This window comes from Periophthalmus magnuspinnatus, chromosome 15, assembly GCF_009829125.3.
Source record: "Periophthalmus magnuspinnatus isolate fPerMag1 chromosome 15, fPerMag1.2.pri, whole genome shotgun sequence".
NCBI lineage: Eukaryota > Metazoa > Chordata > Actinopteri > Gobiiformes > Gobiidae > Periophthalmus > Periophthalmus magnuspinnatus.
This window is the reverse complement of record NC_047140.1, coordinates 20,291,976-20,550,222: the sequence shown is the minus strand read 5'-3', so window position 1 is coordinate 20,550,222 and position 258,247 is coordinate 20,291,976. Positions and strand designations below refer to the sequence as shown.

At 38.5% G+C, this 258,247-nt stretch overlaps 2 protein-coding genes across 2 annotated transcripts; one reads left to right on the top strand and one right to left on the bottom strand.

The window, feature by feature from the left end:
• Positions 1-105,047: 105,047 nt before the first annotated feature.
• On the bottom strand, positions 105,048-250,494 carry wdr11 (WD repeat domain 11). The gene is made up of 30 exons (XM_033979631.2): positions 250,485-250,494; positions 195,011-195,175; positions 194,213-194,324; positions 192,327-192,480; positions 191,477-191,650; positions 190,503-190,704; positions 181,418-181,583; positions 178,218-178,317; positions 175,187-175,385; positions 172,460-172,560; positions 166,471-166,647; positions 154,135-154,219; positions 148,742-148,848; positions 141,024-141,099; positions 137,325-137,433; positions 135,667-135,788; positions 134,975-135,122; positions 131,018-131,124; positions 130,216-130,330; positions 127,575-127,746; positions 127,110-127,218; positions 126,635-126,697; positions 124,425-124,490; positions 122,556-122,739; positions 116,512-116,607; positions 111,801-111,966; positions 111,146-111,243; positions 110,333-110,478; positions 109,793-109,872; positions 105,048-107,688 (listed from the first exon to the last, which is right to left on the bottom strand). The coding sequence occupies exons 2-30, from the start codon at positions 195,094-195,096 to the stop codon at positions 107,486-107,488; spliced, it is 3,723 nt and encodes a 1,240-aa protein (XP_033835522.1). The 5' UTR covers positions 195,097-195,175; positions 250,485-250,494; the 3' UTR covers positions 105,048-107,485.
• LOC117382830 (tripartite motif-containing protein 16-like) lies at positions 205,276-206,913 on the top strand. The gene has a single exon (XM_033980065.2). It carries the CDS (start codon positions 205,291-205,293, stop codon positions 206,911-206,913), a length of 1,623 nt encoding a protein of 540 aa, XP_033835956.1. The 5' UTR covers positions 205,276-205,290.
• Positions 250,495-258,247: the final 7,753 nt, after the last annotated feature.

The window sequence follows — 258,247 nt, the reverse complement described above, 5'->3', positions numbered from 1 at the left end:
TCAAACTACATCTGCAAAATCAACAATTCAAACAAAAATGCATGAGGCAACACGGCATTTAAAAGGTAGATTAACTCCCAAATCATCAGCTAACTCATGCCACACATTCTCCGATCTGCTGTTGTCCCGTACAAATCCTTAAAATCTAAATAAAATGATTAGTCGACTAATACGAGTTTTGGTTCACTAAGACAACAACAACAACCAATTAATCGATGAAATGACTAAACGACTACAGACCTAGTAACAGGGCCAAATTTAATTTCTGAAACAATGGAAAGTAAATAGCCTCAACTACTGCAATAACCTGCTTTACAGTTCACATTCCAAACTCTTCAATAGATTCCAGTACATTCAGAACTCTGCTGCACCTCCTCCCATGAACACATCACCCTTGTCCTCAGAGATCTCCCCTGGCTCCCCATTCCCGAGCGCATCCAATTCCAGCTCCTCACCATTGTGTAGAAGTCCCTCAATAACCTGGGCCCCTCCACTTCCACACACCCACCCATGCTCTGTGATCAACAAATGCTTAGCTCCTGTCTTCCCTATCATGACTAAAAACATAAGACCTGGGGGGACAGGCTCTTCTCTGCTGCTGCCTCCCACCCTCATGAATTCCCTGCCCAAACACATCAGAGACTCAATCACACTCACCATTTTCAAAAACTCACCTTCAAACAACTACATCTCCTTGAATTTTGTGAAGCATCTTTGAGTGTTTGTACGTAATTATGCAAGGAAATAAAGCATTTAGGTTTGGAAAAGCCACCATGACCTTAAGCATGAACAATATCTTCCAGGTATTCCTCTATGCTCATCATCTGCACCCGACAAGTTGCACGAGCCAGAAAAAGTCGCCACTGCAGCAAGTGTAATCAAGCAATGAAACAATTAGATAAGACATTGGAGCCCATAATCGTTGTCTTTGTGAAACACAAAGTCAGAGATTGCAGTGTGGCGTCTTGTTCATTATCTTGGCTCTTGCTGGATACAAGTCGATTTGAGTCTGGTTGTGATCGCTGCTGCCAGACTAAAATGGTCTGATTGATTCCCCAGTCTGTTATCAGTATAGATTTAATCCAGTGGAGTAAGCACATGGTTGGAGTGAGTTATTAGTAAGTAAATCGAAGCTGATCTGGCATTGGAGTGACAGTCACAGACGTGGCCTCACCAACTAAAATATTGTCACGGTACACAGCTCAAAGTCATCAAACATTGAATTTTAATATAGTTGTTTAAGCAAGGCAAGTTTATTTGTAAAGAGCTTTACAAAAGGATACAAATGATCAAACCAAACAAGTCCATAAAATATAATAATAGGAAGGATTTTATATGCAATCTCCTCTTATTTACACAGTTAAATAAAAAGCTTTGAGTGTAGAGGTCCCCGAGGTCCTAAAAAAACGATCTTGTTCATATGGTTTAATACTATATTCCCCAAGAGTGTACTTAGGATTCTTCCTTTCCTAGAAAACACCTATCCCAGTTTATTTGGGTGGTGTTTAACTCTTGCGGGAAGGCTTTTTACTATTTACTATTTACAAGTGTTGCTAGAAACGTAAGTAAAGTATATTACTGAACTAGCCACAGCTGCCCTGAGACTGCCAGATTTAACTGTGGCTGCTAATGGCCTTTTCAACGACCAATCACCCACATCACATTCATACACAGACCAGCTGCCAGGTTGGTGAAGTGTGTTGCCCAAGGACACAATAGCATAATGCGGGACTATTTTGCAAACTTTGAAAATTATATGTTAAGTAATGAGTACTTAAATAAAACTGATTCTAGTCAACTGCAAAATGTAACCTCTAGTTTTCTATCTTTGCTGAGATGGAGAATGCCTGGCTGATATCTTAACATCTCCAAACTAAAAATGAACCATTATCTCGAAGTTTCCACTGCCACTGATTCCAAAACAGAGCTGTACAAACCTCTTTCCATCTCATATCTCACAGCGTAGCCTGTTTATTGTAACTGTAAATAAAGAAAGTAACCCAAGCTTGTATTTGTGTCATAGAGGCATGCACACACATCAGCGGGCATGTCGAGAAGATGGAACAAGCTAATCTTTTATTTGCCCTCCTTGTCACTCCCCCTTCAGCCCAGAGCACAATACACAAGCCTAGTGATAAAAGTGCATATCCGGCTTCCCCCTTAGTTAATAAGGGTGTACGCTGTATCCTACCACTCTCTCTCTCCCCCATTTCCATTCCAATGCAATCCGATTACATGGAAAAAGAGGAATGGTTTTTGGGACTAACTTCTCGCTCCAAGCCTCTTTTCGGGATCCGGAGACAAGAGAGGACAAGTCTACAGCGGGAAAAACTCAAAGCGCCTTACGTGAATGTTTATACTGAACAAGTCCAAGCCTGGTAAATCCTGCCTAATGCTAAAGAACACATTATTTACACGTAAAGCTACCAAGAGTCATCAAGGAAGAAGCAACTATGGGTGATGACGATGTAAAAAAGTGTGTGTAGTTCAGAAAATCATGGGATTGCAATCACTATTACTACACTGTATTACAATGGTCTTTTTTTAAATACAGTAAAATACTATAAGGCAATGTACATGATGTTTGACATTTAATTATGGAAGCTGCAATTTTTTTTTCAATTTTTTTTTACTATCGCAGGAAGATATTTTTTATACATAACTGTACTTTTTAGGTGTGTGGACCAACTTAATATTAGCTAAAACACACAATTTCCTATATTTTTTTCTTTATTTTCTTTTTGAGCGTTTTTATTATAGCAAACCATGTAAAAAATAACAATTATATTTGAATAATTATGAAATTGTATAAATGCAATTCTGAGTCAAATCCATTAGACCAAGTTTTATGTAAATAGACCCCTTTGTAAGACAACATGTGATTGGTCAAAGCATTAGACATTAATAAAAATATGATATAACCTGTGCAGATGGGTAAATAGCAATCAGTAAGTAATAGTAAAAACGATGGTATGAAGAGTTTAATATATTATGGCCTATAGGTAAACATGACCCACAGTCTCCCAAAGCTCTAAACCAGTTTCTCATTTGGAGGACTTTTCTCCATGGTTTTCAAATGGTCTGGAGATTAGCCTGGTGACCCCAAATATTAGCTTTGATTGACTTTGGTGGGAGAGGCCAGTGGCTGTGGGACAAAAAATGAACAATGCATAGTCCAGAAGGGGACAAACATGAAGCGAAGGACAGAAGATTTGTTCAAAGACACAACACTGGACCATCTGGTGACCACAATTTCAGGGCTATTCTGACATTGATTTGAGCTCATTTATTTTCTGATCTTGTTGTTTCTTCCTGGCCTTTGGTTCCCTGCTTGGTCTTAACACTGTCCTCCCTCACTTAGCCATCTGGTGGGGCCTGGTGTGTTTGCACAAGGCTTGGTCCTCTGGAATGTCAACACGAGGCTTTGTGAGAGACGGAGGAGCCCACATCCAGAGCAGATAAGCCCCCAGCAGCACACACTGAGCTGGGGTAAAGGGTGAGGGAGAGAGGGGTCCAGCACTGGGGGGTGGAGTTGGAGGTAGTCTTAACAAAGCTGCTAAGTGACCTCCATAGGCATGACTTAAGCCTGAACTTTCTCTCCCCTCCGAGTCACTTCATCTTCTGCAAATATTATTTCAAACTGTGGGGCAGATATTTTAGAGAAGCCCCCTCTACTGGCCAATCAAGTCAAAACATGCCTTAAACAAAATTTAGAAGAAGCTCTGTACAAAAAATTATGAGAATTTAAGATTATAGCTACACCTCAGACGCTAGTCCCACTGTCCCATTGAAGAAAAAATACTGTTGACAAACTTCAACGCAAATAGGCCAAGGAAATATGGTGATAAAAACGAATCATGATCTAATCCCTGTGATGATCCACTCTTTTGGTCATGTCACCATATCACATCACAATGCCTAATATGAATGTGTTGTGTGCGTGAGTGGTGGAGGTGGTCAGAGGCGCCAATGGTGCAGATTGGCAGCCTCACTTTTGTCAATCTGTCCCAGGGCAGCTGTGGCTACAATAGTAGCTTACCACAACTATGTGTGCAGTGAATACCTGGAAAAGCGCTATGTAAGACTAATGCAATGTTATGATTATTGGTTAGCCTCCATAAGGCTCTAAGTGAGTGACAGCTGGATGGAAGAGTGAGCTTTCAAACAACGCAGATGACTTTATATATTTTCCTTTTTAGAAAAAAGTGTATCATAGAGAATCGTAATAAAATCAAACCTTAGCCTTAACCCCTAAACTCAAGTATCTCCCCCTTTCTTGGGCAAATATTGCAGTGGCACAGTACTTAGCACCTCACAGCAAAAAGTCTGTGGCGCTGACCCTGATCTAGCTTTTATTGTGCATCATTTATTGAATGATACGATAATGATTATAAAGGCAATTTGCTCCAGCAACTGAAATTCCTTAGCGCTGGTCATTCATCACAAAATCATCACATCAAACATTTAACTATTTGCAATCAGTGTTGTCAATGTCTGTTTTTGCAGAAACATGTGTCTTTAATCAAGAAAGATCAGCAATGTATTTGAACTATTGCCATTTTCAAACATGGTATATATTTACACACCTGACCAAGCCTTTGCACAGTACAATGTTGAACCATGTCACGTTCCTGAACACTAGCATTACAGATGAGTATAGTGTAATGAGTGGTTCAGCAGCGGGTCACAGCTCTGGCTGCACTTTGATGAGGCCTGCTTCTGCGTGTGAGGACAAACAAGTCATGAGAGTGGGGTTGGTCACTCTGAATCTAATAAACAATTGTGTGTGATACATGCTGTAATTTGTACATTTCACTCAGTTAGTTTATAAAGCTGCTTTGTTTGAGCTGAGTTTGCTATGTTGAAGAGTTTAAAATAACACTACTTGGAGCATGGAGAGTGGAAAATTGGATAAAATTGTTTAGAGAAAGATAATAGGCTGAGGTTGCCAGATTTTACACAATCGCATGTTTGAGAGTTAGACTGCTTTTGTTTGTTCAATAAGCACACGTTTCAAGTGGAGAACAGTAGATCATTTGCTTTTGAAATAGCCAAGAGGGAGGTAATGCAATACAATGTGTACTGCCTTCCATTGTTTACCAATGACTGTCCCAGTACCACTATAAGAACCAGTGTGAGTACTTGGCCTTAAATGTATTTTTAAAGCTGAAATGAAACCTTGTACTTTGATATGATACTGTGTGCAATACAGTATTCATAATGAAAATATTGGGAATCCATCCATTTTAATCGATTTCGAAAGATGTCTTATTATCAGCGATTTGAAATAACCTATACTGTATGTAAGCCTATAATGTTAGAATAGGTTAGTCTCCAGTCTTTTACTACTTACTTTTAAACTGTTAAAATGTCCAAAATGGCTGTCCACAAGCATATTTCTAGTTTGAGGTACTGCTTTCTGTAATGACACGAATAACAAGTAGCCTTATTAGCTATTGAGCTGCTCTGCTTTTTTCTCCTGGCTTCTCCTCAGCACCGGGTGTGCTGAATAAATACTGAGTCATTGTGACCCCGTGCCCAGACATGCCAATCACTGCCATTTGCCCACACCCGTTACCTCCACTTCTCCATGGCCCGTCTCATACTGATGATGTCATGAGTGACGTCCAAAGCTATAAACTTTGATGCGGTTTTGGGATGTTAATCCAAGTGTCAAAACGTTTTCCACTGCACAGGAATATTTCACTTTTTCCTAAAATAGCAGTTTCAATTGGGAATGGGTCAGTGACTTTTTGAGGGGCAAGAGTAACAGTAGGAGGTGTATATATATTCACCCGCTACTAAAAAGTTTGACGGTCCAAACCCCCGTCGCATTGTTTAAAGAACCTATGTTATGCGTTTTCTGATCTGTTATAATGTTGTTTCCTCATTAAAACATACCTGAACATGTGTTTTGATTCATTCAAACATGTTTAACACACAGATACTGTATATTTAGGCTGAGCGCTCAACAGAAAACACTGTCCCACCTTGTGTCATAAAGAAAGTGCTCCACTGTGTGGACTCCATACACCTTCACTAGGCTCATTTGGATGATCTCAGCCCTGGATGGGCCTGTCTACTGAACTAAAGGTAAAAATTACTTGTTTACATGAAGAATCCAGCTTCATTACATCACAAGGTGGAACAGAGCATTGTGAGTTGTTGCTTGGATTTGGATTGGACTAAATCGGGATTACTAAAACATGTGTGAATGAAACAAAACACAACTCCAAGTATGAGGTAACAACTTTCTAACATGGCTTAAAGTAAATTCTGTGTACTATAAGACCATTAATACTGTATCGTTGTGTTCTTGAGGAAGACACATTACCATTCCTCGCCTCCAGTATTTGGAGCACATGTACTCGATTGTGTGTGAAAATCGTTGATCATTTTCACTTTTTAAAAACCTAACTTTTATCATTTCCCATTACAAACATAACTGCTACACTGCAACTTCTTTAGTACAACAAATAAATGAAATAAAACGCTAGTCTAAACCTTCACACATTTTCAAACTGTTTTTATGGAAAGAAGTTGGACACTAATTGAGAAGACATCTTGTTCAAATCACTGTTTCCACATAATCCCACTGCACACATAAAATAAGGTAAAGTAAAGCAGTGTACTTGTTCCTGCTTGAGTATTTGACTTTGGATTTTGCATTATCTGCCTTGTTTCACTTATTTACATCAAAAAACTATTTAACCATTTTCCAAACATTTTACCACTATCCTCATTTTTATTTCTTGCGGTGTGCATGTCAGACCAGTCTCACGGCATCCAATCTATAGTTTATGACTCTCTGCTCTGGGAAAAGCGTGGATCAGATGTTGTCTTGTACTACGTCTCAAAATTCTACATAGACAAAGCCAAGTTCTCCTATAACGCATGGCTCTCCCTCACGCAAATTCAGAATGATCCAGAGAGTAATATTTTAGTGACAGGAGGACAGAAAGATGGCAGTAATCGCAGCTCAGATAGTGAAAAGTCTGGCCTCTGTACTGTCTATGGAGATATATAGCCATTTACACACAAGAGAAACTAATCACTCCAACGTTGTTACTGTGCGCAGTCAACATAGCGCTGGGCTAATAAAAGGGTCTTAAAAAAAACTAGAGTGCCCATAAACGGTGTCTAATTGAAACAGTGCAGGAGGCCCGAGCAGCAGAGATATGGCTCCCCAGAGACCACATTTGAATGGTGTGTAGACGAGAGGTATGAGAGGAGAAAGAGAGGGAAGGAGACAGGGAGGGAGTGAGGGGCAGGGGGAGAGAGAAAGGGAGAAAAGGAAAGAAAGCAAGAAAGTAGAAGAGGTGGGAAAAAGTATAAATGGGGGTTTGGATCGTCGTTGTGGTCTCAAAGTTGAAATTTTGAGGTATTGCCATAGACTTTATATATAAATGGACATAGCGAACCTGCTAGCCGCTGCGTTCCAAGTAGGAAGTGATCATGAGCACACTTCCGGCTCCAACGACTCTGGCTCCAATTCACTTTACATTAGAAAACTGTTTCTCCTTTCTCCGTAACTGCTACTGTCAGGCTTGTCATTTTGGTCTTAAAATGTTCACATTAACCGGTCTGAACTCCAAATATGGAACTTGGCTCCAGATTTACTGCCATAACTGCGATGAGCTTCGATGAGCTTCATTCAACTGAAGCTGAACGTTATGGATGACATCACAATCCCCAAGTCCATTTCTTTATACAGTCAGAGTAGTGTCTAAGGATAAATGCAATAAAAAATGCATGACACAATCAATAATTGATCATCTTAGTCCTACAATAAAATAAGGCAATTGTGTGAAGCGTTAGTAAAATGTTGACACCAAAAGTAGAATTTAGAGGACTTTGGATTGTTCATATTCATGGACAGATATGGCTTTCAAGGTTCAATAGGTAACTTTTCTGGTGGAGAGACAGCCGCCTACTTGTTTCCATTGAGTTTATTATTGCATTGCCTGAATTGTTCCACAATAAAGCATCATTCAATTGCAGATTTTATATTGCTAAAATTGCAGGAAAAACATGCATTCTTATTACTGAACAGTTCTAACCAACATAATCTGTGAGACAATCGACGCAAAGCAATAACATCTCCCATTACATAGTGCACCTATACATATGAAAAGGCCCGTCACGATTATTACTATATCAACTTATCGTTCAGTATACAGTATGAAATGATCATTTTGGGGGGTCATTATTTATCGTGGGTAGTTTTTCTTAGTACTAGTGGAGAACTTTCTGTTATTTTTCTGTTCGAGGATGAGATTTGAGCTGTAGAGAATTTAATAACTTACTTTGATGATTCATTATAGATTAAAAATAATCACTAAAGTGTTTCATTCTGGTTTTTATTTACTGCAGTTTGTGATTTCTAACCATACTATACATTTGGAATAGTTTGTTGGGAATAATCTTGCTTTAGGTTCCTTGTGTCAGTAGCATAAAGTAGTTTCAATATTATCAGTTATAGTTTATATTTTTTTTTGCGATATACCGTACTTCAAAATTTGCATTATTGTCAAAGCACTAAACCACAATATGGAAAACCGATGGGATCCAATCTTTTACAACAGACTAATACTCATATACTAAAATTCAATAACCATAATATGTATAATCCCACAGTAAAATAAATATTAATCAAAAGACATAGTGTACGGTTGAGGTAAAGTCAAATAAAAGATTAGTGTCCATGGGTGTGCATACTCAGCTGTGGGTGCGGGCACACTGTATACTGATGGTGGCATGTTTTCACTGGATGACAAACGATCTCATGACAGCTCCACGATGACGGATGAGAGGAGTAAATCACACAGGGGGCACAAATAACAGTCACCTCAGCTCACCTGCACTGGTGTATATGGAACAAGTCTATGGTTTTACACTGCTCTAGTCAACACTGGTGGAGGTAGTCAAATATGTACTACGTGAAAAGTAAGTAGTACTTCATATCATATAGTATACGTGGAAACAACTAGTTGTTACTCTCAACTACTATCACCTTTTAGCTTAATTCTGCTCTACTATAATAATGACCGTCAATGCCACCTACAGACGTCATTTACTACCACTGGTTACCGCTTTCCCATTAAAATATACACATTCAGTGGCTTATTTACAATACTTATACTTCCTGTACTAAAAGTTAGATTTGTAATTAATAAAAAATGAGTAAAGATGCACCATGTAACATTCCAAGTGGATATATGCCACCTGTTTGTTTCTATGAAGAGGTTACGGATTTGTCCAGGATATTCCACTGTATGTCATAAAACTAATCTCCATAGAGGAAAAAAAGGTAACGCCACCAGCCCAATTTAAAGGTCAGATCTGTGGAGAGGGGAACCCGCTACTAGTAAGAATACAGCATTTTTCAAAGTATTTAAAAGTTGAATAAATGCAAAATGTTCCAATAACAAAAGTCATTACACTTTTATCTTTTTCATATATTTATTCTATTCTACCCTCATGCCCTTTTTGCCCTTCCCCTTGCTCTTTTGCTTGCAGTAGTCGGGGGTGATAGCGCAGAGGTTGAAACTGTTCCTCTTTGTCATTCTTGCCGCAGGAGGTTATTAAATAAAAGTGCTGTGTGAGTGACGTGTCTGTGTCCCTGTGTCTGTCTGCTGCACACAACAGGAGCCAGCCCCGTCCTGCCCAGGCAAAGCTCGGCACTGAAACAACATCAGGTAATTATAGCTCTGTGTTAATGACTTGGCTCAAAGCCTTTCAGTCTTACATGCTTTTTTCACCTTTAAATTCTTCTGGTTTGCCGGCATCTGCCAAAAGTGAAGCGTTGCAGCATTTTTGGGATTGTTATTTAAAGACAGTGAAAGATGAGTGGTTTAACTTAACTATAAGCAAATCAGGGTTAAATCTAAATATGTTAACTCCAGCTTGGTAGTCCTGATCCAACCTAGCTCAAGGACTGGTTTAGGGTTAAGTCAAGATATTTTAAGTCCAGCTTGCTAGTCCTGATCCAACTTAGCTCAAGGACTGGGTGCTGCTCTGCGGTCACACTGCTGTTGACAGATGAAAGATGTATTAGGCTGACAAAAAAAATCTGCTGGCACAATAAAGCATACCTTTTTAATCTATAACGTCTTAAGCAGGACAACACCATTACAGAAAAACCACACAAAAAGCTATTCTCAATACCCTCAAGTGTGAATTTCTAGCAGCGCCATTACAGAGAGCCACACACACCATAACTGCTATACCAGGAGTAAACCGATATGTTCTTATACATTTATACTTGGACGCACCAGTTTTACTTAAGCCTATAAACTCTTACTATGGACAGTGTGAATTTCTAACAGGTGCCAGATAAATGCAATTCAAGTATGAAATTTGTTGTCACTTGCAGAAAGAAAAGTATTGCAACATCTTGAATCATTATCCACTTAATTCAAAGACAATGGTGGGTGTGATTGTTCTGAGCATATTCTGGGATTGTGAGCTAAAAGAAGGCCAGGCAGTTAAAGGTGTGCTGCAGGCGTTCAGGCAGACATCAGACGTACAGAGAAAGAGAGGGAGGGAGAAAGAGAAGGAGAGAGAGAGGGATGGAGACAGGGAGAGTGGGGGAGAGAGAGGCAGAGAGAAAGGGAGAGGAAAGAAAGAACGAGAAAGAGCGAGATCGAGAGTGCAAGCGAGAGCAAAAGGGAGGGAGAGGGAGAGAGAGAGAGAGAGAGAGAGAGAGAAAGAGAGTGAGTTTCGGGTTCAGCCGCGGGTTAGAATCCATCTCCACTAAGTCTTGACACTTTTGTCCATTTTTCACATTTTCCAGAATAGTGCTGTGCTTTAGCGAGTTCAAATGGCTGCACTGAGTCTGGCTGTGTGTGAGGAGATCAATCGGTGAGTGGTCAATAGTTCCTCTGCAGCTCGGATATATATTCAACATTTGCAAAAGGTCCGTGGTGTAAGATATAAAGGATTCATTACTTGTGATAAAACTCATATTCCATTGGTTTAGATTGCATATGGAAGAATGGGCGGGTAAGGGTTAAAAATCCAAATGTTGTAAATCGATCAGGTCGTTTAAAGGGGTCGGCACCAGCTAACTTTGCCTGAAACTCACAGTGTAGCATTAAACCTATCTATCACCATGGAGACAAGCTGGTCGAGTTACAGGTTGGATCTGTGGAATGGAGACTTGGCTCACAGAAAGAAAGCATGATTAACAAGGTATTTGAGGTAATGAAAAAATGAATGAAATGCAATATATTTAATGAAGGTAGACAGAGTTGAAACCACCAAAGAAACAACAACTCCAGGCATGTTTTTTATGTGGAAACAAGGGCATAAATCAATAACTTTTTGTTGTCGATTTTGGATGGTTTTCAACTATACCAAACATGTTTGATTAATAGAAAGTAGTCTGGTTTGTCATTTGGCTTGTGCATTAAGAAATCTGCGTTGGACCTACATTCAACCTTTGCAGTACTCTTTGGACTCCAACAGTTACAAACCCTGTTCTATAAAAACAGTGAGATCAACTGCAGCGTATAAATGATCCATGGAATGAATACATTTTGTCATAAGTTTGTTTGCCTCTCTGTATGTGTCACTTTTGGAATATTTGAATTTAAATGTCAAGGTTTAGCCCACGTCTGTATTCAATATATTCCCTGAGGTGTCTGCCCCTGACTGAGGAGAGGTGCGGGTGCGGGCGAGGGTAGGGAGGGGGGAGCAGGGGGGTGAAAGGGGGCTTTGTGCTGCTTGGGTCTGTCCTGCGCCTGTAGCCTGTCAGAAGGTTGTGGTTCTAGGCTAAAGTCCAAGCCCTCAGACCCCCCCTCTCTCTCTCCACTGGCACACAGCGCAGCACCATCTGGATACGGCTCCAACTCCAACTCTCTGTGAGCTGTTCGTGTTCGGGACCAGGCTCAATCGGACCGGCCCGGCTCAGAAGTACCACGGAGGGCTGCACAAATAAACCAACAGACTCCTGATGAAATTCCTTGGCTTTGGAGCTCCAAAAAGAGAGCAGTTCCCATGAGAGGAGCAAAGTGGACTCACACAGAGAAGCAGGGAGTGTAGTGGAAAAGCAAGATAGTGTAAAATAAATAGAAAAATATAAACGGGCAACAGATATGAGCTACAAAATTCTGAGAAACAGGGGTTCTATTTTTTATAATAATAATAATAATAACAATGTGAGGCTACAGGAGACATTTTAGACTGATAATTGTAATTGTACTTTTTGTTCATTGTAAAGTGCAATATTGATCTAGAAAGACTTAATAAAAGAAACGGGTCCATTGTCTCATCATAATAACTTTAATTGTACCAAGTAGCGGATTTTTCCTTGTTATATTTTTGCAATGTGTAATTTTTTGAAACAGGATTTTTTTTAACTGAAAGAAAAATGCAGGAACAAATGCATGAATCAAAATACAGCTTTGAATAAGAAAATGAAGTTTAAAATGTCTACTTTAAACTACTTCAAACTACTACCAGACCAATTTGTGGAAATGGCGTGTCCAACTACCACCAAACATACAAAAACACATCACACATTATTGGCTGAAGGTGGTTGAAGTATCTTGCCCAGAGACACAACAGTAACATGCTCTGATCAGAGGGGTAGAACTATCAGCCTCACATTTATTAGATGACTCCTACCACCTGTTGCCCGTGAACCAGGTATAAACCAATAAACTTAAAAAAAATATTGCGTTTACTGATTTGGCAATAATTGATGTAATACCGGTATATTAGGCAGGCGCAGTGCATAGCAAAGCTGTTTTCTCACATTAACCTTTGAAAAGCAGAGATAATGAGCTGAGTATTATGACGATTATGATGTCTGACTTGTTCCCAGGGACCTGCCCAGGTTTTGCATTTAGCTCCTTTGTGTGAAATCTCTGACAACTGATGAAGATGAGTCACTTAGATCCACAGTGATTTATACTGTTTATGAAGCGCGTCCCGGCTGTCAACAGAGGAGCAAAGCGGAAATAAACGGCTCAAAACGTGCTGCTCTAAACACAATTAACCAAAGTGGCACAGACAGACTGACTCCCAGCTCGCCAACAGTGTCTGCAAGGTAATGTTTAGGTTTTATATCCAGGCACATTCTGCACAACAAATAGCACTAAGAATGAGGGAAAAGAGTGAGAAGAGAGAAAGTGCAGGACTATTAGGCTGGCACTTGTATGTACAGTAAATGAAATGACATCAGTTACTGTGATGGAAAGTAACACATGTTTTAGTTTGTAGTATACTTTTCTTATTGGAAAAGTAGGCAGCATTCATGTCTTATTTGAAAGCCTGAATAGGTGCAATATGATAGGTGTAGTATTAATAGATGTGCATGCAAAATGTGTTTCTCTTTCCACTTTCTCTTTCCACTTCACTTTGTCTTTTAGTTATATGAATATTGGTATATATTGGTACCAGATGCCCTACGTGACATAGTTCTCTCTCGATTAAGTGTATCCAAAGAATCTACAGGCCCATAAGTTCTTACTGTTACTGAAGCCAAACCTCATAGTAAGGTTTTTTAGTAATAGTGGTAGAAATAGTAGTGACAACACCAGTGATAGTACAAAGCAGTAGTAGTACTAGCTGAGGTAGTATTTGCAGTGGCAGTTGTAGTTAATCAGTGGTGTAGTTTATTTGCTGTGCTGTACTTAAATACACATATAATAAGAGTATGCACTATGAGAAAGATGACTCATTGGGGTCATAAATGTTACAGGCTCCTGTGTTCTCTTTGCCTTTGTCTCTGCACATGCAAATTCTGTTGGTGAGCCCCGGATCCTGATTTGCTGATATGACTTACGGCCAGATTCTCTTTGGTCGTTGCCGTCATTGGACAGGCACCTTCCTGCTCCCTCCACCAATCTCGGGAGTTCCACCTAATGGGGCGGGACCATTAAAAAGGCCTGTCTGCAAGGCAAGACAAGTTTATTTGTATAGCACAATTCATACACAAAGTAATTCAAAGTGCTTTACAGTATAAGGAAGATATTAAAATCTCAATACAAACAAATCAACATAAATGGTCATTATAAGACTAACATTAAAAGAGAAGAGTGCAGAATAAAAGCCTTTCAGTTGTATGCACAGCTAAACAGAACCGTTTTGAGCCTGGATTTAAATATTGTCAAAGTAGAGGCCTGTCTCACATCTTCAGGGAGGCTGTTCAAGGTTTTAGCTGCATAAAACTGAAATGCTGATTCGCCATGTTTAGTCCTGACTCCAGCAGGAGGGCAGTTCTGAGAGTGTGAGATGCTTCATACGGCATTAACATGTCAGAGATGTACTTTGGTATTAGGCCATGGAGAGACACAACCAGAACTGCTTTAAAGTATATTCTCTGAGCCACACAAAGCCAGTACAGAGACCTGAGCAGCAGTGTTCTAGATGTACTGCAGCTGTCTTACCACTCGTTTGGAGAGGCCAGTGAGCAGGCCGTTACAGTAGTCTAACCTACTGGAGACAAACGCATGGATAAGTCTCTCCAAATCTGGTTTTGACAGTATGCATTTGATTTTTGTTATGTTTTTTTAGATGGTAAAAAGCTGCAGATGTTATTGATTTGACGTGGCTGTTAAAGTTCAATCCGAGATAAAGGGTACTGGGCCCCTAAGTCCATAATGTGCATTTTTCATTAGTGCAAGCCCAACAAGATGGGCTTGTATCCAGGGCCCAGAATTTGGTGCTACACCCATGGTTACTTCCCTCCTCCCTAGCTGAGCCAGTCTTAACAATGAACAATTCTGCAAAATGTGACTCAGGTGACAGTTCACACCTGAGTGTAATTCAATGGACTAAACTAATACCAGATACTTCTTACTATAAACAACTAGGGTGTGTAGTTTCAGTGAAATTAACTCTTGCCTTCAGACAGATATTTAAGCCAGAGGAACGTCAGAACTGCAGAAACCACTTGGAGGAGTGACAAAACGTATTCACTCTGAAAGAATTTACACCTTACTTTTGGTCATATAACAATGATCATCTATTAGCCATATTTCTTTCCCTCCATCACTGTATAATGCATAACGTTAGTCTGAGCCCTACTACCACATTCAAGATCAAATCAAAGTCTCGCCTCCACTCTAAAGCGAGATAATTCATTGTACGTTTACAGGCAGACAAAAATGTGAACCATATTGAGCTGGGGGTTTAGTGTACTGTACCAGCTCCCTCCCCTAAAACAGACCAAAATTCCTGTGCCTTTCTGGAGCGGGCCCAAACCAAGCAAATTATGGAGCAAAATCTTTTTATATGAACCCCTGTCACGCAAAAAAACACTGCTAAGTCTGCAGCACTCGCCTTATCCAGACCAGACCAGCGTTATTATCCCTTACATATGAACAAAGTGAATTCTTGAGGCCCATATAATCAAATAGGAAGAGGGCAAACAGAGGAATATGAACGCAAGGACCACAAAAGACCATTTTAGAGATGAGAAATACAACTTGGTCTGGGAGATGTTCCAGAATGCATCTTTAAGTCTTCATGTCAGTTCAGATGAGTGTCAAAAACCTCAATGTAATCCCAGCTAAAACCATGATAAATTAGATATAGGAAAAAGCAGTTCATTTTTCATAGCTTTGGTGAGATTTAAAAATGAAAGAGAGGGGATAAGGAAGGAAAAAATATGTTCTTAATTAACTGGGATAACTGGTATTTTGGTCTACCAACGCTACCAGACAAATATAATGGTTTTTGAATAGGAAGAATCTGTAGAGCAAAGCCAATGGTAATTTTAAAGAAAAATGAGCAGAAATATAAAGACAATTCATGCATAATTATAAGTAGACTGTATTTACTACACATATCTACATAGTCCAAAGAGTCTCATCTGGTCTTCCATTAATTCATTTGAATAGATAGAATAGATTCTTTTTTCCAGACCAAGGATTAGTTTGTTTTCATACAGTTTTGACTGCTCAGTAGCGGTCTTCCTCAGAATGGTCGCGTGATGTTGTTGTGATGTGTCCGGTCAGCTGATTTAAACAGGTTTAGGTGCTGTCTTCCTACCTGTGGAGTCAGGACATCAGCGCCATCTGCAGTCCAACTTCATCAGGACAGTATCCCAGGTGTCCGACAGTAAAAAAGCCCCCTCGTCCCAGTTTAAAGCCTCGTGAGCACGGTTACGTATTTCAATTGTTCCTTAATCCATCGACAATGTTTATTGTCATCTGTCCCTATAACATTTGCTCCGTCCCAATCCTGCTGGGAGGAAGACAGTGCCAAAACCTGTTCAAATCAGCTGACCGGACACGTCACAGCAACACCACATGACCACTCTGAGGAGACTCTTACTGAGCAGTCAAAACTGGTACAGGTGAAAACAAACAAAAAACTTGGTCTGAAAAAATAATTTATAAAAACACTAAAACAAATACAAAAGGTATCTACATAATTTATAGCTTAATCCAAACTATAACAGTATAAACAGTGAAGGTGGAACATGTTTCAAGAATGGATAGAGAGACAGAGTTTTCTTACAATTGTGTGGTAATTTAAAGCAAGTATTTTATCTAGAAGGAAAAAGGTGAATGAAAAAAGTGGGAAAAAGTAAACTTACAACGTAACAAATACGCAAGAAAAACTATTTGGTAAGATTCATCATCACAAGTAAAACTGTTCAGGTTTAATTCTACTGAATACTTTAAATACATATTTAACTTCCCTATGAGTTATGGCTTCTCTGTAAAAAGTGTTAAAACTGGAAACAGCCCAGTGGACAATGAAATGAAATTGTATTAAAACAGTTGAACTTATGAACTGTATAAAGTGTTCTTTTCTAAGTCTGAGAGGCATTAAAAGTCAGGAAATATCCCAAACTTCAAAGTGCAAAATCTCAACATAACCTTTTATATGTTTTAATAGATTGAATTTTCCAGTCAGCTGAATGAAGTACAGACTGGCACTGCTTTGTATCTGTGCCAGAGATCTGCACACGGTCCTGGTTCTGCTCTGAGTGTGAGCCTCTCAAATGGGCTTGTTGTTTACAGTAGTGTTAAGTGCGCGGCCCTCTAGGATCAGTCAGAGCAGTAATCCCCTCTCCACCCCCACGAGACCCTCAGACTGTGTAAGTGGACATGGGTGATGGCAGACAAACCCCGGCCCACCATTACTGCAACTATTGAATTGACACACTGTTTTAGGCCTACAAATCTAGCAATAAGTGTCAAGCGATTGTCCTATGTGAAATCTAATACAAAATGAAATAAGCAAATGTTAAAGTTTCAGTCGTTTTCCTGGCGTTGACCCCTTCTCGCTGGCTCTCCCTGTGTTTTTATGTCATGTCACCTTGTAAAATGGGCTTTATGGCGTTCCCAGGCCTCATAGTGCAGAGTGGAGAGGTGCATTGTGGGATATTGAGCTTAGAATCCAGGTTTCAGCACTTTAGAAAGAGTGACAGCAGAGCATCTCCAGAGGCTAAGCTCACGGACAGGAAATAGTTTTGAGGAGGACTGTTACAGGGCTATGCAGTAATAATGCCCCTTTGCTGTACCAGTGAACTTACAGTGACTCCAAAACAGGAAGTGACTGAGCCTGACCAGGTTCAGGTCATAAACAGGGACAATATACTCACCTGTGCCGCCAAAATAAGCTCAGGGACAGATGGGGAAGCAATTCTGTACTGGACTTTATGATCTTCAAGTAGTCAGTATGGCATTGGATTTGTTTTCGGAATGTAAGCTAATATGCTAACATGCTAATATGCTAACATATAATTCCCAACATGTTTGTAATTGGGGATGTAGTACAGTTAAATGGGAATGACAGCTGCTTGTCTCTGCCTGGAGTGTTCCACAGTATGGCATTTGGTAAGAGGTGTGCTTATTGCTTACTTTGAGGAGGTTGCCACTCCAGAAATGTGACTTGTAACCTGACGTGGTGGAATCGCCTGTTAGTTTCCATAGAGATAAGCAACTTTAATGCTATACGATGGGAAATCTGCAAGAGTATTCATCTTTTCTGTATTTTTAACACTGAGAATGCACACTATGGCTAAATGAATGAATCAAACTATGGTATTTGCACAGACTGTAAAAGCTATATCAAGTCATTAGACAGAAATTAATTAACGTTTGGCCCCGTCATTGAAATGCTTCTGATTAAACCGTTTTCAGACTTGGCTTTAACCAAATCTAATTACATTTGGACAAGAAACAAAGACATGAGTGCTTCCACAGAAATGAGCCAAAGGAAGGGAGGATTTTGTTCGCGTGTTAATCTAATCATCTAGGTGTTGCCTGAAGCTCTGCGGTCCCATATCAGCCACTGTGACGAGACTTCCTCCTCTGCTCCTCTCTCCACGCTCCCGCACCTCTCACGCACCCCTCCTGCTCTGGGACATCCTGCGCAGGGATATAGAGAGGTGTTCAAATAATTACTGCTCAATCGGGGTATAGAACTTTTAGTACTTTTTATATTGTTGCAGTGGGAGAACTTGACATGAAGAAAGTAATGGAGATATGACAGTTTGCTCTCAGATTACATATACAGATATTTGGGCCTCATGTTCACGATAGTTACAAGTCTCATAAGGTTTGGATATGACATGGCAACAAAAGGGTGGAAAAGCATGAAATACTATAGTACGTCCATCTATAAACTATTAAAACTACCAAGCCTGTATCTGTATTATTATAAATAAACTGGACGCTTGTGATCTTAAGTGGTCAAGTGAGTTGCATTCACATCAGAGGTTGGTGGATTGCCTCTGATGCCATCTCTTGCATATTATTGTTGTATCCATGGGCAAGACACTAGTGTAAGACTGCTCAGTCCAAAATCATAGCAACTTAGTCAAATCATGTAGGAATCTTGCAAATCAAATAGACGCCCCTTTATGCATTTGTTTGTATTCGCTCTGCAACAGTAAATTATAGTCCATGTTTAACTCCCGTACAACATTACTCAGTTTTCCGGTTAATCTCGAGATTGCACAGGCTCTTTTGTGGTTTCCAAACAAGGTTAAATGCACTGGGGATTGATCACAAATACGAGCCCTGCATACACACAGCTGCATTAACAGTCATTTTTACCGTCAAGTTGAACCCCCACATTTCCCTCCATTTTTGTCTCGGGCGTCAGTCGGGCTACTTTTATGCATTTTCCCAGAACAAATAAACATAGAAAATGAACATAATGAACAATGAATGACTCCAGTCTTAAAAGTGCCTCACTGAGTCCAAATATCGTCACAGAAGCAAGTAGTGTTCCCAAATTTGTCAATTTTCTTTTCAGTGATAGACATCTCACGGCGCACTCAACACAGCTCTTAAATAAACACCCATAAACCAGCCATGGAGCATTCTGGTAGAGGCGGCCGAGTGACAAACTGTGGGTGCTGCTAAAGAGACGACCACACCGAGATTCAAAATAAACCAAAGTATTTTTTAAAAGCTAACAAAAAATGCAGGCAATGTTTTAATGAGCATATGAGTCAACATTATGACCATATAATGAGCCACAACAGGAAAAGTGCATTTTTAAATGAATACTTCCTGTTTATCATAATAACTGGAACAGAAAAGTACTGTGCACATCCACACCTTCTTTGAGTGATGTTTATAGCACAATAAACCTCTCTGGGTTTAAAGATGCACTAAGTAACTTTTTGATGTTGGTTCTGCCATCTGCTTGTCTCCATGGAGATATTATTGCTTTTCCTGGGATCTCCCACAGTACCTATCTTGCATTTATTCGATTACAGGTGTTCTATTGCTAAAAACTGGTAAGTGGGCCTCTCCACAGCTCTGACCTGGTGGCGTGGCCAAGCTCCCAATTTACACCACAGCAGTAACAGCGTGTATGTGCAGCAGCAGAAACACTTTTCATTTTAACTGGTCAGAAAATCTACACCAGAAAATCAAAATTAGGTTGGAGTTCTAATTTTTCAGCGTCAACAGTGTCTCCAGGCTTTTTAGCAGAGGAAAGGCAGGGAATAAGCTTGTGGTGTCAAAATAAACAATCCAATGTCCTTTCAAAACAACTTCTCTAAAGCCACTACAGTCACATAAACAGTGTGCATTGCATCCAGGTTCTCAGGGAAAGAATAGACTATGAAAAGTTTAGCCATGGGGGATAAATATAACAAACTTTACGATGTCAAACATCAATTTCACAAGAACAACTTATGAAGGAAAAGGAGCTGGGCGTGCAGATACCGAGACTTAGAGGGTAAGTAGCCTAATTAATGGGACCACCGCAGCCATGGCTTGTTATTGCTATGCACAACACCGTCCCTCTTGTCAACTTTTGTGAAGTTTTAAAAGGTAATTCACGTGATCAACGATGAATATGCAGGTACTGCAGCTTCAGGTGTACATTCCGGGTAGTAGTGTCACTCACTTCTCTCCATGATGACGTCTAAGTTTAGGAAAAGTGAATACATGTCCACAAAGACAAGCATGTTACAAACCACACACCAGAAAAGTTACATAGTGCACCTTTAAGCATTCTTTCTTCATGGTGTTGTCAGAGACACAACAGAACAAACCAGACTGCACCGTAACCTGAACACCTTAACTTGACCTGAAGCACTTGGAAAGCACCTTTGCCAAGCAAATTCCAACCTAAATTCACACAATGAACTGAAACTGCTGCTGCTGCTAACAAACAAAAGGGCCCTATCTGCCAATGATAAGTATCTCAAGACAAAGTCCTTGGTTTCTACAGACCCATATTAAACTGCTAAATCATGTTTTTTTCAGAACCTTTAATAGAAAATGCATTCAATTACATATTTACTAATACAATTGTTAAATGGATACTCAATCCAACAAATAGACTCCAAACCAACACAACAACATGTGCTAAGAGAAAAGGTTATATTATCAACAAAGACGAGTGTCAAAGACAAAACAAAGAATGGTTAATTTGTTATTTTATTAAAAAAACTTATGTCTGTAAATATGCTCCAGCAAAAGTTCTCAAGGTGCCATAGGTTTAGCTTCATGAGGTCAAAATTAAGTAAACCATTTTGTATTCATTGTCCTTACACAATCTTATGCCAAATGATTTAATAATTTAAAACAAACAAACAAAAATAATATTGTTTCAATGAGTAAAATAATCCTTAGTAACAGCCACAACCAAAACTGCATGTTAAAATAGACATTTAAACCAACCTTTGTTTTTACATTTCCTAAAATAAATTGTACACAATAAAAGATGGGCTGAAGAGAGGTAAAGACAGAGCTGTGTGCCCCACAAACACATTGAGATCTGATGTAATCTCCATAATGATGCCATCCATCACTGAGAGGTAAATATGAAGAAGACTGTGATGTATGAATCATGTCTGATAAATGGGAGTCATTTCATGCGCAGACTAGACCAGCTCTGACGTAAGGCTCTTTTGGATTTGATTTCCTATTAGATTAGTGAAGTGAAGAGGGCCACATACACAGACATGCAAATCATTCATTTAGTACTGTACAGATAAGCAGTGACAAAGATGGATGCTCAGTGTATTTTTCCATACTGATAAAACTTAATGTCCAATGTGTTTAAACTGCCCCTCAGAGATAAATAAGGTCATAATCATTGATTGATTTGTTTACATATTAAAGTGATAGTTAAAATATGAATACTACCACCATACTATTATGATTATGACAACTGTTACTGCACGAGATAAAACAACTACTGCTGTTAATATTAATATTACTGCTACTGCTAACACCAGCAGCACAACTATTACTCCAAATACTTTTGGAACTCATCTGGTCTCAACCTTCCTCAGCATTCTCCTCATCAAAGCAACTGATTAAAAATTACGTGCAAACAACTTGTAAAACAACATTAAAGGTTTATACTTTGCACTTTTCTCCTTCAAAGTTAATCTTATGGTGATTATTTGTGATTATTTATGTTTCAGTTTGTTTTATTGTGATTTTAATGGGGGTTTTTTTTATTCTGTAAAGCACTTTGAATTACCTTGTGTACGAATTGTGCAATACAAATAAACTTGCCTTGCCTTAAATTGTAAAAAATACATCTTAATTAGCTTTATTAAAACATGAAGAAAGATTTCATTCTAAATTAACAAATCATTTTATTAAGTTAGGAATGATTCAGGGTTGATAACTACTTACTACCATAACCCCTAACTGTAACCCATTAATTAAGTCTTTCTTCACGCTCTATTTGGTTTTTCTTTTTCAAAGTCAAAATTTTGGCACAAATTCCAAAACTTGCCACTCAAGGAACAAACACTCATGTTGGCACAACCGTATATCCATTTTCAACCATTAACTCTCATATTAAAACCACAAAACACCTTGAACTTGAACCTAAAACACAGTAATAAACTATTGAAACACAGATTATAGCTGTAACGCTCTCTCTGTACATGCTATAGTCTGTGTATCTAAATACTGCACACTCTTACCAAAGACCAAAGTGCAAAAGACAAAACTGCACACACAGGGATCACAGCATAAAGAGATTTTATACAGACAGACACAGAAGCGCTAGAAACACAACATAAAATACGTCTGTAGTGAAAACCTGTGTGAACCAGGTTTTCATTCAGACACTGTGAAGTCCAGGTCTGACACAGTTCAGATACCAACATCTAGAAAGCAGTTCCCCAAATGACTGTGTAATATTTGACACGTTTACAGTATATGCCTCAGTCTCAAACCATCAGAAACAAGAACTCTGACTCCCTCACATTACATGTCTAAAAGTGCGATACTGGTCCTACAGGTCTGGCTCCCTTACACTACACATATTTTTTTTATTAGATACTTCATAATTAATACAACAATAACTACAACACTCACTGAAATACAAGATGACAAGATTATGAGAACTTTCCTTTTTTCCCCAACAAATTTTAACTTAATTCGTAGATATATTTAAATACAAATACAGACATAAGTAGAAATAATGTGCTTTCCCTTAGAAAAGTCAAATCCATCCATAGGCCCGCTGCTGTTGTTGACTGCAGCAGTGATATACGATGCTCTGGCCTGCACCTCAGGACCTGTGCGAATGACTCTATAGTTTCCTGTGTGGCATACTCCTGAGTCAGAAAATTTACGATGGAGGATGTTTGGTCTTCCTCTCACCGCGGGGCAGGAAAAGTGTTGAAATGTGTGTAAGCAATAAAAGACCAACGCATGGGGTTTCAATACTACAAGCAGTTAGCAAATACTGACATATATATATATATATATAAGCAAATAGAGCGGTATAATGCTGGACTGTATAGGATAGGAAATGGTGAAGCTACGAGTAAAACGATACCTGTGAATGCTGTTTTTCACTAGGAGGAGAGCGACATTTCTAAAATACCAAATTAATCAAGGTCTGACTTCACCTCTCACACACATTTTGAGGTATTTTGCACATAATCTGTCTTCAGTGTTTATTTGCTCCCTTAATGCTTCTGTATCAAAAAATAGTTCAGTAAAATGTATTCAGAAAAATATCCTGTAGCTAATAGTAGAGTGAATTCATTTTAGAAAGTCCAGGCCAGAGGGTTTTCTGTTCTGTAAGTTGCTCTAATAACTCTGTGGAATCATTTTACCAGCTCCAAACCCAGATAAAGTAAACAGGTCTCCAGCATAAAAAAAAAAACAAAACAAAAAAAACAATTCTTCCCTTAGACTTTTAACATTATCGCCACTCCACAGATCACGGTTGTAATTTGGCCTGGAGGTGTCACTTGCTGCTAGTTTCCATGGAGATAGATATGAATGGAAAATTACAGGCAAAGCAATGACGTCCAAAAAGTTACACAATGCACCTTAAAAGAAGAATATTGTGTTTTTGACTGGTATTTGGTTATAGTCAATGAGACCCATGGATCATTTTGTTGTATTTTGGACTTGATTTAAAAAAAAAAAAAAAAACGTGCTGATTTCTAGATTTGAAAACTGTGTTGCCCAGTGAAATATTAGAAGCCAATTCCCGCCTGTCTCTTGCCGTAAATGTCGTCACAACCAAAGGTGCCACATTTTTGCCATTGCTTCAAGGAAAGAGCAATAATCAAAATCTGAACTAAACCAGTTTGGACAACCACAAATTTCCTTTTAATTAAGACACTGTTTTAATTGTGGCGCTAGTGACCTGAGAAGAATGCACTGTTGCTAACTCCAACCCACAACATGGAAAACTGTTGCATTTGGAGGCAAACATGTTCCTCCTTGAAAAAATGCAGAAAATAAGTGGCATTGAATTTAGGCTCAGACAGTTTAGATCGTTAACCATCATTCACAGCCTTGCTAATGATCAGACTGCATAAACATCCACCAATGGACCAAAAGTAGTACTGGAGCCCTCATAAGTGGCTCTAACTGCATCTGAAGGATCTATACAAGCACCGCTGTTAATAAGAAGAGGTATTTTTCCATTGGTTGAAGTCGCATTCCTTTTTAGGTGTGAATCTTGGCGTTCTTTTTCAAGCCCTTGTAAGTATGGCCAGATTTAGGCAAAGTTGGAGGAAAAAATGCTGAGTAAGAGTGTTGAGGGGGTCCACGAGCTGCTTTGCCTGGAATGTTCCACAGCATGGCAATAAACATATTTAACCTTTTTATTGTTCAAAAACACCTTGAAAAACATTAATTCCTACTGCGAACAGTCCTGGCCTCGTCTCTTGCTCTTCAAGAAGATAGATGAGTTACTTGTGGAACATACTGAGCAAAGCAACTACATGGGGACAAACAGATGTCAGACTCTTTACCAGAAAAGTTACACGCTGCACCTTTAAGACGTGTATTTAAACAGGTGAATGCATGAACTGACAATGGTGGTAATGGTTCCTTATGTGCAGTGGTGTGGAAAGTCTAAAAGTGTGAGCACATTTATCTGAGAGCTGCCTAAAATTTGACGAGGCCGTGCTTACACAGTGGAGACATTGTTTCTCTGGGTAATAAGCTGACTGGACAGGCTCCAGTTAAAATAGTATGAAGGACGAGAAGGGAATCTATTTACCGCTTTACACATTCTTGAGGCAGCCGTGCTCACCTCAGTGCTACTGCGGCTAAGGGGAAGGCATCAGTATAATGATATGAGCATAAAAATGCGGTGGTTTAAGTGTTGGTTTTGGCAATGTTAGGATTAAATGGGTCTTTCCACATACCATATAAGGACTGACAGACCTTAAGCAGCACTGGTGAAAGGGCATATGTATTTTTTTAAAAGACCTCATTGTCTCTATGGAGAAGTTATTGCTGAGATGTTCCATAGTATGACCTTAAATGTATCAATCTAGCATTTATTTCATTACGGGTGTTTTCAATGTACCAAAATTGAAAAACATGCATTCCTACTGTGAGCAGGCTCACCTCCTCCATCCTCCACCAGAAAAGTTACATAGTGCAACTTTAACACTGAATCAACACATAAACTGAGTGCAACTTAGGTCGTTTTCACACTGCCACTAGTTTTGGACGTAAAAGAGCATTCACAGCAAGTACGGTGCGTTTGGGCCAGTGTGAATGCTACAGGTGCATTCTGATTTGCAGTAAGAGTGCATGAAACAGGAGGTCTTGGAGTGGCTCCATTCGCACTCTGGAGCAGGGCGAGTGCAGTGTGAACACAGCCAACTTCGGGCTAACCTACGCAGTTCGCTGTGACAGTAAAATGTTTGGAATTGGGGAAAAAAAACAAAAAATGCTCAGATTACGTATATTTGCATGCATGGGTGCTGCAGAGCTACTGTTTGCGACAGTGTCCTCCTGCATCTGCACAGGTGAGTGTCTTTGTCTGTGTATCATTCCAAAAGCTTTTTCCCCTCTGCCACAAGCGCATACAGTTCCAACAGTGTATTTAGGTGAAAGAAAAGACCACCGCGATTAGGGGAAGCGAAGAGCATTGCCATAGAAATAAGTCTGGCGATCAGATGATGGACTTTCACATGGCTCATGGTGCGTGTTTTGGGTGAATGATGATTCTTGTATGAGACCAACGGCAACCCAAAAGTAAAATAAACAGAACTAAATCTAGTGTGCACTGGGGTCACTCCACAGAGCACACTAACATGTGTGAAAATGACCTTAAGGGCAAATTTGCAAATCTGGCAGCTCATGTAGTTGTTGAGTCACTGGGCAAACTCTTCACTCAACTTGAATTTGTAAGTACTATTATGTGTCCACGGGTGATGGTCAATGGGACCTTTAGCACAAAATGGCAGCCGTACCTTTAACCCTTTTCCCCAAGAGCGCTGGGAAAGTTATGAATGAGGGGAAATTGAATAATGCACTATATTGCATGGCTTAAAGCTAGAATGTTGTTTGGTATCACTCCAAAAAATATGTGCTGTCATTTTACCTCTTGCTTGAATCATGATTTTAGGTTAAGTTTAGTCTATTCCTCCCACCTCTGACTGTGATTATTTTGAGGAATGTTGACCCGAACTGAAACTCTATCTTATGGGGTGAATGAATACTGCTGAAATCCTTTAATGGGGCGTTTGGAAGAGCCCCTCTCCCCGCACGGGACACGTCTCCAAACCAAGGCGTACTGTAAAATTATGGTCCAATTAACTCCCGGGCCGACGGAGGGGGGCTTGTGGTTCAGTTTCAGACTCTAAGTGCCGCTACTACTTTTGGTGTGATGCTATCTGACTAAGCTCACGAGGGAAGCAGAAATCTGGCCTTAACCCCCACCCTTCTTGAAACTGAGGGTGCAGACATTTTGGTGCCATGAGGTCCGGAACCGTAATGGGCCAAGTATATAGGGCCTAATAAGTTTCACTAGTGTAGCAATGGGAGGCTGTGGTCTGACTTACAACCACTACACTTATCTGCAGTTTGGACTTAAGCCAGTGGCGATGTGGATAATTAATACTGTGCGTAAAGCCATGATGAGGTGAAATATTGGCACTTCATTTTTACTGTATATTGCCCCCAGAAAAGAGGTTAAGTGTTTGCTTATGTTGGTTAGCAAGATTAACTTAACTTTAACTTAAAAAAAATGTTGGGAAGGTAACTGGTTTGACAATAGCAAGCATTCGACTTGACAACATAGTAATAGCTTGGGAATGAGGTGGAAAAAACATGGTAACTTAAAGTGTGATTATAGTATTTACACTGTATTTAACCATGGTACACAGTGAAGAAGTTGTTTTTGCTAGAATCTGCACTAAAATGCGTGTTGTCTAACTATTTGTGCACTTACTTTTATGGATGGTAGACACGTAGTAGACAGACATAACTAGACATCGACAACTTCAGCAACTCAAATTCTGAGTTTAATGGGCCTATCATCTGAAGGGCATTTTGTTCCCATGAAAACTAGCATGAAAAAACAAACTACCCAGCCTCTCCTTGGTAACGTGCAGTCTCAAGAAAACAAACTGAATGAGCTTAGAGTGAGAAATTAAAAATGATAAGCGCTGATCTTTACCGAAATCTGTACTTCATAACCATAATGTGTTCTGCGTCACTGGCATTTCGTGCGGACAATAAGAAACATTCAAAATAATAATAATAATAGAATTTTATTGCCCGGGTTTTTCCTTACTGTGGATATGACAATGAATGGTCTTGAATCTTGAATCACTTAAGCAGGACACACCTGCTGTTCTACTTTATTCCATTGTAATATAAATTATCAGATTACTACTTGTTATGGAGCTCAACAGTGACCGCCCACACCTTGGTTCTCGAAGTAAATTTCGTATTCATTTTTCCCGTAGACTTTCTGAATAAATAAAAAAATACATAAATAAATACTTAAAAGTTTGAAAGATTGCTCAGGGCTAATCATCTATGCAGTAGCTAATGAGCACAAGAGCAATAATTTTATTTAAAATCTGTTTCTGAAACTTTATAGACCTCTATCTTCTTAAAACATTTTGCCGAATCTTGTTATAAATTTGGACTTAAAACAACAGTGCTATATGAGATACCACATAGCTGCTTAGCCTCTGCGATGCCTTTGAACTCTTAATATTGAAAAGTCTATGGGAAAAATGAATGTAAAATTAATTTCCGTAACCAGAGTGGACTTTGAAGTGGGTGGGACTGTTGAGTTACATTGTCGTTATGTTTTTTCCATTCTGATACTGTGCCATTACTGTGCATGACAAATATGTTTACTGCCCTTTATATTATATGTTTTCCTAGTGTCCATGTGGGAGAAAGATGTCATTTCCCCATAATTCACTAGATTTTAAGAAATAGAGACAAGCATGAAGATATAATTTTTGCCAGTTGTAAATTTCAGACAAAATTGAACTAGTGTCATGTCACAAATTGTGGTATTGGTGATTTCATGTCACAAGTTAGAAATGATATGCATAATTACAAAGTCTACACCACATCAATAATCCTAACCAAATCCCCTCTCAGCGCAGCATCCTCTCTTTGGTGTAGGCATAAACCAAGGCCCGTATGCAACTTATTACTTGTATTAGTCACACCCACAACAAAACAATGCCTTCATCGAACAAAATCTCAATAGATGTTTTCCACAACTCTAAACACTGCAGTTCATTTGTGACTTAGTTGTGACAAATTACAAACCAGAGTGAAGTTAAGAAGGATTGAGAAAGAAACCGGGACAGTTTGAATATGGCATGGGTACTTTGTGAAAGCCAAAGAATCGTCAAAAATGGATCTTGACTAACAACAGAAACCATATGGAGCCACTTATATTAACTTAGCAACAAACTTGTTTAATTCCACATATGCATGCTTAGGAAAGAATTATGTTAGTTTTCTTAGGGTCTAATGGGTTTGGAGTTTGTGCAATAGATAAATATTTATAAGCATCTTCTTATGAATGATAAAAGTCATTCTTGATTAGCAGCTGTGGTCGGATCTTGATACTTGAGGGATTTCAAAACTGCATGGTGCATGGAAACAGTTCATTTGGATGGATCATTTGTAGCAGTGTTTGTTAAACTGAGTAGCTCCATAATAAATATTTGGCGGCTTTCAATGACTGAATCTGAAGTGTTAGGATTACCCAAGTCAAAAGACATCATTATCATGACTATATTATGGGTCAAATTTCTCTTTTTCAGTTTGCTCTTCATTTTATTACATTCTCTATGGAAAGTGGGTTGGCTGTCAGTCTCTAATAGAAGAAAACAGCACTGTATGAAATTAATCTATAAGGGATTACTTGAAAAACTACCGGAATATCTCACCTACTTTTTACATTTAATACCAGATCACATGACTGTACCCAAACTGAGATGGGAAAGAGGGCTTTTACCTGTTTTGCTTCACAAAAATGGAAAAACAAAACTGGATATGTTGGTGACACAATCACAATTTAATTATCTGGTAATGAACTTTTATATACACACCAGATCCTGTTTTTAATGCTTTAATGCTTTATATGAATTTTGTTTTGTTTGTTTTTGTAATATACTTTATAATTACAGGGCGCCCATGAAAAAGAGAGTTCAAGTGCTCTCATTGGATTGCCCTGCATAAATAAAGGTAAAGAAAGAAAGACATTTTTCCATGGAGGAAGACAATTTGAGACTAAACCAGGTGTTTAAGTGTTAAAAGCCAGACTAAAATAATGCAGTACTTAAAGTGAATTATACTTTGGTTTACTTTTCAGCACTATCGATGTCCTGTGCAATACCGACCCAAAGTCTGAAAATGAATTACATTATTGTTTAAAGGCAATGTAAGCGGCTATCTGCTTATCTCCATGGAGATATAATTGCCTGGAATGTTCCACAGTATGGCATTAAATGATTCTATCTACATGAAAACTAACAGGTGACACCACCATGGCAAGTTTCAGGTAAGATTTGTGGCTCACAGGAAATTTGTTTTCAAGATATTTTTGATAAATAAGTTTAATACTCTGCCTTAGCAACAGAATATTCATGGATTTCAGCTTCTTGGAATAAGTCACACTTTGATGACTATTCTCTATTCAAATGGATATCATATATAAAAGTGTTATTTGTTAACAGCCCTAGTTTCTCATCATTTTGAAACGGACATCATTTCTCTTGGACAAGAATGTTGCAAACCCTCACCAAAAAGTTTCAGAGTGCACCTTTAATATATAGAAGTAAGGTAAGGTACACATTAATGCTCCAGTAGGGAAAGTTATTATTTATTTCTTATTTATTTAAATATATGTATAAAATGTGTTGGCCCATCACCTACTGTATAAGATAGCACGCTACAACATGCATCTGCCCTATACTATTCTGCCTTCAGACAGGCATGAGCAGGTTCAAATGAATCGCAACGTTGAATTTAATTTCAGCGAACAATATCCACCATACATTGTACACAGATGCTCCAGAGCTCACATAAGAGGACAGGCAGCAATCGCAAGTTAAATGAGCCCGCAGCAGCAATATAGTAAGTTAGTTTAGGGTTACACAGGATGACCCCCTTTAAGTAACAGAGAGGTGATTCATTGTGGGGCTAAGAGGTGATCAATGGTCCATTGCATCAGATAAGGAGCTGACTGGGTGGCAGCAGAGATCCCCACTCTGCAGATCAGTGTAAACAAAGTGGGCCTCCAGTCACCCAAGAGCACCCGAAATTAAAACACAATCAGGGCTTTGGAGGGTGGGCAGTGGCTAGGAAGGGCCGGTCAAGGGTGAAGAGGGGTGAAGAGGCAATAAAGGCTCTGCCACTAACATCAAAATATCAGCAGTTAAAGCATTGGCTGTGGTAAACAATGGGAGTTTAGGCCTGTCTGGTGGGGTCTCAGAGGTATCATCTTTCACTAAGTCATACGTTACCAACTCACTTAACTCATGTAAAGAAGCGATAAAACGTAAATACATTTTTAAAGGGGTCGAGAAAGCTTTATTTTTTATGTTCATTACCAACATACCTCATAGTGAAGATTGTAGAAGAGTCATTATAATTGATAAATAGAAGCCGTCAAGTCGAATGTCTTAATCAAGGAATAGTTTATTCTACTACAGAGATAAAATGTAACATGAATTCTTACCCTTGCAATGTGCGGTCTTATAATTTATGTTTGTTTTAACTATCACCTGAAACATCATCATGTGCACTTTGTCTAAATCAAGGACTTTTATTGTAAGTCAAAGTGCCTGGAATCTCCTGTTTCCTTCTACGCTTACTCACCCACTGAATCCTTGAAGAGCACCTGCGTAACATTCAATAAACAGGAATTATAACAAAATGTGTATAGTGTTTGTTGATGTGCTTAGTCATCCCATAGAACTGCTGCGAAGAATTCAACTTAGTCTCACATTTGCACCATCACGTTACCATGTGTCCATTATCCATTGGTGATGTGACATTTGTGAACGAGTTGGCTCTTTTGAAGGGTTACTTAATGTGAATGGTTTGATCCGGATCTCATTTTTTAAAAAGAGCTGAATCTTTTTCTTTCAAATTTGTATGCATTTTTATACTGATTAACACTGAGCAGACATAAGAATCAGCACAGAAGCAGAGCAGGTTACACGAAAAACATATTTGGCATCATATTAACATAATTAATTATTTTTGAAATTATTATTATTATTGTAGTGCAACGTTTTATTTAGATTATACATAATTTGAAAGGGTAAACACACTCCCACTCTCAGTTTGAACCATTTTAAACACATTTAAGCCTTGGTCGTTTCTCTCTGTGATTAGTTTGCTGTTAAAATGAGTTCTCACATTCGCTTCTGTCATATAAATACAAAGTAAAAGAGCCAGTCTTTTGAACAGGTCTTTGAAATGAACAGATCCAAAACATTCGGATCCCATAAAAGAATCGAAAGTCCTATCACTATTATCCATCCATATTTCTTCGGCTTATGTTACTTAAAATATCTTTCTTGTGGTTCTAATCTTCCACCCATACTATTTTTTTTTCTCTTTTTGAGTTTTTGCCAGCAGTCTATCATATATTGACATTGCTCCTAATTGTTGCAGGTAAAGATGTGTGATAGATTTGGTGTTCCCTGACAGACTATATTCCTGTCATAGCTGGAGTGTTGCTTTGGTTTGCATTAGGGGAGGGTCAGTCAGTGTTTGGTGTTATGAATGATGGATGATGTGCTAACGGGTTGTAGATGGACCACAGATCGCACCAGATGGAGAGAGACAGGGGTGAGAAATGAGCCAAAGTTTGCGTGAGAGCCGCCATCTTGGTGCTGTACAGTGGAGACATGATTAGGTACACCTGTTAACGCGGTAATGCTGTGTATTGGCAAAAAGACCAGAATCACTAAACATCTGTGGGATTAGATGCTGCTGAACTTTAGAAATATGTGATATAAGGTGTATTAAAATGACAGAAGAATAATTGACCTGCATTGACACTGTTATAATGCTGATTAAGGAAATCTGTTGCATATTTAGATGTTTGAACAGACACTATACAGATGAAAGCTTAACAATTTTAGAAAATGATTTAATTGTGATTTTTCTAACCATTAGTACAGTTAAAATTAGTTACGCAAAGAAACCAAGTCTTTCAGAAGTTTTTTCAAAGGTCTAAACTACCAAGTTTTCAGGCTGTATACATAATAAGACCTCATGCAGACACACTTTATTGTTTGCAGAGGATATTACCTAAACACCCCAACTGCGACCATTCAAATAGCTTTTTCTTCAATTTGGGAACACTAGTACTTATGTCTCACCATGGAAACATTGTGGGTACCATTTATGTGGCAAATCTTCTTCTTGCAGGGGACACTATAATATCTATATCATAAATTGTAAACATTCAAACTGAGATTTCTATTCTATCATGATTAACCTTGTAGCCATAGGATGAAATGTCTTGCCAAAGGACACAACAACAACAACAGCCGGAGCTTGAATCGATCCACCTTCAGATTCCTGGGCAAACCCTCTGCCAATTAGCCACTGTAAATGTATCTGTGCGTTTTATCTTGTTAATCTATTTACAAATGTGTATAGAAAATCATAATGAGCAAATCATTACGGTTCTAATCAGATCTTGCATCAAAGCTATTACGGGCCCTCTTTATATGTTTTGTGCATCATAGTTGAAGCAATTTCCTTACACCCTGATAGTAAACATGTCGCATTCATGTTTTGTTGCTATGCACGTATAGAGCAGCAGTACTGTGCAAAAACTTCCATTACGTTCAATTGCTCCAGCATAACATCACTTGAAAACCAAATAATTGTCCTCTTTCTTCTATTGGGACCTTGTATCTCTCACACACCTGCGCTTCATAAATTAGTTTCATTCATAAATCTAAAAATATCTGGGAGACTTCCTGTTGAACTTCCTGTTGACTTTGACCATGACAAAGGTCTGTCACTTATTTACGTGTAGGTGTTGGCAGGTTGTCCATGGCAGACAATGGGGTGAGCTGTGGTGTGGCCTCACTTTTACGCAGCTTTGTGTGGTGCTCTTTGCTTTTGTGAAAGGTAAACACAGTCGTACTCATTGACACACAAAAGTACAATAGCAGTAGTATTGCGTAAGTTCGTAGTTTCAAGTGAAGGTTTGTTCTGTGATGTTGTGAGTAACTGTGGGTTGTGGGTTTGAGGGCAGGTTATGAGGACATGAAAACACAATGGGAGGGGGTAAATGCTTTGAGCTACAAAAGTATTATATTATTATAAAATGGTAGTCTACATTTAGAGCCTCTGTTTGACCACTTGTGCCTTAAGTTGGTATTTTGTCCATATCTTGCAATGATTTCTAGATTTTAGATTTACATTTATGACCAACTGCTATAACACCAATAATGTATTTCAGATTAAAGGTGCACTATGTAACTTTTCTGGCAGAGGATCCAACACCTGTTTGTCTGCATGGAGATATTATTGCTGTCCCATGGAAACAAGTTGACAAGGTGACATCATCAGGTAAAGTTTAAGGGCAGATCTGTGGAGAGGAAGGCCCACTCCGAGTAAAAATGAGTGTTTCTCCAAGTGTTTGAGAAATAAAAACACCTGCAATTGAATATATACAAGATATATGTTTAATGCATTCACTGTGGAACATTCTAAGCTAACAACATCCTCAAAAAGACAAGCAGGTGGCAGACCCTCCACCAAAGGTTACATAGATACATATCTGATACATTTTAATAAAAAGGTTTCTGATGGAATTAATTTGGTTAAACTATGGTCTAAATAGAAAAAAAAACTGCTCAGTCACTTCATCCATCCAGCGGCCCCTGCAACACTCTGTCCAGCTTCGTTCAAGTCTCACTTCAGTGATTGGCCTTTCAGTTTTAGGATATGTTTTTGTTTTGTCTCCACAGAAAGGACCCCCCTCTCTCTATCCCTCTCTTGTTCTCATTACTCCTTCCCACTTTCTTTTTTCTCTCTCTACCTCCCCCTCCTCTCTCCCTCTTTCTCTTTTTCTCCCTCTCCCGCCTTCATTCTCTCCCTCTCTCCTGGCCTCCCATAGGTCTAACCAGGACCCTTATGTTTCCAGTTAACCCTGTGGTGGAAGTCTCCCATTTGACAAACGGCAGATATGCTTTGGGGGACCTGGGCTTTGAGTCGTCCACATGAAGGCTCAACTATGGCAGAAGCAACTTTCACTTACTCCACAACACACAAAAATACATGCAATCTTAGATCATAAGTGATTCTCTTTAGATGGGATTATCCACAGCCCTAATGAAGGGATTTTCAAGATGAAGTACTGGTATATTTGGTTAACACATATATGCTAGTCCTGGTTTAATTTTAATGCGGTTATTTTATCATATTGTTATTATATAACTTCTGTAAAAGTCCCAGTTTATTCCTCACTTAATCCCATGTATTTTTGACGATTGTATTTAGACATGTTAGTCTAAATGGAGCAAGCGAGCCTCCGTTACTTAATGTAGTACTGTAATACATACAGTAATTAAAACATACACTTGTGTATTGCTTAAACTTGTTTATTGAGTTAATTTAGCTTTGGTTAAGTATACTTACATAAGTTACCCGTGGGACCCAGAGGTGAATGGAGGTTAAAAGCTCCTGGTCTGCCTTTTGAGCAGGCAGGAAAAATCAAATGCAATTCATAAGTATTGAGTTGCTTATGGATTATGTTAGAGTATTATAGATGATTAGAAATATGTGTACTTAGTTGTGGTGTTTCCCCTTTCCTTAGCGGTTTAGTCCACCTAGGTAGACTATTTAAGGTGGAGTGGTTGAACCTGTGTTGTGTGTGTTGGCCAAGAAGATGAAATAAAAAGCTTTATTTTTACAACTTCTTGAGTCTATCTGCATCCATTCCGAGTGCCTCCGCCGGCCATGCTGACAGTCAGTAATGGAATAATTTGTCTTAATTTTGTTGTGTGTAACCTTTTTCTCTCATTTCAAATAGAAAAATACTCATTTGGCCTTGTTTTAGAGAAACAAAATCTTTTATTTTAAGTATAATATGACTAAATCAATGTACTCAGATCATCAATGATATTGTTTGGGCAAATCAAAACCTGGTTAATAAATACATTTTCCTTTGTTAGCCATTTATCTGATCTTTTCTTTTTCACTTATTAACGTGAAGTATGATTTAGACAATAGTACTGTGCAAAACACCTAGTGCAAAACATTCCAGTGCACATATTGTACCAGTGCACCAGTGTGTATCTGTTCCACATGTCTCCTCAGATGCTCCAGCAGGATGGCGCCTCACTTGTCCTCATGTGACAGTACTGGGTTTTGTGCGTTCAGCCTGAAAAGTGCATGTTTAAGTCTCTCTTGTCAGAAATGCCTTCTCCAGCTCTGGGTCAGTTTGAGTTTATGCTTCAGCAGTAAATCGTGGTTTGACAACAGAGGATAAGTGCAGACGGACTGGGGCTGCTTTTTGTCAGGGAGATATCAGTGAAGATTACCAAACACATGATGCAATATTTGTATAAACCAGCAGTGAAAACTAAACAGAAGAGTTCAATGCTTAAAACAACACAATAATGGAGAGAAGGCAATATTCTGTGTCGAAATGAGATGATTACAACCACAACGAGTATATGACTGCAATGCATTCCGAGCATCCAAGTTATTCACAGCGAGTTATAAGCTCTTTCAAAGCTAATAACAACTAGCATGCTAACGCCCACGACCTGATTATCGGACAATTAAATACTTTCTAGTTGGCTGCAGACAGCACACAGCAGACTTATTTTGACCTCAAGAACTGCTTATACTTTGCACAAATACATGGAGAGAAATTGGGTACATGGCCATTAAGTTTGCATAGGAACAGCAAAGTGGCCTCTGTACAGTCTTTGAAAACAAACTTTATGGGATTTAGAATATGTTTTGCAAACATGGCCAAAATACCATTTTGTGCCATTGTATTGAATCATGACTCACAAATACCAATTATCCTAAAACTTGTTTTAGCATTTTGAAGAAAGAATAGCAATTTTACAAATCAAAATTATGGATTGTATGCAAAAATCTCATAATACTTTTCAGATATATACAAAGCTATGCAGTAAAATATGACAGATTTTTTTCATGGATATTGTTTACCAGATATATATAACCCAATATACACCCCACTAGGTCTAATAATAAAAACAGGCAAACAGAAGGATAGGGAAGGATAAGAGAATAGTGTGAAAGACATTTTATACTGTACGGCTCAGAGGGTTTTTGCTATAGCCTGGACAGTAAAGGTAGTTCTGCTTTATTGACTGTTTGGCTGAAGGTGAAGAGACTGAGAAATGACTGATCAGGTTGTGCTCTCACCTGAAACACATAATCCTCCATGAGTTACTGTCTGCTGAAAAACTGGCCCAAGAATAAACCTGAATATTCCGAATTTGAGATGGGAAACCACTAAAGCCAACTTTGCTTGTAATAAATAGAAGGTCTTCAAAAGTTAAATGCTTTTCCACAGTGTTGAAAGAAGAGATATTATTAAAGCTGCACTATATAACATTTCCGTTGGGTGGGTCGCAACTTGCCTGTCTCCATAGAGATGTTATTGCTTTCTGGAATGTTCCACAATATGAAATTAGACATATCTGTTGAAAAATACATGTAACTTGGTCTGGTGATGTGTCCTGCTCGTCTCTGTGAAAATATAAAAGCTTAATGCAATATTGTGGAATATTCCATACAAAACAGTAACATCTTTGTGGAGACAAGAAGGTGGCAAACACAAAAACAATACAGTGCATAGTACTTTAATGCTAAAACTTTTCCAGAGTGTCTTGTTGACATAAACATATACGAATATCGAATAAATCAAATTGCAACCACTTACCCAATGCTGCAATTTACACTTATTTCTATTCAAATAAATGAACACAATTTTCCATATTTGAGGTTGTGGTCATTGTTAATAAAACTGCATATGAAAACAGTATGCACAGTAGTGGTTACTTGAGGAATATAGTGGTTTAAACATTGGGTTTGTTATTTGGAAAAACATGCCCAAAGCCAAAGGTCGAGTATGGGTGAAGTGATAGAAAAGTAGAGGCAAAGTTGCTCTTAAAAAGTATGTGGCAAGTTGCTGTAATTTTATGCTGCAACTGTTTAGAAAGCTATATGAGCTTTGTGGTTTCAGTGTTTTCTATGAGGAATCAGATAGCTAAAGGATAAAACAAAGCATTTTCTTTATCACAAATCCTGCTGCTGCCCCACTGACAAAACACAGACATATTTAGCATTGCTGTAATATTCAAACTCTCTTCTTCACATTTTAAAACTTATATAACTCTATAACTCATGTCTTTAATTGAATGTTGAATAGCTTACTTAAAATGAGTAAAAGATCATACAAAAAAATACATAAATGCAATAAATAATATAAAATGGACTAAAACATAATGAAGAGTGAAAAATGTGTCGTAATGAATAAACTTTTTTTTAACTTGGAAACGGAAAAACTAAATGGGTTGAATGTGTAGCTGAAGTTCTGATCTATACTTTAAAACACTTTGAAATCAGAAATAAAACTATTATTTATAAGAAGTGTGCAGTAAACTGGTGTCTTGCTTCACCACCTGCTCTAATAAAGTCTGAGAGGAGTTGCAGGAAGTGACTTTGATGTGATTTTACGGCTGTCTTTCGTATTGTTGTTGAACATGATGGCACACGATGGCACACCTCTTTCCTTAGTACTCACTCCGGCAGCAATAAAACCAATACAAAAATGACTAGAGAAAGACCACTGTGCTGGAAGAGGAGCTACCCCAGTTTCATCAAAGTATGAGTTTCAGAGCATTAGTCAGAATAAAACAGGTGGAATGTTTAAGGTACTATGTAACTTTTCTAGTGGAGCGTCTGCCACCTGGTTGCCGCCATGGAGATGTTATTGCTTTGCCTGGAATATCTCACTGTATGACATTTAACACATTTATCTATTTTATTACCTTGGCGTTTTAGGTGCTCAAAAATGTGCATTCTTTCTGTGAGCGGGTTTGCATCGCCACAGAACGGAGCCTGGTGGCATCGCCTGCAGGTCTCTATGAAGATAATTAAGTTTAATGCCATACTGTAGAACATTTCTGGCAAAAGAAGAACACCTCATTGGAGATAAGTAAATGACAGATGACAAAAGTGACATAATGCACCTTTAAATAAAATATGATTGTTTGAAATATTGTATTGTAAAGTTCTGGTGTATTTCTTGTGGTTATTTATTCTCTGAACACAAAACAGACCCGTAACCAACAAGTAGAACTTTCACATGAACTTGTTGTGGATATAACTGCTTTTGGTTGCTATGCCGACAACACAAAAACAGCTACGAAAACAACAAAAGGTGTCAAAGGTGTCTGAACTCAACACAAAATATCAGATCATTACACTATGTACAGAGACACCTTTTAGGAATGTTTTCTCCTTTTTGTGGATCTCGGTCTAGAGGAACAAAATGAAGGAAGAAATTGTTATGCAGGTTTTAGGCAAATGCGTGTATGGGAAACTCTTTTGGGAGAGCATGCAAATTCCACCAAATTGCAGGGACAATTCAAAATCTTAATCATGTTACCTACATTTTAGTCATATGCACTTTAAGTCTTCCACGCCTACTCACTACCAGTGGAGCAGAAACCTTCGTCATGGAACACAAAAACACAATGCGACCGAGGTGTTGTAACTTGTCAAATCCCAAACAGAAAAGATTACAACTTTACGCTCATTGTGGGCTGCGTGGGTAAATACAGCGCTGTGCCAGTTAGCTGCTAAAAAAAGACTAATTTTGAAGGATTCCTCGCCAAGTGGTTTATTTATGAGGTTTATTTTTGCCCTTTAGCAAGTGAGTCTTCCTGGGATTGGAGCTCTATCTTGCTCTCTGGATGTGGTTAGATGCTGCCAAAGGGCCTAGAGAGAGATACTACAAGAAAGCAGGCATTATAACAACACCCAGTAATGGCATGAAGTCATTGGACAAGACTGTACATGTTGACCAAGCACCCGGTTCAGCCAAGAACTATGGACTTTCTCTTTCCCACTGAGTCGAGCAGCCCAAGGCGAGAGAGAAAGAAGGAGAGAGGCTTGGAACGAGAATAATCAGGGAATTAAACTGTCACTGGAGTTAGATAAGAAAATTAAATCGTCAGCATTCATTTGACCTCTTCAACCCGTAACAGTATACGGTGCAATTTCTATGTTCAGTTGAGTTTTTGGGAATTCCCACTGCTCTTAAATAATGGTGGTTATCTGTCAGACAAGTACATACTCTTTAATATACAGGCTAAATATTAAAGATATATATTGTATTATATTTGCCTCAAAGTGAAGTTACCAAGCTTCCAGTATCAGGTAATCAGGGTCAGTCATTAGCACTTTTCAGCAAGTAAAACAGTCCAAGTGGAATCCAAAAGAAAAAACGAAGGGTATGTGTCCAACTTTGATACCCAAGACTACACACTTTCACTCTACCTTACGAACACATACAGTATAGTTTGGATTGGAACTGTATACTGTCTCCACAATGTCCGACGTGACTGACAGGTGGATTAACCAATCAGAAAAACTCATGGTTCAAAGCAAACATGGCGGCTTACAAGTAAAAACAAACAAAAAAAAAACACAGAAGACTTTCCAAATCCACAAGCAAAGCACTAAACTCTGAGACAAAAGATGTAAGAAAGAAGTTATATATTTGGCTCTCAATAATCCAAGAATATTCAAGAGACGTCTTCCACATTTGGGAGACCTAAGCAGCAGTGATTTGACCATTGAATCAGGAAGGAGGGATTGGCTTGAAAGGCAAATGCTTTGACATGACTGGGGTGTTATTTCATATTTCTTAAGAGAATTACATAAAATAAAATAAAAAATATGGTATGAATTAAAGCTCTAAATGTTTCCAGGCTTAGGACACAGGTTTTTGGTCATTTTTACAAACTGGCTAAACCATATTCCCTTATCGTCTAACTTGCAGTTCAAAGATTTAGACTAAACACACCAATCTTGTCTCTTATCAGCCAACCCATCTGCTAAAAATACCCTAAACAGAACGATGTACCAATGTAATGATTTTAGTGAGTGATCAAACATATAGAGCTTTTATGCTTCCCACACCACAACAGTTTTCATTGCCTTTTAATAAGCAGTCACACAGACAGGTCATGCCCTGCAAAATAATTAACAGTACAAACAAACAAACTCTCACACCTTTTCACTGTGTAATAAAAGGAAACAGCCCATCAAATAGTACAGAAACTAGTCATTATCAGAAAGTTCATCTATGGTTATTTTGAGGGCCTCATATGTGGCTAACTTTAGAGTGGTTGAATTCTGTATTTTCAGAAAATGAGGGAGTTGACTGTGGATGTAATAATAGCTATTTATGTGACAGTGTGTTGATGGTAAATGTATAGTAACACGAGTTAATCAGCTCTGAGCACAGTCTGTGTAACGCTTCAGGCGACTCCCTTATAGAAAAGTGATGACAGCAGTGCAGCACCATGGCTCCATGTGAGGAGCTACTCACCAAAAATCACTAATGTGAAATTTTGTTTTGAAGACAGGCCAAATTAGAATATAATTTATGATAAATGACATTCTAATGCTACAAATGCTGCAAAAAGAGCTTCAACTTACTTATGTTGTAATGTATAAAGGTATATTCTGCACTTGTGTGGATAATTTCACAATTGTTGTGTATTTGATGCTTAAACCTCAACTAATACATTTAAAGACATTGGCAAAATATCTTTACCATTATTGATGATAAACTATTTTTGTCAATATCCCAGTTTAAGTTAATGATTCACACATGTATTAATTTGCCATTTTGCCATGTCCTTCTGACATCTGACCAAAATTCGGAAACAAAAAAGACACTAAAATAACCACTTCAAAATCATAAGAACCACATACAGTGACACAGGCATTGACACAGGCACTGTTACATTTATTGTCTTTTCATAATATTTTGTGACTGGTTTTCAACATTGAAATGCCTTTACCAGATTACAAATCAACAATGAACTACCAGCCATTACTCATTCGAAAATACAATGTACTCAACCTAACAGGGAGTTATAGGAAGTTGTGATGAGGGTGGATTTATCAACATTACCTCCACTGACCCCATCTCAATATCAAGTCTCCTTTTGTTCAGAACCAAAACACACAGGAAGTGGATGGACCTTTGACAGAGGCAAAAGTTATCATAAATGAAGGTCCAAATCTAACTCCAACTTAGATACATCAAGTAAATGCTACAAAGACCCAGCATATGGTGAAAAAGTACAAGTATTGAGCACTTACTTATTTTAAGTAAAAACACAACAGTTATCTTTTCTTCATTAGCAATGATTGTTGAGACAAGAGAAATTGAAAAATAGCTTATACTAAAACTGTCCTCCTCTATACAAACTCAAGTGAGATAAACAGCATTTGATTCATGACCAAATAAATGCATGTTTATCACCATGACTGAATAGAATAAATGTTACAAATGTAGATAGTAATTTTAATTGTAGCAATTATGTAGTAGTAATTATGCTGCAAACAAGATCCCAGCCGTGGGAAATGGTTTCATTCTTCACTGTATAATAAATAAAACAGAACAAATAGTGATGTATTGGGTCATCCAGCAGATATCAGAGAAACCAAGATTAATGATGAATCTTTGTGTACAGCAGTGCCAAACCAGACCTGTGGTAAATCAGAGGAGTTGGAGCCAGTTTTGAGGAGTTTAACTCAAATCCTCTTGTCTGTTTTAAACTGGTCCACATGAGACTATCTGAACTCTTCTCCATAGAGCACAAATCCCCCTGCATATGAGAACATGCAATTAAAGCATTTTTATGTGACATGTAAAGTATCATTTCTGATCATAAGGCAATTCAGCTTTTTTTTTATTTTTTGGCAAGACTGGGTAAATGTTGGGTGAAGGCCCAGAATGCATACAGTCACATACAGCTTCAATACAACGAGCAGTAGTTTATTTAGCCTTTATTTGGACCTTAAAGGCACTGAATCTGACTTTTACTGCCTTAAAAACATACAAAACCAAACTAGTTCATTTTAAACTGTTTACAACAGTACCAAATGTATTCTTCACTTTCCTAACACAATATCCTAATTATTCACTGTGATGAGTTTGTGAGCACTTTTCACAACGTTCAGAGGCCAGAGTAGAGTTTTGCCATGAGTAAAGCTAACGTCGTCTAAGAAAAAGTACCAGCATTTGTTAGTACAGTAAAAGTTTGAGAGAGTTTGTGTATTGAAATATATGGAACAGGTTTGTTTACTGAAAGGAGCTGTGTCACCTTATCACCCACGGTCGAGGTAGGTGTGTGAGGTATTGGGTTTCTGTGTTGTTCTTTGAGCAGGTTTCAGTCTCCAAGAATCAGAGGCTCCAGTGAGTGCACATGGACAGTTCACCGCGAGGGAACGATTGTGATTGGTACAAGTAAAGAAAAGCAAAAAGCAATGTTACTTGATTGCACTTTTTTTGTTTTGTGTAGGACTGGGGAATGTTTGTTCTCCATATTGATCACAATTAGAGATACAGTATATCCGGCCAATGTTTGGGCTTTAGCTTATTGGCTATCGGCATTAAATATCCAGCAGATGCCGATATTTTGTTTTGGTTGATTTCTGCCTAAAAAATACAAACAAGCTTTATATTAACGTTTTAATATGAAGAGATAACTGCACAAAACATGACTACACTGCTGTATTAAAGGATTATGGTAAAAAAAAAAAGGTCTGTTGGTGAGTTTGTAGTGCATTTAAATTACAGAATCTGAGGATTTTTAAAAAATATTTTCTTTTACTAGATTATTTTTTCAGTTTAAGTTTTAGTTTGTTTTCATACCTGACATTTTCAACTTAAATAATCAAAATCGGCCCAAGAACATCGGTTTCCCGGTACTCTAATCTAATCCGTATCAACTTTGGCCATAAAAAAAAAAATTGTTCGATCACAATAATCAAGACATACTTTTTTTAGTCATTGCCATTCATAACTCAGCTGTGAAAGTATACAGCGAGGGTAGGAGTAAGGTACAAATGTATGTTTTGTGCTGTGCAGTAACAGTATCCGTGCATCTAGGTTTGTACATGTAATCATAAACTGTATAGGTGTGACAGGAGTATTTAAGCGAGGCTGGACCGGTGCTTGGGTGAGCCGTGGAGGGGAGCAGAGGTAAAGCGATCTACTCGAGAACTGCCCAGGGACCTGTGCTCCATTGTGAGGCAGTAACAGATCCGGCCCTGCAGCGTGTGTCTAATGAATGCAGGCCACTTGTGCCATTTTACACAACACACAAAAACACAACCTCGGCCAATCCCACACAGCTCATTCTTCCCCTGCTATACGTGACCCAGTGTACAAATATCTGCAATTATCGCCTCCTAACCCAACTTCAGCTCCCACTCGAACAATACTGACACCTCTTTCTATTGTTTCGTTATAACACAAACGGCTTAGGATTGCACACTGTACCTGGGATGGTAAGAAACTGATACAACACTTTTTCTACAGACAAAAACAATTCCAAAATGCTTAAACATATGATCTGCCACTATTAGAGGTGCTATTATATTTAATGTCTTCAATTTACCCTTGTTCGCGATAGGTACTAGTTTAAATTAGTGTAATTTTCAACTCAAACTGCAAACGTAATAGCCTGCTGCTTTGGGTGGCCTACTTTACACAGTTTACAATAGGATTACTTACATCTTTTCCAGCAAGACAACAGCAGTGTTTTAGCTGCAAGGAAACGAGTGAAAGAAGTACTCAATTTTGTTAAAAGTACAGATATTCAAAAAGTACAAGTAAAAACCTACTAGTATTGAAGTAACTGTGTAAAAATGAACTTAAAGAGTAAAAAGAAAGTATTTCAAGCAGATTTTGAGGTCTTATAAGGCTTCACATGTAGTAATTTTGATACAGATTTGCTTTTTATTTGTCTATTTTTTCTTTTTTGCTCAAGTTATGAATGTGTTGAAGATAAACCCCTCAGTATTTTCAGCAGGTCTCGAACAGTAATGAAAAATACTTTTACTTTCAGTCCAATTAAAAAATGTAATGGAGTAAAAAGTACAGATACCTGCTCTCAAAAGTAGTGAAGTAAACGTAAAAAGAATCTATCTATTTAAGTGCTCTGTTACATTCCAACACTGAAGGAAACAAGAAGAGTTCAGGAGCTCATTGTCACAAATTTGATTGAGTAAATCGGTGGGATCATGTCTTTAAAATGAAAAAAAATATCTAAAGAAATTGAAGCTAGCTGCTTTATGTCACGGATGGGATAACTTCAATATTCTGCAATACATTATAGCTATTGTAGTCATAGCTGAAGCTGCAGTTTTAGGTCTAACTGCTGTGTTTATTGTTGTAAAAGTAGTCGTCAAAGTACCTCCTTTCTCTGCAGAGTTGTGCTGGATTCTTATCGTGTCTGGGTGGGATTCCCCCATCAACACAAAACATAAACAATGGACAAAATCCTCCAGCTAATTTGAATCGGTCCATATATTTCTCCTGACAAGTTGTTCCAATAGGATAGTCAAATGCACATGACAAATTTCCCTATGGGGACAAAGGTGTGTACTTTAAGCTTAATTTAACAACACATTAAGGGGTAGAGTTGACGATTATATATGTATCTTACAAACACACATGGGGGTGAAAATCTGCCTTTTATTTGCCTCAGTGAGAATTAAAAGTCACTTGTAGCCTTAAAAAGAGAGGACATGTTGAGTCAGTAACCTCCATCCTGAAAACTTTCAAACTTTGACAGAGGATAATGGGTTCAGCGCCATAGGCTAACTTGTCCTATTCAGTTTCACATTTTTCCATTTCAGACAAACTCCAAAAAAGTGCTCAAGCTGCACTTCTTGGTGGTTTCAGGTCGAGACATTTTGGGATGTCAGCAGGTACGCTCTCTAACATGATTTACCATTGGCCCATAACTGACAGCCAGGATCTATGAAGAGTTTAAGCTGGGATTTTCAGGGCAAGACTCGACACATGTGGGAGGTCCAGAGGGTCTACACTTAAACTATGTCTTTGTCTCATTGCCAAACATCACTACCATCAGGGCTAAAACGAGAGGTATTTTTGAAATCCTCCAGGTTGAGATTGTAAAGCATCGGCTGGGGGCACGCCTTAAACATACAACTGGCTTTTATAGTGAGCTTCTGCCTGTCACTCTCCGAGCAGAAAGTAAAAAGGGGGGAGAAGAATAGAGGAGGGGTCGTGTTAACAGCTGCTGTCAATCTCACCAATCACCGCTTCAATGCAAGTTTTACTAAATATGTGTCTATTATATTCACTTTCACTTTCTCAGTTCTAGAAAAGTTGTGCTATCTTATCAAATATCAAAAGAAAATAAATTATGCCAGCTGGACATTTTAAAGGGAATAAATATCGCACTCATCCAAGCCGCTTCTTCAGTTCTTAGATGTAAACAGATGTCGTCTCAATGGCAACATGGGAGGCATAGATTACCTTCAAAAAACATTACTGAAACCTGAGTAATGCGATGTAATTCTGAGCATCTTTTACAGATCATTTAGAAGATATATTTTTGTATTTTTTCATGTATTTTGAGTATTATCAATGTATATAACCAATATTTGTGCATATAAGTTTTAAATATTATATCAGCATACTCAGATTACAGAATAATTTGTACAATTTTATGTTTTTTTAATTTATTTTGTTTGTTTGTTACTTCATTATTATTATTTGCTGTCATTCTCTCTAATCATTCCACTGTACAGCTGTTTTTTCCTTGTAAGTATTTATATAGACTTTTCCACTTGTCTGTGCTCAGCCCTGACAGACAGTTGTCACACTACGAGACACAGTACCACATGTAAGTTCCACATGTAAGCGCCGGTGCACAAAGCTTGCTCTGTTTTTCCAGCCTCATTGGTCCAGAGTGTGACAGCTAAAATGGACTCAACAGAATCTATGTGTGTGTGGAGTAAACTATGCCCTCCCCGAGCTCGCCAACACCTGAAGCTTATTAAACATAAATCTAGACTGCTCCGTAGATGTAATCCGAAACCCATATTGACTTTTTAGGGGTAGTGTCATAAATCTTTGAGGTCCACTCCTTCCTTTCACACAGGGTTTCTTTCTCGAAATGAAAACACTTGCCACTCAACTGTTGACAAACTATTTCAAGTTCATGAAAAATTAACTATAGAGACCCAGAGAGACAAACAAATGAATATTGATTGTGCTGGAGGAGGGACTTATCGGGATGTAAAGTCCAGATGTTACGAGCAATGGTATTCAGGGGGAAGTATGAAAATGCTTTGTGAAGGAATGTGAGAAGTGTGCCGATAGCAGTGACACAGCAAAGGGCTCCCATATGTCAAAGGTGCAGATCTATAGCACAATTTTTACTGATTTGATATTGTGTTTTTCGTTACTGTTTACAGCAGTATGTTATAGTAAAATACCCAACTCTAGTTTTTAAAGCATATAATCTAAACATATACTGTATTTTCATATATTTTAAACAAAATACAATTTGACTTAACTAGGTTTTACTTGAATGATATTCTAAAATAAACTTATGAATAGAATTGTATTATTTGTTATTCATTGAAAAACAAAACTCTCCCCATGGCATGTTTCTTTGACACTGTTGACCGTGACCTGCCAAGACATGAACTCATGTATTGATCACTGACTAAATGTGCGTGTTTTTCATAATCAAATTCACATGTCTTTCCCAGTTTCAACAGTTAGCTACATGGGTGCAACAGTCAGTCAATAGGATACCTTAGACAGTTGATGGGGACGATTTATTTATTTTTATGTATGTGAATGTCTATGTGTACGTGCACCAGCAGTTTTAATAGCAGCGGACAGTTTATCACCTATTTAATGATTGTTAGGTTGTGATGGAATGAGTGATGTGTTCATGTGATGACGAACCAAAAACAATTTTTTATATGACGCTCAATGAAGTTTAAATTATAATATCACTTACATTTCGCCCCATTAAAACCAGCCACTTATTTGGTTTTCAGATTTTATAATGTGAAGATGTCATACTCCAAGGAGGGGGGCAAGAGTCAGTTTTTCCTATTGATTACATTGTACTTTGTCATGAAATAAGGTAAATGCAAAAATGTTAGATCATTTTTATTATCTCACGGTTTTAGAGCAAAAATCTGCATTTAACAAGATGCAAATTAGCCTCCTCCCAACTGTATTAAATAATATAGACCTATACAATGTTGTGTTGTCATATGAAAGCCAGCAAGTGTTGACTGTTGACTTAATATTAGTGCTGTGGGCTAGTAGTTGTTTAGTCGATTAATTGGTCATTTATTATATTTATATATATTTTTAGGACAGTAGAAATGAGACGTTAGAGAGTAAATTAGCTAAAGCTTTTGTATTTTTTTGACATTTACATAGAAAAAGGAAGATTAAACTCATGACTCACAAGTTTATGTTTATCCGTCTTTATATAAATACTTTGTTTCCTAGTACATTTTCTACATAAATTGTTGATTTTGCATGAACTCCCGTGCAGGTGTAGTCTTGTGAGCAAAGTGTGGATCAGATGCAGAGAGATATGTAATAGTTTTTTTAGCCAACTAATCAATCGGCAGGACATCTTTAGTCGACCCAAAATTTCTTAGCCCTGTACAAAATATTACTTTGAAAGAGCAAACTACACTGTAAAAGCTATAATCTGATCAGGACAGACAGCTTAAATTACCTAAAGTTTCATCTTTCCACTGATTTGAATGGAAAGCCCTGCATCTGCGACATTGTAAAGCTGCAGGCTGCTCAGACGGAGAGGTGATGACTGGTTTGAATATGAGCATGTTTTGGGATGAATACATTACCAAGAAAAGTGCTGAAAATGATACTAGACTTGTGAGAACACCAAAGCGTTATTCTGAAACATCTCCACATCTGGGTGCTATTGTCCTGTGAGCGCAGAGGACGTTCTCAGAGCAGAGGACCCGGTTTGAATTTGTGGCTACATCAGCGGCTGCCAATGCCCACAGCCCCAAAGTTCATGACACGCTTCACTCTATGGAAAATATGAGCCATCCTCCCTGCCTACCACCAGGAAAAATCCAACTGTTTGTGTTTCAGAGCACAGGCAAAAATGGAAAGTAACGGGATACTCTTGGTCAAATACTTCTCTCAAAGTTTATATCAAATATTGGAGTAGGCTTTCTGTTTTCTGAAATATAGTCTTACTTGGTGAAATTTTGAGGTATTTGCGATGTTATTTTGGTACAGAAACAATAAATGAAAACAACATTTATAAATGCAATACTAGTGAATGGGAAAAAATGTTAGAGTAGTTGCATTGATACGTCACAGTACTAGCAAGACTAGTAATATAAACAGTAGAAGTACTTGTAGTAACAGTACTGCAACACCTAGAACAGTAGTACTCGTAGTAGTAGTATTAGTAGTAGTAGTAGCAGAGATATACACTAGTAAGAATAGCATGGTATTCGTAAAATGTAGTGTTTTTAGTAGTATATGCAATACCAGATTGTCATATTGAACCATAGCAACAGTAAGCAGAAACAGAAGTAGTAGTAGGATAGTAGAGTTAATACTTAGTAGTGGCATATTTGCAACAGTTATTTATCAAGCTTATTTCAGCACAGATTTTAATCATACAGAGATGTGCAGTACTTGTTCCATCTCTGTTGAGTGACACTAAAAGTAGAAAGGTTGAGTTACTATAAAATGTATATATGCACAAAGGGCCTCTGTGTGCAGGTTAGACACAGGTCAGAGCCGTCAGCCCACTGCTCTGCCTCCCCAGGGGAACCTTCCACTGGACCACGATGAACTCATATAAATAACATGGGGAATATAAGGAAAAAGTGAGTGTGTTAAAAAAGATGGGGATCGGAAGAACAAATGGGAGAGGAAAATGGAGTTGTGGTGGCAAAGCTGGTGAATTGGGATTTTGACTTTTCGGAATGTAGCAATGTCGTTTTCCAGCAACACCATTTATTTTATGTCGTGTAACAGGTGGGTAGAGTAAATTTTACCCAGCAGGAGTACTGTTACTTCAAAATGGTATAACTAAGTAGAACGTAGTGGTTGAAGAAATGACTCAAGTAAGAGTAAAAAGTAGATTCAGAAATAAAAACTAATTACAAAATAAAGCTTTAGTCTCTTGTAGACCAGGAGAAGTAAAACTTGTACTCAAGTATAAATACAGTTACGTCAAATGTCACTCAAGTGGGAGTATATGTATTTAAAAAGTTACATGAATAAATGTAACATGGTAAAAACTATAGTACTAAAAACTATAGTACTGTGCCTATTGAAAGTCCTTTTGTCAGTTTAAAAGATTGGTTGCAATAACAAATGTGCCCACTATTCAACAACGGTTTCCTTGGGCAGGTCAGACCCATCAGGAGAAGAGGAGACTCAGGCAAATTTGTGTATGTATTCTGACATTTGTGTATTTGTGTCTGTCAAGAACTGATGATTTGTACAAGAAACTTTTACCCCCTGCACTAGACAAGCATCTGGCAAACAGCAGGATATATTTTAGTTTCTTGTGCTACACACACAACATTTAGCAATGTACACATCTGTTAAACTACAAAGCCTTATACTAAAGCATTAAGGACTATGTGAAAGAATAGGAGCCTTGGATTTCTCAAAGTCTACTCTTCATTTTTAGATCAATGTGAAAAACTATTGAATCAATGTGTTTAGTATAACTTTAAATTAAGAGTTGGAAGGATTTGGGGTTTTTTCACTATTGGAATTTAGAGTAGTTTTGTGATTTGTGTTTTAAAATAGATTTACTTCACAGTGCACATTTTAATCATGTCCTCAACCATTTTAAATACTGAAATATGAACTGCAAACTAATAAAACAACCGCATAGCTCACAAGAATGATTTTATGCATAGTACGATATAAAGGAAAAAGGAGAATTGTTCTCCAGTGATGTTAAATACAAAAATGCAGCTTTTAAAATGTTTTAATACAGAACTCCCCAGGATAAAGTATTTTTGACCAGCACCATCTGTATTTCAGAAAATAAATGCTCATTACGGACAGAGCCAAACGACTTCAAAAGCACTGCAGACCCAGGTGCCATGTTGTATCAGTGTAACTGCTCTGTGAAACAATGCAGTTGTGTTAGTGACATTGTTGTTCAAACCAGAAGCCCAGCCAAAGCCACATAAAGTAAGACTCAAATCCAAACATTATGACTGGAGTCATTCTGCACAGAGGACGTCCTGAAGGAGACCGCTGGACACATACAAAACACAACACACAAGGGGCAGAAGTGGGTAGGACTACTAAGTTACATTTTCTTCAGTAACTTCAGAAAAAGTACTTTTCCAAATTGTTTTCTGCCACAGATATTGTTTATACTCTTACTTACTAAATTTTGATTCCCAAACAGTAAATCTATAGTGACAAAAGCGTTTAATGATTCGAGCATTTCGACTTCTTACACTTTAGCTTCACATATTATTTTATTTATTCTTGCAATTTTACAAATGTTTTGAAGAAACTGGACTTTTCCGTGTAGTTTTCTGACACTATGCTTTCACTTCTACTTGAGTAATATATATTTTTTATAACAGTACTTTTGCTTAGTTTTGGTTAATCTTCCTCTTGTGTAACTATTTTTTGTCATTTCTGTGTCTTATTTATTACTGAATATTTTATCTGTACAACTGCTTATAAATCAGATTTTAAACACATTTTATATCCTGTACTCAAGTAGTTTCACCAAATACTTTTTACTCTTGAGAAATAATTAGGTCACTACTTTTTACTTCTAGTGGACATGTTTTCTAACTGTGCCTGTCAGGACAAGCATGATCCTACTTCTGCCAGACTATTCCCCAATACAATTCCACTATTCCATAACGATTAAATTGTGTGATTGTCCAATGGGAATCCAGATAGGAAACACGGAGTGAGGTAAGATTAATAAGGTATTATCCAAAGACTGCCCCTCCTGACGACTGCTTCTTTTGTCCCATTTTCCAATACAGCGATTCCCTGCTGAAAAGAGTGAGACATAAATATTTACAGCAATTAGATACATGCATGTAAGGACAGGACTTTGAAATGCAGGGGGTTCTATGGCAGGATTATAACAGACATATGGCCAGGAAATGGAAAAATCACAATGTGAATTTAAATCCCCTGCAGTAAGTACAAATGTATGAAGGCAGACATCCTGTAGACCAAATATAAGGAGCAATATATATTAAAAATAACCTTATATGACCGGGCTCAGTCACATAATATGTCCCTTGAGTACATTGTGAACAAAATGAATGCAAAATCGAAAAGTTTAATGTCATATTAAGGAACATTCCAGGCAAAACAACTACATCTCCATGGAAACAAGCAGGCAGCAGACCCTACATTAGAACAGTTACATTGTGCACGTTTAAACTAGACACCTTTTTTTTACAACACTGGTAGCAGTTTTGAGTAATTCTATAGGACATGGAAACCCAAATTTAAGGCATATTTAAGAAATTCCATGAGGGAATCGGGGCGTGTCTTTGTGCAATAATCCATGACATAATGAGCCCAAAGCTTGTGAGTAATGCTGAAAATTATCGTAACTACATGTGATTAAAAGTGAGCTGAAATAGAAAGAGAGGTGTTTTCCTGGTTCAACGTGATCTCGCAGGCTGGGACTTGTGCTCGTGGCTTTGGTTAAATCAGTTATTTTTTTTCTGGATGAATGCAGTTTGGTCATGCTGGTTTTGTCTCTCTGTTTAGCTACAAGGCAAATGACTTCACTTGAACTCAACATGGAGGTTGACCTTTGACCTTGAGGATTTGAAGGATTGTTTAAGAAGAGATGTGCTAGAGCTTGCTCAACAAATAGGGCTTACTCAAAAACAGAACTAAAAGAATGTGCCTTATTGTAGGCTAAGGTGACGTTAATGTCCCTGTAGAGACATTTGCTCACCTCATTTGACCAGTCCTTCAATTAAACTTGGAGAAAATGGAGCGTGTAATCACAATGCACAGACCCACTGAGCCATAATTCTGGTAAGGAGTACCTAGCTTGAGTATAAGTGCATGTTTTAGGTTTATGGATGAAGTAATAGAAGTTAAAGAAAACTAATCCAGATAGATAAACATACAAAATGCTTTACAAACTCCAGGAGTCAAATTCTGTGACTTTAGCTGAAAGAACTAGCTTCTATCACCGTGACATCTTGTGACTAATATAGTACAATATTTGATTATTTTCCTGACAATAGAGTTCTTATGTCTTGCGAGATAAAAATTGTCACAAGACTGTACACATGATGAAGAGATTTTTTCCTGTGTTTACATTTGGATCTGACAAAAAAGGATAAAATGTTAGTGAAATACACATTTTGAAAAGCCACACTTCCAAATGCAGGAAAATATTAAATAAAAATAAGTTTAAAAAAAATGATGATGCCAAAATTGTAAGCTGAACCACACAATTTATCATAAAGTATGCCAAAGCGTAGACCCACTCTTGTGTCTCATCCATAGACTGTATATATAAATGGACATAGCTAACATGCTAGCCGCTGAGTTCCAAACAGGAAGTGATAATGTGTGTGCTTTCGGCTCCATTCACTTTACATTAGAAAACTGTCGCCTCTCTCTCTGCAACTGCTGCTGTCAGGCATTTTGGTCTTAAACTGTTTGTACTGACACACTCTACATGACCCTGGTATTTTTATTTTGCTATTGTGGCCGTAACTCAAGATGTGAACATTAATAACAGACAAATCAGGTGCTTTCTTTCACCGTGGTCACTCCCACAAGCATTGGCCACAGGTTTGGTTAACGACATTGCTAAGCGCCCGCCCCCTGCTAAACCATCAGTGTGGAAAGAGACGGCTTCGCTCCATATTGGCTCTTTGGTTGCTATGATAATCGTGGTTGGAAATGCAAATATGGAGCCGAACGTCACACTCTCTCAGTCCACTTTTTACAGTCTATGTTGTTGTCTTGTTCCCTGTAGCATCCATTTATTTATTTTATTTATTTATTTATTTATTTGAAGGAAAGTGTGAAGATACATTAAAAAGATGGCTGCACCAGATTTAGCAAAATGCTAATTTCCATCTGTAGTCCTTGGTGTAGTCCAAGTCCATGGATATAATCATTTATTTAGTATGCACAAATTGCATCCCTGATACCCCCTCTTATTCAGGCTGGGGGCTGACACAAAGACTTGTCAAAATCAGGATGGCATTTGCCACCATTTGCTGCCATATTTGCTATGGTATTTTGCAGTGGACTGAGTGCTGACATGAGCAGAGGAGACAGAGGGTATGTAATCTCTAGGGGGATGTTAGAAGCTCAAATATGGGCCCAAACACAGTGGATGGTGGTAAGCAGATGTTGTTTGAACTGATGCGTGCTGCCTCCCCTGTCTCCATCGATTTCCTGTTGCCAAAGCTGACAGGAAGTAAATAACGTGTGGGTCACTAACAAGTTCTGACAAACTCCAGAAGAAGAATGGCCTTGGCTTACACATGAAACAGTGAGATTGAGGAGGTGCACATCTACTGAAGAATTCTGGTTTTGATCAAGTTTTTTACAGTATCCTTTTTCTGCTTGGAGAGATTAAATCTATTTTTTCAATTCCAGATTGCAAAATATACAATTTTGATCCCCTGAGTGCCTTATGTGTTCTTGCTAGAGTGGTTAGTGAAAAGTATCAGTATCAGTTTCTTTTACAGGAATAAACTGGACAATATCATTTCCCACCTCTCTCTTTTGGGAGTTTTTGGAGATGAATAATAAAAGAAAAAAAATCATATAAATTGCAAAAATATCATTTGGTTATAAATACTTGAAAAAAAACAAACCCCAAAGAATAAGACTTGGGACTTGACTTGGACTTGACAAAGATGTGTTAGTTATGGACTCACCTCTGACACTTTCACTGTGGATCTCAGAATGGACTGGAACACTGAGTGAGACCGCATGTTCCAAAATAACTCTTTAACTTGGTCCATTTAAACTATGTTTAATAATGTTTTATGTTCCTCCTCTTTTATAAGTTCCTCTTTCGTTTTTGACACTGAGTGAAAAGTCACTCCCCCTTGACAGAGCTATTGCATTACAATTGCTCTCAATGAATCTACTGTACATCGTGTCAGGTAAAGCTGCAGTGTATTTGTATCATGCTTTTGTATGTTTATGGAAAATTGTCGTGTGGGTGTGTGTGGGGGGGGGGGGGGGGACTATTTTCTGTTTTCACCTGGTTAGTCTAATAGAAATGATGAAGAAACGCTCTAACAGTAGTAAATAAAGTAATAAATAAGTGTTGATTGAGAGGTAGTATGGTGCTGTGACAGCGGCCTGCCAGAGCCCATAAATCACCATGTTTACAGACACCTCCAGTACGCGGTGAGTCTTTGCACAGAGCAAAGAGGCTGAGCTCCGTAAATACGCTCTAATCAGACTCTCTCTCTCACACCTGGACCGAGGCCATAAAGAGCTGTCTGTCAGAGGGCTTAGGCTGCTGCTGCGGGCTGCTCCAGGCTCCACTTAACACCCCCCACCAACCGCACTGAGGCTACGGGCGACACCTCTGCCCCAAAGACATCAGGGAATACTGCAGATATGAATGGAGAGATGGGTGACTGTGCCAGCCTTCTGCCAGTGAGAGAGGGAGGAGGAAAAGAGAGATATATAGAGGGAGAGAGAAAGAGAGAAATGGAGGGAGGGCAGGGTGAGAGAGGGAGAGAGGAAGAGAGAGATAGAGACTGAGCAAGGAAAGGAAGGGGAGAGAGGGAAGGAAGGGAGGGAGGGAGGGAGGTTGAGAAGGGTTGAGAGGGATATAGTGAGGGAAAAAGAGAGTGTAGTGAGAGGGAGAAAGAGAGAGACAAACAGGGATAGAGAGAGAGACAGAGGAAAGAGAGACAAAGTGAAGAAAAGAGGAAGGGGAGATAAGAGAGAGAAAAGCAGATGAATAGAAAAGAGGGAAAAGGAGGGAGAGAGAGAAAGAGACAGGAGGGGGATGTCGAAATGAGACAGGGCTGAGCTGGGCTGGTGTCAGATCTGATGAGCTCATAGAGAGACTTGGATGATAAAATGGGAGAGTGCTTTGATATAAAACTGCATTACAATAGAGCCAGTACTGAAACTTAATCTCTCTGACCTACCAATGGTTACGTCAAAAATGACAACTGTAGACAACTCAAGAAAGGGTCAGCCAGTATCATCTTGACTTGCACAATTGAGTACACAAAATAAGTCATCCTTACGAACCATATAATCAGTGGTTTAATTAGTAGAGCTGTCGTTTTAGTGGTGTTCATTATTTTATTAAGATTATCAGATATTTATACACAACAGAGAGAAGAAAGAATGGAGCGAGTTATTCAGAGATTCACGAGTGACTGGACAGTTTAATGTGCCTTTTACTACTTCTCAGCATTGAGAAGTAGTAAACAGCACTACTATGTTTTTTTGGTGAGTTTCTAATAAATTTGAGAGCTTTTGCCACGCCCCTTTTAGTTGACCAAGAAATTCAGTCAACTACTACCCAAAAATGAAAAATTCCAAATAGCTTATTGAAAAGTAGAATAGGAAGCAAAAACCATGAAAGTAATCATGAGTACTATAGGAAGAGGTCAAATAGGTGTAAGTTCAAGAGGCTGTAATCCCGGTGAGTACTGGTATGTTATTGATATGTCTCTGTGAACAAAGCTTAACTACAACACAAATGTTCGTGCACTCTCGTTGCCCCCAAAGATCTTGGCAACTCCAGCGAATCTAGATACCATAAGAAAACATCGCCCAGCCCGACAGAGCTGGCCCACAGCCCCACTCACACTGTTGCACACTGACCACTGCCAGAGCAAACATGGTGGCTGTTATTGTAGAGGACAATTACATACACTTATAAAATATAGCCCTGGAGCAGAGCCTAGTTTTAGAGCCATGCTGAGGAGAACAAACAGAGGGAGGAGTTGTTTCTTACAGTACCCCTTGTATTCACACATGCGCAATACACAATTCAGATTCATGTCTCTTTTGGGGACAGATTTGTTAAGACTGAATCAGATCTACTGTCATGATGCCCGTTTGTCCCTGTCCTCCTGTGCTCTCTCCCCCTCCCCTACCTGTCTGCCTGGAGCTGGGCGGAGTTCCTGACTCCTCCCGCACGCACCTGGAGCGCATCAGCGCAATCACCGTCACCTGCTGCTGAGTATATGAGGGCTCGGCAGACTACACTCGGAGCCAGACTGTCCGTGTGTAAACGTGAATGCTCCAGCTCAGTTTTTGCATCTTTGTTACTCGTCTGCATGTTCTCATTTGGGATTTTTGCCACCTTCCAGATTCCTGCCCTCGCTCGTTCCTGCTTCTGCCTCTGTGCTCCAGCTCCGGTACAGTCATCCCTCTGCCTTGCCACCTGTCCTGTCTTGGTCTCCGGCGTCCCGCCTGCTTCTTGCTCTGGGTCCCGCTCTTTGGACTACGCCAGCCCTGCCTGTCCTGGTCTCGTCCCCGCTCCTGTCTTCACTCCGGTCCTGGCTTCCCGTCCTCGACCTGCTCTACGCCCGCCCCGCCTGCCTCCCGCTTCCTGGTTCCTCGTGTGTGTTTGAATGAACTATTAAAGACTGAAATTCACTATCCAGTAAATAAACACTGTCAACTCGCCCTGAGTCTGCACTCTTTGGTCCTTCCCACACCGTTACGACATTTACACTATAACCATTCAGAAAATATGCCTAAACTCATGTCAAGTTTTAAGTTACCTCAAACCTAACCTGAGTCAAGGATAATGACCAGAAAAAACAAAATATAGGTAAGGTGGGTGTAGTCTTGCCTAGGGACACAACAGGAGATACACATGGGGTGTATTACATTGACATGACAACTACCTGCCTTACCTTAACATAAATTAGCCCATAGCTGAATTCTGTAAGTCGAAAAAAATTGTGAAACCTGATTTTTCTCCCGATAAAGCGCAATTTCAGTTCCTACAATGTGATAAATAGCCTCCTACACACATGGGTCTGTGAACTGGGCCCCAACCAGTCGAGAAGTCTCAGGCATCCATTTACAGCAGCCTCTTGTTCGACCGGTGACCCCACTGTCTCACATCCAAATGCTACAATTATCTACAATTTGTGCTCACTTCCCCTGTAAATGAAATTCTCCATTAACAAGAAAACAAGGAACAAGGAAAATATAAGGTTGGGATTGGAATACTGCTCTGCTATGAGACAAATAAGGAAGAATTAACCAAAGTTCTTTAAAAATATAAAAAAAAGTATTTGAAAAACTACTACCTTAATGGTAACTGTCTAAATGGTCACACTTTTATATAGAGAGCTTTTCCACCTTCAAGCCACTCAAAGCGCTTTACATCAAGGAACCACTCACCCATTCACACATTCATACACCAGTGTACGCAGACACTGGGGGTAAGGTGGGTTAAGTGTCTTTCCCAAGGACACAACAGCATTCATCGCTGGGAGCTGGAATTGCAAAGGCAACTTGTAGGTCAGTGGATCTGACCGCTTAATCAATGATGTTTATGTCGATAGCAGGATTTGAAATGGCAATATTTTGGATTAGAGGGCAAACACTCCTATACTCCCACATATAAAACTTTACTCATACTCATACTTCAAGATAGCAGAAATTAAATAAACAAACTAATAAATAAATTCCTATACTTTGGCTATGAACAATGAGCTTGTTATTTATCATTATCAGAACATTGTAATGATCAGGTGCACAACAATTAGAGAATTTGTGTAAAAGTAAAAAATGCTTTAATCAGTGAATGAGTCATTAAGAAAACTCAGACTTTTCTGTAACAAACAAACCCATTACTGAAGCTAATCTCTCCCTTTAGTGACTAATGAGAAGTTAAAATATCAGTGAAACCCAGTGCTATTCTTGGACCTAACTCACTCCCATTACACTTTCACTATCTATTAATCACAATAATGAGTCTGTAGCAGTCAATGGCAAAAACAAGTGATCACTGCTAATGTTTTCAGGGCAATAACGACCTTTGGCTCACGTCCAGCTCTGCTCTGACCAGGAAACAAATGTATCCACATGGCTATTTGCTGTTTACAGCACAAACAATGCTGGAGTAACTGATATAAAGAAATAAAGGAAGACATTAGGTTTTTTACTAACCTTTTTTGTTCATTGCCAACTGCAAATATTGAGCTAAAACAACTTGATAACAGAAGCTAGCAGTGGTGGATACTCAGTTTTGTTACTTAAGAAAGATACAGGGATAAAAAGAAGTAACAGTATCACATGAAAAAAACTGATTTAAGTAAAAGTATTTAAGTACATGTTTAAATATGTAAAAAGTAAAAGTATTTCATACAAGTGTTAAATGTAGTGATCATCATCAGCCATCAAAAGTAACAATATGATTCATTTTTTCATTTTTCTTACATATTTTGTGTATTTATTTTTGTTTGCTCAAAGCTGAAACTTGAACTTGAAAACTTTAGTCAGGATGTTACCACGAGCACGGTAAAATTAATTCCTCAGATCATATAAAAAGTATTTTTTGCTTTTCAGTCCAGTTCAAAAATGTAATGGAGTAGAAAATATAGATGCCTGTTCTCAAATACAGTGAAGTAAAAAGTATCCACTGTAAAATGTACTTAAGTAAAGATACCTAAAAACTCTACTTAAGTACAGTACTTTACTACTTGTACTTCGTTACAACCCATCAATAGAAACTAGTCGACTGAATACTGCAGAACTGAGTGAATTTTTTATATTTGCAGTAAAAACAGAGCAGTAGACAGTTATAGGGGGTAAGTGTAAACAAGATTTTTTTGAAAAGCATATATTTCCCCTGTAAAGTGAAACACTGGACTTCATCTGTTGTAGCTGAAGTGTTATTTATTACAAAATAAAACTGGGCCATCATTAAAATCATTTTTGTAAGAGGCATAGCGTTGCACAAGCTTCCAGGTGCTTAAGGTAAATGAACAATTATCTCAAATCTGTTGTACATCCTGTGCTTTAGCTCTGTAGCTCTTGTCAGGACATGCACGCTTATGGTAGCACTATAGCATGTTTAAATATGTACACAGTGGTGGTTTAAGACGAGGACTGAAAGGAAAATTCCAGTAGAATCCTATGTGTTTTTATGTGCTGTTACAATGTACATTTTCACTGTAAAACTTCTTGCATCTTCACGCTTCATCAAACTTATGTTTAAGGCTTTATGGGTAACACTTTATTCAAAACTGCACCTTAATAAATATTAAATAATAAATATTTAGATCACCATGTTACCTTTTATAGTTTTTGAAGATGCTATATTCGCCGAAAACAATGTATCAACATGTTTAATTAAGCTGTTGTTTACCAACAGCTTATTAACTTCCTTGAAATGAACAACTCCTTTGATGTTTTCCAATCAGGTTTTAGACCCCACCACAGCACTGAGACTGCTCTTATCAAGGTGACAAATGACATCCGCCTGAACACTGATGCAGGCAAAGTCTCAGTCTTGATCCTGTTAGATCTGAGTGCTGCTTTTGACACTGTTGATCATGGGATCCTCTTACAGAGACTGGAGGACTGGGTGGGCATCTCTGGTACGGCACTAAACTGGTTCAAGTCCTATTTAGAAAACAGGGAGTACTTTGTTGAAATTGGAAAATGTATATCAGATAAAATGTCCCTGACCTGTGGGGTGCCCCAGGGTTCAATCTTGGGACCCCTGCTGTTCAATCTCTACATGCTGCCATTAGGCCAGTTAATACGCAGCAATAATGTGTCTTACCACAACTATGCAGATGACACTCAGATCTATGTCTCACTAGCAGCAGGTGAATATGGACCAGTGGATTCACTCTGCCACTGCATCCAGCAGATCAGTGTGTGGATGCAAAACAACTTTCTTCTGCTAAACTCAGACAAGACTGAAGTTATCATCTTTGGCCCACAGAAACATAGAGAAAGTGTCAGCAGTCACCTCCAGTCTCTCTCTCTAAAACCTTCAAATCAGGCTAGAAATCTAGGGGTAATAATGGACTCAGACTTGAACTTTAACAGCCACATCAAATCAATAACATCTGCAGCTTTTTACCATCTAAAAAACATTGCAAAAATCAAAGGTATACTGTCAAAGCCAGACTTAGAGAGACTTATCCATGCATTTGTCTCCAGTAGGTTAGACTACTGTAACGGCCTGCTCACTGGCCTCTCCAAACGAGCCTTAACACAGCTGCAATACATCCAGAACGCTGCTGCTCGGGTCCTGACTAGAACCAGGAAGTATGAGCACATAAGTCCTGTGCTCAGGTCTCTGCACTGGCTTCCTGTAGCTCAAAGAATAGACTTTAAAGCAGCTCTGCTTGTGTATAAGTCTCTCCATGGCCTAAGTCCAAAGTATATCTCCGACATGTTAGTGCCATATGAACCATCTCGCAATTTGAGGACTTCAGGGATCGGCCTCCTGCTGGTGCCCAGAGTCAGGACTAAACATGGGGAATCAGCGTTTAAATTTTATGCAGCTAAAACTTGGAACAGTCTTCCTGAAGATGTGAGACAGGCCTCTACTTTGACAATGTTTAAATCCAGACTCAAAACAGTTCTGTTTAGCTGTGCATATGACTGACAGGTTTTTATTCTGCACTCTTCTCTTTTAATGTTGATTTTATGATGATGTTTGATTTGTGTGATTTTAATGTCTTTCTTATTCTGTAAAGCACTTTGAATTACCTTGTGTACGAATTGTGCTATACAAATAAACTTGCCTTGCCTTGCCTTAATAAGTTTCAGTTTTGTTTTTGACGTTCTGAGTCTCCCCTCCCCTTGCTACCACGCAAAGTCACTCTGCCCTTGAGAGCGCTATCAAAACACAATCTGCATGTAACCTGCTAATGAAACTACTGCACATCTCATCCGGTTTGTGAAGTTGTAGTATATTGTTTTGTGTTATGCTTTTATACAGTTATGGAACATCGCTGTAGTCTTGTGGGCAGCGTCTTGGACAGAATCATCCTCCTAAGCATAAGGAGGGTTCCAATAGTGCCCAGGAGAGATCGATAGATGACTCAAACATGCATGAAAGACATAGGTATGTTTTGGATGAACATGGTAGAAAGCCCCAAAAAGTCAATTTTTCATAATACCCTCTCATTAATAAAGCATGAAGAAAAGACTGATTTAATAATAATGAACATACTTTATCAAGAATGATTCAGGTAGTAACTTCTTAATTAAGATGTTTGGGTTATGAGTTAGGGATTAATAATGTGATTGCTAGGCCTGAGTCAGTTCCAGTAATGTACATTATGATTTTCTTTTTTTTTCTTTTTTCCATACTAAGGCTATTGTAGTTATTATAAAATGTTACCCTTTAGTGAATGGAAATGGAAAGAATGCACCAGTTGGACACATGCTAGCCGTAATACAATTCTACAACTATTACATGTTGTAGAATGAATAAAATAAAATCTATAGCCATATTATCTTGTCTCTCTGCGATTTTCAATAAGCCGGTTGTCAAGGAGATCTGCACCACAAATCTTAGCAGCACTGATGAGGAGGTTTAGCTCATGACCACAAACTATGGATCATCTTAAAGTTTCCAATCTGACTGGGATAAAAGCCTCTTCTAATGTTGGCCACTTCTGCAAATATGTAGAAACTAGGCCAGCATAATGTATCACAAATTATCAGTATCAAAATAATTGACGACAAATTGTAACAAGTTAAATTTTAGTAATGATCATTCCAAATATAACCTTGTTTGTTAAGCTTTCATTTAAATTAGTTTAACTAGTAAATTAACCCATAAGGATTTTTGTTTTAATTTAACTGAACTCACTGTCTCAACTTCCGAATATTGACAATATTGCTACAACAAGCGGCAAATTTGCAGCAGAGTTCCATATTTAGTAATTTAGTAGTAATTCCAATCGCGAGTGTCATAGCAACAAAAGAGCCAATCTGGAGCGAAGCTGTTGAAGGTTCCCGCCAGTACTTCACAACGCTGTGAATCAAACCTGTTGTTAAGGCTAGCGGGTGTGATCTCGAGGAAAGAAGGCAGCTGATATGTATCTTATTAATGCTGATACAAAATAAAAATACCAGCATCATGTAGACCAGATTCATACGAACATTTTAAGACCAAAATGACGGGCCTGACACCAGCAGTTACAAATACAGAGAGGACAGGTTTCTAATGTCAAATGAATTGGAGCCAGAGTCAATGGAGTCGGAAGTGATCACTTCCAATTTGTAACGTGATGTCTAGCAGGTTAGCTACATCTATTTATATATAAAGTCTATGATTACTACAGATAATCATCAAATATCGTCAAAGACAAAAGAATAGTGACTAAATATTCAGACTGACATTGGCAAAGCATAACAGGAGATGGCAGTGGTTGATTCACTTTATTGCTCAAAGTAAGTGCAGTTTACGATGCTGTTTGTTGTTGGAAGGAGTTTTTGAAAACTTTGAATGAGACTAAGAACTTTTAATGAGAAGATTGGATATCGGTTTGCTACCATTTTACAGGTCCCCATTCTCCAAGGTCACCTGTGAATGAAGTGTATAAATGTCCGTTGTAGGCAGCTCTAATGATTAATCTGTCATCAGTTTTCATTAAGTGCCCAGCTTTAACAAGGTGAGACCCTCTGACTCCAGTCTAGACTGAGACGTGGTTGTGGCTTATAGAAGAAACTTTAACCAGCCCGGTAACCCTAACTTCCTGTTTGAGGCTGCTGGCATGTACACACAGTCATTTAGGCACAAGGTTAAAGGTCCTATAATACGCAAAATTGACTCTGGTGAGATTTAAACCATGTTAGAATGTTGTTACCTTATCAGAAACATATCCAAAGATGTTTTGTTTCACTCACACATGTTTGAGTAACCCTTCCAAATCTCAGAAATGCTCTTTCCAGGACTGAAATTATCCAAATGATTCTTGTGAAGGTGTGTGGAGTTTAAAACACAATGAAGGACTTCCTTTATTATCACATGACATCACGAAGTAGACCAGAGTGTTTTCTGTTTGAGAGAAGAACCCGATCTAAATATGCAGAGTCTGAGTGTTAAAGATGTGTGAATGAAACAAAACACAACTCCAGGTATGTTTTTGATGAGGAATCAACATTATAACACAGATCACAAAATAGTGTGTATGGGCCCTTTAAGGCAAATTCCAGCAAAGCCATCGATCGGAAGAAAAATATCATGCTTCATAAAGTCAGAAGTATTCTGTGAGCTGTGCTTTTCACTTGTTCACGCAATCATATGCTCGTATAGTTTACAGGAATCCAAAAAGATAGGATACGGTCTGCACAAAAAGCAAAACATTTCACTCACATGTTCCAGACAGGGGCAGGTACACTTAATTTAGAGCATGAGCCAGAATTTTGCTTCAGAAAAATCAGTCTCACCAGGAGACGCTGACAGTGTTTATATGAAATCCTTCCTGTTATAACTCGCTTTTTCTTTCTTCAGACTAAAGAACAGAACAGCCAAACAAGAAATGCAGTAGGGGACGAATGAAGCATAGGCCTGTATACAGTATATTAACACATGCATGTATTTGAGCAAAATATACCTTTCCCAGTATAGATACATTGTATAAGAAGTTCTTGAGGTCCTCATCTAATTATAAAGCTTTTTATTGTTTGAGTAGCCTATTGGGATGTGCGCAATTACTATACTAATTGTTGTTAGCATTACCGTGATGGCAAACCTCACTCTGAATGTTGTGAAAAGCACTTATAAAGTCATCACGGTGAATAATTAGGCTTGGAATATATAAGGTAGGTGAGGAGCTACAGTTTACAGTTACTACAGTTTAAAATGAACATTAAGGATACATTTTAAGGAGCAGGTAATAGAAAGAGAGAGAAAGAGGTGTCAGCTAGTTAATGACCAATTTACTTCCTGTGTTTTGTTGTTTTGTTAACTCCAAGGACGGCTCGTGTTTGTTCACTGCGGTAGAGATGATTTTCCCACAACTACACTAGTAATCTCAGATGGATTAATGGAGATTTCAAGAAAGCTATTTGCTTTAATTCAAACATTAATATCTCGGGTAAATGTTCAACAACAATGATTGATCTTGGTCAAACAAACAGTACTGATAGCCATCGGGAACTAAAACTAAAACACCCTTTCATAACTGCGCTTATAAATTGCATTACACCAAATCCCTCAAAACGAATATGAAAAACAGCTAGAGTCTTAACATGCTCCGATTTCCCAGAATAGGCTGTACCAGTGGGTTTGGGGTTGGATTTTGAGATAAGACCCGCCATATGAGCTACATTCTGTCTGCCGTGACCTGATGCATGAGAGCTGCAATAACAAAAGGCGCTCAGGAGGGGGCCCCGCAGTGCGTTTACTCAGTGGTGTAATGTTTGTGCTCTCATGGCCCTCACAGCAGCCCGGCACAGCCCTTTATCAGGCCCAAACCCCTGTACACCGCAATGTGTACTCTAGCTCTGCAAACAAACTAGCACAAAAGGATAGAAAGGAGCACAAAGGGTGAGGAGTTAAAGTGAGTGATGGAAAACAGTGGGATTTAGGAGGCCGGGGTCTCAGAGGAGATCGGGTGCTGCGGGATAGTCCAAACCCAGAGACGAGGGCCGCGTCGCGGTGCATTCCTCTGGTCGTGCCCTGGAGGGTGTGGGTTTTGGCTGTGAAAGTGAATGCAAGATACAGCGCCTTTAGCTAACACAGGGGCCTCTGCTAGCTTATGTTCAATCAGCCAAAAAGCACACAAGGGATGTTTGAGGGTTCATCAACTTTTCTAGACTAAATATCAGATATACCAAAAGGAAATCTGTTTTCTCATGGAGGGTTTGCCACCTACTGGTCTCCACGGAGCTGTTATAGCTATGAAATGTTCCACAGTATAGCATTAACTGTATATTTCTCAACAGAGACAAGCAGGCTGCCAGGCTAAGTAACAGGTCAGATCTGCGGCGACTCCACTCAAAGTAAAAATATGTTTTTCAAGGTATTTCTCTAAACAATAAAAACATCTGTAATGAAATAACTGCCAGAGACTAAGTTAAGCTTAATGCCACATTGGGGAACATTACAGTCAGTGTAATAATATTGACTGTAAATTGGCAGGAAGGTGACAATGGTGGTAATGAGAAAAAATGACCATAATTTGCTAACATTTGTAGCTTCATAACATAGGCCAAACAAACAGACTAAAAGGGGTTACAAATTAAAGTCAGATAACATGTGTTGATAATTATAATGCAGAAATGGTAGAAGGACTGAAGAGCTCTGAGTTTAAAGTTTTAGATAAGTTACTATGCTGTTAATGAATCATATTTACAGTGACATATTTTAGCGTGAGAAATTCTGCATGAGAAAAGGTGTTATTCTAAGACGAGCACATATAAAATAGTAAAGTTCTGATAGAGCCCATGCTGCGGCCCGCGCTGTGGAGCAAGCTGAACTCATTTGGTTGTTTGGTGAGTCACGATGCCAGTCCAGCCAGGGGGGCACAGCCCGGCACCAGATTTTCCATCATCGTTGACGTTTTGGAGCTTTTTTCTCTCAGAATGGCATAACCACAACAATTTCCAGTTCTGTACTTTTTCAAATCACCTCAAGGAATATAGTTTAAAGTCACCATGAAGCCAATTCAGCCTAATTGGAAATCTCACTTCTATAAATACCTTCCAGACGACAAAGGAAACACTGGTCAAACTATTCCAAAAGGATGTGAGGAGAAATCAATCATATGGAGCGATTATGATGTCTCATTTAAAAGGAAAAACTTTTAAGTCCAAAGTCAAATCAACTTTTTCCTCTGTGCGATTAGCTTTAGCCACTCTGCGCCAGTGACGGATGCGGCTATCGACCCCAAAGCCACCGGTAAACCTGTTCCAGTTTAGCACAAACCATCTCGTACTGTGACCTAAAGTGGCCCTCCCACTGTTAGAAAAGCCAGCCTACAACCACAGCCTCCTCTCTCATTCTCCTGTTTTTATTTATACAAGCCAACTGTGAAAGGCACTGCAAAAAGTAACGTCTAGATTCAAGGTACAAGGAGTATTTATTATCCCAGGGGGACATTGCTGCAGATACAAAAATAAAAATGATAATAGTATATATTATTTATTTATATATAATAAGTAGTACATATAATACATCAATACATATCAGTGACTGGTTTCAAATTACTCAAATTAAGAACAATGTATAAGTTCTTCTTTTCAATTCAACTAACGTACAATTTTATTTCAGATTTTAAGTTGTTGTTTTTTTTATCTTAAAGAGGGGGTAATACACTTGGGGTATTAATTGCTAACACATTACATATTAGATCACTGTGATACCTTTTATCCTTTTGAAAATGCTTTATTCGCCAAAAAACAACAAATAAACAAGTTAATAAGGTTTAGTTGGAAAGAGTCTCACTGCTAACCGTAAGGAGGATTCGAGTAGAGCCTGTGTGAGATCGCTAGAACGCTCAAAACATGCATGGATGACATCTAAAAGCTCTTCAGGGATCTTTTTGAAGAGGGAACAACATTACAACTCTAAAACTTTCATTTTGCTTTATGCCACTTCTTTAAGTGTAACAAGGCATATTACATTTTTTTATTTTAACTACAAAAAATCATGTTCCACTTGAAAATTTTGAAACGTACTCAAATCAAGATAAAATGTGCTTAATTCAAGTTATTTCAACTTGGCTAGATATAAATTTTTGCAGTGTGGGTGCAGTCCTGCGACGTGTTCACCAACAAACCCATAAAACGCCCAGACAGGGACATGGAGAGCTCCTTAAAAATACAGGAATGTTAAGCGTAAGAAGATTAGCGCTCTCCTTGGTATAGCACACAGCTTACTATCAATGTGCCAATGGACCCGTGCACATCAAAGCTAACTGTGACTTCCTCGTCATTAGCCAAAGCTTATCCCCGAATGCTTCACCCTCTGGTACTGGCCCCCCTCTCATTATCCCGGGGCAGAACCATCGCTCAGGCTGGCTTTGGTAACACAGTGCAGTGCTCTGGCAGCGGATGTGATCCCCCTAAAAGACCCCATTCCAGTGTTATTGAAAAAGTTACACTCACTTACTCAAATTCACATGTAAACAGTGAACGCACGCATGGTCTGGAACAAAACTGGTCTTTATGAATGCATAGTACACTGACAATACGCCAGGTATAGTAAAAATGTTCCTAGGAAGAGAAAAATAGCATAACAACAGAAAGTCTTACGGGAAAGGTGTTCAGAAGTTGCATTGTTTTGGGTTCTTTTAGCGTTTTCTCTTTGTTTACAAAAAGTGAACATTCCTCCACTGGCTCCTTTGCGTCTGGAAACCATTTATGTCAGAGCGTCCCTGCCAGCTCGATTATGGGCATATTTACACACTTATAGCTCTGAATCAAAACAATAATTGCCTGTCTGAGCCAAACTATTACGCTACATACTGTGGGTGAAATAGAAAAGCGTACTTCATATGCTGGATATTTCAAGAGTAGCAGTCACCGAAGACATTCACATTAACAACAATAGATGAATTGAAATAAAGTCAACTGCTTTCAGATTGTCTTGATTATGAACACGCACGCCTAGATGGCAGAGGGTTTACAGCGATATACTGTAAACTCCTTTTGTATGTGACACTTGGTTGCTATGCGGACAAGGTGACATGAAGGCTCTAATCGTCGCTTACTGGTCCGTTTTGGAGACTGGCTCTAATGAGTTGAGACTACTGTTGTTTTTGTTGTTGTTTTGGTGTGGGTTATGGCCTATAGTAGCCCTTGTGTTCAGAAAATAAACAACCAGAAGAGCTTTGGCATTTTTTTGGCATGTTTACACCAGAACGCTACAATAGGAATGGAACAAAATACTGAAATAGGTGTATGAAAAAATAACTTGTTGTGTACTCTTCCAAACAGTGGTACTTTTACTTTTATTTGTGTCATACTTGTACCTATAGGGCTGGACGATATGCCAAAAAAAATTATAATAAAATAATAATCACAATTTTTGATTCCATTTTATTTGATTTAATATAATAATATAATTGGCATTTAAAACATTTTCGCCACCTAAAGTCAGAAGCTCCAAACCAAATGCTTTTACTCACAGAATTGGCTGTAGACCTCTCAATTTCAAAAGACCCAGACTGATCATTGAAAAAGGGTTTATAGGTGCACTATGTAACTTATATATCTCCATGGAGAAAAGCAGGCCAAATTAGAGATCAGATCTGTGTAGAAGTGAAGTCTTGACTTATTGCGCAATTAAGACACATTTAGTACATTTCGTGTGGATTGCAAAAATATAATCTTTTTTTCATCGAGGTAATTCCAAAAAACATACAAACATTCATTTTTGTCAATATCGTCCAGTCTTAACTGCTGTGCACCTGGTTGAACTGTCAGAGATCAACTGCACTGGCCTCCTTCACTGAGTCAACACAGCTCCATTAGCCTTACGGGAAATACGCTCTAAGTGATGTTGAGTGAGCCATTCCTGTACACTATAAAACATCCAGCTATTCAGGAAAACAAAGCCACCACTACCCCTTTAAGATAGTTTTTTCTTGTAAGTCTAACGACAGTGCAGAGCAAAGCAAACCAGGCGTTCAAGGTGTTTACTGAAGGAGTGTGGAGATATGGTCCATGGAAGGCCACCTGAGAGAGAGAGAAGGAGAGAGGAGGCAGAGGGAAAGAGGGGTGGAGAGAGAGGGAGAAGTGACAGAGCGAGAGCCAGACAGACAGACAGAGAGAGATAGTAAAAGAGAAAGAGAGGGGAGGGAGAGACAGACACACACACAGAGAGGTAGAGAGATTAAAAGAGAGAGAGAAAGAGTGAGGCAGAGAGAGTAAGAGAGAGAAAGAGAGAGAAACCGAGACAGAAAGAGGGAGAAAAAGAGAAAGAATTGGAAAAAGAGAGACAGAGAGATGAAGAGAAAATGAGACTTAGAGCCAGTACACCTGTGCTTTGTTTGGTCAACAGCACAATAGTTGATTGGTCAAATGGGACAAAGCTGTGTCTAACATCTGTAGAGCCTTATCTGTTCAGCTCTTATCTTGTATTAGATTGCAGCCAATTAGGAGATCTGGTGCTGCTCAGTAAGTTCCTGCCCAGTGGCACTGGTGTATTCTGGGTCAGGCCTATGGGAATAGTACTGTGAACAAACAGAATCAGTGTCCACAATCATATTTTTTGCAGACTATCGGAGAATCATCTAAATTATACAGAGGTTTCAACAGTGGTCATATTTTTTTCAACATGTAGATAACGGTTATGTAACATCTTTCCAGTTTATAAACCAGAAATGCAGTTTATAATAGAACATTGCATTAGTATAAAGTTCCTATGAGAATCTTACACAAAATTCACACTATGAGTTTCAAGATTTAACTCCATTACAGTAAGAAAAATAGTTAAAATGTGCTAACAAAATGACTTCATCTGCAAAGCTATTCGTAGAAACAGAGATACAAAAATCCAAATGAGACCTGGATGAAAAAGGGAGACAATATCTCTTGGAAACTCCACCCTTAGATAAAAAACATAATTTGTAACCCTGTCTACATGTTAGCTAACCTCTCAAAAGTCTCGACAGCACTTAAACTGTCTGTAAACCTCCTGTCACACGTCCATTAAACTAAGCCTTCTGCACTATGTAAGCACGTGACGCCACCGGGGCAAGTTAGAGGTCAGATCTGCGGAGAGGCGACATCACTCACAATAACAATGCATGTTTATTTAGGGGGAATGATAACACCTGCAATTGGATAAATGCTATACAGCCAGGCAGACCTCACCATCAAAAAAAAGTTACACAATGCACCTTTAAAAACACCTTAAAATACAAGCACACACATCCTCTTTCCTCGAAAAGATCACCGCGCTGTTTGACTATTGCCCTGGTGACGATTCACAGCCCAACCATTAACACTGTGGGAGCGCTGGAAATCTCGACACAAACCTGGCAACACAAGCATAATGTCCACACAAATAGCCCCTCTAAAGCCCAGTTTAGACCCTCGGAAAATCAGAGGGGATCTTTTTATACCTGAGCTGAGCTGGGGGCAGGCTATGACATCAGTGACATGCCCTCCCCACGCTGTGAGCAGCACAGGGCCAGATAAAGGAGTGAGGGAGGCAATGTCAGAATGACTGAGAAGAAAGGAAAGAATAGGGCTTTACTGTACAGGCAATTTCAGTCCGTTTGACAAGCTGCTCCCGCCTGGGATCCGGAATACACACTTCTTCAGTACTTTACGAAGATGTGAGTCTGATAACCGCTGAATCTCCCAGAGTTCAGATGGGCATGATTGATTAGCCAATCATGGAAACACGCGGGCTGTCCAAACAAATATTTCTGCTTACGAGGAAAAAAGAAAGGAAAAAATATGACAGGGGACTGAGAAACACTGTGGATTTCTGCTGAATCAATGAGCGAAGTATTAAACGCTGTAAGAGATGAGAAAAATGTCATTTTGTAAATATTTTTTTGTAAATAATAGCTGACCAATGAACTCCTTTGTTTCTCACTCATCAATGGGAAAAAAAATCTGATACCTTGGTCATGTTTGAGCCTGGCCCGGGACGCGATGGAGGGAGTGGTACCTCACTGATATCTCTGTCTAAAAAATGCATAGAGATCTCATTCTGGACTTACCAGACAAATGCTGTGCCACAGTTCAGGGGAATTAACAACTGAGCTCTGCAAGTACAGCACCAAATTACACAAGATTTGCTGGAAAAAAATACCATCCATTGTTGCTTTCACCAATAAAGCACAATTCTATAGTTGTAAGATATTTGATTACGTCATTAAGAAGGAATTACAGAAAAAACTACCCAACCATTTAATGAAATAAACACCAAAAACACACAAATAAGGATAATTTCCAAATCAGTCATTGTTACTGACTTTCATTCCTTATAAATGATACTTCAAATTCACATCTTGGGTCATTTAGCATAAATCAATCATACTGCTAAACATTTCATTTTTACTTGAGTTTTTAATGTGGTTCCCTATACATGCCGCTGAAAAACAAAAGCAATAAATGTTTCACTGTCTTTTGACTCTTTTAGAAATATATCCAGATTAATTACAGCTATCAAAATATACATGAAAGAAGAAAATATGAAGAAATCAAATACATATGAGCAGCAGAGCCGTCTAGTCATGGAAATTATTCTTGGATCACTTTATAAGACCGCCAAACCCAGTCGCATTCAGAGAGAATCAAACATGTGGGGTACGCTCCATATGAAAGTATTTATCAAAACCCTATAGAGTACCCCTTCTCGGTTTTCAGCCCTGTTCTCCATTCGTTTGCCTGTCTTGTCTTCCTCTGGCTGTGTGCGCACTGTGGTTTTGGCATGCCCCTGTACAGCTCGGCTATAGTTCCTGTTGTGGGGAAAAGGGACTATTAGGCCCCTCCACTACTCATTATCATAATTATCATTTCACCAAATAGAGCAATGATATGCCCCGAGATGCAGCCGCCACAGGGTTTTGAATGTCAGCGAGACGTGCCAGAGATGTTTCTATTTTGTAGCTGGTTTTAAGTGTAGTCCTTTTGGTGCCTGGGAGTTTGGGAGAAGTGGGATCATGCTCAAATGTTGTGCTTCACTGGAAAGGCAGCCACTGTGTCAAATTTATGGGCTAACCACCTCAGGTACAAATGTATGGGCTAGCAGGAAGCATACTGTGTGCACTTGTCTCACACTGGGAAAAGGAAGCCAGCTGTTGTCCATCCATAATATACATTTAAATATATTACCCGAGATGTTATAAAAAGTGATAAAAGACTTCCTAAATATTAGAAACAGTTGCATAGCCTTGAGGAATAAAGCATCGTATTAAATAACAGCCAGATTTAATGCATTTATCAACAGTCTCTGCTCTTATGAAATGGAATACATTCTTAGGGCATTGGAATAAACTACTTTCAGTCAAAACACTAAAAGTGTAGAATTATAAATAAGTATGCAGTGTTTTTTTGGGTAAAAAGCTGAACTATGTAATGTTTCTGGTCTGCCATATGATTGTCTCAGGAGATGTTATTACTTTGCCTAGAATGACATTAAACTATCTGTTTCAATGGGAGCAAATAGGTGCCAGCACTAAGACAAGTTAAAGGTCAGACCTGTGGAGAAGTGACTCAGCATATAGTAAGAAAGCATGTTTTTCAAATCAGCTTTTAACCATGTTGTTTCTCCTTCTCATTTACCCCCTTGAAGTTGTTTTTGGAGTGATTTGTGCATTTTTGAGCAATCTTTAATCACTTATTTTCAAGACATCGCAATCCCTATTTTCACAGCAACTGATATACGCCCACTGCTCTCTACTTACTTCATTCTCCAATTTTATTTTCTTAATCGATTATACACGTACTATTTGGCAGCATTGCGCAGTCACTCGCTAGTGTGATCTGCAGCTATTCATAAGAGGGGCCGACAGCTACATGGTTCTTTGTTGTGATGACGTTTAGGCAAGGCAAGTGCATTTGTATAGCACAATTCATACACAGACATTAGACAGACATTAAAATCACAATACAACAAATCAAAGCATAAATAATCATAAATAATCATCATAATGTTAACATTAAAAGAGAAGACTGCAAAATAAAAAACCTTTCAGTCATATGCACAGCTAAACAGAACTGTTTTGAGCCTGGATTTAAACAAAGTACAGGTCTGTTTCACATCATCAGGGAGACTGTTCCAGGTTTTAGCTGCATAAAACTGAAACACTGATTCTCCATGTTTAGTCCTGTCTCTGGGCACCAGCAGGAGGCCGGTCCCTGAAGTCCTCAGAGTGTGAGATGGTTCATATGGCACTAACATGTTGGAGATGTACTTTGGTGCTAGGCCATGGAGAGACTTACTACTTTAAAGTCTATTCTCTGAGCCACAGGAGCCAGTGAAGAGACCTGAGCACAGGACTAACTGGTTCTAGTCAGGACCCGAGCAGCAGTGTTATGGATGTTTAATGCCGTACTGTGGAACATTCTGGGCAAAACTGTAACATCTCCAGGCTCTCCACCAGAAAAGTTACACAATGTACCTTTAAAAAAGCTATTATGAGACCTGGACATTACCACATCTGCTTAATGGTCAACCCCATGCTGCCAGAGGTTTGAATGAGGTGCGAACATTAGACTTAAACTACCTTTGTACAGCAAGGGAAAAGTATAACACAGACATCTCAACATTGGGCAGATGAATTATTGGTGTTTCTGAACAGCGAGGCAGTGGTTAGGATCAGATTTTGTGCTCTTTTTAATTTCCTTCATAAATTTTTGTTCTCTGCGTTGGTGGTCTCTTTTGCAAACATTAAAACGTCAATGCAAAAAATGCTTAATCAAATGTGAACTTCCTAAAAATCAGTTCACAGGTTCAAATGGGACTCTGCACGCTAAAGCAGGCCAAGTCTTTTTATAATTCACACATACGCACACAAACCAAAAGTGACACCCCTTGTATTTGGTCCCATTCCTGACTGTAGCACTCATTTAACAGCGCCCTTGTACATACTTGTGGCAGCTGAAATTCCCACTGTTCCCGCTTTTCCTTCATTAAGATATATTTCACTGGCAAAGAATTCTGGGTGCTGCCTGTTTCCATAAGATCCCAAAGGACTCCGCAAGGCCCATTTATCAATATTAGGGAGGTTTTTTGAGTTCTGGACAGGTGCTCAAACACGCAAACAAAGCTGTGTAAATAAGTAATAATGCAATGGTGCCTCAGAGGAACGTGAGTACAAGGAACTAGCACCTAACAGCCCTTTATAGTCTCCAAGCTCCTTTCTAAACCTCTAGAATTTTACAACAACAATATCCAGCCTGGAGCTAAATTTCAAACTATTTTCAACATTATCGTAATAGCACTCTTCTGTAAAGGTTATAATATACTTTGTAGATTTGTAATTTTATCCCCAACCCTTTCAAAATGGCTAAATCTGGTTTCCATTCAAAGCACTTAATTTAACTACTTAATGGTTCTCAGCCACAGATATGTTTCTTTTCAAAAACAAAACTTGGGGCAGAGGTTGACAATCGCAGAGCAGAACTGATAATATATGTGACTGTGGGATAAAAATATATGCATATGCAATAAATAATATTTGAGCAGTATTAGCAGGTTATACATATTTCAAAATCACAAATTAAGTACAACTGATGATTAAATGAGGGAAAACCAAGAATGAAGTTTTACCGAGATGTAACTGGACTGTTAAAGATTTTTCCAAAGTTTTTCTAAAAGTTATAGAATATTATTGTATTTGTGATCGATCTACAGGTATTTCAAATATGACTGTGAATTGTTATGGGAAAAATCACTTTAAAATGGCTGTTGCTGTTTTTCTGTATGTCACATATGTCGAGTAAACGTGTGCATCTCCACCTGTCGTATGCCTATATGTGTCTTGACAGTTTGTGCAGGGCCGGTGGGTTACCTGGAGGGCTGAATGTGAAGAATCCCTCACCTGGGCCAGGTGCATGCGCCTTGTGTAAGTGAATGGGTCACTGAAGCAATCTGTCCTGGTTTAGAGGCCCATCTTCCTCCTCCTTTTCTTCTTCTTCCTCCTCTTCCTCCTCCTGTCCAAGCAGCCGTGTAATGAAGCTCTAATGAGGCTGTCACTCCAGCTGTCAGTGATTTCACCTGAGAGGGGCAGAGTGTGAAACACGGGGCAAAAGGTAAAGCCAGTGGGCAAAAAGAAAAATGTCTGTAACAAATGTGATTATGTTAAAGGAGGATATGAAGATTCTCTCTCTGTTGCTCAGTGAAGGCAATTCTGGGCTATTCAATGTTTTGACAGCTCAGCTAATTTACTACATTTCCTGTCAAAGAGAGAGAACAACTCATTTTGATGGCATCCAATACATACAGAAAGGGAAAAAATGTGAAAAATGTTGAAATTAACAGTTTTCTCAAAAACTTGCAAATTCATATTCATTTTTTTCCTTATAAATCGTGCATGTATTATTAAAAGTAAAATACATTTAGGTAAACAATTTTGGTGTTTCATGCTCTTTACTGGCACACTTTTTCACACTATATTTACAGGAGTAGTAGTGCGCACAATTCCCATGCACAAAAGAATGTTAATTGTTTCAAACTCTAAATATTTTTGTTTAATACATATACAAATACTTTCAAACTGCCTTTAGTTCAATTCAAATATGGTACCCCTGTTATTTTGTATTAATATGTTTTGCTATAAATATTCTGTATCTACCTGATTCTTCCACTTCACTACAGTCACTGCATGATTTACCACTTTTCCCCCACAGCATGGCGCCAGTGAGTCTCCTCTGTGGAACGCAAAAAGAGAGGGAGAGAGAAAAGAGAAAAGACAAAGAGAGAGTGAGGGAGAGAGAGGGAGAGAGGGGAAGAAGGAGAGGGGGAAAGAGACGGAGCAAGAGAGAGAGATAAAGAGAGAGAGGGAGGGGGGAGAGAGAGAGGGAGGGGGAGAGAGAGCGGGCAAGAGAGAGAGACAGAGATTTTTTAATAGAACTAAGTGCAGTGAAAGTCTGATGGAGAGAGAGTGAAAGAGGAGGAGGGGTACGGTGGTCTGGCAGACTCTGAGATTTCCTGATTAGAAGCATGTGCAGGGGGCCACGTTCAGAGCTGTGACAGACAGACCACAGCAGATACACAGACAGAAACAAAGGACCAGGACCTCCTCCAGTCAGACGTCCTGACGTACACGTTTGGCTGCTGCTGCTGCTCACATTTGGGATTGATAGAGTGAATATGTTTAGGAGGCATGCATGGGTGAGAGGCAGAGGGATACTATGCTACCTTAACAGTGATGTATGGGTTCATGCTGAATTGACCGTTTCAATCACTCACTGAAAAGATGCTAACTGGGACAAAAGAAAAACATGATGCTTGCAATTTTTGTATTCTTACCTTAATACACTATTACACTTAACGCCCTTATGATAGAAAGGCCAAGTTTTACTCCTTATGCAATTACATACATGTATTTTAATGTCTGTCTTTTTAGACAAGGTAGATCACATTATTTCCGCAGTTAAATTACAATGACCTGAAATACACAAATTCTAGAGCTGCAAATTCTACTCTACAAATTACAAAACATTGTGCTACCAAGTCTTATGTGAACTTACTGCTTATTGATTGAAAGATAGCTGATAGTAATTGCCATATTAAAAAAGAAATGCAGTCTAATATTTTTTTCAAAATTGTTCAGGCCTAGGCCTTCATGTTTGGCCAGTGGAAAACTACAACAGGGCTATAGTTGATTAAAGAAATTCTTGATCGACTACAGACATGCCCTGTGTATCAATGAATCAACTAAACGGGGTGGTGTTAGCAAAATCTCAAGTCTGTAGAATCTCATCTTGCGCAAAAACAACTGTTTTTTGCAGAGAAGTAAACATAAGTGAAAGGCTGATTAAAATGTCCAGTCACTCCAAAAACTCCAGCTGAGATATCGATTTCAATACTAAGACAATTAGACTAGACTAAACTAGATCAGCCCTATGTTGTAGGGATACACCGATTTTCTCAGTTCTGATACTGATTTCAGTACTAAGTCTTTAAGTATCTGCTGATACGTGATATCGACGAATAAACAAAAACTTAAACAAAAATAAAATAATACACAACTGATTTAAATATGTTATGTAGCTGTTATTTATCTCTCAAGTAACACAGAACTTTGTATAAATAAAAGTTCAAACATTATGAGACTTTTAGGCCCAACTACGACCAGTTAATATTCTTATTACGTACATTTTTATGTCCAACCAGGATATCGGCTGAACCGATATTTGTAAGCCGGATGTTTTTACTTTACTAGTAAAGTTACTTTAACCCACTAGTACGGCAAAGTTTAACTTAGACACTGCCGACAGCAACAAAAAGCATTCATAACAGATAGCCTCAAATAAAAATAATGGTAAAGTTTTAAATGTGAGAGCTGAGCAAAGAACAGCAAAAAATGACAGCACAGCAACAGCTTTGTTCTGTAAGTGGTTTACTGTGATGCCAAGTCTTTGAAGCTGAAGTCTGACATATTGAGACAAAGGCATAAAAATGCGGGGATGGACCATGACCCAAATCAAATAAATGCATCACTTTTCTTTACTCTGAGCTTGCATGTGGTTTGCGTTCCATTGTGATCTTTCAGCATGCTTTTGGTGTGGCCCTGTTTTAGAAATAATAAATATTTATACAATGTTTGGGAGACATCTTTCAGGACTCTTTTACTGCTGTGGGCTTTAAAAACAATCACGCTGGCTAGTTTACTGCTGGACCAACATTTTAGGCCTTGGGGTGGTATGGTAAAAATACATTCATCTATGTGTGTTAGCACAAACCTGACGTTATGAGATCTCTACCAGCATGAAGCATGAGCCAAATCATAGCAAGGTACACAAAGACAAGATCTCTAAGACTGCGCCCACTAGGGTTGTCAAGTACTGATTGTTAGAGACAAATTGGTAATTAATTGATGCATTCATTTAACATTTTAACTTCTGCATATTTGTATTTTAAATTGTGGCTGGAAGCACCTTCATTTATCACCAACAAACATGTCAGACTAAAACTCCTGGTACCACTGAGAAATGCCCATGTTAGCACCTATTAACAGGACACTACACTAATCAATACTGAAAGTAGATACTCATTTAAGCAAGTATCGATACTGAAAACATTTATTTAGAATGTTCTGGGTAATCCCTAGTCATCCAGGTATGAGCCATAGTATAAGAAAAATTTTATTCTGTCAGCTGGACAAAAAGTTTTTAGTTTTGCTGCCCATCAAAGCCACTTCTTCAGACATAGCCAACAAACATAAACTGTATACAAATAAGTGTGTTAGTTTCAGTGTAGTTAGCTCCTCCATTCACAAGTCAGTGTCTGCTAGCAATCTGACCAAAACTAAAGAAGCGGCTTGAATGAGCAGCAAAACGTTGAATTTTTCTTTTACTATTAAAGAAACTACTATTATTTTGTGCTGAAAATTACTGTCTTAAAAGGTCTGGTATTTGGTGTATCGTGTATGGTATGAAAAAAGGAATTATAGGTGGGCGAAATGCGGAAAAAGTAACATCACTTGGAGCCAGATCACAATTAATGTAAACGTATACAACGAGTGGGTGGGACAAACTGTAAAACATAGGGTGAGCAGATGTCCCTATTTACTCGAGAGAGTCCCAGTTTTGAGTCCTGTGCCCCATGTCCCAGCAGATTTATCCAAAAGCATCGATGTGCCCCAATTTTATTCAAGAAATGTCCCTATTTTGACCAATTTGATGCCAACAGTAAAGCTAAAATAGAGAAAACTGTGCTTGACAATTAACAGAAGGCAAAAAACAAAAAACAAAAAATACTCCACCAACAGAAGTCCCTCAAATTATAAACTGAAGTGAATCGAGAATGGACAATGTTACACACTCAATTTTAATATATATTATGCCAACCGTCCAAACCCGGATATGTCCCAGTTTTGAAGTTTGAAAATCTGGTCACCGTCGTTAAACATAAAAGCAGTAAATCATACTCGCCTGACAATATAACCAACCACAATTTGATTTTTATCACCATGGCAATATCATCCAAGTCTACTGCCCAGAGAGTGACCACATCTGGGTACAGTGGTTGTCCGCTTCCCCCTCTTATCTTGTTTATCTGGCTCTGAGCACCCGCTGCCAGCAGTCACACACACCATTACAATCCGCTGTCACAATGTATTTATGTTAGGCCTGATTAATAGCCTGTGCTCGCAACGAGAGACAAACAGAGATTAAGAAGGAAAAGCAATGAGTTGTTTGATTTTGAAAAGCAGTTCACCATGGCCCTGCCTCTGTACCGTGACACTACAGTCCTGCACCACTTAGAATGAACAGAGCAGTCAAAAAAAGACGTTGTTTAAACAAATTCAACTACCTGTGGACTGGAGCAACTGAACTTTTAAGTCACAATTTACGCAACCACTGACACAGACATTTCAAAGCAGGGCTCTAAGGTACTGTAGCATGCACTCCTACAGTTTACAAAGATACTACCACCAGTGCCTTAACCTGCACATAGAGGACACATACACTCACTGAGCTGCAGAGGCCTCCAGGTAGTGAGAATTCAGATCAGAGAGGCTTTGTTGGGCTTATTTCCAACATTTTTTTGTAATTGGCAACCGACTCATGTGAGGCTTCTGCTTTCTGATTGGATAATAGTCTTGAGAACCAAAACACCAAATGACAACACTGACAAATTGGCTATCATGTCAGTGTTTTTATAACTAAGAATAAATCAACATTACAGTGGAGCAGTATTTGATTTGAACATGTTTATCTCATATCTGGGGACACAAATGAGATAAATAACATTTGAACTGCAAATTCTTAGTTACTGTCACTCTCTCCCCTGGAAGCTCTACATTTTCTGGCAATTTATGTTTTTTATATAAACCAGTGGGAAATCATTACACATTTTCAGACAAAGAAATAATTGATCAATTTGTTTGGAATTCACTAAGGTTAAAACGTATTTATCGTTTGCCTGCAGATAATATTTTGACTGGCACCATAGAATAAAACTAAACCACCTTTAACACGGTGCAAATCATAACTGTCATGGGTAGGATTTACTAAAGTAATTCTCAAAGTAAATTATTGTGTTATAATAAGCTCAAGCACAAATAAAACTGATTTACAGTCTTGGAAACCTCCACTGTTTAATTGTTTAGCCTTGACAAGCAGAAATCTGTAGAAATGTTATTGGCAACCTGCAGCAAAGTGTGAAGTCACAGAGCACATGTTGTTAACAGGGCTTGTCCAATCCCTTATGTAAACCTCAGCATTCCCACAACTACCCATCTTTGGGAGCTCACCTGCCCGCCCCAGCCTGAAGACAGCTGAGAACAGTACGGAGGGCTGTACCATTTTTATCTCTCGCTTTGGGGTTGCTATAAAAACTTTACCAAACACATTGCGTTACTATGGCTTTGAGCATGTAACAGTCAAATTAATTGTAGAGGAGACTAAGGGACACACTTTGCCTCGACACGCTGTTTTACACAGTATAACTCTATGACATGTTGTGTACCATAGATCTCACTTATCAGTGTGAGAGGAGAGGGCTGTGCTGTTCACTACAGCTGTATGTACTTGGTCTCACTTAAAGCTGCTTCAGATTAAGACTATGCGATGTTTCCCCATGATAAAATGTGTTATCTATCATGCTACTTTCTGACTTCTACTAAAGGTGCACTATGGAACTTTTCCAGCCACTGTCTCATCTCCATGCAAATGTTATTGCTTTGCCTGAAACGTTCCACTGTATTTCATTAAACTTATCGACTTTGTATTTATTTTATTTAATCTTCACAAACATAACTTGTAACTTGATCATATGGTGTCATCCAGTTGTTTCCATGGAGATAGGTAAGTTTAATGCCATACTACAGAACATTCTAGGCAAAGCAATAACACTTCCATAGACACAAGCAAGTACAGCAGACGCTCCAACAGAAAAGTTACATGAAGTCATTCTATGAGTTATTTTGCACTACCTCTTGGTGACGCAGCCCAGTGACAGATGAAGCCTCTCCACAAGATGGAGCCTGAAGTTTATTTAGACAATGGAAGACGCTGCAGGAGCGACCTTTTCCCCTTGGCTGTGCCCCATCTGAAATCAGTGAACAATCAGTGAAATTCCTTACCATATGCAATCATCCATTTATGTTTATACCAAGTGTCATTTTTATCAGGTTCAAAAGTGGGGTGTAAATCAAATGGAGCATGAAGTTGCCGGGCCTTATCTGAACAGCACATAGCAGTCATACAGTAAAAATGTCGTAATGCATATTTATGATAACCTAAACCTACATAAACCTATTGGCCTCTGGGAGTGAGATAAGACATGGGCGCCTGAGGAGAGCCGATAGCAGGATGACAGGAGAGTGATCGCCAGAGAAAAATGACTCTTTCAAACATTTGACCAAACAGATAAAGCAACTCTGTGCCAGCCCCTCCATCACTCTGTGTCATGGCTTATCACGGGCTTTCTTTTCTGACCGAGCTCGATATATCTCTGCTGCTTTTGGGCAAGAAGAAGCAGTCAAAACTCTACTGCTCCACACTTTTCACTTAAAGGCACTGTACGGGATTTTTACGTGTGAAAAAAGAAGGAACTCATTTGAAATTACTAATGTGGTTCAAGTTTATTCCTCACTTTCCTAACACATTCCTAGTATCCTAATTATTCACCGTGATGATCACAACTTTCAGATGTCCAGAAATATTTTGTATTAAATTATAACATTAATCATTATTTATACATTTAGTTCATCGTAAACCACACAACTGATCCTAAAAGGGCTTCATAGTAGATAGGGGTCCATCGACTTCCTGTTCAAAACTGCAAAACTAAGAGCAGTAACACAGTGGCATAGATTGATATGGACCGTTGATTAAAGGGGTTGTGATTGGGGTGGACCAGCTATGTATTCACCTTATTCTGGAAGTTGCTGTGGGCGCCGCAATTGTCATTTGGGTTGTATTGTTTTGTATGGGGCTGTCAATCTTGAAAATAAGTTCTATAGCGACTACAAAACTGTTTTAAAGCCCCCCAGAGAATCAGACCATTGTTGACTTGTTGGTGCATATGAACATAGAATATTTGACATAAATCAACCTACTTTATATTATATTTTAGAGGTAAAACTTTTCCCAAGTTCTTCATTGACTGGGATTCCTGCTTAACCGGAAGTACTACCACAAAGAAAGTGCGGTTTAGTTACATTTATAGCAAAAGTGGGTTGGGTGGAATAAGGCCAATAGTGTTGGTGAGCATATTTGATATTTCAGATGGGATTTGGGGATTACATAAAATCTGCAGTTCAAATCTGGTTCAAGTGGCTCATTATGAAGAAACTTTAAGGCTTAATTAAACAGCGGGTTAAGTAACTTTGGAGTAATAAATTATATTACGCAAAAGTAGAAAGGGAAATCGAAAACGCAGAAAAAGTTAAATGCTGAAAAGTTCTGTCAATAGCATTGAAAGCCAGAACCTACCAGAGAGACTAAATGTATGAATTAAATCTATACAGCCACAGAGCAAGCCAAAAGCGCTGAAATTGGAGAAATAAACATTATTATTCTTGGCACCGATGTAACTTTGTTAAATTTCAGCAGTGCTCAAAGTTAAATTCACTTGGCTTTTAGTTTCGGTCCTTGTTAATGGTGTTTGCCTTTCTATGTCTGTACATCTTATCATCATTCCTGTTTCATACCTTCTCACTCTTCTGTGTTGTTGTAGCTCCATTTTGGGGGTCCAGGCTCAGCCCCCTCCAGAGGCCCCACCTCAACACCACTCCGGTCCCAGTGTCAGAGTGATTGAGAGGGGTTATCAACCCGGACACCTCCCTTCTCTCCTCTTCCTCCACAACCAGGCCTGGGAAAAGAATCAAGGGAGAACTTCAGCTGTTTTGCTAGTTTAAAGTAGAAATGGCCAAATTTTCTAGCCTCTCAGGGTGCCAGGGCTGTAGCACCAGAAATTTATGGTCGACTAAAGATATGTCCTGATGATCAATTAGTCGGCGAAACAAAAACAACTATTTATACAGAAAAAAGTACTATAGTTTCATATAAATACCAAATCTTCAGCTAACTCACTCACTTCTCCTTTCTTCTGTTGTCCCATATAAATCACTATAATCTAAATAAAACGATTACTAAATAGAGGTGGGAGATACATCATGGCAATTGAAATTGTTATTTTGGAGATAAGGAAAGGTAAAATTAGAATATCGAGTACATCTGCAATAATTTTAACTCATAAAAACAACCTAAAAACAGAGAAACGTCAAGTGTAATCTCCCAAACAAGGGTATAAAGTGATATTACTGCTACTGTTTGGTTAATTTTATTGTCCATTCATGTGCGATATTTTCACTTTGTCACTTTTTCCCACCTTTACGATTACAGTCAGAATTATTTCTAAAAAAGGCCCTATTCAAGGTGATATAGCTGCCCAATGAGGCATTAGTTAATATAAAAGCAGTCTTTATGCACTCTCCTCCATCTGTTCACAGTTACTTATTCCAGGATCATGTTGATAAATGTTGGGATTAGTGTTTCAAGTAAAAATTATTTTCAAACTTTCCTACATAGCTCTTCTACTGCTGGATATAAAAGTCATCAGAATAAATGTAAGCTATGCGAAGTGAAACACTAGTATTTCTAATCAAAAACAGCTGCTTAATTATAACCCAACCCAAGTAAGTGGAGATAGGTTAGCTTTAGCAAACAACATAACTTAATTTGTGGAAAATATTAGAAGAATACTGGACACAAAATAGCAAATAAAACAATAAACTTTTAGTCTAACTTTGATGAAGTACTGATGCATTTTTCTGAAGATGAACTTAGTGTTGTTAGCATTTTGTGATATTTCAAGCTAGTAGACTTGTCATAAATTGTAGCATAAATCATAAGTATATGGATTTGAAAACATACCTAAATTCCGTTCATTTTTACTTAAATTCTGCGCATGATCAAGGCAAGGCGACTTAAGTATTTTTTGGGAGTTTTTCTTTAGCATCACTTGAGCCATGTGTTTGGCAGCGAATTCTCTTGTGTAGCTTTAGTCTGTGGATGTGCATAAGGCTGACCTCATGTGGCCAAAAGTGGAATAACACAAGAAAAGCATTACCGCTCACAAACACTACGGCTCCACTATGAAGGTTATTACGTAAGATGTGATGATGATAATAATAATAATAATAATAATAATAATAATAATAATAATAATAATAATAATAATATAATAATAATAATAATAATTAAAGCCGCAAGCGGCATCGAACGGCCCTCGCGGGCCGTGCTTCGCACTCGGCCGACCCCGCACTCCCTGTGGGTGGCGCTAACGCGCCACTTGTCCCTTCTTTATTGCGGCTTTGGACTGCACTCTTCACCAAACAAGTCAAAACACATGTGAAGTGCTGATGCACAAAATGCAAAAACATGGGTTTTCCAGGCATCGCCATGGCAACACCGTGCAAAATACAAACTTGGCCCCTCGGACTTTTTTGACGGGGACGACCTGAAGAATCACCGTGCCAAATTTTGTGTTCGTCGTTGACGATAATAAGTCGTTATTAGACTTTGAAATGTACGAAAATGTGAAAATTTTCCCATTAGGATAACATGGGCGCTCTCGCGCATCGCCATGGCAACCCAGTGAAAAATATGACATGGGTCTGATTGACTTTTTTGATCAGGATGACATGAGGAGTCATGGTGCCAAATTTCACATTATTCCATGAAACTAATATTTTTCCCATGAATGGGAAAAATTGGGAGGTTTCCCATTAGGATAACATTGGCAGTTTGGCGCATCGCCATGGCAACACGGTGCAAAAGACGACATAGGTCTGATTGACTTTATTGATTGGGATGACCCAAAGGAATTTTGTGTCAAATTTGGTAACATTTGGGAAAACTAAATTTTCGGCCTTCCATACAAATTTATTAGATGTTCTGTAGGGGGCGCTATCGCGCCAATTTAGTTTCTGTCATAATGAGTAGCTTTAGGCCCATAAGTTTTACAACTGATTTGAATTTGAGCCAAATCGGACTTTGCATGCGCAAACGGGAGCAAATTTTGAAATTTGAAAATTGCAAAAATTCCGATGGAATTTTGCGGCTTCGCCGCACGGAAACCGTGATAGGGATCATCATAAATTGGATAACTTTTGATGCCCCACTTGTCTAGATGATGTACAGTGAATTTCAGCCCTGCAGGTGAAGCGCCTTCAGAGGAGTTGACGAAAATGCGACGTCAGCGAAAACGCTGACTCAGCATTTTGGAATTTTCAATCCAAGATGGCCGACTTCCGGTGTGTCAGGGGGCGTGGCCATAATAATATTTTTTGTTTGGCATCACTTGAAGAATGCGTGTACCGAATTTCGTGGCTGTATGAAAAAGTTGACGTCGACGTCTCCCATTGACGTCAAAAATTTGACTTTTGCAGGGGGCGCTGTCGCGCCATTTTTTTATGCCCAATGATGCACCATATAAAAAAATAAATTTTTCGCCAGACCTGAATGATGGGCAAAATTTGGTGAGTTTTTGAATATGTTTAGGGGGTCAAATTAGTGCTCAAAGAGCAGAAGGAAGAAGAAATAAAAAAAAAAAAAATAATAATATTTTTAGCAAAAACAATATATCCGATAACATTACAATGACATATTATACGTTTTTTGAAAGCTCTCGACTTTCCCCACGTCACCGTGGGGTCAATGGCGAATGACGAGCGCTAACGCGCTCGTCATTCGCCATGACGTCGGGGTCCGCCATTGACCTCCCATTGACTTCCATTCATTTTAGCAGTAATAAAGATGGCCCATGCCTGCGGCATGGGGGCTTGGATAGGGCTCGATGCCAGGAGTGTGTTTGGAGACATGAGCGCTTCGCGCTGCGTCAGCGTCAACAATGAGTCAATGGGCTTCGCCCATTGACTCATTGTTGACGCTGACATGCTAGCAAGAACAAATATGCATGTCCCATGCCTACGGCTTGGGTTGCTAGGACACAGGAGTCTGTGCATGGTCGCGGTGCTGCCACGAAGTTGCGCGCTTCGCGCGCAACTTCGTGAAGACAGTCTGCAACGATGAGTGCTTCGCACTCATCGTTGCGGAAGCAATAGGCCCTACGCCCTGTAGGGGCTCGGGCCTAATAATAATAATAATAATAATAATAATAATAATAACAACAACAACAATAATAATAATACATAGTAAAAGCCAAAGTTAAATCTGTCTACTGGACAAAACGTTGTAGGAGTGAAGACAGAAATGGGGACCTGAGACATAATCTATCCCACATCTATAACCCCATCCTCAGACCCAAAGCAAACAAAAGGAACAAAGAGAACAATAGGGTGAGCCCTTAGGACCGTCAAAGGTTAATTGGAGGCCATTAAGATTGAAACTGGAGACAATAGCTGTTTACAGTTTCAGTGTTGCCGGCTCCTCCCTTCAGACAGATATAAGGCAGTGTCCACCAGTAATCTGACCAGAACTGAAGAAGCGGTTTGGATGAGCAGTGAAGCGTCTTCACTCCTACAAGATTTTGCCCAGTTGACAGGTTTAACTTTGGCTTTTACGACTACTAATAATTTTTTTAAATTAAAAAATAAATAAATAAATAAATAAATTAATAATAATAATAATAATAATAATAATAATAATAATAATAATAATAATAATAATAATAATAATAATAATAATAATAATAATAATAATAATAATTGGGGAGTCATTACTTTGATTTTAACAAAACAAACTTGAGCAACTGTTAAATCAACATGGACTTTAGAACTTTTAATGTTTTATAGGTTTATTTTCTGTAACTCAAGGCAACGGTGGGAACTTGTTATCTTGTCACTATGCACTATATTAACCTGCAAAAGTACAGTGTTCCTTTTTCTTTTATTGGCACAATGTTTATCTTTGTGCAGCTCCTATTCTGAAAAGCAGAAGTATCGTCCAAGAACAACCTCTTTACATGTCAACACACAACACACAGAGGTCACCCAACTGTGAGAAGAAGCCAAAATACACTTTACTAATCGGCTTCATCTCACAATTTATTGACGATGAAAACTTCAAAAAGAATAGAAACTTGAGCCACATGCACATCCCTCACCATGTCCAATGCTATTTTCATTGTGAGGGCCCAGAGAGAGGGGCATGCTGGGAACTGTTAAATTTAGGTCCACTTGGTTGTATAATGATGTTTTGAAAAATTGTGCAATCCATACAGCAAATGTTTATGTACTGAATTATTTTTAGTGTTTTATTGTAATATATCATTAGCCTATATTTCCAATGGAATCCAGTCTTTCAATGTGTCTCATTACTATTAGAAAAAAAATTATAAAAATCCTGTTTACATTTTGTCATAAAGTTGCACAATGTCAATTTTCAGGTGAAGGAGGGCCATCATCTGCTTGTCTCCATAGTGATTTCATTGCTTTGCCTTGAATATTTCACAATATGACACTTAACTTATATATCTCCATGGAGACAAGTAGGTGACACCACCAGGCTAAGTTGCAGGTCTGTGGAGAGGCGACCACGCTCGTAGCAATGCATGTTTTAATGGTTTTAAATTAATAAATGCTAATAGATAAATCTGTTGACTGCTGTATTGTGGAACATTTCCCGCTTCCCCTCCCTCCACTAAATGTTACATAGTACACCTTTAACACATATGTCCAAAACTTTTAAACCGTTTCAAGCGTATTTTCTTTTCATCAATCATTTTACTTCTTCTTGTTATTGAGTACTACCTTATTTCTCTTGGGGTATTATCTGGACTGCGTTTTTTCCAGTCCTTTTCTAATCCCATTTCTGTGTACTGAGCAGTGGACAGAGCTTTGTGTATTGGCTACATTTAGCACAAAGCTGATTTAGCCTTGATGACAACCCATAGCGAGGAGTGAAAGATGATATGCATTCGCTTCACCCTCCCTCCTTATACTTAACTGCCTTCTTTATTAGCTGGCCAGTCTGGGACGCAACCATCCATTCTCCTGACACACTTCTTACCTACATAGCTCCTCCATGAGCCAAACTTATTACAAAGTGAAGGAATTTATATCATTTTTGGAGAGAAAAAGTCCACCGGTGTCTGGCGCATGGATCATCGCTCACACTCTGCTGCCCTTTATGGCTCGCACAGTAGTGAGGCCCCTTATATGCACATGGCTTAAAATACACTAAGTCCCGGATAATCGGCCATCACTGGACGTGGAGTAGAAAAATGTTCAGTGAAGTTTCCTTAAAAGACAGGAGAATGTGGATTAGGAGCATTAAAAGGACAGCTCGTACATCTTGATTAGATATTTATACATCCAATAAGGTCAAGAACAGTCTCTCAACTTGATTGGTCTGTATGTCTTCATAAAAGGAACAGCTCTGAGTTATGAGTGAGATACTAAAAGACAGGTAATAGAAACATCAAATCAGAGGTGAAAAGTAACTCATTACAAATACGTTAGGGCAATTCAGAAGATTTCTTTGGCTTATTGTGCTATGTTGAGTAGATTTTTAAATATTTTAATCAAGTGTGATTCTAGTATGAAATTGTACTTACGTTTTAAATCAAGTTCCAATTGTCCTAATGCACGGCTGTCTCACAACTGTCTCACAACTGTCTCACAACTGTCTCACAACTGTCTCACAACTGTCTCACAACTGTCTCAGCACTGTCTCTGCTTCTTTATACAAACACAAACGCATAAACATACAAACACATAAGACTATACTGTATCATCTAATTTGATTGGCCAGACCTTAGAAAACATGCGGATTGTGGTTTAAATCAAATTAAATAATTTTTTTCATGCAGACTTTTTACTTTTACATGCTAATTTGACAGCAGTAATAGAGTATATTTTTTATCCATGGGGCTGTACTTTTACTTGAATACACATGTTCAGTACTCTTTCCCCTGCTTTTGTAACCTTGTTTAGTAAGTTGGATTCTCGTGATATTTGTGAGTTTACAAATTCAAGAGAATCCATCTTGGTGTGCCCCACTGTGAGGTTAATCGAGTGGGTGGACCAATCACAGAGCAACATTGAGGTTTGTGCGGAAGCCAAAGGCGAAGTGCTCCAGAGTGAAAGAGGGCGTACTCCAGCCTGTTTTAGCATCAATATGGACTATTTTGTTTGTGAAACACATGCTGAAAGTAAGCACTTTGTGCAATTGTGGACAGGGAAGATGTCTGTGCTTTTCTTCATCTTTTGTTCCTCTGTTTGACGTTTCAACCATAGAGTGTATAAAGAAGTGGACTAAGGGATTGCGACGTCACCTATAGCGCTCGGCTCCAGCCAAATGAAGCTCGAGGCTAGCAGTTATAGCGGCGAATTTGGAGTCGAGTTCCATATTTGGCATTTCAACCACGAGTATCAGAGCAGGCAAAGAGCCAATCTGGAGTGAAGTGGTTGATGGAGGTAACGCCCTTTCTCGTCCGCACCACTGGCTTAGCAGGGAGCGGGTGCTTAGAAATGCTGTCAATCAAACTTGTTGCTAACGCTAGCGGGAGCGACCTCGGGGAAAGAAGGCACCTGATTTGTCTCTTATTAATGTTTATAGTTTGACACAATAGTGCAATAAAAATGCCAGGATCATGTAGGGCAGGTTAATATGAACATTTTAAGAAAAATGATGAGACTCACTGCAGCAGTTACAGAGACAGAGATGACAATTTTCCAACGTAAAGTGAATTGGAGCCAGACTCAATGGAGCCAGACTCAATGGAGCCAGAAGCGCCCATGATCACTTCCTATTTGAAACGCTGCAGCTAGTATATACAGTCTATGGTTTCAACGAAACAGATCCTAATAATTGTCATGACGTTCTGCATTTTCTGATCACTGTCAGTGAGAGCCATCCTAGATTGATAATGTGTAGAATTCAGAGTGTTGCACATATCAATGTGGCATGAGCCAAAATACTGCTTTTAGTCAGGATGCTGTAGATATCGGGCATTTTACAATCAACCACTAAATGGATGCTTCAAGTCTAGTTTAAATACAATCTGTCCCTTTCTTTCTGTGTAGTATAGTTTAGTGTTTGTGGCACTGCTGCAAATATCACTGTTAGCCAATACAACAATCATAGAAAGCCAATCTACTAAAACTGACCCCAGTCTAGTGCAGGAGACACAAAGGCAGCCAAGTACTGGCTCAGATTTTGCACACACATAAATTTGAGAATAATTGTGGTATATTTTTATTTCCAAGGTAATTTACAACCTTTAAACTAATCTCTGGGTAAACTACATCTTTAGCAACAGCTCTGTCGGGAGTGTCTGACAGTAATGAGGCTGCTACTCTGTGCTGTACCCCTGACCTCTCACAATGAGCATAAGCACATCGAGCACGGTGGCCATCTGAGCTATCAATGACCCAAAAGGTAGTTCAGTTGAAATCTTGCAGTGAGATTTTGCTCAACAAAACATGTTTCAGTTGCACAGTTTAGCATAAGAATATGAAGACCCCTCCAGAGTTTTGTTAATATGTCACGGTAAATGGTTACATTTTTATATTGTGCTTTTCCACCTTCAAAGTGCTTAAGATCAAGGAACCCACCCAGTCATACACCAGTGTACACAAACACTGGGGGTGAGGTGGGTTAAGAGCAGTCATGTGTGGGAGCTGGAAACACTGTAGGCCATAGGTGTCAAACTCTGGCCCGTGGGCCAAATTTGGCCCACAGTGTAATTATATTTGGCCCGCAAGGCAATTTCAAATTAATATTAGAGCTGGCCCACCGGTATTATACGGTGGCAGGGCTGTAACACCGCATTCACCGCTTATATTACAAATCCCATAATGCTCTGCTGTTGTTTTGGCGCATCAGTTAGGACAGAGGCAGACTAACCTCCAAATGGAGCTGATTGAACTCCAGTGTGATGAAACGCTGAAGTCAAAATTTGACGCTGTTGGGGCCGCACAGTTTCCACAGTTCATCCCTGACACGATGCCTCAGCTCCGCACCGAAGTTGCTCAATTGCTCTCCATGTTTGGTAGCACTTACCTATGTGAGCAACTTTTCTCCTCAATGAAGATGATGAAAACGTCTCACAGGAGACGTCTAACTGACGAACACCTTTGTTCAATAATGAAGGTTTCTTCAGCTCAAACCCTGAGCCCCAACATTGATGAATTGGCATCCAAGAAAAGATGCCAGGTATCTGGCTTGGGCGCATCAGAGTAGATCAGTGTGTCACAAAATGAGCAGTAAATACATTTTCTATGCACTTTTTCTTGCTACTCCAAGGCCTATTTAATATGCCATTGATATGTTTTATTATTATTATTACTACTATTATTATTAGTAGTATTATTAGCAACTCGATTTTGCATGCCTGCACTTTAAAGATATATAAGCCTTGCTTGTTCAATATTCATTGTTAAATCAAAACTTGTTTGGTTCCATATTAAAAGGTTCATTTGTTCAATCTTGGCCCGCGGCTTTGTTCAATTTAAAATTTTGGCCTACTGTGTATTTGAGTTTGACACCCCTGTGTAGGCCAATGGATCTGCCTGCTCAGGTTTTTCGAGTGAAACTTCAGGTGTTGTACCCAGGTGCACTGCTTACCTTCTGTGGTTATACTCCACCACCTGCTTGTCTCCATGGAGATATCGCCACCAGAAAAGTTGCGCAGTGCATCTTTCATTGCACATTTAGCAGCAAAAATATAATTGGGGTAGTTTATTGTCCAGCATGTTTTTTGACTATAGCGAACCCTATCTCCTCTGCGAAACACTACGGATGTCTCAATCCACTCTCCCAGGGTCTTTGCAGAAGAATGTACCCATCTGCAGACCTCCGCTGTGGGCTCCATGTCGCGATGTGGCTGGCCTTTACTAGCTCTCCTGCCTCCTGCCCTATCAGGTTACCCACAATCCTCTGCTCGGCCCTCCTGGTTTCACTTAGAGCGCTGTTTCATTATTTCTGATTTATCACTGCCATGTTTGCCAGTTGCCATGTTTTGCTTAAGCTTGTCCTTAAAATGTGATTCATAGCATTTAATGATGACAAAGCATGACATTTTAAAAGAGGGCTGTTGGAGGTGTGCCCAGTTTTGGAGGATTAGGGGGGCGTCCAACGTTGCCCAGAAGATGCAGAGACCCTATGGACTGAACAATAAATATAATTACTGAGTTGTAGCGTGCCTTAAGGGTCCACCGAGACTTTTACCCAACCATGAGAAACGCAACAACAAGTAAACATACACAGCTTTGAATTACAAAATATCGTTATTGGCAAATAGCTTTTTATGCTTTACCACAATGAATTGCATGTTGTTTTCAAGCTTTCGAAATGCTAATAATGGGACTAGCATGACAAGGCTGCACTTCTGTCTAGACTGAAATCTGTGTATATGTATATTCTTATAATTAATGATAATGATACTTACCACCAAGACACTGGCTCATTCTTGCAACGGTGAAGTTACAGCATTCCGTCCAGGTTTCCAGTATAGATCTGTAAATGGTACATGGTCAAATTTACATCAAGGAGCCACGAATCCATTCACACACACACTCCTGTCTTGCCCAAGGACACAACAGCAATCTTCACCCGTGGATCAGCGCAATTTGTCAGCCTTCGCCTGTTTAGGGACAACTATAAAACATAAAATCCAAAACAAGAACTGGCCCTTTGAGGCTAGAACTGCTATGTTAAGCCCTATCTTACAAGTTTTGGGTTTTTTTCTTCCAGACAATAATAACTTTCTTTCATGGCCCACTTAAAATCAGTAACTTACTATTTCTTCAGAATGTTAATTATGGTCTAAAACAAACACATATCCTGGGACAGTGCAGTAAAGATACAAGTAAAAAACAATATCAGTTACATCTCTCAGTCCAGCACAGCACACATCACCAAAGTCCACAAATCTCTCTTGTATTTACAGTCTGACCATATTACTTGTATCATTATCACATCTGCTGCTGATTTACAAACAATGCCCCTATTGATAAAATAAAATAAAAGAGCTTGCAAAACTGCCCAGATGCATTTAAAGCGATTGCGACGTAGATAAACATTAGTGACAGGAAGAAAAACTAAATCTATTTGGTAACTTTCTTTCCCTTGTGTAACCCTGCATTTAATCTGCCAGGGGCCTCTAGGGACCATTTAACAGCTCGCTCTCTGCCGGAAGCGTTCGGGTGGGGGCACATGGAGCAAGCATGGAGCTAGCAAGGAAAAGAGGAAAGAAAGCAGGCTTGGATTCACCCTCTATTAGCATAATAGAATTAGTGTTAGTAACAAAAGCAGCATTAGCGCACCCACGGTGGCATTTGGAGAAGATCCATTTCTTTTTCCTCCGAGGGCCGGACCTCATCGCTCCAGGAAAAAGGAAAATCTACTCTTTGTTCCTGCTTTTCATGGGACTGCCAGTTTGCAACAAGGGCAGTGAAACACACAGCACAGATTCAGGTTGTAATGTGTGTGGTGTCCAGGCTGTGGCTTGACCATCACAAGGATTATTACATCAAGGGTTCTCCAAGTGGGTTTCATGCACAGCTGGTGGTGCATTGGTCAAAGTGCTTGTTTTGGTCTTTCTGTTGGCGCTCGTGTTTAGCTGTTCTTTATTTCTTACTTAGTTCTTTGTTCTGATTGAGTTTAGAAGTGATGACCTTATTAGTCTTTGCTTAGTTTTACTCTTTGGGCAAGAACCAACAAGTTGAATATGCAAATACTCAAAGATTCTTCAGTTCTGACAAGGTTCTCAGAAATGAAGAAGCACTTGGATGATTGATAAAAAGCATTCACTCTTAAAAAACGTTTGTGTACTTGACCGAATTCAATTTTTTATTTGCGATGCATGTACTGAATCTTTACCTAGTTGCACCAGACACATGTACATCTTGTCGTACAAACATAACTTATTTGATTTCCTCAGAAGAAGCGACACATTTTCATTGGACTATAATATGTCGGAGCATTGGTGTACATGCAGTATCTTGCCCTGCCCATCTAAAAGTATTACTGTACACATAACTCAACAGGACAGTGTCAGACCAGGCCCTCCCATGTCCTCCTCTCACTTATCCCCTGTCCTCTTATACATAAAGTCTATGCTCTCTCTTTCCCCCTCTCCTCTCCCTCGCTCATCCTCTCCTCCGCAGTTCTCATTGGTTATACTGTCTCTCTGATATAAAACTGATGTCATGCGTTTACAGAGTGGCAGAGTCTTTCAGCTGCTCTGCATCAAACAGCACTCCCAGGACCGAGTGACGGAGCGCTGACCTAATCTGGATTTTGTGAGGGTGTGTTTGAACGCTGCTGTTGTGAGGCTGCAACAACAAAGAGCTTATAAAGTTATAAAGTTATATTGTGTTATTTATCCTGACAATTGCAGGCAGCACTTTCTCATTTGCATCACCTGATTTTTATTCCAACTTCAAGGGAACTATTTTAATTCCACTAGCAGATAACTGATGTGCTTAGATAAAATAAATCACAACAAAAACAGATTGACACCAGTGAGAAATTGAACTGCACCGCCCCGATCTCGTCTGATCTCAGAAGCTAAGCATGCCCGGCCTGGTTAGAACTGGGATGGGAGACTGCTGAAAACACAAGCTGCAGCAGTGCGGTGGCAGGATACTGTTATTGTGTCCTTGGGCAAGACACTTCACCCTCCTTGCCTCCTGTGTTGAAATATGCTTGTGTATAAGTGAAAGTGCGTGTGCCGATTACAAGATTTGACTGATAACGTTTGCAAATTATTATTATTGCTTCACTTACACCAACTGTCTATTTAAATCAGGTTTTGTTAAGCAAGAAATCCTTACGTTGTTACTTATTAAGTGGGATGCAGAAATAGAACTTTAAATGAACCTTTTGCCAAAAAAATAGACAAAAATACAAGCTTTTTTTTCATTTTGGTTGTTTTTATTTGACTGAAAAACTCGAAACAAGCAGGAGGCCAAAGACATTGTTCATTATGCTATAGTATTCCACAGTATGGCATAAAACTTAATCTGTCTCAATGGCGAACGGTCCAAAGATGAGTTTAACATTCTATCCTCTCTGAGTCATGGTGTGATGTTGCCTCCAGAAAGTTGCATACTGTACCTTTAAATCTGACCCCATCTGATAAAAAAAATAAGTATGAACATGCCACCTACAATCTGAACTCCATAAAGTTGTTTAGAGAAGATCTGAGTTGAATAGAGTTGAGTTGAGTACAGTTGCATAGCCCTGTGCTGCCCTCTTGTGGAGACTTGACGCTATAATTAAACACAGAGGACATGCTCATGAATGCAGCCTCAGATGGGGTGGTCTGTGTGGCAGTGTTTTAATGGGGCACAGGGAGCGACAAAATGGGATATTTCAGACTGATGGTTTGAGCAGACCTCTCAGTGTTTAAAGTGGAGCTATAGGATTCTTGTGTTATTGTAGCAGGCAGTGTATTATAGTCTGAGAAAGTTGAGGAAAGAGTCGCCTGCAGCCAAAATACAGAGTAAACAAATGATGGTCTACGTCTGAAAGGGGAATTTAAAGAATGACTCGATTGGCCCGGTGCACTGTTTTTGTGCTGATGTGGTTTTAATGTGATATATATTCAGCACTTTATGTGAAATGTTCAAATGTTTTGACCATAATTTGATTTACAGTAAAACCACTAATGCATCGCTACTGCATTCAGCGCCTAAAGCCATTTAAGACCTAAGTGGAAAGGGATTACATGTTAATTCAATTTGATTTTATAGTAACAACTTTACTCTTGGGGTATAATTTAAAATTGAAAAATGTACTCGAACAGGACTTGAACTTTTCTAGCAAATTCAATTGTTGGTCACCATAGTGCACCTGTCTTGCAACCACAAGACAACATTTAAAACTTTGAGTAAGGGTTTCAAATAATAGTAGATCTATGTAATATCTATTTACTCTCCTGAAGTTGTATTTGGAGCGATTCGTGCATGTTTGAGCAATCTTTAATATCTTATTTTCAAGGCGTCATACAATCCCTGTTTTCACTGCAACCGTCATACAAGTGTCATAGATTATAGCTATAGAGCAGACACAAGTACAATAGGTCTTCTTTAATCATTTTAAAAGGTGCACTATGTAACTTTCCTGGTTGGGGGCCTGTCACCACAGATATATTGTTGTTTTGCCTGTAATTTTCCAACGTGTGGGATTAACTATAGGTTATATCTTGAATCTATTCATATCTATTTGTAGGATTAGAGATGTGTTTATTTCTCAAAACTAAATACTTTTAAAATATTCTTACTGTGAGCAGGATCAACTCTGAACTGAAATATTCTCTACTTAGCCTGGTTGGCATCATCTACTTGTTTCCATGAAGGCAGATAAGTTAAATGCCATACTGTGAAACTTTACCGGCAAAACAATAACATTTCCACAGAAAGAAACAAGTAGTGGACCCTCAACCAGAAAAGTTACATAGTGTACCTTTTATTAAATCATCTTACATGACCCAAAAATGAGCCTTAGCTTCTTCATCTGATCAAATTATAAATACATTCTCCATTACCTCCATTACTTTTTCCATAGTCACATAATAACAGTGGATAATTGCTGTGTTTAGTTTTAATAATATTCATTTGACAGAAACATAGATGTTTAAACCATAAGCCCTAATATGGAGTTTCTCAGCGAGTTATGTTGACTTGTTCTATTACCTTTATTTTGACAGTGGGCCAGCAGCACACATGTAAAAATACACCTGACTTTGGCATAATTTACGGTGGCCATTGAGGGACAGTCTCTGGGGAGCTCTGTCAAGAGAGTAAAACCAAAAACGAAAGCACATGACTTATGACTTTAGACTGTAATGTAGATACTATTTACATTTGATTAATTGCCATTTCAACTTAACCGCTTGCCGGATGTTTTGTTTTCAGGTCCAAGGGAGGGGGATTTTGGGTTAGGAGCAGGTCGGGTTTGGTTGTACCCAGAGGAGTGAAGTCAAAATGGGCTAATACTCTGACAGTCTTCCCCCATGGTCCTGGGACGTCTCCTCATGGGTCCAGTCTGTCCGGTCAATGCACAGAGGATCTGTAGAGAAACAAAAAACAGAGGTATCCGCCCCTCAGGTTGGGAAACCCCATTGACAGTGGGGCAGAGTCAGGGCTCACAGGAAGAGACAGGTTACACAGGACTTTACACGAGGGGCTGTGAAGAGAAGCTCAGACTAACTATAATGGTCAAATATGTTCTGCTCTACTGGATAGTTTATATATTAAGTTAAATGATATTATTATTTAATTTGGAATCCCGCTCTTGATGTAAACATTGTCGGTTGAGTGGTTAGATATACTGACCCACAGGTTGGCGGCGCGAATCTACCTCCCACAGATGAATGCTGTAGTTGTGTCCTTAGGCAAGACACTTAACCTTCCTTGCCATTTGTTTGTGTATCCACCACGATCCCGCTCCCTGGAACCACACTGCGCCTCCGTCTCCGACCCAGCTCTCCCCGTCTGGTACGAACACCCCAGCCTCTGACCCTGCGACCCACGACCTGCTCCAAGACTTCAGCACACGACACCGCTCCCAACTGTCTGCTCTGTCTACCTTCAATCACACTCCTGTATCTGTAAATAAACTTTGTTCAAACTGTTTCTCAAGTCTGAATCTTTGGTCCACCTGTCAGTCTTTACAACACCAGGTGATAATGAGGGAGAAGAGTGGGAAGAGACATTCATCAATAGATTTCATACTAATTTTATGTCTATCAGCTAAAGCACATTGAGGGACACTTAAAAGCTGCTATATGTAACTTTTTCAGGTGGAGGAGTGGCACCTGCTTGTCCGCTGTGCCTGGAATATTCCACAGTACGACACTTTACTTATTTATCTTGATGGAAACATGCAGTTGATTCCACCAGATCAAGTTACGGGTCAGATCTATGCAGAGGGGAGCCCACTCACATAGAGAATATATGTTTTATCTAGGTAAATGAACACTAAAAACACTAAGGATTTCAAGGCAAAGCAACAACATCTCCAGGGAAGTGAGCAGGTGGCAGATATTTAAAATCATTCACTCATTAATAACAGAGGAGCCACCGCAGCCCTGGGACAAACAAGAAGAACCAGGGCTTAACTTGTTGCTTCGTGGAAACAACATTTTAAATACATAAATCCACATTATGGTTGGTTGGTTGGTTGATTTACAAAGTGCCTATTGTGCCTGCACAGTGGACCAAACACTACATGACGGCATTAGGCCTGTCAGCAAACTGGCAATGACTGTGTAATTGTTGACACAGCAGCGAGGATTTCCTACTCCACTTGACATTAACATCATCAGCTGCTAATCCTCCGCCACACTGCTTATTTCCCATGATGCTTCAGTGCATTGAAGTCTGCTCCTGTCACTGAATGAACAGCCTATTATCACACATCTGTCTGTACCCGGAGGATTTGTTGTGCCACATATAGACAGCGACAGTAGACCACACCGAACACACTCACAAAGACGCCATTGATTCCTCTTTGCTTAGTTACATAAACATTCAAACATGAACAATGCAAAATAGTACAGTTTGGGATAATTGGACTATAATTATTGACTTAAGAGTTTAACATGCCCTTAAGTAAGTCACTTAATTATAGTTTTCTGTAATTAACAAAACAGAGGCACAAAAGTAGAATAAAAATCCTAAACTAAACATGGAGAGTGTGTGAATTATCCATGACATTGTGAAGCGGCTTTGAGAATCTAAGTGAAATGCACAACTAAATCACTGGGGTTTACTACTTATTTTTAGTAAATCTGTGACTCAGTGGTATAGGTGCAGTGCATATACACACCATCTCACTTCTCTCTTTGAATTACTTTATGTATGATTTGTGTTATACAAATAGACGTGCCTTACCTCGCTGTTAAAATGTTCCATATTGTGTTTATTCTGTTTCAGGTTTTTAACTAAAAATAAAAAATCTACACTTGCCTCTCGACAAATCTTGCTAAAGTAGCCTCAACTGCTTATCCCCGTGAAGATAAATAAGTTAAATGCCATACTGGAACATTAAAAGTGAAGCAATTACATCAGAAAGTCAGTCTGTCTGCATCTCCAAAGCTCAAAATGCTCTGTTCCACCTTGTGATGTCATGCAGTGGTAGTTTTCAAGCTATCTTTAATCTTTTAGTCAGTAGAGATTGGAAATTCTAATGCTGCTATGATCCAAATAATTCTAGTTTAAAAACACAGTGGAGCACTTCCTGTATTACCACATGATGACATCACAAGGTGGAACAGTGTGTTTTCAGTTTGAGAGAAGAACACGGCCCAAATATGGAGGATTTGTGTGTTAAACATGTGTGAATGAAACAAAACACAACTCTAGTTATGTTTGTGATGAGGAAACAACATTATAACATAGATCAGAAAATAGTGTAATACGGGCCCTTTAAGAGCTTAATGTAGAATCAAATGCAGCACGTTACATAGGTTTATTTACTTCCTGATTTGTTCCAGATAAAACGCTGAACACTGTCAGAGTAATATTTATTTAGAGTAATCATATTTCTGACCTTATGCTCTTTAACATATACTACAACAACAACAACAACAACAACAACAACAACAACAAGACCAGCAGTTCACAGTGTTCTCTCCCTTTCATGAGTCATTTGTGGAAGTTGATAAGAGTTGGTGATGGTGGTGCAATGGGGCAGAGATCCGGTGGGACCCTCATGACCCCCCCAACCCCCATACCCTCCTCCCCGCCCCCTCGTTCCTCCCTTCTCTCGCTAAAATACTGCTGTCTCAGTGGAAGCAGTGTGCACTTGTTTTGTGGATATGCCTGGCCAAACACTGACAGTCACTTAAATAGGATCAGATAAAGAAGAAGCCCCTATACCTTCAATAGAGGCCTGAGGCGATACTCTCATCTTTCTCATAGGGTTAGAAGAGAGGGAGGAGAGAGGGAGGAGGGGGGGAGGAGGGGGGAGGAGGGGGGGAGGGAGAGTGGAGAGGGGGAGAGAGGAAAGAGGAGACAGAGAGAGAGGCAGAAGAGTGGAGAAAAGAGAGTGGAGAGACAAAGTTTGCGAAGCGATGGAGGTGAGAGAAGAGGGAGAGGGAGGAGAAAGAGGAAATGGAGGAAGAAGGGGAGACATAGAGAGAGGGAAAAGGAGAGAGAGAGAGAAGACAGTGGAAAGAAGAGAGGGTAGAGAAAGTTTGAAAAACGATGGGGGTGGGAGAAGAAAAAGAGAGAAGAGAGGGGGAGAAAGGAAGGAAGGAGGGAAGAGAAAGTGATGGGAGGAGGGAAGAGAGGATATGAGGGAAGAGAGGGGAATATAGAGAGGAAAGTAGGATGAGATTGAAAGGAGAGAGAAGGGAAAGAGAGGGGAATAGAGAGGAAACCGGGATGAGACAGAAAGGAGAGAGAAGGGAAAGATAGGGAAAAGAGGGCAAGCATAGAAAGGGGAGAGAGGGGTGGAAAAGAGAGGAGGGTGGAAAAACGAGGGAGGAAGAAGAAGAAAGAAGAGAGAGAAGAAGGAGAGAGATGGAAGAGAAAAAGTGAGGAAAGAAAGGGGAATAAAGAGAAAGTGAGGGAAGAGGGAAAGCCGTGTGAGAGAGAGAGGGAAGAAAGAAGGAAAAGATAAGGGAAAGAGCATGAAGAGAGGGGAGAGACAGGGGTGATAGAGAAGAGAGAAAGGGAGAGGAGAGAGGGGGATAGAGGATAAATAGAGGGGGAGAGAGCGGTCTAAGAGAGTTATCAGATGGGACATGTAGTTTCCTTCCTCTGCAGTGTGATGTTGGCCTGAAGCAGGAGGTGAACTCAGGGTGAGAGAAGTGGAAATGGTCTGAGCACATGTTCAGGACGTCCCACTGAGTGAAAACAGTCACACTGCCCATTCAAGAGGCCGAGGAGTCTGGGAAATGTACGCACTTAAAATCTAATCAACCTAAATGAGTTCAAATCTACTCAAAGTGTTGTTTTTTTTTCCTGCGTAGCCCCACAATAATCATGGCATCTATACATGGCTCCAGAGATAATGTATTTTATATATGCTGTCGTACACATGTTTAAAGACACAGTATGGAACTTTTTAGAAGATAGCAAAAAATAAATCTCGAGAAAGTTACATACTGTATCTTTAGATTTAGATTAAGATATTGGTTGACACATTAAAGGGCTCATATTACACTATTCTCTGATCTATGTTATGTTGTTTCCTCATCACAAAAATACCTGGAGTTGTGTTTTGTTTCATTCACACAAACCCTGAACTGAAAACTCTATTCCACCTTGTGATGTCACGTGGTAATACAGGAAGTGCTGCAGTGTGTTTTTAAGCTCCACCCACCTTCACTGGAATCTTTTAGATAAGCCCTGAAAAATGTCAATCTCTACTGAACAAAAGGCAAAACGCAGCTGTTAACTTGAAACTGACCACTTCATGACATCACAAGGTGGAACGGAGCATTTTTGAGGTTTGGAGATGTAGACAGACTGATCATAAAATGTGTGAATGAAACAAATCACAACTCCAGATATGTTTTTGAAGATGTAACAGGATTATAACGTGACTTTAAGCTCACAAGAGTCAGTTTTGTGTAATCCAGGCCCTTTAAACAATAAATACACAAAATGCAACACATATTTATCATGATGATGTTTACGCCGCTGTTATTTAGGGAGATATTACTCATAAAAGTCTTGGCATGTGACTTATTATTATCAGAGTGAATAAAACACCAATAATATAAATATGCAATAGCTGTTCACTTTTAGACAGACTCCATAAACTTTAAATCTATGGATCACGCTCACAGCCAAACTCACAGATATAAAAGGTTGAATTTGTTGAGCTCTGACTTCAGGTTTAGACTTGCCCATCCTGACTTACAATCCTCCGACGGCCCCGAAGGATCCTGGGAACTCAGTGACCTGCCTCTGCCTCTGTGTGCAGTACATAGGGGTTCAGTCTAACTCGACCGATTCATTTACAACGGGCTGTTAATTCCTCAGTACGGAGCAAGCAACACCAGCCGCCCCAGTCTCTTAAACAAAACTCACTGCTCTTTCGTCCACGTCCAAATGTATTTAATCTTGTTTTTCTGTCGCCACCTCTTTGAGTCTGAGGCCCCACGAAGGTGAACGCCAGCGGGCAGATGGAAGCGATTGTGAGGAGGGAGAGACGGTGGGATATAGGCTGGCACGGAGTATAAAAAAAACACAAGTCTAAACACAAGTCTCTATGAAGAAAAAGAAAAGAGGAGGGAAGAAGGGGAGAGAGAGGGAGAGAGAGTGAGGGGGAGAAAATGAGAGTGAAAGGGAGAGAGGGTGAGAGAGAGAGAAAAAATGAGAGTGAAAGGGAGAGAGAGAGACTGTGAGAGAGGGAGACAGAGAGAGAGTAAGAGAGAGAAAGGGAGAGAGAAAAAATGAGAGTGAAAGGGAGAGAGAGTGAGAGAGAGAGAGAGAGAAAATGAGAGTGAAAGGGAGAGAGAAATGGAGAGAGAGAAAAAATGAGAGTGAAAGGGAGAGAGAGAGACTGTGAGAGAGACAGAGAGAGAGAAAATGAGAGAGAGTGAGAAAGGGAGAAAGAAAAACATTAGAGTGAAAGGGAGAGAGAGACTGTGAGAGAGAGAGAAAGAGAAAATGAGAGAGAGTGAGAAAGGGAGAGAGAGAAAGACAGAGAGAGCAAGGGAGAGTGAGAGAGAAAGGGAGAGAAAGACAAAAGGAGAGAGAGTGAAAGGGAGAGAGAGACTGAGAGACAGACAAAGAGAGAGAGAAAGAAAGAGAAAGGGAGAGCATGAGAGAGAGAGTGAGAGGAAATGAGAGTGAAAGGGAGAGAGAGAGGGTGAGAGAGTAAGAGAGAGAAAAGGAAAGAGATAGAGGGAAAGAAAGAGAAAGGCAGAGGGAGAGAGACAAAGAGAGAGAGTGTGTGAGAGAGAGAAAGGGAGAGAGAGAAAGACAAAGAAAGAGAGAGACAAAGAGAGAGAGAGAGTAAGAGAGAGTGAGAGAGAAAGGGAGAGAGAGACAGACAAAGAGAGAGAGAGAAAGAAAGAAAGAAAGAGAAAGGGAGAGAGTGAAAGAGAGTGAGAGAAAATGAGAGTGAAAGGGAGAGAGAGAGGGTGAGAGAGTAAGAGAGAGAAAGGGAGAGAAACAGAAGGAAAGAAAGAGAAAGGCAGAGAGACAGAGACAGAAAGAGAAAGAGAGAGACAGAGAGAGAGAGTGAAAGGGAGAGAGGGTGAGAGAGTAAGAGAGAGAAAGGGAGAGAGACAGAAGGAGAGAAAGGCAGAGAGAGAGACAGAGACAGAGAGACAAAGAGAAAGAGCGAGACAGAGAGAGAGAGAGTGAAAGGGAGAGAGAGAAAGAGAGACAGGGAGGGCAGAAAGAAGAAAGAGTGACTAGAAGAGAGGAGAAAATGGACTGATGTGTAAAAAGATTGATGAAGTGAGGGCTGTGTGGCTGAACTTAGTTAAACTGTAAGTTTTAATTAAAGGGGAAATATTATGTAAAACTGACCTTTATGAGCTTTTAGTGCTCCCTCGTCTTTAGCTCACATTATATTTTAATGAATTCTCCTGCATCCAAGGCTTCAGTGGTCAGTAAAAGTTCAGTTTTCACCTACCCCCTATCTCCACCCACTGCCCTAAATCAGACTTCAGATCACATGTGTTGGGTTCAAAACATGTTTCAAAAACAATAAAAACAAGAATCTATATTATAAAGCTGTCTTAGATCAATGTTGCTGTTTACACTATTGTATCAAGTAGGCTCTGTGGACAGCTTTGTGAAATTTTACTTTCGGAATAATAAAAAGCAGTTAATATGACACAAGTTTTAATTTTCTGAGAATAGACTGATTTGAAAAAATAAATAAATAAATAAAAGTCACATTTAAATATTTTTTGTCCTAAGAACCTGACCTGACCAATCACAATAACAGATTAACTGAAAAATATATTGACTTCCCTATTATACACAGGGGCAATGAAAAGGTTAAAAATCACAGCTGTTTCATAAATTGGACTACTAAAATGATGATACATGGGCACATTTGCCTAGAAACATTTAACTGAAAGCTTTGTGCATTTTGTATGTAACTGCATCCCTTTCCCATTCAAAATCACAGTACTCACTCGAGCCCAGCTTTCTCCCACTGCCCCCTCTGCTGGTGTAGTGCCTGTAAATGGTGCTTCCAGTGGGACAGATGCTGCATACTGATGTCCCCGTTCCAAGTGTCTGGCCCCGCTCTCCGGCAGTCATTCATTAAACCATTACAGCCGCACAATCCACTCATTTGTGTAACCCTCCGTCTCTGCAAATGGTTTTCTTCTGCTTTTTGGACCAAACAGACGCTGGCCGGTGAATAAGTGTGAGGCCCTCAAAGACAGACCTGGCTATAGGGCTGCAGCCAGCTGTTGGCGGGGCATCTGAGTAAAAAAAAGCAAAGCCATTAATCCTGCCAACCAGTTCCAACAGGAAGTTATTCTTTGGAAAGACAGCTTGATAAATGTACCAATATTCTAACTCAATATACCTGGCTGGAACTGAGTGGTGATATATTAGCTCCTGTTTTAATCATGGGCTGTTTTATTAACAGTGGTATATGGTGGGATTTTTAGAGGAACAGCGCCCTCTTGTGTTCAACAGGTGAAGTGTCTTCTAGTGTACAGAGAAAATACTTCACCTTGTCTGTCCTGCTGTGCTATTACAAATAAACTGATACAATCTTTTGACTCACAAACTTCTGAAGACTCCAACCAAGTCTGATCTGAGAATAGACCATTTCGAGAACAATTTGGAAATACAGGAGTAGAAGACGCACATCTAGGCTTATTTAGTCATGTGAATCTATAAATACAAAACTAAACTTTAAATTTAGTGTACTTTAGTTCAAGAAGACACTACAACTGCTGCTGCTAATACCAATGGACCAGTTATTATTATTACTTCATTCATTTTTGTTTAAACGTGTAATATGTTTTCTGGTGGAGGGTTCACTGCCAAGTTACATGTCAGATCTGTGTAGACGAGAACCTGCTTTCAATAAGATCACACATTTTTCTCTTATTAGTTACTTTAGCAATAAAACCACATGTAATGGAATATTTCAGTTTAATGCCGTACTGTGGAAAATTTTACAGAAATAGCAATAACTTGGAAAATCGTTAGCGCACATTTAAGTATGTTTTGTTGAAGAATAAAACAAGACTACATATTATATTGTTAACTTTTTATTGTAATCCATATATACATATATTTTTTCTCTTGTTATATTTTATTTTAAAGCATTAGGCTTTAGTAAACAAACAGTACAAATAATGACACAATGTTACAATTCTTTTTTCAAAATATCCCATTTGAGGCGTTTCTTCTCCAAAGACCCAAAGGTAATATTTTGTTTTTACAGACAAGCAGCAGAGATTAATGACGCACGTGGCAGCTGATGTTTTTTACAGTGCGGTTGATTCAAAGTCAATGGGTTTGTAACGATATGAACTTTCCGAGTATTGGGCCAAAGGACACGTACAGCCTACTTCATCTATTGTCGCTTACACAGAATAATACAAAAATAACACTGAATTCAGTTATACACTTTGATCCACGTTTAAAGTTTTAGTCTCCATTCAAACACACAGCACCACAAGGAAAATATCCACACAAGGACTGCACAGAGTTTACAGAAATTATATTGTTTGTGTAAGATTCAGTGACTTGCTTGTATTTATCTCAATTTTTGACGAGACTTTTAATTGGTGTCATTTACACACATAAAACTAAATGACTTCTTACTAAATGCGTTTCCAGCTCAATAAATGCTCTTTAACTGTTATGAGCATAAATCAAAATCAACCTGGACGACTGAATAAACTTTTATGTGAATTAAAAGTTCTAAATGTTATATTTTGCATTTTCACCTCACATTACTTATGCAAATCTCCAAAATGCACATTAAAAATTATGTGATTGAAACGCAACTATTGAGCAAGTGTTAGAGATGAACTACAGAGTGGGTTATTGGCCAAAACAGCCTAATTAGAAATATATGTGGAAAAATGTGGAAATTTTACAAGGCTTTGGTCACGCATTCACAGCTAGATGTACAGGAAATGATCAAATATTCATCAAAAAATTAAAAAAACAAAACAACTAATAGATTTGGTGTTTTAAAAAAAGTGCAAAAACTAAACTTTCAGGAAATTGGTTGTAAAGTCAGGAGTCTTACTTACACCAATAGAGGCAGTCTTTTTCAATCTGACATAATATGATCACTGTGTTAAATGGAGTGTATAACAAAATAAGGGCATTTTTAAAATATATATAATCTAATCTCCCCTCTCTTTGTCTGTCATGCATAAAAATAGTCTACAACAATCTAAAGGACCAAACCTACCAAAAGACGAGCTTAGGGAAGGTACACTTCATTGTCACCATAAGGAAATTTGTCCTCTGCATTTGACCCATCCTTCAATGCCACTGGGGCAGTGCAGCGCCCAGGGACCCGTCTCCAGATCTTTAGTTGGGCTCGGTCAGTGCTGGAGGATTTTACCGATGGTGCATGTTTTGGGACTAGACCTAGTCTCATGCATTTGTTTGATAGAAAAGACACAATGGGAAACATTCACATAGTTGTAATAATTGTAACAAATAATATATCTGGTGTACTGTAGAAGGACAGAGCCTATTAGGATAATGTTGGACAATTGACATCAAAGTCATTCTTGGTTTAAATCAGGCTAAATTTATCCAAGGGTGGGACTAGTACACACTGCATGATCTGGACAAAAAATAAAGCTTAGTAAATAAACATTCAAAAATCGATTTAATAAAAAATAAAACAATCATCAACAATAATAGTGAACCATGTGAGTCCAGTCAACCTTTGAGGGAAGTGTTTTCAACATGTTGCATGCAAACACAATTGCACATCATCGCACAGTGGTGATATCAAACAGCAAAAACACATGAATCACAACCACACTTCAGTGACACAGACATATTCAACTTTCTTTTTAGTAGGAGGCGCTGTTCCTATCAAACTTATCACAAGGGTTCATAGATACTGTACACAGAGGGTGGCCTGCACCTGTAGTAGTAGTAGTAGTAGTAGTAGTACTCCCTTAATGTGTCTGGTAAACAATCAAACTGTACACGCTTTTTAAATTAGATGAAACAAAAGTCAGCCTTATGTTACTGTTTTTACTAGAATTCTCCACAGTATGGCATTAAATGTATCCAACTCCATGAAGACAAGTAGGCAACAAAACCAGGACAAGTTACACATCAGATGTGTAGAGAGGCAACACTGCTCTCAGTAAGAATCCATGTTTTTCAATGTAATTGCAAAAAAAAAAAAGTCCAATGGCGTACTGTGGAACATTCCAGGCAAAGCAATAACATCTTTATGGAGACAAGGTGGCGTAACTACCTCCACGTCTTTGTGGCAGCGTAAAAACAAATTCCTCTATGAATAGAAATCTGCTTGATTTGAAAACAAACTATATCTAAATTATAGACCATTAGAAGTGGCATTTACACATTTTATCTGTCATATTGGTCATGTCATATGCCAAATTAATCTTTTGCAATTTTGGTGGTGTCATTTAAATACACTGAGATCTTAACTTATATAATCAAAAAGCAAACACAGTTAATGTTGTTTACACACACTTAAAGGGCAGTATCCTCCTGATCTCATCTCCTCACTCGGTGCTCTCCAGTCCTACTTCCACTTCTTCGTCTGCCAGTAGATTGTCCGGGACGCCGCCCTCCCCCTGAAACAGCTCCTCCATCAGAGCCTCTCCTGCAGTGCCAGCCCGGGACGCCCACAGAGCAGCGCCCTCTCTCAGCCCGAGTGTGCGCAGCAGCCGGGCGTAGTCCAGGAATGCAGCCTCGATCAGCTTATGTGCAACGAAGGTCAAGGACTAATACAGCCTTGGAGGTAATACAAACCAGTTACTAATATTAAAAATGTAATATGCAAGCCCTCATCAGCAAAATGTGATATTTGATGGAGTTCTGTTTCCTGGCCAACCAGAATAACAGGTTTTGGCAAAAATTTACAAAGATGAGTGGGTCTGGAAACATATTCTGTCTTCACCATTCCAGACGGCACAGACGGATTGGCAGGCGCATTAACCAATCAGAGACACATGCTCTGTTCAACAAACATGGAAATAAACAAAAGGAAATAAACAACACCAAATTGTTATTGATCTCAGGAAAAATAAGTTATATTTTGTTCTGAATGATAAGAGAATTTTCAATGTGCGTGATGTGATACAAATTAGTGGCTGAAGTTGGACCACCCCACGTTAGAATGGAGGTTTTCAGGCTCTACGGTCCAATTCCAACCCCTTCTGGATTCAAACAGATTGTACAGGTAAGTAATTTTGACACTGTATAGGTGTTTTCAGAATATCAGAGAATATACAGAATATCGTACTACCAGATGGGGGGAGGAGCATGTTTACCCCATTGATTCCATGCATATTAGTGGCAATGCCCATAAAGGGGACATTATGTAAAAAAGAGAAAAAAGAAAAAGGGTTTAAAGCCATGCTACAGTGTTCCCTAATCTTTACAACACTTTGAGTTGTATTTGATTGATTTATGCATGTTTGAGTAATCCTGTATTGTCCTGCACTTCAGACTTAAGTGCTCATAAATAACTAAATAGATAGAAAAAAATCTGTTTTCACCTTCCCCCTGTCCCTGTCTATAACTCTGTACTTTACTAGAATTGAAGCCTATTAGTTCTGCAGTTTTGAACAGGAACTAAATGAACCAATTTGAATTATTAGGTCGTTTAGGTCAATAAGCAATGATCTATGCATCTTAGAGTTTATTAGAAATTTTAACTGACCTCCATTTACTGTGAATATTATAGGTTTAAATACCGTGCTGCCAACTGAAACCCAGCATAAAACTATCATTAACTTCTCTAGCAATTTGACCAATTTTTGCATGGAAGCTGCAGTTTTGGAGACACCCTGTCTAATTTGTTTGGCCGTCACAATTTCGTCCTTGTCAAATTCACTTTAAACTTCAAGCTTGTCTATTTTCTAAACGCAAAATTTTCTGTTATGTGGTTATGATCTTTTGCAGGCTCAGTGTACAGCACTTGTCTTCTTCAAGGTCTATCATCACTCAATACTTTTCAATGTAATTTATGGTGACTCTAATCCATGTTACACCGAGAACTACATTTTACTGAAAAATATGATCGGATAAATCTTACAAGACAAGCTTTGGCCAGAGCTGCCCAGCGCTATTTATCATTGGATGGATGTGAGCCAAAACTGACCGATGAACAAACCGGGGGTCAAGTTTGTGTTCACTGAAGGCGATAAATATTGTACTGTTTAAGGAGGACATCATATTCAAGCAGTTAAGCAAGGTGAAAATGTAACAGTAGTGGAAAAAACAGGACGCTCTGATCTGAATCTGATCTGATCCTCACTACCTAAACCCCAGCACCAGCAGCCAGTTATTAATCAGTCCCTCTCGCTGTTCATATACTGGGAATAAGAAAAAACGTATATGTAACCTCTATATGCAGGTTAAGGCACTAGCACCACCAACCCAGGTTCAATTGTGAGCGTAGTCCTTTTTTTAAACCAATAAGAGCCCACGCTACATAACTTACCTTTTAAAAAACTTGTTCAGATACTTGAATACATGAAAAAGTAATGAAAGGATGACCTGTCAATTCGTGAGCAGTCTCTTTACTTATTATTATGTGCTACTTCAGTTTGATAACACATTTCTAGACGCATTAGACAGTTGTCGAGCTCTTCTTGTGATAAAAATGTAATAATAGCGAAAGATGAAAGCTAAAGAGTGTTATTAATGCCTGATAGAGGAGGTTCATCTGCCCCTTCTGAGTAAAAGCCTTCCTGTGTTCAGTGCTCGTCTGCAGAAAAGGATGAAGTTAATACGATTTATAAAATATATTATTATTGTAAATGTACCTCCGGGGCAGTAATGGCGTTTTGAAAAAAGGATATTGGACGTTTCATTGGCCTCCATCACCCCGTACTTCAGACAGGCTTCGATGAAGAGGGCGGCCCGGTCAAACTGACGCATACTGCCCCCACATGGACAGAGAGGGCACAGAGAGGTAATTGAGAAGAGAGGAAAGAGCTATTGTGTTATTAACTTGTATCATCAGTTTAGCCTTGACAGGTGTGAAGTTAAAGCATACATCAACCTTGTGTTCATCTTCTAATACTGTAAAGGCTAAGTGCTCTGTCAGTGAGAGGACAAATGGTGGATCAATAGTCCACTAAGGCCAAAAGACTCATTTAAATGTAAAGGGAGACTATGAAATTATTCTGGTGAAGTGTCCGCCACCTGCTTTTGTCGATGGAGATGTTGAAATGTATCCACAGTATGGCATTTAAAGTGTCTATCACCATGGAGATAAGCAGGTGACACTACAAGGTCAGGCAATTAACTCAAAAACAGTATGGGGTGGATTAACAATATAGTACTTAAAGCAACTCAATACATGAAAATACTTCACAGATACTGTCACTGAGCCTCACCTGTGGAGCATCTCTCCCACTCTGTAGAAGCAGCCGAGAGACAGCAGCACCAGGATGGCCTTGGACTTCTGATTGACCTGAGGAGAGCAAAGGTGTTCTGCCCAACGCTTCAGGACGTCCGAGCTCTCACACGGGTTCAGACGCACCTGTTAAACCAGAACAGAGTGAAAATGGGTTCAAATCAATACAATATTAATAGGTCTACTTGTTTTATTTTTCTTTATTTTCTTTTTCAATCATTTTGGAAGTCATCAAAGACCATCGTCAAACTGGTTACATTCAAATATGGACCCTAAAAAGAACTAAGGTATCACGAATTATTAAAAATAGTACCTTTAGCTCACAAAATACTGTAAAAAAGAATGATATAGGGCAGTATCCTGGTTTGATCCTGTCTTGAGCCAAGACCTGATGCAGACTGAGTTTATTTGTGTTCTTGTTCTAATTTAGTAAAAGTATTAGTCCTAGTATAGACCCAAGTTGGAAGAAGTGCGTGCAAGTATAAAACAGCCTGATTGTGTATTTGTTGCCATCATATCTTTAAGAAGATAATAAGAAAGAGAGTGAGACATGTCTTCTTCTTCTTCATATTAATTATATCAGGGCTGGTTTATCGCATCAGTGACTACAGTTGTTGGAATTAATGAACAGCTTTTTAGAAATTCATTAAAGAGGCCAATTTGTTTTCACATGGTCTCAAAATTGTTATAATGATGACATATTCCAGGTATACACTCTACATCTCATCTCCTAGTAAATATAAGCATGGGGTAAACATTGCTTCCTGCTGATGGATGCTTCATGCTGCGTTACCTTCGCCAGCCAAGCAGCGCGGTTCCACTCCCCATAGGTCTGAAGGTAACGACATGCATCTGCCGCCTTGTCAATCAAACACAACAGCTGGACCCCCTCTGACAGAGACACAAAGAGACAAATGTAAGTCTTATATATGGTCAATAGAGTAAGGCGGTCAATATGGCTCCATAGTGCTGAGAAGTGTATACTGAATAGAGCTTTGTCTGTAAAAGTAGTGAGGGTTTCTTTCATTAATTTCTTCCTGCTGTGGGTAAAGCAAATCATGACAGCTATAACTCTGTGGAAGAACACTTGAGAATAACTTGAGAATAACTAGAGATGCTAATTCATAAAACATCTACATAGTTGGTGCAGATCCAATAGTTCTAGTAAAGCCATATTATTTTCGTTTTTTAGTTTGACTTAATAAGGCGTTAAAGCATGATAACAGTTTTATTATTATGCATGTTAGGTCTTGATAAAAAGAGATTTCCATATATTACAACAGTCCTCAGTCAAAGTATTGTTGTTGCAGTACCAGCAAATGAAGAGATTGTAAGATTTCCAGAAAAAAATCAAATCCACTGGGCCAATTAGTGTAAAAGCGTGTATTTGGGGAGACAAAATTGTACACTTTTGTTTGTCTAAAGTTGATGTTTCATTTCACATGTACCTGCTAGTTTTCCATTAGCGATCATATTCGTGGCCACGAGCTTGATAGTGGACTGGGAGGGCCCTGAGGAGGTGATGGTGGTGACCAGACACGCTTTGAGAGAATCACAGTAGTAACTCGGGTTGTCCGCGCTTGTCTCCAATAGCAACTGCACGGCCCTGTCCGTCTGTGACAAGAGACAAGAGCAAAAACAGTTAAATAAATCTTCAACAGGACATATTATGCCTTTTCTACTATTTAGTTATAATTTCATGACACACATAGATTATTAATTCATATTATGATAAAAAGAATAACAAACTAAGTACAGAGAAGAGATAGATTCATGTTTTATTAATGTGTATCGGGGTAGGTGAAAAAATTTTGGTGACAAGTACACTAAAATCATTTATAAGTATTGCCATTATTTCTAAATCAGGAACATCCAATAGTTTGCATTGATAACTGACAAATTAAATGTAAATATGTGAGTCTGTGTAATCCCTCATTTGTCCAGGTAGGTTCCATCAACAGGACAAAAGTTTTTAAGAGTGAAAACGTCTCACCACTCAAGAGGCTTGTTCAGTTCTGACAAGGTGCTGGTAAGTTACTGGTAAATGGCCACGTTTTAATATAGTGCTTTTCCACCTTCAAGACACTCCAAGCGCATTCTACCAATTCTACCATCCGTCAAGAGTGGGATTCGAATGGCAAACCTTTGGATCCATGAACACTCTCTACCAACCCTCTACCAACTGAGCTACTGTCGTCCATATTGTGTCTCCCTGTTACTGCCTTGTATCTGTCTGAAGCGAGGAGCTAACAACACTAAAAGCACCACACCCTAGTCGTTTACAGCAAGAAGTGGCAAAACATGAAATCTTTTGTCCAGTTAACAGATTTCTTTTGCAATATAAATATGCATATTAATTACGATTCTACATCTTCCATTCTTATTAGGTCTCACCTGTCGAGTATCTCTCTCACTTTGCAACTGAAAGGTGAGAACAAAACCAATAGAGGTTATGGAGAAGAAAGGAGCCAGGCAACCACGAGACACTGCAAACAATGCGCTTTGTCTGGGGGGAAATGATGTTGATTATCTCCTCTTTTCATCAGCAGGAGAATGGCTGTCAGTAGCTCATAGCGGGGTCAGAGGAGAGGGCTTATACGACCTATGTTCTTTCATCAGAGGCTTCCTGATTGCTCCGAGCGATAGGAGCGAGTGGAGTGGGGACATTGCTAGTGCTAGAGGTGTCTTAAATGCCAAACAGATGAGGCTCCAGGGACAAAGAGGGCGGTACTTATCCTCGCGCTCGCATCATTAGCTCAGACAGCACATATATATCCTTGGTGCTATTATGGGGGAAAGCATATACGAGCAGCTAAGTGGAGGGAGAGGGTGGGTTAGACATACAAGGCCTGCAGGAGATTGTAATGTACCAGTGGAGTTTATGCAGCAAAACAATCTGGCTACACAAGTCATTGCGTTTGGTAAGGGACATTTGAACAAAGTGAAATGGGTTTGTGTAGAATAGGTAGGGTTGTCACAAGTATCAAAAATCAGATACAAATCAAAACTAAAACTATTATCGAAACTAGATTCTCATTTGAGCAAGTATCAATGCAAAAAAAGTCACATTCACAAGACAGAAATTTACTGTATTTACTGTAGTTTAGCTGTATCAACAAGTATAAGTTCACATAGACTAGTACACACCCATGGACCACTATTTGACCTACCTGTGCAGCGAGGGATTACACAAATATAAGACAAGATGGTAATATAAAACAAAGTACTAAGATTTGACTTTGAGTTTTAGTATTGTGACAACAGTAATAATAAGTATATTATTTAAGAAAAAATAAACTGGTTGTTAGATTGTACACCGTAGAATTACCAAATATAACCCAAATTGTTATGCTTTTGTTTGGTCATGTTTCATACAATTCTAGTATAATTACTATAGGCAGTGGTATAGTTTAGTTAAAATCTGTACATTATAGATCAAATGTTTTATCTGGCAAATACTTGATGTGCTTGAGTAGTAGTAGTAGTAGTAGTAGTAGTAGTAGTAGTAGTAGTAGTAGTAGTAGTAGTAGTAGGAGGAGTAGTAGGAGTAGTAGGAGTAGTAGGAGTAGTAGGAGTAGTAGGAGTAGTAGGAATAGTAGGAGTAGATGTTTATCTATAGGCCTATTCCTTCTACACAGTTCCTAAACTTGAGGAGGATGAGTTTGCAACTAAATAACCTTAAAAACAATCAATTATCAGTGTTTAGTTCAGATTTGACACCTTTTGTTGCTCTTGTAACGCTTTATGTGTTGTTGTTAGTCCTATGCTCAGGTCTCTGCACTGGCTCCTATGGCTCACAGAATAGACTTTAAAACAGCTCTGTTTGTGAACAAGTCTCTTCATGGCCTAGCACCAAAGTACATCTCTGACATGTTAGTGTCATATGAACCATCTCGCACTCTGAAGACTTCAGAGACCGGCCTCCTGCTGGTGCCCAGAGTGTTTCTTTCTTTCTGTGTTTCTTTCTTTCTTCTTTAAAATACAATACAAAGAGAAAAACAAACAAGTATACAAGTCCATATAAAACATTAAAAAGCGGTGCAGGCATGAGTTTAAAGGTTTGTTTTCGTGAAGCAAAACAGCTAAAAGCCCTCTTTCCCATCTCAGTTTCATACAGTGCTGCTCTCTTCTAATACACAGTGATGGCCAACAGTGATGTTTACTCAGGACTAAACATGGAGAATCAGCACTTCAGTTTTATGCAGCAAAAACCTGAAATGTCCTGAAGATGTGAGACAGGCCTCTACTTTGACAATGTTTAAATCCAGGTTCAGAATGGTTCTGTTAGCTGTGCATAAAGGTATTCTGCACTATTCTCTTTCAATATTCATTTTATGATCATTATTTTTGTTTGGATTTGTTTCTATTGTGATTTTAATGTCTTTATTATTCTGTAAAGCACTTTGAATTACTTTGTGTATGAATTGTGCTATATAAATAAACCTGCCTTCCCTTCTTAATGTAAATACTTTTGTATGTGACACTTGCTATGTCGACAAATTGACGTGAAGGTTCTATTTGTCCGTTACTGGTCTGTTCTGGAGAATGGCTCTAGTGAGTTGAAACTGGTGTTGTTTGCTCTTGTTTTGGTGTGGGATACAGTAGCCCTTGTGTTCAGAAAATGAATAAACAGAAGAAATCTGCCATGTATCCTGACACCAGAATGCTACATAAGTACATATACAGATCAAGCCCAAGTTTAGCAGACCCAGATATAACAGATTACATTAGTTATGAAGATTAGGACTACAATTAATTACCGGGCCCAATGAATTATACCAGTCAAGGAGTGGTTGGTAAAAGGAGGCAATTAAATTAAGTGTAGTTAGAAATATAATTGAAGTATTTCACCTAACTTCAGGATAAGTATTTTAGCATAGCATTGCAAGTTACAATTCATTCCCCACAGTTGTAACAGGTTACTACATATTTATGATGCAACCAATCATGTATTTACAATAGAATAGAATAGAATCATTTAAGCCATATTAGAAATAGTATCTTAGTATTAATAATCACAAAATGAGTAAACACAGTAAATTATCCACCAATCACTTATAAACAGCAGACACATTTACTAGCTGTCATTGAATGCAGTGCGCACACCGGGTAGCAACAGGTAACTTGAGTTCATCAGTTTTAGAGCAGTATGACACTTCCATCTCTGCGTTTTTGTTGTGATACAATAGAGGGGGATCAGGGGGATCGTAATTTCCTGGAACACCAGCTGTCACTGCAGGGTTTTTGCATGAACTCGATCCTCTGCAGCGTAGCCATTTCACGTCTTTGTTCTTGTGTTGACGAGCAGTTCTCCTGGGCTGTGGTGCCTTGTTGGCTCAACGTGCATCAACAGGAAGTGAAAGTGTGCATGATTTTAACCTGTCCAAGATTGATTCTGCCTGATCTCCAATGGTGAAGGTGGAGACACAACAACTTGCTCCAACAGTACAGTAGAAGTAGTAGTAGTAGTATAGTATAGTAGTAGTAGTTGTAGTTGTTGACAATGCTTTCATGTATTCAAAATACATTAAAGTATTGCCAAGTCCTGTCCCAATATTCTGACTTTTGTGTATGTGCACTTCAGATGTGTGTTCATGTGAAGTGCGCAGGGTGTCCCAATTCTTTGCAATGTTTTGATCTGCACTACATCACACTGTCCGCTCTGCACTTCCAGCAAACGTTGAGCGATGCTAAAGTATGAAAATCGCTCATACCATAGCAACGTATTAGCAACTTGACAGCGGGCGCTAACAGGAAAGGTATGGCTTAACAGTTAACTTAAATTTTAAACAAATATGCAGACTGTGCAGCTACCAACACTGTAAAAAGATGAACACAGATCTTTATTGTTTATGGCCAACTCTGCAAATGATTTAAACAGAGCTAGGCTGTGGCTTTTCTGAAACTACTGAACTGTAGTTTAATAGCATCGCTGACAGCTGTTTTACACAGCTTGGATGTTTACTCTATCACGTTCAGTACTCCAGTCATCTGTCCCAAGTCTCTCTTTTTTTTTTACCCCTGCTCTCTTGATCACTCACACACTCTATGGTATGATGCACTTTCAGAAAATGCACACTTCATTGAAGTGTGTAATGTGTAGTGTGGGCTTTAGGACAGAGCCTCAGTGTATGTAATGTGTACTGGTGCAGTGCCTACCTGTCCCAGCAGGAGGAGCTGGTCAGCACATTTCTTTGTGTGATCGTAGCTGGAGCGCTTCACTTCTTGCAGGTGAACTCTATCCAGCTGGAACTTCTGTGGAGCACAACAAACAACATGATTAATTCAACCATCTGGAGACAAAGCAATCAATACTGAGTAATAGACAATGGCTTTTTGGGCAAATGTGTGGCAGCAAAAGTTGATGAGACTATAAATAGATGGACAACTTAGAAGGCAAAGAATGCACTGAGTTGAAAAGTGTAATTTAAAAAGTAATCTCAAAACCTTTAAAATATTCACAAAGCTTTATTACCGTTCACTCTGCTGTTTGTCCTATTATTCTTCCCACATTTTTTATCACATGCTCTCAATAAAAGATCATTCCACTTTATTTTGAAACATCAAAACAGATAGATTTTCCCCGGTACGACACCTTATTTTCATAAAAGAGATGAGATCAAAAGATCCAATAAAACAGAGCTGTAGAAAGTGAATAAGCATCTGTGCCTCCTGTGCCACACGGGGACTTGTGTCTCTGTATCGAACGAGAGGTTTTACTTTATTATGATGGATCCTTGTGTGCGCCGTGGCCCTGAACATAAATCGTACAGAGACGGCCCAATCCAGTTTAGCAACTTGGAGTCGAGGCGAGGGTGTGTTAGTAATTACGGTCAGGCCGGTTTTCTAGAGATGTCAAGATTCATTGGTTTTCCAATTACCGTGAATACTGATGGCCACGGTAGGTTAATCGTAAGAGTTTTTGAACTTACGGTGTACTAGGGTGGAGCGATATGGTCAAAAAATTCAATCTTGATTTTTGTGCAAACACTGGACGATTACGTGACTGCTCTTTCAAACAGGGGAAGCTCTTTACATTGTCATACTTATCATATGCTATTACTTAAGATATTGTAAACTGCCTTCAATTACATTTGTATAGATACATATTTGTAATTTAACTGAGACTGGGGAAGGTACTGTTTGCTCAAGGTCCAGAGCAGGAAGGGGCCCATCACAAAGTTTTAATGTGCATTTTTCATTAGACAACATGCAGTGTGGCCTGCCAAGATGATTTGTACCCAGGACCCCGACTTTGGTGCTACACCCCTGCACCTGTTACACCCAACTTCACTAACAGTCATCATGTGTAGCTTGACTCACTGTCTTTTTCTCTCTGTATTCACCGCAAGCACACTGATCACACACACATATACACACACACACGCACGCACACAACCCCCCCCCCCCCCCCCCACACACACACACACATATATATAATGGCCCAGCCCCTCTTTCAAATTGTAAAACCCATTGTGACCCATGTGTCAAAAAGTTTGCCCACCCCTGCCTTAAACAGTACTTTTTACTGTACATTTGACTTCATACTTATTTAAAGTATGAAGTCAAAACTATGTTAAATGCACCATCTGAATTATTGACTGTATTCACCACTGGTCTGTGACCCTCCGTGTGGCACTCCTGCTTTATAAGATCTCAAAATCTTAAAACAGCTAAACACTTTTACTTTTTACTCTTTAAATACAGTTTTAAACAGGTACTTTAATACTTTTACTTTTACTTGTGTATTTTTTGTATGGGGTTTCACCAATATCCTTCATAATAGTGACCAGTTGTACGGCTGCATGTAAGTCAGGTTTAGACAGTAAAACAATAAAACACGAATAATAAATATTTAAAATGTTTTTATTGAGTTTTATTTAGTCTTAATGCAGGGTTCAAGAGCAGATTTCGTCTTCTCCATTTTAGTAAAGCAGACGTCTTTCTCGCACGACTTCAGCGATTTCAGCTCTGAAGATGGCACGTTTCTGGACAGCTCGTATTTTTCTGAATGTAGCATCTTCTTTGATGCTTGAGTTGATGTCCATTGTTGCCGTTGTTTTGTTAACCGTCTGCTCATCGGCCCTGGTTTTGCCGCTCGTGCTCTGGCCTGTCCCTTTCCAGCTGGAGGCCTCTGGATCGGGCCAGTCTTGTCCTTTCAGGGCAGCGATGGCAGTGTCCTGTTCTTTTACTCGACTGGTCATCGCTTCATTGTTTCTTTTGGCAAGGGCCAGTTCCTGCGTGAGCTGTGTTTTGTCTCTCAGTGTACTGTGAAACTGCTGTGTGATATTATTATGTACACTGGTGACATTATCCAGCTCTTTTTCTTTCTTATGGAGCTTGTGCTTGATGTTATACACCTCCAGCTCCATTTTTGCTGTCAGGTTTCTGGTGTGGTGAAGCTCCTGTTTAAGCCTCTTGTTTTCCTGTCCTGCGTAGATGTACAGGTTTCTCAGCTGTTTGTGGGCGCTGACGTGGGAAACCATCTCCTTCTCTTTCTCTTGGAGTAAAGTACTGACTTTTTGAAACTCCAAGTCTGTGTTGGCTGTTGCCTTTTTGAGCTTGTAAAGCTCCTTGTTCACCCCCATCATCTCCATCACTGACTTGAGATGCTTGATTCTTCTCTGCCGATGGTCCTCAGTCTCTTGCTGCAGTTCTTCCTCCTTCTTTTGGAGGGCATCAGTAAGATTTTGAATCTCCAGGTCTTTCTCCTGGTCGATCCTCTCCTGATTCTTGAGCCTCAGGTCCAGTGCTTGGCTCATTTGGACCTGATTTGCGAGCTCGGCCCTCGTTCGCTCCAACTCTTGGCGGAGCGCCCTGACCAGAGCGCTCTCGTCCAGGGGCACCTTGTCTAGGGGCACCTTGTCCAGGGACACCTCGTTCAAGGGTACCTCATCCAAGAGTACCTCATCCAAGAGTACCTCACCCAGGGGTACCTTATCCAGGGGTACCTCATCCAGGGGTACCTCACCCAGGGGCACCTCGTTCAAGGATACCTCGTTCAGGAGTACCTCGTCCAGGGGTACCTCACCCAGGGGTACCTCATCCAGGGGCACCTTGTTCAAGGATACCTCGTTCAGGGGTACCTCGTCCAGGGTTACCTGGGCCGGACCTCTCTCCTCTGGGTGTGAGGAGTCCTGGGTGGTGGGAGACTCCAGGTGGGTCTCCTCTGGCTCTTGATCGTCCCCTGATGGTGTGGGACAGAGCAGAGCCTCCAGGTTGAAGTCCTCATCGTAGAGGTGCATGTCGTCCTCATACGTGTACAAGTACCAAGGCTTCATGGTGAAAGTCGTGGAGCGATCGTTTTCTGCGTGTGTTTCCATCGGTGTCTGAGAAGTTATGAGCCAAGTGAGCGCGGGAACTTACCCCTACAACATCCTCTGATTCTAGAATGTGACATCATCACGGCCTCGTGAGGCCAGAGGAGAGAGAGTGATGGAACACCGTTGCCATAGCAATCAGACACACACACACACACCCATATAAATATATATATATATATATACATACATACATACATACATACATACATACACACACACACACACACACCCACGCGCACACACACCCACGTGCACACACACACGTGCACGCACACACACACACGTGCGCACACAAACATACACACACACACGCACGCACACTGTAAGGTTATTTCTTTTTGGCAATACTCAAAAATCAACCCAAATCAACCCTAAAACCCTATTGACGTGAAGGTATATAGCCGAACACACTTCTGAAGTACTGAGTCTGAATCCTGAAAACTTTGGACATAAATTTGCGTTATCTCTACATTTAGCGGAGTAATTATGCTTCTGGAAAGTGGGGTAACATTTGGCACAGGCATGAATCTATGTCTGGCAGTGCAGATGGCGATGTTTAATTGTTCCGTTAATGTTCCACTTGGGGAAAATATGTTTTGCAGCCCAAAGCCAATGCTGCAATGTACTTAATAACACAATTACTTATGCGTAAAGTACAAGTAACTAATCATTACAGTGAACATGGTAAGTAAAAATCAGATAACTTGACTAATAAAAATAATTAGATCAGATTTTTGGTGTGTTCACGTGCACACTAGAGATCTGATAATCAAAAACACCTGGTAACACGTGTTGGTTAATCAGTGGTAACAGTTGTATTTGGAAGGCAAAAGTAAAATTAATTTAAAAATATCTCTTTCAATCTTTACAATTTCCTCTTTCATTCATCTTTGCCACATTAGTTTGCTTATTTTTACATAATTTTCCTTGTCAAAACCTGCACAGGTGTGAACAATCAGAAAGATATTTGTTGATGTGTCACATAAGCAATCTGATATAACTGTTTACATGACATTTCAATAAGATCCAATGTAGTTCATCTGATCTTCCGTTAATTTATTTTAATAAATTATTTTTCCAGACAAAGGTTTAGTTTGTTTTCATACCTGACACTTTAGCGTTTTTGACTCTCACACACCTGAAATACTGTCTTAAAGAAGTCAGACTGCAGATTGCGCTTTCGTCCTACCTCCACCAGTAGGAAAACGGCGCCAAAACCTGTTTAAATCACATCACGGCAGCATCATGTGACCACTCTGAGGAAGACCGCTAGTGAGCAGTCGAAACTGTCAGGCATGGAAATAAATTAAACCTTAGTAACTGGAAAAATAATACCGGTATATTAAAATAAAATAAGACTCCAGTAATCAGATCATGATCAGATTTTAGGCGTGCGCATAAATATACCCAATGTAAACATGTCCCCAACAAAGAAAAAAAGAATGAATATTAAGAAGTACTGCTGTGTGGCGCCACGTTCAACCAGAGCAAACTTTTACATTGAGTTTGGTGACCATAAAACCTAATCAATCTTCAGTACACACCTCCCCGTCCCAGAACAACAGAGTGGATAATTAAAGAGGAAAACAGAGGCAGAAGGACTGGAGCACGTTCAGCCATGTCCTCTCCAAGACAAATGATCCAACAGTGACACAGCACAACAGAGCTGTGATTTCAAATGGACTTATCTCAGTGTGGGATAATGTCATTGGTACAACAGTCAGAGATGAATGTGGGTGGTAGGGGAAGTTTGCCTTAAAAGACCACGAGCTAGTGTGACAAGCCTTTTGAAAGGACGTAATTTCATTCTAGTACATCATAAAAAATGTAATCCCCTAACAAAAGAATATGAAAAGTAAGACCGGCTTTAAAGTGATGTTTTATGCTTGAATTTTTTGCAAGTTAAGGGTCGCTGATAACAGGAGGTACATCAAATTTACGGGACTTGAACATAGTTATAGTACAATTGAGGTTATTGGAGTAAGTTCTCACAGAATAGTTGTATAATATTGCAGTGTACTAGTAATACTCAACAGTTATAACACAGTACTTACTTGACAACAGTATGCTACACAAAAAATGTATTCCTGTATTAATTGGGATTTTAAGCTCAATGATCTTAGAGAAGAGTTGGAGATATCTTGTGTAACTTTTTGGTGTACAGTTCCAAAATACTGGTCCAGATAAAATGGATTAAACATATTTACACTACAAACAAAGCATTAAAGAAGAAGAACAGTGAGTATTAGCATAAGATGAATAAAAGTACTTTGATGATATTATAATGATCTGATATTTTGGTTTAGTTCAGAGTTGACACCTTTTGTTGTTCTTGTAACTGTTTATGTGTTGTTGTATTGTATGTGACACTTGGTTGCTATGCCGACAAGTGATGTGAAGGTCCTACTCGTCAGTGATTGGTTTAAACTGCTGTTGTTTTGCTCTTGTTTCGGCGTGGGTTACGGCCTACGGTAGTCCTTCTGCTCACAAAACAAACAAGAAGAGATTTGTCGTGTTTCTTTACACCAGAATGCTACAATATTATTAATGTGACCTGTTTGTGATTACATATTGGTCAAGCATTTTTGTGATGTGAAATATTCCAGGAGTTTCAAACTTTTTAAAGCCATTGAGCAAGATTGATGAGCATTCTTTTGAAGTGTGATAGGTTAGAAATGAAATGAAAAGACCAAATGAAATGCAGCTATAACAGTAACAGTGGAGTCTATTGTGTGGTCAGGGCAGAGTTGTTGACATTGTGGTCGCCTGTGCTGCCAGTTTATTTGGAGCTCCGAGTCCAGCCCAGTGATTTCTTATTGTTTGTCTACAATGTCCCTGCATATAGACCCAATGAAGTGTAGTGTTTTGTTTTGCACTGACCTGGAAATAGGAGCTCTCACAGAGGACATCGTGGCAGATATCGAGGTGATTCTGAGGCGAAGGTTGAGTCTCTTCATTTTGGTTTTCTCCGCTCGACAAACTGAGCAGTCGGGCCTGAGCAAACGACTGCAAGTAATGGGACGCCACGGTCCAGAAGAGCAGGTCGGACTCGTCTCCGAATAACCTGGAAAAAAAAAAGCACGGCAAAAGATATATCTATGGGTTTCAGAGTGATGAAAAATAGGACAGTTGCCGTAGCAATTGTAAATGTAAAAGCACAATATTATCTCTTTGTCACCTATAATAACAAGAAGCAGAAACACATGAATGGGGCAATGATTCAAACTAACAATGACGTGAAAACCTGTGATGAAAATACCTCAATGAACCTCAAACATACAAGTTCTGCTAATCAAAATCAATGGGACAGATCCTGATGAATCTGAATTTTTCTGGTGACAGATCCTGCTTATTACTACTTTGTCAGGGATATTTGACCGTATGCCATGGAGAGAACCTAGCGATACTACCAAGCCAAGTTACAAATCAGATCTGTGGAGAGGGGACCCCGCTAACAGTAAGCATGCCTGTTTTTCAAGCCACTTTAGAGCAAAAAAACCCCATAAAAACATGAATACTTGAATTAATGAAAGATATGCACGTTTAATGCAATACAACATTCCAATAAAATCTTAATAGTGACAACTAAAACTCCCCCACTAAAAAATGTCACATAGTGCACCATTAACTTGATCTAAACCAGAACTAATGAAAGACTAAACCAGACTGATCCAGATGTTGCCTGTGCCAATTAACTCACAAAGCAAGAGTTTGACATTTCAGGTAAAGTGTGTTTTAAATAAAAATGCAGACGGAGAGGACTGTGCATATCAAGTGCAAGGGCTGCTCCAGATTTCAGATTTTTGCTCAGGGGAGATGAGAAGTGGGCTACGCGCAGATCAGAGCTGCTGACACAAGCTCACAACGTCATGCCTTTAGAAAAGACTCAAATACAACTGTAGTACAGCAAAGATACAGCCAATTATTTTGTCAGGCAAAGTAACTACTTAAAAAATGTGGAAAATAAACCATAAAATGTTTGTTTTTTGTTTCAAAGGAAGGTGATGGATTCAAAATATATATTCAAGTATATTATGTTATCTCACTGTTCATTTAAAGGTACTGTAATGTAATGTTCACTCTTTATTTAGTCATTATATTCAACTATGTAAACTATGTAATCTGCACTAATGTTTGTTCTTGAGTCTTGCAGAAAATGTCTTTTGAAAGTGCAGGATCCCACGGGAAGAAGGTCACTGTGAAACCTAAAACAGAAACATCATGGGACGATGTTTTGTGCGAAGGGAAAGAGTGGCCTTCTGGAAATGCAAAAACAGAATATATTTCTCTGTGAATTTCGTCATATGTTTTTACACTGCTTGCAAAGTATATGCCCCCCCCCTCCTAACTTTAATAAAAGAGGTGAAAGACGGTCTGGGCCCCCAGAGAGGGTGGTGATTTGTAACTGGGGTTTTTTGCCTCTCCGCTCTTTCTCCTCAATATTGAGACAAAATAATCTCTCTTGTCTTCTCTTCTCTTTTGAACTGGAATATAGGTTGTGAACCTATCAGAAGGAGTAAAAATAATCTGAATGGAAATAAAAAATCTGAAAGAACGCAAAAAAATCTCCGTAGAGACAAAGTGGTGGACTGCCCAACAGAAAAGTTACATAGTGCATCTTTAACAGTAAACGTGTTCTAACTTGAGCATTCTTTCTGAAGTATAAATATTTCAGTGAGAAAAACCTTAAGCTGTCAGGACATCACATCCTATACAAAGTCCAGACATGTTTAACCCTTTGTGACGTACCTAGACACGAGGAGACAGCGCTGCAGCAGGCTCAGCTCAGGGTCCTGCAGCACACTCTTCATGTCACTGTGGACCAAGTAGAGCACGGAGTCACTCACAGAGACAATCACAGTGCACTTTTATGCATCACAAAAGACAACAAAACGTTCACTCAATCATAAAAATCAATCAAAATCATAAAAATGGAACTGTCAGGACACTATTTTATATGTATTGATATATTTTTATAGCAAACTAAGAAATTGTTCTTGTAGTTGTTTTGTGAATCATCTTGTATAGGTGACTGGTTTTACAATGATGCAGACAAATAAATACAAACAGTGCAGACAACAAAGCCATCATTTATTTTGTCTTAAGAAATACAGTCTATGAATTAAGAGTTGATTAACTGCTAAAAGTATTTAACGCAAGAATTATTTACCACAGCGTTACAGAAAATGTCATAATACCAGTGGCTAAAGCAGAACAACTTTGCATCATTAAGATACTGCATTAAATTAAGACATTCCAAGACTCTTAATTTTCAGCTGGATCAATAAATTATCCAATTATAATCCCCAGAGGTAGACAGTACGTGTTATGAATATATACAACTTTTGGCGGGGTAAATTAAGTAAATGCAGTTTTCGATATCTTCTCAAGTAAATGCAGTTTTTGGTATCTTCTCTATCTACTAATTGGCGGTCTATTGGCTCGGTATAAAACTGAACATATGGTTTTCACACCTCCAGAGTGACCTCTTGCCTTTTAAATTGAGAGGTCTACAGGCAATCCTCTGACAGTAAAAGAAAGTGGTTTGGAGTTCAGACTTTAGGCGAAGAAATTTGGCTCTTTTACGGGCAGTGATTAAAAGTCGAATGCTTAGGTTCGGGAAATTCATATTGAAAGTCTTTTTAATTCTTTTTAAAGGGGCTATATTACGCTATTTTCTGATGTATGTTAAATAATGTTGCTTCCTCATCAAAAACACACCTGAAGTTGTGTTGTGTTTCATTGTTTCATTTTGTTTTCACATGTTTAATGTACAAACCCTGCATATTTACGCTGAGTTCTTCTCTCAACCAGAAAACACCCTGTTCCAACTTGTGATGTCATGTGGAAAAAAGGAAGTGCTCCAATGTGTTTTTAAACTCCATACACCTTCACTAGAACCAATTGGATAATTTCACTAATTTCCTATCTCTATTAAACAAAAGGTAAAAGGAAGCTGTTTACTTAGATACTGCAGCTTCATGAGATCATTAAGGCGGAACAGATCACTTTGAGCTTTGGAGATGTAGACACAGACAGACTAATAATAAAAGGTTACTCAAACATGTGCAAATGAAACAAAACACAACTCCAGGACTGTTTTTGAGGAGGTAACATTAGCATTATAACATGGCTTAAAGTTTAAAAAATCTGATTTCAAACCACTGACTACTACTGCCTGGGTTCTGTTTGAAAGATCATTTTGGAACCAATTACATGTAGTATTGTCAAATCCAATATGCTTCAGACGCTTCAAGAAGATTTTATAATCTACTAAATCAAAACCTGTAGTTAAATCAATAAACATTGTTACACAGTCTTGTTTGTCATCAAGAGCTGTGAAAATGTCATTTAAAACTTTTATGGTTGCAGTGACAGTACTATGCCCGTTTCTGAAACACAATTGATAATGGAGCACTTATTTAAGTAAATTGTAACTTGATTTGCACGTAACTCTCCTGAAACGTTTGCAAGACAAGGTAATTTAGATATTGCCAGAAATGATTCACATTTCCCACCTTTATGAAAAAAAAAAAAAAAAATTGCCATATTTCATAATTATGGTATAACTGCCATGTAGATTGATTAATTAAAAATATGTAATAGAGGGTTGTTAAATGAAATATGGGGGAGCTAGTATTAAAAGTTTTGGATCAAGGTCATCAGCTCCCGTGGATTTCTTTAAGTTGATGGAGCGGAGTGAATTTAAGACCTCCATGTAAGTGAAAGGTCTTAAAGAGAAAATGTCACTGCTATCTGCCCGAAGTTCAGATTAAACAAAATCAAGATCAGAAGAATCACCGTTATTATCCAAAACATCACATGCAGAGATAAAACACTTAAAAGCATCACATATTTTCTCTTTAGAATTTACAAAAAGCTGAATCCAATAAAATATCAGTTGGTAATGTATGAATACTAGGTTCTGAGAGGGATCTTACAAAAAAAAAAAATCTTACTTTGACAAAGAGTTGAGCTGCTCCTGTATCAGTCCTTTAATCTCATTTTTCTCGTTGTAGTCCCTGAAAATAAGAAGAAGCTTAAACTCAAATGAACCCAACTGACCTGATTAGACCGGCACTCTGAAAACCTGTGTGTTAAGACGCTGATTTAAACATTGGGCTGTAATACATAACTTGATTTGCACATTATGCTGAGGTCAGATAAAACTGAGCCCGTATCTATAAACAGGCAGACTTGTGATAAGATGATTGTGTGTTTAACAGCTCCAAGGCCCACTTCAGTAGGACTTTATTACTGCCTCTACACTTTCTTACACAGGCAAATTGGGGATTATTTTAATTTCAAAGTGATAAACGGTTCACTCGGGTGGTCCGCGCTATCTTAATAATTGCTTCTGGGTTACATAAGTCTCTGCGTTGAACATTGTAATGCCTTAATGATGGGAAATAGTGGAGGAGTAATGGGACTTACACTTGAGTGATGTCCATAGTGAAGGTGCCGGACCAGGGCTGAAGGAGCAGGAAGGCCTTGAGAGTGAGTGCTCCTCGAGGCAGGAGCAGATAGGGACACCATACCGGATCTACACAAATATAAACAAGTTATACCTTTAGATTTAACAAACTGCATTATGAGCTGATAATTTATGAATGGGGCAAAACCAATTTTTTTCCTATTTACAGTACAGAGTTGGTTGGTACATTGTTGCATATATACATAAAAAAGAGACAATTATAACAACGTAGAAAGCAAAATGACTATTTCGGAACATATCTGTGATACTAGCAGTTGGCAAATTTAGAACGATTTGTCTTTCCACTTTGTTGCTAAATATACTCGCAGCTGCAGTGTAAATGAGTGACTTTGTAGCTCCACATACTCGGATCCAAAATAACTTTAAATGCTTTAGTAGTTCTTTCAATGTGTTCCTTGTCTCACCGGTCAGGTCCTGCTCATCCATGCGATAACTGGCAGACTTCATGGCCATCTCCAAAACCCGGATACACCCATCATCTGAGGCCAAAACCACTTTATCTGAGGTGCACCAGTCGATGTCCAGGATCCTGTAGTTTACATTTCGTCCTATCCTCATGCTGCTCACCATCTGGACCTGCAGGGGATGAAGGACACACAGAACATTAATTACATGAATTAATAAAGGACACATTTAAGCTAAGGGTCACACTTTATTTGACACTAGTTTCAGTTTTGCACTACAACTGGTTCATAGCATTTACCTCAATGTACGATACAATAGTCAGTGTTAAAACTTGTAATAACATTGTACTAAAGGTTGTGTAGGTAAAGGTAGTAGGGCTGGGCGATATGGTGATAAAAATCGAATCGTGAACTCATCCTGCTGTGACAATCTGCTTTTTTGGTTTTCTGTTGAATGTGCTCAAAGATACTTTCCACCATACACGCCCCCTACTGGTCAACTTCAACAATGCTCTGAGAGACAGGTGAATTTCTTGTTCTAAAGATATTAAGTTTACATGAATTGCGTTGTTTATATTGAAGAAAATGCATATTGAACGCCATTATTTATTTATTTAATAAGACATTCACTATTTTGTTATATCACCTGGCCCTAATTACCCCTTCTCTCGACCCCGTCTCCAACAGACCAACTAGAATGAACATTTCACTTGCAGCTTACATTTCCCATCCAACAACAGCTGCCATGATGGAGACATTTATCCACTTAATCAGTCTGTGGTAGCAGATCAGGGGGGTAAACTGCATACTGTTGCTTGGCTCCCTCTCTGGATATTCACAGGTGGATGTGGGAGCCGTTGTCAGCAGATCACTGGAGCATATCAGAGTTCCATCTTGTGTTTTCTCCCCTGCTCTTACCCCTCTCTCTTTCACTGTTTCTGTGGTAAAGCTGTGCACCAGTCCTCTGCAGACCCATACATCTGTTGTCTAGCTTCAACCATTACAGAATAAAACTATATCTTATCTCGAGTCCCCTGAAGGAATCCATCTCCGCAACATGATGCTAGTGCTCCACGGGGATCCCTTTGTCGAATGCGCCATCATCTCCTAAAGCATTGATGCGAGTCCAAGTTTATCTTATTCTACACTGAAATTTTCACTGATGCTGGCATACAAAATACACCAATAAGTCTGGTTTACATGTAATCCAATTATGAATCAGAACAAATGAAAGAAATGGTAATCTTGTCTATAGTACCATAAAAGACAAGTTAAGTGGACTAAGGGTCACCAAAGTCATTTTTGTAAATCAGTGTTCCACTTTTGATACACAAGCTCCTTCAGGTGGTACTTGAGCAACTCCGTATGTGGGTTTGCCCAATTTAGAGTTCATTTGATCCACTTTTTGTCCTCCTTCAGATAATTTCTAATTACAGTGGAAATTATGTAGTCCACATACCTGGTTTAGCCCTGGATTAGACCTGGAATAGTCCTGTTAAATACTTCGTTTGGATCCGGTGGTTCTCAGAAAGCCAAAACTTTTCTTTAGTGGTACTTAGTGTGAAAAGATTGAGAGGCACCGTTTCAAATTACTTTCCAAGGTTCAGAGGGACTGCACCGGAGACTTGTAAAATGCTTCTGCTTTTAGAGCTTCTGGCTCCCAGTGAAAATGAAGGTAAACTTATGGCTACTTTAACACGGACAAAGGCCTTACCTTATAAGTGTGTGTGTGTGTATATTTATATATATACATATATATATACATATATATATACATATATATATACATATATATATACATATATATATACATATATATATATATATACATATATATATACATATATATATACATATATATATATATATATATATATATATATATATATATATATATATATATATATATATATATATATATATATATATATATATATATATATATATATATATATATATATATAATAATTAAGCATGACAAAAAAGTGAAAGGCAGTGTACCTGATTTTTACAGTCTTTACTGTGTTAAAAACAGAACTAGTTATTTTTAAACTGTTTGCGGTGAGTTATTCCTCATTTACATTATGCATTCTGAACATCCCAATTAGTTTTTCCACAACTCTCAGAAACCAGAGTTTTGCCATCAGACTAAAGCTAATAATACCTAGGATGCTAATGAGCACTTCTCAATTAACGGACAATAAAACGATTTCTAATTAGATGCAGACAGCACGCAGCAGACATATTTTGACCTCAAGAGCTGCTTACAGCTCAGGGCCTTTAACTAGTATATTATTGGCATATTGATAATGTCTTTCGTATAAATTATAATAAACTCTGCAGAATTCATATAATTCTTTACCTAGTATGGCTATTCTTACCATCGGCAGTATATAATTGTTGAGAAATCTCAAACAGTGATTCAAAACCCCAAATATAGTAGTGTAGTAGTGTGTGATTAAAGTGCAGAAGAAAACACATTCATTCTGCAATAGTAAATCCATAGCAGTCTGTTACAGATGCTCTCTGTTCATCTCATCTCTGTTATAGCACCTAAACAAGTGCTGCACAAAAAGGATTCGTTGTGTGGATATAATCTGTCTGTATGTGACTCCCAAAGCCCTGTGTACTGTAGCTTTACCTCTTTGGTGTCCCAGACCTCTGCTCCATCTGTGTACATCACCAACAGCTTCTGGTTGCCTTTCCCCGGAGCAAAGCGAATCTTCTTCACCCATCCTCTGTGTGTTGGTATACCCCTAATGTCAAACAGGGTAAATTAAAAATGATTATCCATGGGTTTCAGAATGATGAGAAACTAGGACAGTTGCCATAGCAATTAACAATTTAAAACTGTATAACAAAATGTTATGCAAATTCCTGAATGCTCAACTGTGAGTATGTTTAAGCAGAATTGGAATTGAAATAAAGCTATAAATAAAGTGGTGTTTTCGTTAATAGACCAGACTATGGTGGCTTCCCAGAGTCAAATTTTTTGCTCCCATATCCAAATAAGCACAGGTGAATTAATATTAAAAGAACAATACTTTGTGTTTATCATTTTTACAAGTACTATAGAGAAGTAACTTTATTTAACCCTTACTCTATAATTTTTCATAAGTGAAGCCAACAAATGGTATGTTTACTCTTTACTTTAAAATCATATTTAATACAATTATTCAAATAAGCATTGCGTCTGCCATCATAGCCTTAGAGTAAACCTGTAGAAAACACTTCTATTTTAGGAAGACACAAGCTCCTCATGCAGGAGTTTAGTTTAGGAGGAGTACCCAGACAACCAAGATAGTGAGTCCATATCTTACATAAAACAATATCATATAAAACAATGATTTTATACTATTCATTGACTAATGTTGAATGTAAATATAAGTAACAAGACATAAAGAGGTATGTGATTAATAATAAGGGTGAGCAAAAAATTCTACCTTGACAAACGTGCTTTAAGGTCCCAGAAATTGAGATTGCCGTCCACATCCCCAAGCACCAGAGTGTCTCCTTTCCAGGCAATACAGGCGATACTCCCCATACTCCCCTGTAACAGAACAGTCATGTTTGAGAATTATGGTATAAAGACAAGACCCTTTTTTTGCATTCAAAAGATATAATATTTTGTTTTAAATCGTTAATCGGTATGGCAATGGTCCTAATTTCTTATCATTCTGAAGAAGTCATTGATAAGCTCAGTGTCAGTGCTGCATACATAATGTGTGATTAAGGTGTGGAGTCACAGACTGCAAACTATGAATCTGACAATCAATACAACACAAAGCACTATTTCTCACACGCTGTACAAATGTTTGTATTGGATTTTGAGTTGGATGGCTGTAAAATGAAAATCACTCAAACGGAAAAGAAAAATGTCACTTTGAAAACTCATTACAGGCTCTGGCGGATAACCGAATGATGTTTACATGTAACAATATACGCTTACATAATTCTCAATATTCAACCTATACAGTTGAAGTCAGGATATTATTATACAGATCTAATAAGATTTCAACTTTAACTGCCATTTCAGAGACAAAAATGGTGAGATGGTATACATGGGTTTCATCTTACTGATTAAAGGCGACATTTTGAGGATTTTTGAACATTGTTTTGAATTGCTAATTGCATGGTAATCGTGCAAATTCTTCATCACTCTGAAACACTGAAACAGATGAGGCTAGTAGCATGCAAATCTGCTTTTCTTGCTTTCACAAACTTTAACTTTTGGACATAGCACACGGTTGAATGGAGGTCATAAGAGTGTGGTATTTCTACATATATTCTTAATCTTTCAACACATTATCATGATCTGTAATGATGTTCATTAATATGTGCTGTCCAGAATAAAGTTGGATATTGGATACACAAAAGACACTACATTTGTAATTTTAAAGCTACCATATGTAAGTCTACTTGATTTTTTTCCCCTTCTCATCTGGCCTTAGTAGAAAATTTGTGTGTAAAATGTGAGCACCAATCTGAGCAGAATACACACTTTGTACACAACACCATCTGCTCTGTCAATGTATGAAGCAGTACAAAACTAAGTATAAAACTGACGATGAAAATGAAAGAAAACACGGTGGTGACAGGTGTAAACAAGCTTAAATGCTCCGAGTAGGCCCCTGACAGGAGACTGCACTATCGCATTAAGTATCTGAGCATTTTTATTAAGGTTGGATTAAAGTTGATGGGACAAAACTTTTTAAGGGAGTTTCAATCAGTTTCTTGACAGCGAGATGAAGATCCTCGATCATCCTGAAAGCACCATAAAACCTCTGGGCTATGCAAATCTTCCAGCAATGAATCTACTACACCTGACGTCGAGATAAGGTGGTATAAATTCTTGGGCGAACATCCAAAGACTGTGTGGCATTTCAATAAAGGCAAAACACGATGTGGGCAGATAGACAGTAACTCACAAATGGACTCCCGAATCAGATGTTTGACAGAAGCTTTCCGCTTTCTGCCAATCTAACGTCCAACAACGTCAACAGTTTTGGCAACTCAAAAATAAGTTACAGTAGCAGATAAATATAAGTGATAGGAAATAATATCCTGGTATTCTCCTGGCAGCACACAGCAGAAAGTTTGTACATCATGGCTGAGCAAGGGAACAATTTCCAACAAGTTATGAAAAGATAAACTCAACTAGAGCTGATGCCAGAACTTGTGGTACATAATAACACACAGCTTGTGGTGCATTGGGAAGTAAATGCAGTCTTGCATTGGGTAAACAAACATCACATTGGGTAAACACAGGCAAGAGGAAAATACTGCACTGCACTAGAGGGCTAGGACTCACTAGTCATGACTATTAGCATATAGTCCATGTATATATTCGTCTATTAGTCTGACCTGGATTTAAATGTACACGTTCAGACAAAATATTCTATTAATTAAACAGAAACATATATAAAACGCTAAAACTAATCATTTGTTCCCTGTAGCATTAACACAATACAACATTTTCAAAGCCTGATTACAATACTAAGAATAAGGCTCAATAAGGATTATGATAGCACAATGAAAAAAACTCTATTTGCCACACAACACAATTTAAGTTAGTTAGTTAGTTTTCAGGTCTGATATACTAGATAAAGACCATTCTAAACTGTTCACACAAAGGTTTTCTTAATGTGTGTGTGTTTTTCCCCTCAAAATCAATACTTGTTCAAATGAGTTAAGCACAAGATCTGGAGTTGCGTCCCTGGGCACTGTAGGCTGCAGCTCACTGCTCCTGACGGGTAGCCCCAGAGGCACTGGTTGAAGAATGGGTCAAATGCAGAGAAAGAATTTCCTTCACAAGGAATGAATAAAGTATACCTTAACTTAAATAAGTATCTAGTTTTAGTATTTATTAGTGTCTACGTATTGATTTTTGACACCCCTAGTCCCCTGCAGATCAACTGTTCATTACAAATCTCACTTCAATCATTTCTTTTTTTTGGAGTTCCCTTTCAAATAAACAACACAGAACTGATCCGTCTCAGAAAAGTATTATATAATATATAATATATATTAAATCCTGCTGCTAGCTTCTGTGTGACTTGGATATGGAGGTAAGGCTGGACTTATTGTGAGTGGATTTTACTTACTATGAGCATCTCTGCCCATATGTGCTGTGATACAAGCACAGTGTACACCAACACAACCCTCAGAATCCCCCACTGTTTAACAAAGAAACCCAATATGCATCCAGATGGAATTTCAGTTGGATTTCACTGAGAGCTTATAGACTGAAGCGAAATCTGGAAACATAAACTTGTTGATATTGTAAAGGAGCGGTCTGTTTTCTTATGAGTTATGCATTCACAGCCTACACAGTTCAAAGGTCAGCACTGACTGACATTTTCAAGCGTATGGCACTATATAAAATGCACATAATGTTCATTGGTGAATCTTAAAACTTCAGCCTGGACAATAATGCACAAGTTGAACCAGAAGAGTGACTAAATCACTAAATCAACTGCCAAAGATTTGTGGGCACATCAAAAGTTCAGTACACCTCAGACTGCAGGGCTGATAACACATGTACATACTGTGTGTACCTTTTCTTTGCACTTTTTGTTATTTTCATAGAACTACTGCATTTGAGCTGTAGACTTTGTAATAAGCAGCTTTGCCTCACTATAAATACTACCTAACTACTTTAGTGTTTCATTTGTCTATCTCTTACAGCGCTTTTTAATGATGACATTTAGAAAATGGTTCACTGGAATTATCCTTATCGGCTTATTGTGTCAGTGGTATACATTTTTCAACATTATGGGGTATTGTAATCTTTTCTTTAAACAGCTTCTTTAAACAAACTGTAAACAATAGGTGTGTTAATTTCAGTGTAGTTAGCTCCTTCCTTCAGATAGATATAAGGCAGTGTCCATCAGTAACCTGACCAGAACTGAAGATGCGGCTTAGATGAGCAGCAAAACATCTTCCCTCCTACAAATTTTGTCCAGTTGAGTGTTTTATATTTTTCTTTTACTATATTTTCTAAAGCAAAATTAACAAATGTCAAAGTTTGTTATAGTGTCAGGCCAACAAATATTGCAGCAAAACACACACTGTACATTCATACTGTTCATAATACATATATAGTATGGTTGGAATATGGTGACACAAGATTTCTATGAAGAATATCCATGAATATTTATGAATATGAATATTTATGAAGGATTTATGTACATTAGAAACTGTTTATTCATTTTTTACATTTTGGGTTAAGAGTTCCATTGTCTTATTATAAAAAGGTAATTTAGTATGTGTTTTACAGTCTGTATAGTCCTGATACCAATTATGATTATCAAAACACAACTATGATTATTTTTTCATAGTTGACTCATCACGATTAGTCGATTAGCTGTAGCAGCTCAAAGTGTAACATTCATACTCACATCGGGGGGTATGCGCGCTCCATCCTTGACCGTGTTGCCCTCCACAGTGATGTGGTAGACCTGTCCGTCTGTATCAGTGAAAACAAAGTGCTCTCGGGCGGAGATGGCCTGACTCGTCTCGGACTTACTCTCTGCATCCTGGAGGAGGCTGCACAAAGCAATTACCACAAAAACAAGACCATGGACTTACAGATAGATATGTTTTGTTTGTTTTTTTTCCTCTATAATAATAATACAATAAATAAATAATTAAATAAATAAAATAAAACTATATTTTTCTTTTTACATGTCATTACACAACTCGTATTGAAAAAATAATTTAAGTCGTAGATTACAACTGTGACTGAAAGACAACAATTTGCTTTTGATGATAAAATAAGTAAAGCTCTAAAAAAGTAAAATGCTACACACTTCAAGCAAATTGAGGAAACAAGATGGCTAACTGCAGTCTTTAACACCTGTGCCCATAATCCCCTGATTTTATTCATTTCATTTATTTTAGTTATTTTATTTTTATAGTTTTGTTGTTTATTTTACTGGTTTTATTGTTTTAGGGTAAGAGAACATTAAGCATTTGTACCATTTGTTGTTTGTTATTGTTCTCTGTTTCAGTACTTTGAAAACTGTTAATGTGCTGTATAAAGAAAGTGGGTTTGGATTTAAATGAAAAGCTCCCAAATAGTTGTGCTGACCTGATGACTGAGGACTCCACGCTGCTCTGCTCTGCATCGGAGACTGTCTGTCGGGCCATGGCCTCTCTCGCTGCCATCTGTTTCTTCTTCAGGCTTTTCAGGTTATGAGAAGGGGACCATTCCTGTTTAACACATGGGCAAAGGTAGTTATGACCAAGACATGGATGTGGAGGTATATTAAACGCACATATTCTATTGATCCACATGGGACACTGCAGCTAAAACATCGACGCAATATCTGCCCTCTGTACCTATTCTTAAATGCTGTTCAATTTTGGTTGCATGTTGTGTTGATTTTCTCTGAAGAGTTTCCTAAACAGCAACTGCCACTGTGAGAGAAACACATTTTTATTTTATGCATTCATTTTGAACAGTGGATGACAACTAGGACCTCAGTACAGTATTTCTATATTTTTTTTTATACTGAAATGGCAAATCAATTCAGAATGACCAGTCAGCACTTACTCACCAATGTGATCCACCATGTTTACGACTACAGTCCAACAATATAGGAGTAGATAGCAATGATTGTAAAGGCAGTAGATAAAACATGTGGTGCATATAGTAAATGCCAGAGGTCCACAAAGCAGAGCCATTTCCCAGCGCTCTGTACTTTATTGTATGGGCCGTATTGAGACTTGAGGTTGAAATCAATATGGAAATAAGACAACAATATGGGTCTGTGGAAGTTCAGCATGTATTATTAAGGTTATTGTCGGATTTATTCACACTGAAGGCGGATTTTTACTGCCTACTGTAAAGTTGGTCCAGTGTAAGTCTTCTTTTATGAGCGTTCCGTTGGCCTAATGAAGCCGTCTGCGTTCTAATGTGCTGAGCTCGGAGAAATTTAAGGACTAATCTTTCAAATTGCCTACAGTATACAAACACAAGCAGGGGGAGTGTCAAAAAGTGCAATAGGGCATTAGAATGAGAAAGTAAATGGAGCGTGTTACATAGTTTGGTCAAGTGGATATGGTAACTGCTGATGTGATGCAAAAGTACAGGAACCTTTGCTCTTTCTGTAATGGCTATCTTCAACATATATTATTGGTTGAAGGGAACAATTTGTCAAAAAAAAGAAAAATTTTCAAGGACTGCAAGATATAGACACACTTAAAATGGTAATATTATACTTTATAACATTACACAGCCTTGTAGGATATATTCTATGCATCATTCTGAATACTTTGGACACCTTAGCCTTTGCATTTCATGGAGTTTAACTTTAAATAATTTATGTGTATTTGAAATGAATCAAAGTATGGCATACAATTTGTCTGATCAAAAAATATAAAACGTGCAAAGGAAAGCAGTATTTTGTACAAATCTAGAAACTATCACAGCTACCATCAAAACTGCTAAACTGTGCAACGAAGGAAAGTGCCAATATGCTCAAAATAAAGTGGTGCGATGAATGATTTTGATAAATGACTCAAGTGTCTTGCCCAAGGACACGACAACAGGATTCATCTGTGGGAGCTGGATCTGACCGCTCAACCGATGATGTTTATGTTGACAGTGGGATGCAAACCGCCAACCTTCACATCACTGGACAAACCATCTACCAACTGAACTACTGTCACCACTGTAACTATTTAGTCTTATATTGTTATATTGAATCGTAAAGTGATATTGATTGATTAACTGATTGACTTTACCAGTGCAGTGACCGTGGGGAAGTTCTTGGCCATCTCCCTCAGAAGTGTCCCAGTGCGAATATCCCACAATTCCAGAGGCTTGTCCCTGAACACCACCACCAGGTACTGTCTAAAGATAGACAGAAAAAAAAACAAAAAAACAACCTCATTTAATACAAGGCCATTACAGTTCAATACAGACACGTTATGTAAATCGGTTTCATGTAAAATGAATAATACTACAAACCAGTTGGGAATCATTGGCATACAATACTGATTTATTACATAAAAGAGAACAATTAGATAGATCTGATCAAGTAGATTAGATAGAGTTGTGGGCATCTTGAAAAATGACATATCGATTGATCTGGTATCAATGATTGAATGATACCTTGTGCATGAAAATGGTAAGTGAACAATACTTTTTTTTTGCATCTGTGTTGAGTCAATCCATATCACCAACCATAAAAACAGAATAATAACATCCATAAAATCCATAATGGCATTTCTTTGTATCATTTTATGTGCTGGGACTGTCTAGTAACTTCTGTCACCATTAGCATTAAACTACTTATGTACTGCAGAAGTATTTGTGCGATTTGACCTTGTAATGCGACGATAAAACAGCGAAAATGTCCTCTGAAAACATGCCGCTTGAGTCTGGCTCTGTGTATTGTTGTAAAGAGAGCCAGTGCATTTCACAGCACGGACCTGTGGCCAGTTTGAATGATGTAACCAGCTCTGAGGTGGAAATTGGCAGGATATCCAGTCTTAACAAGCTCCCTGGCTCACCGCACAGCACGATTCAGAGCAGCAATCTTCAACCTCCAGCAGCACCACAGGGAGGACAGGTACAAAATGAAGCCCTGTGTTAAAAGCTATTTAACATGTAAATAACTTTGGTTTACTAGAATAAGACCAGTACTCTCCTTTATAATTGGGCAACTAGAAAAAAAAAAATCTAAACAAAACAATGACGAATAGGACAAATTTTGACATTTCCTGAATATTTAAAAGGAGCTTTACCTGATTTTTATCATCTGAAAAAACATGAAAAACAGAGCGAGTTCATTGTAATACTTCTGCAGTGGTCCAGAGTTATTCTTTATTTGCCTTATCAATTCTGAGCATTCTAATTATTCACTGCGAGGAGTTTATAAGCATTTTTCACAACTTTCAGAGACCAGAAGAAAGTTTTGCGATCACAGTAATGTTAAACACTAGCATGTCTGGAATTTCCCCACTGTGGGACTAATAAAGGCTTATCTTATCTTATCTTATCTTATCATGCTAACACACACATCCTGATTATCGAACAAGAAAACACTTATTAATAAGATGCAGATGGAACACAGTAGACAAATTTTGACCGCAAGAGCTGCTTATACAATATGATACTGAGGCAGGACAATTTCGCTCAAAAACAAATTTAAGACACATGGTTGTCTTAAAGAAAGTACTATTACAGTACTAGTACAGAGTGTTATTATAAATTCAAAGAAATCGGCATCAAGTATCTGGCCTTTCCCCAAGTATCAAAATTGAGTTTCAAATTGTAATTGTATAAAACGAAAAAGCATTATGAAACAAAGCTACCCCACAAACATAATCAGCTTGTCACTATAAAGCTAAGGGTAAATGACTGAATTCTGTAAAACTGTCAAACAATCAGATAACTTGTGTAATTTAATACTGAAAAACGTTGATAGGATTTTGTATTAGAATGTTTTGAATGACTGCGCACAGCATGAATGAAATATGTTATGTGAGGACAAGCGTGCCGGTGTGTGCCTGTCAGGTCTTTTGATAATAGCTCATTAAAATCCAAATGAAAATGATGTGCTTGATTTGAGAAGCAATAAAAAAAAAAAAAAAAAAAGTCCTTAAATGTAATGTACGACAGAGTATAAGGGTCACTTGGATAAAAAAAATTATGCGGGCCCTACGAGAATAAAGTCGTAGCATTTCGACATTAAAGTCATAATTTTACGAGAATAAAGTCGAAGCCAGAAAAAGTCGTAATATTACGAGAAAAAAGTCGTATCTTTATGAGAATATAGGCTGCTGTGCGTGAATGAGTGACTAGTGCGTTATGAAGAATTTGGAGCATTTTGTTTAGATATAGCAATTTCCTCCAAATCTGTCTGGTTCCTCCGACTAAACAAACTCAAATGCTTGCACTGTCCCTTCAAAGTACTTATACTAGTGTGGTGATGGTGGGCTAAAAGACACAGTATTTCATCATGCGTAAACCCCAGTTGAAAGTTTATCTGAACAAAATGCTCCAAATTCTCCATAACACATAACACACTGGTCACTCATTCATGCACAGCAGCCTATACTCAGAAAAATACGACTTTATTCTCTTAATATTACAACTTTTTTTCTCGTAATATTACGACTTTTTTCTCGTAGCGCCCGCATATTTTTTTTATTTAAGTGACCCTTATACTCCGTCGTAGTAATGTAAAAACAATGCAATGTAAAAATAATGCAATGTAAAAATAGTTCCTGCTTTTACCATAATTGAGGGTTAAATGGTGAATAAACCAGTGGCCCCATTTGACTAGTTACGCCTGCACCATTTTGTTCAAATACTCTGTTCAAATACGTTTATTCTTAGACGTAGAGATGCACTGATATTATATTGTTATTGGATATTGGCACCAAAATTGAAAATTTTGGTGGATTGTATATCAGTTCCAAGATATCGGTTCAGTCGATATCCCATTTTGGCCAATAAACTACTGTAATAAGACAATTTACTGGACAATGTTGACTCAAAACATCCTGTAATATTAAACTTGGATGTTTAATATTGCAGGATATTAAACATCCAAGTGTTAAAGTGATTACACAACAGCTTTGCAAAAATAACAGTTACAAAACACATTTACATCATTTTTACTATACACAATAAATTATGTTTTCAGTCTCTGCCTTAGTATCGGTTAACATCAAGTATCGGCATATACTTAAAGAAGATTTATTGTGCTTGTGTCTCTGCTATATAGCTATGATCTATGACACCTGTAGATCATCTTCTAATTTACCATTTCTAATCACAATATTAATCTAAAATGACTTAATAAAAGAAACAGATCCACTGACTGTGGTGCCCAATGGGAGCTGATGTCATTGTACACATCATCACAACAAAGAGTCTGCACCTCTGATGGATGATTGCAGATTACGCAAGCGAGCAGCAGGTTTTTATTCATTTGTACTAATATGACTTTGCAGCACTGCCAAATACTGCGCATATCACCGAATAAATTAAGTAGAGAGCAGTGGGTGTATGCCGGTGGAGGTGAAAATGGGGACTGTTTTGAAAATGAGCAATTAAAGATTGCTCAAACATGTACGAATCACTCCAAAAATAAATTTGGGTGCGTAAATGGTGAGGGGAAACAACTATAATATGGTTAAAAGCTCCAAAAAGTCAATTTTGCTTTCAAGTCAAAAGAATCAGCATCAGTATTGTATTAGAAAAACCTGGGTTGGTGCATCCCTATTTAGACCTTTAACAATGAAGTGACAATTTTCTTTTTAACATTTTGATGTAAGGTGCAACACACTACGGAGCATGGAGTTTGTTATGTTGGTTATGGAAATTATATTTTCCTTGAAACCGAGTAAGCATCTTGTTTTTGCTAGATAAAAAGCCTGCAAAACAGTAGTGCAAATGTTGTTTCTGTTGGTGGTGCGGGGGTAACTTACTTCAGATGAGACACTTTAATCATCTCGATGGGGGGCTCGTCGTTGCCTCGCTCTCCTCGGAAAGCAAAGCACCTGCCTGGAAACACATAAGGAGAGAGGGAGGAGAAGAAGAAGAAGAGAGGGAAGTAGAGAGGAGTGAGGATCAAGGAGGGCAAATAGAGAGAGAGAGAGAGAGAGAGAGAGAGAGAGAGAGAGAGAAAGAAAGAGAGGTAAAAAGAGAGAGAGAGAAGGAGAGTCACGAGACACAGACACAGAGATGGGGAGGGAGGGAGAGATGAGACAGTTGGAGAGACACAAGAAAGAGTGAGTGAGAAAAAAGGGAGGAGGATTGGCAGAGAGGGGGTGGGTGAGGAGGAGAGAAAGAGGGAGACGAAAAGGCGTGAGAAATGTATCCCACACTCACACCTGTACAAAAGGATCCATCTCACTTGAGTCCGCCTCCTGCTGCTAGTGTTTCATCTGTCTGGCAAAAGGGCAACGTCAAATACTTCAGCTGGAGTCCATATCAGAAGCACAAGAAAGAGCGCAGTACAAGTAATGTAACTGTTACTCTCAAGGTAGAGCTGTGATCCAATCCTATTATCCAATATATAATGTTGGTAGTTCAAAAGCTGCTTGTTGTGTCCTTGGGCAATACACTTCACACACATTTCTGGGTGGCGTAGGGTCTTATTTTATTACACTACAGTTGCTAGAGAAGCTACAAGGATGAAAGAAACTAACAAAGCACAGATTTTCTTAGGATTGTAGGTTATTATAGTTGTAGAATAATTTGTAGTATTTACAATCAGTACAGGACCCAGCACTTTGAGACACGAACCCTTAAGACAGGGGTGTCCAAACTAAGGCCCGGGGGCCAAATGCGGCCCTTGGACCAGTTTTTCTTGGCCCTCAAGCCTCCTGCTGAACTGGCCCAATTGATCATAAGCAGTACTTTTAACAGCAAATTTAATTATTTCTGCCACTATCACCTCAAACATCACATTGCATTGTGATACAGATCTAAAATGAATGTGTTTCAAGCTTTATGAATACACAGCGGCTCGGTCAAAGCTGTGTAAAAAGCACCGCGCTGCATTGATCACTGGTCTGTGGCCCTCCGCTTCGAATATGTTTTGAGATGTGGCCCTCGATGAAAAAAGTTTGGACACCTCTGCCTTAAGACATTATGATAGTATTGTCCTTTACAGTATAGTCTGGTCTAGTCATGCTTCAGTTGTAGGGAGTATTATACCTTTGATGATTTTGTTCCTTTTGTTTTTGTTTGTTGTTTGTAACAGCAAAAAAAAATCTTGGAGGTAAATAACATGATTAAAATGAAGCTTGTGTGTCTTATGTTATGGTGTCTTTACCGAACTCACGCTGTCTGAGTATGCAACTATGATATAAGATAGCAGATCTCTAACTTGTCACACTACAAAGTACCACCAAATATAAACAAGATGTGTAACAGGGCTATTCTGAGTCTACATTTAGGCAAAACCAGATCTTAAAATAGTATTACACCATTGATGCAATCGTTCTAACTAAGAAATTACCCTGAAGAAGAACTGAAAAGGGGTCCATGTACCACAGTTTCAGAGCCACAGCTTTAAGTATTATTGGAAGTGTGGATGTAGAGTTACTTTCCATTTCTCCCCACATTTATGACCACTTTCTAATCTGACTGGGGAAGAATCAAATGGCAGAGGTGCAGTGCTGGGACCCTGAATCTGAAATGGCTTTGACAGATTGTACCGCTTTGGCTCCACTCCAGGAAGAAAAAATACAATTACTACAATTTGAAACAGGGCCGCAATTACAAACCATAGCAACCAATCGTACAATCACACAGAGCATAGTCCATGATTGTCATATTAAATTCAATGCTCTGAGAAAAACAGAAGACAATTACGAGATGACAGTCCAAAGATGGGTTCCATTTTGGGGCAATGTGGCTGTTACTGTTCAAAAGTCAAAATGAAAAAGCCGGCACACTGCGGGGTAATTTTGTTCTGTAAGATTTATTTAGAGATCAGACGAGGCTAATATTTGAGTATTAGGTCCATTCAGAAAAAAATATATGAAGACAGAGTTTTACATCTATTCACTCCCACTGTAATTCGTTGATGTAGCCTGTTCCACAAATGGTTAATAACACACACAAAGCCATACAAACATAGACTAACTACCACAAACTGTTACTACAATATCTGCTCCTACTACCAGTACTACTACTACTACTTGTCATTACTGTTTTACCTGGAATGTTCCAAAGTATGGCATTAAACCGATCCATCTTTTATTTATTCAATTACAGGTGTTTTTACTGATAAAAATTACATGTTGCCTCAATTGAGATGGATAAGTTTTAATGCCATACTGAGGAACGTTGTATAAAAACTAACAACATCTCCATGGAGACAAGCAGGTGACGGACCCTCCATCAAAAAGTTAGTTAATGAAACTTAAATTCAGCTTTAATTCAACCTTGATGAAACAAATAAATACCTACAAATTTGATCTTGTCTGCTCCTGAGGTATTTTGTTGAACGAAAGCCTGACATGAACAAACCAACTTGCGTCTTAAAACTTCTTCCTATTTTCAGTAGCTGCCCTCAGACCCGCTGCATATCCCCGCCGCATGTCTCCCTTGTTATGTATCTATATATCCAGAGCAGGAATTATGCAGAGTATCAAGGTGCCCTGTGTAAACTAAACAACAGTGCCCTTCAGGTGTGGCATATAACACTGATCTGATTTTGGGAGGAGGGAGGGGAGCCTGTTTAAAAATGTAAAAGTGACAGAAGAGCCAGAAGCGTAGGAGCCAGGGGTGACCTCAAAGTGTGGAGAAGAAACAGAAGTGATGGGTACTGAGCGAAAAAGAATAGTTTGACCAAATAGAGCTAAGGAAACAATACTGACTGAGCTAAGGCCCTCTGTGTAAAGTCCTTATGTACACAAAGGGGGAACTATTGTATCTAAGGGTGGGCGATATGGCAATAAAATGTATCACAATTTGTTCCTGCATCGATTGATATATATTAAAAACAAATACAACTTTTGACTTTTAATCAATAAGCCTGTCACAACAAATTTGGAAGAAATATTTGCTTCAGAATGTATTGTGCTATTTTCTGAGCTGTTATAATGTTCTGTCCTCATCACAAACATACCTAGGGCTGTGTTTTGTTTAATTCACACATGTTTAATACACAAACCCTGCATATTTAGGCTGAGTTCTTCTCTCAACCAGAAAGCACTCTATTCCACCTTGTGATGTCATGTGGTAATACAGGAAGTGCTCCACTGTGTTTTTAAACCCCATGCACCTTCACTAGAATCAACTGGATAATTTCAGTCCTAAAAATGTCATTCTCTACTGAACAATGATAAAAGGCAGCTGTTAACTTGAAAACTACCACTTCATGACATCACAAGGTGGAACAGAGAATTTTGAGCTTTGGAGATGTAGACAAACTAATAATAAAAGGTTACTCAACATGTGTGAATGAAACAAAACACAACTCCAGGTATGTTTTTCATGAGTTAACAACACTCTAACATGACTTTAAGCTCACAAGAGTCAATTTTGCACAGTATAGAAGCTTTAAACTACTTTATGCTGCTGATACACTATCCCTAAGTCAGGATAAACCCAGTAAACATTTATCCAAATTAGCCATAAATTTGAAAAACATGAGTTGCAATAACCAAACAGCAAAATGAAACACAGTTTAGTAGTTGGTTGATAGCTATAAAAAAGGTAGTTATTCTGCAGTCTGTACAGCTCTAATTCTAACCGTACACTAGAAAATGAATAAAAAGTAGATTGAGTAATTATCATGACAGGCCTATTAATCAATGCCTCTTTAAAAAGTACAAACTATTCTTCCAAAGCCTGAACTCTACTGCAAAAAGCCTTCTTTTAGTGACAGAACCGGCTGTCTCTTAATTTAAAAAGATCCATTATATAGTTGCACTTAAAGATACCATTTGTAATTAAATTGGGTGACCTGGCCCTGTTGTATTCTAACTACCACTAGATGATATCACACAGGTGAGATTTGAGAAACAAAACAAAGGCCAGGTGAGGGGAGGGGTGTAACGTTTTGATCTGCCATCTACTTAAAAAATCAGTAATTTACTTTCACTTTTCTTAAATACAAATGGAAATTACAGATAGATAAGTAGTCTATATACATGTCATCGCTAACAACTAACTAATTTTTAAAGAAGACAGCAATCAAGACGCTATTTTTCAAAGTTAGACATGTTAAGGTTGGCTCCTAATTGTAGATTATGGAAAAGTGGTGCGGTAATGGTGCCTGTCATGTCACGCATGTATAAGTAATGTGCAATTACCATCAGTAAACATGATCAATATTTATACTGTGTTTGAGGCTATGCCAAACGGGACTCATTTTCACTCCTCACACGTACCACTGCTCCGCTGCTGTACAGAAAAGAACTTCACATTTATGAGGCAGAATATTCATCCCACCAGCTGCCATTGTCGAAACAGGAACAAGCCACCAGGCCACTATTCAAAGACTGTATCATCCAATTGTGTGTTTGTCTTAATTTGTTTTGTTTTCTTATTGTGAAAGTAAACCATAATTAAACCGAAAAGGCAACATTTGAAAAAACTAAAATAAGCTAACACAATTTTCTTGAATCAGAGTTTTGATTTAGCGGCGTCTCTAATAGGCGATAAGCTTCTTCTGAGAATTCAAACTTTACTGTGAATGGTTGTTGGAGGGTGATGATAATGATGGTGATGATGATGATGATGATGATGATGATGATGATGACGGCAATGATGATGGTTTTGTTTATTTATTTTGAGCATTGGTCTAGGGAAATTTTTCATACTTGTACAAGAAAGGGAAAAATATGCATGAATACAATATGAATGTATCAAATATACAGAATGTCATTGGAATAGTGTCTTTCCTTGAAAGGGAGAGGGATGAAGTGATACTTATTCCCATCCCTGTGTTATGGATGCAAAATACATTTCAAGTAGTTTCTTGTACATGTATTATAAAGTCACACAAATCTCATAATATTAATATTCATATCCAAGACAAAGGAGTTGCAACACTGGTTGATGATGATAATGAAATAAATACAGTATAGTAAGTGTATCGTAAGATACTGTGAAAATTAGGTTTTTTTTAAGCGTTTTCTTAAATGTCTGAATACTTGTGCATGGCTTGTGCTGCACAAAACATTATTGTTTCCCCAATACATGAGTTGGGCTGTGGAATATTGGACAAAATCATTCAATTTAAGTCTTTTAGATTGCAAAAATACAGAATTAGTGTGCTACAAAACTCCAGCTTCACCATGTGTAACAAAATGACTTAATATTGAGACTATTAAGGTCAAATGAACTTCCCTGTCCTGTAAATTGTTTCCACCTGCCAAGGGACTGAACATGGAAATGAACCATGTTGGCTATAATCTTGACATATTTACATTTAAGGTCCATTAATATGTGCTATTCCTTCATAAATAAATAAAGTAAGAATACAAATTGGTCAAATCCAAAGAGAGAAGTGGAAGGGAAAAAGTGTCTGGGTTTAAGCATAGAGCTGCATTGTACAGAGAAGAGCTGAATGACAATTTGGCAATACCACCAAAAACGTATTGCCATAGGAATCAGGTCACAAATCAATGTTTATCGTTGTATCTCCCAGCCCCATCTTGTATGTTGTATAAAAGTCACTACCTTGTCCTCCACAGAGGTCAATAAGCTAAGTGTGAAAGCCTGTTATGTTTCTGCAAAAGGAAACTCATCCCAGATCTATTGTACTGTCTCTGCACTCACTCAAATTAAATTGTTATTGACGTTTTTGTCCAAACTTTTTCTGAGACACAAAAAGATCAGATTTCCCAAATGTTACAAGAGAAATACAAACACAAGTCACAAGTTATATCATATATGGGAACAAGGCAACCACAAAACTTTCTCAGCAGTTCACTACCTTGAATATGTGCATTTAAAGTGAAAATTTAGAGCTTTTAAAGGGCCTGTACAAGATTTCAAACCATCAGGAATATGTTTTAGTTTTAACTTTTAGCCCCACCCACAGTGTCACTCCTTTGTGACACTGTGATATTACACTATGACACTGGGATAGTGTCAGGCAGTTGGTTTCCCATGCAACATTTTTTCTTAGTAGCAACTAGGGATGAAATGGTACTGGCAATATTGCATTGTAGCAGTCGCAAAATTGCCTTGATACTGTCACGGTCTCTTTTTGGTAGTAAATAGCATGTAATTGTGTACAAAATAATAGTTCTGAGTTTGTGTCAGTGGAAAAAAAACTAACACGATGCTGTTTGAGCCTATAGGATCGCACGCTGCACGCATTTCAGCCTTGTGCCAACAACAATACAGCGACACGCGGATGCCGGCATTTGCAACGAAGGAAGAATGGATAAAGAGGAAAGCTGAGCAGAGACCCTCCATGCCCCCGCTGCTTTTAAGTCCCAGATGCATTTTGGTTTTGCCAAGACCACAAGCGCTAAAGGAGAAAAGGAGACAAACAACAACATAGTAGTAGCTTTAGCTCTGCTGAGACACAGCGTATCCTCAGGAAATACAACCACCATGAGGACTCAGTTGGCAAAATGACACACCACACTTAAATAAATTCATCAAAAATAAATTCCAGTCCAGGCAAAAGATTTTAGAGCAACAGAGCTGTGCTACAACAGCACAAAGTACATAGCAGAACGCACCGCCAGTGATTCATGTATGCTTTCAGATATTGAAGAAAAGCACATCAACTTTACTGCACAGTTTTATAGGGTAGGCTGGGGAAATGTGTTTGTAGAGCACAACACAAAGTAGAGACTTATTCAAAGTGCTTTACACAACAACCAAGTGTTAAAACTATAAAACTGCAATGTAATTAGACATAGTTTAGTTTAATGTGGATGGTCTTTTCTACTACTTCACCAGGCTGTTCACACTGCAGTTGTTCTTAACATAAATTGGTATTTTGCACTTTAGAAGAGGCATCATTGACAAATTAAGACAAATTATGTTATTGTAAGCATAAGCTCAATATCACGAGCCCTTCTCTAAAAGAGTGTTCCCACAATAGTGCAATAAATATCATACCATGAGGTTCATACAAAAATAATATTGGACTGTGAGAGTTGGATATCGTTACATTCCTAGTAACAATGTGCCTGATGAAAAAAATTACCCCTGTGCTGTAGCTTCTGTATTCTGTATAGCTTATAAGCCGAGAAAATGCTGTAAAAAAGAACAGGCTGTATTTTACAGTCTCAATTTTTTTCTTATTTAGAAGCTTTTACCTTACAATGCATGATGTAAAGACCTTGAACAACCTTGAAGATCTTGACAAGAATACAATAAAATCTGACACAGGCCTTTTATATTTTACTATGAAAATAAGTAATTCATCTTGAAGTCAACCAGTACCATGAAAGTTACTAACATATTTCTCTTTTTAAGAACATATGAGCCAATTCAACTGAGTTTTGCTTGCATCAATATTTTAGTGGAGTGTATAAGTAAGTACACCCTTGAGAAAAAACAAAGAAAGAGCTTTTTAAGAAGACAAAGGTAATGTCTGGGACTGCTCCTCTTTAAATGATGTTGTTGCAAATATAGCATATAACAGAAAGCAAAGGGGTAAAGCTCATAGAAAACTGCTTGTGCCCCCTGAGGTGAAGCTAATAGTGCATGGACTCACCTGTGGGCAGATCGACATGCTGTAGCTCGTTTCGCACCAGGCCCATGTTGTTCGGGGCAGAAGTGGCAAAGGACAGGAAACTGGTCAGGCTCACCCACTCGATACCTCTGTGGGTACAAATACAAAACAACTATTAGTCAGGCTTGATAGAACTGAAGGAAGGCATACTTGTGCTCTGTGGATGAAGGAATAAAAAAGACAACAGGGTGGAAACAGAGGTAATTGGGTTCAGTCTGTACCAACAATACAAAACAGATCAGTTGGTAAAGTGTTTGTCCACTGATCCGAAGGTTGGCGGTTTGATTCTAGCTGGATTTAGTGTCCTTGGGCAAGACACCTAACCCAACTTGCCTCCAGTATCTGCGTACACTGATGTATGAATGTGCGTGTCAATGGGTGAGTGGTTCCTTGATGTAAAGTACTTTGACTTTGAGAGCCTTGAAGGTGGAAAAGCACTATATAAAAATGACCATTGAAACAGGAACGTCTCATTATCAAATTTTTGTCAGAAATGTATTGTGAGATTGAGATTATTCATAATTATTGTCACCATCACCAAACAAGAGTGTAAATCCTGAATTCAGTGTCATTCACATATTAGACTACTATTCCTCTAGTATTTGACCAGTTTTATGAAATCAGACTTGTGAATGATAATGTAATGTTTTTTAGTTCTTAAGTTTATAGTTTAAACTAATAAAATAAGAAAAAAAATACTGACATTCACATTTTCAAATAAGCCAATGTGAAGGAAATGTCTAATACAATCATGTATCAATTATCTTGTTTTGTGGGGCTGTGACTTGTCTGATGGTACAGACTGAAGTCTTCTGAGATAACTCCTGTTGTGAGATCAAACCCAGAGATCAGTCCTACAACTTTTTTGTCCAGTTGACAGATTTTACTATGGACAGACCTGGGCGACTGAGGGATTACACAGACATCAAACCCAAAACATTGAAATTGAATACAAAATTTTAAAAGTTCCTATTTTACCCATTTTGGCCTAGATACTTTTCCATTTTTACAGTAAATTCATCCTAAGTAGCCGTATAATCCCCATCATTGGTCTTATCTGAATCCTAAAGCCTAAATTCTAAAATCCCAGGTTTATGAGATATGGCGGGTTCAGCTAAAGGAGCACAAACCCCGCTCTGACGAGATTGGCAATAGCCGTATGATTAATTAGGCGATTTCTCCGCTAAATGTAAATGAGATGCTAAGAAGTCTTCTCTTCTGCCATTGGCTGTGCAGGGGCCAGGGAGTTCATTCCCATAAAACACATTTCAGAATGATTCTGCTTTCGACAATTGGATGTGGATTCATTGTTGATTACCGCATTGTTTTGCTTTGGTGGGGAGACAGTCATTCTTTACAGCTGTGATATTTGAAGCCTGGATTTGGAAATGTGGAAAAAGGAAGAACGATAATACAGCAAGAAAATACATGGTCTATACATTGCTTAAAGATGCACTATGGAACCTTGCTTGTATATGTCCTGGCTTCATATTTTCTACATAGAGATGTTTTGTTTTTCCTGGAGAGTTCCACTGTATGACATTACACTCACAGTCGCAGTTTTATATAGAACATTTCCACCTTCAAATCACTCAAAGCTCTTTACGTCACAGAACCACACACACACACATTAATTCACCAATGTACACAGACACTAGGGCAAGGGTGAGTTATGTGTCTTGCCCAAGGACACAATAACAGCATTCATCTTTGGGAGCTGGAATTGCACCGCCAACCTGTGGATTGGTGGATCTAACTGCTTTACCAATGATGTTAATGTCGCCCCCATCCTTCTTCCAGGTGTTTAATAACAAGAACACACTGAAAAAAAAGGCTCCACAGACTCCACAGATCTGACCTGTAACTTGACCTAGTGGCATCCCCTACTTGTCTCCAGGGAAATACAAAGCTTACTGTGAAACTTTCCAGGCAAATTAATAACATCTGCATAGAGAAAAGAAAAGTTCCACAGTGCACTTTAAAGTTTTTGCAACTAATGCAGTTTGCTCTGATCAATTCTCTATCACGTTAATTACTTGAGTGTGATGCTTAATCCTTATTTATTGCTAATGTTATTGTGCTGTGTGTATATGACCAGTTGTTTTATTGTAGAGGCTTGAGGGCTGCTGTTTCGGCATTTTCATTTTGGTTTCATTTAGCGTGGTCCATAGACTTTAATTAGACAATAGATCACAACAAGTAACTATAGGAGGTGGAGGTGCACCTTCCAACTCATTTGCTCTAATTAGAATACAGTGTTTTGGCATTTTTATTATTCTGATGGTGTCTTAGTCAACCAAAATGTCTATTAGTTGACAAATCATTTTATTTAGATTGTAAAGATTTATATAGGACAACAGCAGAGAGGAGAAGCTAATAAGTTAGCTGAAGAATTGGTATTTTTTGGTATTTATATATATAAAAAGATAAAGCTCATGATTCACAAGTTTTGTTCTAGTACTTGTTTCTGTTTCTTTCTGCATAAATAGTTCTTTTGCATGAACTCCTGTGCAGCTGTAGTCTTGTGAGTGCAGATTGGGTCAGATATATGGAGATACTTATTAGCCTTGAGATCTTTTGGCACACGCACTTTTTAACCAACTAATCGATGGGCAGAAAACCACATAATGCCAATGAGTTGTATTTATATTATACTTTAAAATGACCTAAGGTGTATGAATATATGTCTGTCTGCATGTATGGAAACGCTCTAGTTCTGATGCATTATATTCTCGTTGTTGTACGTCTTGTTAAATGGACAAAACAAACATTGACATGTTTTTCATAGAACAAAGTAAAATTAATATCCACACACTGTATATAGGACAAGAAATCAATAGTTATTTGCTTGTGCACAGTCTGATCGCAGGTGGAGCCAATGGTTCACATAGAATGTTGTCACGGTGAATGTTCAGCCCTAATGGAGATGAATTAAGTAAAAGCAAGCATCATTAATCCAATTAGTGACATTTCTATTAGGTAAATTAATCTATATATGTTGTTACTACAAAAAGCAAAGCCAGAAATCACACTACAGGCATTTGGGCTATGTAGAGTGTGAGAATATGTTGATGTGAGTAAACAATTCATCATCGATACTTAAATGTCATAATAGTGGTTTGTTGTGATGGATTGATTTCCACGCATGGTCAGGCAGCTCATTTACAGAAGAGGAATAATGATATGGAGGTAGAGTGGAAGATATAGTGAGTATATGATCTATAAATAAAATTATTAAAAAACACAGCTAAAAGAGCTGATTAAAAATAAAATGTGTAGCTCTTCCAAAAAAGGGTATAATGTGATTTCTGCCCTTTTGTGGTAAATTACCTGTATATGCTCCATTCACGTGTTCTGCGATACTTGATCATCAACCAAGTCAACCATTAAAGTCAACCAAGTCCAAAATATTGCAAAAAAGGGGATATTCTATGTATATTTGTATTATATTTTTAAAGTGATAATAACTTTCTGGAGGTGTAAAGTCAACTGCATAATTCCATGGAAGTAAAAAGTTAAAACCATACAAAGCATTCTCAAGCCTGTTCAAAGTAAGGGCACAAGTTTTTTTTTAGCTTTTCCAGTGCAATAAAAACAACTATAATGAATAAACATGCTTTTATTTTAATCTATTTTGTGCAAAAAAAATGTACATACTGTGGCTTTAAAGCACAAGTGACAGGTTTTCATGTTTTTTTTCTTCTAATTATCACTTGGTTTGGTGAGATAGACACCATAGATGTGATAGTCTACATGTTATTTTTTTATAAGACTTGTTCTAACCACACATGTCAAGCTAAAAGGCTTTGAAAGATGTGATTTGGAATTTTGACGCTTCATTAAAATCAAAGACAGACTAATTAGTTAAGAATGAATTTCCCTTTTCAATTCCTTCACAATTTGTTAAAATATTTCTCAATATGCAGGATACGTAGGGTACAATAGACTCACCAACTCAACTATAGCTGCATTTGTGTACAACCTAAAAACTTGCACATCTTATAAAATGACACAGTTAGTTATGTTAGAATTTAATCAATGCCTCAACCCATTTTGCTGTGAGGCTAATCACTCAAACATTACGGGAAACGATTTTCTTTCAGGAACCTGCACTGACTCTGCACTGTAATCATGTGAGTGCCAATTGCCTATGCAGACACTAATGAGGCTGAAAATAATCAACAATAATCAATGTGCCCTCTGTGACGGCGAGGTTCATTCTCCTGTCATTTCACTGTGAGCGAGTTCTACTGAAGACGACAGCCTGTTTACTACACGCAGCCAGGAAGACATCGCCACAATTACAGCGCTACGTGTTTGGCTCAAATTAATCATGAAAGAACAATATTTAGTTTGCTGTTGAAAAATGACTCCAGTCGAAGAAATATATTTTTAATGTGTCAGTGTGTTTTTAATGGAGGAAGGTACGGACCTAAAATAATGTGTTTGATCATTAAAATGTCAAAGTAATGAAAAACTGCCTTTTCATAAGTAATTAAAATATCATTCATGTAACTTAAATGATCCAAAACAAACAGTCAAACGTTTTCAGCCAAAGGGAACATATAACGGAGCGGTCGAGAGCGAAAAAGAGAAAGAGAGGGACTCTAATGACTTAAAAAACACTACACCTGTTTTAATGAAGTTGTGGCATAACAGGTGTCCCAAAATGCATTTAACACTACACACAAGCTTACTCCCAGATGTGAAACAGATGGCTGGGCTCCACACACACACGCATTGCACCTTGAGACGTTTCTGGAGCGTACCATCAGATCAAAAACTCCTATGATTAACCAACCGTGGCCAAAAATATTCGTGGTAATTGAAAAAACGGTTAATCTTGACATCCCTAGGCTCACCGGCGCTCTCTAGTCTTCTTCTGTCAAATCAAAGCCGGCACACTTTAAGACAGCAGTAACGTAGTCATCTAGTGGTTATATGTGAGAATATAACAAGGGTTTTAAAGCTACCATTTGTAATTTGTCATCGAATCAGCAGCTTGATGATGAATGCAGTCATATTTTTTGGTTTGCGTAATGTAGGCAACCATAATGTCTTGTCAAAGTTATGTTTTTAGTCTACTCCAGAGTGTCATAGTGATGAAAACCTAGCACCTTAGCCATATCCATTAACAATTCCTAACACAAATATATATCTTTTGAATGGGAAAAGTAATCAAAACGTCATGTACAAACAAGAAGCTGAAACCCATGAATATATTTCCCATATCACCGGAGTTGTAGGATGGATGAGTTTAATTATCCATAAGGGTATTCTAACAAAACATATCCTTAATGAATCAAAAATACATGCATACTGAACATATTACATCAACACCTCCTAAAAGCATTGTACCATTTTTCACCTCTTACCTGACTTCACATGAGTGCACACTGAGTTCCTTGTGGAGCAGCCCACTGGTGAGGTTATAGACCAGGACAGAGCCATTACTCGTCCCTGCAACACAGACAAAGTGCAGCCTGTGAGAAATATGACATGGAAGAAAGGAAGGAAAAGGTCATCGTTACTTATCTCTGCACAATCTCTCCTCTTTCCACCCCTCCTCTCTGCAACCCTGAGTCCCCCCCCCCATCACATAGCTGCTGATATGTGGATACAGGCAGTACATCAGAGTCCTGTCACTCAGCTCACCGCCCCAGAGAGCTCCTGGTACATTTTAATCAGCCTCCGGGACCCTCTCTTCCATCTGTCTAAATACCAGCGATGACATTTTATACAGGTGGGAACAAGGTCCACTGAGATTTTTGTGAAACACTCAAAACAACAGAAAAGAAAATCCAAAATAATTGCACAGATGTGACAGTTCGGTTGAGTGTATCTTACCACTAGAGTGAATTAAGAACATTTTTTTTATTCTAGATTTCAATATTGCGTTTCCGTTCTGTATCCCATCTGATCCACTTAATTTGCAGAGCACATTTCATAAACACACTGTTTCCAAGAGAGAGCAACAATATTAATAACAAAAGAAATAAAATACAAAACAAAACTGCATCCTTAAAATCCTAAAAACACTTGCTTTTAAAATGTTTTGTGTGTTACAAATAAGAAGAGCAGTGCAATCTGGCAAAGTGGTGCTCCCAGATCACTCAATAGTCTTCCGTAAATTGTTGAAATAATGAGGAGATATTTCAAAGGATTAATTAATTAAATTACGAATAAAGAACCTTGAGTGTAGAAGAGAATATATATATATGCGTGTTGATACATATGCGCTGAAAAGATTTAAACAAGTAAGCGCTCAAACCTGCAAAACGTTCCAATAACTCTTTTGACACTTTAATTGGATGCAATGCTCACAAAGAAATGCAACCCTCAATGAAAGATTTTACACACCTGCTATAAGTAGAAGTGGAACCACATAGACTAGTATACACCATAGACTGTAAATATAAATGGACATATAGGAAGTGATCATGGGTGAGTTTCCAGCTCCGTCGACTCAGTGGAGCTGGAGCCCAATTCACTTGACATTAGAAAACTGTTGCCCCTCTCTCCGTAAATGCTGCTGTCAGGCTTGTGATTTTGGCCTTAAAATGTTCATATTGACCTGCTCTACATGATCTTGGTATTTTTATTTCACTATTGTGTCTTTAACTTAAGATATGAACATTAATGAGAGACAAATCAGACCTTCTTTCCCTGAGGTCGTCCCGCTATTTATACAGTCTATGGTCTACGGAACCTACCTGTAAGACTGAGGGATTACACAGATATAAGGCCACATGGTAATATAAAAGAAAAGTACTATGATTTAACGTTGAAAATCAGTGCGTTTTTTTAAATCATCATGGTATCTGAATCAGTAATGACTATCGAGTGTATTCCTTCATATCGAAATCTAGTTAGAAATTTTAGCCACACAACAACACTAGTCTATTGTGTTGCTCTACTGACGTTTTATATTTGAACTTAATGGTGAGCTAATATAGTTCCATTATCTTCTTTAGAGACTGCAAATGAATATATCCCACTTATTTCTACCAACGTCTCCGACCTTGGTGTGAAGCCTGAAGTACATCCGGACACGTCTGGTTCTCTAATTACCCCGAGTGTGATGAGATTGAATACACCACGTATGTTCCCTCAGCTCTGGTCGGCCCGGAGACAGCCCCATGCTGGCCCAACATCTGGAGGTGTCGATAGGCAATCCTGCACAGTGAGAACCAATAGCCCCACATAAGGGGAACAGCTGGAGGGATCAGGCAAACAGGAAGTAGGTAGGTGGAAATAAACATTCAACACATAATTTATACAGTGTTTTTTCCGTCATCTACCCACGGCCATAAAAATAAACTATGACTTTATGGTGGTAAATAGCAGCTCAGCTAATGTATGTGGCTTCAAGTTTAAGTTTAGGGATGAGAACTGGATGGCTAGCAACAATGTAATAATAAAAATAAGAGGTAGTCGTCAAGTTGTTTATAATTTGAGCCACCTTCAAAGCAAGAAACATGAAGTATGTGCACAAGCAAGGTCAATCTATACTGCAAAATGGCTTGAAAGAACAATGGCTGTAGACTGTTAAATCATGGCCTGTATCGCTGCCATGGTAACCAGATAATAATGCCCATTTATACCAGTGAGGTTCATCTGGTCTTTCGTTGATTTATTTTAATAGATTCTTTAAACCAGCTGACCCACATCACAGCGACATCACCGCTCTGAGGAAGACCAGACTGTCAGGTAAACAAACTAAACCTTCATCTGGAAAAAAAAGATTGTTAAATAATGCCCCTTTAACTGAACAAAGCTAAACCTGGTCTACTTCTTTATAAAGTTGCTCTACTTTCTTTTTTGAGAATCACAATTTCGAGTTGCAATATTTCTCTAAAATGTCAGCATCAAACAGCAGTAGAAAAATCTTAACTTGCTGCTCGTTGTTTTTAGTGTCTGACCTCAAATGTAAAGGCGTCCGAATAGAGGCTTTTGATGTGATTTTGATGCTGCGGTCTGAACGTCCTGATGTAATAAAGCTCAATTGTTATGTGGCTGCATCTTATTAAAAAGACAGTTTCTCATTTCATACTGAAAAAGGTAGCTCTTCTGAAGCATTTTTTTTTTAAATTAAAATTCTTGCAATAATCCATTTAATTTGAAAACTGTGGTTTGATGTCTGTCTTTTGTCTTTCCTCTGCTCCACTGGGGAAATCTGAGGAAGAGGAGTTTATGTATCTCAAACTAAACGGGTTTGTGTGGAATCTGAGTATAATTGATATTTCCTTTGACAGACCACTGGAGAGAAGAATGAGTCCATCAAATAAGCATTTGGTTTCCAGGCTGTCTGCCCTTGGCGCTGTGTTTCCTTTATGATTCAAATGATTGCCTTGTATAGTTTAAGCAAAACATGAAATGCTCTATATTTAAACTGAGAGGGTGTTTCATGCAACTCAAATGAATAAAGAAATCAGTTATACATGAAAAATGAACGTTTCAAAAGGAGCTGCACTGCTCTGTACAGGCTCCAAATATTTCCTGAATGTGTCTCCCTACGTTTTACCCTCATTTCATATCATGGACCTACAGGGTTGTACAATTAATGACATTTTAATTGAGATTACAATCATCTCTAATTGTCAATGATTTGCCTACGACTTTTTAATCAAGAGGTCTACAGCCGATCCTCTGCCAGTAAAAGCGTGTGGTTTGGAGCAGAGTTCACACTTTGGAGGAATTTGACTATTTTCTGTTTCAAGTACCAGCTATTAAAAAGTCAGTCTTGTGTTCAGGAAATGAATATTGAAAGCCATTTTGTTTTAATAAGACAAAATACAACTGAATTTAAAATCGTGATTGATCAATGGGCTTTTTGAATTTTTTTTGTAATCTCACCCAGGTCTACTCTGTCCTGTCAAAAAAAGGCTGCGGGTTGGAAAAATCTTGCTTCACAGGCTACCACAAAGCTAACCCCGTGAAAACTTTGTACCCAACTCAACAAACTCACCAATAGAGTAACAAAGTAATGTTACGATCTTAAGTGGCTCCACAAACTTTTCCTTGCACTGTTCAATATCAACTTTACTTACAGCTGTGAACAAAGCGGCACCTTATTCACGCCTTTCCTTTTGCATTTGTTTTATCTTTTACTGAAAGACAAGCGGTGAAAAAAGGCTTTCGGCTTTGTGTAATGGAGCTGTCAGGAGTGCAGCAGATTACAGGGTTTCGGACAGGAGAGTAGACACCGGTGCTTGTGGGTACTGAGGTTGGCTGCACACCCTCAATTAGGATTCGTTTGGAGAAATGGGCCCAAAAGAGCGGCGTGCTGGAGGAAGTGGAGTGAGAGACGGAGGAAACAAAGAGTGAATCATGTCCGCCTGTAGTGAAGCTCTCTGAGTGGCAGTTTCAACCCTGGCTGCAGTTACAATCAGCAGTCGTCTTATCTGTAGCACACAGTAGAAAAGTGGAAAAGCAAGTTCACCTTCACAGACAGGGGTTGATTTGGTTTCTTCACTGTGCAAACTTGTAAAACGCAGAAAGAGTGTGTAAGTGTGTGTGTGTGTGTGTGTGTGTGTGTGGGGGGGTGTGTGTGTGTGTGTGTGTGTGTGTGGTCCTTTAGACAAAATAGAGCTGTTACAATCAATGTATAGGGGGATGAGGGTATGCATTTTTTCAATACTGTGTCCAATACCTTGCAACTACACAAACTTTAAGGTAGGGCTGAAGGATTTAGGTATTTTCTGAGATTAGATTTGCAATTGATGTTTTAAGTATGATTCTGTTTAAAGTTCATATTTTAAACGTGTCCAGAATAATTTACAAAAAGACTGAAATACAAACTGACAGACTAATACAAGATTAACATTTCAAAACATGTTTGTAGGGGTCAAAACTACCACTTTATGAAGAATAAGATATTTTGTTGTTTGTGGAGGTATTTATGGTATACAGAAATTTGCAGCCTTTGTGATTTGCTAATTCCATTCAAATTGGGATTTTGAATTGATTGCGATAAATCTTGCAGCCTTATTTAAGGATGCACAAATCAATATTGCAATTGGGATTCTGCCCTAATCCAGATGAATTTACTGGTTTACTTGATCAAGAACCCGTCCTGCAGGAAATGGCTTCAGGGATAAGACAATCACTTAAGGAAATAACATTCTATATAGGCCCAAAGGTCAATTTATACATAGCTACTTAAAACAAAAAAGTAAAATGTATGCATCTTCATAAAACACATAAAAACAAACTTGCTTTTGCCACAATCTGGGTTCGAAGACTAATACTCCTCAAGTGGAAAGATAAACAACCCCCAACCTTTAGAGTGTGGCTTGCTGACCTTATACGCCATCTAACGTTAGAGAAAATCTGAGGCCCATAAGTTTTTCAGCACTTGGCAACCTGTTTTGAGTAAGATCAAAGATGTTGATCCCTCGCTTATCTCACAGGGGTAGAAGTACTATTATAGTGGGTAATATTATTTGTATATATATATATTATTATGGTGCAACAGCGTGGGTTTGGTCTGTGGTTTGGGTGTAAAGGCAAATATTGTACTGTGTTTGAATTTGTATATTTAACAGAATGCTCAATTACAAAAAACACTGGAAAAAAATAAAATAATAAATAACAATTGCATAAAATGTCTGCATCAATTTGTATTGTTGAAAGCTAATATTGGTAACAGAGCTGAAAAAGGTGTGAATCTCAAGATAATGTAGATTTCCAAGTTTTATCTTTCATCCAAGTTGAATCATAACATGTCTAGACCACGATTAAAGGAGTACAAATTTGGATGCAAACCCAGCAAGATGAACTATATCAAAAAAGCTATCAAGATTTTAAAAAAGCTATCAACATCTAAAAAAAAAAGTCATTTTAAAAACCCCGGTAGGAGCAGTTTCAAAAGCTTCAAATGTATGTTGCAGCAGGAAGAGCCTTTGAATGCAGGTAGCACTTATGAATGCACAACAAAATGTATTTCAAGTTCTGTACTATGTGTTTTTCTTGTCAGACTTACATTCCAATGAAACTTGTTCCAGAATATAATTAGCACCTGTGGCATCTGCCTCCAACATTCATTTATCCAAATGGATACCCACAAGAAATATTTGCTCCCCCATTACCAATGTTGGGCAAGATCCTTCAAAAAAGTAATTACAGTAATAGTTACCCGTTACTTCTCCCCCAAAGTAATTACGTTACTGTATGATGAAAGTAACTAATTATCAGATAAAGTAACTATTTAGTTCCAATTTAAAATATGACATATGTGTCTCTCCGGCTGTAGTCATCTGTTCGTTCTCCCATCACAAAGTCAACAGAATACAAAGTATATCCATAAACTCCCTCTGCATATTTCCTCATGTGTGCTGAAAACAGTGAGTATTTGACCGTGTGACGGCGCTAAACCAATGAAATGCAGGAGAGTTTTTACAGCTACCTAACCCTGCTTCTGATTGACCTTTACACTCAATCTCTTTGTTTTGCCAATCACTGTCTCTAATCCCTCGTCTCGCTCTTGTTTACTTCCCAAAACAGTGGAAAAACTTTGCAGCTCCTCTGAATGAAACGAGAGAGTGCATCCTGATTTGTCACAGCTGCTGAGACTCCCAGTAAAATAACAAGCCCATTACACTAAAAGTAACTATAATGGCAAAGGAAAGAGTCCTCAGTTAGATTACTCATTACTGGTAAAAATAATGCTGTTACTAACGTCATTATATTTAAATGGCTTTACTATGCTAGCAACCAAATACGCAAATATGCATGCAACCATGTTATCTAGTCCTGTACGTTGTGTAAGTGAGACAACCTGTCCTTTCATCTCCTTCATTGAGACTATACACTAAAAAAAAGATGACACATTTAGGAAAGAGAGAGGGAGAAAGAAGTAGAGACTGAGAGATAGAGAGAGGGATAGCAAGAGAGAGAGAGAGAGAGAGAGAGAGAGAGGAGGGCGGTGTAAACTGACTGAGGTGTGTCCTGCCAAGCACTAACTCACTGGGGACGCACTGATGAGCTGTATTCTCTGGCCCATAGTAAAATACAAGAGGCGACAGATGCCAGCGGCCCCACAGCACCTGCCACACAGCACAAACCTGCATCATTACAGAAACCACTGACAACTCGCATCACACCATGAAGGAGCGTGTCAACGACAAGGCAGGACCAGTGCCCCTGTTCAAGAGAGCAGTTACTGAAGCTGTTTGGCAATGCATCTAATTTCTATAATGCAGTGATTTAAGTGATAATACTATTTGTGCTACTGTAACAAATTAGCTATAAATGAAATATGCTGTAGCCAGTGTTTTTCATCAAAATTGCATTACTCAGTGGCTTCACTCTTAATCCCAACAATAGTACAGTTGAATTAACTTTTCCTGTAGAGTTTTAGAATGATCTTGAACTGTATCAGAAGTATAAGACCACATAGATTACTACATGGAGTCCATGGACCGCCATGGAACCTACCAACTAAGGGATTACACATGGTAATATATAAAAAAAACCTACCGGTACTAAGATTTAACATTGAAAATAACTGTGATTAAGAGTGATTTTTAAAATTATAATTGTTGTATTTGAATTGGTATTGCCTATCAAAATCTATTCCTTGGTATAAAAATCGAGTTTGGGCAGTAGTGTATCACAATACAAAAATTTCAAATCAAAGAAAATATTCTCAGTTCCATCTACAATCAGGCAGTAAAGACATTTGATAAAAAAAAACAAAAAACAAACCTTTATTATCACCACTGTAATACCCTAAAATATAAAATGTTCAGTTTCAACAATTTCATTTTGCATTCAAATCTAAGAAACTTATTCAAAATTATTAATAATGCAGCTCCACCTCCACTGAAAAAAAATATTAAACTTTGTTCTGAACAAACTACCCGATCCATTCGATTCTCTGTGAACCCAAATTACATTGTTCCAAAAAGATCCTTGACCTTTGCTCAGACAGCCTTTTCTTTTGAAATCATCAGACAGTGGAATCAGCTTCCAGACACTGAAATTGTCTGTAGATCTGAATAACTTTACTAGAAATTTGAAAAAGTACATTTTAGATAATCAAATGTGTCCACATTAGTCTAGTTAATCTGTACTGTTCCGTATTCACTGTAAAAACCTGCACATTCTGATTTTTATATTGGTATGGACTGTATAAACATCATGTATTGGACATGGGGAGATTTTAATGTTAAGGATGAACTGATAGTCTTATAATGTATCTGTAATGAAATGTGTATTTTAATGTGTGTTTACCTCCCGGGGGAGTGCAGGTGGAAAGTAGCAGTAGCTAAATGTGGTACAAATCATCTTTTCTTTTGTAAGATTAATGAGTTTGTACATGGTCCCTGACAAATAAAGAAAGAAACAAATTGTTTTATATAGTAAATTAGTGCCTATGTTATATGAGAGTAAATGCTCAAATACAAGGAAATGGCTCTCATGACCTTCCTATAATGATAATCCAATTGGTACTACTAGGAAATTGTCTGTTAATGAAATGCTACACTCTGGATGGTATTTCGTATTAAAAACCAAACGCCCTAGTTCTCTCTCATCACCTTTCAAACATGGTCTAGTGGTAATCCCCAGTGCCATTATCCAATACCCAAATCCACTATTCACAACCTTGCTAGGAGGAAGTGCAACAAAAGAGTTTGGTTCAGCAGCTGGAGACTGTTTAACTGCTTCTCTGGTAGATTACTATGGGGACTTGACGAATCATGTGCATTGAAAACTGATCCGGCCTTGTTCCAGTTTGCACTTCCAGTACGCCAGAGGGGGCCAGATGAGCAAAGTCTACCCCTGACCATCTGTGTGTGATGGGCTGCAGTCCCATTCACGTCGCTCCAGAATTTAGGCTCTGATTGGGAGAAACAAATTACAGTTCTGTGTCCAGAGAGTGCTGCTGAAAGGGCTCAGATTGGAGAGGAGGCTTTTTTAGTCCTTTTAGCTCCACCAAAAACACATCTCACAAATGTGTAAATACCAGACAGACCAGCAATAGTCCATTTGATTCAGAAGGAGGGGATGCAGTTTGTTTTTTGTATTTCAGAGAGTTCTCGTATCTACAACCATAGTAATTTGAATCATTTAAACAGCTGAATAATGCATAAACTTCCACTAAGATAAAAGTACAGCAAAGCAACTGAAATGATAGTGGACCTAAACAATAGATTTCCTGGTTTTCCACTTTGGGCTATGATTTTAATTCATTCGCATCTATTCATTTAGACTGAGTAGGTTTACAGTAAAGTACCTTTTCGAGGTAACTAAAGATATTGGTTTCTTTTGATGTGGATGGGAGATGTAGATGAGTCTGTGTTTCAGTACTGAACTGAATTAAAGGAACTGTATGTGGCCTGTGCTCTTAAGTTTTAAAAACAGTATTATAATCACTAGTAGAGATGGGACTTTTGGCTCTTTTAGGGATGGATCGGTTCTTTTCAAAGAGCCGTTCAAAAGACTGGCTCTTTTACTTTGTATTTATATGACAGAAGCCAATGTGAGAACTCATTTTAACAACAAAATAATCACTGAGAGACAACCAAGGCTCAGGTGCATTTAAAATGGTTCAAACTAAGAGTGAGAGTGTGTTTATCCTTTGAATTTATGAATAATTTACATGAAACACTGCACTACAATAATAATAATAATTTAAAAATCTAACTGTCATTATGATGCCAATTTTTTTTTTGTGTTCACAAAGCTCTCACTTGTGTTTCCTGATTTGCCTCTGTGCTGATTGTTGTGATGATTCAGGGTTAATCAGTATAAAAATGCATAAAAATTAGAAAAAAAAAGGAAACGATTTGGTTCTTTTAAAAAATGAGATCCAGTTCCAGCCGTTCACATTAAGGAAGCATTCAAAAGAGCCAAAAAGTTGTTCAATGCAGCTGCACAAAATGATTTATGTTAAACCACTGATGTCCCATCGTGAGGACATGACACACCTTTCTGTAAAAACAACGCCTCTCAATGAAACCGTTGTGGTTTGGAGGTGAGCCTATTTATCTGTGTGTCTGTGGCGCAAAGGGGGGCTTGTGTCTTTGAGCTATGATTAATTTATGTGGGCCATGTCAGGGGACTAAGTGTAGCCCATTTTTCAGCTTGACAACTAAACTCCGGGTTTTCTGCATGGGGGGGAGAGGGCAGCCTTGCAAAAGCATCAAATGGATGTTCATGCAAGATAGTGTTGAGTTCACTCTTAATTTGCCATTCAAATAGACATGCTACCAAATTTATGCATCATTACTGTGGCTCCCAAAAAGCACTGTGTTGCTCTAAAACAAATAAATCCAAAGTTTCTCTTCCTCTCTCCCCCAGCGGCTGTCTTGGGGGAGTAATAAAGCCAGATTATTTTTTCACTTCAAGTCTATCTCTGTCGAATAAGTTCTCACCGACTGCACAGCCAAATCCAATGACCCGCTTTTCTGGCACTTTGTGTTTTCAAACTTTCAACCGAACTTTGTGATTACATGCAATTTAAACGTCTGAAACATAGAATGGGTAAACACATTTAGAAGAGTATCTACATTGCTGAAGTAAACATTGTCTAAGTTATGAGCTGTCACAATGGAAAATGTGTTAATTCAAAATAAACGAGAGTTTAACTGGACATTATATATGTTGAAGATTAAAGGTGCACTATGGAACTTTTCTGGTTTGGGGTTCAGCACCTGCTTGTCACTGGGGATGTTATGCTGGTATTACATGTTTCAATGGCATATAATTCCAGCATTTTATATTGCTCAAATAAACCTTATAAGCAGTGAGTGGTGACACTTCTCCATAGATCTGACCCACAAATTGGCGGTGGCGGAAATCCCCATCAAGTGTGGAGAGTCAACAAGTTTAAATGATTTCTAACTACATAACAAACATAAGTTAGCAGAGAAAGAGGTCAATGGGCCTCATATTGCCCTTTGACCTCATCTATTTATAGAGACTGGAGATTATCGGCAATTTCAAAATAGTGAAAGTTAAAATGTGCTATAGTTCAGAATAGATCTAAATGGCATACTTACTTAAAATTGAGCTTAATGGGTTACCAGTATCCTTTGAACAAATAAAATAATTACAGTAAATACATATAAATTATAGTAAATTATAGTACATTATAGTAATTATAGTAAATTAGAGTAAATAAATGTACATTTTGAAAAACAGAAAAATAAAAATAAGAGTGTGTTGTGTAAGCTGTCTAACTCACTGGCTTATGGACCACTGTCTGGCCTTTCGCAATTTGAGCTAATTATGTTGCAGTTTGCTGTAAAAACCTGCCTCACTAAGTACTAATCTTCCCCTAAGGTCATCTTTTGGTTACCCACCAAATGTTTCAAACTAAAAGTAAAGGTGCCATACTTTGCCCTCCCCAGAACTTACTGGACTTTATTTTGTGTGCCATTTCATAAATCAAATGGACAAGTGTCTTTCCCCCCAACACCCAAATGTGTCGTCTGGAGAGACTGTTGAGGTGACTAATGACCAGAAAGGAGGACATTTTGACAATAAAAACACATAGATAGGACATTGCAGAGGAGGAAAACCACAATACAAAATGGTACTGGGCCTTGACATTTGTGTCCCAGCAGTCTAGACAATATTGAGTGGGAAAAAAATGGATGTCACTCCTTAGATTTCAAATTTGTGTCCTTAAAATGAAAATGTTATGAATCTAGTTTGCAAAATTGTATCCTGATCAAGGAGGACAAAACCTCTAAATTATAGGGATCTGATATGAAATTTTTGAGCTGACATCAAGACAATACAAACAAAAACAAACAAAACAAATAACTTGTAAACATGAAAAACATGTGCAGGTGTGATTATAAATGTTTATCACCAGATTATTAAAGTGCAAAAGTTAATCTTGTATTAAAAGTTCCCATATCAAAGTTCAACAAGCAAGATATATTCAGTCAATCTATCAAGTAGTCCTTTATAAAGACATTTTATACAGTGTTGTTCTCCTCTAATAGACAGCGATGGCCAACCTACTTTTTCATAGAGTACAGTGAAGAGTTTTAAATTCATCACCTGTTACGAAATGAAGGTCTGAGTGAGAGTGTATCTCACGGTTTTAAAGCAGAGGCTGAAGTCTACACGCATATTATACCTCCATAATCCAGGTCGCTTGAACTATTTCTTTTCTATAATTCAAAAGGATACAAGATTTCTATAATAAAAAGATCATCTTGATTTTAAACTGTTATATAATTCTGAGATATGTATTTTAAAGGATACATTTTTGTCAAGCCAAAACCCCAGATATATATAGGTGGTGGCTCTTTCGATCAATGTACCGTTTATAAAGATTTGTTATCATCCCGATAACGGCTGCCAAGCGCATTGTTCAATAATGTCAGTTGACTCTATTCATTTTTATATAGATGTGCTGGACTGATACAGCAACAGCATTGCACAATGAGGTGAATCTTTCTTTTGGTTAGTGTTTTGGCAGAAAAATACAAAATTACTAAACTAGCTCTAAGGTCCTCCCACATAGGGCTAAGAAATATGCAAGTGCCATTTTGTTTTAAAGTAATAGTACTTTTTACGCAGTACAAAAGGAATATGGGTGGGGCAGAAATGTTTTGGGAAACTAATTAATACTTTCTGGCTTAAGTAATTCTTTTCTTAATTAAACACAATGTTAGCACAAAACGTTGTCATATTCGATTACATCCAAATGGTTCATATCCGAGTTTGCGGTCCACCAAGTTACTTACCAACAGCCAGTAATGGCTGGTAGTGACTGATGTTTTTGGTAGTTAGTGGGGGGCACATGCGGAGGGCGAATGGAGGCAGAGGGAGTCCAGAGAGTAGACCGGTCAACAGGAACTTCAGCTGGACCTCATGTTGGTTTGAAGAAGGAGGAGGGGTCTCTCCAGCTATCAGGGTCTGACCTGAAAAATAAGACATTATTAATTCACTATTTGGAATTTTGTATGATTGCCCCCACCTGCTCTAGAAGTCACAATACAATAAAATGAAATAGACTGACACCTTCTACACTGTACTCCTGTCTCCTATTCTGTTTTTCCTATAGTGTGACATATTGTCACACTATTTGTATAGAAGAAGTCCTACACAAAGTAATACAAAATTCTTTACAGAATAAGCAAGACATTAAATACAGAATACAGACAAATGAAAACATAAATACTCATCATAAAATGAACATTAAAAGAGAAGAGTGCAGAATAAAAACCTTTCAGTCATATGCACAGCTAAACAGAACTGTTTTGAGCCTGGATTTAAACATTGTCAAAGTGGAGGTCTATCTCATATCTTCAGGAAGACTGTTCAGATTTTAGCTGCATAAAATTGAAACACTGACTCTTCATGTTTAGTCCTGATTCTGGGCACCAGAGTGTGAGATGGTTCATATGGCACTAACATGTCGCAGATGTACTTTGGTGTTAGGTCATGAAGGGACTTGTACACAAGCAGAGCTGCTTTAAAATCTATTCTCTGAGCCAAAGGAAGTCAATGCAGAGACCTGAGCACAGGACTTAAGTGCTTGCATTTTCTAGTTTTAGGACCCGAGCAGCAGCTTCCTGGATGTACTGCAGCTGTCTTAACGCTCGTTTGGAGAGGCCAGTGAACAGGACATTACAGTAGTCTATCCCACTGGAGACAAATGCATGGATAAGTCTCTTTAAGTCTGGTTTAGACTGTATACCTTAGGTAAAAACTACAGATGTTATTGATTTGATGTGACAGTTAAAGTTCAAGTCTGAGTCCATTATTACCTCTAGATTTCTAGCCTGATTTCAAACTGACTCAGACTGGAGGTGACTGCTAACATTTTCTGTGGGCCAAAGATGATGACTTCAGTCTTGTCTGAGTTTAGCTCGAGAAAGTTGTTCTACATCCACACACTGATCTGTGATGCAGTGGCAGAGTGAATCCCCTGGTCCATATTCACCTGCTGCCAATGAGACATAGATCTGACTGTCATCTGCGTAGTTGTGGTAGGACACATTATTGCTAGTAATGTCTAATCAGTTGGCATCAAGTCTTGGGTCTCCAATCACAATGAAATCAACTTAAATTTTTGTATTTTTAAAGAAAACATTTACTCCACTTAGAACTTATTTATATTTTGGATTTGCCTTCTATAGGGACAGTAGTTAATCTGGTTGAGAAGTTTGCCCAATATTAAGATATCAGTTATGGTCATAAATTTATGCCATTAACCAACTTTTAATAGAAACACTTTAGTTTTTACTCGTCAGTTTTAAGTCATTAAACTTTATATACTGAAAACTCAAGTTAATTAGAAGCTATTGCAATTTGTGGCTGTATGAAAATAGAACCATTTGCTTTACTCCATTAAACTGAACGGCACTTCTCAAAGTTTAATTGAATATTATGGGATTTTCTGTTTCAATAATTCGACTTGAATCTACAGATTTTGAGCCATTTTCAGAACCATATGCTAGCAGGTGTTAATTCTACCAAACCTATATTAACACAAGCTATTTGACCTAGCTGAATGTTAAACTGAGGACGTTTCATGCTTAATTGCCTGGTCATGTCCTTTTGATCATCATCGCTTAAGTGTAACTTAAAGTTTAATTCGAGTCAGAAAATCCATTTCATCCCTCATCATGTTTTATCATCTGTTTAAAATGCATGAAAGCTCCGGGGATAATGACACAGGATAATGATGAAACTCCAAACAAACAACATAAAGATAAGACAAGGAAAGTCACTGGGTCATGCTATGGTTTCAACGAGCTTCTTTATTTAGTATTTGTAAGTAGAGGCAAAGTAATAAAGTTTTTAATTAAAGGTCTCATTCACTGCCAAAATTCATACACTCAGAATATTGCACCCTATTGCTCTCACCATAATTAAACATATATTGAGGTGGGATGTAAAACTCAAGTGGCTAATATGGAATAACATTCATCTACTAACCCAAAAGCTGATTTTGATTCTTGTTCCCATTTGCTGTTGTGTCCTTAGTCGAGACACTTTCACAATTTTTGAGAGAATTAACATAGGTGATCATTGACGATTAGAAAAAATGAAACCCAATCGATTAAAATATGTTTAATTGCACAGCCCTATTTGCTTTTCTCACACCACCCTCCTGTCATCCATTCTTTCGCTATATTCTTTCTTCTACTTGGCCACTTGGCAAATGCTTAACCACAGATATTTAAATATTTCCTTGTAACTCTTTGAAAGATTTTATAGTCCCCAAATTTGCACAAGATAGGTTAGAAATTAAATCACCCAGTATGCAATTTCTCTTGGTTCTTTAAAGAGAGTAAAAAGCATCAAAAAGTCGATTTTGCATAATACCCTCTTGTTCCCTCATCAAAAATTTAAAAACTGAAGTGATTTTAGACATCATCCACGCATGTTTGAGTAATGTAGCGATCTCCACACGTCAATGTAATGTGATAACGCTCTAAAGTGGAGGTGGGACTCAGAGCATCAAAAAAGTGAAACATTACATGTTTTCAGCGAGTATAGCATTATCAAAACAAAAAACAAACCCCATAGATGAGCAACACCCCCCTTTAATGATAATGGAACAGCCTCCGTCTGCCTGTCAAAACGTCGTCTGTAGTGCAGTTTAAAGCCAGACTGAAAACCTATCTCTTCTCTCTGGCTTTTAGTTTTAGCTAGACAGAATATTTTAATGTTCTTTTCAAATGTGTCATGTTATCTGTGTGGTTTTTTTTGTGCCTGTTTTCTTTTACGTTTGTGTGAAGCTCTAAGGGCAGCTTGGGTTGTATTTTAAATGTGCTATATAAATAAATTGGATTGAATTTTTATCCTTGGTGACTGACAGGTTTGTGTCTCTAGAACTGGGATGAAGAATGAATAACTGTCAAATGCATGAATCCAAATAGATGTATCCTCGTTATACTGGGCGCCCTGTGTGGTTAACCTCAACATCACAATTATGCAGTCTCAGTAACACCACTAGTTTTTAATTTGTTTACTTGCATTCTCCCACCAGCATCTACACGCCAGTCCACTGTCAAACTATCTATCAAATTTTAATTAGCCTCTACAATTATGCAAGTCAAAATTCCCTGTATCCTTCAGGCCCAAAGCTTCATAACAAAGGGTTTCATTCACCAACTGTCACTCTGAGCTCTAGCTTCAGGCAGTCAGTAGTCTCAGTTGCACATTTGTGTGTGGTAGAAATACAAAATCCTCCCTATGCGCATTACAACAAGCACTCCACTTCCCCAAGGACCGCTACCTCTGACAGCTCGGCTCCCCTGAATAACACACAAATAAATAAAAAACTGCGTACACTTACAATTTTATCATTCATATTTGTGGAATCTTTGGGAGGAGAGACAGAGGGTGAGATTTGAAGATGTTACAAGCAAGATTTTTAAAAAGTAGGACCAGAGTACCCTTGGGAGAATGATACTGTCCCGTCTACTGATCCTCTGTATACTAGCATAAAAGGGTACTAGAAAGCTATACCCTCGAGTCAAAAACACGAGCAGTGAATATAAGGCATGGGAACACCACAACAAACAAAATACTAGACTTCATAATCTCTCTATGGAGTTGTAAAAAGTAAAAGTTGAGCATCAAGTTAACTTTTATACCTTGAGACCAGATGTACATGGGTAAGATCTAAAATGTCCTCAATGACTGTCCTTATTCCATAAAGACAGACGCACTTTTTCAGGTGAGATTTTAATATTGTGTTTCTTGTGTGTTCTAAAAGGTGTCACAACAGGAGGTCAGATGACTCAACATGGTGCAAGAATAAATTACAATGACAAAATACAGTAGTGGGTGTGTGCGCGTGTGTGCGTGTATGTGGGGGGATGTTCATCACATCGTGGGGAAATCTGTTTGTCAATCCACGGAGAAAACGCAGATCCCATGAGGTAAGTAATTTAAGGTTATGTTTGGTTAAGGTTAGGCTTTGAGTTAAAGATGCACTGGGTAACTTTTTTGGTTGCCTTATTGTAGATGTTATTGCTTTTCCTGTAACGTTACACAGTATTGGATTAAACCTATTTATCTCCATAGACACAAACAGGAGACGCCACAAAGCCAAGTTAAAGGCCAGGTCTTTGGAGAGGTGAGCCCACTCATTTTTTCTGGGTATTCTGAGCAATAAAAACACCTGTGAAATGCCGTACTGTGGGAAATTCCAAGCAAAGCAATAGCATCCCTATGAGACAGGTATTGCAGTAAAGACATAATGCATTTTTAAGGTACAGGCAAGTCGTAATCATGGTTCAGGTTAGGACTGGTCTTCTCTGGCGTGCTTCTAAAACCTAATTCAAATACTTCACGTTTAAGATAATTTTCAACAAGGTAGATTTTTTATCTTCAGGCATTTTGGGGCATAAGGCAAAATGTGTTGATAAAGAATAAAAGCTTAAAATGTAAGTTGAATCAAATATTTACTTTTCATGTAACACTTGCATAACGCAGCCGTCTGTCTCTGATGTCTACCTTTTCATATTTGCTTTTTGCCCACAGCTGACCAAAGACACCGTTGCCATAGAAACATACATTCTGCCTGATAAAAAGCTTCTGCAATAATTTCTTATAATCAAAAAGGCTGACCTTGCATTAGCCTATGCTCAAATAGCAGAACAGTCAAAAATGTTTTGAATAATTACGTGAAAAGGTAAGGTAAGAACTTATTTAGTCATTTTATTTTCTGGCAAGAAGAAAATGTAGCCTGGGCATAGACTGGGGAAAAAGGTGCCCGTGTGTTGGTAGTTCAAGTCCCACTCCCTCAGACTCGATAGAGATTGCTGCTGTCCTTTGGCAAGACATATGTGAAGTATGTGGCTGGCTGAAAATATGATTATTTTTACCCACTCCACTTTTTGTCAACGTAAAAGCTGTTACAATTTGATGTACAGTATGATTTATGATTTCATGTACAGTATGATTTATGATTTATTCTCAGCGGACTCAGCAACAAGCCAGGAACATTGTATAAAACTGCAATACTGTATCTTTCAGTGTAATGCAGTGCAAAAAAACAACTATTATACCATATTATACTACACTACTAAGCTTTCATATTTCTGTATTAATATTAATGTTTATTTTTTGTAAGATTCACAAGTGAAATAAATAAAGGCTTTATTTTTGTTTTAACAGATGAACTCAGGGTGTTAGGGAAATAAACTATTTTAGGTTAAAAACTAAAAGCCACATTGTTTATCAGCTAAAAGTCTTGTTATTTTTATTGGCAAGTATTGGGTCAATGACTTCAAAATGTATAAGTTAACATTTTTTTAATAAATAAATAAAAGATCAACTAGAATCATTTGTTGTGCATAGACCTCAACCACAAACTACTAATGTCACTGTACACTTTTACCAAGTTCTCAAAATGGTACAGAAACTCTCCTACTCGCTCACAAACAAATGGGTTTAAACATACTCTACTCTAAAATATCATCTTAATGGAGCACTATGTAATTTTTCTGAAGGAGAGCACTCCACATGCTTGTCTCCATGGAGATATAATTGGATAGCCAACAATTTTCCAAAGTATGCCATTAAACTCAAACCTCCATGGAGAAAAGCTGAGGCCGAGATACACGTGAGATCTCTGGAAAGGAGAAGCATTAACATCTATGTGGAAATGAGCAGATACCGCATCCCCACGAGGAAAGTTACATAGACATTTACATCTTTAACATTTCCTTGTTACTATAAACACAATTCTGTATAGTGCGTTGTTCTTACCTATCATGCTGTTGAGAGACAGATCCTGAATCCTCTTTTGGTTTGGGCCCAAAGGAGCACCACAGAAGGCCACAGGGGAGTAAAGTGGAGACAGGCCTGAGCTGTGGGACAGATAGTAAACGATCATTAAGAATTACCCATAACATTACATATGAACTTGATTCAATCCACAGAAATAACACAGTGCTAATGTTTGGTGTATTGAATAATCTTTTGCAGTCAGTAACAAGGTAAATATTAGAAATAATTAATTTTATGGAACGCTAAAGCAGATAAATTCAGAGCCTGTTAGGAACACAACATTTACAGATGGATATTAACCAAGAAATGAGCAAAACACGTCATGGAAGAATATTTTTGTTAGTAGGGTTTTAAAATTTAAACTCGATTTTGACACTAAGGAATAGACTCTATACTTAATACTGATGATACTATGATAATTAAAAACACTATTTCTTTAGATAATAGAATGTTATTTTCAACATTAAATCTTAGTACTTTCTTTTATATTACCATGTGGTCTTATATGTGTTTATTCCCTCAGTCGTCCAGGTATGTTTCACAGTGGTCCATTTGTGTATACTAGTCTATATGTCTTATGCTTGTTCTGATACAGCTCAAAATCATTCTACAGCTATTCAGAAAAGGTTCATTTCTGTCCTGTGAATGTGACTTTTTTAGTATTGACACCTGCTGAAATGAGTGTCTCGTTCTGATACATGCTCACAAGTAGAAAAGGGGGAAAAAAAACAACATAGAGAACTGAGAAACAGCTGGGATTTTTGCAGAATCAACAATCTAAGCATCAAGCTATTACTTATCTCAGGTAAATGCAGTTATATATTTTGTTTTGAATGGTACGAGAATTTTCAAGAGGCAATGTCTAGTGGCTGTGGTTGGCGCGTCCCACGTTAAGATGGAGGTTTTTAATACTCCAGCCAGCCCCACCATAGACAATAGTAAACCACAGTAATTGTTTGTATATGTACTATTAGCTGCTTGACACAAACATAATAAAGCTCCTTTGAAAAGTAAAAAAAAAAAATGCTCCAAATTTAGCTAAGTGGTTTCTCCATAAATAGTCTCCATCTTCATTTATCGTTATACGCTTGGCTCAGAGTGACAACACTGCGTATCTAAAGAGTGTAGCAGGAATTATTAGTCATGTCAGTACAAACAGCCCGTGCCAGAACCTCCTTTAAACATTTGTTTTAAGCTTTGTGTGCCAAACAGACAGTGAAAGGCTGAATGCTAAGCAAAATGCAGAGAAGGATTTGAATGTCAATTGAATTCACAAGAAAAAGAGTGCTGGCTGCATGAGACCACCTCTGAAACGCAAAGGGTTCATGTCAATTTATGTTATGAGAACATTAAAAAGCAAAAGCAACTGTTTCAATTTGAATGACAGGGACTGTATGTTTATGAAAGTCTTATTCTTGAGTGGAGATTAATGTATCTAACCGTACCACAAAATAGCAAAAATGACAACTAGTGTATTTTTTCCCAATAAAATCTTTATGTGGAAAATATAAACTTCTAAAATATTGTTATTTCAAAATGCATTAAAGTAAAATAGTAGCTTAATGTATATAACGTAATTTTGCTTGGTATGCTTTGAGGCACAAAACTTGCTTCTATCACACAGAAGTTGCCACATCGGCGAAGCTTGTAATCATCTTAAATGCACCTCCTCCTACCTGAACAATTTAGAGAGAGATCTAAAATTAGCTCAGAGGATTATCCCCCTTTCCAACCACTGTGAGTGAGTCAGCCAAGTATCTCAACTTTTAGCGATAACTTTCCTCACTTCAGGGCTGTCACTGCCACACATCTGTGAAGATCATATATGTGACATAAGTGTAAAGCATGTGACAAAAATATACCACTCAAAGTGTAAAATGTAAATCAGAAATAGAAGGGTTTGCAATTTTCAGCGACCATGAAATAAGCATGAGTGAAGAGGGTGAACCATCTGGCCCAAGGACACAAAAACAAGTCAAAATTTCAAACATCTAATCCACTGTACTTTGAGCTGAGGGCGATTCATAAAAATTGAATCGAACCAATCGTTTGCAGCCAATGATCAGCCTATGTTTTACTGACAAAATGATCTACTCCTTTGGCAGCAGGAAGTGCAGCTTATACATGAATAAATTTGTGTTAAAATGTGCACTACACAACTTTTAGTGGTTGGGGGTCCGACACCTACTTCACCCTAGAATGTTCAACAGTATGGTATTAAACCGATCTGGCATCCATTCAATAAAAAAAACAAAAAAACTTGAATGCATTCATTTATAATGTGCATAAGTAAATACAAAAATGTTACATAATATGTGACTCTCCATGTTATGTTTGATTTATAAAAGCACAAAGTTGAAATGAGTGATCCAGTCAATTTGTGTTTTATCAGTTTGTTTGACTTTTAGTAACTTTTAGATTTAGTGAGACAAGTGGTGGACTCTACAAAAAAAATTATACAGAGACCCTTTAAATGATACTGACTAGACTTTTTTTTTCCATATTACCCAGCCTAACTATATCACTGTCCCGTTTTTTTACACTTATCAATAAGAATTCTGACCAGAATTGAAATGACATTCAGAAATAGACTTCAGTTGTGTATTTGTATTGGATACTCAAAGTATTGCCTTAAATGTTTCCGTATCTTTCTATATCTGTGTATGTATTTATTGTAGTCTAGAGATCTAATGTTTTTTTTTTTACCTGGGATTGACTGTGGTCTTGCCGGAGTGCGCTTTGAGCTCCCACAGCATGACCCTTCCATCGCTGACCATCAAGGCGGCGTTGTTTTCATTGACAGGACAGATGACCATTCGATACGGGCGCACGGTTTTGGTCACTCTGATGGCATCGCACTGAGAACGCAGGTCGTACACAAGCTCCTGCACACTCTGTTCTGGGTCTGAGAGGAAAATGAGAGATGCAAGCTAGTGAGAAAAAGTCTAAAGCCAATCAAGAAACAACTATGATTACACAAAAACACACAGATTCAAATGTTCCATAATCTTAAAGGCTGTAAAGAGAATAAACCCATGCCAAGGCACTGGTCATATTTTTTGCAGTGGTTTGGCTGTACGGTGCCCTGACCTGTACTCAAGATTCAAGACTCTACTACAGATGTTAATATGCCAGGAACACCCAAGATTACACCATTTTACTCTACTTTACAAAAATGTATTCATGTGTTTCAGCTCCCTGTTATAGCCAACATTTCATGGATTTCACCATTCAAAGGATATTTTGTTTTTTTGAGCTATGGCAACAGTCATATTTTGTATCATTATGAAACCCAGAGAGTCTTAAACGTATTCTGTGTCACCAATTTCTGATGGGTGTGATTGACAGGCAAATTAACCAAGCATGGTCTGTTTGGATCAAAACAAACATGGTGGCTTATGAGTAAAAAATATAATAACACAGAGGACTCGGAAATGCATTTCTGCAGAATCAAAAAACACCAAAGTCTGAAAATCTGAGGTAAAAAGGAGTTTAGTTCTGAATATTATGAGGATATTTGAGAGAAGTCTTCCAGATTTAAGAAACACATGCTACAAAGAAGCATCAATGATTGGCACTTTTTAAGTACAGTTGTTTGATGCTCTTAATGATCTGGTTCTAGACTCTTCTGCATTTGAAAAGAAAGTAAGAGGGACCGCCGCCAGGAAAGAGGTTAACATCCCTTCCTTGGAGCCATAGAACTTTACTACAACAACAAAACAATTCATTTTTAGTGAGTAAAGATTTAACTTTCTAAATGGAGCAAAATATATTAAAACCCACAGAGACCCATACCAAAATGAATTATTTACTCTACTCTTAAAATTGTTGTATAAAATTCTTCCAACAAAAACTGTGAAACTTTTCGACTATATATGGAATGATGGTACTAAAACGAAGTAATAATACATAATGATGTTAGGAGTAATTGAGCTGAAATAGAGATATGCTAGGCGGTCCACATAATGAAGCAGCTGGGAAAAGGAAGACATTTACATTAGAAGGTGCAGAGAAGCAAAGGAAGAAATACTAGGTGAGATAAGCAGTAAAATAAATGTAACAAGTGAAGCGGAGACATCACACGGACAATGAGGTCCCATTTCACAAAGCTGATAAAACAGTATCTTAAACTTTTGAAGGACATCTGGAATGTAGTAATATAATAATGCATTGGATTTATGTAGTGCCTTTCAAGATACTCAAACTGCTTCAGACTGCAATATTCATTCACTCCACACTGTAATTTGAGAAAAGATAAGTTTGAATTTGAGCCAACAGTCCAGTATGGTAAAGTAAGCAAGGTAGGTTAATTCAATCAAAAATCTTGTCTTTTGGTTCATTTATTTTCAGAGTGGTAGTATTTTTTTTACCCATAGGATTTATTAGATAAGACAGAAAGTAATGTAAAATGGGGTGAAGAGGAGAAAGAGACATTCAGTAAATTCTTAGGCATTAATTATCAGTATATAGCCAAACTGCGGTATATATATTGTCCATTAAATATGACGTGTGATTGTCAGACTACATTGGTATATTGTCTACATTAGGCATGGGACAATATTGAAATTTTGTGTCACAGTTATCATGGCCAAAATGATCATTTACAATAATATCAAAATTATTAGGGATGCACCGATAGCGGTATTGGGTATCGGTCCGATACCCGGTGCTAGTACTCATACTCGTCAATATGCTACTGATACCAAATGTCGATACCACTATAACTGCATTGCGTGTTAATTTAATACTCACAGCTCACCTCTGAGCTGAGCAGTGAGCTCTGAGCAGTGCGTACTGAACAGAGAGGAGTTGACCATAAAGAGGAACATTAACTGTTCTGCACATTAAGCTCAGCTCTAATCATATGTGACTGTCACATGAACTAGAAAAATGTAGGACTCTTAAAGATTTCTCTAGTTCATAAAGAAATTCAATGCAGTGCTTGTATTTACATAGTAGAAGAAGGCTAATGTCGCCAAGTGGCGCTGGCGATTCTTTGCGTGTGCATGCATTGTGACTTGTAAGTGACAAACAAATCTACCAACAAAATAGAGCCATGGTAAAGTAAGAAAACATTCGCGGTTAGGTTAAAAGTGGCTCCTTAGCAGTTCGCAAAGACGAAGTAGTCAATATTAAAATCCCTAGAACCCCTGCAAAAATAACATCTAGTATCGGTATCTGTACTCGTTATCAGCAAGTACTCAAAATGAAGTAACATTAAAACTGAGGACAACTGAAAAATTTGATGGATCTCAATAATTATAATATTAATATTATGAATAAGTTTCATGTTTAAAGAAACATAACTTTTTTATTATAAGTGAAAACAAGAACAAGAGAACATTGTACATAAGTAGCTTTCATCTGCACAATCTGGTGGTATTATGGCAGTTTGCTTTTTTTGGTGATTATACAATATTATTGGTTTTACACTCCGAACCATTCACTTCATCCTTGGAAAGGATGGGCTGACGAGGGATAGCATACCTGGGGAAAAGGGGTAGATATGTTCCATTTTGTGTATTGTGTAAGTTATTGTATTGGTTTTGTATTATAATGTCTTGTTTTGTTCCTTTTTTGTTAAAATGAAGAAACATTTATAAATGCCTCCATGTACAAAGTCATACTGGCTTCTCAATAAACATTTGAAACATTTCAGGAACACTTTTATCCCCTTTTTGTTCTTTTGAGTGTTATGACACATCTACTAATAACAGAGGTACAATGTTTCACAAACCTGATGCATCTTCAGTAGAGGTGGAGCGACAGACACGGAGAGTGATGCATCCGTTTTCATGGAGGCAATACAGGGCATCCCGTTGGGTACAAGGAATCACCTAAAATTAGACAGAAGAAACAAATAAGTCGTATCTTAAATTACTTTTAGCAGTTAATGCATGTTCAGTAATGAGAAAAATAACCAGAGCTCTATTAGAACAAATAACAGTGTTTTAGTCTGGGGGGGAATTTATAATGGGAAACATTAGCCTCAGCAGCAGGAGGGGTCCCTGATTTAATAGCACTGTCAAACATGTAGACTCCACCAATTTACTATTAGACGTCTCAGGAACTGAAGATTAATTTAAATGATACTTTAGTGTGGCTTAACAACAAAGCTGAAGTAAATATGTGACTTTATGTGATTGCTCAGTGCAAAATCCTCCTTGTAGAAGCAATGCTCAGTCAAAGAGCTGTGAGCCCTGTCTGCCAACTACCCAAAACTATTAATCAGCTCCTCCTCAAAACAAAGCAAAAATTCAAAGTAGTACAAAGTTATTCCTCACTAATCTTATGCATTTCGAGCATCCTAATTGTTAACCTCGATGTCTTCAAAAGCACTTTTCACAACTTTGAGCAAGCAAGGCTGAGTTTTGCTGTGACTGTAATGCTAACAACAACAACAAGCATGGTCATAGCACATTTCCTGATTAAATTTAGCTCAAATGCATTGGTGGGTACAGGGCCTTTAACTCCTTTTTCAATAGCCAAGTTTGGAAGCCAGGCATCACATTGTAAACCAGGTTCATGCATTTGTAAGGTCCTCATCAATACTACAGGCGATATACATTACTTTAACACTTTGCACATGATAGACCTCCATTCGTTTGCATTTCTCTGTATCTCCATAGAGCTTACATCTTCTCCATTTTCCCCGAAGCCGTGTGATCAGTCATGCAAATTGGCTGCATGACAAGCACTTTATAACACTTAGAGGAGAGAGGCTTGGACCAGGCCCGGCCTGGACAGCTGAATAATAACTACCCGCTCTCAAGCTGTGACTTTGGGGCCGACTCCTCGACAACAAAGCCCTTCTTGGCACTTTCAGCATCATTTAACTGTGAGTTAAAAGTTTTAAACTAAATTGCAGTCAAGACACATAAAATTTGATTTATAGAGAAACTGAAAATAGCCGATGTTAACAAAGTAAGTACAGGACACATGAATGCAAATGTCATTATTTTTACTTTTCCTTGATGTCAAGAAAGAATTGTCTTGGAAAGGTCCCCTTACACTGACTTCAGATTTCTGTGGGTGTAAGTCCGGGTGAGGTGTGGGGCTTTGGAAAGAACACTGCAGTGTTCTGGAGCTTTTCATGTCATTAAATGTGTGTTACCGTGTGAATTCATGTGACATCGCACTGCCTTGGTCAAATACTCACTGCAGGCCACTGTAGTTTTTGTAACCGGTGTGTTAAGGTGTTAAAAAGGTTCCCTTAATTCAAGAATTTTAATTTAATGCAACACTTAACCAGTTCATACTCTGGCTACAGTTAGGTCACGTGTAAAACTAACTTTTCCATTACTGACTGAACATCTGTGACAAATCCTCCAGGTGTATTTACATTTCTCACATTTCATTTGGTTAGAAAACATAGGAATCTATAGGTCTAAGACTGTGGCGACCTGCTGAGCGTCCATCAGACAGACATAAGGTGATAGGGAAGAGAAAAAGGATGGAGTTTAACAGTGACAGCAGGATGAACTGTAGTAGGTAAAAGGGGAAGTATTGGGAAGCATCTGTAGTTTTCATTTTAAAGAACACATATTATTCAAAATTGACCTTTTTAACCATGTTATATTTTAGTTCCATCTCCACAAACATACCAGGAGCTGTATTTGTGTTTCATGAATTCATTAATTTGAGCAACCTTAGAAACCTTAGTTTAAATACAATTACATTTTGGTAAATGTGATACTCAAATACACTGTATGCACTGTATGCATGGATTATACTTATATACTTTACTTTCTTGGCTATATAAGAAAAATGATCTTGGATCAATTGCTCAAAATAAACAAATCAACAAAGTTCTCTTCTCTGTGCCCCTCAAAACACTCGGCATTTTTGCCTGGATTGTTGTTTCACAGATACAACTCTGGACTCCAGTTTTTAAACCCATAAACCATCACAAACGCATGGGTTTATTAGCAGAACATTCACTGGGGGATAACGGCTTAATTTGTTTACTTTACCACTGTTAATTCCAGTTGTTGACAACAGAGGGAGCTCCAGTGCTTAAATGCCTCATTGGAAACAGAGGTGTAGTTTGTAAAGTATATTTCCCAAATGAAGACATTGTTTTAAATATAATATACTTATCCCATGGTGACCAAAAGAAGGTTTAAAAGAGAATTAAAGCCACAAGAATGCATAATATCTGCACAAACTGACAATGGTTCATTTGAGGGAAGATATTACATAAATAGTATTATGTTGATGGCTACGGGCTACATTCAGGAGTTTTGAAATAAGAAATAAGTCTTAGCCTACTGCTGCAGGTGAGATAAATATAGCTAACTAAACTGTTTTCTGTCAAATACACACACTAAGCTTCTTTTTATTAAAAGGAGGCATAAAACAAGTGCAGGGTGAATATTTTATAGAAACTAACCACAAAGAAGCAAATTGTGTTTTTATAATATGTTTAGTGATGACCATCTGTGTAATCATTTAGAGAAATGAAAAAAAAAGCATTCATCTTAAGATATTTCCTTGAATAAAAATGGTAGAAAACTTGACATGACATGCATTCTGGCTGTGTGTAATATTTTTACTTGACTTTAAGTTATTCAGTTCACAACATAATCATAAAAAATAATAATTTTAGTTCAATTTATCCTCCAAAAAGTAAACCTAAATGCATAGTGTTTTTTATTTGTCAGTTTATGTCACATTAATCAGAAAGTTTTATCTCACAAAGTTGGTAACATAATATAGAAATGGTATTGTATTAGACAAGTCACTAAGCTTGAATAACTGTAATGTGCAATGTTCTCACAATAATCATGAGACTAACTTTTGAAATTTGAGATACTGAGGTAGCCCAAACTACAAGCCACCTCTGACACCAACTTTAATACTAAACTTCTTGTAAAACTCTTACAAAGTTAGGCTCCATTAACCTGGATCCAAGGACAAGCTGTGCCTGTGCCTCACCTGTGTGAAGGGCACTCCTGAGCGCTCAATGGCCACCACTCCCACAGTCTGGCTCAGCTCCAGGTCCAGGATGAGGATTTCTCTGGGGTACAGTAGCAGCATGTGGTTCCTTTTGGAAGGGAGGTAGGACAGCTGCAGGCAGTCATTCAGCGTCACAGCCTCCGCACTGGAAAAAACAACACGAACAATTAAATCTAAAAAAAAAATTAAATCTAAATCTAGGGTTGGAGAATTGGTGGTTTTCAGATGGCAGAATGTGATAATAGCATACAAGAGCCAGTTGTCCCTATTGATACCATTGTACTTTGACATGAACATTGACATTGACATGAAATATTCAAAAGGTAAATGCACCAATTTGGAGCCTAATCATTTGTATTAGTGACCAGATCGTACAACTCACTATATTACAACAAAAATCAGCTTTTTTTTTTTAACAGTATGCATCTTATCTGTGTAATCCCTGAGTCGTCCACGTCTGATCCATAGCAAAAAACGAAATTTAAAGCTGTCAACTTGACAAATCGTTGTAGGAGTGAAGCCACTTCTTCAGGTCATGAACTGAAGAAGCGGCTTGGATGAGCAGCGAAACATCTTCACGCCTACAACGATTTGTCCAGTTGACAGATTTAAATTTGTGTTTTGCTAATATGTATCTTAGCTTCCACCATCTGTATTCATTATTATTGGCCTATGAGATGTTGCGATGTCATCTAAAACCCAGGAAGATATCACACATTAAATCACAATGTCCTTTTTTCTCTGCTAAGGAAAAATTGGTTCTCTTTTTTAAGATTTTTTTTTTTTTTAACATATATAGTTTAAACCCCTACAGACATGTTTTGAAATGTAAGGCATTCTTGGAATAGTTTAGCTATTTATATTTCAGTCTTCAGTGTTAATGCTCCTGGAGTTTTTTGTTTTTTTTGTTGTTTTTTAACTATGTGTGTGCAATGAGAATCCAACTTTTTGAATTGCAAATCAAACTGAGTTATTTTTTTTGCTGTCAAGGATTGTTATTGCAATTAGATTTTTTTAGCCCAAAATTGTGATATTAGTGTAATTCAATACATTGGTGAAAATACATTGTCTCAAAGCACAAAGCACTGCTCTATGTGGCCTAAACGCACATGGAAACGTATTATTACATAAAATAACAGCTAAAGTCTAAATGCAGCAAGCTCAGCCTCAAAACAAGATTATACAGAAGCAGGCATGAATCAATATAGAAAGCCACTATTGTGTCTTTAATACTTTATAACTGATCCAGGTCCAAGCCTTTAACAATTTTCAACAGATAGCTTGTTGATAGTTTTTTAAGGCTCATTCCATAATATATTTTCCAAATTATTTAAGTAGACACCTTTGGATATGTTTAAGAATTGGTGCAGTGAAGTGGTCTGAAGTGGTCAAGCAACACGTAATAGATAAACCAAGCTACTAAACTGACAAGAATTCGTGTCTTGCCGATAAATCATCTTGCAATGCCAATGTAAGACCCACAAATCTAACACACCTAAAAAAAAAAAAAAAAAAAAAGACTATTAGTGATATTATTATAATGAAGAATTCTCTTAAAAGATAATGGGAAAATGCACTGGCGGAGTAGTCATGATGGAAAAGGCTAGTTAGAGCTTCAGGCTATTTATACATGCAACAATAAAAATACACCAGATGGATGCAATATAACAACAAATTACAATGTGACATTTATAATACAGAATATTATTATGTCCTTGGATCTCACACACCCCCAGATCATTATTGTAACTGTAAATGTTGACTATAAAAACTTCTATATACCAGGATTTAATGGCTTCACAATGTCTAATGGTTAAAACTAGAAAAAAAGACACAAGAAAAACACAAAGCCTTAGCACCAGGTCTAAAAAAAAAATCTATCCATCAATCACTATTTCTAGGCCATGAAAAAGACACAAACTTTACAATGTCTTTTCGATCATTACAGACCAGAGAAAGACCGCAGGATAAAAAGGACTCAACGGGAGCACCTGTACAAGATGGTGTACTAAATCACACCAATAACAGTCGCCGCAGCAGTTTCCAGTGGGCAGAAATAGAAATATATCTGAGACCTTAAAGTACAAGATTCTGAGAAACCCCGTGTCAAGCTTTGTGGCAGAAGAACAAAACAAAAGCAATGTGTTCTCGGAAAAATGAAGAAGCCTTATAACATGATAAATGTATGTTATAAAAAGTGTCTAATTGTGCATTGCATAAAGTTCAGATCATGGTCAGAGGCATTTAACAGTTGGATAAAGATCAAACAAAAACAAGTCATGCTATAAGAGATACCTCAAAATTTCCCTGACCAGCCAGTCGCGCCTACTACGTCACAATAATTACTATATCGACTTATCGTTCAATATATGAAAGATGGATCAATATTATTTTGTGGTAAATATTTATTGTGTGTATTTATTATCTTTTCTTTGCACTAGTGGGAAATTTTTGCTTATTTTTTGGCTATACGCTAAGATTTAATGAGTAAAAGATTGAATGAATAACTTATATGAAAAATTACAAATGCAAACTAAGTACTAAAGCGCTTCATTCACCTATTTATTTATTGCAGCTGAGGACTTTTTAACGGTATTGTAGATTTAGAATAGTTTTAGTGGTTTAAAATCTGCTACTGCGTTATTAAGTCAGTAGGATAAATTTGTTGCAATATTATCATTTATTATCTATATTTATTTCAGTAATATATCACACTAACATTCAGTCTGAATGCAGAAGGGTCTGGAACCAAACTATAAAGGTCAAAACAAACAACCGTCCTAACATGGGATGGTCCAACCACAGATTTCTTCTTTAATTTCTCTCAATTGCGCAAGACATCTCTCGAAAATTCTTGTATCATTCAGAACGAAAAATATAGCTTCTTTTACCTGAGATAAAGGTTTAGCGCTAACCCCTTTTTTTTTTTTTTTTTTTTGTAAGCCGCCGTGTTTGTTTTGACATGAATGGCCCTTAGGTTTGTCTGACTGATTAATGCACCTGTCAATCACACCTATCTGAAATATTTGGAGACAGGATACGGTTCCAGACCCACATGTCTTTGTCAAATTGGTATTGACAAAGTGTGTTCTGGCTGGCCAGGCAATCTCAAAATAGTGCATGAGAAAAAAACAGACAGACAAGATATTTAAATCTCTACAGAGGGCATATTATCTTCAATAACTGGAGCATTAGCATTCCAGTTATTTGCAACAATTCAGATGGCAGTCCATTTGAGAACTACAGAATCAGGAACCAGCGGAAAGAGCCATTGATTTTTAAGATGCCTAGACAAATGTAAGATTTTACATTTTTACAGATGTACATTTTTATTCTTAAAATGGTATATAAAAACTAAGGGAAAACACCAAAATTATTTCAATATGTGGTATGGTTTGTTTTCTAATGGATGATTTTAAGGATTAAAATTTGTTGCATGAATGTAGTACATAGATCCCACTGAGAGAGTAATTACTTTGTTTAATTATGGCTCAAGACTTTGGAGAGGAGACCACCAGCAGCAGAAAAACAACTAGAGATGGCTCACTGCATGAGAACTAGATTAAGTAAACTAACCTCAGAAAGCACGCTCAGTACCTTTTTATAATTTCAACAACAAGCCCTATTCATTGGTTTTAAAAAAACAATTAGTTCTGAGATAAAGATTTACAGAAATGATTATGTTGATGGTAGAATATGTACATCTTATCTTTGGGTTGCCAGTTTAAACCAGTTTGTCAGATTAATGCCATCTGCGGAACAAACCAAACAAAGCCATAACATCTCCATAGGTACAAGCCATTGACAGATCTCCCACCAGAAGAGTACACCTTTAAATAAAAAAAACACCTATAAATAAAAAAAAAAAAAAACAACCTTTAAATAAAAACACAAATAAAAATGATGGTATAGCTATTGATATCCTGTATGTGATCAGTCTTAGACAACATTACTATTATCACTTGCTTGAAATATTCAAATCACCATGTCGGTTTGCGATGGCAGAGTAGCAACAATAAAACCAATCCTGTGGTTTTCTAATGAGACTCACTGATAAAGGAGCACATCTTCACACATTACTGACTGACAGTGAAGGCAGTAATTTACATGATATTGTGCTGGACTCAGAAAGTGTCTGATAATAGATTGTACAAGCAGCACTGTGTCTTAAATTACCATCTATCATCTGAAGCACAACAGAGGAAAAAGTAACAACCTTTAAATAAAACCTGACATTTTCTATAGCAATTATATTTGACAAGGCAGTCCTACAGAAAGAAGTGCCAGCTAACAAAGAACAGAGGCTCGGACAGGAATGGGGAAAAGGAAGTAAATGAACAGTGACAGTAGATTAATGTGGATTTGTCATTAGGACTGCAGTGGGGGACGGCCAGATCTGGAGATTTGGAGAATATTTTATCTCCTTTTGACAAACAGAAGGCTGTGGGACGATTAACTAATGCTCTAGATGAGACAGCGCAGGCACAATGTGTTATATGAAGATCAATGGTCCATAAAACAATCTTATATACATATCAAGTATGAGTGGTCTAATATATTTAAAACACATAAGTCATCAACACTGTTATACTTTTGATGAATGTAGATTAAATACAAGGCATACTGGTTTATAGCAAAAGAAAGTAAAATTTGGTCAACTGGACAAGCATTTTACGTTCTAGTTTTAGTGAAGATGTTTCATCACTCAGGTAACTTCTTCAGTTCTGTCAGATTGCTGGTTGACACTTATATCTGTCTGAACAGAGAAACTAACTGCACTGAAACTAACACTCCTACTTGTTTACAGTTTCTGGTTGTTAGCTAGTTCTATTGAACTACACTAAGTGTGAACTGTCACGGAGTCATATTTTGCATAATTATTGCGGCCCCTAATGGGTGATCTCAAACGAGCAAACTGTCAATCCCTATTGTTTTCTTTGTTTTGATTTAGGCCTGAGGATGGGATTGTAAATGTGTGAGACCTTCAATTCAGTCTAACATTTCCACCTGTTTGTTTGATAGTTTCCTGTTATAAAATAATGAACTGTCTTAGCGGCTCTTCCTCTCCAGCTCACGTCATCTCACATGTTCATAGTAAATCCAGTTTCATTTCAACCTAAACCCATTAATCTCATATTAGCGTTGCCTTTAATCATCTGAGTAAACCCAGGATGTGATGAACAGTTTGGCCTTCTGCTGTGTCCCTCCAAAGCAAATGAGCTATCACTATTTGCCTTCAACAGATTCGTTTTCTTGCCAAAAATGAAGCAAGCAGCAAATTGGAGAGTGTTTAAGAAGCGGCGACCTCCATGCACAGCAGCTGAGTCAGCATCATTACTTTGAGAGAAGAGCCAAATGCAACCTGTTGGGAGCAAACTTGAAAATATCACATTAAATCTGAGCTACACCATTTTACTAATGCCATCCCAGGTGGTGCATAAATGTGTCGACAATAGTGTTTTTAACTTCACTACTTTTCAAAAAAGAACCATATCTTAAAGGTGCATTATGTAGCTTTTCTGGTGGTGGGTCTGCTACCTGTTTGAGTTGATGTTATGTTATGTTGCATTGTCTGGAATGTTTTATTGTGTAGCATTGAACTTATCTATATCCATGGAAACAAGTAGACACTATCAGGCCAAGTGACAGGTCAAACCTGTGGAGAGGTGACTCGAGCCTAGTCATTTTAAGTGGCTGTTTTTCAAGACAATAAAAATACCTGTAATAAATGCCAGACAGATAACTTTAATGCCTTATTGGGGAATATTCCAGGCAAAGTAATTTGATGTCCATGGAGACAAGCAGGTGGTTGACCATTAATAGTAAAAAAATAAAATCCAAGTTTAATGAAACTAGTTGTAGTAGTTACTAGTGATGGGCCAAACGAGTGAAAATGCTGACACGTGTGTAGACCTCAGGAGGTGATGCCCGTGTCTAGTTGTATTGAAGTGTGTGTCACTTTAAGAAAAGTCATGTGACCAATACATATTCTGTGTCATGTGGTGTGGCTTGTGTCAGCAGCGCTGAAGCAGCTCATTTAGAGCGAGGAGCGCAAGGCTCAAGTTTGTTGCTCATTACCAATGGAACCACAGAGAAAAAGAAGACAGACCTATTAATTTTGATCAGTCCCAGTTGGAGCTCACAGCCGATCTGCTGAAAACACTACATTATTTTACTATCATCTTCACATCCACTCATCTGGTCGTGTATCACTTATAGCCTATTGTATTGTACAATAGGCTGTTATTTCCTTTAATGACATAAGACTGCATCAGGCCCAGGTTTACAGAAGTGCAAAAGGGTGCATTGCAACCTCATTTAAAAGTGTTTGCACCCTAATTTTATGTCTGTAAATTAATGACACTTAATGGGAAAGCCTGCACCCTCAGTCAGTTTGGCCTGCACCCTGTTCAGCCTATGTTACCTTCTTGGACAGTTCTTTCAATTGTTGCATATCAAAACGCATCTAGCACAAATTTGTATTAATATGTCTAAATGAACTTCTGCATAAGAAGAAGCTTATTTTTAAACCACCGCTTTAGAATTCACAAACACAGTGTCAACACCGTGTCAGCACAGTATTGGAAATGTGTTACAGAAACCTTGAGGCTACCCATCGTTACTTATTATAATATATGGAAACATGCTTTTGTTAGTTCCAGTTGTTCCCTTTTCATCCACTACACTGCAGTAGAAATGCTCTGAACATTCATTCTGGTTTATCCAACAAGAAGGACACAATTTCATCTATTCAGACTGACATGCACAGACAAGCTGAATCACAGGTACATATATATTATAGAGTGACCTTTGGAGACGCACATGCCCTGAGTCCAACATGTCAAGGAGGATTATCCCTGATAATAATTGAAATGCACAGACAGGGAAAGTTGTAATTTCTATGGATGACCATTTCTTTGATATATAAGTGGCTGTATAATATCTCCCAAGTAGAGTTTGAGTGGAAATGAAGAGATCAAGTCGATATTTGCATCAGCCTTAAATTTGCAGCATAGGTTGATATTTTGTTTTGGCCCACCTGCCAAACAATATGCATAAAGCTTTATTTGAACTATAGACGGTATAAAGAAGTGGATTAAGTGAGTGTGACGTCACCCATAGCGTTTGGCTCCAGTCAAATGAGGCTCATTGAGGCTAGAGGTAAAAGGAGTGAATTTGGAGCAGAGTTTCATATCTGGAAATCCAGCCAAGTATCATAGCAGTCTGGAGCGAACCTGCTGAAGGTAACGCCCCTCCCCATCCCCGTTATTTACAATGTGCATTTGAACACAAGCACACTTCAAAACATGTATTACAAATCTAACCTCAATCTGAAGCTCTAAATACGCAAAAATATCTAAACTGAATGGATGAAAAATGTTGCCGCAAAAATGACAACAAAGACAAGCTTGATAAGAGAACAAAGACAAAGCAGCCATGAATTAAAAGCCAAAAAACACCAAGTTATATTCAAGCAAAAATGGAGCTCAGTATTCAGTATTATAATTAATTAATTTTAACTAATTAAGATATTATACTAAAATGGGCGCATGTATCATCATCATAGCTTTGAACAAGTGACAGAGCCATTTTTGTAAGATGAATTTTAGAACCCAACTATTTACAGAATCCCTCATCGCTCCAGCGTTTGCCTTGAAAGTGGAAAAGCACTATATAAAAATGTGACAATTTCCATTAGATTATGATGCTCAGCCTATAGTCCAAACATGTCCCCCTTGATCTAAAAACAAGCGGGACAATACACTGGAAAAAAGGTCAAATTAAAAATTACATTTGTCTGTCCAGATAAAACAGGTCTTTCATTGGTTCCTAGTTCTATATAGTTTCCTACTTGTATTACTTGTTTATTCATACAAATTGCATTCCATTATAAAGCTGTAATGTCACTGTCCTGTTCAAAAAGTGAAGGATCAAAGATTAAAAAGAAGGACAGACATATTTTACTCATGAAAAGAGCATTCAATAAAATAATTCACATACGCCTGCACCACTGTATAATCTCAGCAGAAATCTATTTTACACTAATATATTCTCAAAACTCCACTGACTGAACCATTACATTCACTCACGGAAACTATCATTTCTGAAGCAGACTTCACTCTGACCCCTGCAGGGGATCTGCCATTAGCCCTGTTTTATTAGAGTCTGCTCAGAGCTTTGTGTTCACTTTGGCTCAGGGCAGTTTCTTCAGAGAATATGAACTGTATTTAAAATGCAGTGATGGGAGGATATCATTGTGCTACTTAAACATGTACAACCAGCATTGCAACATATCCTCAAGCTATACTAAACCATACTAACTATACTGTCTAAAACAGGCTGAATACTTCTGTATAACAAACTCCAGCTGTATTAGTTCACTTGTTGTACTATCATGTATTAAAAAGGAATTGTATGCAAGGTTGATGTTACATTTCATAATCTTAAGATATCTGTATTCAAATCAAATATAACTTTCACTGATAACAATTATGATGCAGATTTATTCTTAATTACAAAACACTGGACATTATATCCTGTAATTTGATGTTATAATTAGCTGTTTTGGTTCTCAAGACGATTATCCAATCAGAAAGCAGAATAAGCCTCATAAGTCTCTCATTTGGATTGCCAGTTTTGCTGCTGAAATCCAGTTGGTTTAAACCTAAAAGGATTCTCTCTGATCAAAATCATCCCTACATGATCACAGCAATTACAGCTTTATTCATTAAACAGTGCTAGTGTAGCCTGACTTCTGGAGGTTCTGAGCTTTCGCATGAGGCATTACCAGTCCATATAATGAGAATGAGAAAAAACTTTTATGTGTCCTCTATGCAGATTAAGACACTGATTGTAGAATCTTTTTTTTTAAAGTAAGAGCTCAGGCTCCATACAGTTCAACATTTTATGCCAACAATGTTATTCAGTAAAATAATTCACATAATTGATGCCTGTGCCTCAGCAGAACTCTATTATCTACATTAGTTATAATGGCCATCAGGGAAACGACATTTGAATAAAACACAGGAACAGTATATATTTAAATACATTCAGAGTTACTCACGTGGGTTTCTCATTGGTGATGAGGACTTTGACCTTGTTGAGGGCCTTCTTGGCTCCGGTGGGGGCGGGGGCAGCAGCAGGAGCAGGTTTGGTGTGGGCAGGGCTAGCGTGGGGGCTGGCGATGTAGACCTTTTTCCCTGCACTTCCGGGAGGCTTGGATGGGGAAAAGTCTGTGATGAAGACTATTCCTTCACTGGTGAGCACTGCCAAAGAAGATTCAATGTATCAGAAAGAGGGGCAGACTTTAGACACAAGCTTTAACACAGGATATATAGAGCGTCATTAGACTGGTCGACCCGTCCCTGTTGTATTCTCACAGACCACCACTAAATTCTATCTATGTTACTGCTGTCTAATAGTGTGCCAGCTTGGCCTGACAGAAGAAGACCAGAGAGAGCACAGGTGAGCCTGAACAAAGGCCAGGTGAAGGGAGTGGGAAACAGGTTTCACTTCTGCCATCTATTGGTGAAAAAACAAATAAAAAAAAACAACATGGAAGACAGACCTATTCATTTTGATAAACATGGCAGGTTGTTGCTTTTTTTGGTGATAACTTGCCATGTTGATAATTGAAACCAATATACATATTTCTGCAGAACTATCACGTTTAAATTCACTGTGGCCCTGATTTTTTTTTTTTGTTAGTTAACTTAGTAAGTTCAATTGCCTTACTCCACAGATGAAAAATTTAGTTCTAAATAACTAAAGAAATTAACATTTAACTTTATCTTAAGTGGTTTCACTATTCAAAACTAATTATTTCTAAATTGAAGTCATTTTATCTCATGTACATGTTAGTTTTGCAGTGTAAGCGATAGGTGTATGCAGCAATGATTTTTTGACTATCTTTCTATTGATCACCTCAGCATTTTAGTATTTGATAAGCACGCACTGTATAATACAATAGCATTGCCACAAAAAAACAAAAAATATTTAGCATATAATAGAATCATCTCTATCCATAAAAACCCTTACAGGCCATGTTGGAAGGGTCAAATGGGTCAAAGGAGAAGGACAGGATATTTTCTGCATAGCTCTTCTTCCACAGTTTGGTGCCTGTGTCTCCGTTCCATAGGACGATGTAGTTCGGAGGATGAACCGCCAGTAGCAGGTCCCGGGAGGCATCTTGATTCCACAACCACTCCAAGTCTAAAGACAAACAAGACAAGACAATGAGGGGAAAGCAGAAAACTCAAGTGAGAGCCAGGACTGAGTCTGTTTGAACTGAATGCTGTAAGTTTCTCCGTCTGGCAGGGACATGCTGTTACAAGAGCTTAGAAAGAGTTGGAGTTGCCAAAGTATTCCTATAAGTAGCAATACTTTAGTAACTCAGTATCGTTAGTCAAGTTAAGTTTTTAAAAAAAAAGTAATCATTACAGAAAAATAAAAAAAATCTATTAATTGGAGCAAGTTAACTTTGGACAGTAAATCAATTTACAATATTAACAGTCTCGAAAAGTCATGACCCAAATAATGTTTTTTCTATACAATCTCAAATTCTATAATCACGACAAATGAAACACAGATAATAACCGTAAGGAATAAAAATATATTTTAAAACCAAAAATAATAATATGTAATAATATTAAATGTATTATTATTATTATTATTATTTTTATTTTTTTTATGCAGGTTTATGTCAATTTAACTATACTTTATCATGGATTGCCATGTTTAGTATATGAACAACGTTATGAGCTGAATGAGTGAAAGCAATGAAATTAAAGAAAATTATCAAAAGAATCATTAAATTGTGATTTCTTCTCCAAATAATTGGACCCTAAAAGTTAAAAATTAACTGTTTCTTAAGAGCAGTGTGGTTGACCTTGAATGGGTTTTGAGTGCTCCTGTATCTCGCAATGGGCTGTCCCACTGACCACATCCCACACGATGATCTTCCCCGAAGCGTCACCTGAGGCCAGCCGCAGACAGTATGGAGAGCTGAGGTTGTGATAATAGTTTTCTCTGGACCATTTCACCTGCATTACAGAAAGAAAAGGTTATTTGGGAGGCTTTAGTGAAAAGATTGATTCAAAAGGAGCAAAAATGTATTTCTAAATTTGTGGGTTCATCAGTCCACTTTCAGTAGTTCCCCTTTTAAAAGCACTGTTCCTTATTTTTACAGTGTTAAAAACCTGAAAAACAGAACTAGTTTGTTTTAAACAGTTTGCAGCATTCCAAAAATATCCTTCACTTTCCTAGCACATTTTTAGCACCCCATTTATTCGCCGGGATAATTTTATAAGTGTTTTCCGCATCTTTCAGAAGCAATAGCAGAGTTTGGCTGTCATACCACTGCTAACAACATTTACCATGCTAACACTAGCCGTACTTCATGGGTCACAAAAATAATTTTAAAAAAGCAACTCTTATAATTAAATGCAGACAGTTGACAGCACACAGCAGTTTCATTTTAACCCAAGAGCTGCTTTTATATTATATCTGTACTAGAGGCTAGAGCAAAACTAATTTCACTTTATTGCATGAAAGAAATTGGGTACACCCCCTTTAAGCAAGGAAGGTTACAAATGATTTCAAAAGACATAAGACACCTACAGGACAGCTTTGCATAAATGTTTTATCAGGACTGCATTTCTCATGAATATTGTAAGCACTGATTTTATTGTAGATGCTATTGCACTAAAGCTTTTGTTTCTTGAGCAGATCATGAGGAATGGCCCATCCCTGTGTCTGTGCCGCCTTACAAGATTAAAGTGTGCTTCACAGTGAGAAATGAGAGCTACGGATTGAGCCGCGCCGCTGATAATCGCCACTGGATTTATTGGCACCATTATTTACTCTAATACACAACACACAAACAATAGCGCACCATAAGCTATGACTTCTCCATCAGTGAAAGGCTAACGTTATCTGCCACTGCAGTTGATTTAAACACAAGAGTTGGCAGACTTATGAATGCAACTCTGCCCAAGGTGACACAAAGCTAACATTAATACAAGCCATGAGATAAATAAAAAGAAATGTATTTGTGTATTTGTGTGTGTGTGTGTGTGTGTGTGTGTGTTTGGAGTTTGCTGAAAATGTAATACAAGTAAAAGGTCTATATAAACATCAAAGGAAAATGAATAAGCAAAAGGGAGCATATTAATATTTAACAGAAAATCCTACTTCAAACACTGGCTGACTAAGTGTATTATTTGCTCTTAAGGGGTGGCACAAAAACTGTAGGAAAAACTGAGACACTAACCAGAGTGCACACTTTAATTCAGACTTTAATAAAGTCTTAATACCATGGGGGGGGGGGGGGGGGGGACTTAAATTAGAGTTGATCATTAGTGGTCAGACGAGGCCAGATGCATCCAAATCCACAGAAGAAGGTCTCAATGCAACATACTATATTTGGATTTTTAGTTATAACTCCATGAATTTCAATTCAAATAATCATTTATTTCAAATTAATAATTAATACTGACTATTATGAGAACAGACTGGAAAAAATATGCATTGTAAACATATGTAGTAAAGCAATTAATTATTGTTAAAATAAATAAAACAGCTATATTATACTATAACAATTAGCTTTAAACAGAAGTAAATCAGTCACACTTGAATATCAATGATTTTGGTAGATCAGGTTTGTATATTTCAAGAACATAAAACGCTAAAACACAGGGAACTTTGTGGATTTGTTATCCCAGTTACCTTAATACCATTATTTCTGCCTTATAATAATATAACCATCATGTGTACCTTGACCACGTTGGCTTTGTGCTTCTCCAGGACCTGAATGGTCTGTGAGGTCTTTGGGTCAATGATGAGGATGCTGGAGTGACATCCCTGAGCTATGAGCCCCTGCCAACCCCTGGAAAAAGATATAAATTCATCAATACAACCTATATAAAGCCAAATATAAATAAGAAACCACTGAACAATTTGCACTGTGCAAATGCATTTAGTACTTAGTAATAATATTATTATAAACAGTCATCTAACACTAAGCAAATTCCAATAATTCTCTCAATTATAATTTCAAGCAATATGACAAAGAAATGAGGCAGACAATGTAGAAGTTCATGTTGAGAGAGGGTAAGGTTTTGGAAATGCATGAGAAAATGTCAGATTAGCACAATGCTCTATTATTAATTAGTCACACTGACAGTTCAATGTACCATTTGGTTCACTAAAAGGCACATAAAGCAAAGTTTAAAAACGAATGAATCAGATTAACCTTAATTCAGGCTATAATTTTACAAAGGTCACAAGCTACTCTTTTCTGTGCAAAGCTAACAAGTCCCAAATGCACAGCCATCATGCCATATCACATGACAGCAGAGGATGCCCTTCTTACATGCAAACACTGCCGCATATGGGCCTACATTTGCAGTATTTATAAAGCGCTACTATAACGTTTATATTTTGATTGGATAAATGCATGCGGTAAATACTGATCCAATACAAACGCCATCTCCTGAGCATCACAACATCCCTGCATCTGTCATAACACAACGAGCTATCAATTGAAGCTAATCATTGAGCAGCGCTACTCACCAGTCCACAGCGGTTTTATTCTGCAAATTGAGAGTGCCAGTCAACGTCCGAGCCGCTAGTTTGATGTTGACCGTGTAAGGAATCATTTTTGACGGTTACTATCCACGCCACATCCACGATTATTATCTAAAACACGGGTAACAATAGATAGCTTCAATGAATCGCCTCTGTTGTCAGTTTCTAAACAGGAAGTACTGGTGTGTTACGAAATACAGCGCCGTGTAGAAACAATGTGATAGTTGCGACGTTCCTTGGTTTTTCCTCTCTTAAAATACAGTTGATCTATGTAAAATAATATGCTATATTTCCAAACCTCAATTATTATAAACTATCCACATACTACATTCTGTGATGAAGACTGGTGTCAAATACAATCAGTATGATACATTTGAATTGATTATAATCAATTCATGGATTTCAGCTTCTTGTTATAGATGATATATTGAAAACTTCTCCATTCAATATATATATATATATATATATATATATATATATATATATATATATATATATATATATATATATATATATATATATATATATATATATATATATATATATATATATATATATATATATATATATATATATATATTTTATTTTAATTGTTATGGCAATCGTCCAAATTCCATAGATACATGGGAAATATTTAGACATATATACGATGTGATGTGAACACCATATTATTATCTGACTATGCACACCTATATAATTTGTATAATTAGCTTCTCATGTCGTGAGTTAATAAAATGGCATATATATATATATATATATATATATATATATATATATATATATATACATACACATATATATATATACATACATACATACACACACACACACACACACACACACACACACACACACACACACACATATATATATGTGTGTGTTAATTTTCTGTTGGTTCTGCCTAAGTTAAATCTGTTTGACAAAAAACTATCCAGTTGACAGATTTAACTTCGGATTTTACTATGGATCAGACCTGGGGACGCCTGAGGGATTACACAGACATCTACTGATTAGATTCACACCTACTTAAAACCATTTTGCAGTGACAGTATTCTGCAGTCAATGCCCACATCATTTATCATAATTACTGTCCTTACGAGTACTGCCAAGTTCAAACACAATAGTAATTCAACCTTTATAGTTTCAGAGTGAGGAAAATTTTGTGCAGTTCTCATAGCAAATAAATTACTATCCTTTGAATGGTCAGAAGTGCTCAAAATGGCACCTAAAAACTATAAGTTGAAACTCATACCAAGGTTGTAAATGCCTACTGTGACACGCTGTCATAATGTTTTCAATAAGAGCACAGTACTTCAACTGCATTCAATATCTGGAAGTAATAAGATTTCTTTCCCTTTTCTAAAACCTTACTCACTTATGCCAAGTGTTCACTTTAAGGCGACTTGACACTTTGAACAGGAGGCTGGGAATACCAAAGTACCAGAGGGATCTTTCATTTGATTAATTTGGTACTTGAGTTTTCAATGGGTCCAGGATTAAATTTGCATTGATGTCCTCAGCGAATTGCACGGAGAGGCTGCCAAGAATATTTCCTGAAATGTCACGATCCCTTAAACGGTAGAGTGTTACATTGTCAATTTGGTCAGAAAAAGGCACTCGTCTCATTGGCCTTTTGAGCCGTTTTAAACCCATACAGGTGTCTATGCTGATATGTTTTAGCATTGGTGTTTTTGGACAAATTTTGTTTACTAGTAGAGGGTTAATAGAACTAAGCTAAATATAAGCAAATATGTATTATTTATCCACAATTTTCCAGTGAGGGACAGGTCAGTATAATAAACCTTTGTGCAATTTAGATATTTTCATTCTTGTTAACATTATAGTTGCAAGGTAACATACCTCTGAGTATGTCATATCTGCTGCCTATGTCCATCTAAAAAAGACTTGGCAAGATTTTTAGTCAAATCTTAAATATAATGATGTTAACCATATTTTAGAGAAATGAGTAGTCTAACCTGTCATATGCACTTTACCTTTCACTGCTACAACTGGGGAAAACTCGCCTTCTGTTGCTTCTGTGTGCCAAAAGTGAAGAAATTTGTTCTTGACTGGCTGGTAGAGGTGATAGAGGTCTGAAGTACCACACTGAAGAACTTGACCATCACATGAACTAATATAATATAATACAATATGCTTTACAACTTTTCACAATTTAGCTTTTTCACACCACCTCTTCTTTGCAGAAAAAAGCAGTTCCGCTGTCAACAGTATAGTATTTATTCTGTAGTGACACCTGTTTGTTTGCTGCAGGCTCAGGCAGAAGTTGATTTCAGTTTTGCCCTCAGCTGAAACCTTTATCAGGCAGCCTCATAGGACGGCCATTATTAGAGGTAGTGAGAGGTAATAAATCAGGCTTTATTTGGCGTTTCTTGCTTCCTGTGCTGGTTAAGTTTGGGTTCAGCATCTTTGGCCGATGGGACCTCAGGCACTAGAGTGTAATAATGCTTCAGTAATGGAAATGGAGAGAGCACATAATTACAGTTTGGGCTGAGAATGCGCTGGACTATGGCAGAATACATCAGCTGTCTGCAATAATAGTCCACTCAACTTGAGGGCTTGTATGCAAACAGAATGCTTTGTGTGACATCTAACTATATATGAATGAGATGTAACAAGGCTGGTAGTACATGCAGCTGCTGAATGCCTGAAATGTTAAGCAGGGTTGGGCATGTTAGTGCTGAGATGGATGATATCGTGGGGCAGCTGTGGCTCTAGTGTTGTGTCCATAGTAGACCTGTCACAATAGTTACTATATCGACTTTAATCCATGGTAGATAGAACAATTATTTTCGGTGTCAATCTTTATCATTGGTACTTTTTCTTTGTGGAAACATTTTGTTATTTTTCTGCACTATGATCAGACTTGAGCTGTAGAGGGTTGAATAAATAACTTCTATGACTCATCAAGTGTTTAATTTATGTTCATTAACAATACTGCACATAGACTATTTTTTTAGGGAAGGAAATCCAGCTTTAGGGTTATCGTTTCAGTTGCATAATGGCATTCAAAATGAGCGTTAGTTGTCTATATTTTATACAGTAATATATCATACCTCAAAATGTGTTACCATGACTAGTCTATAGGCAAGACACCCAGCTTTTGTAGTATGAATGTGATGTGTGTCTGAGAGGATGAGAGATTGCGGGGGGCCAACTGGCAGTCTACCTCAAGAAAGTTATGGCTACAGTAGTTGAAAATGGAGTATATGAATAATGTACACTTGCGCGCAGTATTTGGAGTGTACAAAAGTATAAATCCAATGAAGTAGTACTCCCTTTCTGTTAGTTAAAATACAGTGCAGTGAAAAGTACGCGTATATTATTAAGACTGTATTCTTCCTTGTGTGGAGGCTCAACTAGTTATTTTTCATTTCTGTCTGCTATATGACAAAGATTTAGGAAAGCCATTCTGTTATTGTCTACAAAATCTAATTCTGTGATTTGGTTCTAATACGCAAGCTTTAGTGAGGATTAAATTTCATACATAGCCACTTGAAAACACATGTATTTTTCTTTTATGTCCTTGTTACAGCAGAGCCACGCTGTTACTGCTTTTCATTCTACTCCCATGTGCTGCAGTGTTAAAATTCAGCTCAGCACCAGCACTCCCTCAGTCATAGGCTAATATAATTACAAGCCCAGTGACTGTTGACATCGCTAATGTTGTTGGTGCATTGTGGCAGAACAAGGCAGCTACTGGACCCTTTATGGAAACTCTAACTAAATGTGCTGAAGTTATAGCAATTATTTTCTTTTATTAGGGGTTTTGGATGGCTAGTAGTACTTATCCCAGGAATTATAAAGGTCGGGTGGGTGCTCTTCACAGTAATAGGGTGGCTAACACAGCAGCATACACAAATAGACCATGCCATCAAATGTGTACTATTTCCATCCATGGGGAATTATGAAAAATAGGAGTGTCACAATTGCAATTAAAGTCCTGTATTATGTGAAATTGTGAGCTTTAAGTCATGTTAGAATGTTGTACCCACCTCAAAAACAGACCTGGAGTTGTGTTTTGTTTCATTCACACATGTTTGAGTAACCCTTTATTATTAGTCTGTCTACATCTCTAAAGCTGAAAATGCTCTGTTCCACATTGTGATGTCATGAAGCAGTAGTTTTCCAGTTAACAGCTACCTTTTATCTTTTGTTCAGTACAGATTGGCAATTTCAGGGTTAAAAATATCCAAACACACAGAGGAGCACACGTATAACCACATGACATCACAAGGTGGAACAGTGTTTTGTTTTTTTTTTGTTTGAGAGAAGATCTCAGCTTAAATATGCAGAGTTTGTGTGTTAAAAATGTGTGAATGAAACAAAACACAACTCCAGGTATGCTTGTCATGAGGAAACAACGTTATAACATAGATTAGAAATGTCATGATCCGCACTGTCCACTCCTGGTTTTCCTCCCTGTGTGCTCTTCCCCCTCCCTCACCTGCCTGTACCTGGAGCTGGGCGGAGCTCTCGGCTCCTCCCGCGCGCACCTGCTCTCCATCTGGCTAATCACCACACCTGCCATGGATAAGAGGAGATGGGGGAAGACACTCAGTGCGAGATCATCTGTTTGTACTCACCCTGTCTGTGCTGTGTTTGTCGTCCACACTTGTTCCTGTCGTCCCTGTCGTCCCTGTCATGCTCCGGCCCTGGATGTCTCCTGCCCGCTCTGCCCTACGCCCGTCTGGTCTGCCTGTCTTCCTGTCGTCCCTTCATGTCCTGGGTTCCTGTGTCCCTGCTCACCTCCGGATCACCCGCTGTTCGTACTTTGTTCAATTTTCTACAATAAATACTGTAAATCTGCCCCGAGTCTGCATCCTTTGGTCTGCTACACTCACCCGCTACGACAAGAAAACAGCGTATATGGGTCCTTTAAAGATTTAAAACACGTCTAAGTTTTACCTAAAATAAATCATTGAATATCATGAGTTCTATCCAAGGGTTTTCAGAAGCATGAGAATCTATGACTTTTGCCATAGTGATTAACAACTTTTGAATGAATCAACTTTTGAAGTCCTCAAATGTTGACGCTGACACCCATGAATGAATGAAAAAGCAGCAAACAACACTAACAGAACACTCAGGGTGAATATATAGATTTACCTGGGTATGAAATCCTCAAACCCCCTTGTTATCACCATCATATATTACTGAACAAAATGGGGCTGTTTTTGACATTTCATTCCACATCATGTCTTGTCTTACAATTTATAAATAACTGCAAGGGCCATTGGATTAGAATGGATACAAAGAGAATCAGGGGGGCAATTTATCAAATGGACAGTTCACCAGTGAGGAATCAGTTGACAAAATGAGGTTGGTCTCAAAGCTGAAGGGGTCTCAGTCAGAGAAGGCAGAAGTCACCTGGACTGACACAGTTCTGTTTAGCTCTGCTTTTGCAATGCCTTTTTACATAATCATGACATGTATTTGTATAGTCACATTACATTTAATAAGCACTTCAATGGAAATCACTGCCCTCTCCAGCCTCTTCAATTCCTACTCTTCACAAGAACAAGAAGAAAGTAGGTCAAACTCACATAAAATTACTGATATCGCCGCAACATCAAGTTTATCAATGTTAATCGTTGTACCTCAGTTATTATGTCTATGCCTATTTTGGTACCATTCCCCTAACTTTTATGATTGGCTGAAAGTTGTTGAACCCTTAATGCTGAGCTGCAGCCTCCTCTTCCTCTCTCTTCTTTCTTTTTCATCGGCAGCCCTTGCTCAGCAGTGGGCATATCCTTCCTACACAGAAAGATAAAGCACACATTCACACGGATTTTTTATAACCCTTCCAATCCATGCAGGAGAGTTTCCATCTTGTGTGAGGTTGGCTGAGGTAGAAGTCCAGAATATTCTCAGTTTATAATCATTGCATTAGTAATTCAATTCAATTCATCTTTATTTCGGACTCGTCGTCCATTCAAAAAACAGACAGACAGTAACAATACAAAACAATAAACATCTATGTTTTAAAAAGACAACCATACCAATGTCTCCACATTCTGGATTGGTAGCGAATTGCACTGCATCTTATGCTTGTGAGTGACAATATAATTTCATTTTCTGACTTGTACAGTCTGCAGATAAACCTGTACATTAAAGTTCTCAGTACAGCTTGCAAAGTATTCACTTGTGCAGTGACAAACATTTCAGTCGCACTGGTCCATCGTGGCCTCCTCAAAAGCACCCGCAACGCGTCATTATAAGCCACCTGCAGCCTCTGGAGACTGGCTTTTTTGTACTGAGTCCAGAGGTGGGCAGTGTATAGTGGTGTGCAATATGATTTAAATAACATTAACTTTACATCATCAGAGCATGAACCGAACTTGAACAGAAGAGTATTAGCTTGTGCATACAATATCCTGCATTGTCTATAAATATCATCATCATCTGCCATGTCCGCAGTGATGATATGCCCAAGATATTTAATTTTAGCTGTAACATTCAATACAACATTAGACAGGCAAAAATCAGGATACCGCATGTGTTTATCCTCTTTAGTCCTGCAAATCATGATCATGCTCTTAGTTGCGTTATACTTGATGTCATACTCCACATCATAAGCTGAACAGATGTTGAGTAGCTGCTGTAACCCAGCGGTGCTCGGGCTAAACACAACCAAGTCGTCTGCATACATTAAATGATTAAGGACAAAATTCCCAGCCACACATCCAGTTTTACATCTTTTGAACTTTGTAGACAGTGCATCTAAATACAAGTTGAACAGAACTGGGGACAAGATTCCTCCTTGTCTAACCCCATTGGTGACTGGGGTAAATGGGTAAATGGGGCACAAACCCTGTTTCCCCACTTAATCTGCATTGTCTGCTGTCCATACCAATAAATTAAAATACGCACAATATATTTGGGTACACCTTTCTGAATCAACTTCATAAATAATTTTCGGTGATTCACTCTGTCAAATGCCTTGGATGCATCTAAAAAACACATAAAAACTGATGAGTTCTGCCTCCTGTATTTGTCAATAATCTCTTTTAGAGCATATATACACATGTCTGTGCCCAGCAGAGCCTTAAACCCAAACTGATTGTCTGTGGATTTAATACATATATTGAGATCCTGTCAAGCAAGATTAATTAAGAGACTATACTGGTCAGAGCTATAGGTCTGTAATTGTTAGAGCTGCCAACCTTTCCAGTCTTATCTTTAATGACAGGGACTAGCAGTACAGTTAACAAACAGTCAGGTAAAAATCCATGACTAAGGAAACCCGTGAGACAGATGGAAAGCAGTGGTGCTAACCTCACACTTGCAAATTTTAAATGCTCTGCTGAAACACCGTCCTGCCCACTGGCCTTATTATTAGATAGTTTGGTGACAGCTTTAAGGACTTCATGTGACAGGATTACATCTGCATGGTCAACATCAGGCATAACACAAGGCTCACTCTGAACACAGTTAAATAAGCTACTGTAGTGCTGACGCCAAAGCTCCAAGATGTTCTCAGTGCCGGAGGTGCCATCCACTGCACATGGCAAAGATGTTTTAGTGGCAGTCATGTTTTTTTACTTCTTTCCAAAAGCCAAACGTGTTGTTGAAAGAGAGTTTTCTGGCCAACGAGTCTGCTCTCATGGCTTGCTCATTTTTGGTTATAAAACGCAAGGCATACTTATACCGAGCATTTGTGACCCGCTTTTGTTCATACACAGGCCCACATCTTGGTCTTCCTGCCTGTATCCACTCCTGGGAAGCCTCTTGTGCCTTAGCATAAAATTCAGCCACATGGGCATTCCAGCCTGGTCGTCCTCTCTTTTTAGCTTTTGTTTTATGAAGAGTTTCACTTGACTTAAACAACACTTTGACAATATCCTCATACATAGCACTGATGGCTGCTTTGTGTTCAGAATTTTTGCAGCTGCCATCCCTGCACACGACTGCTTCCTTGGGCAGGTAGATATTTCTTAGCAAATTATCCGTGCACACAGAATAAGACAGTATTTCTTCTTCTGAGAGAGAGCTCCAGTCCAAAATCAATGCATCACTTTCTTCCCTGTAAATCTCAGTCCAAGGTAAAAACTGACAGTTTATTTGCATTCCAAATGGAATATGGTCAGTTGTTGTGAGCTCATAAAATATTTTCATATCTGTCAATGATGCATGTGCATCCGCTGTAGCTATACAGTGGTCCAACCAAGAGGTGGTGTGCCAAGCTTCACTTATGTAAGTAAAACTATCTAGTAAGAGCATGAAGGCATAGAAATAGAGAGAAAGGGGGTTAAAATGCATATGACAGGTTCAAATTTCACTAAAACAGAGTTAACATAATTATATCTGACAATTGACGAGTACTGTCCCATATATATATATATTTTTTTTCTTTTTTCATTGAGGTTTATAATTTCACTTCAAGAGCAGCAGATGTGACATACTTAGAGATAATTCAATAACTGTTACCTAGCAACCATGATGTTAACACTTTTATTTTGGTAAATGAAGGTTTAAAAATGCATTTGTTGCTTACAAATTGTCACTGCATATTGAATTGAAGTTTTGGTGTTGATGACATAGGTAAAGGCACTCTGCTTTAGAATTACTGTCTCCTCCTTTTTGTGCTATAATAAATGTTTAGGTACCTTCTATAAAATAAACTTTATTTTTCCATCATAGCTATTTGGTAACAACAGCTTAAGTGAAAGTACAGATACCAGATCAAAAAATACTCAAGTAAAAGTAAAAATATCATATGAAAAAAATGTACTTGGAAAGTATTAGTAAGTACCTGTACCTAAAAATGTACTTTAAGAGTAAAAAGTAAAAGTATTTTACACAGATTTTGAGATCTAATGAAGCTTAAAATGTAGTGATTTTGATAAAGATTTGTGTTCAACTTTGTTCAACAGAAGCAACTGAAATATATATATTTTTCCGATCTGTTTTTATCTATATATTTTTGTTTGTACAAATTATGAATGTGTTAAAAAAAAATAAGCCCCTCTAATAAAACCTCCCTATAATAAAAATACTTTTACTTTTCACTCCTGTAAAAAAATGTAGTGGAATAGAAAGTACTTGCACCTTTTCTCAAATATAGTGAAGTAAAAGTAAAACTTTAAAATGTACTTAAGTGAAATACAGATACCTCAAATATTTTCATAAGTAGAGTACTTAACTACTTTTACTTTGTTACGTTCCACCACTGCTTTTACATTTCTCTCTTGATCATTATGATAGATTGGTAATGTAGTGTTTATATACAAATGTCAAAATGCAAAGAACTAGTTTGAACTCTACTGTGTAAAAAATATGTTCATGGTAATCTTTAGTTGTAGTTTCTTCCATATAACTGTACTTCATGTTTCTCTCATTTTTAGAGCGTTTAGAATGTGCACAGGACATCATGAACCGACCTCTTCACAATGAAATGTTTGGCTGAATCTTCACTGAGGACAGAACCAGAGACAGTTTAAGATTGAGGGTTTACAGTAGTTATTTTTAAGTACACCACTAACATGTGAAAAAGTCTGTTCAGTGACCATTGATACTTAACAGCACCTTCAGGAAACACCAGACAGACACCGCAAAGGAGAGAAATATAAGACACAACAGTTTATATCAGATCATAAATATGATCAAAACTAAACTGAATATTAGGAGTGTTCTGTATGTTGGATCTGCCATTGCTGCTCTGATCACTGTGTAAAGTATTTATAAATCGGTGGCCAAACAGGTCCAGTCCGGTTAAAGGGAAAAGGGTGTGGGCCTATTAACTACATGGAAATATGTATCATTATTAAGCACATACCTGAAATCTGTTTACCATTAACCAGAGTGTTGAGCATGTTGAGCAGGATCACTTTCATTAATGGTGACGTCTAACCACATCATGCACACAATTAGCATAATTCTAATCATTTTTCCACAGCCTCCATGTCTATTAGACACTGAAGTTTATAAAACTGCAATGCTGGAACAAGTACTGAATTTAGTTACTTAAATAAAAGTAAAGCTGAGCACAGTACAGATACTGAAGTAATGTACTTTTACAATAACTCTACTTTTTCTGTTCAGTGTCCCTTAATACATAACAGCAAATGCAGCAAACAGCAGACAGACACCACAGAGGAGAGAAATGTATGACACAGTAGTTTACCACAGCCTCAGTCACTTCCTCATGCTTAGACCTGTTCAGCGCAGGGCCTGCCTCTTCCTTCTGCAGACTACACGACTCATGTCTGCAAAAGAGAAATTAACACAGTCACTCTGACAGAGATATGGCGCAGAGAGCTCTAAACCAGGAAACCATAACTTGTCCCATCTGTTTGGAACTGCTGAAGGATCCAGTGACTCTCCCCTGTGGACACAGCTACTGCAGGGACTGTATCCAAACCAACTGGGACCAAGAACAGAAGTACAGCTGTCCTCAATGCAGAGAGACATTTGTCCCAAGGCCTGCCCTGGTCAAGAGCATGGTGTTAGCCAATATAGTGGAGGAGCTGAGAGAGAAAGAGCTCAGACCGCCCCCTGCTGACCACTGCTATGCCGGTTCTGGAGATGTGAGTTGTGATATGTGTGCTGGGAGAAAGCTGAAGGCTGCCAGCTCTTGTCTGCAATGTCTTGTCTCTTACTGTGAGACTCACCTTCAGCCTCATCGTGATGTTGCAGTACTACAGAAACACCAGCTGGTGGCGCCCTCTGACAAACTCCAGGAAAACTACTGCTCTCAACACAACGAGGTGAAGAAGCTCTTCTGCCGCACAGATCAGCAGATCGTCTGTTACCGCTGCTCTGTGGACCAACACAAGGGCCATGACACAGTGTCCTCTGCAGCAGAGAGGGCCCAGAGGCAGGCACAGCTGCAGGCCAACAAGCCCCTGCTGCTCCAGAGTCTCCAGCACAAAGAGACTGACCTGAAGAAGCTCCAACAGGACGCCCAGGACATCAACCACTCTGCCCAGAGGGCACTGCAACAATGTGGAGACATGTTCACTCAGATGATCCTTATCCTGGAGCAAAGATGCTCTGAAGTGGAGCAGCAGATCCAGGCTGAGTGCAAGACCAAACTGAGTCAAGTTCAAGAGCTCCAAGACCAACTACAGCAGGACATCGGTGAGCTGAAGAGGACCATCTCTGAGCTGGACACACTGTTGCTCACACCAGATCATAACCACTTTATATTGCACTGTCCCACACTGTCCACACCCATAACGGGGACAGAGTCCAGGGTCCAGACCGGACTAAGGGGGGACTTTGGGGATGTGACCAGAGCTGTGTCAGTGCTCAGGAGCAAACTGCAGCTCACTCTAAGAGAGTGCAAACTGACTGAACCTGAGCCATGTACCAGAGAGGACTTCATCAAATATGCACGAGACATTACATTGGACCCAAACACAGCATTCCAAAAACTGAATCTGTCTAAGGAAAACAGAAGAGTCACAGCTATGGATAAAGATGAGACCTATCTTGGTCATCCGCAGAGGTTTGTTGGGTGGTGTCAGGTCATGAGCAGAGAGAGTCTGACAGGTCGCTGTTACTGGGAGGTAGAATGGAGTGGAAAATTTGGTGTTTATATAGCAGTGACCTACAGCGACATAAAGAGACAAGGAACCTTCACTGAATGTAAATTTGGGTACAATGATAAATCCTGGGCAGTACACTGTGAGGAAAGCAAATATTCATTTTGGTTCAAAAATGTTGAGTCTGAGGTCTCAGGTCCATTTTCGTCCAGAATCGGGGTTTACCTGGACCACAGCGCAGGGGCTCTGTTCTTCTATAATGTTAAGGGTCAGAGCATGAGCCTCCTCCACAGAGTCCACACCACCTTCACTCAGCCTCAGTTTGCTGTAGTATTCTTAAGTTGTTCTGGAGACAGTGCCCATTTCATTCAACTCAAATAAATGTTAAGTGTTTTTTGTAAACAATGAGTGTTTTGGAGGTTAATGAAACAAGATTATATTATTACCATGTGGATGGATTCTAATTCATTATGTTTTACTTGTGCATTGAACGATAATTACAGCAATTATCACTTCTACTGCTTGCACAATACTATTACTATTACTAATGACTATGACTACATACTTTGAGGAGAATTATCTGCACTATGTACGGTAACGCAACCATGGCTACACTCTTTTATTCTGTTTCATTTTTGTTTTTCTGACTCTGCTTTACCATTTCCTGGACTTGTTGTTTTAGCTCCAAAATGATAATGATTGGATTTTGACTGTGTGTAGCCCATTGTAAATAGGCCTGTGTGTTTAAATATTTACTTATTTAGACAAAGCTGACGTACAACTAAATCAAGTTTTTGTTTGGTATATGCTGGAGGTAGAAGGTCCGATTGTCCTGTTTGTAGCTGGGTTGATACATTCCCCTCTGCTCCTCGTTTTGGTGCTCCGTAGTTTGTCCATGTACCATCTCCTCCTGCTCCTCCACTTGTCACACTTTGTACGACCTTGGGAGGGGCCATTGTAAGCACTTAGCAGCATGATGATTAGCAGCACCTTGGTTAGAAGCACCTTGCTTAGCACCTTGATACACCGATGCACAAGTGGGCTGGACCCGGACAACCCTCTCCTGGGCTCCTGAGATGTTGACTTTAATGACCATGTCCTGTTGTTTGGTCTGAATTAGTAGAATTAGGACTGGCTGTCTCTTGTGGTGGTTCACCAAGTCCTTCTTCCACACCTTTGTTGAGTTTTTCTTCCAGGGTTGACTGGGTTTTTGGTGTTTTTTGAATTATCCATTTTGGACCAAAGCCTGGAGGATGGGATTGTGCTGATGGACGCTGGAGGTCCTGCTCTACATCCCTGGACAGTTCAGTCCGGGCCTGTAGACCATGTTATTTCTGAGATTGGCGCCTTCACAAATTTTCAAGCGAGCCATCCCAGATGTGATCCCCTCCACCATCTCTACCATGTTGTTTTTCACAAGTTTGGCATGTGGGACAGAGGCTGGCACTGCACTGAGAGTCCTCCTGTTTACACCACTCGTCACTGATGGTTTAGAGTAGGGTTTTGGGTACAACTCCTTCTGACCTTGCCGCTGGTGCACTGACGCCATGTCCATTGTATCTGCTTTCTCTTTTATCTCTTGAGTCTGAGCTCTGAAATGTGTGGCAATCTCTCTCAAGTGTTTGTGTAAAGTGAAGGTATTGCCAGACTGTCTCACAAACAGAGAACCAGTTCAAGAACATGACATGACCTTTTACAGAACTATGAGGTCAATGCAGGTCTCAGCAGCTCCAGGTATGTGTAATATATTTTTTAGCATATTGATTTACTTTTTAATGTATTTTCATTTTATTTATTTATAGACCTCAGGACAGAATGTTAATCAAAGCTGCAAGCGGCATCGAATGGCCCTCACAGCCTGCACTTTGCACTTGGCCGACCCAGCACTCCCTGAGGATGGTGCTAACGCTGCACTTGTCTTTGTGCTATTGCAGCTTTGGGCTGGACTTGTCACTAAAAACAGACAAAGTCAACACACATTGGAAATGCTGATGCACTTTTATGGAATAACACACATTATGGAATTTTTTGAGGCAGCGCCATGACAACATGTGCAAAATACAATACATGTCAAATGACTACAACAGCTGATTAGTATCATTTAAGAATGTGACATTTGGTACAGTGATTCTTCAGGTGATCCCCGTCAAAAAAGTCCAGAGGGATAGAAGATATAGAGTCTGAGAAGTTATAGCCATCAGTAAACAGGAAAGGTAGTGTTGCTGGGTTAGACAATTAAGTAGTTTCTGTGTATGCAAAATTCTGTTGTTGAGTACCAGATCCTGAGTCGCTGCTTTGACTTAAGCCCGGACTCTAGTTGGTTGTAGCTGTCCCTGTGCTGGGTTGGACAGGCACCTTACTGCTCCACTAATCTCAGGAGTTCCACCTGATGGGGCAGGTCCTATAAAAACAGCCTGACTGTTGTCAGCTCGGGGAGGCTGGATCATTCTGTTGCCAGGTCTCCAGTCACTTAGTAGTGTCTCTTGTTACTCTTTAGTTGTTGCTTAGCTAGCTGACTTCTTCAGGATAGTATCCCAGGTGTGTGACTGTAAAAAAAACCTTACTTTAAAGTCCCATGGACACGTTTCTGTATTTCAGTTGCCTTCTTAATCCATGTTGGTGATTATTTATGTTTTGGTTTGTTGTATTGTGGTTTTAATGTCTTTCTTATTCTGTAAATCACTTTGAATTACTTAGTGTAAGAATTGTGCTATACAAATAAACTTCCCTGGCATTGTCTTGTCCTCTGTCCCTGTGATGTTTGCTCCATCCCAGTCCTGAATGTGGTTCTCTCTTTTACAACTTCTTCTGCTTTGTGTTTTGTTGCTCCTGTGCATAGCTTCACTGTTTCCTTCTCACATTCTGTCCTATATTCCTTTTCCGTGTACTGAAAGCCCTCCCTGTTTCCTCGATGTATGTTTTATTGCAAGACATATTTTGTATATGAAATTACTTTTGTGCTCCAGTTCTGTTTTATCTATTGGGTGGACGAATAGTTGCCTGAGTTGTCAGTTTATTGGTGTTTATATGGTATTTTTGCTGTATTACTCGCCGTATGAAACCTAAAGTGTAAAAGAGGATAAACTGTATGAAGGAGAGACTAATTCCCAGAAGGAGCAGCAAGACCTTAGACAAGAAGAAGAATATTTTATTATTGTTCAGATGGCATTACTATATTCAAAACTGTGAATGGGGCTGGCAAAATGACTATAATTAATATGCTGTTTTTTACAATTATCTCCTGTATATTGTAGATGAGTGAGATTAAGGAGTAAATGATATAAAGAATTGGATTTAAGATTAGTTCTAAGTTAAAGCAGGACTCACAGGGCCTTTGTGAGTGTTTGGCTTTGACTATAAGAAGAGTTTTGGGGCATAACTTAAAAAAAAGTTGAGAAACATTACCAATCTAGTATAACCACTTATCTAAATTAATTAAACAATGATCTGAAGATTTGTAAATTCTTGCACCATATCACTCAAATTGGAAATTGGAAATCCCTCTTTAGCAAAGCAAATTGTGGTTTCTGAATATTTATTAAGGTTAAACAGACAGCCTTTCAGTATGAAATATGCAAATGAGTGTAGTTTACTCGAGACTGTGGTCTAAAGATTACATAAACTGCCCAAGAGTTATCTGAGATTATGTGTTGAGTCTAAATTGAGTAAACCAATCTGTGATGTGCACATTCAACCAGGCTGAGTGGAGATGTGAGTCACTGTGTGGTCCAGGGGTCCGATGGTGGGAAGGTCTGAAGTCCTCAGGGCATCGGACCTGAAGAATCAGACGGGCGGAGATGGACAATGGCCATGTGACCTAAACAATAGCTCCGGGCTCAGAAAGCGTCAGGATGAAGGAAAGCTGTGTCCTCATTATCCCTTTGTCCTGGGTCTATGCTAAAAAGAAGACATGAAATGGACCATGACTCCAGAATAAAGACGAACTGAATTGAATTTCTGTCCTCTCCGGTTAAAGGTTCGAGCTGGACTGCCAAGGGTCTGGTCAGAAGATGACCGGTGTATTTTCTCTTGAAACCACCCACTTAACTTTGAGGGGGGAGGCTAAATCAATGAGGTGAAGTCATGAGTGCCGACTTGGCTTCTATCTTTCCTGAAACATTGTCAATTGTTCCATTGTAGAAACTTTGTGGATCTTTAAAGAAAAGTCTAATCTAGAGTTTTAGCTGAGTGCATCCATAAATCTTACAATAGTATTTAGAGCTAATATGACGGGGGTAGGGAGCCACCAGGATGCGTCTTCCTGTAGTCAAACATTTAAACAGTTCTTACTTAATGCTGTTACCATGGCAGTGGTGAAGTGGGTGCTTCTCACAGTTTCATAGATCAATCTGTAATACTACAATACAGCTTTTAGTAATTGGGGTTCAAAGAATGCTCTGTTTGAATGAATGTACAGTGACATGGTTTACTATGTGCTAGATACTGGTTACATAACAGCGCCCTGGTGGCTCTACATTTCCTGCATGTGAGTGGGTCATATTGAGTCATACATCAGGGTAATTTCTATCATCTCAGACAAATAATGGCCATGTATTTGAAAATGGTGTCTCTAGAAGATTGTAATGAAATGTCTTCGATAAGTGCAGTGCAGGAGCTAACTCTGAAGAGCAGCAGTCGAGTGAAGAGGTGGAGAGAGGCTTCATTCTTTTGACCAATGGTGTCATGGATAAGTTCAGTTAGGTTTTATCATTTAGTAGAAGGGTTGTATCATAAAAAAACAAGACAAGGCACAAATACAAAAGATGCGTGGGCGGACTCAACATCTGGAACTGGCAACATTATTGATCTGAGCCTTAGACGTAGGGATGGACCATCAAAAATACAGTTACCATGGAAATATGCCATGTCAGTCTCCATTGGTTAAACATTAGGCTTAACTGAAAATACTATTATGTACAACGCCACAATCCAGACCTGTATTCTTGGTAAAATGCATATAATTGAATGCAAGATGGCATAATCCTTCATACGTCCAAATGTTCTCACGATATACAGTAAAAATATTAGGGTTGTCCCACAAAATGACTGATGCAAAAAAAATAAAAATAAATCCACTGATATGAAAGTTGGCAGTTCAATTCCAGATCTCACAGGTGAATACTGTTGTTGTGTCCTTGGGCAAGACACTTAACCCACCTCAACCTCAGTGTCTGCATAGAAAAGCAAAAAGCGCTGTATGTAAGTGTGACCACATTAATGTATTTGCTTTCCCTTTCATTTCCATTTCAACAGCAAAATATAATGCAATTTAAAAACAGATAATTGTGAGAATTGTTTGGAAAAAAAAGTTATTTCAATTCAATCTGCTCTATGCTTGATTCCTAAAGTTTGATTTCGTAAAACTAGAGACAGTAATTTAAAAGACTGTGGGAATGAAAGTAAATAAATGATTTCACTTTTGTGTGGGAATGACTGTTAAATCTTTATGGGTTTTTTTGATTTTATCTTTTGTTTTTCAAGTCAAGAACGTGAATTGAGACATCTAGTCATCACGAAATAAATATGTTGACCATGATAAGTAAAATGGATGTTGGCCAAGGTGTACACAACTGCATTATGGAGGTAGCACTGGATCACAATAAATGGAGGAGAAAAATTACTTTGTAAATGGATTCTGACAATGTACTGTGAGTATTGGAATTGGATGTATTTTATATTGGCAATTGTTCCCATATAGTGGCTGGTGCTTTGAAGCTCACACCATAATGACAGACTGAGTCATCCAACCACGATGATGTATATTAGGACTAAAATCACTGCCGTATGTTGCTCAGACAGCTATATTTGTAGGTGTTGTATGTACACATTAAACATCCTACAATTTTGCTAGTACTGCTACTAGTACTATAGCAACAGGTCTGATAAGTGTGTTGATATAATTTTTCTAACATTGTACTTTGGGAGGGGCACATTACAATACACCCAGCTTACACAGTCTTGTTCATTTATAATTGCTTAGGTCCAACTCGCTAAAATTATAAGCTCTGACTCTCACTCTGTATTCCTCTAATATTACACATTTTTATAGTTTTTACTTCAATTTTTACCATTATTTTATGACATCCAGTCTTGCTATTTTGTGTCTTTTTATTCATTGTAGTCTTTCCTCACTTTTTAATGATTGTGCTGCACTGTGCAGCACTAGGTATAAAGTTGACCCTGACCTTCAGCAAATCTCATTTGGCTTCATACATTTGAAATCCTAGCTTTGAGGTTTACGGGCCTACAGTATATTACACTGTTTTATCTTCTATGTTATAATATTCTTTCCTCATCAGAAAAATACCTGGAGTTGTGTTTTGTTCTCTATCTCTACAAAGCAAAAGGTAAAAGGTAACTGTTCACTTGAAAACCATCACTTCATGACATCACAAGCAGAGCATTTTGGGCTGTGGAGATGTAGACATACTAATAAGTAACAGGGTTACTCAGAACACAACTCCAGATAGGTTTTTGAGGTGGTGACAACATTAAAACATTGCTAAAAGAGTCTATAACGTAGGACCTTTAACATAATGCCAATGTTGTTCTCTTCAAAAGATCTAAGGCATACTGCGTCCATATACGATTGTTAATAATGTAATCATGGCTCCCGTTGCCATGGATACACTTAGACCATGTCCGCTAAACACAAAAGACAGTGAAGTGACTGGAGACGAGAGGCTTTCCCTCTTCCTCTGAATCTCTCTATTGGATTCTTTCATTCTGGCTGTATTGATCAGATGGGTTTCATAATAATGAAGAATATTGATTTGACACTTAATTGAACTGGGCCTTATATTGGAGGAAACAGATCAGACAGAGAGCGACGGTGAGAGCTCAAAGTCTATCAGCGGTGGAACGTAACCAGGTGAAAATAAAGAAGTATTGTGCTTAAGGACAAATTTTAGGTATCTGTACTTTACATTTTAGATTTTACAGTGGATACTTTTTACTTTTACTTCACTGCATTTGAGAGCAGGTATCTGTATTTTCTACTCCACTAGGTTTTTGAACTGGACTGAAAAATAAGTTTTAAGCAACCAAAATAAACAATTGATTCAGTTGTTCAGTCTGTCAAACTAAATTCAACACCAATCTTCATCAAAATCACTACAGCTGAAGTTTTATTAGATCTCAAAACCAGCGCGAAACACTTTTAATTTTTACTATTTAAATACATTTTAAACGGGAATTCTAATACTTTTACTTAAGTCGATTTTTTCAGGTGATACTTTTACGTATACTTGAGTATTTTTTTGCTCTGGTAACACAATTAAGTGCTTCTTCCAGCACTGAGGTCTACAAATGCTCAAAATACATTGCTGCATCTAGTACACATGTTTGTTGTCCTTGGGCGCTCGCTACAGGGAAATTAGACCTGGCTATATAATTAAGGACATTCAAGTAATGTCAGTAATGTCAGTACCAAATCACAGCTTGTCAATGTCCATGTTACAACCGTTTATAAAAGCAAAATTTGTACAAAAAAAAAAAAAAAAAGTTTACCCTGTTGGTTGTGACTATAGTATAAAATCTAACTACTAGCTACAACAACTAGCAACTGTCCATAAATCAAATAATACCATATAGTAAAATGTAAGAGTTTTGATACAGATGTTGAAATATTTTGTATACGATGAGAATAATTCAAATAAAGGGAGAGTTTAATGGAATTCTGGAGCTTTTATTATAATTGTATTTGAAAAATCCTTACGTGAGAAACAGTGGCGCAGTTGTTTGCCCTCCAAATTGATGGTTGTTGGTTCAAATCTTACTTGGAGCACTCCTGTAATATCTGTATTATATTTTTCATCAAAATTTCACAGTTATAATAATATGACTGGTTGCAACAAGTGTAAACAAGTGTAAAATCAGGAGAACCTCAATGAGAATGGTTAAATATGTCTGGCTAAACTGGAGAAGCCAAATAAAAAGAAGGCTACTAGTACTCCCACCACTACTACTACTACTATTACTACTACTACTACTACTCAAAGATAAGTGAAAAAAAATAACTATCACTGCTGTCTACTACTTGCTCATGAACTAAACTACCCCAAATAGAAAATATGGAAGCAGGTTTGACACAAGTCTCCAAGTTCCTATACCATCCTTTTTAACAGATAAGTTATCTTGGGTCTTGACGACTATTTGTAAAAAGCTAAAGCAAACCTCCACGAAGAACACAGTTTTATAGGAGTCACAATGCACAATGCACCTTTGTTATTACAAATGAAGACTATAAACCCGGACGATAAAAGTCCATGTGCGGCGGTGTTCAAACTTTATCAGCACTCACATGTCCAATGGAGCGTGACTTTCAATTAGAAACAGCCATCTTGGACCAGGCATGAGTTAGCGGCTAATTAGCACAGATTCAATTAAGTTTGATGACTTTGCCAAAGCCTGGATGCATAGCAGCACTGTGGTAATTGGCCAGAAGAGTGACGCAAGACTTGTGAGTAAATAAGCGGAAAGAGCAATTTGTGAGGTGCTAAAAGAGGGTTGCAGATTTAGTTTGCACTTCCAGACCCTAATGAAATTTTTTAATGTCAATTTTTGTGTTTTATTTAGGGGCTGTAGGGTGTCTCTTCACTGTCAGTTTCTTCATCAATGTTTTCTTTTCATTTAACTTTGTAAGCAGAAAGTCAACACAGGAATACACACTTGTTTGTATTATTGGCACGTATTGATTGAATGTTGACAAAGTGCTGAGACTTTATTCTACAGCTCCATGCGCAAACATAAAGCCCCAACAGCCACAGGACTGAGACACAGCGAACTTTAACCTTCATTGAGTTGGAAATATTCACAGATTAAAAGTGTTTTGACCAATAACCCGTAACTGTGGCGGTTCAATTACGACAAATGGTTTCTGATGTTTTGTTGGACAAGTCGATATTCTCCCTGTCGGTTTTAATCAAACAATACACTGGAATATGAGAGAGAGAGAAAAAAAAACAATTTAAGTTAATTATATGCCATTTTTCTGACTTATCTCCATGGATTTGTTATTGCTTTGCCAGAAATGTTCCACAGCACGGTGTTAAAATGATCCCCTTCCATTCATGCACTTATAGGGATCATCTGTAAAATGTCCCAACTGTGTCACAGGCTCTCCATGGAGATAGACGGGTTTAATGCCATACTGTGTGAAGTAAAAAACATCTCCATGGAGACGAGCAGGTGGTGGACCAGAAAGGTTAATAATATATACAGTAAAATAATTTGATAGTTTTGACCAGTGAAACACTTTTCAAATCATATCTACGTTTGTGTAATGTTTTATTTCTTGAGCATTAACAGCCTTCACTCACCTTGACACTACACATCCAAATATTTCAACTTGGGTTTGCAACTGAATAATTTAACCTCGCCTAGTGTACACGCTCAGATTTGATTTCTACATTTCTACATTTGTATGTGCAATTCCTTTACTCTAGGCAACTTTTAAGACAACCTACACACATCCTCCCACGTTTGCACTTTCACTTTAGTTGAGAATAAAACTTTAAACTTGTAGTACAATAATGTCACTTTTTCAGTTTGTGAATAATACCCTTTCATGTATATTAACAAAGCAGAGTCGCTAAAGTCAAGGGCAGATTTAACCAGTGAGTGAACTCAATTAGCCACACCACCTGTCGCATTGATGTAACTATATATAGGCTAGTTCTCAAGTTCTCAAGGTGCAATGCAACACAAGCGAGCGGAACTTTATGTAAATAACCTAAACTCTGCAAAAGGTCAAGTGAAGTTAGATTGTTGTTATAATTGTACATTTATATATCACTATAATAGGCTGCTGTGCATTGTGTACCGTGATTTAACTGCCTTAAAAACGGATCATTTTAAACAGTTTGCAGTGGCCCAAAGGTATTCCTCACCTTATACATTCAGAGCATATTGATTATTCACTGAGATGAGTTTATAAGTACTTTTCCCAACTTTCAGAGGACAGAGTGGACTTTTGTAGAACTAACAACTAGAATACTAACATGCACTTCTTTATTCTTGGAAAATAAAACACTTTTTTTTTTTTTTTTTTTTAATGATTTCTGTGTTTGCAAAGCTTAATTGCAAATTTTCCATAATTCTTTAATCCAGTTTGGAACGCCAAGAACGTCATAATGTCAATACTGCACCTTTTGACTAAGTCTGATTAGAAAAACGCTATTAATAAACACTGCATAATCTGAAACACATTAGCGAAATTCATTTAGGTGTGAAAATATGCCTCCGGTGTCCTTTACAGTGTGTGAGATGTGCATTTTCTGACAGAACAAAAGGTCGCTCCACTCCCAGGAGAGACACGCTAAGCCGCTGTTAAAGTTATGACCGACAATTCCATGTTTTTGATCTAATACTTTCTGACACATAAGTCCACACTGCCCTTGTTTTGGCTGCTTCCATCTGATTCATCTTGGCCCTTAAAATTGGAGCCAGAGACAGTGCAATGGCGAGCAGATGAGCCAAAGGGGCTGATGGGTAATCAATCATGGCGGCCGCTGAAATGGGAGCAGGTTCCAGTAGAGCGATCGGCGATTGGGGTGATCCGGTGACAGCGAGACAGCCGAGGATGGAGGTTAGCAGATAAAGAGCAACAGAGTGGAAAAGACAAGCACTAAAGCAGACCTGCGGATAGGAGAGAGAGAGAGAGTGAGGAGGAGAAGACAGGAGCAGTGATGGAGAGAAAGAGGAGCAAACAGGTGCGAGGGAGAGAGGGGGGTACACAGGAATAGAACAGACAAGGGGCAAAGCTGAGAGGGAGGACAGGAGAAGAGGAGGAGAGAGGGGAGAACACATGAGCAGATGGGCAGACCAGACAGGGGCAGACCAGACCAGGCAGGATCAGAGAGGAAGAGGAGCAGATGGGAGCAGAGTAGAGAGGAAGAGGAGTAGAGAAAGGGAGAGAGAGGGCAGACAGGAACAGAGCAGAGCAGAGAGGGAGAGAAGGGAGCACATAAGGAGAAAAGCGGAGCAGACAGAGGCAAATTCAACTTGGGCATATTCCAGGTATATAAATGTTTATGAGATTTTACTTACCAAGTTCTCCTGGCTTGTTGACCCAGTAGAATTGACTGGATCAAATACAGAGCCAGTTTCCCTCATGTGGATGAAGTTTTTAGATCCTTAACGCTTCAGTTGTTTAAAGGTGAACTATAAAACTTTCCTGGTGCAAGGTCTGCCACTTGCTTGTTTCCATGGTGATGATTTAGCTTGGAATGTTGCATGAAATGGCATTCAGCTGATGCATATTTATGGAGACAGACATCTGATACCACCAAGCCAGGTTAAAGGGTCATTCAGTCAGATCTATGGAGAGGTGATACCACTAACTGTACAAAAGCTATTTAGTTTGACAATAAAAATATGTATAATTGAATGAATGTGACATAGTTTAATGCCATTCTGTGGAACATTCCTGGCAAAGCAAAAACATCTCCATGCAGGTGGTGGACCCCTCTATAGAAAAGTTCCATAATGCACCTTTAACTGACCACAGATCAATGCAGTTGCCTTTTCCATCTCTAATATTTTATCTCTCCATGTGTCCTTTCTTTGGTGAACCCTTAGAGCAGGGGTGTCCAAACTATGGCCCAGGGGCAAAATGCGGCCCTCAGACCAATTTTTATTAGCCCTCAGGCCTTCAGTTGAACTGGTCCAATTGATCATAATCAGTATTTTTTTTATGGCAAATTTGAGTAATCCTACCAATATAACTTAAATAACATCACATTGCATTGTCGTACAGACCTAATATTAATATTTCAAGCCTTATTTATAGTATGAAGTCAAAAGTATCTACTGTAGTAAAGTAAATTATCTACTGTACTGACCACTGGTCTATGGCCCTCCGTGTCGAATATTTTTTCAAGATTTGTCCCTCCTTGAAAAGAGTTTGTGCATCCCTGCCTTAGATTGTTTATATAAATGGACATAGCTTACCTGCTAGTGTCTGCATTCCATAAAGAAAGTGAGCATGGACGCGCTTCAGGCACCATTAACTCTAGCTCCTATTCACTTAACATTAAGAAACTGTCTCTGTATCTGCTGCTGTCGGGCTCGCCATTTTGGTAGTATTTTTATTTAGCTATTGTGTCCGTAAATCAAGATACGAGCATCTATAAGAGACAAATCAGCTGCCTTTTTCCCCCAAGATCACTCCCGCTAGCGTCAGCAACTTGTTTGATTGACAGCCTTGCTAAGCGCCCACCTCATGCCAAACCAGTGGTGCGTTACCTTCAACAGATTCACTCCAGATTGGCTTTTTGGTTGCTACGATACTCGTGGGCGGAATTCCAAATAAGAAAACTTGGCTCAAAATTTGCCGCTGTAATGGCTAGCCTCGATGAACTTCATTTGGCTGGAGCCGAACACTGTGGGTGACATCATACTCAATTAGTCCACATTTTTATACAGTCTGTGGGTGAGCCCTATGAGATGAACCAGGGGTGTAGCGCCAAATTCCGCCCCCTGGGTTCCACTAATCTGGGCCTGCTCTACGTGTCGTCTAATGAAAAATGCACATTACAGATTTTGTGAGGGGCCCTTCCTTGCACTGGGCCCGGGAAGTACCGATTTGAATTCATGGCAAACTATAGCAGAGCATTATGTGTGGAGCGCATCTGAATTTGACCTCATGCTTTATTCATACAGTGTGAGCTAAAGAAAGATGTGTTATTTTGTCACGTTCTGGACACGTTCCAGGTTTTTCACTTTGCATTCACCGAACACATGTAAATCTATTAAACCAGCAACCTTTACACAAACAAGCAGTCAGCTGTTAAATAAGGGCCTCTCACAGTGAGTGCGTGCTGCGTTTGTCTCATTTAGTCTCCATTTGTCATGTTAACTCCAGTTTGATTGTGTCGCTGCCAGGCTGTGCAGGGGCTAAGGCATGATGAATACCTGTGGGCTGGAAATGACATTTGCTATAATCACTATGTTTGTAAAGAGAAATACATCGATCACTTTTTAGCTTTGTATGAATGACAATAAGCTTTGATAAAGGGCAAAAATACTGGTGATGAATACTATTGTTGCAGCCCTACTATTTACACTACAAGTAATATTACTGTTTCTCCTTTAATTTTGCTCCTGTTGCATTGAAATGGTAAATGGTCATACTTTTATATAGCGCTTTTCTACCTTCAATGTACTCAAAGTGCTTTACATCAAGGAACTACTCACCAATTCAAACACACACAGTCATGCACCAGTGTACACAGACACTCAGACACTGGGGGGCAAGGTGGTGTATGTGTGTGTGCGTGTGTTATTTATTCTCAAAGGTAAAACTTAATCTACTTGCATATAACATAGGTTCGTATTAAAACTGTTTTGTAACAATTATATCATGCTGTTATATCTTTAATTTAACTTTATATTTAAGGATGTCTCAGCAAACATCTGTTTTGTGATCTTTATTCTGAACTGCCTCTCTGGGACGATCAATTTATCCCAATATAATGGCACCAGTACAAATAGTTCTTTGTTGATGAAGGGAGTGTAGACCCAAACACTCCCTTTACACCCTGTTTGCAAGGTACCAATTAAAACTGACAAATTATAGTATTTAAATGTGTAAAAGAATGAAATATGACATGAAATGATATACAAAATGATGTTTTGCTAAAGTAACACATAAAAAAGCCCTGATTTGGATGTGATTTACATAATTAGATATTTATAATGAATGAATATAAAGTACCGGGTCATGGGGGCATCAGTCTAAGCAGAGACTCACAGACTTCCCTCATCCTAGACACGTCCTCTAGCTCCTCCGGTGGGACCCAAGGTGTTCCCAGGATGGCCAAGAGACATAATCCTTCCAGTGTGTCCTGGGTCTTTTTCTTGCGACCCAGCCCCGGGTAAGTGGAAGAAAACTGATGGATGGAATATAAAGTAAGGTAAATGCTGCATCTCCAACCCCACCTCCTTGTGTCTGTTGCAGTGGTGGATGAAGTACTCAATTTTGAAAAAGTATTTCACAAAAGCGTTATTTTTTTAAAGTGTAGATGTGAGATCTTGATTCAAAATGATACAGATTGCAACAGTTGCAACACAAATCAAATTCTAAAATTTTCGTATGAATTTTGTGTATTTATTTTTGTTTGGTCAAAGCCGAAGCTTGAACCTGAAAACGTTAATCAGAATGTTACCACCTCAAATTAAATTAAAAGTACTTTTTACTTTTCAGTCCAGTTCAGAAATGTAGTGAAGTAGAAAGTACAGCTATCTGCTCTCAAATGTAATAAAGTAAAAGTAAACATCCATCCATCAATTTTCTTCTGCTTATCCGGGGCCGGGTCACGGGGGCAGCAGTCTAAGCAGGGACTCCCAGACTTCCCTCACCCCAGACACGTCCTCCAGCTCCTCCGGTGGGACCCCAAGGTGGTTCCTAGGCCAGCTGAGAGACATAGTCCCTCTAGCGTGTACTGGGTCTTCCCCAGGGCCTCCTCCCGGTGGGACATGCCCAGAACACCTCCCTAGGGAGGCGTCCAGGAGGCATCCTGAGCAGATCCCAGAGCCACCTCAGCTGGCTCCTCTCGACGTGTAGGAGTAGTGGTTCCACTCCGAGCTCCTCCCGTGTGACTGAGCTCCTCCCCTATCCCTAAGGGCCTTGCCACCCTACAGAGGAAACCCATTTCGGCCACTTGTGTCCGCGATCTTGTCCTTTCGGTCATTATCCAGAGCTCATGACCATAGGTGAGGGTAGGAACGTAGATTGACCGGTAAATTGAGAGCTTCGCCTTTCGATTCAGGTCCTTCTTTATCACAACGGACCAACGGACCATTAAAAGTAAACAGAATCCAAAAATGTAATGTAAAAAATGTAAAGTACAGATACCTAAAAATTCTACCTACGTACAGTACTTTACTACTTTTACTTTGTTACATTTCACGCTGGCCTGTTCTGTCAGCAGTCTTACATCATTTTGTATTTATTGCTCAAACATAGTTTATTCTGTTTTTTTATTTTATTATGAATAAAATCTATTTAAAAAAATTCCAACAAATCTAAAATAATAAAAAAATCCATCAAAATAAAATATCAATGTTGTGCTGTGTTCTTGCTTCTACTTTTCTTGACAATATATTTGAGAAGCAGGGGAACATAGAGCAAAGTGTAGAGATATTGACAGGCTCACAAAAGGGGAATAAGACCATTGTAAGTCCAGAGGTAGAAGACATTTTCCCCTGTTGTCTGTACAGTAAACATGGTTCGATATATGTTGGTGTTTTATTGCAGTGGCTGCTGATTAAATTGAGCTGGGGAATCTATAGCACACCAGGGGAACATTTCATATTGTGCTTCTTTGCAGTGATCTCAAATAGACAGTGGTATTATGTGCCTATAGAGAAACACGCTCTGACCTTTTAATGGCCAAGTGTGTGGGAGACAAGTTGTTAAAGTTCAGACAAGCCCTGGCCTTCTCTCGAGGTGATAAAAACATGGGGCTGCATTACTGTAAGTGGATGTACACCAGCAAAACATGCAAAATGCTACAGCGACTATGCAGGTTCGAAATATCACCTTTGGACCCTGAAAATATTTACTGAGAAAGGAGATAGACAAAAGAGATTCTGATGTCCATGTGCTCTTTATTCTAACATGATAGACAAAGAAATTATGGTCTTGATTGTTTTGGTTTTAAAACAAAACAATTCATGTTTAAAAATTCCAACATTTCGAGTAGAACCTGAGGATGCATTTTTAGAGCAGACCTATTATGCAAAATTGACTTTTCGGAGCTTTTAACCATGTTTCCTTCTCATTTACCCTCTGAAAGTTGTATTTGGAGTGATTCGTGCATGTTTGAGCAATCTTTAATCACTTATTTTCAAGACGCCATATGCCCACCGCTCTCTGCTGTGTTGTTAGTCATTTTGGAACAAATGAAAAAATATCCTCTACTCACTTGTGTGATCTGCAGCTATCCTTCGGAGTTGGCAACTCTTTGTTGTGATGATGTTTACTGCGGCGTCAGCTCCCTTTGGGCGCCGCAGTTTTCTAACACTGAAGTCAGCGAACTTGTTTCTTTTATTAAGTTGTTTTAGATGAATATTTTGATTTAAAATGTGCAAATTATAACCTAATGATCCATGGGTGTTGTAGATTATAACTATACAGCAGACACAAGCACAATATGTGTAAGGTTCAGATACACTTTATCGTTCTCATAAAAAAGAAAAGAAAAATAAATAAATAAATAAAATAAAAAAATATAAATAAATACAATTTAAAAATCCTCTGCATTTGACCCATCATATAAGGTTAAAAATTTTGATTATTAATGCTTCCTCTGCATATCCCAGCTTTTATGCCCCTATACTGACAGTGATTCACTCTCATGGGAAATTATCAATAACCAAAGAATCCCAACTTGCAAAACACTTATCTTTTCTAACTTAAAAATCATAAACTTGACCTATTTTACCACTGACTGCCCATAGACAAGTAAATCCCTACAGACTACCATCACAGTTGTTCACAGACTTATAGTACCAGTATAGTGTAACTGCTGTGTAATGCTAACGCTGCTACCTACTGCCAAAATAACACAGAGCCCCTTTAGTTAACATAGCCACTTGCATATACTCTTAATGAGCTAGTGCTGGCCCCAGAGCCGCTATCTCTTTTCAGTCAAACAAATGTGAATCCATTATCAAGACGCTATAGAGGCTAGCACAATAATTCAAACTGTTTGCCTTCTCAAATCTTTCTTATTATCCCTGTCTGCATCTTCACTGCAAACAAATAGGGGCCCGTAATGCCTATTCCTTTAATGGTACAGTTATCTCATCTCCATAGGGGAGCTGGACACTGCACACACAGAGACTCTAATGAGAAACATTTTAGCCACTGCACCAAAAAGAGCAAACCACAAAGAGATAAAAGATGTTTTTTTAGTAGCTGGACTCGATGCAAGTGAATTCAGAAGGAAAGGATATATATTTCTAGGGTCACACGATAATTTTATGTTTGTGGAGGTCAGTTCTAAATGCAGTGAAAAATCAACTTTTCAGAGCTTTTGACCATGTTATAGTTGTTTCCGTTTCTCATTTACCCTCTTGAAGTTGTTTGTGGAGTTATTCGAGCATGTTTGAGCAATCTTTAATCACTTATTTTCACAGTGCCTTTTTCCTGATCAACTCCAGTTTCACGCCCACTGCTCTGTACTTACGCTGTTCTCCAATTTTATTTTCTGAATCGGTGAAACACGTAGGATTCAACAGCGTGTGGCAGGCAGAGTCCATATTTCTAGAGATCAAGATTCAGTTATGTCTAATCAGAGGTGGGTAGTACTCAGCTACATTTACTCAGTTACATTTACCTGAGTAACTTTTTAAAGAAATTGTACTTTGCAGAGTACTTTTCTAGCAGCATACTTTCACTCTTACCTGTTGTAAAGGTTTTCAACATTTTTCTTTCTTGCGCTACACCTTCAGATATGATTTCATTTTTCTCATTTTTGTGTCTGTCCTCTGAAAATACCAGATTTTTACATTAACTTCTAATTATAATTCAGATTTTACGTCCCAACAGTCACTCTTACTTGAGTAGTAGTTTCCCCAAATGCTTTTTTACTCTTAAATCATTTTTGAACCCCTTACATTTCCACTTCTACTTAAGTAAAGTAATTTTGAAATAATGTTACTCTTACTTGAGTAAAATATTTGGCTACTCTATGCACCTCTGGTATAAATCCAATCTTCACAGCAGCACAACAGCAGTCAAAGACACCAGAGCAGTCGTGACATAACATTGCACCCCTCCGTGTCCATATAGACCGTCACCATAGCAGCAGGTCATTATTTCTACGCGATATCAGAGCAGTTTGCTGAGCCATTAACAGTGTGGTAATATTGGCTTTCCTAATCTCGTATGCAGAGGGACAGTTTGCGTGGCCTCAAATGTCAAACAACAGTTGGAGGCAGTTTTTCCATCTGTTGGCTCTGGGTTTCAAGGTTTTATTGAGCACATCATAGCCAAAATTTCAGTGTTTCCTGGTTTTTATGGCTATTGAAAAAAATGGTTGTTCATTTATCATTTAACCATAATACTGTAACTAGTGTATTTGTGACTGTGGCTCAGCTGTCGGTAGTTATGTGTGTCTTCTTTAACTTTGAATGTGGTGTATCGTGTGTAAGTGATTGGTGGTTAGTGAGGCCAATGGCACAGATAGGCAGCCATGTTTGTCTCAGGGCAGCTGCGTATACAGTATTAACTTGTATCACCAGGACTGTGCGTATACTCAAACTGTAATCCATTCTAACTGTGAATGGCTGTGACTACATGCACACTCAAAATCTGATTAATTTCACTTTTTTTATTATAAGATGATTGAAATGACATGTAAAAAGCCAAATCACCTCATTTCTTTCTGATCATGGTTCCTCTGATCACTCACCAGATTTTGTAGTTAATATGTCATTGAAGTAATCTTAAAGGTCCAGAAATCAGAGTATAATCAGATTTTAGTGTGCATGTGACCAGGGCCAATGATCATCGCAGATCTTTTTAATCAAGAGCCCTTTCCTCTGATAGTAAGTATGTGGGTTGAGGCACAGTTCAGGAGGAAGAAATGCGGAGAAAAAAAAAAAAAATAGATATACGTTTTTGAATGGCAATGATTAAAGGACCGATATTCTTCTGTTTTTTTTTTTAAATCTATGTTATGTTGTTTCCTTATGATAAAAATAACCAGAGTTGTGTTTTGATTCAGTCAAGTTTCATGTTTAACACACAAAACCTGCATATTTCTCTTAAGTTCTTAGTGTTTTCTGTTTGAGAGAAGAACTGTAACTGTGTTCCACCTCCACCTCGTGTTTTTTAACTCCACACACCTTCACTAGAATCATTTGGATGATTTCAGCCCTGAAATTTCCCTTCTCTACTGAACAAAAGGTAAAAGGTATTTATTAACTTGAAAACTATTGCTATACGGCATCACAAGGTGGAACAGAGCATTTTGAGCTTTGGAGATGTAAACAGACTAATAATAAAGTGTTAGTCAAACATGTGTGAATGAAACAAAACACAACTTCAGGTCTGTTTTCAATGAAGTAACAACATTACAACATGACTAAAAGCTCAAAATAACCCATTTTGTGTAATACAGGACCTTTAAAAGTCTATACTGTTTATCTTCAGGAAATCTATGTTGATTTATATATTTTAATTTTTTTCCTGAGAACGCCTTGGGGTCCCACCGGAGGAGCTGGAGGATGTGTCTAGGGTGAGGGAAGTCTGGGAGTCCCTGCGTAGACTGCTACCCCTGGATAAGTGAAAGAAAATTGATGGATGGATAAAAACAAAATCAAGTCAAATTGGAAAAAAATGGAAATTATTATTGATCAATAACGTAAAAAAGGTGTGATACAACTTTTGTTCGCCATTATCTAATATATCAAGTGTTGAGAGTGAATTAACAAGCAGTCAAAGTGTCTTTAAGTGCATTAGATAAAATAAATGAGTTCTGTGTTTGATAGATATTTGATGGGTAGTTTCGTGGAATTGCACCCGTCGTAAAATCATCCCGCTGAACACATTCCAGTGAAATGATGTTTCCTATTTTATAAACTAGTCAGTGCTCTCACTCAGATCAACACCTGAACTCTCCAATTGGCCTAAATATCGCACTTCACCTGACATGAGCCTGCTGCCTATTTCAGGACCACACTTCAAAGCATCATTTAGAGATTATGTCACCGCGGCTAAATCATCAATTCCATTTCCATTTCTAGAAGCAGGATGGAGCAAGCGCATGACGTTTGGTTGGGAGCAGGAGCATGTCTAAAAAAAACCACCCAGATTATATTCACGGTGAGGGTACAGTGTGATGTCGCAGTGCCACTATGTGAAACTAAATGATTACGGAGTGCATCTTGTGCCTGGACACCCTCGGATGAGAGAGAGAAAGAGAGGTGGAGAGGAGAGGGTCTTATTCTGCATTCTACACCCAGGTAATCCCACCCGCGCTGGAATAAGAAGATTACTACAGTGCGAGAACGGAGGGTGAAGAGCAGAGAGCTGTAGGTTTGTGAAGTGGCGTCAAAATCGAGGATTAGAGCAGCAGATGAAAAGGTGACAGACACACACACACACGGGTATTTTACTATAATCTGAGTTTGTCATGAAGAAAGTTTAGTGATATCAGGGGAATAAGTGTTCAGTTTAAGATATTTTAGACTGGTTTAAGAAAAGGTAAGATGCTAACATAATATACTCTACACTGTAAACTATTTAAAGGTCCACCATGTAACCTTTCTGGTGGGAGTTCACAAGCAACCTGTGTGTTTCCATAGAGATGTTGCAGCTTGGCCTGAAATGTTCTGCAGTATGGCCTAAAAAGGATCTCTCTTGCAATTATTCAATGACAAGTGTTTAAAATATCTTTAAAAACAACATATCTTCTTAATTCTTACTGTAAGCAGAGCCGCCTGTCCACTGATCTGACATGTAACTTTGCGTACTGCCCTGACATAACGCATCTTGTACACTACTGATTTTTTTTATTTCAAGCTAATGACAGAAGTTATGATATTCACCTTTTGTTTACAATGTTTATAAGTACTGCAACAAAAAGGCACACGAGTATACTTTATTTTCATGTGTAGTGTGTATGGACATATTGTTTATTAAAGCAGAGCTAAGTAACATTCTTAGATCATTAAATATCGCTGTATGTCCCCGCGATGGTTAAATATGTATTTTCAGAGTGTTTGGAGAGAGATTTGTATTGTCTGTCTGCACTTGCTCACACAGACGCACACATAGAAACACTATCTGTCCATCATGAGTCCTAGGCCTGTCACGGTAAATACTCTATCTGTCACGGTTTGATATAGGACCCAAAAGCAGAACACAGAAGTCAAAGAGATTTATTTACAGTCACTAAAGTGGTTGGGCTGGCAGGGTAGGCAAGTTGGGGAGCAGGGGAGGCAGGAGAGCAGGGCAGGTAGGATTTGGGCACAGGGAAAAAAGCCAAGTGAAAAACTACTAACCAGTAATGTAGATCAAACAAACTGGCAAGGAGTGGCTTTGGAGCTGCTCTTCTTAGTAAATGGAAGCCAGGTGTGCGGTCAGTAGCCATGCCCAGACAGGAGGAGGACACAGAGGATGAGGGGGAGACAACTGGAAAAACAGAATTGGACCAGAGCAGACATTTGCCATCTCTTGGAAGAGTCAAGTCATTGTCACAGGCATTTATTTCTGTTTAGATTGAATAAAGTAAGGAATTAATCTTTCCTTTTGAATATCAATAGGCAAATATAAAATCTTACGTGATTTCTTCCCAGTTGTAGCTAGTATTACATAACTTTCATAAAATATACCTTGTTTCTCCTGTAGAAGAAGTCACGCGTGGTGCATGATGAGATACAGAAGTGTGCAAAGTCTGCTCGGATGTATGCTTCGTTCACGGCCGATGTCTGTGGAAACGCTAGAAATACAGGGCACATTTGTCGGTCGTATTTGTGGGGTGCATGAAATGGGACAGGCCTCGTTGCGCTGGAAATTATGTAAGTGCCCTTCAAAGCTGACAAAGAGTGCAACCGTCAAAATGAGACACGGCATGTGACAATATTGACTTATGTTATATACGTTAGATGGAACAATACTTTTTACGGATCAGTATCTATCGAGAATATTTTTTCTTTGTACTGCTGGAAAGGTTTTGGTTATTTTTTTATACTACAATGAGATTTGATCAGTAGAAAGTTGAATAAGGAACTTTTATGACACATAGATACAAACTAATTACGTAAGTGTTGAATTCAGCTAATTAGATTTTGGAGCACTTTTTTTCTTTTTTTAAATTTTTAATTTTCCAATTTTGTAGATTTATAATACTTTTTGGAAGATAATTCCACTTTATGGTTTGGTTTAAATATTATCATTTATTATCTGCATTTACTTCAGCAATAAACCCACTTCAAAATTTGTTGCAAACAGTCACATTTTTATATAGCACTTTTCTCCCTCAAAGCACTTTACATCAACAGACAGTGGGGGCGAAGTCAATTAAGTGTCTTGCCCAAGGACACAACTGGAAATCTGACCGCTCTGCGTTTATGTTTACGTTAAGAGCAGGATTCGAACCACCAACCTTGGAATCACTGGACAAACATTCCTTCACCTGAGCTACTGTCACCCCGTTATGACAGTCCCAGGTTCCCAGATGGTAATTTCCAGTCCTCCAGGTTTCCAGATGATGATAATTGCCATTTTAGCTCAAAAGGGAGTGGAAAGAAAAAAAATAGTATAGCATTTAGCGGTAATTATAGAGCTTTTAATCATTATCTACTTACAAAGCAGCAAGTAGTAAATATTCATGCCGTCTTGATAATGAGAGGCAGGTTAATCTTGCTGATGGCACTGGAGTTTCATGTGGGCAGATGCCACAGTACAAGACTCATTAAACTTTCATCCACAGGAAATTATCTGTAAATCACTGTTATGATTCATGCATATTTAAACAGGGCTCGTAAACCCAGGGCTGCCAGTCCACCACCAATATGTCCACTCCTCACTATATGATAATGAATGTGAACGCTGCAAGGCACTATCCCTCACTCCACTGTCAAAGGGCCCTCCTCACAGACCTAATAGAAACATGATTAGTAATCTTGTACGCTGCATTCTGGCTTTTCATGCCACTGTCGATATCAGCTAAAACCTCTATTAGGAAAACGACAGGGGCAAACAAATGAACAGGCATTTACTGAGGGCAGATTTGATGTCAATTACACCTCAGAGACCATATGAAGGTTAAGTGTGAGCACATATATAGCAGAGAGAGTAACAGTGGAACAGTGAAGCTAATACAGTGGTAACCAAGGAAACAGGTGCAAAACATTCACTTGACTGTATTAAAGTGTGACATCACCCATAGCGTTCGGCCGCAGAGGAGCAACAGTTGATGGAGCCTGAAGCGTGCCCATGCTCACTTCCTATTTGGAACGTGGCAGCTAGCAGGTTAGCGATGTCCATTTATATATACAGTCTGTTCTATGAAAAAGGCAAAGTCTCCCATCTTTGTTTTAAGCAGACAGTAACTTCAGTCAAAGAGAGTGTATCATGCCTATTTTTTAAATCTTTAAACCATCATATAATGTTCCCTTGTGAAAAACCTACCTGGATTGTTGTATTGTTTTACTTTTTTTCTTTGACTGGTCAGAAATCAGTCAGATGCAATTTTCCCCAGATTGTCACATAACACATAGGAGTCATTTTTAAGTTCATATACCATAAATCAGCAAGGTCTCTGGGCTTTCTGGAGTCAAACAATTGTGTTCACTACAAACACAATTGTTTGTAATCTGATCTAATTTCTTTGTGGTTTTTGTTGTTCTACTTGAGTCACACTGCATCATTTCAGTCCATTAAACCTCACATGTGCATTGTCTTCTGTAATAACACACCTCTACATTGAAGATACTTTGATCACAGTTTCAGTATATTTGGCACTTTACATATTTGTAACGATTTGGCACTCAGTAATATTATTACTATGTTTCCACAAAGCTTTTATTCTCAAAACAGCTTCTTGTGATATTGTGCTTCATTAGGCAGCAGGCACTCAACACAATAAGGGCAGGCAGGTGGTTCCACCAAGTTACAGGTCAATTACAGGTCATCTGTGGAGAGGCGAGCCCACTCACATAGCATCTCCACTCTGAGAGTGGTCAATGTAGAGAGCCTAATGTCTTTTAGAATAAACATGTGTCTGCAGTAGCATAAGCGATTTAAGCTATATTTTGAATATTACTGTTTTGTTATTTGTTGAAGGTCAGTTAACTTTGATGGTACATATTTTTATTTTGTGCAACTCCTTCAGCACAAACCCTCATAAATCAATGGCAATAAGTTTCAGCGTTTTGGGGACACGAAGGTCAAGTCTGCGCGTGAGTTGGAAAGTATTTATTTCGCTGTGGTATCCTTCAGTGTCAGATGTACTTAAGATATGCCTCTGCTGCTCTCAATATGTCAACAAGCTTATGCACAAGAAAGTTTGAGAGCTGTTCTTCCATATGGGCAATGTTAGGCAAAGTTCAGTTATAGCTGCTATCCAGATGGCTCTATCATTATTAAACTATACTCCACTGCCTTTGTTATAACATCAGGCTTTGTATTCTGCGTTGGAACCCGCAAATTATGTTTTTTTATGATTACACCAATCAAGCATAAAATTACAATCCTCTGCCCTCTGGAACACTGCATTTTTTCATGTATTTTCCTCTAAAAATGGCAATAATCAGTGCAATTTTAGTGTATAAGGAACATATTGAAGCTGAGTACATGACTTTCAACCCATGAAAGGGGGTAGTAAATGTTTAACTCTATTTTGCTAATTCCTAGCGTCACAAAGGTACATCCTTGGTCAGGGGGGTCGGACTGGGGGGCAAGTACCATTTAAGAAGTAAGAAGAGTAAACAATTTTACACAAGTAAGAGTATTATTGCTTCAATAAGATGTGACTCAAGTAGGATTAAAAGAAAAGTACTGCAATCTTCCAGCTGAAGGTGAGGTTAGGATGACTATTAAAGCTATGAAAAGCAGGAAAGCTGCAAACACCATCCATGCTGAAATGCTAAAAGCTGATATAAATAGCTCAACCAAGGCCCTAACCAACCTGTTCAGATCTGGGAGCAGGAAAGTATACTCAATAACTGGAACAAAGGCTGTATTGTCAAAATTGTGACAACTGGCGTGGTATCACTCTTCTGTCAATCCCATCAAAGGTTTTATGCAGGATCCTCTTGGGCAGAATTGATACAACACTTGATCCACTCCTTAGAGAAGAAAAGGCTGGTTTCAGAAGGGGACAAGGATGTACAGATCAAATATTTGCCCTGAGAAACATCATCGAACAGTGTATCGAGTGGAAGACAGCCATGTTAATTAACCTCATCAAATTAGCCAGGTGCACCAGGACACCCTCTCGAAGACATCTCCAGTGGCCAGTATCGTATTACAAAAGTAGCACTGAGATGGAGTTCACCTGGAAAGAGAAAATGAGGCTGGCCAAAAACAACATGGCAAAGTGTATTAATCATTGCGCTGAAGGAGACGGGACAGACATGGGGAGAGGCGTAGCAAAGTGACGAAGACTTTTTAAGTAAGTAAATGTAACTGAGTACTCTGGATGAGGAAGTGACGCAAAGTGGACCACCAATGTGCAGCCAATCGTCTCTCTTCCCAAACCATTATATAGCGACCTACATGGTTCTCCTTACAAGACTTTTAATCAATAAAATGTTTCATAATAGATGCAGACACAGTGGTCTGATTTTGTCCTACAGTCTTGCTTTTACAACCCCTTTGAATTACCAGCCTTTGGGGTATCGTACCTTTTATTTTGTTATCATTAAAGGAGAGGGGATGGAAAAGTAAAACAGCTCTACAGCAATAAACTGCACCGGACCATCAGCACAATAAAAAAGGACAGGGGAAGTTACACCAATTGGACATAAAACAGGAGCGTAAGATTTTTGTGGCCGAGCAGTGTTATGGTAAATTAGATACAAGCAAGAAGAATAGAAGATTTGAACTGAAGTATTTCAATGATTAGAAATGGAGAGTAAAATAATAAAAAAGATGGAGGAATTTGTTAGATGTGACTGTAAAAATGTTACAGGTGCTGTACCTGATTTTTACTGTTTGATTTAAACATGAAAAATTGAACTAGTTTGTTTTAATGGTTTGCAGTTACTCCTCACTTACATTATGCATTCCGAGAGTCCTAATTATTCACAGCAATGAGTTTATAAGTACTTTTCACAACTTTCAGGGACCAGAGCGAAGTTTACTGTCATGGTAAGCAATCAACAAGCTAACAGTGCTCTTCCTGATTACTGGGCAACAAAAGGCTTACATGAAAAGTACACAGTGGACTTATTTTGACCACAATATACCGTATATCTGTACTGGGGCAAGACACATTTTGCTCAAATACATGAAAAAATCGTGTACAGGGCCTTAAATTACAGAAACAAATTAGCAGCACTTATCTTTTTGAACATGTTCCAACATCAAACAGGACACAAGCCAAACGTTCAGATAACCTCTCTCTGTTCTTCGCACTGGCCTGGATCCATTCTTGGCTAAATCCAGTGTTCCCCAAACAACACAGAGCTCATTAGGAGACAGTATGTGGTACGCACTGTGGGTCAATGAATCATTTTTTGGATTTGCTGACAATGGCGTTATCATCATTGAACATCTGGATCATCAAATACAGTATGTAGCCTGTGCTTTATGTCTCTATTTTAATCTTACAATAGAGACAAATGGTGCACGATGAGACACGCTCTGTGATGTCATTTACAGTTGTAGCCCACCTTAACCCAGTGTAATAAGGTAAGGGCCCCTGAGTTCCTATTCAACTCCTTTAACAATAACTTAAATATAGATTATAAAATACTTACTGCTTCTTAAGTCTAATACTTATATCACGTCTTACCCCTTAAGATAATAGCACCTTTAATCACACACTGTCAATAAGAAAATGATCAAACCAAAGTTAAAATATTCAACTTTAAATTTACTGCGTTAGCAAATTCAGAAAAAATATAACAAACACCATTAACTACATAGAACAAAATGGGTCCACACACCAAACACACACACACATGCTTCAGGTAAGTATTATACTGCAGTTATAAACCCCCTGTTGCAGGCCTGAGCGATGCTTGGGAACGTGGAGACCAAAAATTTAGTGGCCGCTTCACTCTACGAGCCAAACAAAAATATATCCAAAAGTACCTGGTTTTAGAAGGTCATAGCTACTCTGGGAAGAAGGCAACAGTGTGTCCTAAGATGGCGGCGTGGCGTCGTCCCCTGGTCCTCGTTCTCCCAAGATCACGGGCGGCCACGTCCACTGGTCCTCTCTGCTTCGCTCACGTATACCTGTCCGGCAAAACATCGGCAAACTCACTTTCAAAAGTCTAAAGCTCCTCACAGTTCAAAATCTTCGTGCCTCAGGCCAAGAAAACGAGAAAATATATTCTAGCACGTTGTGTTAACTTAGCTTTCCTCAGATGCACACACACCCGCTTAGCCAGCAGATGCTAAACTTGAGCTAGCGACTTAACTCAATTAAATATTTGCGAGTGCAGGTCCGTCTTCGAGTTGAAAAACGCTCCTTTACTCTCCAAAACAAATGCAACAAAGGTCTCTATACAAAACTGTCGAGCTAACAGTCCAAAAACCTAGTTTTTATCCTCAAAATGCGAGACACGTTTCTCTATTTCTGTCGTGTTTTTTTCTCCCGATGTTAACCTAACAAGTGTTACATCATGCACTTCCGGTTTTACGTATGTCAAGTTAATACAAAGATAAGACACCAAAAGTAGTACACACATATGGCACTTTCTGTGGAATTTCAAAATAAAATAAATAAAAAATATATTTACTGCAATATACGGTTTACATCATTTTAACTTATTTCCAGGTGCTTTCATTTGTTTTTTTTAAAGATATTATCTAACAAATGAAATAGACTTTAAATAGTTTTTTAACAATATTTACACAATTTATGAACTTATTTATACTTTCTTAACCTTTTTAAATTGTAACTTATCCTATGAACTTTTTTCACTGTATTATTACCATTACTGTTTTATATCCAGGTTACACAGTTAAAACCAGAAGTTTACATACACTATATAAAAAGACTGTCTGACATGAAATCAGACTAAACTTTTCCTGATTTAGGTCAATTAAGATTACCAAAATTATTTCTATTTGCTAAGTGAATGACGACAGAAGGATTTTTAGACAGTTTTTATTACTTTATTTAAAGTCAGGAGTTTACATACAGTAAGATTACACTACCTTTAAACAATTTGGAAAACCTCAATGAAGATGTCATGGCATTGGAAGGTTTATTGAAAACGTTTGAGTTAATTGGAGACACACCTGTGGATGTATCTGAAGGCACACCTGCTTCTTTGTGCAATATAATGAGCAAGTCAAAAGAAATCAGCAGGGACATCAGGAAGAGAATTGTGGACTTGCGCAAGTCTGGTTCATCCTTGGCTGCAATTTCCAGATGTCTGACAGTACCATGTTCATCTGTTCAAACAATTATACTTAAGCATAAACACCATGAGAATGTCCAAACATCATATGCTCAAGAAGGAGACGGGTTCTGTGTCCCAGAGATGAACGTGCTTTGGTCCAAAATGCACATATCAACCCATGAACAAAAGCAAAAGACCTTGTGAAGATGTTGATACTGTGCCACCAAGGGGCAGAAAGGCCACTCTGCCAGGAAGAAGCCATTACTCCAAAAGAAACAAGCCCAAAATAAAAAAAGCCAGATTACAATTTGCAAATGCACACAGGGACAAAGACCTTAATTTTTGGAGACATGTCCTGTGGTCTGACAAAACCAAAATTGAACTGTTTGGTCATAATGAGCATTGTTACGTTTAGAGGAAAAAAGGGACAATCTTACAGGCCTGACAGCACCATCCCAAGTGTGAAATACGGGGGTGGCAGCATCATGTTGTGGGGTTGTTCAGGAGGGACTCGTGCACTTCACAAAATAGATGACATCATGAGGAAAGAACATTATGTGAAAATACTGAAGCAATGTCAAGACATCAGCCAGGAATTAAAGCTGGACAATGACAAAGTGGCTTAAGGATAACAAAGTCATTGTTTTGGAGTGGTTGTAGCAAATTCCTGATCCCAATCAGGAGGACTGGGCCAAAATTCCTGCCAATCATTGTGAGAAGCTTGTGGAAGGAAATCCAAAACCTTTGACCCAAGTCATAAAGGCAATGGTATCAAATCCTTTTCTCATTATTCTGGCAAACAGAAATAACATTGGTGATCCGAATTTACCTAAAACAGAAAAAAAAAACTTTAGTCAGATTTTATGTCAGACAGTGAGAAAAAAACAAAACATATGCGTCTTTTTATATAGCATATGTAAACGTCTGGTTACAACTACATTCTGTTCCTATGCTATACAAACATGTGCAGTCTGGAGCGTAGGAGTTAAGATGTCCATGATTGACAGGTGGAGGCAATCAAAACAAACATGATGGTTTATGCGTGGAAAAAAATAGACTTCCACAGAAAATAAACTTTCCCAGAATCACATTGTTAATCTGAGGTGAGAGTTTGTTCTAAATTAAAGATGACCCACGACCTTGTTCATTCCCCATGCATTATTCAGATAAACAAATCAAATTTTCACAGCTCTGTGTAAATTTGATCAGACTGTTGGCTAAAACAAATCATGCGTTTACTTACTGGAGTTCAGTGCATCACTCGTGTCCACGTGCTAACAGCTAACCTCCTTAGTATACTATATTTAGACAATGTAAACATACAAGATGACATAATAAACATTTTGAACTAAGTGAAGTTTCTACCAATCACTCAAGGCTGCCATGTTTCGCTTTCTCTCTCTCCAAAATTCTACTTCTCACACCTGTTCTTGTTATTTACTGATTACAGCAACATTTCAAAGCCAGTTTTAGCATCTTGAGTCCGTGCGTGTAAACTGTCCCAGAGCAGTTTGTGTTTTTTTATGGTTTTGATGGCGTCTTATCAGCAGCTGTCCCCCCTTACATTGCCGGGGGGCTGCATAGGGGGGCTGCCCGTGGCTCTAAACACAGCACATCAGTCACTGCATGGCCCACTTTCTCTCTTCATCTGCACTTCACACGACTGGCCCGCTCCTCAGGCTACATGTGGTCCAGTCCCACGGCTAACCACTCCAATTACAAATCCCATGAATATCATTTTAACCTGAAAAGAACCCAAGCAAACACGTTTTCAGTAGTTTAGTTTGAAGAGGGAAAGTACACATTAAGACGTAATAATTGTAGTATTTTGTAGTATTTTGTATTATGGTATTTCATAGATTACAAAATATATCTCTGAGTAAGGTATAATGAGAGACAGCCATTTTAACACACAGGTTTTGCACAAAATATCTCTTTTAAGCCAAGGCAAGTAAATTTGTGAACTTAAACCTGCCACTTACTTGTCCCCATGGCAATGAGTCTGGAATGTTCCACAGTATAGCATCTATCACCATGGAGACCAGTAGGCAACACGACCAGGTCAGAAAACACCTAAACTAAATAAATACAACATAAGTTTAATCCCATACCGCAAAAGATTTCAGGAGAGGAATAACATCTCCATGGAAACAAGCTGGTAGGGGACCGCCCACAATAAACGTTACATAGTGCACCTTTAAGTCAGAGATTGCACCTATCATTTTGCGGTGAATACATACCACATGTGTGGTTATTATCAAGATTTTGGAAGCATGTTTTTGCCATTCCAAAGTATTTTCATTTCATTTTAATGTATTTATTTTCTGGTCAATGTATAGCCCTAAAGTACAAAAAGTTCTGTCAATACTTCGTAGCAATATTGGATGTAAAAAAAAATAGATCAAATCATTTTGTTCTGAAGAGAGTGCTATGAGACCATGCTTCCAAGAGAGTTTGAAAGAAATTATGCACTTCCTATTCAAATGGTGGGAAGTATCAGTGACAGTTGGCATGGAAACAAGAAAAATGTTTCATGTAGATTTCAAAAAGTATCTCATTTGTGATTCATCTGCTGGAAGGAACTGAAGGCAATTAAACAAATAAAACTCATAAATAAGACAATAGTTGAGTTACAGTATTTATCTGTCAGCTCGGGAGCGCGGAAAACTTTCGCAGAGACTTTTGAAGAAGTTTCTTTTCAAAAAGTCAAACGGCAGCAGAGGTTTAAATCCTGTATAGGCAACTGCTACAATTCACTTGGGACAAATAGAACAGAAAAATGTGCAGTGAAATAATGATAATAATCAAATTTCTCCAAAAATAAAGTTTAGGAGTGGGGCTGAAGGACAAAAAAAGAAGAAAAAAATTGAAGCAAGAAAGAGTGTGTTTTTGGGATAACAATCAAAATCGTGTTTAGGGCCAGCAAACGCCGAGAGAATATCATTTTACTATATGTGCTGCTAATTCAATAGCTGTGGTGTAATAAGCTAAATTATTTTGGTGACAGTTTCAGGCCTGTATATAAACTGAGAGAGTTGCACTAGAGAGGGAATATAATATAAAATATAGTTTTCTTTCATTTATATGGGCACAAAGTCAGATAAAAAAAAACAAAAAAAACAACAACAGGAGATAGAATAATAAGAATATTAGACATTAATTAATAGATGCATTTAAATGTAGGATTGAGGTCTTATACAAGTACTTGCCTGTTACATTGATTTCAGCGCTTAAACATTTGTATTCGTTTCTGTGTAGACTCTGCACAACTGAGTGGGCGACAGGTGCGTCAGGGGAGAGGCACTTTAAGGTTTAAGGTTAAGAAGACTCCCGCACACCGACTCACTCTTGATTCACTTTTATTAACACAACGTTTTGGTCCCTCTGATATTCCTCAGGTATCAGCACTTAAACATTTTACCTTCAAAAGCATAATTTCATGGCAGATGGACATGCTGCTGCTTCAGGCTCCACCAACCACTAGGGGCACTCCAAAAATGTCTCTACTACTATTACTACTCCCCAAGAAGAAGATTGGGCACAACACTAGACATGATCCTTCATTCTAAAACCTAACCATCTTTTAAGAGGAGGTATTATGCAAAATCATGCTGGGACAGGTTTTAGATGTTATCCATGCATGTTTTAGTAATTTAGTGATCTCCCCAGGGCCCTATTCAAACCCTTCTTATGGTTAGCCGTAGGATTCTGTGTGATGATCAGACCACAAGCCTACGTCACCTATACTCCCACATGACAGTTCTTCATAAATAAATAAAAGCATGATACAAAACCGTACAGTAAAATACCCTCTCTTAAAAGAAAATATATACAGTGTGTGGATTTCTGTGAAACTTTTACAACGTTCTGTTTTTTTGTTTTTTACTGCGTTTAGCTGGTGGGCTTAAGAGCATATTTCCATGTATGTCCTCCCAGGATCTATTGAGAATAAAACCTTTTTATAAATGGGAACACTTTAATGAAGATGGGTTTTCCATGCACGTAACAGCGGGGCTAAAGTGGTCTATGTGTGCTTTAGATCCTGGGATATAACGTTCAAGGTTTCTTCAGATAAAACGGTCCGAGAGTCACAAAGAGTGCATTAGCAGCAGCTCTATGGCATTTGTGGGAGCAGAGTGCTGTGGTGGATTAGAGCTTCTACATGGAAATTTCTGAGACTTTGTAATCAGTTTGAGGAAAGATTTTTGAAGAAACACGGAAGAAAAAAAGTGTTAATCGTTTTCTTTTCGACATGTCACATAAATGATAAAAATCTGTTTCACAATGCTGTAAAGACTGATCAGAGCATATTAAGTTTGCTAGTAGACACAGTTCTAAAGATAGGATTGCAGAGCCTTCAACAGGAAAGTTACATAGTGCTTCTTTAAATGGCAGAAATGTGTTTGAAATGAAGTGAAACCAACTTAAATATACCTTTTGTTTTCACTGAAATGCTTTTTTGTTTGATTCTTATCATGGACTTAATGACTTTTACTCTATGAAGCCCTTTTTGAAACATTATATGGACATAACTTATTATTAAAGTGGGACAAAACACCTAAACTCTGCCCAAAACCACATTTCAAATAGAACTGCTATAAAAGGGGACAGAGAAGGGAAAGGACAGGCGAGGTTTGGATATATGAGGAACAGTGTAATTGGTCTAATAGGTATCCAAGCTTCAAACTTCGCCCCTGCAGCCAGATATTTGTAATCAGAAACAACGCATATCCCCCATAGCGTGAAACCTTGTCAATCTTTAGGTATGTGTTATAGTAGCAAAGTGGCAGATCCAGAAATGGGGACAAATGTGCACAAATGAACACTGTAATGGAAAAGTCTTGGGGTTTTTCTAACATGCTGACACAACAGCTCAGACACGGTGCTGTTGTAGTAAACACTAACTGGACCTACTCAAAAAAAACATGATAGAACACGTTAAAATTACCTTTCAAAAATCTATATGTGCTGTCTGAGCACATATAGACTTGTTATTGTAAGAAGTAGTGGATTTCTGTTTCAAATGCATGTGTCAATACTGAGAAAGCCGATATGCAATTTCCTTTTAATCAGGGCAGAGGTGCGTGATGTCAATTTAATCAGAGCAGAGGCGCGTGATGTCACCAAATACCTCATATTGGCACTGACCACTGGAGCCAGAACACACACATTTTTATACTTTTTAGACCACAAAGCTGCAAATATACCTAGTTTGCACAAAAACCATCAAAAGGAACCACAGACAATGCTATTCAAACATCATATGCACAGTTTAGTAGCAAAAAAAGCTTATTTAGTGTTTAGTTCAAGGTAAATAATTGTTTTTGAATGTTCATTTGGACCCAAGCATCACTTCACAGAACAGAGAATGTATTTGTAGTTGTAGTACAAACATTTTTCTATAATCTACATAGCACATGCAGTTTTGATTTTATATTTGCTGGACACCTCTCAATGTTTTCTGTGTGTCTAGTTTAGTCTGTTATTTATTTATTTTTTTTTGTTATTTATCAGAGACAATGCACATAAAACAATGAGCTACACAAAGAAGTAATATGTCTGTGTCAGGTTATAGCAAAATTGCTCAATTTCACCCTAAAATACAATGTATACTAATACAATGACTCATCCAGTCAATCAACAAATCAAACTAATCCTAATCCCATCCTGTATCAGTCACCATAGCCATACATTATTTACAGCACATGCACTTCCAGTCAAAAGTTTGTACATACCCTTTTATTAGTACATTCTACAATTGACATACATTAAAAAGATATCAATTATATGAATTAAGATATATGGAATTACCGGCATGTAGTAAAGAAAAAAGAAATAACTTGACAAAGCGAAAGGTGGCTACTTTGAGGATTTAAATATAAAATATCTATATTTTAAAAAGTTTACCTTACCTTTTCCTTTGCTACATAAATGCATATATCTTACTTCATATATTTGGTGTCTTCTGTATGTATATAAAACATGGAAAGCAGTAAAAAATAAATAAAAAAAACATTGAATGAGAGGATGTGTAATGTATTCACCTTATTCACTGCCATCATCATTGGGGTTGTGTAAATTTGCATGGGGTTGCTGATCTTGACAGCAAATAAGTACTATTGTCACGATCCCAGTCTGTCCTGTCTTTCTTGTGCTGTTCTCCGCTTCCCTTCTGTGTCAGAGCCTAGAGCTGGGCGGAGATTCTGGCTCCTCCTGCGCACACCTGCAACTCATTCTGTAATTAAGCTGCACCTGGGGAAGACAAAGGGACTGTGGACCTGACACTCAGCGCCAGATCGTCCGCGTATCCACAGTGGTGCAGCTCTGCTTGGCTCAGTTTCATGTTTCGCATTTTTACTCTGCCCTCAGTTGGATGTGTTTTGTTCCTTGCCAGATCCGGTCCCTGGACCAGCTCAGCTCCTCTGCCTCCGACTCAGCTCTCCACAACCGGTACGGGCTACCTCATCTCTGACCCTGCTGCCCGCGACCTGCTCAAAATGTACTTAAAACAACCCCGCTTTCAACTGTCTGATCCATCTAACTTCATTTGCATTATATTCTCTGTAAACTGAATCTTTGGTCCCCCCTGTCAGTCGTTACCACAACTATATGGACTACAAAGCCATTTTAAAGCCTCCCAGAGGATCGGTACAGTGTTGACTTGTTGGTCACATGAAAATTTTACACAAATCAACCTACTAACTTTATATTTAAATGAATGAAGAAAGCGTGGAGCATTTACAGCAAAAGTGGCCAGGGTCAATATACAATTTATGCTGCTGCATTCATACAAAGCGGTTTAATGTGTGCAGATTTGTGTCTGATCTGTCATTGTCTACAAAAAGTTAACAAATAACCATCTTAAAATGCTTACAGGTTTTTATAAGAGAGTAAAATGATGGGGGAGCAACAACAATGTCTTTTAAATAGCATTCAAATGTACCAAAAAATTGTCTTTGAGTTCAACACACTCTACAATTTTCAAGCTAATATACAAAAATATTGGATAGCACCAAAATACCAATTACAGTGTATAAAACAAAAGGATTTGTCATTTCCCTATTACTATTGGCTCCCACAGTGTGAAACCTTGTAAATCTTTAAGTATGTGTTATAGTAGCAAAGTGGCAGATCCAGAGATGGGGACAGAATGTGCACAAATGAACACTGTAATGGAAAAGTCTTGGGGTTTTTCTAACATGCTGACACAACAGCTCAGACACGGTGCTGTTGTGGTAAACACTAATTGGACCTACTCAAAAAAACATGATGGGACACCTTAAAATTACCTTTCAAAAATCTATATGTGCTGTCTGAGTATGTACTTGTTATTGTAAGAGGTAACACATTTCTGTTTCAAATGCATATGTCAATACTGAGAAAGCCAAATAACAGCGAGAGCCATTACTGCTTCAGATAATGGATGCGGGTACTAGGCATTGGATACTCGGAGCTATTGTTTGGGAGGCATGTGCAAAATGGGGACAAAACAATAGCGACTCATGGAGAAGGAGGGTTTTAACACCTGCGTTTTCCTGAAACACTGTGGAGAAATGTATCTGACAGAAGCTTTGGAAAAATGAATGCTACGGAAACACATACTGCTGTGCTTTTGCTACGCAATTTAGATTTAAAGTTACCATCTGTACGTGTATTTATTTTTTGTTTTTTTTTACCTTGACAACTACCAACTCACTACTACCTTCAAACAGCATTTTTGCGTTTTAATCTCACGGCCCACATTTAAACACTACTGAATGTGAAATCCCACGGCTGTAGCTGCTGCTGTGAGCTTTCCTCAGTGCTGATTTTAAAAGGATTTATTGAGAACATTTGAACTCGGTGTACTTTTCGAGCAAAGGAGACATTGCTTAAATGTTATCTAGAGAACAGCTTTGCCAAACACAATCTTTTTGTGCTAAAAACTCAATTTTTATACTCTTCAAAGCAGGGTTTTACGGTCTCTTTTTCTGTGCATGGGTGATAGGGACTCTTCATGTACTTCAAATAGCGTTCATTGTTTTGCTGTGAAGGACGTCTCTCTCGCTCGGATCAAAACCATTAGGGTTGTCGAATCAAGCTGAAACTAATGCATCAACACTCACTGGCAGCTAATATCACTTAACATTGAGGTACCCTTCGAGACAGGGGCCCATAGCAGTGCGCCCACTCAGCAGATATAAGAGGCTCTTCATACACTAATGACAATCATATGCACGGAACATAAACGATGTAATTTCAATGGTTTGTTTGTGGCAAGACCTTCTCAATCTCGTCAGATGTCAGAAACTAAGCAGAGCTGGGCCTGGTTAGTGCTTGGATGGGAGACCACTGGGAATTCTAGGTGCCACAGAAATGTTGTTTTGTTGCCTTGCTTCTGTCAGTCTGTTATATAGACTATATAAGACTAATTCTTTTTTTGTTCTAAGGCATTCAATTTTAACTACTGAGTTCATAGCATTTGTTAATGAAATTGAATATATATATATATATATATATATATATATATATATATACACTCACCTAAAGGATTATTAGGAACACCTGTTCAATTTCTCCTCAATGCAATTATCTAATCAACCAATCACATGGCAGTTGCTTCAATGCATTTAGGGGTGTGGTCCTGGTCAAGACAATCTCCTGAACTCCAAACTGAATGTCAGAATGGGAAAGAAAGGTGATTTAAGCAAATTTGAGTGTGCCATGGTTGTTGGTGCCAGACGGGTGAGTATTTCACAATCTGCTCAGTTACTGGGATTTTCACGCACAACCATTTCTAGGGTTTACAAAGAATAGCGTGAAAAGGGAAAAACATCCAGTATGCGGCAGTCCTGTGGGCGAAAATGCCTTATTGATGCTAGAGGTCAGAGGAGAATGGGCCGAGTGATTCAAGCTGATAGAAGAGCAACGTTGACTGAAATAACCACTCGTTACAACCAAGGAATATAGCAAAGCATTTGTGAAGCCACAACACGCACAACCTTGAGGCAGATGGGCTACAACAGCAGAAGACTCCACCGGGTACCACTCATCTCCACTACAAATAGGAAAAAGAGGCTACAATTTGCACGAGCTCCCCAAAATTGGACAGTTGAAGACTGGAAAAATGTTGCCTGGTCTGATGAGTCTCGATTTCTGTTGAGACATTCAAATGGTAGAGTCAGAATTTGGCATAAACAGAATGAGAACATGGATCCATCATGCCTTGTTACCACTGTGCAGGCTGGTTGTGGTGGTGTAATGGTGTGGGGGATGTTTTCTTGGCACATTTTAGGTCCCTTAGTGCCAATTGGGCATCGTTTAAATGCCACGGGCTACCTGAACATTGTTTCTGACCATGTCCATCCCTTCATGACCACCATGTACCCATCCTCTGATGGCTACTTCCAGGAGGATAATGCACCATGTCATAAAGCTCGAATCATTTCAAATTGGTTTCTTGAACATGACAATGAGTTCACTGTGCTACAATGGCCCCCACAGTCACCAGATCTCAACCCGATAGAGCATCTTTGGGATGTGGTGGAACGGGAGCTTCTTGCCCTGGATGTGCATCCCACAAATCTCCATCAACTGCAAGATGCTCCTATCAATATGGGCCAACGTTTCTAAAGAATGCTTTCAGCACCTTTTTGAATCAATGCCATGTAGAATTAAGGCAGTTCTGAAGGCGAAAGGGGGTCAAACACCGCATTAGTATGGTGTTCCTAATAATCGTTTAGGTGAGTGTATACTGGAAACCTATATTGGCCAGTACCTCTTCTGGACATCCAAACACCCCATTGCACACAAACTTTCAGCAGTAAACAGTAACACAGTAAGGAGAAGGCAATGACTTTCTTATTCTTTACAGAATAAGAAAGTCATTAAAATCACAATATAACAAATGAAAACATAAATAATCATCATAAAATTATCATTAAAAGAGAAAAATACTAAACAAAAAACCTTCAGTCATATGCACAACTAAACAGAACTGTTTTGAACCTTTTAAACATTGTCACTTTGTTACTATATGACACTAACTTGTCAGAGATGTACTTTGGTGCTGGTCCATGGAGAGACTTGTACACAAGCAGAGCTGCTTTAAAATCTATTCTCTGAGCCACAGGAGCCAGTGTAGAGACCTGAGCACACGACTTATGTGCTTATACTCTCTCTCTTCTCTTTTGTTCGGACTCCCACAGAAATCACTCCATAAACTCCAACTGGTCCAAAACTCAGCTGCCCGCATTATCACACACACACCCTCCCATCACCACATCACACCTGTCCTGCAACAGCTCCACTGGCTCCCCATCACGCACCGCATACACTACAAAATCATACTCCTCACATACACAAAGCTCTCCACAACCTGGCCCCTCCATACCTGTCTGACCTCATTCACATCTCCACACCCGCCCGCTCCCTCCGCTCCTCCTCTTCCCTGCACCTCACTGTCCCTCCTGCCCATCTTGTCACTATGGGGAGCAGAGCCTTCAGCTGCTCTGCTCCCCAGCTCTGGAACTCCCTCCCTCACGACCTCCGCAACACACACTCACTCCCACACTTCAAATCTAAACTCAAAACTTATCTGTTTAGAAAGGCCTTCTCATCCTGACCACTCTGACCATAACTGCTCTGTCTTTTAATCTATATTTGTTTTTAAATGTATTTTTAATCATTTTACATTGTTCTATTTGTATTGTATATGTGTGTATATGTGTACGGCGACCTTGAGAGCCTTGAAAGGCGCCTAACAAATAAAATGTATTATTATTATTATTATTATTATTATTATACTTATTGGTTCTAGTCAGGATGCAAGCAGCAGCGTTCTGGACGTACTGCTGCTGTTTTAACGCTCGTTTGGAGAGGCCAGTGAGCAGGACGTTACAGTATTCTATCCCACTGGAGACAAATGCATGAATAAGTCTCTCCAAGTCTGGTTTTGACAGTATACCTTTTTTCAATGCTTTTTCTATGGTAAAAAGCTGCAGATGTTATTAATTTGATGTGGCTGCTAAAGTTCTGAGTCTGGGTCCACTATTAGCCTTTGATATCTAGCCTAATTTGAAGGTTTTAGAGAGAGAGACTGGAGGTGACTGCTGACACGTTCTCTGGTTCTGTAGGCCAAAGACTATGACTTCAGTCTTGTCTGAGTTTAGCTGGAGAAAGTTGTTTTGTATCCACACACTGATCAGTTGGATGCAGTAGCAGAGTGAATCCACTGGTCCATATTCACCTGCTGCCAGTGAGACATTGATCTGACTGTCATCTGCAGAGTTGTAGTAGGACGCACAGGAGGAGGAGCATATCACCCCTGCATTGAAAAATTGTAAATATCCCAAATGGGTCATAAACAAAGGGAAACAGCTGGCACAGTAAAACAGGAAAAACAGCAAGAAAACAGACATCAGCAAAATAGTTGGTTACACTTCCATATATCAGAGGGATAATGGAAAAAATAGAATGGTCCATGAATAAACATAACGACAGTACTGCAGTCAAACCTCACACAAAATGACGACAGTTACTAATGCACGTCATGGACAAAATAAACCAAGACCAAAAATGCAACGTAATATATGAAATGTCTTGTTTGTCATGCAACTAGTCATACCTAGGTGAAACAGGCTCGTGTTCGGAAAAAGAAAACAAAATGGAATGTATGCACCCGACTGACTAAGTAGCAAGCCCACCAAGAACAACTTAAATCTGCAATATCGGACCACTGCAAGAGAAAATACCATCTCATGGATTGGGACAACGCTGAGGTCATAAGCACAGAGAGTAACACGTCCTATCATTGGATCAGGGCAGCCATCGCGGTCCAGAAACGCAACCACTAGACTGTAAATCAGGATGAGGGGGCAGACCACTTTTCTCACACCAGGGATACAGTTCTGAAGAAGTCGGACTGCAGATGGCATTGCTGTCCTACTGCTCCAAGTATCTGCACCAAAATTTCTTTAAATCAGCTTACCAGACACATCACAGCAACATCACGTGAAGGCGGTAGAGTACAGCAGAAACCGTCAAGGTATGAAACAAACAGAGGTCTGTACATAGGGATCTAGGTGCTTTACTATATAACTTTTCAGGAGGGTCCGTCACTCGCTTGTCTCCATGGAGATGTTGTAGCTTTGCCTGGAATGTTTAACAGTATTGAAATGAACAGCTCATGAACCCATGGAGACAAAAATAGATGTACAGAAAATTGACATCATGCATCAGTTACTGCTGCTTATGTAAGTGTTTTAAAGTGACATTGCAAAGTGATAATAGTACTAGCTTAGTTTTATATAGTGCTTTTCCATATGCTGTAAGTCGCTCTGTAATGTTGTGCATTATTCATTCAGTTCATACACTGTGGTGCTATGCTGCTATCTTTTAGCCAACTGCCCTGGGGTAGACAGACTGATGGAAGCGAGGCTGCCAATCTTTGTTAATTAAAAGTAATTTAATTAAACTTTAAACTTCCCATTATAATGTTTGGCAATATTGGTTTAGAATAGACTTTCCACCATACTCCAAATCAGGCAAACTTAGTTATCAAGGTTGAGTCGAGCAAAAGTGTACACCCAAATAATGAGATGTATTATGGGTTGTTATTATTGTGATATTTATGAACTTTATTCCATTCAAAACCTTTCTAGCTGCTTATTTGACTCAGTGCAAAAGCAACTGAACAATTTCACACATCACAAAACAAAAACTTTTCCAACTAAATAATAGACTTGTGCATGTATATTTCAACTATATTTCCAGTGTAATGAGAATGTAATAGACCAAGATTCTCTGTCCTATATAAGTGTCATATTTTGGCTGGAGACTCATTAGAAGTTCAGGGAGAGCAGTCAAACTTTTTCATAAAATATTCAATTCATTGTTCTTTTTGACACTGCCACATTAGTAAATAATATATGTCCTACTATTTGAAAATGCAAAGCAAATGGAAATGCATCAGAGTGGTTCATATTAAAAGAATCTATCCAGGCTCATACTGCTTTAAAATGTGTTGAAAGTAGAGTTATAGGAAAATGGATGACATTTTAAGGCAAAGTTAACTTGAATAGCTTCCGGCTTGACAAAAATGACAATGGCACTGTGAAAGGTTGGTGGTTCAAACCTCACCCCTCACCTGTTGTGTTAGTGGGCAAGACACTTCATGACATTATACTGCTCACTCACAGTATGTGGCTGAATGTGACTAATAAAATGCAGAGGTCTTCACTCTCCACATTTGATGGTTGTAAATCACTGTGGCTTCAATTGCCCTGGGTTTACTGCAAAAAAGCTGCCAATCTGTGCCAACTACCCCCACCAATCACTTACTAATCAAAGTACTTTTTTGAGTTTTTGGTAAAGGACAGTATATAAAATCTAGCAAATAAGTGGTCACAGTGGTCCCTCGTTTATCGCGGGGGTTACGTTCTAAAAATAACCCGCAATAGGCGAAATCTCCGAAGTAGTCAGCTTTATTTTTTACAATTATTATATATGTTTTAGGCTGTAAAACCCCTCACCACACACTTTATAAACTTTTTTAAGACAGGCATTAACATTTACTCACATTTCTCTCTTTTTTGATTAATTAATAGTGACTTACTCGTATTTCACAGTTCCTCTGACTGTGCCTCTTCGTTGTGTGCCGCTGCTTCGCTGTAGTGTCGAAAGAATGCAAAATCGCTGTACAAAAATCCGTGAAACAGCGAGGCTGCGAAAGGTGAACCGCGATATATCAGTCACTCTCTCTCCGCAGTCAGTAGTTGTAAGCTACTGGCCACAATTGCCCTGAAAAAGGTAGCTGCCCATCTGTGCCAATTACACACCAACCCCAACCAATCACTTACTGTGTCATAGTTTGATTTTCTGTGCTAAGGTCATAGGTACAAAGAACAAGAAGTACCATTGTTGGATCAGGGAGGCCATTGAGATCCGCAAACGCACCCACCAGACTGTATATCAGCTCATATATCCATAGAGACAAAACAGAGCCACCACTATTAGTATTTTTGAGTAATAAAACCCATGTAATAAAATAAATGCTGGATAAATACATTCGATATTATATTGTGCAACACTCCATGGAGACAGACAGGTAACAAACTCTCCCAGAAAAGTTAGAGCGTCATTAAAATAGATGTATGGAAAATTATTACTGCTGCTTATGTAGGTGTTTTAAAGTGACATTGCATCGGGATAACAGTAATACTTTACATTTATATAGTGCTTTTCCATATGCTGAAAGTCGATCTATAATTTTGTGCATTATTCATTCACTTCATACCCTGTGGTGGTTTGCTGCTATACTGTAGCCAACTGCCCTGGGGTAGACAGACTGATGGAAGAGAGGCTGCCAATCTTTCTTAATTAAAAGTAATTTAATCAAACTTTTAACTTCCCATTATAATGTTTGGCAATATTGGTTTAGAATAGACTTTCCAACCATACTCCAAATCAGCCAAATCTATTCATCAAAGTTGAGTCAAGCACAAGGAGTACACCCAACTAATGTGATGTATTATGAGTTGTTATTTTTATGCTGCTTGTGAACTTTATTCCATTCAAAACCTCGGTAGCTGCTTATTTGACTCTGTGCAAAAGCAACTAAATAATTTCACACATCACAAAACAAAAACTTTTCCAACTAAATAATAGACTTGTGCATGTATATTTCAGCTACAACTGAAACCAGAAGTTTACATACACTATATAAAAAGACACATTAGCTTTTCTCACTGTCTGACATGACTCTAATCTTTGTTGTGGAATTTCTAATAGTAAAAACCTTTCCTGTTTTAGATCAATTAGGATTAATAAACTTATTTCTTTTTGCTAAATGCCAGAATAATGAGAGAAGGATTTTTTGTAGACAATTTTTCATTACTTTCTACAGCGTCAAAAGTTTACATACTTTTCATTAGTATTTGGTACCATTGCCTGTATGAGTTGGGTCAAATGTTTTGGATATCCTTCCACAAGCTTGTCTCAGTTTTCTCCAGAAATTTTAGCCCATTCCTGCTGACAAAACTGAGCCCAGTTTGTAGGCCGTCTTGCTCACACATGCAATACATTTTCAATAGGATTGAGATTAGGGCTTTGTGATGGCCACTCTAAAACACTTTGTTATCCTTAAGCCACTATGTAACCAGTGGCAATATGCTTCGAGTCACTGTGCATTTGGAAGACCCATTTGCACCAAAGATTTAACTTCCTGGCTGACGTCTTGACATTGCTTCAGTATTTCTACAGAATGTTCTTTCCTCATGATGTCATCTATTTTGTGAAGTGCACCAGTCCCTCCTGCAGCAAAACAACCCCACAACATGATGCTGCCACCCTCGTATTTCACAGTTGGAATGATGTCCTCAGGCTTGTAAGCTCCCCCTATTTTCCTCATTATGGCCAAATAGTTCAATTTTAGTTTCATCAGACCACAGGACATGTCTCTAAAAATTAAAGTCTTTGTCCTTGTGTGCATTTGCAAACTGTAATTTGGCTTTTTATGTTTGTTTTGGAGTAATGGCTTCTTTCTGGCAGAGTGGCTTTTAAGCCCATGTCGGTACAGTACTCGTTTCACTGTGGATAATGACACACTCTTACCAGTTTACCAGCTTGGATTGATATGCACATTTTGGACCAAAGCACGGTAATCTCTGGGGCACAGAACCCATCTCCTTCCTGAGGGGTATGATGACTGGACATTCCTATGGTGTTTATGCATATAATTGTTTGAACAAATGAACGTGGCACCTTCAGGCATCTGGAAATTGCACCCAAGGATGAACCAGACTTGCAAGCCCACAATTCTCTTCCTGATATCTTGGCTCATTACTTTTGACTTTCTGTTGATGTTACACAAAGACGCAGTGTGTTTCAGGTGTGCCTTCAAATACATCCACAGGTGTGTCTCTAATTAACTCAAATGTTGTCAATAAACCAATCAGAAGCTTCCAACGACATGACATCATCATCTGGATTTTCCCAAATTGTTTAATTTCACAGTAATCTTAGTGTATGTAAACTTTTGGTTTCAAGTGTATATTTCCATTATAATGAGAATGTAATAAACCAAGATTCTCTGTCCTATATAAGTGTCATATTTTGGCTGGAGACATATTAAAAGTTCACGGAAGGCAGTCATACTTTTTCATAAAATATTCAATGCATTGTTCTTTTGGACAGTGCCATATTAGTAAATAATATATATCCTCATAGTTGAAAATGCAAAGCAAATGGAAATGCATCACACTGGTTCATAATAAAGGAATTCAGGATCATGCTGCTTAAAAATGTGCAAAATCACTATTCAACTGGTCCCTGATTGAATAAAGAGTGCAGGCTGAAATAAAAGAAACATTGATACAACTTAATAATAACTACACCTTAAATATCCTTAATAAAGCCTGAACAAAGACTTGGGTATTACCAAAACATGAATGCTGTTTTATGAATCCATGGATCACATCTCTCGCTTCTGTTTTAAACATATATAACCCCATAGTGAGAATAGAGAACAGTGGAAACCTAAAAGTAAAGTAAGTGAACGATCACTCAAAAGTCATATTAGTTTATAATAGATGAAAGCAGGGGAGCCAGCTGTGGTTCTCGGGGCACAACAGGAGGTTCAGTGCGTCTCGTCAAAGTCAAAGTCTTACTATAAACTACAGAGAGCAGATGGTTTATTCTGCTTAGTAGGTTAATATTCTACAGTTAAAACATATAAACTTGAATTAAAGTCTACATTGTTGCTGTTTAATTTTGTAAAGGGTAAGAAGGAATTAAAAGAACTGTATGTAAGATTTTGATTTTAAATTCCACAAACATGAACTGGAGAGGAGGCCCAAGGGAAGACCCAGGACATGTTGGAGGGACTACATCCCTCAGCTGTTCTGGGAACGCCTTGGGGTCCCACCCGAGGAGTTGGAGTAAGTGTCTGGGGAGAGGGAAGTCTGGGAGTCCCTGGTTAGATTGCAGCCCCCGTGACTCACCTCTGGATAAGTTGAAGAAAATGGATGGATGGAACATGAACTGTGTCTCCACATACAGTACAAGGTAAACATGTTCAAATACAGCTTTACTGGTTGCCATTCTAATATTGATTTTTTTTTTTTTCACTGTTTGAGTGCAGGGTGCATACAGTTCCTTTAAGGTGAGACTATGTACATAATTCATGCTCTTTCATTTTAAATAAAGATGACAAAAATGAGATGAGTTCACAAAGTACAAGCCTTTATGATTTTTTTACTTAATGTAATTGCAAAGACTCTGGACTATGCATCACCTGGATGAGTCTTGGATTCAAATATCTAACATTCCCCTTATAAGATGAAAATTTAAAACAAACAAATAAAAGCATAAAATTTCACCCACCTACCAGAAGTTACAAGGATAAAACCTCACTCAAGTTGGATGCATCTGTTGTTGCTTGTCTGGATAGGAATCTTCACTACCAAAGGATGAAGTACCCTTGGATTTTAATTGTTCAATATGAATCTGTCCGAATCCAGAACTCTTTAAAAGTGAAGCAGGAATTGCACTGAGGCATGATGGGTGAAAAATGTGTCCGAAGAATAACCCATGGATTCACCCTTTATCAGCCCTGCACCAGGTACCAGCGCTGACCTACATGCTACAACTTGTACAAAGAGAAAGTCGCAAAGCATGCTGGGAGATGGAGAGGACCTGACAGCTTCTCTCAAATCGATACAGTTATACCAGGAGACACTGATAGGAGCAAGGAGTTCTCAGAATAAGTTTCCTGTAGAATTGTGCCAGAAAATATAAGGGATTTTCATTGACATTCGACAAAATAAATGTATTCAAACTATTTTTGTATGTATCATTAGAAAAGATACATCTGAAAAAATAGATAATGCAAATTTTTCTAAAACCTTTTTTGTTATTGCTGAAGTGCATATTTTTTCTGCCCTTATTCTTGGAAATATGTTTTGCTTTTGTTACATTGCAACATTTAAAGCCTCTGTACCTGAGCTGTGGAGCAAAGTTATACCTCACTGACCTTATGCATTTTAAGGAGCCAAATTATTCACCACAATGAGTTTATAAGCGCTTTACATGACTGTTAGAGACCAGTTCAGAGTTTTGGCATGGTAGTAAAGCTAACAACTAGCGTTCTAATGTGCACTTCCTCATTACTGTACAGTTAAATGCTTTCTAATTAGATACAAACAGCACACATTTTGACCTCCAGAGCTGCTATAAAATACATATGTACTGGGGCAAGACACACTTTGCTCAAATACAGTCTTAAGGTACAACTCAAGTTTTTAAGTTAGAAAAAGTAAATTTGAAACATATTTGAAACCAGCCTATCCCCTATAAGGAATTTTTGGAAACTGTTTTTTCCTGCATATTTAGGCCAAATATTTTTTTCTCTCTCAATGTATTCCAGGATTTGACACATCTGCCAATGCAATGCAAAGTCAGCAACCCACATGCAACTAATTATAATTTTAGGGAAGTGAAAGTATTGTTCATACAAATATACAACTTATACAGTGAATAAATGCAGCCATGGACAAGGACATTGACCTGTACGGAAAAGGCTGAGGTGAGATTGGTGCGGTGAGCTTTTAACATTGCTTCTAAAAACGTCTTGATAGCACTCAAACATGTTCTCCTGCCCCATGTGGATTGGACCATAAGAAAAACTGAAGAGAGCCTGAGAATAACCGGATGTCGAGGTGTTGAATAATTCATGAACAGGTGCACACCGACCTGCCTGGGAATACTTACAGAGTTTACTGCACAATGGGTTCTATAGCACCACTGGAAACGTTTATATAATGGACAGTATGTGGAAGGCGAAAGAGGAAGGCGATTTCAAGTCTCGAATGTAAACTTTCTATACTCAATAATGTATGTTGAGGTTCAAAGGTTGACTGCAAACAATGTGGATAGAAAATACATACTTTCTGCCTAGATATAATCAAAGAGCCTATAATATGTTTGTCTGATTTTTATTTAGATTTTTTAATTTTGGACTGCCTCTGAAACAGCTCTATCCTGGACATACACAGACTATTCACTGCTCTTCCTCCTGGCAAACGATTCAGACAGAGGCACAAAGCACAAACCACTAGACTGAAAAATAGCTTTTATCTACAAACTGTCAGATCAATCACACCGACCATGTAATCCACCTAATACCTTTTATCTATTCCTGCTCAATCTGCGAGTTGCTAAACTGTATTTTGTAGTTGTTGTTTTTTTTGTTAGTGTTTTTAACCTCACAATGACAATAAATAAATATAATCTCATGTCAAGTGGCGTTCCCATTTTTCCAAGGCAAAAATGTGTGGCTAGTACTTTTGCCTCACAACAAGAAGGTCCTTGTTTTTAGCCAGCTGCACTGAATCATGGGTCAAATGACAAATTTCCCTACAAGGACAGTAAAATGTACTCATGCTTCGGGATGGCTTTCACCACAAAGGCATGTTTTTAGTCTTCTTTGAACAGTTTTAGACCAGTAAATGCGCCCTCCGCTGGCAACGTGGCCTTTTTGCACAGTAACAACAGTAAACCAGGCCTAGTCATGACCAGGCCTAGCTCAAGATCTGGAGATGAGTCTACATGTTGCTCCAGCGGAAGGATGGGTTAAATGCTGACAAGAAATTACCACACTGGGACAATAAAGTGGACCTTAATCTTTAATTGCCTGTCAACCTTAATTAAATGGGACTGAGTGACAGGGGCGGTACCAGGGAGGGCTTGAGGGGACCCTGGCTTCCCCTAGACATTGAAGGATGGGTCAAATGCAGATGACAAATTACCATACAGGGACAATAAAGTATACCTTTACCTTAGACCAGTGGTCCCCAACCTTTTTTGTACCACGGACCAGAATAATGTAGGTTTTATTTTCACGGACCGGCCGTCTACGCGTGGCAGATAAAAAGGGCAAAAATAAGTGCGTAAAAAACACAACTCACCGCTGCATCAGTGGGAGCCCTGCACTTGTTTCTTCTTTCCTTCTTGCTCATGTTTGATTTTTTTCAAAAAACTCTAAATCTTATCTTTTAATTCCAGGTGCTTAGACTCAATGTGCCAAAGCAGTTTTGAAGGTTTCATTGTCTCATTCGCTTTTCCCGCATATCACGCAGAGCAGACTCTACGCGTGAGTCACCTGTAGGGACAAACTCATATTTTAAGTAGGACTCCTGGTATTATCTTTCTTTTTCTTGGAGGTGGTAGGCTCCTCTTCTGGTTCCTCAGTTGTCCATTTCCCCTTTATTAAAAAGCTCTCCATAGACTTTTGTTTTGGCTCATTTTCACTCGCTTGTGGCTCTACTTTTGGGCGACGTGTCTGATGTGTTATACGTGATACGTCATCACGGAGGACAAGAGCAGATAATATACTTGCCACTACATCAAATAGATTTCTGTGGTGATTTCCTATCAGGATTTTCATTATATATCTATGGACAAGCTTATTAGCGCGTAACGGGCGAATGTTACGTCGGAGAACATGCGGTCGCTGATAAATTATTTACTGTTTTTGTGCGGCCTGGTAGCAAATGCGTAACGGACCGGTACTGATCCCTGGCCCGGTGGTTGGGGACCACTGCCTTAGACTATCTGTCAACCTTAATTAAATGGGACTGAGTGACAGGGGCGGCACCAGGGAACACTTGAGGGGACTCTAGCCTCCCCCACAGCTTCCACAATGATTTTTGCTCTACTTTTATAGCACATCCAATCTTGTCTAAAATCCATATTAGTTTTCATAAAAGGGCTGCATTGACACTGGTTTAAAACAGCAAAGCAAACAAGGTAAAGGGAGGAGGTGCTCTCACATCCATATAAGACCCTAAATTAACATGTTAAGTGAGCGCCCCCATTGAAGGACTTTGCACCCACATAGCTCCTCCAACCAAAAATGTCTAGTTTCGCCCCTGCTGAGCGAATGAAATTTCTAAAACATGTGGTCCAAGAAACGCATGACCAAATAACTGGTGAAATGGATTTAACATTTACAAAAGTCATAATGATGCTTTTGCAAATGGTCAGAAGCTTTTAAACTGGAATGTCAGTCAAGTTTGTTAAGAGCTGTTATTTTAACGGGATGAGTCAGGCCACACTCAAAAACAATCGTACATTTTATACAGCAAAAACACCACTACTTCAGGGTCACGCTGCAGAAACCATGGCTTCCAAAGTATTTGATTTTTGCCTTGAAATGAAACGACAAATCAGTGAAACTAACCTTGTCCCGCCTTAAATACAAACTTTGAGTAGTGTGACTGTTTCTTGTATTGGCAAAATCAAATCGTTTATTCACATGGCTTGCTTTATTTTCAATTGAAGTGTTGGCCCAAGCATTAGATAATAATAATTAGCATATATCTCCATAACATTGAACTCGGACAGAGAGGCTAATAAGAACATTTTGAATACAATAATAATATAATAATGTTTTGGTTTAATCGTCCAAAGCGGTTTTCTTTCTTCTCGTAAGACCTCATTTAACCCAGCATCAAATTAAATTCTGCTGTGCCCTTATTACATTTGTTCATTCACCTTAACTTAAGCTTTTTTTGTAAATTCAAATTCACTTCGCCTGTTTTTAAGGGGCTTGAATAGTTTCGACCAGCACATTTTCGACGTCGATGAATAAGAAATGGAAAGTAGGTGGACTCACAACTCAGAAAAAGGTCCTCGTTTATTATTCAGGAGGTAGAATAGGTTATAGTAGTTTCTTTCATATGTGTGTTATATAAAGTATATACCTGGTACTGTGTCAGGAATCTCAGAGAGGAATTGTAAAAGCGGCTTTAGCCTTTAGCCGCAGAGAGCTAGCACAGGTTAATATGATCGACAGTGTCAGGATCTTTGTTCAGCTCCAACTGTAACCACAGCTTTCATTACACGACTATAAAAAGGACAGTCTGAGAGAGAGGAGAGAGAAAGAGATGGAGAGAGAAAGGGAAAGAGAGAGAGGGAAAGAGAGGGGGAGAGAGAGAGATGGACTATAAAAAGGACAGTCTGAGAGAGAGAGGAGAGAGAAAGAGAGATGGAGAGAGAGAGGGAACGAGAGAGAGGGAAAGAGAGGGGGAGAGAGAGAGATGGACTATAAAAAGGACAGTCTGAGAGAGAGAGGGAGAGAAAGAGAGATGGAGAGAGAGAGGGAAAGAGAGGGGGGGGGAGATGGACTATAAAAAGGACAGTCTGAGAGAGAGGAGAGAGAAAGAGAGAGGGAGAGAGAGAGATGGACTGTAAAAAGGACAGTTTGAGAGAGAGGAGAGAGAAAGAGAGATGGAGAGAGAGAGGAAAAGAGAGAGAGGGAAAGAGGGGGGAGAGAGAGAGATGGACTATAAAAAGGACAGTCTGAGAGAGAGAGGAGAGAGGAAGAGAGATGGAGAGAGAGAGGGAACGAGAGGGGGAGAGAGAGTAATGGATTATAAAAAGGACAGTCTGAGAGAGAGAGGAGAGAGGAAAGAGAGAGGGTGAGAGGAGAGAGAGAGAAAGAGAGGGAGAGCTGGACTATAAAAAGGACAGTCTGAGAGAGAGAGGAGAGAGAGAGAAAGAGAGGGAGAGCTGGACTATAAAAAGGACAGTCTGAGAGAGAGAGGAGAGAGAAAGAGAGAGGGAGACAGAGAGAGAGAGAGCTGGACTATAAAAAGGACAGTCTGAGTGAGAGAGAAGAGAGAAAAGAGAGAGGAGAGAGAGAGAGGGAGAGCTGGACTATAAAAAGGACAGTCTAAGAGAGAGAGGAGGGGGTGGAAGGACAAAGAGAGAGGGGAGGACAGGCAGAATGAGTGAGAGAGGAGGGGTGGGGACAGAAAGTTAATGAGAAAGGGGGAGAGACAGAGTAAGAGACAGATGGAGACATGCAGAGAGAGAGCTGGAGAGATGGGGAGAGAAAGTGAATGAGAAAGGGAGACAGAAAGAGAGAGAGAAAGGAAGAGATGGTGGGAGAGGGAAACAGGGTGGAGGGACAGAGAGAAAGAGAAAGAGCGAGAGACAGGGAGAGAGAGGGGGGAGAGAGAGATGGGGACAGAAAGTGAATGAGAAAGGGGGAGAGAGAGTAAAAGAGAGATGGAGACATGCAGAAAGAGGAGGGGGGAGAGGCAGATTGAAAGAGAGAGGAGCGGTGGGGACATAAAGTGAATGAGAAAGGGCGAGAGAGAGTAAGAGAGAGATGGAGACATGCAGAGAGAGAGGGAGAGATGGGGAGAGAAAGTGAGTGAGAAAGGGAGAGAGAAAGAGAGAGAAAGAAAGAGAGTAATGGTGGGAGACGGAAAGAGGGGGTGGAGGGGAAGAGAGAAAAAAAGAGTGAGAGAGATGGAGGGGGGGGAGAGAGATGGGGACAAAAAGTGAATGAGAAAGGGGGAGAGAGAGTAAGAGGGAAAGTTGGAGAGATGCAGAAAGAGGAAGTGGGAAAGGAAGAGAGGTGGAGAAAAAAAGAGAGAAAGAGTGAGTGTGTGTGTGAGAGAGAGAGAGAGAGACAAAGGTATATAGGGAGGAGAGAGTTAGTGAGCTGGACAGAAAGAGAGCTAGAGAGAGAAAGTAGGACAGAGAGAGCCAGAGAAAGAAAGATAGATAGGAAGGGAGAGAAAAAGTGAGAGTTGAAGAAACAGAGAACGTGAAATGGAAAGAGAGAGAAGGAAAGCGAGGGAATTAAACAGAGAGATGAAGAGGGAGAGATGAGATGCTCTGCCTCTGA

Bases quoted from the DNA above. Each gene is read 5' to 3' on its own strand.
- wdr11 (XM_033979631.2), bottom strand. From the start codon at position 195,096: ATGATTCCTTACACGGTCAACATCAAACTAGCGGCTCGGACGTTGACT. The intron at 191,651-192,326 runs GTCAACCACACT...GTTTGTCTTTAG, and splicing joins GCACTCAAAACCCATTCAAG to ACTTGGAGTGGTTGTGGAAT. The intron at 107,689-109,792 runs ATATCCTTTTTT...CCTTCGTTGCAC, and splicing joins GGAGGCCAATGAAACGTCCA to ATAAGCTGATCGAGGCTGCA.
- LOC117382830 (XM_033980065.2), top strand. From the start codon at position 205,291: ATGGCGCAGAGAGCTCTAAACCAGGAAACCATAACTTGTCCCATCTGT.